The following is a 288,358-nucleotide window of genomic DNA, read 5'->3' on the forward strand; positions in this document are numbered from 1 at the left end:
TATCTATCTATCTATCTATCTATCTATCTATCTATCTATCTATCTATCTATCTATCTATCTATCTATCTATCTATCTATCTATCTATCTATCTATCTATCTATCTATCTATCTATCTATCTATCATATAGTGCCTTTCCTATCTATCTATCTATCTATCTATCTATCTATCTATCTATCTATCTATCTATCATGTTGGACAGAGGTGACGATGAATTCCTGTTCTCTTGCCCGGCTGGGATGCTAAAATAATGGATGTACAGGACAAGACAGCCTCCCAAGATTGCATTCTCTTCAACATGCTGAATGGCAGAACACCTGGACCTCTATGCCCATTCATGTGCCTCCAGGGCATGCTGGGAACTGTAGTCCCTTCTGGATTCTATGGGTGCTAGTAGGGGGCAGGGCAGGGAAGGACTGTCCGTACATTTTGGGGCTCTCACCTGAACTGGGAGTGTTTCTTCCTTGTAATGACCTCCTGGTTCCAGCATAAAAAGGAAGTGAGAGTTGGGAGGAAATGGACAACACTTGCCTGGAGGAGTAAAAGAAAGTGAAGAAACGAATTGAAAAGAGAAGGAAAGAAACAAAAAGGTTGTTGGTTTTTGTGAGATCTGTATGCAGGCATTTTGTTAATTTAAAAGGTCATTTTGAACCCAGGACTTTTGGTGCAGTTGTTTCTGAGGTTTGTTTTTGGTTGGGGGTTTGGTTTCTCTGACTCCCCCTAGTGGCCACTCTATTTATCTCTATTTTATAATGCTTTTATCTGTATCTGTATTATCTATCTTTCTATATATCTACTGAGCAGAATGTGACTTTAAATTTTTCAGCACACAGACCAAATGAAAAGTTGCTCAGAGTCTGTCTAAGATAGCGTCCCTAAAGTATATTTTCTTACAGAATTAAATTCAGTGTAGTAAATTTAAATCTGATTTCTTGAGCAAACTGCAGAAGCTCTGAGATTGTTTCTTTCATACAGTTTTAAAGACATTCAGTTCAAACATATATTACAGCTTTCAAGAGTTTTCTCAATTATTATTTATTTCAAGTGATGTGGTCAGTTGGAGTGAACCTTATCGACTCTCAGAGGTCGGTCATTCTGGATATGGAAGACCACCAGCCAGATGTGGGCCGAGGGTTAGCTGGCCCAGGAATGAAATGCAGATTCTCACTGTTTATGTTACGATGAAGCTGCTCTGGAAGTCAGTGGAAAACATCTGGGGGAGAAATAACCACAGGCTTCAAAACAGTCGTCTCCTCGGAGCCACCTGATAAAAAGAAAATACAGATATGGATATTAGTCAGTGGCAAAGACATTTCTAAAGCGCTCTTTAGATTACTCAAAATGCTGGTTGTGTCTGTTTTGTAATTAGAATGAGATGGCGATAGAATGGCGTTTTGAAAACGTTATAAATCAGGGGTCGAGGGTCACTGGAAGCAGCAACAAGCAGTCATTAACTCTTGACCTGCTGTGCCGTAATCATGAGATACATTTGGAACATGTCCTGTTTTCCACTCACAAGTAATAAATTCTGCTTACCCTCCAATCCATCTGTCTATCTTGTAAAAAGCTGGCAGCCAAGATTTATTGTAATGAGCTGCAGATTACACTGCGATATTTGAAAACACATTAAAGACTATGCATAAAAAAAAAAAAAAATCAGGATTGCAATCATAAAATATGCCAACTTGATGCTCCGTCTTATAGCAGCCTTATGGCGCAGTACTTAGAGGGCCCTATGCCCGATTCTTGTGATTTATATTAACAACTAGAAGGGCAAGCCCCCCTGGCACCTTCGGTGCCTAACACCCAGTTGTGGCCAGTCTGCCACTCACGTTGTGAAGAGGGGGGCTGAACACACCCCAAGGAGATGCGGTCACTCCTCCGAAACCCCCTCTTAAACGGTGATACAATGGGAAACAAATACAGTTTTGCTGCTTCTGCCATGCCATGTGATCTGCATCTCACGCGGCGCTTCAAACATTTAAAAGCCTGTATAGCAGCTGTCTTACTCTTTGTCTTTTATTTTCGGCCCCGGGCATGGTTAAATCTCTTGGCATTCTTAGTTAAGTCTCATCTCATGGGAAGTGAGTTTTTGATATTTTTTAGTTTATAATTTAAAAATGGAATAATAATCTGAAAATTTAACAACATCACATTAAAATTCGATAAATTCTGAAAAGAATGATACCAAATGTATACAGTGGAACCTCGGGTCACGACCGTCATTTGTTCCAAAACTCTGGTCGCAACCCAATTTGGTCGTGACCCAAAGTAATTTCCCCCTAGGACGGTATGTAAATACAATTAATCCGTTCCGGACCGTACGAGCTGTATGTAAATATTTTTTTTAAAGATTTTTTAAGCACAAAAATAGTTAATTAAACCATAGAATGCACAGTGTAATAGTAAACTAAATGTAAAAACATTGAATAACATTGTGAAAACCTTGAACAGAGAAAACTAACATTGCAAGAGATACAGCCTTACGAACCGCTCGCTGTAAACACTTTTTTTAATGAGTTTTATGCACAATGAACATTTGAAAAATCCGTCATTTATACAAAAACTAACCATAAACAACCAAGAAAACTAACCTCGCATGAGACGAGTTCTGGCATGAAGGAAGTGAGGAGGAACTGGGTGGAGAGGAGATTACAGTTTTGAGGTAAAGTCCCTCTGCGTGATGCACGTCTGACCGAGAACAATGTACTGTACAGGAAGAGACTGAACACGTGCGTAAATCACCGGAGCGTATGAACCGGAAGGGAAACGAAATAGAGCACAAAGAGGTCACAGCGAATGTATAGGGAGAGACTGAACACGTGCGGATATCATCACCGTGTACGAACCGGAAGGGAACTGGCTTGTTCGTCACCTGAGTGTGTGGTCGTGAACCGATGCAAAAGTTTTGTGAACTTTTAGGTCGTAACCCAGTTTGTACATGTCCAGAGACGTTCATGATCCGAGGTTCCACTGTATATGTAGGTTTTAACATAAGCCCAATTTAAAGCTTTACAAAAAAGTGACATAAAAATGTCACATAAAATCGATGCACTTTTAGGCTTAGGATTTTATCTATATAGAGTAGATAATAATTTATTTTATTTAAAGGCACCTTTCAAGGCACACAAGGACACCTTACAAAGCACATTAATAACAGTCACAACATAAAATTAATAAAATATTACAGTACAATAAAACCAGAATAAATACAATAATAAAATTAAATTTCAATTTATCAGCTAAAATTATCAGACAAAACAAGCCAACTTAAAAAGATGTGTTTTAAAATGAGATTTAAAGGAAGGAAGGAAGGAAGGAAGGAAAGAAGGAAGGAAGGAAGGAAGGAAGGAAGGAAGGAAAAGAGTCGCTATTCCAAATGTCTTGTGTGAGGGAGTTCCAGAGGTGAGTGGCCTCTCGACTGAAAGCTCTAGACCCCATGGTAGTCAAGCGAGCGGGAAGTACTGTATAATTAGACTGATAGAGGAAGAAGACCTAAGGATACAAAGAAGGAATGGAGATGTGAAGCAGATCAGAAAGATAAGGAGGTGCCAGATTATGAAGGGTCTTGTAAGTAAGAAGCAGAACCTTAAAATCAATGCTGTATTTAATAGGGAGCCAGTGAAGCTGTTGAAGGACAGGAGTGACGTGTTCTATGGAAGGGGTTCTGGTGATAATACGACTGATGGCAGGATTCTGAACCAATTGGAGTTTGTAAAGGAGTTTGCGAGGAAGTCCAGAAAGGATAGAATTACAATAATCAATATAAGATGTAATCAGAGCATGAACAAGAATAGCAGTGCTGGTAGTTGAAAGAGAGGGACATAAGCGGCTGACATTACATAGATGGAAATATCCAGACCGAGAGACATTATTAATATGTGCCTCAAATCTTAAGGTATTACAGAGAATAACACCTAAGCTCTTAACATGGCAGGAAGAAGAGATTAGAATATTATCAGCAGTCAATGAAATATTATCACAACTCTTTAAAAAATTCTGGGATGAGATGTGACTTTTTCAGAGAGATACTTTCATGTCCCATGAGACTAGACTTTGCGCCAAGAGATTTAACCATGCCCGGGGCCGGAAATAAATAACAAAGAGTAGAAGACAGAGTAGAACGTCCTAAACGTTGGTACTATACACATGCAGAGCAGGTGAGAGATAATGAAAGTATTAAAATTTGAAAGCCTCAAAAAATGATAATAAAGTGAAGTAACGGGACAGCGAAAAGAGATCGAATATATTGTTCAGATTTAAATTTTAAGTCGGAGACTTGTAGATCGTCTAATTCGTGTTGCCATCAGGGAAAAGCAGTGTTTCTTCCCAAAGAAGAGGTGTATCTGCGAGAATTAAAAGATTTGTTGTTTGATGAAAGTGAAATCCACATACGTGAGTGGCAGAGATGCAAAGTCGTTGGCGTGTAGCGCAGGACGGGGGGTTGGCAAGCAAAGAGAGCAGGGGGCGAAGCCCCCTAGCTTATCTAAAACAGATTTAGTTCCTACCAGAAGAACCTCTGTTTTATCACTATTTCATTTAAGAAAATTAGACATTTAGTCATGTCCCCTGCCTCTCTCATTTGGTTTTCTTCCTCCAGTTTTCCTCTTCCATCCCTAAAAAACATACAGTTAATTGCAAATCTCAACTGGCATCCATGTGTGTGCCCTCTGCCAGACAGTTTTGATCTTTTAGGCTAAGTGCTGCTAGAATAGCAATGCCTCTGAAGTGGACTGTTATGAATGTGTGCTTTTTCATTTAGAACATTTTAAGTTAAAAATTTTAAGTTAAGTCAAAGTCTTCAAACAGATGAGTTAGCGATGAGAGGAATGAGGTGAACTGCGGCACAGACCCCGTCTTACAGATAAGGTGACTACCATCAGCAGCCACAATAGCACAATAACTGCACTTAAGTTATAAAATAAAATGGAGCAGACTGCTTTGCTGGACCAAGTTGTGGGATTTGTATACAACCGAAGGGTGGGTGTGTGTGTGTGTGTGTTTTCATACAGCATTTTGAATAGACACCATTAAATTGATTTTAAAATACGGACAAGCCATTACTACTGCTGCTAAAGGCTATTACTGAAGGAAATGGCTGGGTTTTCCTTTATTGTTCACAAATACCTACAAAGTCCCATTTTTAGTAGCCATTCCTTCAGTGTCCTAATGGTCAACTCCCTTAGCTCATCTTCAGTTATTATAATTCTAATTGGTTATTAGAGAAACGTTTGTAATTGCAGTAGCATCACCAACACCTGTTATTCTGTCCCATTAGGCAAGTGAATTAATTGTCTTTCCTTGGGTTGTAAGGCACTGGCATTCCCAAAGTTCAGTTCTGGGTTGGCCAAAATGATACAGCTTTCTCAAGAAATATTTCTGCCTATTGTGTGTTCTTTTTTTTTTTTTTTGCAAAATTACCAATTGCTACAGTCTTGAGAGGAGAGAGCAAACTGGAAATAACCAAGACAGTACAAGGCTCAGATGTACAACCGCACAGGTGGATATGGACATCCGAGTGTGTAATGTGGCAAACAAATGGCCTACAGGTTCTCAGTTGACTTGTCCACTAAACATTCGCCAAATAACAGTGTCATCTGCAGCAGAGCTGAAACGACCCCACAGTACACTCTCTATTATCTTCTCTCCAATGCCTGTGCCCATGTTAACACCTTCTTTTTATTCACCAGTTTCAGATAAGGGTGGCACATTGCCAGTGCTGTGGCCTGGCAGTAAGAAGACCCGGGTTTGCATCCTGGGTCTTCCTTCCATGAAGTTTGCATGCTCTTCCTGTTTCTGCATGTGTTTAAAACTTACAGGTTAGGTGGATTGGTGGCCCTGCTGTATGTGTTTGCCCGGCGATGAACTGGCACCCCTGTCCAGGGTTTGTTCCTGCCTTCTGTTAGCTGGCATAGGCTCCAGCACTCCCCCTTCCCCACCATGACCCTGTTCAAGGCCTAAAGCAGGTTTGAAAATGACTGAGATTATGGCTTTCTCTTTGAAACTCTGCCTCTAAGGCCAACATCCCATTGCAGATGACATTGATATTTGGTGTGTGTGGAAGATTCATTCAGATGACTTGGTTTGGAGTCGTCTTGGCTCAGCACTGAAATTCTGAATTTGGTATCAATACGAGCTTTTGAGCGTTACCACCAGTATCAAAGCAAGTAATGGATAATTGTCCCCTTCTTAATCTATCCAGCCTCCCTTTTCAACTGCACGTCCCACCCAGTGTACTTCCCCTCTTGTGGCTCGTAATCACACACCTCCATGGCCTGCTGATCGTGAATCCAAGCAGCATTTCTCCTTTGAATCATGCAGCATGTTGAAGTGGGGGCAGGGGTGATGTTCTCTGGGAAGACTCCATTGCGATAAAAACAAAGGGGGGACCTCTCTATGAAGTCACTAGCACATCATAGGGGTGGGAGGGCCTGAGAAGTCTCCATTGCGACAAAAGGGGGAGGGAGGGTCTGGGAGGGTCTCCCCGTGGAGTCTCCAGAACATTGAAAATGGGGGACAGGTGGGTGTTGTTCCCCAGTGGACATTAAAGAGCAGGGGGGTGGTAGGTCTCTTTGGAGATTCAACCACGTTGGAGACTGGAGTGATGAATAGCTGAAGACAAGGTTTACTTCTGGTACCGAATTTACTGAAATGATGGTACCATCCCATTTTAAACCTTAAGCTTTTCTGTACTTTTTCAGTTCATGGTATACCATGTAACCCTAGTTTGGAGTAGAGGTCCATGGGCCGGGTGAATTCCAACAGGTTAGCATTTGGGTGTTAACCACTGAGATAGACAGACAGCCGGAGTACCTCCATGAGTGCCAGCTTCTCACTTCATCATCTGTCATGAACGGCTGCCTGAGGATCACCTTCACGGCTCAAGTGAGGTACGTAGCTGGGGGTTTTGTCTCTTTAAGCTCTGAGAGGTTATCCAATGAGTGCGAATAACCTGCCTACGGCACTCAGAGAAGGCCTTGCCCAAAACGTGGTGTTGTATTCACACCTGAACTTTCCAACCTGACCTGCTTAAACAAGCATTGCTGTGAGAAGCTTGCTAGGCTTTATGAGGCGGCTACTGTCTGATTTTTGATTCCAGCTTATGTGGTGCCATGATGCTTTTATTTTATTGTTTTTTTCTGTGTTCTGAAATTAAATGGGGGTGGCCCAGTTGTTTCCCCACCTAATCCCTTGGTATCAGGGGATTACACATCTTATTCAAGCAGTATTGCTTTACAAAGTTTGCATAATAAATAATACCTTCCCCTTGTAATTACTCCTTACCCTTGTAACAAGAACATTGTGCTGATCTGCTATCAGGGCTGCAGGGCAGAAAGCATGCTGGGAAGGGATGCCAGTAAATGAGTCAGAATGCCGGTCAACGTGCATCACCTGTTGTTGTGTTCTTCAAACATAATTCAGTGCCATTCAACCTTTTACTAAAAAAATTCCCATTGTATGTCGGCACTACAGTCTTGCTATTGCTTGTTACACAATATTAGCTTTAATCATTAAAATGTGATTTATTTTCTCTCGATGGAAATGTGGGAAACACGGACACACAGCATTAATCCACTGACAGGTTTAACAAATTTCCATGTACCCATTCACTTTTTGAACTGAGCTTCTTTTATTACAAATTCACCCTGGCAGCATGAGCCAACATTGGATGGGTACCCTGACCAGCACAAGCTCGGCCGGACTTCAGCGTGGGGTCCTGCGGGCTGAACAGAACCTGAAATTAATCAAAATGTACTTGTGGCTAGACTGGAGGATTCGGTCACCTTTACTCTCTTTATCATCACCCCTGAGATAATTGGTCTTCATTTAGTGACACGCATACCGTCATCCCCGGGTTTATGTGTCTCCAGTAACCTGCAGGTGCTGACAGAGTCAAAGTCTGATTTTATTTGTCACATACAGTAATATACACACACTACAGTATGTTGTGAAATGCTTAGTCACTAAACTCCATTAGCAGTGATGCGGGCTCTGCATCGGTCTGTCGTGATGAAAAAGGAGCTGAGCCATAAGACAAAGCTCTCAATTTACCAGTCGATCTACGCTCCTACCCTCACCTATGGTCATGAGCTATGGGTAGTGACCGAAAGAACGAGATCGCGAATACAAGCGGCTGAAATGAGTTTCCTCCACGGGGTGTCTGGGCTTTCCCTTAAAGATAGGGTGAGAAGGTCAGTCATCCGGGAGGGGCTCAGAGTAGAGCCGCTGCTCCTCAGCATCGAGAGGAGTCAGATGAGGTGGCTCGGGCATCTGATCAGGATGCCTCCTGGATGTCTCCCTGGTGAGGTGTTCCGGGCACGTCCAACCGGGAGGAGGCCCCAGGGAAGACCCAGGACACACTGGAGGAACTATGTCTCCTGGCTGCCCTGGGAACACCTCGGGATTCTACCAGAAGAGATAGAAGAAGTGGCCGGGGAGAGGGAAGTCTGGGCATCTCTGCTCAAGCTGCTGCCCCCGCGACCCAACCTCGGATAAGCGGAAGAGGATGGATGGATGGATAAACTCCATTAAGGGGGAAATTTAAAGGACAATAACAATAATACATGACTTTATAATTATCAATTATTGTGTTAAATGAGCGCAATAGTAAGCATGGGTGGCACTGTGGTGCAGTGACGAGACCAGGGTTTGTGTCCCGAGTCCCCCTGTGCAGAGTCTTGTTTTATTGTTATTGTCTTTTAAATTTCCTCTTAACCCTTCACTACTCGCACCATTTTTCAATAATTTTAAATTGCACACGTTTTTAATGTAATTTAATACCATATTACTGAACAGCATGACCCAGTCTAGAACTATCTGAGAATAAACCTGATCCATTTCTCCAGTGTGCATTTGTCACCCGTCACACTTTCATCCACTGCAGGATTTGCACATGGATCATGTGTATGTAATTTTATGGCCTGTTAGGTTCTTCCATTAATCCATTACTTAACCCGCTATATCCTAACACAGGGTCACGGGGGTCTGCTGGAGCTAATCCCAGCCAACACAGCGTGCAAGGCAGGAAACAAACCCCAGGCAGGGCACTAGCTCACTGCAGGGCACGCGTACACACACACACACACACATCAAGCACAAACTAGGGACAATTTAGAATCGCCAGTGCACCTAACCTGCATGTCTTTGGACTGTGGGAGGAAAATGGAGCACCCGGAGGAAACCCATGCAGACACGGGGAGAACATGCAAACTCCGGGACGTGAACCCATGTCTCCTTACAGCGAGGCAGCAGCGCTACCACTGCGCCACCGTGCCACCCTGTTAGGTTCTTATATTGTAGATTTTGTTCCTTTCCAAAGAAATCATCCAAAAGATTTGAAGCCTAAAATGGAAAATTTTCAGTCTGTTACATTTTTGTATTAAGTGTTTTATTAAACAAAATAGTGCATGATGAACACACACAGGTGTAACTGGAAACAAGTTAAATGGAGAACTGCTGGCTCCTTCATCATTTACATCTTAAGGAGCCATTAAAACAATGAATGCTGCTGTTTAAGACTGAAATAAGCAATTAAGGGTGGGAAACAAGCAAAACCACTAAAATGAAGCATCAAAAAGTCACTTGAGCAATAAGTGTTACATCTGCAACATTTAATGTCTCATTAAGAAATTGAGCTGGAACAAAAATCTGCAGCCACTGCTGCCCTCCAGGACTGACAATTGCCCACCCTTAGATCTTAGAACTATATCTGGCATGAGCACTGAGCTGGAAAACTCCTCCAGGTATTCTAGTTGCTTGTTGAGATCCACCCTCATCTCCCACTCCACACTGACTCCAGGTCTCCTGTGCTGGCTAATGTTCTTCTAGAGCTTTCTTCTGGTTTGACAATCCTGATAAAGTAGAGCACTTTAGTTTTAATTTTATTTCAACTATTCTTCTTCCCCTTCTCCAAGTGTGCTGCCACTTCAGCCAAAATCTGGTCATGCCTCCACCTGAACTTCTCGTCAGCAAGGCTTGACCAGCAGGTTGACAGTATGGGCTCAAGGCTTGCTGATCTATGGACACAGCATGGATTTTCCTTTAGCTCCTGCCAATGTAGGTTTGTTTTGTGTGTATGTGGAACATAGAAGGAATTTGACTTGGCTCTTCTCCATGTATCCACATGTCCTTCTAGCCCAGAGATCTTCCTTAGTCAATGTGTCCAGCAACCTTGCTGTTTCATATCTGATCATGTAAGACTAGCTAGGTGTTTTAAATGTTTTTCCACTCACTTTCCTTCTCTCTCTTTCAAAATATATAGCTGAAGACTCAGATCCTCTTTGTTTTTCATATTTCACATGTGCTCTCATGACTATCAGGTCTAATTGTAATCTTTGATATCTGTCCCTGTCTCTCTTGTTCTTTATCATTCACAATCTTAGATGCTATTTCTGTGGTTTTTGCTGATTTCCACACACTTATTGCGTACTCTCACACTACTTGTTGCTCTTGTGTAGTGCATTTTAAAATTTAGGCGACTCTTAAGCTTTAACATAAAATACCAGTTATTCCATGCTTCTTTCAGAATACTGAGATTGGGCCCAAATAATGGTTCAAGCCCCTTGTAAGTCTTTTCCTGATCTCATGGCATGCTGCTGTCCACAACTCCACTCACGTAGGCCCGATTTATAATTATGAATCAACCTACTGTAGCTTACATATCTTTGAATGAAAAGTAGAATCCCATGAGAAAACCCACACAGGTAATGGAATTGCATGAAAAGTTTACACACACTGTGACCAAACTGGGAAACAAACAAAAATTCTCCAGAAATGATGAGGCACCTGCCCTGATCACTGTACCACCAATCCACCTGAAATAAGACGTCCAGGTACAAGAACCAGAGTCTATTCTGGCAGCACTGGACATGAATACAACAACCAAACCATGACAGGGTGCCAGTCAACCACAGGACACACTCATAACAAGTAACTGAAAATCAAAAATGAACCTAGCTGGATATCTGTGGGTTGGCTGTGGGGCTTAATGAGGACAACACCCAAGTGTGCAAAGGATTACCGCACAAAGTTCATACATTGTCCAGAGTAGACTCTAAAACTGTGACACAGCAGCCATAATTGAACTAAATTGAATCACAAATCAATGAATGATCCTGATTGTTTTCCCTTTACCAAGGACACCACCTCTCAGTACACATTGTAAAACAAAAGAGAAGGCAGAAAGAGAGTTGAGGATCCACCCCATATTATATCAATTTCCCCTTGGGATTAATAAAGTATCTATCTATCTATCTATCTATCTATCTATCTATCTATCTATCTATCTATCTATCTATCTATCTATCTATCTATCTATCTATCTATCTATCTATCTATCTATCTATCTATTATATCTATCTATCTATCTATCTATCTATCTATCTATCCTATCTATCTATCTATCTATCTATTATATAGTGCCTTTTCTATCTATCTATCTATCTATCTATCTATCTATCTATCTATCTATCTATCTTTATCTATATATCTATTATATAGTGCCTTTTCTATCTATCTATTATATAGTGCCTTTCATATCTATCTATCTATCTATCTATCTATCTATCTATCTATCTATCTATCTATCTATCTATCTATCTATCTATCTATCACACTCACACACATTCACAATTGCAAGCAAAATAGCTCCAGAGTACTGTCTGGGTCAGCGTCCAAATAAGTGTTATAGTTGCAGGGGAGGAAGGGGCGGGTCTGTGAGAGTTCAAGCTGGAAGTGAGGTCAGAAGGAGGCGGGGCTAGGAAGGGAGTGCAGGAACTGATGAAGTTTTATGAGGGTGTTTCTGTTCAGGTGACCTGCAGAAGAGGAAGAAAGAAGAAAGGCTAGTGCACTTCGTCAGTCCCTGCCCTCGTTTGTTTGCTCTCGGAAAGCACGCATGTTCTGGACATCCCCTTATCAAACTATGATGGTAATGATTTGCCACCGTTTATGGAACTAAAAGTGCGCACGCTCCATACACCAAGGTGTACACACACTTCTTAAAGTCTGCAGACATGATTTGTGCTATTAAAGGGGCACTTGCAACAGGCACAGAGGGAAGAACATGTTTTTCAAAGTCTAATAATAATAACTACCTTGAACTACAATGAGGGGCGATGTTTCTCTACCACACCTAGGTTTCAAAATGGGCTTTGACCAGCCGTGGTAGCCAGTTGCAGTCTAGTTGATCTTCATCATTAAATGGTCATCTTCATGGCTGTGGCTAAGATAATGCAAAGGAAGGCTACTGCTGAATACAGCTGGAAAAGTCATCTAGTGTGACATAGTTTTAACTTTGTAATCTCTCTCCTCATCTTCTCTAATGGCAGTTTTATTTCTTCTCCCCTCATCTTTTCTCCTGTCATCTGCCATTCTTCACTCCTTTATCTCCTATTTATGTTACCTGCCCTTTTCTTTTCAGTTGCACACATGATGATGGCTACAAATAGAAATGAAACATTGAGTCTTTAGCCGTCTCTCCTTATCAGCACAGAAATAACGTTTATCCTTTTCTTCCTTTACCAATAAATGATGATCAATTTTATCAGTCGCAGTGGTAACGCTGCTGCCCCACAGTAAGGAGACCTGGGTTTGCTTCCTGGGACCACCCTGTGTGGAGTTTGCATGTTCTCCCCGTGTTTGCGTGGGTTTCCTCCCACAGTCCAAAGACATACAGGTTAGGTGCATTGGCGACCCTTAATTTTTCCTGGTGTGTGCTTGGTGTGTGGGTGTGTGTGCTCTGTGGTGGGCTGGAGCCCTGCCTGGGATTTGATCCTACCTTGTGCCCTGTATTGGCTGGGATTGTCTCCAGCAGACCCCCATGACCCTGTAGTTAGGATGTAACAGGTTGGATAATGGATGGATGGAATTTTATCACTCTGGCACTGTAACTCTCGTCAGTAATCTAATGTTGCCTGCTATTACTGTAAAGGAACTTTAAGAATGCTGGTTGATTTGGTTATTTCAGGGGTGTCTGGCTCTGATCCTGGTGGGACGCAGTGGCTGGAGGCTTTCATTTTAGAGTTCTATTCAGGAAACATTTGTATACAGTGTTACATATACCTGAGCATGGGAAAGGTGCTATATTAAATGTGTTATTAGTATTATTATTATTATTATTATTATTATTATTATTATTATTATTATAACTGTTTTCTTAATGAGTGACCAGTTTGGGAAAGGCCCCATATAAATGTGTTATTATTGCAATCCATCTATCCATTATCCAACCCGCTATATCCTAACTACAGGGTCATGGGGTTCTGCTGGAGCCAATCCCAGCCAACACAGGGCGCAAGGCAGGAAATAAACCCCGGGCAGGGTGCCAGCCCACTGCAGGGCGTGCACACACACACACACTTTTTTAATAATAATAAAAATAATAATAATAATAATAATAATAATTATTATTATTATTATTATTATTATTATAACAACCCTTTCTTAATTAGTGACCAAATGTATAATTATTATTATTATTATTATAACTCTTTTATTAATCAGTGACCAGTTTCTATTAAGTTCTTTTGCGTCATTTGTAATTAAGACGCCGACCCTTTCATTGTTTCTTTTTTTTTCTTAATTAGCAGACAAACAACAATGAGACACAAAGTGAGCCAACACATGACCAGCTAACTAGTGCCCATCATTTAATGTCTGAAAATAAAGAAAGGTGAAGGTCTCATTAATGTTGATCTGCTCAGATCCATAAAACATTCTGATGGTTCTCTTAGGAAAAAATATAATCAACCGTTTTTCAAATGTCTGCTGTGGCAGAATGAGAGCACCAGTAAGTCATGGCTGTAAATAACGGGTTTAATTAACAAGAGTCGTCTTCTAATTAAGAAACTGGCTGGAGAGAAATAGGTTGGAGTTAGCTGGTCATCTGTTGGCTCACTTCACAGTTCAATTTTGTTTATCTGCCATTTAAGGAAAAACAAATGAATTTAGAGGACGGTGTCTATACAAACACGGCGATTAAAGCGAAGGAATAAAAGTCAGAATTGGTCCCGAATGAAGAAAATGGCAGGAAGGGAAACCAGCACCCACTGCGGCCCTCCAGGATAGGAGATGGACATCCCTGAGTTGTTTCATCCATTTTCGGACTTTGGCTATTTAATTAAACAGTGTCACATTCAAAGAGAGGGTATCAGTGATTCGTCAGACACAGTCACTCGCATCCACACGTAGTGGTGCAGACAGCCCCTCTTTAACGTATCACGCACGCCTTAACAATGACATTGGCCAGTGCGACATTCGAACCCAACTTGCTTTGCACAGTACAAGTGTCACCCCTTGTGCAACTCGTTACTGCGGGTTACGCAGCTTGAAAATAACACCAATAAAAATTCCATTTTGTTTTAGTTAAATTCCCAGACACACACACACGTGTGCAGTAAAGTAAAGCGCCCAATATGTTGGTCGAGTGCACATCTGCAGGCTCGCAGCTGCCCGCAAGGGGTTAAGTCGCGCTTGGGACGGACGCCGCTCGCGTTGCTTCTTAACAAGCCGGCGCAGTTTGGCTGGAGCTGCGGCGCCGCACAGCGTAGCCTCCTCCGGACCGGTGCACATTCGGACGGATTTTCCAGCACTGTCGAGTACATCCTGCGGAGGAATGAACGGTGCAGAGCGCTGCCAGGTTTGTGTACCTGCTGCTAGTGCTCGGGAGCAGAAGGGGAGCGAAACCGGGCAAGTGGACTAATTTAAGAGGAATTTAAGGAGGACTCGGTGCTGCCACTGCACAAATGCCTTTTCATGCATTCAGGAAAGTGTTTTCCCTTGGAGCCAGTCTCTGGTTTATAGCGACATTGTAGCGAAGGACTCTATTGTTCCTTTCTTTAGCATTTAAACATTTAGTTGGCTGGGCGGTGCCGCAGTGCCCTCAGAGAAGACGAATCTTCAGAGTTTACAGAGCGGTTTTTAGTGCCATGGGCTGCCCTGATAATCTTTCCTAACAGATAACGGAGAGACCGAAGTGGAGTTCATTAAGGCAGTTTATGGGCCAGTTAGTGATCACCCTGGAAGTAACATAGCCTGGGGGGTTTTTTGAACAATTTTAGGGTTAGCCGTGGTTATCATTCCTGGGAAACATTCGGGACTTTCTGGGGGCAGAGGATGAAATGGTTTGTGCTAATCAACTATGAGTCAGTCGTGTCCTGGGCAGCTTGTGTGGACAATTCAAAATGAAGTTCTGACCAGACTCGGTTTGAACCGTTTGAGAGACGGTTGCATCAAACGCACAATTTAGACTCCGTTAGTTTTCTAAGCCTATTTTTGTGTACCCCAGAGTTTCGGGGTTGCATTCTAATTAGGGGAGCGAACTGGGTAGCGGCCGCTGTCACATGTATTAATAACTCGGACGGTTACCTGTTAACATTTTGAGGGATATTTGCAGGTCATCTTAATTTTTTTTCGTACGTGCGGTTGTTCTGCTGTTAAAGTCTTCGATTGTTTGTTTGACTCCCCCCTTAGTCTTTTGTTAGATGTTTGCAAGCTATCTTTATTTTGTGAGACTTTTGCAAGTCTTTTTTTTAGGTTAGTCACGGACAGTTAGGACAGTTTGATTTTTATTGGTAGATATTTAAAAGTCAGAATATTTTACTGTTTTTCTTGGATTTTATTTTTTTGTTATTGTGGGGACAAGTACAGATCTTTTTTTTGCCAGTAATTTTTGTGGTGTAGCAACAGGTCCGATTGTTTTATTTTTTTGCTTTGAGTGTTTTATAGAAGAGTTAGCGGCCAGATTTTTTTTTTTATTATTATTTGTTAGCCCTGAGCATTTTTTGTCGAGCAGTTCCAACTCATCATGTGCTGTCATTCTGATCTTTTTTTTTAACCCGGACGGGATCGTGACTCCAAACAGACTAGTCGGTCGCAGTTAGTCATCGCTCGGCTGGCTGGCTGGCTGGCACACCTGGCGTTTACTAAGGTGACTCGAGACACACGCTCCCCGTCTCGGGGTGGATACACAGTTCAGGAAATACTCTGGCCATTCAGTTCCTCTTTTTTCTTATTTTGCGGCCACTTCTGTGGCAGAGCCCTACGGAAACAACAGACTGATCCCATCTGTGCGACTGAAATTAAAGAAGCTGCAGGGGAAGAAGTCGCGATTTCATGGAACGCAGTTCAGGCTGAAGAGAAACGGTCGGCGTCTCTGCACTGCATGGGGATCGTTTTGTTTTCTTGCACGTGTGCCCCCTTCATTCGCGAGAATTTGGCATCGGCAGCTCTGGATCTGCACTCCCGGCGCTCCAGAACTTTACTTTTGAAGGGGATGTGAACTTGTTAAAGACTTCGGGTTCGCAGACGGATCACCAGAAACTGGAGCCTCTCTGCTCGCCAGACGAGGTTGGGAAAACTTCGAAATTCCCAGTGCAAGAGGAGAGGAGAAGAAGAAAAAGAAGTTCAGAGAAGGGAGGGTCAGCCAACATTTAGTAAATGCCAGTTGGCTACAAAGCAATTTGAGAAGAGTATAGCATCTTCTAAGGTTTAAACAATCGTGGGATTAAAAAAAAAAAGAATTCTGTTTTCAATTTGCGAAATGCGGTGAACTTGACGGGAACTTTCATTGAAGGCAGAAGGGATTACAGTATACAAACTCTGGAGGTCTGCGTCTCAAGTGATAACAATTTGGACAAACTTTGGTTTTTGGGGGAAAACACTTCGCTGGATGCCGCGGATTACCACGCATGTGAAGGTATGCAGTTCTTTTGTTCGTGAAACCGGAGTAAAAACGAAACATTTGTGTTCTTTACAGGCATCCAAAAGTGCAAAACTCCACGGATTACGGGGCACAGAGGTCAGGTCAGGGCGCTGTATCCGTCCAGAGAGACATTTTAAGGAGAATTAGGTGTTGACGATTTAAAAATAAAATCAATTAGGTGTTGACGCTTTAAAAATAAAATCAAATGAACATCTTCATCATGTCTGACATCTAATCAAACCATCCATCGGCGGTCCGCACACGTCAAAATAAAATCATGTCTGACATCTAATCAAACCATCCACCGGCTGTCCGCACATTTCAAAATAAAAGGTCTAAAGCGGTTCTTCAGTGTGATACCACAGCTCTGGGGTGTCCAACTCCAAACCCGGAGTGCGGTTGACGATGCAGATGTTCATTCTAACCGTTTGCTTAACTAGTGACTCGTTTTTGCTGTTAATTGATTTTTTTTGTCTTAATTTTAATTGACTTGTCATTTAAGACTCTTAATTATACAATTTTTTTCTTTAATTAGCATCCAAGCAATAATGAGATACACACTTAGCTAAAGCCTGACTATCATACAACATCTAAAACGATCTTAGTAATGTTGAGCTGCTCAGGTCCCCCAAACATTTTTGATGTTGTTCTTAAAAGAAAGAAAACCAAGCAATGTTGGAAATGTCTGCTGTGGCAGAATGAGAACACCAACAAGGAATGAAATTAAATAAAAGGCTCAAAGAACAAGCAGAATAGTTGGGAGTTTGAGGCTGGTGATCTGTTGGCTCATTTTACATCTCATTTGGTTTGACTGCCATTTAAGGAAAAAAAGAAGACATTTAGTCTTAATAAAGAAAGCCATTAAAATAAAGGGAAAAGAAGTGTCAATTAACAGTAGAAATTGGTCACAGATTAAGAAAGTGGAAGGATTGGAGGTGGACAGCCTCTGCTATAAGGTGGAACTGGGCTGGTGCCATCATTAAGGCAAATTAGGCATTCACCTAGGGGGGACCAGCTGCACGAGTTAGCTACCAAGCAGTTGGTTGGCGCACTAATAAGCCTGGCACTGCCCACATGAATGTTCAAGAGATGACCTTTAAGTTAAGGTGGCGCAGTGGCAGTGCTGCTGCCTTACAATAAGGAGACCAGTGTTCACATCCCAGGTCCATCCTGCGTCTCCCCATGTCTTTGTGGGTTTCCTCCCACAGTCCAAAGCCGGTTAGTGGATTGGCAATACAAAATTGGCCCTAGCGTGTGGTTGGGAAGTGTGTGTGTGTGTGTGTGTGCGTTTTCACAGTGTGATGGACTGGCACCCTGTCCAGGGTTTGTTCCTGCCTTGCACCCTGGGTTGGTCAGTATAGACTCCAGCACCCCAAACAACCCCATTTCGGGACCTAGCGGGTTAGAAAATGGCTCACTGACTGACTTAATTTACATCCATATCAGGTTTGAAAAATGTGCACGAGGAAATGATAACAAATTATGAAATACCATTGGGTTCCTGGTTTTATAAAGGACCTCTAGCTGAATAAAAGAGGTTTTCCTGATCTGTCAGCACTCAGTGTGGTGTGATGGAAAGTAAGAATGGGCTGGGATGGACGATCAGTGGTCCAGCCAGAAGGCCCTTGTAACAGACTGAAAATGTTGGCGGATGGATGACTAGAATCCTTTTTCCTCGATGAGAAGATCTAACAGAAGTACAGAGGGGTAGACTGCCTTCCAGAGCAGTGTCAAATGTGTGTCTGGGCTTTGGGACTTTTGAGTTGCCCCCTATAGGCCTTCTATACATTATAGAATTCTCTTCTGTCCACATTTTAAAGCCCAAAGACCCGATTTGCCATGCACAGAGAGCCCATCCCAGAATGAAATGGTTCTTTGTCAAGCACTGATTCTTCAAGGGACCACACAACCCAGTCAAGTGCCATTATAGATCATTTATTTGTAAGAGTGAGCCACACAGAACAAAATCAGATCTCCAACTTTGAGGCGCTTGGTGACAAATATTTGCACATTGGATTGCAAGGAAACTCACTCCTCTGATTGCGATATAATGGCCAGACACCCCCTGTGACAAAAAAAAAAAAAAGTTTGGCAATTCCTTCTGTTTCTGTGCTCAGATTTTCAGTGTAGGGTTTCAAGGAGCTGGAGCTGGAGCTGGGACAAAGCAGAATCCTAATTTGTGGCTTTGAACCTGACATTGTTTGGGAGATGAGAGAGTTTGTGTTGCCAGACCCACCCAAGAGTCAAACTGAGATGCCCACAGTACCTGGATTGGCTCTTTAATGGCACTTGTGTGGTTCTTTGTAGAACCTCTGTGTAACTAAGAGCCTTTTCTTTCTGGGAAGGCTTCTTTGCCTTTGAAATTGGCATTTTGGATTTTGAAAAGGTTCCTGATATGTGAACAAAACAGAAATCTTTGCTAGTTATCAGGACACTGAGAGATAAAGAAAACCTGAGCTTAACTGTCTCTTTACCATCAGGGACTCTCTTATATTTCACAAATCTGTTCTCATCTAATCATGGAGCCTTTTTTGGATCTAAATGAACTAATATTCTTTCTGGAACCTTCATGTGAATGGTTCTTTTGGAAGCCAAATTGGCATCAACTCTGATGAACTTTCATTTTTAAGAGTCTGCTGCGATCCCATAATGCTGCCCACCAGCTGCTAATTTTAAAATCATCGCATCAGCATGTCCTTATCTGTGGTTAATGCCTTTAATTTAAACACAATTTAAATGTGAGCAAATCCAAATAGAAAGCCCACGTCTCTTTTCTCTGCGATTTAAACTGAGGGGTGTGGTCCTTGTTACTGGAGGGCATCTGGCAAACAATGCGCCCAGGCAGTGCGATTTTAATGTGTTTCTACTTAGAACAATGAGAGGCTGATGCTTTCAAAATGTTTGTGTTTAACAGTGGGGTAATGATTAGTTCTCATTAGCAAAATCGGTCGTACCATCCGCTCGCCCATCAGATACACACAAGAAACGTAGTTTTGAGAGGTAAAATTATCCTCGGAAAACCTCGACCTGTCAGAAATAAGTCAGGAAGGAAAATGCTAATTAAAGAACAAAAGAAAACGTTTTAGGGCCTTTGATTCGAAACAGTTTAATTCAGATTCCCCTAATGTGCTCTGAACTAAATGTGAGATCTGAAGGTCCCCGAGGTTGTCGCTCACATGTGTAAGGAAATACTTTTTAAGGTTTGTCCTGAATTTTACCCTTCGCCAACTTGCATCTGTGCCCCGGTGCTCTGGTTTCAAAGTAACAGCTGGCATCGGCCTCAGTTATTCCCTTCCTAATTTTAAATCTATCATGCGTGTCTTTCCTTAATCTCCATTTGTCAGACTGCAGAAAAACCTTAGAACTGCCAAACAAGCGAGAGGCGGCTATTTGAAGTTTTCTATGTCTTGAAATATTTTACGCATCCAAACATAAAATTGTGCAATATGGTATGTGCAGTGTTTTATAGTGTCAAACAACGAATGTGTGTGTAATGTAGCTATTTATGAGAAAAATATTATGAAATATTCCTGAAGTGGGAACACTTGCATAACAATGTTATTGTTTAAAAACGTGACTGAAGGAAGTGACTGGGAGCGACAACACAGTAGACAGTCCAGTGGTTCATAAGGCCACAGCAGAAGGTCTCGGAGCGCTTGGGCTTTGTGATATTAGTTAGGCACTACACATTAGAGCTGTTTGGGGTTTATTTAAGATTTTATCGTTAACTGCAAAAAGTAAATACAGTAAACTACAGTGCCCTCCATAATGTTTGGGACACAGACACATTTCTCATTGATTTTACCCCTCTGCTCTACAGTTTAAAATTACAAATCAAACACTTCAGACATTTTGATTAAAGTGCACATTGTAGACTTTCATTTAAAGGAGTTTACAAACATTTCGGTCACCCCATGTAGTAATGACAACACTTTTTCTGCACGGGCCTCCCATGTCAGGGCACTGTAATGTTTTAGGACATAACAATGGCTGGTCTATTAAAGCCATCGTCATATTAAGTACTATGTCACACATCCCCTGCTGACTGCTTGACGTCTGAGACTCGTAGACAGCACCAGGTGCTGAGGGTCTTCTGCTGATGTTCTGCCAGGCCTCTAATGCAGCCATCTTCAGCTCCTGCTTGTAAGTCCCCTTAAGTTTTTTTCTCTTTGGCATATGGATGGCTCGCTTAACCAGATTAAAATTGGGTGACTGGTTTGGCCATTCAAGAGTTTTTCAGTTTTTTTTAGCTCTGACAAACTCCTGTGTTGCCTTAGCAGTGTGTTTGGATCTTTATCTTGTTGTAGGAGGAAGTGCCGGCCAGTGAGTTTGAGCAGGTCAGATGCTAATATACACCTCAAAATTCATTGTGCAGCTGCCACCAGGATTTGTGGCAGCCATATGTGCCCAAGCCATAACATCACCACCACACCACTACCACGTTTAACAGATGAGGTGGTCTGCTTTGGATCTCGGACAGTTCCTTTTCGTCTCCACACTTTGCTCTTGCCATCACTCTGACGCGGGTTCAGGAACCTTTTCCCAGAATTCTGCAGGCTTTTTAAAATCCTTTTTCACAAACTGTAATTTGGCCATCCTGTTTTTGTGGCTAACTAGTGGTTTGTGTCTTGAGGTGTGGCCTCCGTATTTCTGTTCATGAAGTCCTCTACAGATAGTCGTCTCTGACACATCCATATCTGCCTCCTGAAGACTGAGTCTGATCTGTCAGATGGACATTCGGGGCTTTTTCTTTATCATAGTGAGGATTGTTCTGTCATCAGCAGTGGTGGTCTTCCTTGGTCTACCAATCCCTTTGTGATTGCTGAGCTCACCAGCGTGTTCTTTCTTCATGATGACATCCCAGACAGTTGATTTAGGGAATCCTACGGTTTTACTGTCATGTCCGGTGGCTTGATTCTTGTTCTTAAAAGGTTTCTTTGACTTTCACTGGCACAGCTCTTGTCCTCGTGTTGAACAATGGCAACTACAGACTCTAAAGGGGAGAAGCAAGCTGAGGTATCTTATGAAGCAATGAAACCCACCTGAGGAATCACAAACACCTGTGACAAACATTATGGTACCCTGCAATGGAAGACCATCATATATATAAAGTGTTGTCATCTTTACATGGTGTGACTGAAATCTCGCCTGACTTTTTTGATTTGTAATTTTAAATTGTGGAGCGGGGTGGCACTGTGGCACAGTGGTAGCGCTGCAGCCTCACAGTAAGGAGACCTAGGTTCACTTCCCGGGTCCTCCCTGCATGGAGTTTGCATGTTCTCCCCGTGTCTGCATGGGTTTCCTCCCACAGTCCAAAGACATGCAGGTTAGGTGGATTGGCATTTCTAAATTGTCCCTAGTTTGTGCTTGGTGTATGTGTGTGTGTGTGTGTGTGTGTGTCCTGCCATGGGCTGGCACCCTGCCCAGGATTTGCCCTGTGTTGGCTGGGATTGGCTCCAGCAGATCCACGTGACCCTGTGTTAGGATATAGCGAGTTGGAGAATGACTGACTGACTGACTGAGTATGGAGCAGAGGGCTAAATCAAGGAAAGATTTGTCTTTGTCCTAAAAACTATGGAGTGCACTTTAGGGTGGCATGGTGGCAGAGTGGCTAGTGCTGTCAAATCAATCAATCAATTCAGACAGACAGTCATTCAGCCTTTATGTGGCAGAGCACAATTTACCTTGTGCTCCATTTGCAAAACTGTGTGCAGACCCTGGTTGAAATTCTAGCTGTGGTGCTTTCCATGTTTATGTGTTCTTCCCTTTTAAATTATTCTTCTATATGTGAGTCTGCCTTGAAGTAAAATGTCACCCTGTTCAGGGTTGGTTCCAGCAATAAGGATTGGTACTCCCATCAACCTGATTTAACAGAAAGTGGAGCTCAGAGAATGAAATAGTGGATGGTTTTGTAACATTTGAACTGGTGTCGGCTCTTATTAACACCTGGTCATATTTCTCAAGATGAACCACATAATCGTAAAGATGAGAGTTAAGATGTACCTTTGCTTGCTTAGTTAGCTAAGATTATTCTGCAAAACAAATACAACTGTGCTATTGGATAAGTAAGTCTCACACTGTTAACTCATTAGTGGATTATCCATCCATCCATCTTCCACATCTATGTAATCCAGAGCAGGGTCACAGGGTAACTGAAGCGTTTCCCAGCAAGCATCAGGTGCAAGGCAGGAACAATCCTTGGACAGGGTGCCAGTCCGTCACATGGGACAATTTAGCATTGCCAATCCACCTATCTGGCATATCTTTTGACTGTGGGAGAAAACTGGAGCAGCTGAGGGAAACTGAATACAGGCTCAAGGAGAACATGCAGGCTCTACACTTGGGGGACCTGGGATGTGAACCTCGGATGTAGCTGTTAGTGTGTATTTAGGTTGGATAAATGAGGTTCTGCTGAGAAGATCCATCTGTGTGTCAATGTCAGTTGCTTCATTGCTTGTAAACTGGAGAATTATAAAATACAGGTCTTCAAGTCTGTGTTTTCAGTTTTGAGATTTTAATAATACATACAATATGTTTGCTATATAAGGAAACACTAAGGTCTGTGTGTGCCTGGTCTTTATAAGCAAACTGATTAGTCATTTTGGCTTTGGTGATGTGATCAAAAGAGGAAGTTCAAGTGTGAGACACATGAGGAGGAGTAAAGGAGTATGAAGCATGCTGAGAGTCACCTTCAAAGAGATAGGAAATATACAACAAGAAGTGAGAAAGGCACCTCAAAAATAATGACAAGGGTTTGAGAAGCAGGCTTTATGGGAGAACTGGTTAAGAGACATTCACACACGCAAACAACAGAGGAAAGCTGCAGATACATGTAGGGCAAGACATGGCAAATATTTATTAATTATTCTATTATCTGTCTTTGACAGGTACTGTAGTTAGTTTACTATATGAAAAAATGCAATGGTCTGTGTGTGTCTGGTCCCTATGAGCAATTTGATTGGCCAGTTTGGCTTTCGTGATGCAATCAAAAGTGGAAGTGCAAGTATGAGGCACACAAAGAGAAATTAAGGTGTAGGAGGCACACTGAGAGTCGCTTTCAAACACAGGAAGTATAAACGCAATGCAGGCGTCTCAAAATGCTGGCCTCTGAGAAGCAGACTTGACAAGAGGGAGCGCCGGGCAAGAGAGGGTCAGACACTTGAGGATACCAACGAAAAGTGCTGAAGGTACATGTAAGGCAAGAGATATCAAATATTTTAAAATGTATTGTGCTTTCTGTCTTTGGCAGGTGGTGTGACTAGAATGTACTCATTTACTGGCATTCAGTCCAGGGCTGGTTCCTGCCAGGCCTAAGTCTTTCTGTCATAGATTTGAGCTTCCCATGACCATGAATTGGACTATTTAGTTAAGGAATGGATGTCCAGAGTCTGCTGGAATAGTGGCATCCCTGCCCAGTTTGGTTCCTGCCTTGGTCCCACAGCTTCTACGATAGGCTCCAGTTCTCCAAGACCCTGAATTAGATTGAGCCGTTAAAGAATGGAGAGACATACTGGCATGCTGTCAGGAATGGTTTCTGGCTTGTGTCACAGGACACACATATTGGATGGATTCCATATCTGTCAGTGCCCAAATGTTTCACTTTTTAAGTCGAGTTAGAGGTATAGGTTTGAATTTTTTTTCTTTTTAGTCCAGTGCAGTTCCTTTCCTTCTGATCTGATTCTGCCCCTGCATCTTGTGTATCCTCCTTCTAGATTACGTAGTAAAGTCCTTCTGATTTCACTCAACCTGTAAGCAAGTGCTTGTATACAGCGGACATCCCTTAGTCTTGAAGACATCTTGCAAGTTCTGGATTTTCTTTCCAGTCTCTCAATTCTAATGTATGAATTTCTAGCTATGAGAATACACTGGTGGTCCTATTAATCTTTGTCTCCAGAAAATACCTCCAGATAGACAATGTTTTTAGTGAAAACTTCAAGCCTTGCTCTCTGTTGCGGAGGTGTTTCACTTGCACGTTGTTGTGCGGCAGCGTTTGCTGCACGTGGTCTTTCATAGTGAGAAATGAAGTACATGCAAGCAGCGAAATAATGTAAAAGTGCATGCATGTGCCATCTTGTGGCTGTGGTTGAGCACGAGCAGAGCAGACTGCTCCATTCACACATAAACATGCACACACATATACACATACACAGGCCATTCATTTATATATGTCATATGTATACATCCATCCATCCATCCATTTTCTAACCCGCTGAATCCAAATAGGGTCACAGGGGTCCGCTGGAGCCAATCCCAGCCAACACAGGGCACAAGGCAGGAGCCAATCCTGGGCAGGGTGCCAACCCACCACAGGACACACACAAACACACCCACACACCAAGCACACACTAGGGCCAATTTAGAATCGCCAATCACAGTATACATATATTGTGAAAGTACTCAGACCACATAGCAAAAAGATTTGGGAGCTGCCAGCTGTATACTTGAATTTGGCTGTCAAAAAGAGAAGGTTTGTTTGTGAAAGTCTTTACAGACATCAGTCCAAAACAGCTGCCAGGTGACAAAAAGACGGCAGTTTTAAATGACATCGTCTGGGCAGGAAGTGAAAGTGATGTCATTTGAGCAGAGACAGGAATGATGTTATTGGGCCCGGAGCCGGAAGTGACGTCATTGAGCCCAGGTGGAATTTCCCATATTTGGTCTGGAAAGGAAAAAGAGGAAGGATTACTGCGCTCTGCCATCACCTGGTCCGGGGTGGAATTATCCTTTCTTGAGCCCTTTAGCTGTGTCCCATGTGCATGTGGAAAATAAATATACATATTTATTTATATATATATCTATATCTATATATATATAAAACATATGTATGTACAGTAAGTATGAAGTAAGTATGAATGTACTGTATACTAGGTCAGCTTTTGTGTGAAAAAGAATAAAATGAATCAATTTTCTAGGTAAAGCAACACATAACATTAAAAGTGTCCCCTGAGTCCAATTAGTAAATTATTTAATTGCACGGTTACCCAAGAGCTAAAAATAAATGTTGCATTTCTCACATGAGTACAAAAAGGTTCTGGGCCTCATATTGTCTGAAGTGCTCAGATCTGTTAGAGGCCTAAAACTGTTCTGACTGCAGCTGGACATCTTTCTTTCTTTCTTTCTTTCTTTCTTTCTTTCTTTCTTTCTTTCTTTCTTTCTCCCAGGTGAGCTGTGTCCATCCTCCACAGCCGACTTTCAGTCGCCTGGATGAGGTCAAGTAGCTTCTTTTATCTATGACCCGTGAGCACTTCTGGTGCCAGGGCATAACTGGGTTAAATAGATGTCCCTGAAAGTAAGGATTACTAATCCCAGCAGCTCCCCCTGGTGTCCCCCACATGACCCAATAGGGATGCCCCACATGACTACAGGTCCCTGCATGCTTTGCAGTTGTCCATGTGGGAATTCTAACCCAGGGATGGTGCCATCTGGGGAGCAAATAGTCCAAGTAGGTTAATTCTCCTGTGTCTACTATTGGTGATAAACCTAATCCTGTCCCAGCAGGGATGCCAATGTAAGTCGTCGGGCAGGGAACAACGCTCCTTTCTTTCTACTTTTTCTTTCCCCAGGCCCTCCTGGTCAGGCAATGGATTTGAATCTGTCCCAGCAGGGACGTCAGCCCATGTGTGCTGTCCATTACGCTCAACAAGCACAGAGCACAAGGCATGGAAAATCCCAGGACTGGAATGGATGCCAGTCTATGGCAGGGTGAAGACACTCATTCACACACATGCACAGACACGGGCCAATTTAGCATTGCCAATCTACTGAACCTGCATGTCTGTGTACTGTGGGATGAATTCCACATGGGCACAGGCTGGACATGCAGGAAGCACCATGATAATAATAACACGTTTTATTTATATAGCACCTTTCCCACGCTCAAAGCAATTAAAACAAAATGAACAATAAACAAATAAACACAGGATATACATAAACATTAAAAAGAATAAAAGAAAGAATAAACCAGAGTATAATACTAAATTCAATACTAAAAGAATTGCCCGAAGCAGTCAAATCATTTGTGATATAACACACACACAAACACACACACACACACACACACACACACAAACACACACACACACACACACACACACACAAAGATTATCCTGAACATCAGGACAGAGACGTCAACTGAAAGAAGGAGCGCAGAATGTTAGGTTCAGTTAAACGACTTCCTGAACAGATGGGTTTTCAGTTGTTTTTTTGAAAGAATGAATGGAGTCAGCTGATCAAATTCATTTATGGACGTCATTCCAAAGTCTGGGTGCTTATACAGGTAAAGGCCCTGCTGTCAGGTTAGTGTGGGACTCACATGGCCAGAATCAGAGGGCTTTAGCAAGCAAACAGGAGCCTAGTGATGGAGAAGGTCACTGATGTAGTCCGGTGTGAGGCCATTTAAAACTTTGTAAGTCAATAATAGGATTTTATATTCAATCCTGTAAGACACAGGGAGCCAGTGGAGGTGAAGGCAAAGCAGGATGCGTAGCATATGCTCGCTGTTATTGGTCTGCATTCGGACTCTTGCAGCAGAGTTTTGAATCAACTTGATCTATCTATCTATCTATCTATCTATCTATCTATCTATCTATCTATCTGTCTATCTGTCTATCTGTCTGTCTGTCTGTCTGTCTGTCTGTCTGTCTGTCTGTCTGTCTGTCTGTCTGTCTCTGTCCCGCCCCGTCCCGTCCTGTCCTGCAGGCTCAGAGCACTGTGATAAATTCACATATAGACAATACAAATATAAACTGTACAAATTACTAATTACAGAATGAGTACACATAAAGATGCACTTTTGTTTCCCAAACAGGAAAAAAAGTAATTTGAAATTGACTAACATAAATGGAAACTAACAATAACTGTCTATGCATTAATTGTTGAACGCTGGCCAGTTGACAAAAAAAAAACTCATATAGCTACATCCCTGGAGAAAATAAATCTGGGGGGTTCACAGTTAATTATAATAGGCAAATTCAGGCTCTGTAAGACACGGTCAGAGTCCTTGAATCCTCAGCCAACTGGCCACCCACCCACTGCTGGGCATATTCGCAGTCGCTGATCTCATTGCTGCATGATGACTGAATTTTGCAGCCCATGTCACATTTACTGACTGAGGGTCGATCTTCCAGCCCAGTCGTGCTCGCCCCTTTTCCTGACAGTCAGTAGCATGCTGAATGATGGAGTCAGTGCTGTCTGAAGGGTTAACAGCTGCAGCAAGTTCAGCAGCAATCTCTACCCTTTATTTCCTTTTTGATTTATTATGAAATGTAAAATATGAGACATCAGAGCGAAAGCTTCTCTGCTGTTTGTGATGCAGCTCCTGTGCTACCTGTTGGAGTCAGCACTGTTCAGAGATTGCATAGCTGAGTCGTTTAGGACAGTCTCTGACTTTTTTCTATTTTGTTTTAGTACATTAAACATGAGCCACCAGAGAGACAAGCTTCTCTTATTATTTGTGATGTTCAAAACACACGTGTTCATTATACCTGGTTGCTGCATTCTATACATTGTAGTGCTCTGTTACACACAAAGAGCCCCTCCAATCAAAGAATAAAACAAATCCGTTCAATTTTACCTTAGACATTGTGGACTAATTGGTTTCAGTATGTCGCAAAATAGACAATCATCGTCTTCATGTCTTCAGTCCGCTGACTGCCTCCGACTGGCTACGATTATGTAAACAAAGGGCAAAACTGGAAAGTCAGCTAATGTGACATCAGCTTTAGTTTAACTTGATAGTGCAGGGATTGGGCCCATTAGGTTTTAATTTCTCCTTGGGAACAAAAACCAAGTATCTATCTATCTATCTATCTATCTATCTATCTATCTATCTATCTATCTGTCTGTCTATCTGTCTATCTGTCTATCTGTCTATCTGTCTATCTGTCTGTCTGTCTGTGCCTCTCTGTCTGTCTGTCTGCCTGCCTGCCTGCCTGTCTGCCTGCCTGCCTGCCTGCCTGTCTGTCTGTCTGTCTGTCTGTCTCTCTCTCTCTCTCTCTCTCTCTCTCTCTCTCTCCTGTGACTCTTTATTGAAGAAAGTAGTTTCAAGAAGTGAATAAATGAGTAGATTTTGATGTTTCTGTCGCTTACCTAATCTCAGGGAGACTTTAGCAGATGTCCCCTCTGGTCCTTGTCTTATCCAGAGAGGGTGGCTCACTAGTTAATACACTGCACTGCATACCACAGGGCTTCCTATTCAGTCTCAACCTCCCTCTGTAACAACAAGAAAGTCACTTCACCTGTCAAGTGACACATTTCCAGTTTTATACTATCTCTGTATAGAGATTTGAAATACACTTATAGCACCTTTCTGTATTGGCAGTGATTGCCATGCTGAATGTCTGTCCACATTATATCAAACTGGCATCCTGGGTTTTAATTTCAGCTGTTTGGAGTGTAAAGGGTGAATGCTGATCATTTTTTGTTCTCTTTCTTAGCAAATAATTGTTCTCCAAGTCTTCGTAGTATTGTGCTGGAGGTGGCATTCAGTTTAGCGGACCATCTTTGCTTCATTGTTTTTTGTACTTTTTGGAAATGGTCAATGGTGTTAAAAGTATAAATCAAAAAAATGCCTCCCAAACAGCAGAATATTTTGGACGTCACTACCCTGACAATATGCAGCATGTGTTGAGTGTTGAGCCGATAATGAAAGCCAGAGCCTCTAGACTGTTCAAAGGTTTTGACTAACTGCTCAAAGGTTTTGACTACGCTGACATGCAGGGCTGCCAGTATGAGTGTTACAGAGGAGACCTGCAACAGATCAGTAACACAGAGACTGACTGACCCTTGAATGACCCACTGAGACTCTTGATTTTTCTCAGCAATGTTTTAGGAGCTTATTTATCCTGAGCAGATTAAGTTCTGAATATCTGTGCCAGAATCGTCTATATATATTATATGTAAAAAAAATCTTGGGTTGAGACATGATAATCTCAGAGAGACACTTTGATGTCCCGCAAGACTAGACATTACAACTTTAGGAGGCAAGACCCGTGCCTTGTGTCATTGTGAGACAAAAGGACAGCTGCTGTACAGGCTTTTAAATGATCGACGCACAGTGCGACAAGCAGAACACGCAGCTTAGTAGCAGCAAGCCAGCAGCTGATCCATCAACATCTCCTTAGCGTGCATTCAGCCCCCTAAGAATGACAGCTCCAGCATCTGCAAAGTTATCAGTGTTTGTGTCATTCTTATGACAAATTATATAGGCACAATGTCCCAAAAAGTGACATGCCTGCTGAGCATGAAGCAAATTGCAGAAGCTAGGAACGTGATAGGAAGTAGAAGAAGAATGACAGCTCTGGCATCCACTTCCCATCATGCACATGCTGTAACCATCATGCACTACTGGAGCTGCAGCCTCAATCTTGGGAGGACCAGAGGTGGTCCAGATCTTTTCCTGTCTATGAAGTGCACCACTGACTTTGCTAATGGCGAGCCAAATTAATATTCTGAGATACTTCAAAATACATTTCCCATCTCCTCACATGCAGTTTAGTTTGTCATATAGTTGAAACTCCCTTTAAAACTTCTCAAAATAAGTTCTACTATATTTTAAGACATCTACAATACACAAATCCATCCACTTCCCTAATCCATTTATCAAGGGCAGAGTCACAGGGAAGCTCGATTTGAACACAGTAAGCATCTCCAGACACAATGCTCGTCCATCACACTAGTGCTAGTTCAGCAATAACAATTCACCTAAGCTGCGTCTCTTTGGACTGTGAGAGGAAACCGGACCACCCAGAGGAACCAAGGTGGACACAGGGAGGACATACAAACCTCACGCAGAGAGTGTCAGAAACTTGAGCTCATGTCTTCTCGGTGTCAGGCAGCAGTGCTATTGCTTTGCGACCATCTACAGTGGATGATACTCATTTCAAGGTAACTCCGATTAGAACAATGAGAAATCGCAAAATGACATTCTATGCATTTTATGGTATCTGAAATTGATTCAAGATCTCAAAATCACCTTCTGTAAAATTTCCTTTTTTTGAATAGGAATTCCATTTTATTTTTAAGATATCTAGAAACACATTTGTGTTATCTTTCATTGTATTTTAGATATCTCAGATACACTGAAATAACTTGCTGTCATTTTAAAGGCGTGTGAAATTTGAAGTATCATGAAATGTAAAGTTTTTCATTATCATGAACTCCATTTTATGATCCCTCAGATGGCTGAGAAATCCATTTGAAGCGATCAGGAAAGTAGATTTTTCGATAACTGAAATGTGCATTAATGTGACAGAATCTAAAATCCCATTCAAGAAGCCTTGATTGCAGTTTTGGAGATTTCCTGAAGTAACACCCAGGCCATTGTGAGAGAACCGAAATGCAAGATATCTTAAAATAACTTCTCGTGCAGTGCCAGACACTCTATGTCAAATGCAATTTAAGATATCTTAAAATGACAGGAAGCTCTATTGAAAACAGGAACTTTTACAGGAAGTCATTTTGAGATATCTTGAATTCTATTTCAGAAATTTAAGTTAGTGTAAGGTAGTTTGAAATTCTATGAAATGATGCATTAAGAGTTATTTCAAGATATCTGAGAGTGACCAGGATGTCGCATAAAGGTCTAAAAAATTATTTGAGATGCATTGAAGATACTGAATCTTGAATTTCATTTCTAGCACTGGGGTGTCCCATCAAATGTAAAAATAAATGGGGTGATTGTATTTTCTTGGGGAGATTTCGGCATAGAGATTTGAAAAGAATGATGTGATCGTCATGGCCTACCTACTGTCGTGGCCTCTCATCACATGCAAAAACTATGTTTTTTAACTTGACATTCTGTGTTCAGTAACTGAAAAATACATTCTGCTTAAAATCAGTGGTGAAAAATTAAAATGAGCAGATTATTATATCCATGCCATCTGAATTAGTGAATACCAAGATAATTGCCACAAATCTTTTACAGCTGTATGTGTAAAAACACAACTGTCAGAAAATCACTTTCTCTGGTTTGTAACATTTGTGGCCTTACAACGTCACTGTAAGGAGAAGACGTCAGCTACTTACTGAACAGTAATATTTACCGTATATACTTGCGGATAAATTCTCCCACGGATAAGTCGGGACTTGATTTTACTGTATGATTTCTGGTATTTTATAATGTTGGTCATATAAGTCGAATACAGAAAATTTGCGCTATTGGTACAAGGGATTATGATATGACGCCAACCTGAGAGAGTAACCACGGGGCACACTGCCTGTTTTTTTCTATGTGGGTGCATCAATGCACTGTATCAGTGTGTACTCCTAACCTTCCTCTCTGTCTCTCTATTGTGCCTACGTGACCACACAGTAATACCAAACTATTCCGAAGCGACGTTTGCACTGTTTTGTGTTTTTTGTATCTCATACCCTCATACACCTTTATTGTAAGAGCATCCCTTATCTATGATGGAGCTATCGATCAGCAGAAAATATGAAGTTGGTTTTAAATTAAATGGTGTTGAAGTGGCGAAAGAAATTGGTAACATCCATTTCATATCCTCTTCTAGTTATCTGATAACAAGTGTTCAAGTCAAAGAGCGGTATTGATTTGTAAATGCAGTGGGCATAAGTTCGACTTGTTCCAACCCTTCATTAAACTTTTCACAGTTAAAAAAATCCTTTCTTCCAGATGAAAAAAGATATCTACAACATGCCCCAGAGAGTTTGTCAATGTCAATTTATTCATATAGCACCTTTAAAACAACATAGGAATGCTGTGGCCAAAGTGCTTTATAATAAAAGAAGAAAAAAAAACATACAATTAACATAAATAGAAATAAAAGAACATAAATAAAATACTGTAAATAATAAATAGAAGTAATGTTACATAATCACAATGAGGAAACCATCAGTATTACTGAAGGTCACGGAATGCAAGTGAATAGAAATGAGTCTTTAATCTTGTTTTGAACAGTTCAATTGTAGACGACTCCATTATGTGATGAGGTAAAGAGTTCCATAGGCGAGGAGCAGCAGCTGCAAATGCTCTGTCCCCCTTAGTTTTACACTTGGTACGAGGGACAACAAGAGACAACTGACCAGAAGATCTAAGCACTCTAGATGGCTGGTGTAAAACACACAATTCAGATAAATAGGCAGGAGTGTAAAGTTTTAAAAACTAGCAGCAAGATTTTAAAATCAATTCGAAAACTGACAGGCAGTCAGTGTAAAGAAGCTAAAATAGGAGAAACAGAGCCAGAAAGCCAGAAACCAGAACCAGTGAAAGTGAGCGGCAGCATTTTGGACCAGCTGTGACCTGCGTATCAGAGATTTGCTAATCCCAGAATACAGCGAGTTGCAGTCATCAAGGCAAGAAAAGACAAAAGTATGAGTAGCTTTCTCAAGATCCCTAGAAGATAAAGGCTTGATCTTACCTAATAGACAAAGCTGGAAAAAGCAACTCTTGACAACAGAATTAATCTGTTTCTCAAAAGAAAGGTTACTGTCAAAAATAACACCAAGTTTGCAGACTTGAGGTTTGCAGAAGATGAGTTGAGATGTCCAAGACCAATTTGGGCTTTAGCTGATGGACCTACTATAAGCATCTCTGTTTTATTTTGATTCAGATCAAGAAAATTTATTGGCCATCCAGGATCTTAGTTCAGAAAGACAGTTAGTTGTGCAGTTGATTCACTGCAGAGATGGGAATATAAACCTGTGTATCATCAGCATAGCAGTGAAAAGAAATGTTACATTTCCTAAAAATAACTCCAATAGGGTGAAGGTATATAGAGAATAAAATAGGACCCAAAATCATACTTAAGAGGAGCAGTAGCCGAAAAAGAGGAATTTAAAGTTACTGAAAAGTGTCTACCAATTAGATATTACATTTGGTTCACTTGAATGTTTGCTGTGTGAAACACAATCAGACTAACTGGAAATTTAAGCAAAGTAAGTAATCCTGTCCTGATTTGTGACAACGCAACTGGACAAAGAGAATGGAAATGCCATAAAACAGCCTTTGAGGTGTTACTTTCATGGGGTGTCGAACTCCAGACTTTCATGGTCATGGGTGTCGAACTCCAGGCCTGGAGGCCGCAGTGACCAGTTTTTGCTGCTAATTATCTTCTTTTGCCTTAGTTTTAATTAACTTGACTCAGGCCCCTTAGTTGTCTCTTTTTTTAATTAGCAGCCAAACAATAATAAGACACAAAACGAGCCGCCACATGACCAACTCACCTGTGCCCGTCACACAAAATCTAAAAATAAAGAAAAGTGAAGGCCTTAGTAAGGTTGATCTCTCAGGTCACCAAAACAGTTTGGCAAACAGAAAATAACAGGTTTGGTAATGTCTGCTGTGGCAGAATGAGACCAGCAATAAACCACAAAATTAAATAATGGGCTTAATTAACAGCTAGAATCAGCGTCTCATTAATAGATTGGTTGGAGTGAAATTGGTTGGAGTTTGAAATCTCAGTTTAGCTGTTGTTCATCTGTTGGCTCGTTTCACGTCTCATTTCTGTTTGGCTGCCATTTCATGAAGAAACAAATCAATTCAGAGGACTGAATCCTTAAAAACAGAGCTATTAAAATGAAGGGAAAAGGACATAATTAGCAGTGAAAACTGGTCAATGATTAGGAAAAGGGTCAGAATGAAAACCTGCAGCCACTGCGGCCCACCAGGCCTGGAGTCTGACACCTCTGTTCATGGTGACTCGCCAAAGTGTTGTTGCTTCGCCTGTGTACTCTTCCAGAATGATCCAGTTGACTGGAGTGACCAGAGCCGCAGTAATCATTTATAAGTGGAAACTGCGTCCAATTCACTCTCACACCATTCAAATATGTGAGGTATGTTGCTTTCGCTACACTCGTTACATTTTATTTAATATACTAACAGACATTATCTTGGCTTGATAAATTTGACAGTGGACTCAAATTAATATTTACCAATTTGTTTTCTTCAATGAATTATACTCTTTTAGCAGCCCCACTCACTGGCGACTCAGCAGTTATGGTCTCCAGATACCCCATTAGAGATTTTGTCTTCAGAGTGCTCTCCATTGTGCTTCAAAGCATTATGGGCTGAACCACACAAATGTGTGGCTAATGTGGATGGTTTTGAAACACTAAAGAAAATACATTTTATTTTGGAAAGATCATAAGCTTCAGCTCCTTTTATCAGCTTTTGTAGACTAGTCACAGATGGTTAGAAATGGATGGCTGGATGGACAGGCGAACATTTTTTGCTAAGCTTCCATTCCCTTACTAGGGGCAAAATGTGATTTGGCTTCAGAGCCTCTTTATCTCTCTCATGATTGGATAGCAGTTGTCTCTGTTAGAAAAAAAAAAGTTTTAAATTGGTTTGTGAGAAAGACAATGCACAATGTGAATGACAATTAAACTACCTAACTTGCACCACAAGAGTGATGTGTGTGGGTGGCCTCCCTCTATGTGACTCCCCTTGCGAAACAGCAGCGCTACCCGCTGTGAAACAATGCCCCCACATGTTTAATAAATGCTTTAATGCATGGAAATGATTAAAGTATACATCTTAATACTGTAAAATGTTCAGAGAGCTGTAATATCATGAATGTAATGTATTTTGTGTGCCTGCGCACTCCTGTCGGCTTAAGAGAAAGCCAGTTTACGAAGCATTTAGCGATTAACAACTGGGTTGGGGTGCACTTAGAATATTTAGCATTTAAAGTGCTAATTTAGTTACGTTGGGGTTTGAGAAACTCTACTAAATTAAACATCCATTTTAAGACAAAGTTTATGAGATTCTGCTTAAACGACAAGATTAAAGTCGAAAATTCGTGACAGCAGTCGACATTTCAATTTTGATCTCGACACAGACTTTTTTTTCCCCGTGTTCCTATTTTTTTCTCTTCTCTTTGGCCCTAATACGACACTCAGATGGTGGGGCTGTGACTCAATTTATCATGACGACTTTGATAGTTGATGACTTATTTTTTTATTTCGGGCACTGTGCAACTTTCTGAACCTGAACTTTTGAATACCTTCACCACATTGCGCCACTCCATCAATTTCCTTTTGTTGCTTATACCACTGCTTAAGCCACCAAATAGTATGTAGTATGTTTTTTCTTGCCTCCATTTCACTGAGCAGGGACCTCCATTTCACAGTCACTGAAATTCTTCTTTTTTTACTTTGTGCCCTCTCCCACTATAACCTATCGTCTATGGGGGAGGAGAGAAAGATTTAGATTTGTCAAAAATTTTGATCTTCGGTTTTCGATGGATCTTGACGTTTTAGAGTCCCCTGACACTGAAAACACTGAAATCTCCATGATGGGTCTGTGTCTGGGTGTGTGAGTGTGTGTGTCTGTGTCATAGTTTCTTGAGGACGGTCTAGAGCTAAAATGACTGAATGGAAAAATGCCAAACTCAAAACTTTAGCCGGTTATGAGATGATGATGTGTTGATTAGTTTTTGAGCCAAATCATGCAAGAGAAAGAGGCAATGTAGACGAAACCTCAAAATACTGTAATTCTGCAATTAATTATGAATTCTTCTCATTATTTGCTATCATAATGACCTCTTTTACAAACAGAAAGATAAGCATCAGAGTGGTAAATAATTATTGAAATGTTATAGAATAGTTTGGGTAACCTGGTTCCAAGGGTGCAAAGCCTATTGACACTCACGTCCGAATATTTTTAGAATTGCTTCTGCCATTGGCTTTTAACAACACACTGATGGAAAGCGCTATTTATATTGATTTGCATGTTCAAATAGGGGTAATTCTGGGAAGAGTCAGGGTGGGGCTGAAGGTGTGTGCACGTGCGTTAAAATTCACGTTGATTGGGCTTTATAAAGGGAAGTGCGTAGAACTTTACTTATGCATAGTATTATGCATGTTAAGTTTTTAGCACATAGGCACATTTCTAGGTTTGTCTGTATGCCATGTTTTAGTGTGAAATCTACACTAGGCGTTATACACCAGGGCACTGATGATTTTTTGAATTTTTAATAATTATTCTGAAGCTGTTTTAGTAAAGGTATACATCCAATTGGGGGTTTTCCTACCCAAGTAATTTAATTTGTAATGTTTATTTTGTACAGTACTAGCCAAATACCCACGCTTCACAGCGGATAAGTAGTGTGTTAAAGAAGTTATGAAAAAGAAAATGAAACATTTTAAAAATAATGTAACATGATTGTCAATGTAATTGTTTTGTGACTGTTATGAGTGTTGCTGTCATCAAGGATTTGATTATCATTATTTCTTTCAATCAGGTTTGTATTTGGATGATGTGTTGTGTTCAAGTTATATTCCGTGTTTGTCAACCGTTGTAAAGATAACAGGTTTCATTCATCGAAGTGTTCACTACCCAAATTGCTACTCGTGAATCGAAGATGTTTAACAGGCATTCCCAGTATTAACTTGTGGATTTGCCTGCAAATATTTAGCGACAGCATGTCCATGAACTTGTGGAATTGCCTGCGAGTATTCAGCAACAGCGTCTCTATGAAGTTGTGGATTTGCCTGCGAGTACTAAGCGGCAGCGTATCTATTAACTTGTGGATTTTTCTGCGAGTATTTGGCGGTAGCGTCACGAAGTTGTTTTCGTCTAGCTGCATCAGAAAATGTACCACGACATCTGACACGCCTCCTTTTTACTGTTTTCTCACAGCTTGGATTGCTGCTATCATAATCGGTTTGAGTTTCATGGTTTGTTTCAATTACGACAGTATTTATAGGACTTGTTGTGTTGAAGTGACATTCGGCATCTGTCAAGCGTTGTAAGTATACAACCGGTTTCATCGATAGCTTCACATCCAGCTTTTGAGAGCTGAAAGATTCATAAACATCAAAGTGTCCACTACTCAAATCGTCACCTGTGAATCTAAGATGTTTAAGAGGCATTGGCTGTTCTCCAAAGGTGTAAAATATTTGGCCATTTCGACAACTAAAAAATTCAGCGGCAGCCATCAACTCACATGCAGAACCATAGGTGAAGGGCTTAAGCATTTCACTCTTCTAGTGCTCCTGTGTAGAATAATTATCTCCTGTACCGTCATCAGTCCACACCTTGAACCTGTCCCAGTCATTCAATACATAAGACACAATGTTCCTCCTGATGTCAACAGTGAGCCTGATATGGCCGTGCAATATGTAACACAGAAAATGGAAAAGGCAGGTGGCATCTCCGGGCATGGAAGCCACTCGGTAAGTGACAGATCTTTGATCAATGATGATCACCTCGATAGACATGTTGATGGGGGTACAGTTGGAACGATAAAGGAAATGGGTACTTGAACAATGTAAAGTAAGTCTAAAATACCTACACAATAACTATAATCGTAATAAATGAACAATAAAACAGCAGAGAAGCCGTGGATTAAATTAAAAAGCTGCAGTTATCAGCAGTGAGATGTGAATACCGTGACGTAGCAAGGAAGGGAATGTAGAGACCGGAGCGACAGACGGCCTTATATGGGCAGGTAGTCAATTACGTGGAGGCGTGGGGATGGGGGACGCAATGCCGCCTCACACAGCGACCGAGCTGCAGGCTATGGATGTATATATGTACATAAGTAGGATTCAGTTATGACCGTTACGTGTAGAATTTCGAAATGAAACCTGCTTAACTTTTGTAAGTAAGCTGTAAGGAATGAGCCTGCGAAATTTCAGCCTTCTACCTACATGGGAAGTTGGAGAATTAGTGATGAGCGAATCAGTCAGTCAGTCAGTGAGGGCTTTGCCTTTTATTAGTATAGACTAGTAGGTCTCTGTAAAGGCTTAACGTTTTACTTATTGTTACATTATGTCTCTATTTCGTTTTGTTTTGGATGCAACCATCTTGGGTACTTTTGCATTTGTTGTTAAAACCAAACAAGGTAACTTTTCCCAGAAGGATCTGCATGTGACGTCATATGAGTGATCCTTTAAAGGTTGGCACACGCATCCTGTAATTATGTGAAATTTGGATAAACTTATTCTGTGTCTGCTGAGACAGCATCTCCTGAATTTTTTTTTGAGATGAAGGGACACCACAGAGATGTTACAACAAGCAGACTTGTAATGAGGAAGAGGCAAGGTCAGAACTGAGTAGATCATAATAACTTCTGCAAGGAAAATTAGAGGAAAAGTTGAAAGAGAAGTCTGGAACAGAAGGATGTCGAAAACGGAAGTGAAGCCTAGCGCTAGGCCTGCTTGATAAATAAACTAATTACCCTAGTAGAAGGTTTTTAGATAGAGTTTATCCTCCAAGTGATGAAGCTACATTGCAGAGCCACTCTATTTATAGTGTAACTTCCGCATTTGTCTGTGAAGTGACTCTCATGGTCACGTGCCACATTAAGTCCATGTCTGTAATCACAAAACAGAAATTAGACCTTATATATGATGGTGTTTTGTTACCAATTCTAGTTAAGGTTTTTTAATTTGTCTCCATGTCTTTCAGCCTTTAAGACATCAACTTTTGGTTAGTGTATAGGCTTCAATGACAGGGCTTTTACATTTTCTGGTTATGACTTTGACCTGATATTTGACTACGCTATGCTTCTGGTCCTCTTTCATTAAAAAATATTGCTGTCTCTCACTCCAAGACAGTACAACAACTAATTTGTCACATCATAGCACTCTCAAAAGCAAGTGCAAACCATGGATTTTTATTTCTGAACTGAGTCCTAGTGGGTTAAAAGTAGCACTAGTAAAAGCCTGTTTTTGCATTGGACAAGAATCTGAATTTTCATGGTTTATTAAATAGTTTTTTATTAAGAATAGTCAGGATACGCACAGCCTTGTGCTGAAATTCTAACTCTGTATTGTATTATCAGATGTCAGCAAATTTGTTTAAGATATTTTGAGTTGCTATATATACTGTATTTGTCTAAATGTTACTTACAGCCAAATGTGGCATAAAGTGACAGTAGTCCTTCAATCTTAAATGATAATGAAATAAAAAATGTTAACAGTCCAGGCTGGCCGTGGTGGTGTAACGCTGTGAGGAATGTTTTCTTGGCACACTTTGGGCCCATTAATGATATCAGTCATCGCTAGAATGCCATGGCCCATTTGAGTATTGTTACTTGACATTGGCATCCCTTCATGGCCACAATTTACCCATTTTCTAAGGCTTACTTCCAGCATTATAAATCACCAATTCATAAAGTAAAAGTCATCTCAATCTGGTTTCATACTGTCGCACTTGAATGGGAGGCTCAGAATTTGAAGCCAACAGCAGGAATCCACCCAGCTTTGTGTTAACAGCTCAGATTGTTGTTGGTGGTATAATGGTGAGGGGAATGTCTTTATGGCACACTTTGGGCCCATTAGTACAAATTCAATCATCCCTCGATGTCATGGCCTAGTTGAGTGTTGTTGTTGACCATGTCCCTTCATGGCCATAATTTACCCATCTTCTAATGGCTACTTTCAGCATGATAGTGTATCATGCCACAAACTAAAAGTCGTCTCCAACTGGTTTCATGTTCATAAAAATTAGTTTATTGTTCATTATTCTAAATTGGCCCTAGTGTGTGCTTGGTGTGTGGGTGTGTTTATGTGTGTCCTGCGGTGGGTTGGCACCCTGCCCGGGATTGGTTCCTGTCTTGTGCCCTGTGTTGGCTGGGATTGGCTCCAGCAGACCCCCGTGACCCTGTGTTCAGATTCAGGGGGTTGGAAGATGGATGGATGGATGGATAGTGGCCTACCAAGTCACCGGATCTGAATGCCTTTGTGATGTGATAGGACAGGCGATTCGCAGCAGAAACTGTGTGATGCAATCATGTCAACATGGACCAGAATCTCAAAGGAATGTTTCCTCACATTTTCTGGAGCCCATGGCATAAAGATCTGAGGGTGTTGTAAGGGCAAAAGGGTATATAAGTTATGGAAATGTTGAAAACGTATAGTCAAAGAAAGAAATGCAAATACTTTGCATCCATCCATCTATCCATTCCATCCATTTTCTACACCCTCCTGTCCAGAGTCGGATTGTGGGGAAGCTGGAGCTCATCCTAGCAAGCATTGGGAATGAGACAATCCCCAGACTACGAGTCAGTCCATCGCACGGTAAACACAAATACTTTTGAAATAGAAATGGAAAGAATAGAATGTTAAAAAACAGGACATGCATTTCAATGTTCTGTTTTAATAATAGATCTGGATGTCACATTCTGCACAATTGAAAGGTCACAGTGTTGTTATATTTATGTGATAAAAGTCTGTTACAGGCAAGCATTCTGAATAAATCACTCAAAGCCTACTGCAGACAATTGTAAAAAACATTCCTGTGCCGTATATGGCACATTTCATACCTCCCTGTAAAAAGCTTTACAAGCAGTTGCACCGTATGAATATAGTCAGTGAAGCCTTACTGCATTAAACTTCATATTTCTATCTATAAAAAAATCTAGTTAGAGACAGCTATGGGAATTTATTGGAATTTGTCAAGGGAATGGTGCTGTTTACTGGCAGGAGCCTGATGAGTTACTTGGCCAGTGAGATACCTAATGTACCTCCAAGGGTTGGTCTTCCTGTCAGGATATCTCTTAGATGGAGGTCCTGACACAGGTCAGTGCAAGACAAGATCTGAGATGAAATATGTACTGATATTCTATCTATCTATCTATCTATCTATCTATCTATCTATCTATCTATCTATCTATCTATCTATCTATCTATCTATCTATCTATCTATCTGTCTGTCTGTCTGTCTGTCTGTCTGTCTGTCTGTCTGTCTGTCTGTCTGTCTGTCTGTCTGTCTGTCTGTCTGTCTGTCTGTCTGTCTATCTATCTATCTATCTATCTATCTATCTCATCTATTCATATATGGAGTAATGCTAACACGCTAATGAGATGTCATGAAGACTTGGTGCTTTAAAGCCAACAGTAGGCCATTCAGGTTGCAGTGTCGCTAGGAGCCACCTAGTGGAAATCTATCCTGCTGTTCCTCGTCCACCTCGTCTACCCTGGACCCTGATGTTTTTCTGGGCAGGACCAGAAATGAGACTACCCTTTTGACCCAGGATCTGGAGATCATAGTTTTGAGAGGAAAGATGTGGAATAAGTTTGGTTAGTGGGAGGCATGATGGTCAGAGCTGGGTTATGGGAAGATGCTTGAAAGGGAACTGTCCTGTGTAGGTGGGCTCAGAGGAGCAGTTGTTTCCTTTATTTTCTGTTTTGTACTTTGTGTTCTCATGGTGTTTAATAACCCTCCATGCCCTCCATTTTTTTGGATTTGTGTAAACTAAAAAGATAGTTAATAAAGACCCCTATTGTCCATAATATCAATCAGCTTTTAGCAGTTAATAACCCTTGTCATTTATTTTATACAGTGGTATAGTGATTTTTAAATCACAGAATATGAGAAGATTGGAGAGTGCACCATTACAAACTTTCAGGAAGTATGTACTTTTTATCAGCTTCCCATATGTTCCACATTGAGCCCACCGAGTTAATGGACATGTAGTGCTTCTTGCCTCTTGATGACCACACTGGCATTTCAAGGAGCTCTCCAGATACCTTTGGCCTTTGCTCTGTTTTTTTTGCCATACTTTGGTCCCTTTTCGCTATTTGGAAAGATTACCCTAAGAGATTCTTTCAGTATTTTAGTAGTAAAAGAACAGTCAGGGAGGAGGTGAAGTGCATCAGAAACAGTAAAGGAGAACTAGAAAATACAAACTGTGAAATAGTAAATGATCTAAACTTGCATTTTCTGTAGTTTTCACATGTGAGGAAGTGGACAACCATCCAACAGTAACAGGGACTACTAAGGAGGGTACTGAGTGATTTGGAAAGTGTAGAAGGAGAAATACTGATCAGATTAAATAGGCTGAAATCAAATAAACCACCAGGACCAGATCATATTTACCCTCAAGTTCTTAAGGAGGTTAGCAAGTACAAATATAAACACATTTTGTACGTATACTTTTAGGAAGGTACTTAAAGCTTACCAAAATACTATCCTCTTGTATAATAAGGCCGATTAGGCAGATCCAAGCAATTATAGGCCAGTAAGCTTAACGTGATTACAGGTAAATTAATGGAAGGAATTATTATGGAAAAGATTAAATGACACATAACAAGAGCAGGGTTCAGTAGAGAGAGGTCATGTTTTACTAAAATGCTGGAATTCTATGAGGAAGCAACAAAAGGAAATGATCACAACGGTGCATGTTTTTAAATTTATTTTAATTATCAGAATGCATTTGATAAAGTTCCACATGAAAGTTTGGGCATCCAACTAAAGGTAGTGGAAGTTCTGGGTGCTGTGTGTAGACGGATGCAGAATTAACTCAGACATGGGAAACCGCAGGTTATGGTGTGAGGAAGGAACCTCATCAGAATTGGATGGTGTTAAGACTGAGGCCCTCAGGGGTCAGTGCCAGGGCTACTGCTATTTTTAATATATATAAATGATTTTGATAGAAATATAAGTTACAAGCTGGTTATGTTTGCAGATGATACCAAGCCAGGTGGATTGGCAAGTAATTTGGAATCCGTTACATTATTACAGAAGGACTTGGAAATTTAATGTCAGTAAATGTAAAGTATTACACATAGGAAGTAAAAATGTTAGGTTTGAATACACAATGGGAGGTCTCTTGATTAAGAGAAGGTCCTGTGAGTTGTACTACACTCGATACTATCAAATGCCTGACAGTGTTCAGAAGACAGCTAACAGAATATCAGGTTATATAGCGCCCTGATGCTTAGAGTACAAGTCAAGCTGAAACTTTATAATGCACTGATGACTCCTCATCTGGTGTACTGTGTTCAGTTTTGGTCTCCAGGCTTCAAAAAGAATATAGCAGCTGTGGGGAACAGCCCGGGCACAGGCAGGTAGACATCGTTTTTATCACCCAACACACATTTATTTAAACTATTATTTACAATTGTCCCGTACACAACCCAGTGCCGGCGCACCAATCACCCTCAGTCCAGGCCCTTCCAATGCCTCTCTTCACTGCCTCCATTCTCCTCCGAGCTCCATCATCTTCCACCCAACTCCAGCCATCGAATGGAGGGAAGCGGCCCCTTTTATGCTCACACGGACGTGCTCCAGGTGCCTCCCGATAACCTTCCTAGGTGTGGCGGAAGTGCCGGCTGTGCATCCGGAAGCGCTATGGGTGTCCCTGGTCTTCTTCCCCCCAGCACTTCCGGGTGTGGCAGAAGTGCTGAGGGCCAGGGCACCACAGGCCCCTATAGGGTTGAGCTTCTAAGCTCTGTTCCCGTGGTCTCCAAAGCCACCAGGGCAGTCGCCCCTTCGTGGTCTGGAGGAGGCGTAAGTTCTCCTCCAGTCCTTCTGGGCATCCTGGCTGGGTACCACCCCCAGCCGCTTGCCACACAGCACTAGAAAAGGTCCAGAGAAGAGCGACCAGGCTGATTCCAGGGCTACAGGGGGAACAAGTTATTAGGAAAGGTTACAGTAGCTGATCCTTTTCAGTTTAAGAAAAGGGAGATTTAGAGGAGACATGACTGAAGTGTTCAGAATTATGAAGGAAATTAGTCCAGTGGATTGAGGCTGTGACGTTAAAATGTACTCAACATGAACACGGGGACACAGTTGAAAACTTGGCAAGGGTAAATTTCACACAATCATTAGGACATTTTTCTTTGCTCCGAGAATTAGACGCATGGAATAAGTTGCCAAATAGTGTGGTAGACAGTAGGACTTTAGGGTCCTTTAAAACTCAATGTTGTTATGAGGGAAATAAGTGGATTGAATTGGTGGGCTTTGTTTGTGCCAAACAACCTGTTCTCATCCAGAGTTTTTCTGATATTCTGATTATAGACATTTGCCTTGTTTCAGATCCAGCCTGTTTCACAATGGCCATCAAGTATTAGAAAAATATGTGACACAGAAGATCAGTCTATCAGCCTTTGTTTTATACCAGTAATGGAGCACTGTACGAATACACCTGACTTGAGCATTCCTAGTTTCCATCCTCTTTCTCTGAACATTTAGCATTCGTTTGCTCAGAGGTTGATGCGCTTGCTGCTCCCTGAGCAGCTCTTGTTTTCTCCACCCTAGTGGCCCACTTCTTCTCTTCTTTCTTTCGTTGGCATCTATTCACGTTAAAACTGATCAAGTCAGTGTTTGTGTTGCAATTACTTAGTATGTATTCTTTAATTTTTTACTAAGCTGGCACTTAAGTCTTCAATCTGCCTCAAGAATGATTTAAGATATGAGGTGGTAGGGGAAGTGACGGTGAAGGTGGTAGGGATGAGAACGGCGCCCATACACAGGCGCCACACCGCTGCCGAGAGTTGATTGTACAATAAAACAAAATAAAAATAAAAAGAGGAATAACCTTGGAGGTCAATCATCACCCCGAAAGTGGATAGTAGACGTCATGTAGTATATGTGTACCAAATATCAGGTCAATAGGTCAAACGGTTTGCGAGCTACAGGTGATTTGAAATCCTGGACTGACAAATATTATACAAAGTATATGACAATAGTATCTTTAGCACTGTGTAATATCACAAGGTGCTTGACGTAGTCAACACGACACACAGTGCGGGATAGTGTTGCGTCTGGAGTTATCATACTGGAGCACTATTTGTCGTTCATGGACTCTTGCATTTTTTTATCTTGTCGATATAGTGTCTAAACTTTTTCCCATCTGAGCTAAGTTGACTGAACATTTGCACCTAGCCACCCAGCTGTCATGAACAAGCAGCCAGAGGGCCGAGGGTGTGTCTCTGAGACGGTCAACATGTAAAGTAGGACTTGCCAGGACTCATTTGGCACTCAGGTAGGCCTTACATGCTGCTCAGTGCTGTCCAGGGAGTGCTAAGCATTTCCAGATCTTGCTGGCACCTCTCCTGCTTAATCTCGAAGGCGTCCGTGTGTGAGTGTGTGTATGCGTGCATGTGAGCGTGTTTTTATCGCTCCCGTGAGTGCTTGTTAGCGTGCGACTCCACTGTCTGAATGCTATACAGTAGTGGGGCCTGTTTTCTCCTTAGGGCTCGGGTCAGAAAAAGTATGCTAGTTCTTGGTGAATTCAGATGAGTGTCTTCACTCAGCTCTGTTCAAGGATGGAGTGGGGGTTAGTTGTCAAGATTTCCATCTTTTTGACTGCTGCTTCATATGAAACACACATTTCTGGAATTTCCCAGCTTCCTCCTTTCCCAAAGGACAAATCTCCTAGGGGGATAAGGGAACGTCAGCTTTTTAAATGGGTTAGGATTCTGAGGTTTTGTTTTCTGTAAACCCATTTTTCGAGAACAGCTGCAGCAACAGATTTCCGTTCTTTCTTTGGTAGTGTGTCACTGAGTCGTCATGCCAGACTGTTTCTCTGATGAGGCTTTGTGATCCCTAAAAATCCCAGGGTTGTCTGTCCATGTTGCTTTGTTCAGGTTCTGTCAATGGCTCATTTATGAGGTACTGTCGTCTTCAAAAGTGGAGGTACTGCTTGATCCTCCACTCTTATACAATACAATACAATACAATTAATTTTTGTATAGTCCAAAATCACACAAGAAGTGCTGCAATGGGCTTTAACAGGCCCTGCCTCTTGACAGCCTTGGCTCTCTAAGAAGACAAGGGAAAAATGGAAGAAACCTTGAGAAAGGCAGTTCAAAGAGAGACCCCTTTCCAGGTAGGTTGTGCGTGCAGTGGGTGTCAAAGAGAAGGGGGTCAATACAATACACAGAACAGAAGTAATCTTCAATACAATTTAATAGTAAAATAAAAATATTACAAGTACAGAACAGAATTTAACAGAAGATGATATCACATAATACGATTTGGATTTGTTTAGAGTCCTGGAGAACTCAACCATCAAGCTGCCTCCCCCCATTGGCCATTCCAGAGCTGAGACAGCGCTTGGCCAGCCAATCCAATGAAAGGATCCCTCTACCCAACTCTTATTTCTCTGTCTTTTAATGATCCAGGTTTCTACTTAAGACCTGTCTTATTAGACAGTAAATATTATCTTTAACAACATGACTAAGAGTTAACTCCTGACTCTTGTGACTGATGAGGGGCTTCTTATTTTTAATATTCAGGTCAAGTCCACTAGACTTCCTGGAGTGTAAGTTTCCCTGCTGATTTTTGAGGACTCTGGGCTGTCTCCCACTTCTCTAAACCAATATTTGTCATCCTATATAACCTCGGCACCCAGTTCTATCTTTATAACGTTACTGGCGACCCACAGGCAATTAAGTGAGGGAGTACCCCTTGGGAAACTGGGTCCTCATTGGTGATTAGAGAAGTGTAGAGTAGGGGGAGTTTACTTCTGTGATGAAGTGACCGTAGTTAGATACAGGGACAAGTATCACGCATTGCTGCTTTTGGTGTTGAGTCACAATTGCCACTAGTGATATCCTGAAACCCAAAAGTTGCCATCAAGTAGTTCAGAGTCCACTACACACTGGCCATCTATAGGTGTGTCCTAATCTGATTCCTTACCACTAGGGGTCTCCAGAGCAACCATCCATGGCTGTGCAAGATTGTTAATTGTAAAACCCAGCAATGCACTGCATCAGTCCCTGCAGGTATTATAATAGCAAGAACATGTGGCGAATAAAAACGTCCAAAAGCATAAAATGCATGTGGAAGATATGGGGCACTCTTGAGAAAGACACCAACAAGGTCACAGATTATTAAAAAAAGGAATTAATTAATGTTCAAAGCAAATGATAGATAGATAGATAGATAGATAGATAGATAGATAGATAGATAGATAGATAGATACTTTATTAATTCCAAGGGGAAATTCACATACTCCAGCAGCAGCATACTGATAAAAAAACTATATTAAATTATAGTGATAAAAATGCAGGTATAACAGACAATAACTTTGAATAACGTTAACGTTTACCCCCCTGGGTGGAATTGAAGAGTCACATAGTGTGGGGGAGAAACGATCTCCTCAGTCTGTCAGTGGAGCAGGACGGTGACAGCAGTCTGTCGCTGAAGCTGCTCCTCTTTCTGGAGATGATCCTGTTCAGTGGATGTAGTGGATTCTCCATGATTAACAGGAGCCTGGTCAGTGTCCATTGCTCTGCCATGGATGTCAAACTGTCCAGCTCCATGCCTACAATAGAGCCTGCCTTTCTCACCAGTTTGTCCAGGCGTGAGGCATCCCTCTTTTTATTGCTGCCTCCCCAGCACACCACCGCATAGAAGAGGACACTAGCCACAACCGTCTGTTGAAAGACGCCAGTCTTCTAAGGAAGTTTAGTCGGCTCTGTCCTCTCTTGCACAGAGCATCAGTATTGGCAGTCCAGTCCAATTTATCATCCAGCTGCACTCCCAGGTATTAGTAGATCTGTACTCTCTGCACACAGTCACCTCTGATGATCATGAAGTCCGTGAGGGGCCTGGGCCTCCTAAAATCCACCACCAGCTCCTTGGTTTTTCTGGTGTTCAGTTATAGGTGGTTTGAGTTGCACCATTTAACAAAGTCCTTCATCAGGTTCCTATACTCCTCCTTCTGCCCACTCCTGATGCAGCCCACGATAGCAGTGTCGTCAGCGAACTTTTGCATGTGGCAGGACTCTGAGTTGTATTGGAAGTCCAATGTATATAGGCTGAACAGGACCGGAGAAAATACAGTCCCCTGCCACCCTCCTGTGCTGCTGACCACAATGTCAGATAATGAACAGATATGTAGAAAATGATAAACTTGATGCTACTCATGGCCTCACTTAACACGACTCACTGCAGTACTACACCAGATACTTCTGCCTATTCCTTTCTTTTTGCAGATCATCAAATGAACAGATGTGTAGAAAATGATAAATCTAATGCTATTCAAGGCGTCACTTAACATGTCTCACTGCATTACCACATCAGATACTCCAGCCAGCTCTTTTCTTCTTGCCGGTCTTTAGCTCTCAGTTCCTACAGCCAGTTGAACTCCTGTCCATCATTTCCTACTGACTCCAGGTTTTCTGAATAAGAAATTAGAAGAAACACTTCAGGGGTGGATGCCCTAAACACACTTGGAAGACTTGTGGACATCATCTTAGGGCTGCCTCTGGTCGTGTCCCCTGTTGTATTCAGGAATTCAACAAGTCCTGAAAGGGTTTGAGGCCTCCAAAATAAGCCACAAAACAGGCAAACTGAGAAGAGGCTCACCCCAAGCCAACCAGTCCCCCAGTTGCAACCTGCGGGCTTTGGCCTAAACAGGCCTAAAATGAAGAACCAGTTTTAGAATTCAAAATACAAAGACATTCCCAAAAATATATCAAACAATCCTACAAGTGAGCGGGTGACTGTAAACGTCTGGCTTATGAATAAAAAGGACAGTGAAGATTTTTTTAGGAAAACAAAAATGTATCAATAAAATAGAAAAATAATACAAAATACTTGAACGGGCAAATTTTTTTGCTTAAAGTGAATGCAAAGTTTCAGTACTTGGCAAATCCAAGAGAAGAGTCAAACATAAGCAATACTTACTCGGCTAGAAAATGAGCTTTGCACCATTCCAATCCACTCAAAACGAGTTCAGCTCCCATTTCCATACTGACGGCCATGCATTTCACTGCAATCATGGCTGAGTGAACTCTGCGAGATTCATTCATCACCAGCAATCCTGATAACTGAGTTCCAATGTAATTGCCATTCTGTGATGTATTGGATAAGTCTGCAACCTCATAGCTCCGAATTTCTGAGTTCCAAGTTCTAACCTGACTGTGTGAGGCTTATGCTGTTTACCAAGTTGTGTTCTCTGTAAACTGGCCCCTTGTGTTGCCCTATGTTGGACTGGCAGTCCATTAAGTGTTGCTTCCTACCTTGCAAATGGTGCTTCCCATGGCCTTCAACTGGACAAGTAGTCAAATAAAAATGAATGCATGAATTGGTTATAACTACAGAACATCAGTCCTTCTGTTTCCTGAGCCTGCAGTTTACTTTGTAGAAATGCAGGGCAGCAGAAATTTGGGTGCAATTCATGAATCAACTATGAATGGGATATCAGTGTCTTATAGGGCGCATGCTCGCATTCTATCATGCATTTGCTCCTCAAAGATTTTTTTGTCTGGTGGTTGGGGAAGTTGTGTTAGAGGTTGGATAGCTCAAAATTTGATCCCCAATACTGAGTGACCCCGAAACATCTCATTTTAACAGGCATATTAAGTGAGATGTTCAGGGTCACACAATATTAGGGATTTAGTTGTTATATACCTTTTAAATATCGCTTTCTACATCTCTAATATAAAGTGTGTGAATGTGCTGAGACTCTCGTCAACCTAAACTTCATCCTGTTTTAGTGATGTAGGAGAGAACTTGCACAACTGTAGAAAACTCAAGTAGGCATAGAGACAACATGTAGCCTGGGATTTGATTGCAGGTCTTCAGGTTTGTGAAGAAACAGCACAGGTGACATTCCAAGTTGTGTCTTCACTGGGATTGTACATATGGCACCGGGGCCCCCTCGTAGAGTAATTAAAGTGCTGCATTTTCTTGTTTGTGCATGAAGGGCACAAGAGATTCACAAGGCTGATTGGAATATTGGGGCTTTGGACACAGAAGTAGGAGCAGTCATTTTGGACCAACTCTTGGTCTTTTTCCTTTTCCTCATTCAGTCACAAGCAGTGAGTACTGACCAAAGAGGTAAGGTGGAGGTACAGGGAGCAGAAATGACGTTTCTATAGATAGATGGATAGACAGAGAGACAGATAGGTACAGTAGATGGATGGATGGATGGATAGGAAAAGAGATCAAGAATTTCTTAAAAGTAATGCCACCCACTTTATGGTAAAACCTACAACCATTCCCTTTGGTCTTCTTCAGTAGACTCTCATAATCTCGTTGAGATGTAACACACTTGTCCCTGTCCCTGCACTGTGAACACTTCCTGTACTCGTCTTTTGTTACTGTGTTTAGGACCTCCTGTGTTTTTTCCTGGATTTCTTTTATGGTTGTAAACCTTCTTCCCTTCAGTCTTTATTTTAATTTCAGGAAAAAAGAAGACGTCAGAGAAAAGATCTGGCAAATACGGGGGTTGTGAAGCAAACATTACATTGTTTTTGGTTAAAACTCTGACTGACAATGCAACGTATGGAGGTGCATTGTCATTGTGCAAAATGTAGTTTTAGGCCCTGTCACTTTTCCAGATATTTCTTTCTGATGCTTTTGCATAAATGTCTCAGTGGTTTCAACGTTGTGTCGCAGTTTAACAGTCTGCTCTTGGGGAACAAAACTCTATTAAAAAGTTTGTCAGTGTCGAAAAACATGATAATCATTATCTCTTGCAAATCTGCCATATCAGCTAGGAGAGAAAAAACAAATACACAAGTCACGTGCACAACTGCAGAATGAATGCCAAAAATCAACTCAGGATGATGCCACTCTGCAGACTGAATAACCAGACTGTAGGCATTCAATACCTAGCAGCATATTTGAGTCAAACTACACCTCACCTTACTCCCATGCTTCTGTCTGACCCCCCAAGAGAGACAGAGATAGATAGATAGATAGATAGATAGATAGATAGATAGATAGATATTACTTTGTCCCAAATCTAAGTCTAATGTAAATACAAGTTCATTAAATGTAGAAGTTGTATAATAAAATAGTTTAAATAATAAAATAGTTTAAAGCCTCACCCAACTTATATGAGAAGTACAAAAAAATAAAGGAAAACCTTATGACTTGGCTAATGGTGAGGCACAACAAAAGCACATTCCTGTTGGTAGAAAGGAACCCCAGCAGCGTTTCTTGACACACTTATGCTGAGTAATTAAATGACTAAAAATACTCAGTGCTAGTGTGTCATGGAGAGGGGGCGAAGCTTTATTTAAAATAGGTTTTGACCTCCAGAGTGTCCAGAGTGTGTCACATAACTGAGACTGCCTTCTTAATCAGCTTATTGATTTAACTTACTATCTCAGCACACCACGGTGTAAAAAAAATCACACTGGTGATCATAGAGATATGGAACAGACATTCTGAATAGACATGTTTCCCATGAAAGATGGGGTCTTCCATGTTGAGAGGTGTCAGTTAAGGCAGATGGTGTGATGGAATGCTTAAAGACTCAAGCTATAATTTCTGAATTTCTGTCTGACAAATTTCCCCTTGGGATTAATAAAGTATCTATCTATCTATCTATCTATCTATCTATCTATCTATCTATCTATATCTATCTATCTATCTATCTATCTATCTATCTATCTATCTATCTATCTATCTATCTATCTATCTATCTATCTATCTATCTATCTATCTATCTATCTATCTATCTATCTATCTATCTATCTATCTATCTATCTATCTATCTGACTCTGGATGAGTGACTTATCTACCTGTACTTGTATTGTAAAAAAATGGGAATAGTTGTACTGCTATGCCAGAAGATGACACTATTAAATGGCACTAGACCAAATACAGTGGCTATCCAATAAGAATGTACCCTTGTGCCACCTAGTTGGCATTGTACTGAGCATGGCACACAGAGAAGACACAGTGAGGCAAGCCCAGGATGTGCAGGTAAAAATATGTCACAAATGCCTGACATTCCATCAGGAATAGCCAGAATCTGTTGCTGTGGGAAGAGACATCTGGTGTACTCTGCTCAGTTTGTTTCAAGCTAGAATTGCCATGCACAGGCATATCTACAAGCCATCTATTTATTGCTGGAATGATTTGGAATCTTGGGGGGACGTGGAGGGTTGGTGGCGGATGGGCTTCTTTTTTGCCATTGGTAGTTGTTTGGAAATATAACCCAGGAGTCATGTGTTTAGCTGAAACAAGTTTAAAGGAGAGGAGTTTTAAAAGAGAGAGTGTTACACATGCTGGCTTTATGAGTGATCTGGGGGCCAGAGGTCAGTCTGCCTGGCACTTCTTTCCATAGGAACATTAACCCTTTTTCCTATATATATAAAACATGTATGTATATATATATATATATATATATATATATCCATCCATCCATTTTCTAACCCGCTGAATCCAAATACAGGGTCACAGGGGTCTGCTGGAGCCAATCCCAGCCAACACAGGGCACAAGGCAGGAACCAATCCTGGGCAGGGTGCCAATCCACCGCAGGACACACACACACACACACACACTAGGGCCAATTTAGAATTGCCAATCCACCTAACCTGCATGTCTTTGGATTGTGGGAGGAAACCGGAGCGCCCGGAGGAAACCCACGAGACACGGGAGAACATGCAAACTCCACACAGGGAGGACCCGGAAGCGAACCCGGGTCTCCTAACTGCGAGGCAGCAGCGCTACCACTGCGCCACCGTGCCGCCACTATATATATATATATACATGTATGTGTGCCAGGCTGACATAATCTTAAATTGTTCACCTGTTCATCATTGGCTTGTTGATTATGACAATGGGCTCATTAGCTACATGCTCTATTGTTTTTCATGTAAAACTTCTTTAGACTTTAGAAGAAAAGAATGAGCCTTTTTTCACAACATATTGATGGACACATTCAGCCATGTCTTCCTAATGTTTCCCTTACTTTTTTTGATTCCTTCTATCATTAATATGAGGAGCAAATGGCCAGGGGTGAACTCTGGGAATGAAAGAGTTAATCTGACCCTTGCCTCACCCTGGCTCTTGAGTTGCCAGATGTGGCAATATTTGAGTTCTCACAATTACCAGCCCTTTAACAAACCCATTAACTGGAGGGGGAAGAGTCTTTCCTTGTTTAAAGGTAATGATTGGCCAAAACCCATCCTGGAATTCTGGGAATTTCCTGAAAGGTCCTGGGAACCAAATCTCTGACTGCTACTCAGTTGGTCGGCTCTTCGAGGGCAGCAGATGGCAAATCTGCAGCACCACTTGGGCACACTGAGGATTACAGTACACCTACAACAACATTTTAAATGGTACTGATGTACCCCATTGATGCGCCTCCTCCAATTTTCCAGAGAGAGCAAAGATCAAATCAGATTTCTATGGATTAAACATCAATGTCCAGAGGATCTGCTGTGAGATTCTCCTATGACAAGAAGTCACCTTTGACTTAGCAAGGTTACACAGCCTGCTACATCATTAGGGACTACATCTTCTACATTTAATTTGGTACACACCATCACCATACAGATTAATGGCTGCCGTGTAAATCCCACAATGGGTCTCTTCCATTTTAGATCTGCTGTCCCGCTATTTAATTCTCTTAAAACTGACTGCACTGCACCTGCTGTTCATCAGCTCCTCCTGTCCATCTCCTCCGAGGTGCATGTATTGTGCTTCTTATTCTTTTTTGATGGCAGGACATTTGCAGGCCTTACTCAAGTCCTAATATTATTCTACTATTTACCTTGGCTTACAATCTGACCTGCTCACACCTTGTAGATGGTGCCCTAATAACACTGTTTCAAAGGCTGGTTTCCGCCTTTTGGCAGTAGGCCGTAGCAAGTTAAATAATGAATTGCATGACCTTTGGACTTACTGTACACTTACTGAACAAATTCTTAGGGCCGCAGTGCTAATACTAGGTATGGCCTACTTGTTTCTCTCAAAGCAGCCTCAGTTCTTAGTGGCTTGGCTTCCACAAGATGTTGAAAACATTCCTTTCTGGTCCATGGTGAACTGACTGCATCACACAGTTTTGCAGATTTGTCAGCTGTGAATCTCCCATTGCAACACATCCTGAAAGTGTTCTGTTGGATTCAGCTTCAACAGTGTGACTGGGAAGGCCACTGAAGAACACTGAACTCATTGTTATGTTCATGAAACCAGTTTGAGATGACTTTTGCTTCATCCTGCTGGAAGAAGCCATTAGAAGATGGGTACTGTAAATTCTGGACATGAAGGAGTGCACATGGTCAACAACAACACCCAACTGGGCCATGGTGTCAAGTGATGATTGATTGGTATTAACTTGTCCAAAGTATACCAAGAAAACATTCCCCAAACCATTGCAGCACCACACCAGCCTGGACTATTGACACAATGCAGGTTGGATTCATGCTGTTGGCACCAAAGTCTGACCCCACCATCTGGTTGTATGGCACAAATCGAGATTCATCAAAACAGGCCATGTTTTTCCAGTCTTTAGCTGCTAAGTTTTGGGGCGCCCCTGCCCACTGCAGTGTTACCTTTCTGTTCTTGGCAGACAGGAGTGGAACCCAATGTGGTCTTCTGCTGTTGTAGCCCATTCACCTTAACGTTTGAGATGTCGTGCATTCTGAGAGGCCTTTCTTCTCACCATAGTTATACAGATTGATTAGCCTTTCTGTCAGCTCAAATCAGTCTGGCCATTTTTCCTCTGACCCCTCTCATCAACAAGGCCTTTCAGTCTGCAGAACTACTGCTCTGCTCGATGGATGTTTTTTGTTTTTCACACCATTCTGAGTAAACTCTAGAGACTGCTGTGGGTGAAAATCCCAGGAGATCAGCAGGTACAGAAATACTCCAGCCAACCCTGAAAACACAGTTTACATCACCATTGTGGTGTTTCTTGTGAACATTAACTGAAGCTCCTGTCCTGTATCTTCATATTTTTACACACTGCGCTACTGCAACATGATTGGATGATTACGTGTGTAAACAGGTGGACAAGCTCTCCTAATAATTTGCTCAGTGAGTGCATACATTATAATCATTTGCAAAGCATTTGACTGGCATTCCATCTGAGAGACGCGTCTGGGATAAGCATCACTTCCTCTTGGTCTGGTAACAGAAAAGAGGATGGATGGATGGATGGACGGATGAGTTTTAAAATATTTGTCGACTTTGATCTGACATGAGTTTTCTGGGATATTTGTTAACTTGATGAAAATCACAAACTAAATATTAAGTCATGTTAGTATCGATTAGTCATGTTTATATAAGATATAAATTATGATTGAAGTGTTTTCTTCATGGTGGTAAGTGTTGCTGCATCTTAGAGCCCTGCAGTAAAGGTGTGAATTCTGTGCTCATTGTAATCTGCATGCTCTCTCAGTGTCTGGATGGGTCTCCTGTCACATCTCCTATGACTGCTGTGTGATTGTGTGTGTGGTGTATTTGTGAGTTGGCCCTGCAGTCTACTGGGGGTCCATCCATGCTTGTTTCCTTCCCTGCACCCAGTGCTGTCAGGAGAGGCTTTAACTTCCTGTAACCTTGAATTGGATAATAATAAGAATGCTTTATATTTATATAGCACTTTTCTCACTACTCAAAGCGCTACCACACAGGGTGGACCCTGAATGTGAACCCATGATCTCCTTACTGTAGGACAGCATCGCTAGCACTGCACCATCTGCGTAAATGTAAGCTGATTTGAGAATTTTGTTAGGTTATGTTGCTTTTCCTCAAGTGTTTTGTTTTCATGGGACTAACATTCACACATTACATTTTATATACAATACAGTTTTTTTTTGAATAGCACAAAATCACACAAGAAGTGCCGCAATGGGCTTTAACAGGCCCTTCCTTTTGAAAGCCCCCCAGCGTTGACTCTCTAAGAAGACAAGGAACCCCCCCAAAAAAGGGAATAAAATGGAAAACACCATAGGAAAGGCAGTTCAAAGAGAGACCCCTTTCCAGGTAGGTTGGCTGTGCAGTGGGTGTCAAAAAGAAGGGGTTCAATACAATACAATCCAATACACAGAACAGAACACAAGTAACCCTCAATGCAATATAATAGTAAAATAAAAATATTACAGATACAGAGCAGAATTCAACAGTAGATGATATCACATAATAGGATTTGGATTTGTTCAGAGTCCTGGAGACCTCGGCCATCAAGCTGTCTCCCCCTGTTGGCCATTTCACAGGTGAGTCAGTGCTGGGCCAGCCAATCCGATGAAAGGACCCCTTTACCTGATGATTCCTGTGATCCTCCATGAGGGATGACTTTACCTTAGACAGGCAAAACAACTTGGCAGGTGGGCTGTGGCACCAAGTGCCACATTTAAGTACCAAGAAGAGAAACAGAATAGGTGAGGGTTAGTAACAAATTATAACTATCATGTTACTTATGTTTTAATGCTAATGACTAACAACAGAGATGCAGTCTGTACAGTTAATCAGCAGCTCTAGTCAGGGTGTGCTAAAATGAAGTGGTGAGTCTTCATCCAGGATTTGAAAGCTGAGACCGAAGGGGCATCTCTTATAGTAGCAGGCAGACCAGTCCACAGTTTAGGGACCTTGTAACTAAAAACTCGACATCCCGCTGTTATTTTCTTAATCCTTGGAATGAAAAGCAGATTGGCATCTTGAGATTTTAATGTGGGCTCTGGTTTGTATATGGGCTTATCTCATGGATTCAGTATCTTGCGCTTCAAGCTCTGCCCAATCACTTCCTGTCTGGTATTGTTATTTTTTTTTATCTCAAAGATATGCAAGTTAGGTTAACTGTGTCATGAAGCTGCCATAGTGTGATTGAGTGTGGGTGTGGTTGTGATTGTGCCCTGTGGTGGACTGGCACCACACCCTGTGCCAGCCCCTATACCTGCCTTGCTCTGCTTGTCCAGGAGCAGGTGGGTGGCCAGAGGACTGAGGTCTCCAGGACTGTGACTGTGTCAGAGTTTGTCTGTGATAACTGACTGCAGACCCCCAAGAGGTTTGTTTTCTCCCAGAATGCTGCTGACTGGAGTTGTTGTTTTCCTCTCCTCCACTGTCAGCTGGTCATAGTTCAAATATTACTGAATGGGCAGATGTTGTTGGTGTAAATTTATATTCATCAGTTTCAACTTTGTTTTCTTTGTGATGTAACAAATCTGCGTCTTTATGTGTACTAATTCTGCATTTAGTAATTTATAAAATCCATACCTGCATTTTAACCTGAGAACTTGTCACCATATTCTCTGTCTGCACTATACAGAAATAAACTGGATTGAATGGAGTATTACAGCCGTGTTATTAAAAATATACAGATGGACATTGTATGTGTTAAAATGCATAGCGTCTGTTCCAACTTAATCTGTTTCTACTCTGGCCCATTTTCTGTTCGTTTCTCAATATTGCATTCTTTTCTTTGTGTTATTTTAAATGGGAATAATTATTGCTACATGTTTTTCGAATTGGGTGGCATCGTGGTGCAGTGGTGGTGCTGCTGCCTTACAACAAGGAGAACGAGGTGCCCATCCTGGTTTACATGTTCTTCCCGTGTCCATGTCAGTTTCGTCAGGGTGTTCTGCTTTCCTCCCACAGTCCAGAGGCATGCAGGTTAGGTTGATCGGTGTCGATAAATTCACCCCAATATGTGCCCATATGTGTATTCAACCTGCAATGGGTTGACACACTGACCAACAGTTCTTCCTGCTTTATGCCTGATGCTTGCTGGGATTGGCTCCAGCTTTCTTTATTACCCTGCCTGGGATATGCAGGCTTGAAATGGATGGATGGCTGTGTTTGAATTGCCTCATTTGTTTTCTTCTCCCTATTTTTCCTGGGTGGGCTCAAGCCTATCCTTAATAAGACACCAGGATAACAAAAGGCAAGTTTTATTAAAGTTACATGACATTCTCCATCTGTACCCATCCTGTCCAGGTCACAATGAGCCACTGCATATCCTGACAGCATCAGACAGAAGACAAGAACAAAACCCTTGATGGGACACAGTCCATCACATGGGGCCAATGTACAACCCCAGCCAACACAATAGCTCAACGTGTTTGGCATATGAGAGGAAAACTGGAGTGCCTGGAGGAAAGAAACACAACAACATGGGTAGACGGTGCCGATTTCACACAGATAGCAAACAGCCACAAAATCTGAACCATCTGTCATCATACTTTGTGGTTGAATAAAGTACTGCAGGTCCACAAGAAGAAATATTTGGGTGCCATCCCAGTCGTCTTATTCCTTAAGATCAGGAATATCTTTTTGGCTTGGGGTGTCTGTTCATTCCCTTAGTCAGGAGCTCCGTCCTGCAGTGAGCTCTTGTGCAGAGTGATGCCTCCTTCTGTTGGCCACGGGGTTTATAGCTCAGGGACAGGAAGGGGCGGAGTCAAATGCCCTCACTGAGTGTCTTCTCAGCACTGTTGATAGAGCAGAAGAGGACATGGTTAGCGCCATCGCCCCTTCTCGATTCGGGTTGGTAATTACATACCGCAGACGAGCCCGGAAGGCGATCCACTGACACACATACTTAACAACTTGCATAAAATGAAATATAGTATGACATCTCTCATAAAACTAACAATATATTAAAAGACAGCAACTCAGATTTAAAGGTATACAAGAGAAAGAGCAGTAAAATAATAACTAGCACTAAATAAATAGATAAATAGATTGAACCTTTGGGGCTGCATTGTGTGTGTGTGTAATAACCGTCCAATCAGTTCACGGCTGTTGGACATGAGTGTTATGGAGGTCACAACTCAAAGAATAAAACCTCTTTGTGTGGGATCAGATCATCCTATAGGGCCTAGCAGATGATAACGGATCAAGCTGGGAATGTCCAAGATATGGTGTTTCTCTGCAGAAACCGGTAGACTTCTCCTTCACTCAGCTCGTGTAGTCACTGTCCAGATGTGGGAGGCCCGTCCCAATGATATGTCGAGCCACCTTCACCACACGATGCCAATCCTTTCACTCGGCAGCCAGGAGAGGATGCTCCTGATAGAGCTATGGATGGAGTCCACCATAAATTGTTGAGTAAGCTGGGTCTGTTTCAGTTTCCTAAGGAAGTTGAGTCTCTGTTGGGCCTTTTTCACCAGCTTAGAAGTGTTAAGAGCAACGTCAGCTAAGGGACAATGTCAGCTGTCTTGTTATGTAAACTTCAAGGTGTTGTGGTAGAAGTTCACATTCCACTACTTCTTCGTGAATGTGGAGGGGGTGGTGGTCTATCTTCTTAATTTCTTTGAAGTCTATTATGATCTTCGTTGTTTTGATGGTGTTTTAGGACGAGGTTGTTGTCTTTACACCGTCCCCATCTGAAATGAGTCATACTGTTGTAGTGTCAACAATTAATTTAATTATATTATTGGATGAGTGAAGGGGTGCAATCATTGGTGAAGAGAGTGAGGTGCATTGGCCCTGCGGTGTTCCCATGTTCAGGATGAGAGTAGTAGAAGTGTGATTCTCAATCCTGACAGGCTTTGGTCTGTTCAGCAGGAAGTCCATGGCCCAGGAGCAGAGAGGTGTCCAGACCTGGGTTACTCAATTTATTGACACGTTTGTGAGGGTTATGGTATTAAATGTAGAGTCAAAAGTCCACCAATAGGATCTTTATGTCAGGGCTTGGCTGCTCTAGCTGGTATGGTATGAACTGAATCTCTAAGCGCATAGCAGGGTGGAGAATTGGTTAGTGCTGCTGCCTAATGCATCCAGAATTTTTGAGTTGAACCTGCACCAGATGAGTATCCAATTGTAGCTGTAGCTGTTTCTGTTCTCCTCCAAGCATGCCAGTTTTTTTTTCCCATCTCCAGGGATGTGGTAGTTGAAATGGACGGATGGACGGACAGACAGAGATGGAAAGTCTATATAATAGATAGATTATGGAAAAAGATGATCCGCTGTGGAAACCCCTAACAGGAGCAGCAGAAAGAAGAAGAATATAACAGACAGACTAGACAGATAGACAGATAGATGGATAGATGACTATACAGTGGCCCATGTGGTTGTGTGTGGTGACAGACAGACTAGACAGACTAGATAGATAGATAGATAGATAGATAGATAGATGACTATACAGTGGCCCATGTGGGTGTGTGTGGCAGTGTGCCCTTTGATAGACTGGTCCTTTGTTTTGAGAGTATCCTTGCTTTGGGCTCAGTGCTACCAGAGTAGGCTCCGACCCTGCAAAAGCCACACCAAAATGGATTAAAAGAGTCTGAAAATGTTGTGGCATAATACTCTAAATACTCAATTCCCATCACCTTCCTATTCCATTAATCCATTTATTGTGAAGTCACTTTGTCCTTTACGAGATCATTGGGCTAAAAAATCCTTTCTTGGCAGCACAAGGCACAAGGCAGAAACCACCCTGGACAAGATGCAAGTCCATTGATGAACGGATGGTTCGTCCTTCTAATGGTGGCTAGCTGGTACACTAGTTAGTGTTACTGCTTCAGAGCTTCTGGACCTGAGTTTGATTTCCACGTAAGGTGCCCTCTGTAAGCAGTTTTCATGTCCTCCCTCTGTCCAATTGTCAGTTTGTGTTCACTGAGCCAGCTTCACCCCCTGATCCAGATCCTTGTGCTCAGTGACTGGGAGCAGATGCTCCTGATGATGTTGTGGTAGACGTTAATCAGAACTTATTGAGAAAGTTGGGCCTGTTTCAGCTTCCTAAGGAAGGACAGATTCTGCTGGGCTTTTTTCACCAGGTAAGGGGTGTTAATGTGCTCTGTGGCAGCATGGTGTCCAATCCAGGGTTGCAGAGTAGACTGTAGCCGTGTAAGAAAGTTTATTTTTTCTTGTAAGAGTGGAAGGGTAGCATAGTTGCTGACCAATAGCTTAGCCTATGATGTTAAGCTTTCAGGCCCTGCTTTCCCTAGTATCCATGTGTTAATGGGTCCTCTAATGTCTACAGACTGGCACAACAGGAGGCTGGAGAGTCTGATTACTTTATTGTAGAAAGATGCAAAGTCCCTGTTGAAACCCTCATCACTCCAGACACATTGGCAGCCTTTTGAGAGGCCAGCATAGCCGATGTGTCTGCATGTTTGTTTTTGTAACTCGTCCATCCACCCCCAAGCATCCAACTTATGTCATGTCGAGGTCAGACATGTAACATGGAAAGGAGTGAAGGTCAAAGGTTATCTGGCACTAGGGAGGTCGCTGGTTTTGGGTGGGTGTAAGTAAGGAATTACTACTACAGCGTTTAAGGTGGGGGGCAGAATATGGAGTGTCTAAAAGAAATGTCGTCAATTAACTTGTTAACTCCCAGAGATGCAGAGAATGTTAATGAATTTTGGGTAATTCACTTCCTAAGTAGTTCTTTTCCCTTGTAGTCAGGAAAGGTTAAGTGTTTAAAATTTGCCAGCCTGGCATTGGCCACTTCTAACTGGGTCAAAAGTTATGAGGTTCTAAAAAGTAGCTGTAGTCGTTCATCACTTTAATGCATTGCCATGAAGCCTCTCATTATCAGTGACCGCAAGCTTGGAGACCAATATACGAAATATCAAGGAGATGACAGTGAATGTGCTGTGTGACCGATTGGCAGGTTGGTTCCTAATCCAGTGCATCAGCTTACTATGGCTGTGATGTGGATTTGTAGGTTGGTAAATGGATGGATGAACATCATTTTAAGATATGCAGTAATACGGTCCAAAATGTGGTGTCCCAATCTCATGTTGCTGTCAGAACAGACTTCACCCCCCGCCATAATCTGCACCCTGAAAAAATCAGGCAGGTGTGGATAGTAGGGGGCTCTCCAGCTCCCCAAACCCAACACAAACAGACACAGTCTTTTATTTTGGGAAAACTCTTCTTTTGTAAGGGTTTCCCACCACCTCAGCCACAAGTACAGCCAACACAATACAGCACACTCTTTGTCTTTTCTCTCTCGCTGTCTCTCACTGCCTCCTCCACTCATCTCACAAGCTTCGTCCTCCTCCTCCCTGCTCAGGCTCCATGAAGGGAGGCAGGCGGCTCCTTTTATTTTTCCCACCCCAGACGTGCTGCTGATCTTCTGGACATGTGGTCTGTCAGCAGTTCCTGGTGAGGCGGAAACCGCATGATTTAGGGACTCCCTGATCCTGCAGCTCCTCCTGGTGGCTCCCACGGGACCCAACAGGGCTGTCCTCTGGGACTACAATAGTCAGCATACCCTGCGGGCACCCGTGTGGGAATCTGAGCCTGGGCTCGCTGCCATCTTGTGTCCTGGGGGAGATAAAGCCCTGTATAAGCTGTCTCCCCATGTCCTTCCATCCTGAGGGTGTCCTGGCCATCCTTCACACAGGGAAAAATTATATTTTATTTTATATGTAATTATTTATGGTTAGGTTTGCTAGCAGCAGCAGAACTAACTTGAAACAGCCAACCCCACCTATTAAAAGATGTCTGCATGACATAAATTGAAACTTTGGTTTTTGACCTCGCCTGTTAACAATTGCAGTTTCATTTTGCATGTTGGTTCATCAGCTCTGCTACTCATGACCCCAGTTAATAATGAAATGTAATCTCATAGTTTATGGATAGATAAATGCAGCCATAACAGCACAATTTCCGTGTGCTTTACAGCATCCTTGTTCTAGTGGCTGTTATTTGTTCCATCTATTCATCCATTTTCTAAGACCACTTTATCCTGAGCAGTGTCACAGGAAGTTGTAGGGTGCAAGGCAGGAACAACCCTTGGTCAGGGTGCTGGTCCATCACACACACACTACACTAGAGGTCAATTTGGCATTGCCAGACCACCTAATCTTCATGTCTTTGGACTGTGGGAGAGCACCCGGAGGAAACCCACCCTATACGCTCACAGCGAGAACATCCAAACTCCGCACTCCTCATTGTTGTGAGGCAGCAGCACTGTCACCGTACCTCCTGCTATTATGCTTCATCCCTGAAATGAGATTTATTACAACAAAATGTAGCTGTGTGCTTTAATATGTACTTGTTGACTGTGAGGTTGGAGGGGTAACAGCAACAACATTTATTTATTGTGCATACTAATGATGTAGCTCAAATAGCTTTATAGGATGAAGAAAGAGAAAAAAGACAAAATATAAAAATAACATTAGGTAATACTAATTAATACAACAACAACATTTATTCATATAACACATTTTCATACAAACAAATGCAGCTCAAAGTCCTTTACATAATGCAGAATAGAAAAATAAAAGACACAGTAAGAAAAGAAAATAAGTCAACACTAATTAACAAAGAATAAAAGTAAGGTCTGATGGGCAGAAGGACAGAAAAAAAAAACTCCAAATGGCCGGAGAAAAAAACAAAATCTGCAAGGGTTCCAAGGCCATGAGACCACCCAGCCCCCTCTAACATAAATGATCTCAATTAGTCCTCATGGTTTTCAGGGTTAACCTGGAAGAACTTGATGATGATGGTCATGCGGACCTCTGGCCTTCAATCTATCAATGTAGGGACATCACGGTGCTTTCACCAGGTGGTGGTGGTGCAGGTCGGCAACAAAGAAAACCCAAAAAGAAGAGCAGAGATAGTAGGGGTTAGTACGGATTGTGGAGCCACCAAGAATGATAATGATAATTAAATGCATATACAGAATAACAGGGTTACACTAAAATGAAGCTATCAGAAAGCCTTGTTAAAATAATGAATTTTTAGCAGTTTTTTAAGGTGCTCCGCTGTATCAGCTTGGTGAATTTCTATCGGTCAGGTATTCCAGATTTTAGGTGCATAACAGCAGAAGGCCGTCTCACCACTTCTTGTAAGTTTAGCTCTTGGAATTTTAAGCAGGCACTCATTTGAAGATCTAAGGTTACAATTTGGAGTGGAAGGTGAAAGTAATGTGTTGCATTTTTTGGACACATAAGAGAGACTATCACTGTACACTATACACTTGACAATACTATTATTACTACTACTGTACTTCTTCTATGTGCTGTAATTATAAGTGGGAGTCACAATGGACAGTTTTGTTATAGTATAACAGGTAAAGTTTACTTATTGTTCATTCATGTAGCCCTCCATTTCCAAAAGCCATCCATTTATTGTTTTCGTGATTTTTTTTTTTTGCCAGCTCTGGACTGGATGCCAGTCACTCAGAAGGACACTAATCTTACATATGCCAACGTTCTCACATACACCATCACTCTTTTGCGATCTATCTTTAAACTGCAACTTTAGAGAAAGTCAGCAGAGACATGCAGAGAACATGAAAACTCTGTCCAGATAGCTGACCCCAGGACCATAGAGACATGAGGCTCATTCAGCTTTCCTGTTTAGCTGTTTCTGCTCTGCAAGAACAATACCTGGAATTGTGGGTTTTTTCAGGGAATTTTAGCTCTTTTGTCTGTAACAGTTAAGGCTGTCGACTTGATTCAGTCTACAAATAAACAATTACGTCATAGCCACAGACTCGAGAGGCTAGACACATAGCAACAGTTCGACTTTCGGTTCATCCTACAAAACTGACCAGTTACACAAAACTAGCAATTAACCTCAAAATGGAAAGAAGTATAACCTATTCATGTAAAATTCAGTTAATCCTAGAAATTCTTTAGGAATATGATGAGAAGTAAATGGCAGCTCTTATTAAGGGGGCATTTCATTTACAGACAGCAAAAATATGAAGCCTTCCAGGACTCGCCTCTTTCAGCACTGCAATGTGCCTTTGCCAGTCTTCTTCTCTTCTGTCGAATTCCCTTTTGTTTCTACGGGAAATGAGGCCTAGAAATGAAATCTTAGGGTTGAAAAAATACATCCATCCATCAATCTGCAGTATAGTGCCCTCCATAATGTTTGGGACAAAGTCACATTTTTCTTTGATTTACCTCTCTGCTCCACAGTTTAAAATGAACAAATCAAACACGTCAGACATTGTGATTAAAGTGCACATTTCTGACTTTCATTTAAAGGGATTTGCATTCATCTCGGTCACACTGTGTAGGCATGGCAACACTTTTTCTGCATTGTCCCCCCATAATGCACCATAATTATGGGACATAGCAATGGCCGGTCTATTAAAGTCGTCGTATTTCGAGCTTTGTCTCTTATCCTGTGCATGCAATGGCTGTTTGAAGTCTGTGACTTGTAAACATCACCAGATGCTGAGGGTCTTCTCTATTGATGCTCTGCCAGGCCCCAATGCAGCCATTTTCAGCTCATTCTTGTTTCGGGGGCTTGTCCCCTTAAGTTTTCTCTTCAGCATATGGAAGGCCTGCTCAGCTGGATTTAAATTGGGTGACTGGTTTGACCATTCAAGAGTTGCCCATATTGTAGCTTTGTAACGCTCCCGTGTTGCCTTAGCAGCATGTTTGGCTCATCATTTTATTGTAGGATGAAGGGCCGTCAAGTGGGTTTGGAGGAAATGATGAACCCCCGGGCGTCAGCAACCCAAACCCCAACCCGAACACAGACTCAAAGTCCCGGGTTCAAATAAAGGTTGTTTATTAACTACAAATACCTTCATTATGGTACAAAAAGCACAACCCACCAGTGTTCCTTCTCCTCCCAATTACTCTCTCACCACCACCCTGCCCCATCCAGTCAAGTGTTGCCTCTTTACCTCCCAGCTCTGACTCGCCTAATTAAGGTAGTGCTTTCCCTTCCATTATGGACCGGGAGTACTTCCAGTGCCAGGGCGATTGCCCGTACAGAAGTCCAAATTAGGGAGCTTGTATCCCTACAGCACCCTCTCGTGGTATCCGGATACCCCAGCAGAGCTGCTCTGCAGGACTACATATCCCAGCATGCCCTGCTGGTTCCTTATGGTGCTCTGAACTCGGGGGGCTACTGCCATCTAGCAATTATGGGGAATAAAAAGCCTCCATCTACATTTTCTTTTTTTAATGGGCTGTCCGTCCACCTCCAAGTCTATTCGTTATCCTGGCCGGGATGTCCGTCCAGCCCGTGTGGCATCTACAAGGAATTAACTGAAACTAGATCAGATCAGATGTTTCTGCACACCTCATTGTGCCACTGCCATCGGCAGTTCTGTCACCAATGAAGATAAGTGTGCCCATAACCTGTGGCAGCCATATGTGCCCAAACCATAACCCCACCCGCCCACCACCACCACATTTAACAGATGAGGTGATCTGCTTTGGATCTCAGGCAGTTCCTTTTCCTTTCCACACTCTGCTCTTGCCATCACTCTGATGCAGGTTCATGTTTGTCTTGTCTGTCCACAACAACCTATTTCCCAGAACTCTGCAGGCTTCTTTGTGTCCTTTTTCACAAACTGTAATCTGGCAAACTAGTGGTTTGCATTTTGCAGTGTGGCCTCCATATTTCTGTTCATGAAGTCCTCTACAAATAGTCAACTCTGACACATCCACATCTTCCTCTTGACGACTGTTTCTCATCTGTCCCACAGGCATTTGGGGATTTTCCTTTACCATAGTGAGGATTCTTCTCTCATCAGCACTTAAGGTCTTCCTTGGCCTACCAGTCTCTATATGGTTACTGAGCCCACCAGTGTGCATTTTTTAATGATATCTCAGACAGTTACTTTAGGTAATGTCTCTGATTTTATTCTTGTTCTTCAGCCTCATGATGGTCTTTCATTGACGCACAGCTCTTGTTCTCATGTTGAACAATGGCAACTACAGACTCCAAAAGGAGAAGCAAGCCAAGTCATCTTATGAACCAATGCAACCCACCTGAGTATTCAAATACCCTTAAATATTTAATCTGCAATGTGCATTTAATCACATCTCAGTTGTTTGATTTGTAATCAAGGAAAAATGTGTCTTTGTCCCAAAGAGTGGAGGACACTCTGTCTGTCTGTCTATCTATCTATCTATCTGTCTGTCTGTCTGTGTTCTTGCATGCAGACAGCATGGCCACCTAGTACATAAAGTTTTGAGTTGTTATCCGTCGAACCTACCAGCTAAAGTCCCATTACTGACCCACTGTTGGACCTTGAATGTGTCATTTTGCAAGTCATGTTTTTCTCTCTTATCTCTCCATGCACACACTTGTAAGATTAACCCAAGAGGTTTCCAGTTTCCAACACTGATATACTGTGTGAGCTCACTAGGCTTCATTTATAAACCTTTCTGTTGATCCAATCACGAAAATCTGTGCATGCCCAAAAAAAAACTGGAAAATGTTTATGCCAAAATAATGTTGTCCAAATCAATGCATGAAGTCCAGCCACAAAGTTTCATGGAAACACCAAACTATGGGGACTGTGTCATATTGTTTTCCACAACTGCTAGTCAACAAGTTTCATTTATTTGTATTCTCAACTACAGGTCAGCTCAGCACTGATTTTTACTGTCCCACTCTTGGCCACTTGCAGAAAAAGCTACATCTCGCTCCCAAGCGCATTCCCGTTTCCCCTCTAAAAGGCACATAAAGTGGGCACATAACCTCAGAGGATTCTGTAAACAGTAGAATCGAAAAAGAGAAAGAAAGTAAACCCAACTCAAAGCATTAATCGCAATCGTGCATCTGCCTTTACCACAATCCACCTTAATAAAATGATATGCGTCTAGGTGTCAGTCCGGCTGCTATGTCTCTGTCATTCCAAAAGGTGGCACATCGCAAACATTTTTAGTAATAAAACTGCATAGTGTTTGTCACTCTTAACAGATGGCACAGCACAAACATCAACACTGAATTAATGAATCCCATACCAAATGGCATATAACAGAGACATGTGCATTGCAAATACACCCAAACGTTAATGCTGGGGTCTCTGTTGATTATTCAGATGAATAATAATTCATTTGAAACTCAGTTTAGAAACAAAAAACAAGATGCCACCATGTCACATATGTGCACACACTTTTATTTTTCTGGTAGTTTATGTCTTTGATTTTCAAGAATTTTCAAAGTTTTCTCAGAGGTTCATCTATGCCCAGACTGCCCGCTGCCGACCACATGAATGAAGTCTTAACTGTCCGCTGCCACTCAAAACTCTTAAAATGGACTTCTGTGAAGCCTTGCATTAAATCCCACATGATTTTAGACCTTTGCTGTCAAGCTACGTATTCCATTACAGGAGCCTCTATCAGCAGCACTGGGGCTTCATTCTTCTTCTTCTTCTTCTTCTTCTTCTTCTTCTCTTTCTCTGCTGCACCTCCTCACCATAAAAAAGAGCTTTAGAGCTGAAAATGAACCTCAACTTGCTTATTTTGAGGAAACTTTGGGCACAGATATGCAGAAGCAGACAGACAGTGGGTGCTCTGAATTTTAAATCAAAGACCTTAGAGTTGTGAGAAAGACGTACTAACCAAGCCAACCATGCTGAATTTGTAAGCATAACTAAGAGAACAGCAAGCAAAATGACACCTTTTATGGCAAGCTTTCGAGGCAACTCACGCCCCAGCATATTAAAGCCTTCTTTGCATCATCAGATGGTCAGTGGAGGCCTGTGGTAGAGTCCTGGCTGCTGTATGTGACCTGATGGTGGCCTATCACTGGAGTTAGTATGACAACAATCAATGGTTTTAATCAGATATTTGGCACAACCAGATGACAAGCACTTTGACCAAACGTTACCAAACGTCACTGTAATCAAGTAAGCATCAACTTGGGGTTACAGGAGAAGGTTACAAAATTGTTAATTGGAAGTGAGGAGCTCAGAACAAAAATACAAGTGAGTTACAATTCCTAGGTTACAAAAATCTAATAAGTCTGTTATCAGTTAGACATAAATTCACCAGACAAGAGGGTCTTCGAACGCTTCTTGTGCACATTGAGGAAGACAGAATTTCAATGGAGGTGGACACCTTGTTCCACCACATTAAAGGTGTCTGCGTTGAGATTTGGTGCCATGAAGAGGTGGCATCATCAGAAGCAGCTCATTACCAGACCCTAAGTGCTTGAGAGGAAGCATAGGACCTCGGCAGTGTCTCCATATGCAGAGGCGCTGGCCTGTTAACTACTCTCTGGGCAATCAAGGACTTGAACTTAATGTGCTGCTACATGAAGCCATTGTAGTGATCTGAAAAGTGGAGTGACATGTGCCTGCATTTGGCTGGTTCAACTCCAGATGTTCCACTGCGTTTTGAATCATCTGCAGTAGATTGGTGCCAGCAGAGTGTTGCTTTAGTCCAGATGTGATAAGACCAAAGCCTGGACCAGGAGATTTGCGGCATACTCCCATCAGATATGGTCTCATCTTACAGATGCTGGATAAAGTGAATCTGCAAGACCAAGAGACCATCTCAACATTGTCAGTGATGAAAAACTGGTCATTGGCAACCACCCTAAGGTTGTTAACAGACTTGGTGGGTGTTAGCTGTAATGAGCCGAACTGAACAGAGATGGGGGGGGTGAACTGATGGATTCTGGAGCTGGGATAACAAGAAGGTCTGTCTGTGCCAGATTGAGCTGTTGGTGGTGTATCCCTTATCCAGTTTGTAAAATTCTAGATTCTAGCTGATACTGTATGGTCCTCAGGAGGGAATAATGAGTACAGCTACAACATCACTGCCATATTACGGATAGGAGAAACCAGGGGTCAGGATGATGGGGCCTAGTGAGAAGGTTTATGGAGAGAAGAGGAGAGGGGCAGGGACCACTAATGATCCTTCAGACACCCTCGTGTTTGGCTAGTGCACCACTGACATCTCTTCTTGACAGGACACACAGTAGGACCCACTCAAAAGGTGGGAGTCACACCATCTGAGAGCTGTCCCATTGATGCCAAGATCAACGAGGGTGGAAAGGAGGATCTGGTGGTTTTACCATATTGAAGACAGAGAAGAGAACTAGCAGAATAAAGACAGATGACATGTCAGTAGTTTAATCCAGTCGTAATGTATTTACAGAGGTCAGTAGAGCTGTCTTGGTGCAATGGCCACTTTCCAGGCCTGATGGATTAGGGTTGAGCACTCTGTTCTTAGCATTGTGAAGTTTAAAGTTTTGTGTACATTTCATCTACCATGTTGTCAGACGCAGGTCTTCATACTGTTCTTCCTCTTATTCTCTCAACAGGCTTTCCTGTGGTGAATTCCACCCCACCATGCCTGAGGGGGCGCGCCGGTTGAGCCAGAAGAAGACCGGCAGCCAAGGTGAGAGACATTCATTGCAGTTTCTCAGTAAGAGATGAAAACTGATTTTAATACAATAGCAGAATTTTTAGGAAAGGTGGCTAAGAGAAGTAGTGGCCTTGTATTATGCCGGTTTGCACTTCTGGCTCAAAGCTCCAGGATGAACTGACTTGATCTCCAGTGCAGTCATTGGCTTGTTCTGCCATCATCCTCATGGATGTTCTCCTGGTGTGGTGTGAATAAATATAATAAATAATAAGTGTGTGCCCGAGTGTGCCATGTGATTAACTGGTGTCCAGCTCAAGGAAATCTCCTTTTCTGTGGCCATTGCTGCTGGGACAGACTCAGAATTTTAGAATTTTCCCTGTGTTTTTTCAACATGCCTATAAATTATATTACATTTTACCACTTTTTGCTTGACTGAATTATATTGTCATGTGCTTTGTCAGGCTGTATGGGTTAAAGTTCAGCCCTTGGATTGCAAATTAATTGCTGTCTACCTAGTTGACAAGCTTAAAGCTGGCTCAGGTCACACACTTTACCCACTAAAAGTCTACAACTGATGGCCATTAAGAGCAACGCTGCACATCCTCTCCTTGACACTAAAATTTAGGATTTTTATTCAACCAAATATTCAGCTGAAGGGTTTCAAGAAACTCTACTGGGGTTAATCCATACCAGTGGCAATGCGTCTTCTCTCCGTGACCACTCTCTTTACTTTAGCCAAGTCTTCTTATAATTTGTGTGTGTGTTTAAGGAGGTTTATTATTGTTTATTATAATATGTCTGTATTTCTTGAACTTCTGTAAAAGCTACATTTCTCCTTTGGACAGAGTAGAAGCACTACTGGTGTTCATTTGTACCAATGGCAATGCAGTTTTATTGTGCCTCACCATTAGCCAAGTCATAGGGTTTTTCTTCATTTTTTTGCAATTCTTGTGTATGAGGGTTTTAACTGTTTATTATAATTATATTTATTGAACTTACGTTAGACTTCCACTTGGCACGAAGTACTATCTATCTATCTATCTATCTATCTATCTATCTATCTATCTATCTATCTATCTATCTATCTATCTATCTATCATATATTAACTTTCCAATCTATCTATCTATCTATCTATCTATCTATCTTCTCTCTCTCTCTCTCTCTCTCTCTCTCTCTCTCTCTCTCTCTGTCTTGGAGGGTCAGACAGATGCATTGGAGTAAGGTGAGGCGTAATTTGACTCAAATATGATGCTAAGTATTGAATGCCTACAATCTGATTATTCAGTCTGGCATCATCCCAAGTTGATTGAGTGTGCATTTTTGGCACTCAATTGTGCACTTGATTTGGTTATTTTTTTTTTCTTTAAGCCATTATGGCAGATTTTCAACAGACAATGATGACCATATTTTTCAACATTAACGGACTCGTTAATGAAGAGTTTGTTCCCCAAGAGCAGACAGTTAAATTGCGACATAACGTTGAACCACTGAGATATCTGTGCAAAACCATCAGGAAAAAAAAGTTTGGAGCAGTGACGTGGCCTACAACTACATTTTGCGCCATGACAATGCACCTACACACACCGTGTGACCAAAAACAAAGTGGTGGTTGCTTCGCATCCCCCGTATTTGCCAGATTTTTTCTCTGACTTCTGTTTTTTTCCTGAAATTAAAATTAAGACTGAAGGGAAGAAGGTTTACAACCATGGAAGGAATCCAGGAAAAAACACAGGAGGTTCTAAACACAGTAACAAAAGATGAGTACAGTAAGTGCTGGGACAAGTGTGTTACATCTCAAGGAGAGTATCTATCTATCTATATCTATCTATCTATCTATCTATCTATCTATCTATCTATCTATCTATCTATCTATCTATCTGTCTGTCTGTCTGTCTGTCTGTCTGTCTGTCTGTCTGTCTGTCTGTCTCTGTTGTGTCTTCTACTTCAGCCTATGCATACATAGAGGTAGTGTAGCTGATTTTTGACTACGGTATTGAAATATTAACTTCAGCGCTGCCAGTTCAGTCTGCCCCACCACCTCACAGAGTTGCATTGAGTGAGTCCCCTTAACCTGCTATTGCTCACATTTTCAGGAAAGCATTTAAACATGGTTTACTGTAATATTCTCAAGCTTTCCTAATACAGTTCATGGTCGTAGATAGCTGAAGCCTGGTAGCCCCATCTGCTTGGCACAATGGGGTACCAGTCTGGTAGCCCCATTTAATTGGCACAATGGCACATCAAAAATGATGCTGTCCACAATATAAGAGTTTTCTCTTCTGGTACCTCTCACACATGAGCTCATTTGGTATCGACTCCTTTAAGAAGCGTTTGGAGACTCTCTTAGGTTTGAATTTCTGTTTAACTGACATTAGCTGTTTTGTAATCAAGTGTAGCTCACTTATATTTCATTCTGAGCTTTTCACTTGTGGTGATCCATTTTGCAACCTTGCCTTGTAACACTTGTTCCCAAAAAGTCCCCCAGACTTCTGTTTACTCAGTTATGTTGGCATATTTTGTAGGATAGCTTTGGATAAAAGCATCTACTAAGCAAATAAATGTAAATATAATGTAATGTTTATAGCCCCATTGAGTTTGGATGTTAATTATGTCTCTGCATGGCTCTCCTACTGCCCACATCAGTCAGCAGGATTTAGCTCACAGACTACTGGTCACCTTTTGTGGCCCTGAAATGTGCTATTTTCCTCATTTGCACCCACACGTCCTGTTTTAAACTGTCTGTAATTACAGCCAAACCCAAAATGCACACATACAATGATTTAATGAGAGAGTGTGGTTGCACAAAGTTTCTTTTTGAGGATCCTCTGACCCAGAACTACTGCAAAGAAAGCTAAATTCAATGTGCAGAAGAACAAAGGAAATTAAATTTGTAGAAAAATGAGTCAAATGTCCGCATCAGTACACCGGAGACTGCTGTGGCTGGCAGCAGGGCTGGTGACTGGCATAACTCCTTAGTCCCGTAAATCATTCTGTATATGCCATGTTAATGAGATATCAACGAACACTTTCACTTTCTGAATGGATGGAGTAAAACCATTGTGAATGGGTCCATTTGTTCAGTTGGTCAGTGACCACAATGCCGGGCACCATTAACTGGTCGCACCACAACTTGTTTTGTTTCTTTTGCACCAAAATCTCATCTCCAAATATATATTTCTGTAGCTTTAAATTCTTCAGTTGACTGCAAATGCTAAAGCTGGGCTAAACTCCCACAGATGGGTGCTGACGTATTTAACTTTTTTGACATTAAAGGTCTGGAAGTTCCTCTCATTCAGCGCTAGACGCGTACATACAACTTTCTTGTGGGCTTTGATCTGATTATATAACCACGTTAAAGCAAAGTATGCAAATGTGTGCAAGTAAGCATGCTGTCAGTTTATCGTGGGACGAATAAGATTCAAGAAAACACACAGAATTAGTTGTCATTGTCATCATGGTATCAATCAATCAATCAACATTTATTTATATAGCACATATTTATACAAAAAAATGTAGCTCAAAGTGCTTTACAAAATGAATAGAGAAATAGAAGACACAATAAAAGATAAACATAAGTCAACATTAATTAACATAGAATAAGAGTAAGGTCCGATGGCCAGGGTGGACAGAAAAAACAAAAAACTCCAAAGGCTGGAGAAAAAATAAAATCTGTAGGGTTCCAGACCAGAGACCGCCCAGTCCCTCTGGGCAATCTACCTAACATAAATCAAACAGTCCTCTTTGTATTTAGGGTTTTCATGGAAGGACCTGATGATGATGGTCACGTAGACTTCTGGCTTTCAGTCCATCAATGTTGGTGCATCATGATGCTTTGAGTAGGTGGAGGTGGCGCAGGCCGCCACCACAAAGAAACCGGAAAAAGAAACAGAAGAGAGAGTAGGGGTCAGTACGGATTTTAGAGCCACCATGAATAGTTATTATGAAGAATTGAACATACAGAGTATCAGTATTAAGTTAAAGTGAAGTTATAAAAGGCCATGTTAAAGTAATGTGTTTTCAGCAGTGTTTTAAAGTGCTCACTGTATTTGCCTGGCGAATTCCTATTGGCAGGCTATTCCAGATTTTAGGTGCATAACAGCAGAAGGCCGCCTCACCACTTCTTTTAAGTTTAGCTTTTGGAATTATAAGGAGACACTCATTTGAAGATCTAAGGTTACGATTTGGAATATAACGTGTCAGGCATTCCGATATATAAGATGGAACAAGATTATTTAAGGCTTTATAAACCATAAGCAGTATTTTAAAGTCAATCCTGAATGACACAGGCAACCAGTGTAGTGACATCAAAACTGGAGAAATGTGTTCGGATTTTCTTTTCCCAGTTAGGATTCTAGCAGCTGCATTCTGCACTCGTTGCAAATGATTTATGTCTTTTTTGGGTAGTCCTGAGAGGAGTGCGTTACAGTAATCTAGTCTACTGAAAACAAAAGCGTGAATTAATTTCTCAGCATCTTTCAATGATATAAGAGGTCTAACTTTAGCTATGTTTCTTAAGTGAAAAAATGCTGTCCTAGTGGTCTGATGAATATGCGATTTAAAATTCAGATTACAGTCAACGGTTACCCCTAAATTTTTTACTTCCGTCTTAACTTTTAATCCTAGTGCATCAAGTTTATTTCTGATAACCTCGCTGAATCCATTATTGCCAATTACCAAAATTTCAGTTTTCTCTTTATTTAGTTTGAGAAAATTACTATTCATCCATTCAGAAATACCAGTAAGACATTGTGTTAGTGTATCGAAAGAGTCGGAGTCATCAGGTGCTATAGATAAGTACAGCTGTGTGTCATCAGCATAGCTGTGGTAACTCACGTTGTAACCTGAGATAATCTGACCTAACGGAAGCATGTAGCATGGTAGTACATGTTGAAGCAGAGTTGGGCCACAGCTAGCCCACGTCACACTGCACACTGTTTGGGTGGATGTCTGGCCTTAGTAAAACTTTACTGCAAATGTCATTTTTACCGTCTTAGATGTTACAACATTCTGTCACCATGTTTAGCAACCAAGTATTAATTCTGTTAGACCTCAGTGCAGCATTTGATACTCAGGTCAGACATGACATTCTACTGTCCAGAATGGAGAACATGCTGGGTATCACTGGCACTGCCCTCCAGTGGTTTAAGTCCTATCTGACTGATAGACAAGAGTTTGTTAGTTTTGGCACCAGCAGGTCAAGTTCAGTGCCTGTCACACAAGGAGACCCTCAGGGCTCTGTCCTCAACCCTCTGCTCTTCTGTATCTACTGTATATGCTTCACCTTGGCCACATTATTCATAGCTTTGGACTGGGTTATCATTTTTATGCAGAAGATACTCAACTCTTATTTCAATCTTTAAAGTGAAACATCATCAGAACTTTCTCAGTTCACAACTTGCCTCAGTGAAATTAAAACCTGAACAGAGCAGAACTCTTTAACATTAAATTGCAGCAAAATTGAACTCCTGCAAATTGGAACAAAAGCACAAGTTAAGAAAATGATCTCCTTCTCAGTCAATCTTAATGATGATCTCATTAGACATTCTTCTGATCCAAGGAATCTCAGTCTCATTTTTGATTTCATCCTTTCTTATTGTGACCACATAAACCACATTAAGATACTTTCTTTCTTTCACCTCAATAATAAATGCTGTGTTCGCTCAGTCCTCTCCTTTTCTAATGCTGAGAAACGTGTCCATGCTTTTATCACATCCTGCATCGATTACTGTAACTCTCTACTGGCAGGTGATACTTCAGATCCAGATCTACGAGCACAGCTCCAGTTGATTCAAAACTCTGCATTTAGAGTCCAGACACAGACTGGCAACAGCAGAGCGCATGACACCCATCCTGCTTCGCCTTCACTGGCTCCCTGTGTCTTACAGGATTGAATATTAAATTCTATAATTAATCTACAAAGCTTTAAATGGCCTTGCACTGGACTACAGGTGCATCACAATCAATTAGAATATCATCGAACAGTTACATTATTTCTGTAATTCAATTCAAAAAGTGAAACTCATATATAATCAGGGAAATGAAATTAAATAAATGCTTGAAATATATCACTCTGTGTTTAATGTATAAGTTTCACTTTTTGAATCAAATTACTGAAATTAATTAACTTTTCAATGATATTCTAATTTATTGAGATGCAAGTGTACATCAGTGACCTTCTCCATCACTAGGCTCCTGTTTGCCCACTAAGGTCCTCTGATTCTGGCAATCTTGTTGTACCCCACACTAACCTGCACTACATGAGTAACAGGACCTTTACCTGTATAAAGCACCCAGACTTTATAATGACCTCCCAAAATGAATGAGATCAGCTGACTCCATTCATTCTTATAAAAAACAACTGAAAACTCATCTGTTCAGGAAGGCGTTTAACTGAACCTGACATTCTGACTCCTCTTTCAGTCTTCCTCTCTGTCCATATGCTCAGGATAATTTACATGTGTGTTATATCACAAGTGATATTATTTCCTAGCCTTTTCTTTTAGTATTGAATTTAGTATTTTACTCTGGATTATTGTCTTTTATTCTCTTTAATGCCTTTGTATATCTTGTATCTTGCTTGTTTGAATGTTCTATTCAGGAAACATCTGTATGCAATGTTACATATACCTGCTGTTTCTGTATGAGATTGTGAAGTGCCTTGAGCATGGGAAAAACGCTACATAAATATAATTTATTATTATTAATAAATAAATAAATTAATTAATTAACCATAATAATAATAATAATGATAAAAGGGCTGGCAAGACCTGCAGTCCTGGCAATCCTTCATGAAGGCAGTGCCTGATCCTGGCAATCCTTCATGAAGGCAGTGCTTAATGGCTCAGGCATTGCATGAGTTGGACAACCTAATTCATTCTGTGACTTTTGTTGTGTAGCTCTACACTTGTAAAGTGACTTTTATATCGATTTTCAGAAGGCTTTTGTTAAGGCACCACATAAAAGGCTAGTGATCAAACTACAAGAAGTGGAGACCCGGGGTGTGGTCTGTAGGTGGCTAAAAAGTGACTTAAGCACAGGAAGCAAAGGGCTGTGGTGACGGGAACTTGTTCAGAATGAAGGTGGTGTCCCTCAGGGGTCAGTGCTGGGACCTCTGCTCTTTTTAATATACATAAATGGTCTGGATTAGACTATCTATCTATCTATCTATCTATCTATCTATCTATCTATCTATCTATCTATCTATCTATCTATCTATCTATCTATCTATCTATCTATCTATCTATCTATCTATCTGTCTGTCTGTCTGTCTATCTGTCTGTCTGTCTGTCTGTCTGTCTAATAAAACACTGAGGCCTGTGTGCGTCCAATCCCTCTGAGCAATCTGATTGGTCAGTTTGACTTTGGTGTGATTGGCCAGTTTGTCTCTGGTGATGCGCCAAAAGAGGAAGTGCGAGTGTGAGACGCATGAGGAGGACTAAGGTGTATGAGGTGTGTTGAAGAGTCATCTTCAATTCAAAGATGGCAAGTATTAAACCAGACAGGTTGGTGAGAAATGTGCCTCACAAATAATGACAAGAGTCTGAGAAGGAGGCTTTATGGGAACATGCTTGAGATTCAGAGTGCCGCTTATAAGATGTTCACACATGCGAATACAGAACAGAGGAAAGGTGCAGAAGGTAAACACAGAGCAAGAAAAAGAAAATATTTTTAATTATTCTATTACTTGTCTTTGACAGGTACAGTGGCTAGTAATCAATAAGATAGATAGATAGATAGATAGATAGATAGATACTTTATTAATCCCAAGGATGGTTAAGTCTGCTGTGGATACCAAACTTGGTGGAAAGTCACCTAAATTGTTTTAAAGGAATTTGGACAGCACGTTGGCTTGAGCAGATTTGTTGCAGATGAAATTTAATGTCTGTAAATATATGAGTAAAAATGTGAGGTTTGAATACGTAATGGGAATTCTGAAAATGGAAAGTACTCCTTATTAGAGGGATTTAGAAGTCAACACAATCAACTGACAGACAGTGTTCAGAAGCAATCAGTAAGGCTAATAGGATGTTAGGTTATATAGAGTCCTGCTCTAAAGTGCAAGTCAAGGGAGGTTGTGCTTAAGTTTTATACAAAACTAATGAGGCATTATCTCGAGTATTGTGTTCATTTTTGGTCTTCAATTTACAAAAAAGGGTAAAGCAGCGCTAGAGAAGGGCCAGAGAAGAGCAACTAGGCTGATTCTGGGACTGAGAATTATGAGCTCCGAGGAAAGACTCTACGAGTTGAACCTTTTCGATTTAAGCAAATGGAGGTGAATCTCCTAGGCGTAAACACTGTACGTGATTTGTGTTTGAAAGTCCGGTTAAACCCGAGTCACACGGGGTGACAAGTAATGATACACATTATAGTGTTAAGCCTGAATAACTCTCAGGACAGTATTCTGCTGCCATCTAGTGGATAAAAAAAATATATGCTATTGGCCATTGCTTGGAAACTCTTAACTTATCTATCAGTATTAATGAGTAGGGTGGAGCCTCCAAAGAAAAACACAATGGCAAATAAAAAAACTGTAAAGAATGAACTGAAACTGAACCATTGCATGAACTGAGGGATTGTGGTATCAAGATAGTGATACTGACTGTACAAACAAGTGGCTGAGATATGCCCAGCGGATGTGGTCACATGAAGCTACACCATGGTGTGACTGTAGCTGTGTGATAAAAAGGCAACACAGTTGCAGTCAAGTGCAAGGACAAGCAAGATGTTAGCCCTCTTTGGTTACAATGCAGCAAATGTCAGTGTTTGTGTCAGAGGAAATGTGGAAGTCAATGGGCCTTGTGTATCGATTGTGCAGGTCAAGCACTGACATCATATGCTTAAGCAACAGAACAAATATTCTAAGAAAAGTGTGCAAAAAAACACACGTCTACTGTAACCGATTGAAACATTGGGCTGTGTGTTGGTGACATGTCACACGGCTGATACATACTAAATCCACAACAGTACAGCACTGGAGACTAGACATACCCTTCCTATTGTATGTATGTTGATGTTTTGGTGTTTACGTGTTTATGCTACACATAATAACATTTTTTCTTGCTGAAAAGAATTGAACCTTTTTGGCTCATTCTTCCTGTGGTAAACATCCCGCCAAGGAGGTAACAATGTGACATTGTTGAAATATTTAAAGTTATAAAAGGAATAAGTGCAGAGATTCCCAGCTATTAATTTAGAATACATTTTGCAACAAGAGCATGGCGGCACGTTTGGATACTTAAGGACAGATTTTGTACAAATTTTTCTGAACCCAAAGAACCATAGAAACAAGGACTAAATTACCAAGTAGTGTGGTAAAGGGCAGGACTTTAGGGGCCATCAGATGCTAATTGAATGTTTTAGTGGACAGTCCAGGTGGATTGGATGGATGAGCTTGTTGGGCTGAATGGCCTGTTGTCATCAGAACCTTTCTAATCTTCTTATGCTCCAGTGCTCTGGTTTCATTTTAGCAAGCTACTACTAAGACAAAGGGTGTTTAATCACTTAGATTAATGATGGACCATTAAAGAACTCTCAGTAAAGAAGCCTAACTTGTGGTGAAGTGAGTAAGGGGTCTGTGGCTGGGTATGCTTGTTTTTATTTAAACAACATGGCTAATTCTCGATTTTTGGGGGTGCAATTACTGGAAAACGTTGTGGCTGTGGGGTGTTTAATTGGGAATTTGGCTGATTACGTAGTCAAGTGCAAACATGATCAGCTCAGCTGGTTTCCTCATTGAAACCCCATGGGTTGTTTGGAAAAGCACCTGCACCTACAAAGTATAAAAAGCCTGAGTAGGACAGAGAGGAGGAGGTCTGATCGATGAAAAGAAAGAAACAGAATCAGATGAGCAGCAGTGCGAAAGTGAGGTGAGGTGACGTGACAAAGCAGCTGGGTAGAACATGTGAAGGATGTGAGTGAGAGGCGATCAGATTACTCCTGCTGAACAGCCAAGAGCAGGAGCCATCGAATGCTCCAAGGCAGGTTGTAGTTGCTGACGGAGGTGTCAGGAAGAGGGAGTGGGGCTCAGCACGTCTTGGTGGACACCGATGGAAGGTGGCCAGGATGGGTAGTCATAGGTTGACTGCATTTGCCAGGGTCTCGCTATACATGCCTGGGAGAAGGATGAACCTGGGTGCGACATAGTTGTGAGGGAGATAAAGGCCAATTCTGATAATCTTTAGTTTTAATGGATTTTCTTTTACTTCTGTTTACAGATATTAACTTTGCTCACACAGGACTAGGTTATATTGGATAATTTACTAATTATTGCACTGTACTATTTACTGGACGCTGATTCATTGTTGAATAAAACACATGATACACACATTCACCGCCTACCTTATTTTTTTCTGTTGTAGCTGCACTAGTCCCATCTTGGTTTCATGACTATTGATGTTCGGGGAACAGAAAAATGCCAGGTTGTGGGAAATCCTGGGCATCACATGACCCAAACTAGGCCAGAAAAGACACAGGGGGTCCCCACTGGGCATTATAGTCTCTGAAATTTTTCTGTATTTGGCTGAAAAAATAAAAGTGAAGTACAGCATGTAGAAGAGGCTACCTGAGGAAAGATGAGTTCATACTGCAACCCCCTACCTTACAGCAGCCACTAGCCTCTCCCAGCGCTGGAGGAGAGTGCCTCCACAATGCAAATTATCATCATTACATGGCGTGTGGCTTCCGGGCCCTTAGCTGCACACTTGTCCTGTGGGTTCAGTAATTACAGGCCTTCGGATTCATTGGGCTGGTTTCATTTCAGGCCTCTGTGATTTGGAAACACAAACCAAGAATAAAAATAACCTGACCGGCACCCTGTGACCAGCAGCCCATAGCCAGAGTCTGATGTGCTTTTGTTGTAACCCCCTTTCTTTCGGGACAATGCTTCCCACCAGCTTTCTCTGGGGCTCCGGCTTCATTCGGACCACAAGAATGTGGAACTTGTCAGGCATGGCGAGAATCTTCTACTTGCTCTGCATTACTCATTTGTGTTGCTTTTGTTCCAATTTTTTTTTTTTTTTTGAGTAAATGATATTCCAGATTCTTGAATTGTTCTTTGAATATGTGGGCTTTCTAAGAAAGATTCAGTCCGGCTGCATTTAATAAAGGGCACTTCATGTGACGTGCCATCAGGAGGCAATTACATAACTAAATAAAATGACAATGATGTGGCAGAGCCTCATGAAGAATGAAATTCTGTCCATCCACCCAGCCATTTATCATTCTGTCCATTCATTCACTTTTCCAGTTTGGTAGCCAATTGATCTGATTCAAGGACAATGGGACCAGTGACTACGGAGCACAATTTCAACTGGAGAAATACTAAAGCAATGGGAGAAAACAGGAATCGAATAATCATTCTAAAAGGGGCAATGTTCTTATTTGTTAAATGTTTGGGACACTTGATTGTCCGAGCCCAGGGGACTCCAACTCCGGTCTTTGAGCGCTGCCATGGCTACCAGTTTTCGTTCTAACCCTTTTCTTAATTAGGGAGCGGGTTTTACTTCTAATTACCATCTTTTGCTCAAATTGTAATTGACTTGCTATTTAAGACTTGGGCTCCTTATTTGCTTCTGTTGTTTTCCTTAATTAGCAGCCAAACAATGCTGTGATATAAAATGAGGCAACACATGACCAGCAACCTGTGTCCACCATACAATATCTCTATACAGTGGATCCTCGGGTCACGAACGTCTCGGACCACGTACAAATCGGGTTATGACCAAAAAGTCTGCCAAACTTTTGCATCTGTTCACGACCACGCACTCGGTTGACGAACAAGCCAGTTTCCCTTCAGGTTCGTACACGCCGATGATTTCCGCACGTGTTCAGTCTCTCCCTGTGCATTCCCGGTGCAGCGAGCGAGAGTGAGAGAGTGAGAGAGAGAGAGAGAGAGGGCTGGCTGCATAAGGCTGAGAAGGCAGTTAAAGAATGCACCGCCATAAGGCTGAGAAGGCAGTTAAAGAATGCACCGGGCTTGTTTTTAAAGAGACTGATTCGAGCATTGTTTTAACCTTGTTGTATTTAATGAAGACTTTTCTCTATTGGTTTTTAACCTCCACTTCACTTCTGTTTACAGCGATCGGTTTGTAGCATGCATTGTTGCAATGTTACTTTTCTTGGTTGTTTATTAAATTACAGATTTTTCAAATGTTCATGTTTTTCCCCGTGCTTAAAACTCATTAAAAAAAAAAAGTGTTTACAGCGAATGGTTCATAAGGCTATAGTGTGAATTCTTGCAATGTTATTTTTCTCTGTTCAAGGTTTTCTCATTTTTATTCAATGTTTTTACATTTAATTTACTCTTATGCTGTGCATTCTATGGTATGATTAACTATTTTTGTGTTCAAAAATCTTTAAAAAAAATATATTTACATACAGTTCGTACTGTTTGGAATGGATTAATTGTATTTACATACAATCCTATGGGGGAAATTACTTCAGGTCACGACCAAATAACGTTACGACCAGCATTTTGGAATGAATTATGGTCGTGACCTGAGGTTCCACTGTATACATAAAATCCAATGTCTGTCTCTCTGTCTATCTGTAAGTCTTGTCTGCTATTCACAAGAGAACTTTTCTATAATTTGCTTGAACATTCCGGTTGATTTTGCGACTTCTGTCATCACTCTATGTACCAAAGTTCGCTTGCGGTACCAATTTATTTGGGCAAATCCGAGAGAGAGGCTGTAGATCAAGCCCACTCACGCACCAGACTCGGGGTGCACCTTTGCCTCCGCTTAGGTAGCAATACCTATTTGTTTATTGATTTTTAAAGTTTCTCCTGTTTCACTACTACACGGATGGAGCTGCAGGGGCTGGCTAGTCTGAAAATAAAGAAAGGCGAAGGTCTCAGTAACGTTGATCTGCTTAAGTTCACAAAACATTTAGAAGACAGAAAATCAACAGTTTTGGACATGTCAGCTCTGGCAGAATTAGAGCAGCAACAAGCCGTGGAATTAAATAACGAGTTTAATTAACAACAAGAATTGGCTTCTAATTAAGAAAGTGGTTGGAGTGAAATTGGTTGGAGTTGGAGTTGAAGGTAGCTGGTCATCTGTTGGCTCACTTCACATCTCATATCTGCTTAAGTGCTGTTAAAAGAAAAAAAATGAAGCAATTCAGGGGAGAGAATCTTAAAAAACAAGTCAATTAAAATAATGGCAAAATAAACTATTTAGACTCTAAAACTGCTCACTAATTAAGAAAGGGGCTAGAATGGGAACTTGCAGCCACAGTAGTGCTCCAGGACTGGAGTTGGAGACCCCTGTCCTAGCCACTAGGTCACACTTCAAATTGTTACATTGGCTGATTATCATGTTGACGAGGAGACTGAATCAGTAATCTAGTGCTCCACAGTTCACCTGTCCACACTACTATATGAAGAAGAGTTGCTTTAAAAGCTTGCATATTGTAATCTTTTTTAGTTAGCCAATAGAAGGTGTCATTTTTCTTGATTTCTCACTACATCTATAATGGCTAACATAGTACAACACCCTGGTACTCTATTAAAAACACAGATACTAGTCTCCATTTCTGTCTATCTGTAACTTATAACCACAAGGGGGTGCCAGAAAGGCCCAAACTACAGGCACGGTAACACAGCACAGACTGTGTGAATAAAATAATGGATATTTATTCCACAAAAAACACATTTTCACAGTCTACACCCCCGTTATCAGCCACAATGCACATTGAATAATCTATATAAATCAATTCTTCCTCCTTCTCTTCCAGTTGAGTGTTGCCTTCCCAGCTCTGACTCAACTTAAGTGAGGCAGCAGAACCATTCTATGTCGGACCTAGAACATGCCAGGTCTTCTGGGAAGCACTTCTGTCCCATAGAAAAGATGCGAGGTCCTGCCCTGACAGTGCCCTCTAATGGAAGTCCCAAGCATCCTTGTGGGTGTTCCGACTGGGTTCCCATATGAGGACCACTGCCATCTAGCATATGGGGAATGGAACAACTCCTGATTCTCTGCTTTTATTTTACTATTATATTGTATTGAGGATTACTTGTGTTGTATTGACCCCCTTTTTTGACAACCACTGCACGCCCAACGTACCTGGAAAGGGGTCTCTTTTTGAACTGCCTTTTCCAAGGCTTTTTCCATTTTTTTTCCTACAAGAGTTTTTTTGGGAATTTCTCCTTGTCTTCTTAGAGAGTCAAGGCTGGGGCGTGGCCATCAAATGGCAGGGCCTGTTAAAGCGCATTGCGACACTTCTTGTGTGATTTTTGGCTGTACAAAAATCAATTGTGTTGTATCAGTCCTTCCATTAAACCATTCTGACCGAATAGAAATTTATTTCCTCGTCCTGCTGACTTCCTGTCTGGGTAACGAAACTTCCTCCATCTTTACCGGGAAGTCCATTCTCCTCCTACAAGCTCTATCTGTTATGTTGTGTCTTTCACTTCAATCTGTGCATGCATAGTGGAGCTTTTTTTGACTAAGACATTGGCTGTAAGTTCAGTCCGCACTACCAACTCATTGAGTGACTTCGAGTGAGTCCCCTTGACCTGCTACTGCTATGTGGTCTCGCATGGGAGCTCATTTGGTCGAATTTAGACACCACCATCCATCAAGTAATACATCTGGGACACCTCATCAATGACAGTACCTGGGGTTATTAGGGGTTTCAGGTCTTTCAATATCAAATGCACTCACCCAGGTGACCCAACTTGCAATGATCAGTTCTCAGTTCGTGTCCAAGTAGTGGGTGACTGCAAATTGCCCCTCCAATTCCACAGCCATCTCTGTTGTTTCCCTGGTGGACTTTCTTCTGGGTGACCCAACGATGCCATGGGAGGTTGAAGGCATGGAGATTGACCTGAAAAGCCTCTGCAGCCCACTTCTGTGGACTCACAAAGTGCACACCACCCCAGTCCACAGCACTTCTTCACCACTTCTGTTTACTTGGCTTTCTTCCTTTGGCTGGCTTCATCCAACTTGCTCCTTTCAAGACCGTTTAAAATATTACGATTTATGACCACCACCAAATATTTTATGCCCACTGTTTATTTTCTTATAACCACTGCTAATTATCGCACAGCCATAATTCAATATCTTACAACCAGCATAAAAAGTTTACTTACACCACAAAATTTCTGACATTCAGTCTTTGATATTGTTTTCTTACTGCATAAGCACAATCGATCAAATGGAAACAAGGTTGTGGCTGCTCCACTGGAATCTCCATCATTGTGTGCACTACAAAGGTCTCCTTGTTTCTTGCCTTCAGCCTCATTGCTTTCTACTGTGGGTATTTAACCTTGTTGTCTTGCTCTTTACTTGTTGTTTATCTCTCTCTGTTTCTTCATTATTGAGCCTTTATTATTGGGCGCCTCTGCCTACATATTCACTAACTGGGGTCTCTTAGAGTCTCTGTGAGGACTTAATGACGGCTTACCCAACATCTTTTCCCCCATTTGGTCTGTCTTAAAGTCTGTGGCTTCCTTACCATTGCACTCTTTACCGTTGTCCCTTTTCTCACTTCTGATTCCTTAGCTGCTCCCAATGGGCTGAAAACCCCTTCAGTTCTCCAAACACTTCCCACTATTGGGCTTGTGGGTCCTCAGAATTTCTTTACACCATCTAGAAGTCCTTTCACGCTCAACCAACTCTTCAAATCACCTCAGCTTATCATGATGTGAGCTTTGTTATAGAACAGTATGGCAAATATTTAGGAGTAGTTCAGATATGTTACAAATATCCCTCCTCCCATCTCAGGTTGTCTACCTGTATTCTACAAATCCATCTACCAAATGCCATCTGAATGCCTTGGGTTTTTGTCCTCGTTCTACTCACATATCACTATGTGGGTATTTGTACTTTCTCGTATACATGCTATAGTATGGAGAAAGTATAGGAACTGTGAAAAAACTCAACTTAGATTTTGACGAATCTTGATGTTTCAGACCTTCCTGAGTCCAAAAATATGTCTGTCTGTGTGTAAACACGATAACTCAAATGCTTTGCCCTCAGTAAATGAGATTTTGTACACCTGCTTTATATCAAAAATAAGGAATCCTATCAACTTTTGTGGTACTTTAACTGAATACTTTTGCAAATTTTCAAGTAAACTATGGTTATAATTACAGATAGATGATTCAAATTTTGTTTATATACCTGTATATATATATATAATAATGATAAAAAGCAAACAGATATGAAATTTGAGAAAAAATACTCAACCGGAAGTAGTATTTTAATTAAACATCCATCTTAATTTTTTGTATCATGGAAATATAAATGTGTACATGATATTAAGACATATTCTTAATTTTGTTTTAATTTATACATCATCAGTTTAACAATTACATGTAAACATTGAACATCCCATGCAAGTATAAAGATGTAATGGAAATAATAAGCTGCTACGTCCCTGTCATGTTTAGTAATACATATAATTTTATATATTTTTTTTCTGCCATCATTATCATAATTAAATTTAGCTAAAGGCAGTTTTACCCATGGCAATGTATTGTAACAAATATTATATAATACTAACACTTTTTATTTGTTCTTAGGTGACTATAACTCCTTTTACTTTGCACAGGTATCTAGGTAATGCATATGTAATCATGAAAAAATTCCATCACCGTTTTTGACCTCCCTAAGTATGAGAATATTTTCTCTTTCTATATATATATATATGTAAAATCCAACACTTGTCTCTCTGTCCGCTTTTCAAGTGAGAACTACTTAACAGATTTAGATAGTTTTTTTCTATAATTTTTGAACATTCCGGCTGATTTTGCGACTTCTCTCATTGCACTGTGTGTCATAGTTTGCTTGCGGTACCGATTTATTTAAACGAATCTGAGAGACACGCAGTAGGATGAGGTTAGGGTGGTGGGGCCCTACTCACTCACGCGCTAGCCTCCATTTAGCTAATGAGCGAGAGAACTACCTACCGGATTTCTATACTTTGAATATTCCAGTTGATTTTGCGACTTCTCTCATCATGCTAAGAATCATTGTTTGCTTGCAGGAGCGATTTATTTTGTGCAAATCTGAGACAGAGGCTGCGGGCCAAGGGAAGGGGGAACATGACGTCAGGAGTCCTCACTGTCATGTTTCACTACTACGTGGGGCATGACTATTTTTGATATAAAGTTTGATTATAAATAGGGATAAATGATTGTGCATTGATATTTTTAATTAGTTATGATGAGAAACAAAGAGATACGACATCTGAAAAATATTGTGCAACTTGAAGTAGTTCTGATGACCTTTTCTTCTGTCTCACTATATGAGAAAATCGAGGGGAATACACTCCCAATTTTTTGTATTTTTAACTAGAAATAGTAAGTCTGAAGATCTTTTGGTAGACGGCCCTTCCTGAGTGACCCACTGTTTGGTTTCTTTTGGAGACCACATCAAAGTAGGACATCTGGCCATCCGCATCAATAAGATTGTTGAGCTGGTTTGGTTTGGGTATGTAGTTAGAATCTCTCCCTGGGCAGAATCCAAAGGAAGTGTACCATGCATGGCATGTCTCAGGATGTTGTGATGTAATGGGGACAGTTGTGAGGGTTAAGTGGATGAAAAGTTCAGTGAAGTGAACATCGAATTTATCTAACCATATTAATATATGGTATCAGTGGTTCACTGGTTCCTAAATTGTCCCTAGTGTGTGTTTGATGTGTGTGTGTGCGTCCTGCGGTGGTTTGGCGCCCTGCCCAGGATTTGTTCCTGCCTTGTGCCCTGTGTTGGCTCGGATTGGCTCCAGCAGACCCCCGTGACCCTGTAGTTAGGATATAGTGGGTTGGATAATGGATGAATGGATGATTCACCAGTGGGGGCCAACAGGCTGCCTCGCTGGGCGTGAGATGTGCTGTGGAAATTCTTCAGCTGGGACCGAGAGCAGATTGAACATCTGGCTAAGGAGTGTTGCCTCTCTGCTGTTCAGTGTATAGAGATCAGCTTGTGCTGCTCACTGGTCCCCTCACACAGACCCCACTGAGATGGATTTCAAGTGTGCAATGAGTCGTATAGACATTGGCATAGTTGGACCCTGACAGTTTTGGTATATGGGCTGTAAAATGGGTATGAGAGAGAGAGAGAGAGAACCGAATTGTTTTTCTTCAGAATGCCATGCACTCCCTGGCACAGATCTCAAATGCAGCCACACACATGGAGCTCACTACACCCCTGGACAGATGCCCATGCAAACTTAATTTTAACAATGATGTTGTTGAGCTGGTACAGAAATGATCAAAGCTGACTGTGCTCTGATGTCCATTTTGCTGTGCGTGGGATAAAGAATGACCCTCAAATTACTTTGGACTTCTTTCCAAGCCACGCCTGCACCTCCATGTTGCTTGGTAACAACCACTGAACTAGCATTTCTTTTTACTTTGATCCGTGGGTGCATCCAATGGTGGTGTGTGAAGGAAAGAAAAGAAAAGAAAAAGAAAAGATTTTGGGCATCACAGCATCTGGTAGGGGAGAAGATGGAGAGCAACAGAAAGTTAGGACAAGAAGTGAGCTAGCGAGGCTTCTACTCTTAACATCTGCCAGTTGTTTTTTTTTCTCAGAAACTGGCATGCAGTAATGTGAATGTTAGGAGTAACTCATCTTTGTTAAAGATCATATATTATACTGTGGACACTGAAATTGAGAGTGGTAACAGAAGATGGCCCTTGATTCCATGATAAGTAGACAACATGGTCTACTGTAATATATATATACAGTATATTCATTCCAAGCCTCACTTTTCCGAAACATGTAACATGGGTATGTAACGTGGCCAAGAAAGAAGACTATTAAAAGCAGGCCAAAGGTTAGGATGCCAGATATATACCCATGCAGCTTTGAAAACCAAAACTAATATGGCTCTTACAGCGTCTTCTTTAAGAGTGATACTATGGAGATGGGGCTCTGTCCTCCTCTCTGTCAGGTCAAAGCCTGACAACACAATCCCTGATCAGCTGCTCATTGCATCACTGCCGCAAGAAGGGGCGGAGTCTTGTCAGAGCCTTGTGGGCGGAGTTAACCATCATCCTCTGGCAGCCTTTCAATGCTATGGGGAAAGAGAAGATATTATTAGCATTAGCATCCCCTCTCTCCCTGGGGTGGTACTGCTTATGTCACCAGAGCCAGGAAAGTGGTCCCCAGGTGCACAAGTAAAACTACAGACTGATTGAGCCCATTACGTTTAGCTCTTTTACGCATCGTAGATAAATGGATGTCGTTCTGGTTTGTGGCCTTGGGTTTCTTTTGTCAGGGTGCACATGTAATATTTGTGGTCAAGAAGTCCTCGTTTTCTGCATCTAACCATAATGCTTCTCTCCAAAGTGGCACATACCACCATTCATCCATTTACTGTATCTATTTAGTCTATTAGAAGAAGTCTGGATGTAAAAGAACAGCTTCCATATTTCCAGGGTGTGAACCTTTTTGAAATGAGGCCCCAAGGGTCACTCTGGCTTAGTAGTGAGGAACAAACCAGCAGCCTTGGGGTTTACAGTCTTGTGACTTACCATACATATGTCCTACATTTAACTCCTATAGCGTCATTCAATTTGTGAAGACCACTTAATGAAACACAAAGTATAGTGTCAAAGGGTCCTGTTTTGGTCAGTCAAAACCATTATCTAGACTTGCATATTTCAGGTTTATGGTTTCAAAACAGGTCAGGAAACCACCCTGGATTGGACATCCCAGGGCACACCAACACACAATCCCATGGACCTTTCCCATATAAATAATTAGTTCAAACTAAGCTGTTTAACTGCAGCTTGATAATGTCATTTTTTTACAATAATAATCTGCAAATTTACATTTATATTTATTTGCTTAGTAGACATTTTTATTCAAAGCGATCAACATTTTCGAGTAACATCAGTCTGGTGGACTGTTTGGGAACTTGTGTTACAGGACAAGGGAACAAAATTACCTCAGAACAAAATGCAAGCGAGTTACACTTCCTAGGTCACAAAACCCAACAGCTCATATCAGTTAGACAGAAATTCACCGAACGAGAGAGTCTTCAAATGCTTCTTAAACACATTGAGGGAGTCAAAATTTCAAACAGAGGTGGGCAGCTCATGTCACCAGCCAGGAGTTACACATCAAAGGGGTCTGGACTGAGATTTGAAACCACAAATAGTTGGCTTCACCAGACATTTACATTTGTTTATTTGGCCAAAGCCTTTATCCAAAGCGACTTACCACTTTTAAGGTACAATTGGTTACATTTCTTTTTTATCCCCCAATTGGAGCACAGGGCCACACAGTTTCAGGATTTGAACCCACAACCTCAGGGTTTGTAGTCCAAAGCCTTAACCGCTGCACCACACTGTCATTCATCAGCAGAACCGAGTCGCTGAGAAGGAGCACAGGTCCTCACAGGTGTCTCCATATTTGTATGTAAGTGCTGATCCATTGACTACTCAGTAAGCAAGCATGAGTGATTTGAACTGAGTGTGTGCCACTACAGGTAGCCAATGTAGAGATCTGAAAAGAGGAGTGACATGTTTTCATCAGCCAATTGAACACTAGATGTGGTGCTGCATTTTCAGTCCTCTTCAGTGGCTTGGTGGCACATGCCAGTTCTCCTGCCAGTAGTGATGAGACCAAAGCCTGGACCAGAAGCTGTGCTGCAAACTCAGGCAGATATACTGTAGTCTGATCTTGTGGATATTGTATAGAGTGAATCTGCAAGATGGAGAGACCTGAGCAACATGACCAGTGAAGGACAACTAGTCATCGATGACCACCCGCTTGCACTCTGACTTGGCAGGTTTTAGCGATAATGAACCGAGTTGAACAGAGATGGAGTACTGAATAGATAGATAGGCGAGCTGGGATAGCAAGAAGGTCCATCCTTGCCAGGTTCAGCTGGAGATGGTGTTTCTTCAGAGACTACAGAGATTCTAGGTAATACCGTGTGGTCCAACAGCTACATATCATCAACATAGTACTGATGACATTCGTTCTGTCAAATCAGTCCCATATATACTTACATATTTGCTTTCCTCTTCTATTCATTTCCAGAGAAGTCGTGTTTTTTGTACTTTTATGATTTACTTACCTAACACAACAGGAGATGCTGTATGAGCTGCCTGCTCTGCATGTTCTTCCCCTGCTATTGTATTGGGGATCTGAGCAGCTGACAGAGGAGTAAAGGAGGAAAACACAGAAAACATACAAGTTGGCGTAACTGCCCTCAAAGTAAAATTGAAACGGCAAATTTTCTTAGTTGGCAGAACGTTTCTCTGTTTTAAGACAGACTAGTGGGCTCTTCCCCCTGCTCACTTCACTCGCCAACCCCCGGGTTTGGTTAACCAATATACAATTTAAAGAGATTGTTATTTTCATTTCATTCATTTTTTATTTCTTGATATTTGCCTGTAATATAGCTGTAGTGAATGAGTTATTCCCAACCCGGGACTGCTTGTGCAGTGCTGCGTGATCTGCATGTTGCGCTGCACGCCGTTCATTTAAAAGCCTGTACAGCTGCTGTCCTTTTGTCTCACTTCTTTGTCTTGTGGGACGTTAAAGTGTCTCCGAGAAATTTTTGTAATTAGGGCGTGACTTGCAAGTAGTCTCACGGGACTTCCAAGTGTCTTCAGTGCATGTGTACCACACCGACATTTTTTAATTCTTTACGACGTTCTACTTTGTCATCTACGCTTTATCCTTTATTTCTGACGTGGTTAAATGTCTTTCTCGCTGGACATATAACGCTGCTTGCATTGTGAAGGGGGGCTGAACACACGCTAAGGAGTTGCGGTTGGATCAGCTGCTGTCTTTGCTACTGCTGCTGCTGCTGAGCTGCATATTCTGTTTGTCGTGCATCAGTCATTTAAAAGCCTGTACAGCAGCTGTCCTTTTGTCTCACTGCCTTGTCTCACGTGACGTTAAAGTGTCTTCCGAGAAGATCACACCTCATCTCCTTCATCTCCCTCCCAAGATGTTTTTTTTTATAATAGAGAGATGAGTTCTCAAATTCACCAAACATTCGAAACTTTACAGTTTACAGGGAGGCTGAGTTGTTTCATGTGGACAGACAGACAGATAGAAAAACAGGCCTCTCACATCATATGTGAATACATTTATAAATGGTGTCATGCAATCTCCATATTTTGAGTGATTAAGATTTGTTTTGTTTAGTCCATTAAGACCAAGTACCTTCTCAATTTTCCCATCAAGGTGATGTTGACTTTACACCGTTTGGAATTTAAGAGAGTTCACCCAGTTGGGCCAGCTGATCTCGCAACACCTCCATTTATTTCTTTTTCACCCTGGAATAAGACTAAGCTGCCCACTCGTAAAACTAAGCTGGGTGTATTCAAGTCCAATAAATCATGTACTCCTCATTCTAAACACTATCACTAAATACGTAGTAATAAATATTCCAAAACACCACAATGTGAATATCTGTTTATTTCCAGTTGTAAGTTTTGCCCCTCTGGCCAGAGATCCGTTAAGGTCATGGTCCATCTTGTTTGTCATAAAAAGGCAACTGAAGGAGGCTGGTGTCAGGAAAGGCATCAATTTCAGCTGCAATACACCAAGATTTGGGGGATGAGTAGCAAACCCGACCTGAACTTAGACAATGGCTGTGACCATGTTGAATAGAGAAGAAAGAGCGAGCTCTTTTGTGCTACACACTATTGAGTTTTCCAAAAAGCAATTTTAAATTGCATTCTAAATGCTAAGTCATTAACATCGCTAATATTTATTTTAAGTAGTCCCCTTCACTTTATACACTATCTGGAAGTGCTTTAGAAAGTAATGATGGATATTTCAGAGTATAGCACTGAATGGGAGCAGCACAATGATGTTATAAGCGAGTCTAAAGTAAACCAGTGTAAGTAATCAAGAGTGTCTTGTGACGGACTGTTGTCTCCATTGGGTGGGTTTCTTCCATGTGCACTGTTCTGACAGAACGGGTTTCACCTCTCCTTAACAATATTGTGAGTGAAATGTGTTTAAAGAGTGATGAGATTAATGGAGGAATGCACTGTAGGAGCTTAAAAGCAGATAAGAACAGTAAAGTCCGTTGTTTCTGTAAAATCTATCACAAGATGCATTAGACAGCACCCAGTAGGAGATACAAATGATGTCAGAATTTATAGGGTCCTTTACTGTAAATGTAAGGTAAGGTGCTTTATTTATGCTGATTACTGAACCCAGAAATAAGAGTTTAAAGCAAAACAATACAATTACGATGTATTTTTGTATAGCCCAAAATTACACAAGGAGTGCCGCAATGGGCTTGAACAAGCCCTGCCTTATGACAACCCCCCAGCCTTGACTTTCTAAGAAGATAAGGAACCCCCCTCCCCAAAAAAAAACCAAAACCTTTTGATGGGAACCTTGGGAAAGGCATTTCAAAGAGAGACCCCCTTCTAGGTATGTTGGGCATGCAGTGGGTGTCAAAAATGGGGGTAAGAACAATACAATACACAGAATAGGGCACAAGTAATCCTTAATACAGTATAATAGAAATGCAATAGAAATATTACAAGCTCAGAGCAAAATGCAACAGTAGATGATAAAACTCAGCAGGATTCAGATTTGTTCATGCTCCTGGGGACCTTGGCCACCATTTCACAGCTGAGTCATCACTGGGCCAGCCAATCAGATGAAATGACCCCTCTGCCTGATGATTCCTGTGATCCTCCGTCATAGATGACTTTACCTTAGGCAGGCAAAACAACTTGGCAGTAGGGCAGCGGCACCAAGTGCCACATTTGAGTACCGACAAGAGAAACAGAATAGGTGAGGGTTAGTAACAAATTAATAATGTAATAGCAGATAAGTGGGTTAAATGTAATATTTAATATAAGCTCACTGAATAAATTCTTGGGACCACTACTCTAATACTGGGTAGGGCCTTTTTTTCTTGTCAAAACTGCTTTAGCTCTTCATGGCTTGGATTCCACAAGATGTTGGACACGTTCCTTTTAGATTCTGGTCCAGGTTGACATGATGGCATCACACAATTTCTGCAGTTTTTTCAGCAGCACATTCATGCTGTGAATTTCCCAACCCTCCACATCCCAAAAGTGTTCTATTAGATTCAGACCTGGTGACTGGTAAAGCAACTGAAGAACACTGAACTCATCGTCATGTTCATGAAGCCACTTTGAGAGAACTTCTGCTTTGTGACATGATGCATTATCATGCTGGACGTAGCCATTGTAGCCATGCTGCAGGCTATGTTGTCTAGTTTAAATAGTGTTAGCCAACAATTTGGACTGACAATAAGCGCAGCAAAGACAGAGGTGGGGCGGAATGGTGGTGCAGTGGTAGCGCTGCTGCCCCGCAGTTAGGAGACCCAGGTTCACTTCCCGGGTCCTCCCTGCGTGGAGTTTGCATGTTCTGCCCGTGTCTGCGTGGGTTTCCTCCGGGCACTCCGGTTTCCTCCCCCAGTCCAAAGACATGCAGGTTAGGTGGATGGGCGATTCTAAATTGGCCCTAGTGTGTGCTTGGGGTGTTTGTGTGTGTCCTGCGGTGGGGTGGCACCCTGCCCGGGATTGGTTCCTGCCTTGTGCCCTGTGTTGGCTGGGATTGGCTCCAGCAGACCCCTGTGACCCTGTGTTCGGATTCAGCAGGTTGGAAAATGGATGGATGGATGAAGACAGAGGTGCGTCATTAGCAGATAATGAATGTAGATCTACAGTAGAGTGTGTCCAGTTGAATCAGGTAGACAAGTTTGTTTATCTGGGAGGAGTCATCACAAGTGGTGGGGAGTGCAAAGATGATATAGATTGACATGTAGGACTGGCATCAGGTACTGCTCGAGTTCTAAATCACATGTGTGTATGTTAGCCAGCACTCTGTTTATGAAACTCTTCTTCTGTCCGTTTTTCTCTACAATGCAGAAACATGGACATTAAAATAAGAAGACAAGAGACATTTATGCGTTTATGAAATGGCAATATTTAGACAAATCCTAGGCATATCTAGAAGAGGCCGTTCACGGAATGAAAGCATCAGGTGCTCGTTTGGGATCCATTTTGATGTAATATTTAAGATCCAGAAGTGAAGGATGACATTCTTTGAACACATAGTCAATATGACCACAGACAGGATTCCTCATATTCTGCAATATGGTCATATTTCATGGCAAAGGACCTTCAGGAAGACCAAAGAAACACTGGCTGGATCACATCACAGAAGACTGTAAAGTAATGGATTTGTCTATAGTGGAAAGTGAACGACTGCTACTGGATAGGCAACAATGGAGAATCGCCATGGATAAGCTATTGGAGCATGAACTTGCATCGCCGTAGACAAAAAAAGGAACAGTAGCCATTAGAAGACAGTAAATTGTGGCCATGAAGGAATGCACATGGTCAGCAACAATAATCATAACACACTGTGGCATTCAAGCAATGATTGGTACTATCGAGCACAGAGTGTACCCAGATAACATTCCTCAAGCCATTACAGCAGCACCAGCCTGGACAGTTGGCATGAGGCAGGAGGGTGAGTGGATTCATTCTGTTAGCGCCAAATTCTGAGCCCACCATCTGCACGCCTTCATCAAACCAGGTTACTCTTTCAAGTCTTCAACTGTCTAGTTTTGGTGGGGCTGTGCTCACTGCAGCCTCAGCTTTCTGTTCTTGGCTGACCGAGATTGAATCTGATGTGGTCTTCTTCTGTTGTAGCCCATCTTCCTCATGACCATTCTGGCCATTCTCCTTTGACCTCTCTCATCAGCAAGGTGTTTCTTGTTTACAGAACTGGCAGTCACGTTTAACACTAGAATTACCAGAGCCTATGAAAAAACTCGTAGATCTGTCCCACCTTAAAACACTTCTCACCTCTCCGTCAGTGTCTTTTGTCCTTTAAATGTGTTGATAAGCAGCAAACAGGAAGCAGCATACATTTGATTCCAGTCTGTAACAGCCGGTGTAATGATACTTGTAAAGGTTTGCTTTGTTTTTTTTTTTTTTTATTCAGCTTTATTCCCTCAGCCGTGTTCATGATCCCAACTCTGCACTCTACTTGTAACTGTAGGAAGTAAGTAAATAAATAAATAAATAAAGGTAAATAGGTAAATAACATTTGATCTGGCTCCTACATACAAAGCCAGATCGAATGTTATTTAGCTTTATTTATTTACTTACTTTCTACAGCGTAAAGTCACAAGTAGAGTGCAAGGCTTCCCATGTACATATACAAAGTACAGCGATGGCAAAAGTGCATTTTTGATCCGATGTAGAATCGTCGTCATGATCTGAGTTGACCTCTGTTATAGCGCATCTATGTGAATACAACAGTGTAAAATGTGGGTTTGAATTTTGGGATTGTGAACGAGGCTGAGAGAATAAAACTCAATAAAAAAAAAACAAAGGTAACTTTAACAAGTATCATAAATTACACCGGCTGTTACAGACTGGAATCAAATGTATGTTTTTATTCTAAAATAGTAAGAATAAAAGCAGCTCACTTCCCAAAACGGACTCATCCGGGATCAAACACGTGAAGCTTTGATTACCAGTCAACAGTTAATACCGTTGTGCCACCAAAGCTGTCGTAGCAAATGCGTGTCAATGTCGCATCCTAACGTGGGTTCTTTTCTGCAATTATATTTTTGAATAAAAGCGCATTTGTTCTATTATATATGTACCTTTTGTGAAAGAGTTTCTTTGATATTTGGAACTCAGGCTTCACACATTATACACTTCATGTCTACATTTTGTCAATTATTACTAAAACATGAAAAACGTTTCTGTTTTAATGATGTGTAGACACGGAACATACATGAAAGGCAAGTGTTCCAAATAACTAAATAGTATTTACAAAAGGTGTGATTTTGCTTGACTTCTCACTCTATACAACTCCAAGCAACTGACACGCAGGTAAACAGACTTGAGCTGAGAAAACTGTGCGGGGTGGGGGGATGTGATAGCAGGCTGCTTGCTGTTTGCTGCTTATCAACACATTTAAAGGACAAAAGACACTGACGGAGAGGTGAGAAGTGTTTTAAGGTGGGACAGATCTACAAGTTTTTTCGTAGGCTCTAGTAATTCTAGTGTTAATTTCCTTTATGTCTTTACAATATCAAACAATGCACTAAACAGCCACAAACTGATCGCAGTCCCTTCTTCTCTTTATTCTTTCTCAATTCTTCTGCCACCTCTGCTCCTCTCCTTGCAAGCTCCGTCCACTTCCTCCCGACTCCAGCTCATCTAATGGAGTGAGGCAGCCCCTTTCACAATGCCCCAGATGTGCTCCGTGATGATATTCCGGTAGCACTTCCTAGTGTGGCAGAAGTGCTGCAGGGGCACTCGGAAGCACTCCGGTGTACTAAGTTCCTGTTCCGGCAGCACATTCCTGGAAGGCTCTGTAATCATCCGGGCAACTCTGGCGGTGGCCAGAGACCCCAACAGGGCTGAGCTTTTAAGCTCTGATCCCATAGCCCCGATGCAGACCAGGGCGGCTGCCCTCTTGTGGATGGGGGGAGGTATTATCTCTCTCCCAGTCCTTCCAGGCGTCCGGGCTGAGCAGGATCCCTAGCCATCCACCACACCGGATGTTTGTTCTTCGAATCATTCTCATTAACTCTAGAGACTCACACTAACAGTCCTGCCACGATCCAAATCACTGAGATCACATTCTTTCCCAATTCTGGCATTGATATGAACATTAACTGAAGCCACTGGCCTGTAATAAGGTTCTCCCAGAATGCATATGGCATCTTTTAGCATAAAAACTATCACAGATTGCTTAGGAAAGCTTTTTTTAATATTACAAATCAACAACCTACTAGCAGATCAAAGTGGAAATTACCGTATACAGAGCATAATTTGTGTGTGGGGATAGAAGATCGGAAGTGAAATTCTTGTTGTTACTGTAAGTAATTCCTGTATTTGTGACACTTGTGCTTGTCTTGTCTGGACTATCTGTTTTAAAGCTAGCATCATTAAAGCTGACGGTACACTGAATGAGGTCTGAAGCAGATACAAGGAAAGGACCAGACAAGGCAAGTGCAAGTGTCAAGTACAAAGGAGTTACTTACAGTAACAACAACAACTTCACTTTCCAATCTCCACTCCGCAAACACACACACACACACACACACACATACACAGACTGAAAAGGTAAGCAGCACTCCGACACAGGAAACAGCAGTCACACTGTGGCACGAGGCGTTCTCAGCTGCTCTCTCTTTATGTCTGCTGCCGTTAAGCTCCCCCTGGGAGGAGTGCATCTGGGCATTCACGTTTGAAGTCTACAGATTTTTAGGTAACATCTTTTAAATGTTCGTTTTTCATCTTTTATGTTTTATGCTAATTGGCTTATCGACTGGTGCATGCCAACATGCTGATGTCCATCGACACGTGGTGCATGGTAGGGGCTCTCTTTGGCATGTAAAGCAGCTGTGGAGTGTGGGGTGTTGTCTCACAATGGCTGATGGCTTCTTGGTGCTGACGTAAGCTGCCAGGGTTCTAACAGTAGCCCAGCATTTGTTAATAATATGGAAAGCTGAGCTTAACACTGTGAGCAGAGGGCACTCACCTGGGATGTATGGTAATTTGTAATTGTGTCAAGACCCCTGCAATAAAACAGAGGGCAAGTTTTCAAACTGCTTTGTGCTGGTGTTCAGTATAGAAAGATGCCATGTAACCTAAAGAATGTTTGCATTGACTGACGTCCTAATATTGATAAATACTGTCATCCTAATACTGGCTCCCTTGCAACCCCTGGTCAGAAGAGCACTAGACCCTCTGAAGTTTGTCTATCAAGACCACCTGGAGCAGATGATGCTGTCATTTTTCTGCTAAATAGAGCCTACTCCATCTGGAGGGACTGGGTTGCAGGGTGAAGGTCTTGTTTTTTGACTTTACTAGTGCGTTCAGCACCATATAACCCAAACTGATGGCGTCTGGGGAACTCCGGTCAATGTGGATGGATGCTACTACTGTGTTATAGATAATGGAATATTTAATTGTTAAGACAGAGTACTCTGTGCAGTTTTTGTCTCCAGGCTACAAAAAGGACATAGCAGCGCTAGAAAATGCCCAGAGAAGAGCGACTAGGCTGATTCCAGGGCTACAGGAGTTGAATTATGAGGAAGGATTAAAAGAGTTGAGCCTTTACAGTTTAAGCAAAAGAAGATTAAGAGGTGACATGATTGAAGTGTTTAAAATTATGAAGGGAATTAGTACAGTGGATCAGAACTGTGTATTTTAAAATGAGCTCATCAAGAACACGGGGACACAGTTGGAAACTTGTTAAGGGTAAATTTCGCACAAACATTAAGAAATTTTTCTTCACACAAAGAACGATAGACGCTTGGAATAAGCTACTAAGTAGTGTGGTAGACAGTAAGACGTTAGGGACTTTCAAAACTCGACTTGATGTTTTTTTTGGAAGAAATAAGTGGATAGGACTGGCGAGCTTTGTTGGGCTGAATGGCCTGTTCTCATCTAGAGTGTCCTAATTTTCTAACTGTGTATCTGACATGGTCAGAAGTAGTGCAGGGGTTCCACAGGATCTGTACCGGCTCCCTTCCTGTTTACCCCGTACACCTCAGACTCTAGATACAATACTGAATAAGGTTATCTGCAGAAATTGTCCGATGACACAGTTATAATTGGGTGTATACTGGAAATGGTGGGAAGGAGAATAAATACAAGACACTAGTGGAGGACTTTGTTAAATGGTGGAAACTGAGTCACCTGCAGCTCAACATCAGTTAGACAAAGAAGATAATTGTAGACTTCAGGAGAGACAAGCTTACTCTGCCCCCAGTTCTCACTGATGATGAAAATGTGGAGATGCTGGGGATATACAAGAACCTCAGGGTGCATCTGAATGACAGGCTTGAGTGGAGTACCAACACAGAAGTCATCCATATACACGAAGGGTCAGAATTACTTAGGAGGCTGAGGTTGTTTGGTGTATGCAGGTCACTCTACTAGTCTGTTGTGGCCAGTGTCACTTTCTATGCGGTAGTGTGCTGAGGAAATGGCATTAGTGCAGGTGATGCCAGCAGACTAAATATGCTGATTAAAATGGCTGGTTCAGTCCTGGGAGTCACTGAAGGAAGTGGTGGAAAAAAGGACACTCAGTGTACTGCTTACTATCCTGGACGATGACTCTCATCTACTGTATGAAGTCTTAGCTGAGCAGAGAGCACATTCAGTTACAAACTGAGATGGTTATGTTGCTCCAAGGAGCACTATGTGAGGTTATTTCTACACTCAGACATCAGGATCTGTAATGTGTCACTCCTCCGCCGAGGTGGTCTTGTTCCCTTTGTGCTGAATAGTACTGAGGGGGTCTAACAGACATCTTGGCAGACAATAATGCTATGCGCAATATATTCTGGCAATGTCAACAACAACAACAACAACATTTATTTATATAGCACATTTTCATACAAATAATGTAGCTCAAAGTGGTTTACATGATGAAGAAAAAGACAAATAAAAGACAAAGTAAGAAATGACAGACAATCCTGTACTGTGAAACTGTACAGTGACTATCTACTTACCTGCCTGCCTGCCTGCCTGCCTGTCTGTCTGTCTGGTGTGAGTAAATATATGTGTGTGACTGAGTGGTGTCTGTTTCAAGGAAATCTCCTTTTCTGTGGCCATTGCTGCTGAGAACAGCTCAGAATTTTAGGACTTTCCCTGTGTTTGAACATGCATATAATTTATCTTATAATTACACTTTGCCACCTTGCTTGACTGAATTATATTGTTAGGTGCTTTGTCAGACTGTATAGGTTAAAGTTCTGCCTTTGGATTGCAAATCAATCGCTGTCTACCTAGTCAACAAGCTAATAATAAAAGCAGGCTAAGTTACCGGTCACACACTTAACCCACTGGAAGTCCAAAACTGATGGCCATTAAAAGCAACGCTACACATCCTCTCCCTGACACTAAAATTTAGGATTTTTATTCAACAAAACACTCTACTGGGGCTCCTCCATACCAGTGGCAATGTGTCTTCATTTTGTCTCTCCGTGACCGCTCTCTTTTCTTGTCATTTTATAATTTGTGTGTTTTGTTTATTATATTTCTATATTTCTTGATTTTCTGTAAAAGCTAAATTTCCATTTTGGAGAAACAGAGAATTATCTATCTATCTATCTATCTATCTATCTATCTATCTATCTATCTATCTATCTATCTATCTATCTATCTATCTATCTATCTATCTATCTAAAGCCATATCAGTGTGTTGTTGTCGTAATTCAGTTATAAGTGCATAATCTGAAATGCAAGTCAACACTAAGATCCATCTAAGTTGCACCCTTCTATTGTCCTAAACAGGCCAAATGCCCAGTGTATGTTGGATCACCATCTCTTTGGCAGGGAGTGTTAGTTTCCCAATATAGAGGCCACCTTCCAGTTCCTATGGACAAACTGGAACTGAGTGTGTCAATAGTCCTATTTGGACAGGTTTAGTTTTGCAAGAGGTGATGGGATAAAGTCATTATTACCGGAGGACCTCTGTAATTTTAGTCTGGTCCAAATTACTCATATCAGTAACTTTTCAAAGACTGCGCCTTTACATCTCTGTTAAGATTAAGACTATTTCAATTCCACCCTGGGGGGGAATAGCTGATAAACGTTAACACTACACAAGATTATAGACTGTTATACCTGCCTCACACTCTCCAATTTGCATTTTTTAACTTGTACTGCACTTTTATTGCTCTTTGATTAATTTTGTTTTTATCAGTATGCTGCTGCTGGAGTATGTGAATTTCCCCTTGGGGATTAAGAAATCTATCTATCTATCTATCTATCTATCTATCTATCTATCTATCTATCTATCTATCTATCTATCTATCTATCTATCTATCTATCTGTCTGTCTTAAAAAATAGTCCCAATGTAAATCAATATGTCTGTAAAACTGTGAGTTGAGTGATTCAGACGGGACTATAATCAAGGGTCCTCCAATGATGATTACTATACCCAGTACCAGAAGTGGGGAAAAAAAAAACTGCCAATATTCCTTGTTGTGCTTGTTGAGTAACAGGGGGATTCGAGTATCCCCTTGGAGGTACAGAGGTACGCTGATATACGCAATTTATATTGGGATGTGGGGGTCCCTTGGAATTACTGTTATAAAGGTGGTCTGAATTGACAGTGCACAATGTTACGCATACTCATTAGATGAGAATGGAGAAATGGCTGTACAGAGTAATGGAACATATTGGCCCAGTTGACTTTAGCCCACCTCCTGATGTAAAACTAATAGTGCTAATGACAATATATTTAGGAAGCCCATTTCCCTGTTTTGCCTGTGCCCATGTCTGAGTTGGCATGTTTATGATTTGAACAACAGCTTTTGAGTGCCATATGACCAGAGACTGCACCATTAGAATATCTTGCCAGTGCTGTTCTATGTGTCAGACTCTTGGTGGCCGGTGTCATTAGGTAAACCTTCTTTACCGACATTGAATGTTCATGATTCCATGAACTGGTTCTTGAGGCCATGTTGGTAACGAGGTGGCACTAGAGTGGATGAATGTGATTGTGCTATCAAAAAAGTGACGCATGACCGTTTGCGACCATGATAACGTACCTGTAATTGGAGACCTAAAGACAAATAAAAAAAAGTTACAAATTAATAGAAAAATGCCAAGGATTGAGGAGGATGGTAGGTTTGATTGATCCATCATATAACTGATGTCTGCAGTGCGCTTAGCTTATGAGTTTAGGGATCAAGCTTATTGCCTTTACTTACACATGTATACTGAAGCTGTGCCCATCACTTTCTCATTTCCAGAACATCCCACTGATGCCTGCCTGCTGCATGACACATGAAATTCTGACTTTTTACTTTTCAAAAGTCTCAGTCAATACTGTTTGTGTGTGAGTGGCGCCCCCTTTCAGGACTACTTTGCTAAGGTCTAAGGTGGGCCTTCTTAACACTCATACTGAGTAGAGATTCTCACCTTATCTCTTCTACTCCAGATAAACTTCAACAGTTTCACTTGATCTTTATCCCCTGCCCTCTGGATGACCCATCCTAATTTGTACTTTACAGTTTTTTGATGTTGTTATTATTGTATGCGGTGATTGTGATTGCTTGAAAGGTGCTATGCAATCTTTCTCAAATCCCACCCTCTCAACTTTAGCGCTTGCCGGAAGGTGCAGACTCAATTTCACTTCTCTCAGGTCGTTGAATTTTGTCTAAATATGGAGTTCTTGTCAATTTGTTTTCTTTTTTTCGTGGTTTAATCAAAAGACGGCAGCATGGGTTTGTTGTACTTTTTATAGCAGGAAACAGAAGAGGAAGCAGGTTCTCCATTGTGTGCACACCCTCCTCTGCGGTGTTCTGCTCCGTTGCTCCACCAGCACCTAATAAAAGAGCCGACTTGTGGCATAATAACCTTTAAGCCAACTTATTCAGTTCATGGTTATTAGGGGCAGCACACATCCTGGCAGCATCAGGCGCAAGACAGGAATCGGCACACATCCACAGGCCACTTTAGAATCACATTTTTTGACTTGTGTATGTGGGGGCAAAGCTAATGGACCAGGAAGAAACCCATACAGACACGGGAAGAAGGTCAGCACTGACAATGACTGAGCTTTGAACTCATGGATCCATGAGGCAGTCACTGTGATACTAGGCTGTCTGAGATAGCAGATGACCACCCAAAGTTCAGAGTCTGCTCCTTGAGCACAACAGGAGATAAAACAAGCTGATCAGAATGTAAATTCACACCCAGCTTTGCATCACCATATTCTCTTCAATGCAGTGTGTATTATTATTATTATTTTAAGAGAGCTTATGAAGTTGGCTGACTGACTACAAGGTGTGCAAAGCATTTATGGTCTGTGACATTGGCAGGCATGTGATGGTGACTTGTTAAATTTGCATTTACACCTTTATTTGAGGAGACTTACAACATTTATTATGATACAGTTGGTTACATTTCTTTTGGATTTGCAATTGGAGCACAGCAGGCAGATGAAGTGACTTGCTCGAGGTCACACAGTGCCAGTAGCGGAATTTGAACTTGCAACCTCAGGGTTTGAAGTCCAAAGCCCTAACAACTACACCACACCAGTAAATCCATTGCTTCTACTAGCCGTGACATCATGAGAACTCTCTGTGCCTCTTGGTGACCCTTTCAGGGATGGGATGCGATGATGTGCTGATCACCTTGCCACAAAGGAGCAATCTGTTAAAAAATAAAATGTGTGGCCAGGCACCTGAAAGAGAAACCAAGAAAAAATCAAACAAAAACAAAGGACACACACACACACATGCAGGGGAGATACAATACTAAAGACTAATACGAGACAACTACAGATAATAAAAATGTGTGGACAGGCTCAAAAGAAATTGATATAAACACACTTTAAGTTTCCAGGAGGAAGGACAAGCATCCCAGGGAGAATGGAGGAGAATTTTTTTTCCCATAATGGAACGATGGCCTGATTACGAACACTGCCCAGCCGAGATGCCTTATAATTGTCATCCTAGCTGGAACATTTTTAAGGACTGATGAGAGCTGGAAGGCAAGAGCGGTTCATCCTCACCAATCGTCCCTGCTCCATAGGGACTGGGCTGCATGCGAATTAGAGAACAGAAGTGCAGCCCCATAGGGGTCCTTGGGTGACAATAGTGGACTCTGCTGGGGGAAGATCTCTCTGGTTTCCAGATGACCTGGAACCATCATGTGCCACCGGAAGTACTAGCAGGTACAGCTTAAAAGGAGCCCACTGCCAAATCTCAGGGAAGCCTTGATAATGAAAGGTGGAAAGAGACTCATCTATCAGGGCCATGTGTTCCTCCAGTACAACAGGTGGCAGCAGCGACTGTGCCTCTATGGTGGGTCTTTCATATACAAACCTGCAGGGTAGTTCTGATGGGCAGCCCTTCTGGGTTTTATGGGATCCACCAGAGAGAGTTGTGAGGAAAAGGTTTCCTCATTTTAGGGAGGTTTTGCCTGACCTGGAAGTGCTTCCTGGATGCAGTGTGGTAGCAGTGGAAGTACTCCCAGGTCTAGCTTACCATACCTTGGGAAGAGGAGGAGAGAAAGGGAGAAAAATGCATTTAATTAGCTGTAGTGATTGTTTAACGTGGACAGACAGACAGACAGACATGACTACTGCAATAGGTGCTTTTCCTATTTTATCCTAGCACACCTAGTAAAAATGGTTCATGAGAGGAATATGTGTTAGGCACTCTAGGCTAATTAAGGCCTCATAAAGAAATGAAATTTACACAACCCTGAATAAGAAAAAAGATATAAAGAAAAAAATTAATGGAATGCACTTTAAGCAGACACTGACATGTTAGAAAAAGCATTCAATATGAAATATACAAATAATATTAAAGGAAATCTGTACAAATGGGAATGCTTGTTTTCTGGTAAAATAACAAGTGAAATGCATACAAGGCAGATATTAAAGGCTTGTCAGAGACAAATCATCACAAATACATATGGCTGGCTGTGTGTCATCAAAAAGGTGATATCCACTCACTGAACAAACGATTAGGAACACCTGTCCTCCAACTTATCCACGTAATTATCTAATCAGCCAATCATGCAGGTGCATAAAATCGGGAAGATACAGGTCAAGGGCTTCAGTTGATTTTCACATGAAACACCAGAATGGGGAAAAGATGTGATGTCAGCGATTTGGATCATAGCATGATTGTTGGTGCCACACAGGCAGGTTGGAATATTTCTGTAATTGTTGATCTTCTGGTTTTTTCACATAACACTGTATAGACTTTACTGAAAATGATAAGAAAACAAAACATCCAGTGAGGACATCTATGGATAGATGCATCTTGTTGACGAGAGAGGTTAGGAGAGAATGGCCAGACTGGTTTGAGATGAAAGGCTGTGGTAACTAAGATAACCACACTGTACTGCTATGATAAACAGAAAAGCATCTTCTCAGAAAGCACAACACATTGAACTTTGAGGTGGATGGACTACAACAACAGAAGACCAGATCAGGTTCCACTCCTCTAAACCAAGAACAGAAAGCTTAGGTTACAGTGGGCGCAGGCCCGCCAGAAATGGATAGTTGAAGACTGGAAAAAACATTGCCTGGTTTGATGAATCTCAATTTCTGCTGAGACACACAGATAGTAGGGTCAAAATTTGCTAACAATATCCATGCACCCTTGTGTTAACAGACCTGGTTGATGGTGGTGGTGTAATGATATGGGAAATGATTTCTTTGCACACTTTGGACCCATTAATATCAATCATCCCCATAGCTAATTTAACTATTGTTGTTGTCCATGTGCATCCCTTCATGGTCACAATTTACTCATCTTCCAGTGGCTACTTCCAGCATGATTGTGCACCATGTCATAATGCAAACATCATCTCAGACTGGTTTCATGAACATGACAAAGAGTTCACGGTTCTTCAGTGGCCTTCCCAGTCACCAGATCTGAATCCAGCAGAATGCCTTTGGGATGTGGCGGAATGTGTAGCTGACAGATCTGCCTGAAACGATCATGTCAACAATGGACCAGAATCTCCAAGGAATGTCTACAGCATCTTGTTGAATCTATCTTATCTATCTATCTATCTATCTATCTATCTATCTATCTATCTATCTATCTATCTATCTATCTATCTATCTATCTATCTATCTATCTATCTATCTATCATATAGTGCATTTCCTATCTTATATCCTAGGTGGAAATTGAACCCAGGTCCATAAGGCTCTGAAGCAGTAACACTAACTAGTGTACCAGCTAGCCACCCTTAGAAGGACTGAGCCACCCATTCATCAGTGGACTTGCATCTTGTTTCAGGGTGGTTTCTGCCTTGTGCTGCCAAGAAAGGATTTTTTAGTCCAATAATCTGGCATTGGTCACAATGGATGGACTGATGGATGAGGAAGGTGATGGGAATTTGAGTATTTAGACTTTAAATTTTAGATTACATGAGTCTGACAATATTGTGGCATGATACTCTAAATTGTCAGACTCGTTTAATCCATTTCATGGGGCTTTGACAGGGTCGGGGCCTACCCTGGCAGCATTGAGCCCAAAGCAAGGACACACTCAAAACAAGGGACCAGTCTATCAAAGGGCACACTGCCACACACACCCACATCGACCACTGCATAGTCACTAAAATTTTTAGTCACTACTCACTGAAAGTCTTAATTTTCCCTTCGGATCAATCAACGATCTAACAATCTATTTATCTATTATATAATGCCTTTCCTAACTATTATATAGTGCCTTTAATTTTTCCCTCTCCATTATGTAGTGCCTTAGATAGATCTATCTATCTATCTATCTATCTATCTATCTATCTATCTATCTATCTATCTATCTATCTATCTATCTATTATATAGTGCCTTTCCTATCTATCTATCTATCTATCTATCTATCTATCTATCTATCTATCTATCTATCTATCTACTACTGAAAAGACAATAAGGTCTGAGACAACTACTGTAAAAGTAAAATTTGTGAGAAGGAAGTTGTTTAAAGATGAGGGTTCACTCAAAGATAATGTAAATAGAAAGTGGTAGATGTTAGAGTGGACTGAGGACATGCAGTTGCAGTCATTCATGATTAAGAATTTACTCACTGAGTGTACAGTATGTGTCATTAAGGTTAGTTAAGTCATTCTTGTGCCCAGTGAGAGAGAGCTTTAATTATTATGGTCTGTCTCAATTTTTTTATATCCATTTTAGGGCAGAGATATGTGGTTGGGAAATGTGCTACTTTTTTGTTGTTGTTATTTTCCACATGACAAAGTCACAAAACATTTTGCAGTCTTTATTTATCTAATGAGAGAAAAAGAGACTGTACAAATTTAATGTCCATCAGTCTAAAGACTAAGGTAAACACGTTTTGCTGAGTTGATTTTGTCCGTCTCCACACTTGCTCTTCCACGATTCTGCGAAATTCAACTGTGTTCATCCTGTAGTAGTCCAGGCTGAATCTATTAGGGTTGAATGTGTAATGGGGCTTGTTTTTGTCAGAAGCCTTTGTCTCCATTTTTGAGTTGCTATGGCAGCACAAAGGAAAACTCAATTTTGTTTATGTAGAAAGAGCAAAGGCTGGCCCTGCCACCCCCTCCCATCGAAGTCCCCGACTTGTGACTCCTGATGCACATCGGCTGCTCTCTGCTGGCGTTCAGTACGTTACACTGGGATTGGTGAGGCGCAGAAGGCCAACCCCATGAGTGAGTCCGGGTAGAGGTGTGGGGAGGAGCGTGGGGTGTCGCCAATTACATAGAGAAGTTGTTGTAAATTTAAAAAATGTGTTCTGGCAAAGGAACTGGTGAGTGATGAACTTCTAGCTGTGTCATACACATTGGGCTTGGAATGATTTAAGGACTGTTGATAAAAACAATTCCTGCTGTTTCACTCTTCTTCAGACACAGTCAGTCATACTTTATTTAAATGTTTGATCTATCTGTATTTACTATAGTGCATTAGTTTTTAAAAGTGCACTGTAATCATTTTCATTTGATATACCTGCTTTAATGAGGAAATATACCCTAATGCATTTTACATGTAAAACAGTTGATTTCTTCTAATGCAATATACAGTGACTTTAAGGTGAAAACCATCTCAGACTACTTTACATTTACATTAATTAACCAATGCCAGTTAATGAAGCAGTCCCCCAAGATTGGCAACTGGAGTATTGGTCCCCATTTTTAAGAAGGGAACTAGAGGGTGTGCTCCAACTGTAGGGGATCACACTACTCAGCCTCCCTGCCGTGGTTTAGAAAAGAGGGCATGTCTGTATGTCAAACCTCAGATTCAAGAGGGTCAGTGCAGATTTCATCCTGGTTGTAGAGCACTGGACCAGCTCTTTACCTTTTTCTGGAGGTTTCAAGGGAGTGTGCCCAACCAGTCTAAATGTGTTTTATGAACTTGTGAAAGGCATACAGCCGTGTCCCTCAGGGGATATGAGGGACCAGGCCTACTGTTACAGGCTATTCAGTCCCTGTACAACCAGAGTGAGAGCTTGGTTAGAAGTGTTCACAGTGGGAGTGGGAATTCGCCTTGGCTGGCATTTGACACCTGTTCATAATTTTATGAATTTCTACGTTTAGCCAGGGAGTGGAGGGGGTCCAGTTTAGTGACCTAAGGACTACATTTCTGCAGTTTGCAAATGATGTGGTCGTACCGGCTTCATCCGGTTGTGCAGAGGGGTGACTTGCGTCTGAATGTGAAGTGGTCAGAATTAGGATTCATCGAGAAAAGGGTGGGGAGGAGGTGCTATCTCCAGCAGAGGAGTTTACGTATGTTGAGGTCTTGGTTATGAGTGAGGGAAGAAGGAATTGATGGAGAGAAGTCAGATGTGATGAAGAGGGAACTGTGCGATTTACTGTTCAATCTAGGTTCCTACCCTCAATTATGGCCACAGGCTTTGGGTATAGATCAAAAGAGGTAGATCGCTGATACAAGCAACAAAAATGAGCTTCATTGTGTCTTGGCTCATGACCTCAGGATAAGATAAGGAGAGAAGACATTCGGGAAGAGCTCAAAGTAGAGATGCTGCTCATCAACAACAAAAGAAGCCAACGGAGGTGGTTGGGGCACCTGATTAGGAGGCCTCCTGAATGCCTCCCCATGGGGGTGTTTCAACATGTCCAACCGGGATGAGACTTTGGGTAAGAGTTAGGACATGCTGGAAAGATTACACCTTGGCAAACCCCTGGAGGAACTGAAGGAGACAGAGGGGATAAGAGATGTCTTTGCTTAGACTGCTGCCCCTGTCAACCTGAACTCGAATAAGTGATAGAAAATAGATTTAGTGTTGAATCTTGCATGGAGAAAGAATTCCAAAGCAGTTTATATATAAACCTCAGTGACTTTAAACATGGCACTGTCATATGATGCCACTTTTCTCACAAGTCAGTACATTAAATTTCTGCTCTGCTTGATATCCCCCTCCCCATCAACTGCTAGAGTTGGAAGAGTTCAGGAGCAACAACATCTTAGCCATACAAACTCAAAGAGCATGGCCACCGAGCGCTGAAAGGTGCGGCATGAAAAATCACCTATGACGTGTGGCATCACTCATAACAGAGTTCCAAACTGCCTCTGGAAGCAACGTTGACACAAGGACTGTGCGACAGGAGCTTCATGAAATGGGTTGTCATGGTTGAGCAGCTGCACACAAGCCCAAGATCTCTATTTGTAATGCCAAGCATTGCCTGAAGTGGCATAAAGCACACCGCCATTGGTCTGTGGAGCAGTGGAAACGTGTTGTCTGGAGTGATGAATCACGCTTCACGTTATCTGGCAGTCTGACAGGAGAACATGGTCTTCTGGACTACATAGAGCCTTCTGTAACGTTTAGTGGAGAAGGGCTAATGGTCTGGAGTTGTTTTTCAGGGTTTGGGTTAGGCCCCTTGGTTCAAGTGAGGTGATCTGTTAACACTACAGCATACAAAGGCATTTTACATAATTGTGCACTTCCAACTTTGTGACAACAGTTTGGGGATGGCCCTTTTTGCGTTCCATCATGACTGCGCACAAAATCAGGTCCATAATGACGTTTAGGAACTGAAATGGCCTGCGTAGACCTACTGAACACCTTTAGGATGAACTGGAACACTGATTATCAGCCAGATCTTCTCGTACCTGACCACGAAAATGGTCTTTTGGCTTGATGAACACAATCAACTCCAAAATCTTGTGGAAAACCTTCATAGTAGAGCCTTAAAGGGTGGTGGGCTTAGGGTGGATGAGGGTTTGTGACTTCCTATAAATACCCATGGTTTTAAAATGGGAGGCCCAACAAGCTCATATAAGTGTGACGGCTGGGATATCTACAAACATTTGACCATAGAGTGTAGATGTTTAAGTGTTCAGCTCATTGTGGGTTCCTACCTTGCTTCTTGCTTTGCTTGGTTCAGCTCTCTGCCATTTTTGAGTTGGATTTTCTGGGTTCCAATACAAGTGTATCACTTTACTGCTCTTAAACTAAATCTTGAATACAACTGTCCCAGGCTGCCCAAGAAGAGCTTTTTAGTCCTTGTGTTATTTAGCACCTTTCACCGAGGCCACGGCTGCAAGTTTCTTTACTGTAAGCAGTGTGAGATGAACAAGGTGCAGTAAAAGACAAGATAATTTAAATACAGCATAAATCAGCAGGAAATATTGAAACCCTGCAAAGAGCCTGCAGATATCCTGCGCTTTAAACCGTAAGTTTGTTTATGCTGCTTTTCACAGCTAACATGGTCACAAACTGCAGCAGAGGAGTAATACAAATACAACACAAATCAGAGGAAAGGCTGGCAAAGCTCCTGCTACTCATACAAAGCAAGTCTATATTTTATACAGTGCTTTTCAAAGCTACCAGTAGTGTGTAATGCTTTAGTAAGCTACACAAGACAATTCAAATTCACAATACCATAAATCAAATGAAACTGCTGTGAGCATGGGAGCAGCATCCAAATATCCTGTTGCTTTAGCAAAATGAAACTTTATTTTATGTAACATCATTTTGTAGAGAATGTTGTTATGGGGCACTCTGTAAGTACAGGGCCAGAATTCACTTTTTATTTTTGTATAAATGGGAATTTCATAGAATCAGATGAAGGGTCAAAGGAGAACTGGCAGCCTGAAAGCTTTGGACCTCAAACCCCCTGGACGCTGTGTGTGACCCATCAGCCAGTTACTTCACCTGCCTGCACTCCAATGAGACAAAAAAGATTTGTAGCTAGTTATCTCTGTCAAAAATATTTTAAGGTGCCATGGATGAAAGCATCAGCTAAATAATAATAATAATAATATAATAATAATAATAATAATAATATATTAATAATTTCACTTGCACTCCCTGTTTAAACAGAACAAACAGAATATTTGAGTTGTATGATTGTAGGACTGGAACAATGAAGTCCATCATGACAGAAATACAAGGCACATCTAAAATGCAAGAAAGGAAAAAAGTATGTTTCAGGTGAAAGTTATGATCAATTGAGCTCCATGGACAGACCTTAAGAGAAAACATTGTGGGTATAATTGATATGTGAGACGCCCACAACAAATTCACAAACATGAGGTACTCTTTTTAATAATTACACGGTGGGAGGTGGCTGCCTTGCTTTCACACACTAAACTGGACCATCTTTTCCTGACATTTCATCATTTCTACACTCTGCTCCTCCTTCACAAGGGGAACTGCTTTATCTGCCTTCTACTTCTTATTTTGTCTATTATTACTCTTTCTTAATTATGTCAGAAGTTCATCTTTAGCCAATGGGACTGCCAAGTAACTTGTCTTGTGGTATCTTAACATGATGGATGGATGGATGGATGGATAGATAGATAGATAGATCGCAACCAGGAGTCGATACCAAATGAGCTCCCATGCAAGAGCTGACAGTGTGAAACCAGAAGAGAAAAGTCTCATATTATGGACAACATCCTTTTAGTTGTGCCAATGTGCCAATTATAAGGGGCTACCAGACTGGTACCCCAAAAATTCTTGCTGCTTCGCTCTGGTTCCCTACAGCCAGTCACAACACTTTGATTCAGGATTCTGAAAGGAGGTGGGCAGCTTGTTCCTCAAGTTACACATGTAAAGAGTCTGGATTGAGATTTGATGTCACGCAGAGATGGCATTACCAGATATCACTCATGAAATGAAACAAAAAAAAAGACACAATCCATCCATTATGGGGATATATCAGCTAACCAGCATTGTATTAAGCACTTTTCTCAGTGCATGACACTTAATACTCATGAGTGTTGTGCCTCTAGCACAGCGCTGTCAGGGAAGGCGTCAGCCATCCATGATCAAGAACTGTATTAGGAGGGCTTGAGAATGTTAAGGTAAACGATATTTAAATGTTTTTTCTGCAAATGTGAGCAATAGCAGGTTAAGGGGACTCACTCAATGTCAGTCCATGAGGTGGTGGTGTAGATTGAACTGGCAGTGTTCAATCAGCTACACTGCCTTTATGCATACATAAACTGAAGTAAAAGACAACATGACAGACAGACAGATAGATAGATATCTCTGCTTTATAATTCACTGACTGTAAGTTCTCAGTGATAGGTTTATCAGAGAGAGGATGTGCAATGAAAAAGACCTGTGTGTCAATGGAGCAGTCCACTCTGTTCATGCTCAACCACAGCCACTAGATGGCGCATACATGCACTTCTACATTTTATAAGTGCTTGCTTGCACCTCACTTCTCACTATGAAAGACCTGTGTGTATTAAACACCACTATGCAACAATGGCATCATGCTAATGACACAGATGAAGAGACACATTGTCGAACAGAAGCAGACACCACTGCTCAACAACGTGCAAGTGAAACACCTCAGCAATGGAGGGCAAGGCTTGAAGTTTTTCACTAAAAATATTGTCTATCTGGACTCATATGCCAGCGATACAGCTAAGATATGGCATTGTCAGTGTCTTCTTACTAAAGCCAGTGAGGCATTAAGCACAAGGTGGGTCCACAACCTCTGCACTGGGTCATTCTTTAGTTAGCTGACACCTCTCCAAGTTCAGGTGCTACTATACCAGGCCTGTCCTTTTTTTCTGTAACATGATGGCTGTGGAAGTTTCTGGAGGACTACTATGTAAGGAATGACATGTGCCAAATAGCAAGTCCCACTCCACCCTTTTGGCAACCATTGATAAGCATGCTGACCACAAACAAAATAGGTGTTGTTGGGAGCAACAGTTGTATCTGTTAGGTACACCTGTCAGGAATCATTATATCTTGGTGGAGTCCATAGCCAGTTAGGTCTCCATTTTTCATTTTCCCTTAGAACCTTAATCTTGACACCAACTATATCATACATACCTGGAATGGCTGAACATTCTTGTGAAACAGGTACAATTTTCATGTGTTTGTAAGCGTTGTTCTGCCACAAAGTAAGATGGTTTGGTTTGCTGCAGGGTTTCCTTCTCCACTTTTGGAAAATACATCTCTATATGGTTCACGGTTTATGAGTTTAATTTCCCCAAACCTAAACCTAACCCTTACTATCTTACAACTTTCAGTTTCATTCTCATCTCCCTTGATAAAAGATCAAGTGTCTGTGTGTCTGTCCAGTTGTCATGCCTCTGTTATATGCCATAGTATGGGATTTATAAAAATGTTTGTCATGCGCCATCTGTTGAAATGAAAATGCAGTGCTCTTAATTGTGATACATGTATTACAGAGTACAATCTAAAAGATGGTACACTGCAAATGTCAATGCTGAATACACTGAATTCTATGTTGCTTAGATTTCAACCCATCGTAGGTGGGTAACGCAGCTAGTTTATTAAGACAATAGGTTCTCTATTATTTCTGCCAGGGACTGCTTCCCAAACCCAGGCTTTCCACTTTGTGCTTCATTTTGTTTAATTCACATCTGACCTTGCTGGAGTCCTGGGAGCCTTTGTAAAATATTGCTGAAGTGAAGCAGAGATTGAGAAGAAGAATCTGGGATTAAGATTTTTTTCCCAACAGTTATTACTTGATTCCCCACCTCTAGCTCACTGTTTGACCCTGAGTCAGTCACTGAACCAGCCTGTACGGCAACTGTTAAAAAGAAAAGTGAAGCTACTACAGCTCCCGGTGCAAAAGAGCCACCTAATGGTGCAGAGGCACAAAAATTGTCCATCGTAGTAACTTCTTATTTTTATGCTTATATTCTTGGTCTGAGTGATGTGACTGACACCCACTGACCCCAAATACTCTTTCTTGTTTATTATATTTCATTTATGTACTTAATTATTTTTTTTTCTTTTTCTTTTTGTTGCAGCTCCCTCCCGGCCTTCATCCATTTCCTCTCTGAGCAGCATCTTCAGCAGGATGGCCTCTTCGGCGGAGCCAAGCTCAGCTGGCAGCTGCTCTTCCGTCAACACAGTGTGCTCCGACAGTGACCGCGCGGCCAGCCTCAGCTCCTCTGCCTCTTCAGCGTCTCTGCAGGACAGTCACAGCTCTTTTGGTAGTGGGGGATCTTTGGGGGGATCCCTCCCTTATGGCAGCTCTCTGTCCTACCCACCTCCACATCGCAATGGTAGCGACATCAGCCTAGACCTGACTCCAGTCTGTCAGTTTGATGACCGAGGAGGAACGGAGCTCTTGGTCACTCACAGTCATCAGAACTTGCCGTGGGTATGGCCAAGCAGTGAAGCTGCACGAGGGAAGCTGTCACGTGTCGACAGGGTGGTGCTAGAGATTGTGGAGACAGAGCGAGCCTACGTGCGAGATTTGAAAAGTGTTGTGGAGGTAAGAAACGGCATGTTTGTGGGCAATTCCACCAAACTGTGGACCTTGCTTATTTAGAAATTCCTGAGGAATCTTTTAAGTTTTATAAATCCTAGTAAGAGGCGTTAAATGTAATTAAGAACACAATATAAGAAATAGGCATTGTGTGGTACCAAGGCGTGAGAAGTGTACACAAAGAAGATAGGACAAGGGTGGCCCTGATCAGCTTCCCAGTGTGCCTTAGAGGGCATTCAAGAGAAAAGTCACTTCTACTCTCGGTTCAATGAGTGACAACACTGGCAAAGGTTATCCTCAGTGAACAAGGCTTGGCCATGTATTATCATTGGCGTAGTTGGTAAGATTACAAGAGTGTTTGTTACTATGTTAATAGTAAGTACTCCAAAATAGTTGTAGTGCCACACAGAGTATTCAGACTCCTTCACTCTGTACTCACTTTGTTAATGTTTCAGCGTTATGGTAAAATCTTTTAAATTCTTTTTTTTTTCCTTATCAAGCGACAATCAGTTTCCCAGAATGACAACATGAAAGCAAGATTTTAGAAATGTTTGCAAAAGTGAGAATCCCATTTACACAACTCTTCAGGCCCCTTACTCAGTGCTTAGCTGAAGCACCTACATCGGTGTGATGGCAGCTTGGAGTTATCTTGGGTCTGATATGAAAAGCTTCACACACTTGGATTTGGGGATTTTCTTCCATTCTTCTTTGCAGATCTTCTCAAGGTCTGCCTGGTTGGATGGAGATTTTCTGGTCTCTCCTGAGATGTTCGATTGTGCTCTGCTCTGCATTGAAGAACATTCACAGAGTTAACCCGAAACTATTCCTGTGTTGTCTTTGCATTGTACGTTGGGTTATTGTCCTGTTGGAAGGTCAGAGGACCACAGTGCTCTGGAACAGATTTTCATTAAGGCTATCTCTGCACTTTGCTCCCTTCAGCTTTCACTCAACCCTATCTAGTCTCTCAGTCTGTGCTAACAAACGAAAAACAACCCCACAGTGTGATGCTGCCACCACCATACCCCACATCTGGCATTTTATTGCTCAGGTGATGAGTGGTTCCTGGTTTTCTCTAGATGTGACAAATAGAACTGAGGCCAAACAGTTCTATTTTGGATTTATCAGACCAAGACAGTCTTTTAGGTACTTTTTTTGCAAACTCAAAGGGGTTTTCATGTGTCAATTGACCATCTTACCATTAAATCCAAATTAGTGGAGTATTGCAGTGGTGGATGTTGTTCTGGAAGTTTCTCACATCTCCACATTGGTTCTCTGGAGCTTAGCCAGAGTGGCCACCAGGTTCTTGGTCACCAGTCTTACCTACAGTATGCCCTTCTTCCTCGATTTCTTAGTTAAGCAGTGAGTCCAACTCTAGGAATAGTTGTGGTGGTTAAAAACTTCTCACTTACATTTATCAATTATGAGGTGTCATACAAACGAGCCAGAGACATCAAAAAAAGTTTGGGGCAGCCACCTGTATATTGTGCCCTGGCTGCAGATGGGTAAATTGTTGACTTGTTCACCGAACAGAGTCCAAAACAGAACTGACATTAGGATGGTAAGATGGCGGCTTTAAAGGCAGAGACGGGAAGTGACGTCATCGGGACTAGAACCAGAACTGAAAACTATATCATCGGGATCGGAAGCAATACCATCAATGGCGCCGGTACCGGAAGTGAACTTCATCATAGGCGCCAGAAGAGAGCGAGATTTCCTATGGATGATCTACAGAGGATTGAGAGAGAAAGTCAGTGCAGCTCGCCACCCCCTGGTCTGGCATGGTGCTACAATTATTCAGGCCCTTTAATCTGCCTCCCAACTGCATGTTTGTGATGGAGGTCAATGCACTTCTTGGGAACATTCAGTGCTGCAGAAGTTTGTTTTAAGCCTTCTCCAGGTCTGTGACTCCACACAATCCCATCTATAAGCTCTACAGTTAATTTCTTTGACCACATGGTTTGGCTTTCACTCATCTGTGGGCACCTTCTATAGACAGACATGTGCCCTTCCTAATAGTGTCCAGTCAATTGAAGTCGACCACAGTTGGACTCCAAACAAGATGTGGAAACATCTCAGCGAATATCAATGGAATGGGATACAACCTCAGCCATATTTCCAGTGTCATAGGAAAGGGTCCAAATTCTTGCTTCAATGCTGTTTTCCCTTTGTCAATTTGGGATATTGAGCATTGCTTTATGAGGGATGAAATAAAAGAATTTAAACAATTTTAGCACAAGGCTGCAACATAGAACAATGCTCCTCGGCATCGAGAGGAGTCAGATGAGGTGGCTCAGGCATCTGATCAGGATGCCTCCTGGACACCTCCCTGGTGAAGTGTTCCGGGCATGTCCAACTGGGAGAAGACCCCGGGGAAGACCCAGGACACGCTGGAGGGACTATGTCTCCCGGCTGGCCTGGGAACGCCTTGAGATTCTCCCGGAAGAGCTAGAAGAAGTGGCCAGGGAGAGGGAAGTCTGGGCATCTCTGCTCAAGCTGCAGTCCCCGTGACTTGATCTCGGATGAGAGGAAGAGGATGGATAGATGGATGGATGGATGGCTGCAACATATTAAATTTTGTAAAAAGTGAAGGCGTCTGAGAACTTTCTGAAGGTGCTGTAGGTGGTTATATGACTGCTTCACGGCTTTGGCTTGATGAGACCTTTGTGCCTTAAGATAAAAAAACAGTATAACAATCACTCATGATCTTACCAACTACGCCAAAAATTATACTTGGCCAAGTCTTACTCACTGATGTTAACCTTAGCCAGTGTTATCACTTATTGAATCGAGAGAAGAAGTGGCTTAAAATAATGAACATCTGCCTTTGCTCTTGAGCACCACTCTAAACCAATCAGGGCCTGAATATGTTCTGAAGTATTCATATACATTCTGTATATCACAATGCGCTCAAAAGTTTGATGCTTTGACCTTTACATCTGATTCACTCTTCCTGTGTGTGTCCTGATTATAAAAAATCCAAATATGTGCAAGGTTGAAAAGGTAATAAATACAATTAAGACTGTTTGTTAAGTGATTTACATTATTATTATAATTATTATTATTGTTTTTATTGTAAATATTCTTGTTATTGGCCAATGTGGTAAGAAAACATCCAAATTAAATGAACTTTTAAAAATGTAGCATATTGGCAAGCATGTAGCAAAATCTATTGAATAAGACACTGGACAAAAGTTCAGATCCCAGCCATGTCAATGTGTGTGTATGTGTGTTATTGTACTTCCCACTATTATGCAGTTTTCGTTTGGGTACCTTAATGTTCCTCCCACGTTCCAAGGATATGCAAGCTTCTTTAAATGTGACTCTTTAATTGGCTCTATTAGCAGTAAAAGGATTAAGGCAAAAGCCAGGCATAGACAGGATGACATCTCACAGTGTGGCACATCTGCCTACATAGCCACCCATACTGTGCCAGTTTACAGCTGGCCATTATCATTAGGATTATCTGAAGTCTCGAGTGTGGCCTAAGAGTACTGGGTGAGAATCAGGGTAAATGGCCAAGCTGTTTGAAGACTACACAGTTGCTTCTATTGCTTTCATGAGCTTTGCTCAGGGTGGGTGAGGGTGCTGATCTTCTGTTGATGTGCATTGTGTGGAAGGTGACCAAAAGGGTGATGACTTTGGAGATGGTATTAGTAGTAACCCTTAAAAGATGCCCAGCAGAGCTTGCACTGTGGGCACAGCTGTTTCACCCCTGTGTTCTCCTCTGGCCAAATATTAGAATGAATTCGGTGTCGGGGTGAGGTTGTCCTGGGTAGGAGTGACTACAGTATGTCATAAATAAGAGCTCTCATCATGCCTGCCTGATGCCGCAGCAATTATATTATGACAGGAAGAGGTCAGCACTTCTCTTTTGTTTGTTTTCTCACTCTTTTCCCACTGCTCTGTTGTTTCCTTCCTTCTCTAACTTCTAGGCGCCTGCTTTCAATTGCACGTCCTGCGGCATTTAGATGAACATCGAGGAAAGTCACTGAGGCCCTTGTACTTGTAAGTCAGCCAAGTAGGGCAGGAAATTGAGGTCAGGTCATGAGAGTGAGGGGACGAGGAGGTCTGCTTACTGCATCCCTCCCCCTCTCCTTCTAGGAGAAGCCTCTCAGGATGCAGCTGGGGGATCTGAAGGGGGACTCAACAGTGCGGGACATGACTTTCCACAAAACTGCCTTACCTGCTTTTTGACAGGCACAGAGTAGAAAAGGCAGAGGGAGAGATGCACACTTTGTCCGCTTGCCTTTCTTTCCTGCTCCAGCTTCCAAAAAACATGTCTTGTTCTTCTCATCTTGTTGGAGTCCACCACAACTGTCTGATTTTATTTGTTGGAGCCCACCTACTGTATTTGTATTCCTTGTGTTCTCAGATAATAAGTCAATTGAAATCATAGGACATTGTAATGCCAGTTGGGCATGTCACTTTTTCCACCTTATCTTATCCGTGTCTCTACACATGCTGCCCTCCACCCTTACTTCTGTTAACATTAAAGGTGATTTTATCCAAATCAACTTACAAATGACATGAACTACATGTAGTTGTTTCAATATTAGCAAAGGTGGAGTACTGGAATCCGAAATGACTCAGTAGGACTAGGAATGAAACCAGTCTTATAATGCTATGCAGCTCAGTTCATAGCCGCTAGGAAACAATTTACTCACACAACACAAACACACACATATATATATACTGCTCAAAAAATTAAAGAAACACTTTTGAATCCGAGTATAGCATCAAGTCAGTGAAACTTGTGGGCTATTGATCTGGTCAGTGAAGTAGCAGAAGGAATTGTTAATCAGTTTCAGCTGCTTTGGTGTTAATGAAATTAACAATAGGGGCACTAGAGGGGCAGCAATGAGATGACCCCCAAAACAGGAATGAATGGTTTAACAAGTGGAGGGAGGCCACTGACGTTTTTCCCTCCTCATCTGGTTGTTCACTAGTTTTGCATTTGGCTACGGTCAGAGGCGATACCTGGACCCTACAGAGCTGGCACAGGTAGTCCAACTTCTCCACAATGGCACATCAATATGTGCCATTGCCTGAAGGTTTGCTGAATCTCCCAACACAGTCTCAAGGGCATGGAGGAGATTCCAGGAGACAGGCAGTTACTCAAGGAGAGCTGGACAGGGCCATAGAAGGTCCTTAACCCATCAGCAGGACTGACCAGTGTCTGCTCTTTTGGGCAAGGAGGAACAGGATGAGCACTTGCAGAGCCCTACAAAATGACCTCCAGCAGGCCACTGGTGTGAACGTGTCTGACAAAACAATCAGAAACAGACAATATGAGGGTGGCCTGAGGGCCTGAAGTCCTCTAGTGGGCCCTGTGCTCACTGCCCAGCACCGTGGAGCTCGATTGGCATTTGCCACAGAATACCGGAATACCCTGTGCTTTTCACAAATGAGCAGGTTAACCCTGAGCACATGTGACAAACGTGAAAGGGTTTGGAGAAAGTGTGGAGAACGTTATGCTGCCTTGTAACATCGTTCAGCATGACTGGTTTGGTGGTGGGTCAGTGATGGTCTGGGATCCATGGAGGGATGCACAGACCTCTACCGGCTAGACAACGGCATCTTGACTGCCATTAGGTATTGGGATGAAATCCTTGGACCCATTGTCAGACCCTGTGCTGGTGCAGTGGCTCCTTGGTTCCTCCTGGTGCACAACAATGCCCAGCCTCATGTGGCGAGAGTATGTAGGTAGCTCCTGGAGGATGAAGAAATTGATACCACTGACTGGTTCCACTTTCACCTGACCGAAATCCAATAGGACATCTCTGGGACATTATGTTTCGGTCCATCTGATGCTGCCAGCTTGCACCTCAGACTCTCCAGGAGCTCAGTGATGCCCTGGTCCAGATCTGGGAGGAGATCCCCCAGGACAACATCTGTCTTCTAATTAGGAGGATGCCCCCATCCCAAAGCCCCCCGGAAAATGTCAGGCATGCAAACAAGCATGTGGGGGCCATATAAACTACTGAGTATGATTTGTAGTTGCTGCAATGAAATTTAAACAAAATAGACTAGCCAGCCACATTATTTTTTCACTTTGATTTTCGAGGTGTTTCAGAATGTATTCAGACCTCTTCATTTTTCACACATTTTGCTATGCTGCAGCCTTGTGCTAAAGCCATTTAATTGTTTTCTCCATATCAACCAACATTCAATAACCTAGAATGACAAAGCGAAAATGAGATTTTAGCAAATTTATTAGAAATAAAAAATTGAAATATCACCCTGACATAAGTACCCAGAGATTTGCTTCAGCTTGGTTACGTCCCATTCTGTTGGCCATCATTGAGATGTTTCTTCGCCTTTTTGGAGCCATCAAGCCAAAGCTCCGAAGCACTCAAGTTACCACATACGAGGGGTGTTCAATAATTTACCTACCCGAGTATGAAGGAAAGTAGCAAGCATGTTGAAACTAGTCTCATGTATCTGTAACATGTCTCAAGGTTGCAGATGCGGCTCAGTGAGAATCTAACATTTCAAGAGACAGGATGTCAGGAGAGTACTTGTGTGAATCAAGTAAGAAAATGCTAGATATGGAGCAATGTTCAGTGATAAAATTTCTCACAAAAAAGGGAAAATGCTGAAGAAGATCCATGAACGTAAAACTGCAGTTGATTGGTTTATGGTGAGTCTGCTCCATCATTCTACAAAGTGAAATTTTGGAACAAGCAGTTTAAGTGGGGTATAGAGTCCATTGAAAGTGACCCTTACACCGGACTTCCACAGAAATGTGCAAGAATGTTGAGGATTACAGAGGCTTCAAAAAGTACTCGGACGCCTTCACTTTGTACTCTTACTGTTATGTTGCAGCCTTGTGCTAAAATTGTTTAAATTCTTTTTCCCTCATCAAGCAACACTCAATACCCAAATTAAAACAGCATTGATGCAAGAAATTGGATCCTTTACTATGGCACTGGAAATTTGTCTCAGATGCATCTCTTTCTATTGATCACCAATGAGATTTTTCTAAACTTTTTTGGAGTCCACCTGTGATCAATTTAATTTGTTAAACTGATTAGGAAAGCACCGGACCGGTCTATAGAAGGTGCCCACAGTTGAGCAGAAAGCAAGCCATGGAGATAAAGGAACTTCCTGCTGAGCACAGAGACAGGCAAAGGTCAGGGGGAAGCTACAGAAGACTGAGAGCAGTATAATTGCCTACATAATTCTTAAATGGAAGAAGTCCTGGAAAACCATAACTCTTCTAGAGTTGGCTAATCAGCCACACTGAGCAACACTCATGCGAGAATGGCCATGTTAAGAGAAGTGACCAAGAACCTGATGGTTATTCTGACTGAGTTTCAGAATACCTATTTAAAGATGACAGAGATTTGCTGAAGGACAATCATCACTGTAACACTCCACCGATCCCTAGACAGAAGCCTCTCCTCAGTGAAATACACATGGAGGCCCACTTGAAATTTACGAAAAGGCACTTAAAGGACTCTAAGACTGTGAGGAACAAAATTCCCTGGTCTGAGGAAACCAATATTAGTTTTATGTCTGGAGGAAACTAGGCACCGCTCATCATCAGCACAATACCATTCCAACAAGCAAAGTACAGAGTTATCCATAATGAGAAGCCTGCTTTTCAGTTTTCTGGACCTCAAACTGAGTCGAAGGTTCATCTTCCAACAGGACAAAAAAAAAAAAGACAATACAGTAGTGGCTTAGGGTGAACTCTGGGAATGTCATTGTATTGCCCAGCAAGAACCTGGACTTGAACCCAATAAAACATCTCTGGACAGACCCCAAAACAATAGCATGCCCACTGACATCCTCCATTCAACTTAACAGAAGTTGAGAGGTTCGCAAGAGAACAAACCCCGAAATCCAGATGTGAAAAGCTTCTTGTGTCATATCCTCAGAGAGTTCAGGCCACAATCGCTGCCAAAGGGACTTCAACTAAGTACTGAGTTCTTGTGCCAGTGGGATATTTCATTTTTTTTATTTTTAATGAATTTGCAAAAATTTCAGAAACTCTATTTTCTCTTTGTTATTCTGTAGTACTGAGCACTAGTTGTTGAGGTAAAATTGAATTTAAATGATTTAAGCACTAGGCTGCAACATAAAAAAATGCGAAAAAGTGAAGGGGTCTGAATACAGAATATATGTGTATCTATTGTGACCTGGAACTAGAACCAACAACCCAGACACAAGTCTCAAATACAAACAAATCATTTATTGCACAAGCAAGCTTAATTGTACACACCATACAACAAAAGCTTCTCTCCTGTCTATCCCTCTCTCTCTCTTTTGTTTCCCACCTTCCTTCCACTCCTCCTCGGCGAGCTGCATCCAGGAAGCAATTCTGTGTCAGGCAGAACCGCCCTAAAATGAGAAAACCTCCCTCTGATGGATCCCACGAAACAGAACAGGGCTGCCCATCGGAACTACCCTGTAGGTTTGTTTATGGAAGACTGCCATCTGTTGTACTGGAGAGACACATGGCCCTGGTAGATAGTCTTCTTACTCCTTAAAAATCTATAGATGATAATGTCTGCTGAACAAACAGGTATCGCTAGCTAAGTGGAGGCAAGGTACTCTCCAACATGTAGTGAGAGGTAGAGCGACTATAACGGAGAAGGCCCCACCCCCTCCCTTCGACCTGCAGCTGCTCTGTCAGATTCGTGCAAATAAATCGGTTTCGCAAGTGAGTTATGATACTTAGCACGATGAGAGAGGTTGAAAAATCAACCGGAATGTTCAAGAAAATTAGAGAAAAAAAACCTGATCTAAATCCGTTAAGTCTTTCTCTCATGAAAAGCAGACAGACAGACAGACATGGATTTTATATATTTATATACTAGCGACTGGGAGCCCAATCAAATCAAGCTACAAATTCAACGTTTGTGAAATCCATATTTTCTCTGCAAAGAATTATTTGTTTTATTAAATCCTTGAAATGATTTTGTTATCATGGCACTGATTTGTGGTTAAAATAGACCTTTTCAGCCACCGCAAGGCACAGGCTGCTCGAGTTCTTTCAACCCATGCTGCATTTGCAGCTGCTCGAGCTTCTTCAGTTGCTTGTGCATGGCTGGCACGATGTCTGTCAGCGTTAGTAGCATTCTGTAGCGCATGTTCTTCATCTGTCCTTTGTGTCCGATTTGCATGATTTCTTTCAGCGTTAGTAGCATTTGTAGCCGTACGCTGCTCATCCGTTTGTTGTGCTCATTGTGTACGTGTGGTTGTATTAGCAAGTCTACGTTCCTCGTCAAGTCATGTGACTTCGTTTCCTACGTCTCCTTCCCGCAGCCACTGCTCCTGTGGCTGCTCGAGGTATTGCTGTGTACACCATACATACGGATGGTATCAAATTATATATAAGGATATATATGTTTATAAATATTTTAATAGTTAAGATTATTTCATTGCACCTTTTCATGTTGACTTACTCAAGATAATCTGGTACCTTTCTACCATTCCAAGATGGTTTTAGCTTCTCTACAATTTGTTCCATATTTACTTAGGCAGGGCAATGGCAGATGAGGTGACAGTGGCGTAGCTCGAGTTTGTGCTGCTCGGGGCGGGACGGGGCTTCAATTTGCCGCCGTCCAACATATCTGAATATGTTAAACTATTTAAATAGAAAATTAAAATGACGTATAGAGAAAAATGAAGATAAATTTTGCATAGATTTATTCATATATAAATAAACAGCAATCATTTTTTATATATATTTATAAGCATCAACTAGACAAGAATATAGTATAGACGCACTGATAAGCCGTGTTCTAATTATTACTTTAATATAATTACGGTACGAAAATCAGAACCAAACTAGGGTACAAGTGATTGGTGGGGATGTTTTCTGCGCAGAGTAAGAACGCATTCGGATTGATAACGAAACGAAATTATAAATTGTAAATTAGTTGTTTATCTTTCTAGAAATTATTATCGGTGTAATTTTTTTTATTTTTGTTATTGCCTCATAAATTTCAACTTCTGTGTCTGATGCCGTCACAGGAGGACAGTCTGAACATTACTTTTCAAGCATTTGTGGTTAAAAATCGGAGAATTTGACCATTTTCATTCATGAGTGAAATTTTTCCGAACCCTGCTGCTTACACACGAATTGTACTGAGCCTTTTGGCCAATAATGCCGCCCCCAAATATGTGCCGGGGCGGACCGCCCCCTCCGGCCCCCTAGCTAGGCCACTGAGTAGTGTAACATGAACCAGATTCATTGTTCTGAGTAGCCCTGTCCCTTAGCCATTAGGCAGGCCACACATGCTACTGTACATCAACACCATCTCAAGCTCCTTTATCTTGTACCTCCTCCTGTATTTCCATAGGCAGACTGATGGCAGAAGCCGTGAGTCAATGATATGAATTGAACAGGCATACCTGACCACTTGGACAATATAAAGCCTGCCATGAAAAGCACTACAATATATCAAATATTAATTGGGTGTTGAGCCAGTCATTTAAAGTCATATTCACTTTGGTTAATAGCATTGTGTAAATGAAACCATTACATTTATTAAGTTGTATTTATCCAAAGTAATTTACTAAAACAGATGCTAAACCACAGGCAGAGGCATCGTTGTTTTTAATGAACTGCACATTGCTAATGGTGGAGTGCCACAGTGATTGGTAGATGTTGCTTACAGCTTATGGGACCTGAGGCTGAGTCTGGGGTGGAGTGCCCACCTTGCCTAAATAAGCACATGCTTTACCATCAATACCTTTGCTGTTAAGAATGTTGAGCCACTTTATTTCCTGACGAAACTGATGTAGCTTGAAGATTTGGACTGCTGTTTTGTTTTCTCCTTCACATTCAAATTTTGTATTTCCAAAGTTAAAAATATATTACAGTACCTCAGGGTGACCACCTCTGTTCCCAAGTACGGCAGCATGCTTTTATCTCATCCAGTGTTTTCCTTTTTGCAACAGAAAAAATGCAAAAATATACTAGAATATGCATGAACAGGAATATAAATCTGAAGACGCTATGGCCCTGGATGATGTAGTAGGCTCACTTTTGAAGTGTATGATTAAGTGAGCGCCGTCTCCTAGCACTCCCTTATTTGTCTAGTTGTGATGCTGCTCTGCTTTTAAGATTTCATCATCAGAATGGAATTCACTGATTCAAAGGAGCTCACGGTCACCGGCACATACACACACACCATTAATTCACAGATCAGCCAAAGCTCAGACCCTAACGTTAGGCTTCCAAGGGTTTTAGTGCTGGCGGTTAGCCGAAAAAAATCTCTTCTGTTAAAGTCATTGAAGATTTTTATTAGTGGGACTAATCCAGTTATGAAGACACTCTATTAGTTGTATTTTCTGAAATTGTTTCTTCTAGGGATACATCCACACTAACAAGTTTTCATTTAAAAATAAGTATTATTTATACTAGCTGATACTATTGTTTTCACATTGTTTATAAAAAGTATCTTTGTTCACACTAAAATGAATAAAAATGCATATGACATAGATGTCTGCCTACACTGGGGATGCACATATTGGTCACAAAGAACACTGAAGAGATAGTAACGCTGTCAACTGTGGGATTTATTGCAAAAGTGCAGCAAAACTGGTAAGTTATGTGCCTTTGGCTCACACATGAAGCATTGAAACTGTACAAACCTCAATGTAGATTCGTACAGATAAGCAACACAGCAAGAGCCATGGGAAGCAACTCCTGTGTGTGTGCTATCTGGGAATATGGTGTTCTTCTGTGATGGGTGACCAATCAGGCAATGAGACATTGTAATGAGCCGAATCCAGTCAGTGAAGGGCACAAACAAATCCAAGTGGGATTAAATTCTAATTTTAGACAACTGTACATTTTCACTCATTCACAATGTAATGCAGAGTCAGCGTTTTAGAAATGTCTGTTTTTTGGGAAGTGTGAATGAAAGGCAAAAATGGAGACTAATCTGTGTGTTTTTAAACAAAAATATAGCAGCGTGGATATAACCTAAAGAAGAAGAGCCTTCAAAAATAATAGCTATTTTGATGCAATGATAGGCTATTAATTAAAAAAATAATAATTTACTTTTAACAATTCCTTTATAATGGCGTCATCATGGCATTAGTCATTGCAGCCCCGATGGTCATGGTACAGACAACAGAAATCGCATTCACAAGCCATGTGGATGCAACACTCAAAACTAACAAAATAACTGCTTTCATGGCAAAGAAACACTTGAAACCTGATGTAATATTACTATCAGAAGGATCAAAACAATCAGCAGTCCTAATTTCCAAAATTAATTTCATTCCTCCATAGTAATGTATCTAACACAAAACAAATACAACATCTTCATGGTTAGGGACTTGGGACAATAGACCTCTTTTGGTGTTTGAGGCCATGTGGTGGAAGGTGATTTCATCTGACCCTACTGTATATCTCTGGTGTCCTTTTTCCATCCATCCATCCATCCATCCTCTTCCGCTTATCCTGGGTCGGGTCGCGGGGGCAGCAGCTTAAGCAGAGAGGCCCAGACTTCCCTCTCCCCGGACACTTCTTCCAGCTCTTCCGGGAGAATCCCAAGGTGTTCCCAGGCCAGTCGGGAGACAAAGTCCCTCCAGCGTGTCCTGGGTCTTCCCCGGGGCCTCCTCCCGGTTGGGCGTGACGGGAACACCTCACCAGGGAGGCGTCCAGGAGGCATGCTGATCAGATGCCCGAGCCACCTCATCTGACTCCTCTCGATGCGGAGGAGCAGCGGCTCTACTCTGAGCTCCTCCCGGATGACTGAGCTTCTCACCCTATCTTTAAGGGAAAGCCCAGACACCCTGCAGAGGAAACTCATTTCAGCTGCTTTCACCACTGTAAATGTATCATATGCTCTTTACCATGACTGTGGGGTTCTATTGTGTAGAATTCCTGACCAAATGTTAAAGATCAGCTTGTTTGCCTGGTCTTTTCCTAATCAGTTGATTCTGACTTGCCTACCCATGTAGCTTTGCATTCTTTACTTACGCAGGGTCCAGATAAACACACTATCCTTGAGATTTTCTTTTCTCCAGGTTTCAATGCCGACCTCAGCTACTGTAAGACACTGTTCTTCATGATCCATCAGAAAAGGAAGCCATTTTCTCAGTCACTGAAACTCCCGCCAAATGTACCCAACACTAAACCGTCATTCCCAGTTGCTCAAGATTCACTTTTGCTTATTCTATCCAGAATTAGAGGCAGGGTCTGCCAGCATCATTATATGGAATATCAAGTCAGGTCAGGTTGGGGTGCATGCACTGGTACAACATGTTGCTGCACCCACCACACAATGAAACAGCTCAGGAACCCCATTGGCAACCTCCCCAGGCAGACACACGGTCCAGTCTCACCCTCCTGAAATGACCATCTATCTGCCACAGCCAGGCGTTATGTGGTCATCTCCTTGACCTGGCCCAGCTGCTTGACATCTTAACATTGAGGATCCTGTGAGACTGATCACTCTTCTACACTGTGTGCACAATTATTAGGCAAGTTGTATTTTTGAGGATTAATTTTAATATGGAACAAACACAGTGCTATCAGTCAATCCAAAATGTTAATAAACCTGAAACCTGAATGTTTCACAACGGAAATGTGAGTGTGAACATCATCAGGGGAATACATATGTGCGCACAATTATTAGGCAACTATTAGTGTGCAGATTTATTATGCAACTAAAGGAAAAATGAAAATTTTCCCATCTCACTTGTTTATTTTCATCTGTTATAGTGAGAATAATAAACAAACACCTCAAAATTTACAAATAAACATCTCTGACATTTCAAAAAAAATCAATCAATCAATGACCAATATAGCCACCCTTCTTTCCAATAACAGTCATAAGCCTTTCCATTCATGGAGTCTGTCAGTTTCTTGATCTGTTGACGATCAGCTTTTTGTGGAGCAGTGACTACAGCCTCCCAGACACTTCAGAGAGGTGTATTGTTTTTCTCCCCCGTAAATCTAGCGTTTAAGAAGTGCCCACAAGTTCTCGATAGGGTTTAGGTCAGATGAGGAAGGGGGGCCATGTCATTATTCCTTCATCTTTAAGGCCTTTACTGGCTGGCCGCAGTGAGAACTTCGATGCAAGTGATGGAGCATTGGCCTGCATAAAAATCATGGTCTTTTTCCTGTATCACCGTTTGAAGAAAGTGTCTTCGAAAAACTGGCAGTAGGTTTGGGAGTTGATTTTGAGTTCATCTTCAATGCAAAAGGTCCAACTAGCTCATCTTTAAAAATACCAGCTCATACCAGTACCCCACCTCCACGTTGGAGTGGAGCTCTGTGCCCATTACTGATCCACAGGTCCATCCATCTGGTCCATCAAGAGTCACTCTCATCTCATCGGTCCATAAAACCTTTGAAAAAAATCTGTCTTCAGATATTTCTTGGCCCAGTTTTGACGTTTCAACTTATGTTTCTTGTTCAGTGGTGGTTGGGTTTCAGCCCTCCTTACCTTGGCCATGTCTTTGAGCACTGAACACCTTGTACTTCTGGGCACTCCAGGTAGGTTGCAGCTCTGGAATATGAAAGTACTGGAGGATAATGGGTTCCTGGTAGCTTCACGTTTGATTCTTCTCAAATCTTTGGCAGCTAATTTGCATCTTTTGTTCTCAACACGTTTCTTGCGACCCTGTTGACTATTTGCAACAAAATGTTTGATGGTTCTGTGATCACACACCAATATCTTAGCAATTCCAAAAGTGCTGCATCCCTCTGAAAGACTTTTTACAATTTTTGACTTTTCAGAGTCAGTTAAATCTCTTTTTTGGCCCGTTTTGCCTGAGGAAAACTAGCTGCCTAATAATTCTGCACACCTTGATATAGGGTGTTGATCTCCTTAGGCCACACCCTCCCTCATTACACAAATACACATCACCTGACGTGCTTAAATCCAATAAGCATTCAAGTTAATACAGCTTGGAGTTGGAATATACGCATTAAAAATGATGATATGGTCAAAATACTCACTTGCCTAATAATTGTGCACACAGTGTATATGGTTGTAGTGCCATAATTGACGCTCCCTCACAATGGAGTTAATGTGCCTCATTCGGGACTCCGTGACCAACCGCTCATTAGACACAAAGTCAAGCCAGCAAGACCTAAGGATTCTTTGAAGAGACACAGTACAGAAGGAGTCCTGCCTTTGTCTCAGCTCACTGGATAATGTCAATGTATCACAAACCATACAGCGAACAGGAAGCACCAGGACTCTAAAGTGTTGGACCTTTGTCCTTTTGCATAGATATTGGGAGTGCCACACACCCCGTTCCAGTGACCTCATGACCCCCGTGCTCTCCCAATCTGTCTGCTGACTTTATAGGTAGAGTCACCAGAGACATGAATGTCAGTGCCAAGATACAGTAAGTCAACCTCTCGACAAGGTCGACATTCTCTCCGCTGATGGTTGTACAAGATGCCTTTGCAGCCTCTGTGGCTCCTCTTAGTTATCTGCTTTCTTGAGCTGGTCCAAGTCTAGGAGCTCTGTCATGCGGAACTGTGTTCTTTAGTGTGAGAGGTCATCTTCCGGGAGCTCTTGGATTTATATGTAAAGAGGCAGGGCTTCAATAACAATGGGAGAGGCTAAGGTACCCTTAATGGACAGCTTCTTTGAGCTACAGAGAAGAAAAGAGACGGTATTGCTAGTGGTGGCACCCCCTCCTGCTCTGGTGGGTATCACATACATTTTTTGAGCTTGGAAGATGTTCCTTAGACGCCACAGCATAACACTGCTCTCTACAATGTTTTAAAATGCAAATTAGAAGAGGCGCTTAATAAAACTTTAGGGTGCATGCTAGGAATAGAGCTCTATAGTTTGTGCTCAAGCCAAACGAACATACATTGTGCTGAATTGCAAGCTTATTAATTTACATTACTTCTTTCATTATGTCTGTCTGTCCTCAGTGCAACCGGGCGCTCAGTTTTGTTTAGTTGTTTGGACCATAGCAGTAAACGGGGTGGCCCTGGTGGCACCCTAGCTTTTCTTTTGGGTCTTTATGACCTCATTTGCCCCTCACAGCAGATTGAAGTAAGGTGCAGAAAGGAATTGCTGTGAGAGCATTACATTCATTAATGCTGATACAACTTTTTTTACTGTTTATTTTTTACTTTTACACTCACTTGCCTGCATGCTGTGCTTTAAGTGCGCTGTCATTTATAAGTTACAAGCTTTAGTAGTACAAGGAAAACTTCTGACAATTCTGATCTTCAAATGGAGCACATTCCCTCCCGGCCCACTCTTCAGCACACAGTGCCTGAGGGGCCGACTTGCGCTGAACCCTTCTCTGGTGGCCTTGATTGCTGGCTTGAGTAAGGGCTTTGAGGATGTAGACTTCTCTTATTTTATTTTTTCTGGGACAGAGAGGTAGCTGTGTTTCCCAGGATAAAGAAGGAGGAAGTGCGAAGGAAGAAGGATGCTTTGAAATTAGACAAGCGGATTAAAAGCAAAGTATCAGCTGAGCCCCCTGGGACAGTGACAGAGAGCAATATTAAAGGCAAAGGATGTGAGGGGGGCACAGCTCTCCAGTGAAGCATAGTTGTAAAATGAAACAGCACAACAAACTTAATTTAAAAGAAAAAAAGACTGACAATCACAGCATCGACACCGTTAGCAATCGTGTTACTGTCCTTCAGATATGTGAACGGTAATGATTTAACCCAAAGCCCTGAACATGGTAGAATGGGTACATAAGTGAATGAATCCAGGAAGCACTTTTTTCATCAAAGAGTTGTGGGAATCTGGAGCAAACTACTGAGACACGGAGCTAAAGCAGAAACTTTGAGAACCTTTAGGAAATATCTGGATGAGCTATTGGGACAGCTTAGCTATCTATCAGCTAAACAAATGGGCTTCATGGACTGAATGGCCTCTTCTCGTTTGTCAGATTCCTTATGTTCTTATGCCATACAGTTGCATCACAGCTTCAGTACTCTTGTTTTCATCGGGTTTGCTTCCTGTGTGGAGTTCAACTGACATCCCTATTCCTGGATGGTCTTTTCTTCCAGTTCTCCAATTTTTCCTCCATATTATGAATACGTGAATGTAACTTTACCTTGAAACACTGATTTGGCCCTTCATGAATGAGTGTGTGTGTGTGAGGCATCCATGTGAGTTGGTGCCTGCCTTGTGTTTAATAAATGCCAGCATAGACACCGGCTTCCTGTGACTCTGAAGTTGCCAAACAGGATAGAAGTTGGATGGATTTAAAGAAAGGCACTATTTGGTATTATAACTGCTTTTTATACGTTTCCGTGTCCAACTCACTCCGTCTAAATTCATTACAGTTATTATTTCAATGCTTTTAATATTCCACTGTATTTTGTTTGAAAGCAAAACTTGGCTTTAAAACAAAAATCATTCATCCTGTTGTAACAGACTCAAACCGGCGGGGACGCCCCTGAGATAGAAGGATGGGGGCAGGCAGCTTTTCTAGGACTCTGCCTCCCCCAAGACACTAGATGGCCGCTTCCCTGAACTGCAGCAGTGCCCTGGATTCCTGCAGGGCACTATGGGACATTTAGTTTAATACTACAGCCCTGCTGGATACCATGGGTGCTGCCAGGGGACGCTGCAAGAGAACCTGGTGGGTCATGTTTCACTCAGAGCCCGCAAGTACTACCAAGTCACAGGGATGAAAACCCAGAAGTACTTCTGGGCTGAAGAAAATTCAAGTTCTTCATCAGATTCTGTCCTTCAGTTCACGTGACTTGCCAGCACTTCTGGGATTGGCACTATTTAAAGGACTGTTGGGAACCCAGCAAGTGAGCCAGAGTCGGGTGTTGGTGGACAAAGCTTGCTGGGTAGTGTTGTAACGGCCGACCCCTTTACCCAGCCGGCAGCTACACCTCCAAGACCTGTGGCCTGGATAATTTACTGAGCAATCTAACTATCAAGCCGTACTTCTACACAATTAAACTTTAAAGGATGTAAAATTAAACGGATTAAATGTATTAAATGAAACAAGACATGCCACAAACAGATATAAATATAAATATCCCTCCACCCCAGCAGCAACAAGACAGCACCAAATATAAATACAAAAACCCTCCCTTGTCCCTGTAACATATAACACACAACACGAACAACAAAATGACTGATAAACAGAATGATTGTGAACTTGAGTCCGAATATAAAAAATGTCCTGAATACGAATGACTGAACTAGCGGCAATTGTGGTGTTTGATTTTCCCGGCGATTGGAGCAACCTCACCGTGATTCCTCGTATGGTGGATGGAGAATCGACCCCGGGGTCTCAGCAGATGCAGGTTGAAAGACAGTCCGGAAAATGAAAAGCAAACTGGTGAAAAGGCGCGATGTGAAGAAACAGCAAGCAAGTTGAAGTGGTTGAAACAAAACGGTCTTCTTTTTCTTCTCCTCCCTCTTTCCTCTTAAATAGTTTGTGATGGCTGTAATTGATTAATTAAGAACAGGTGTTTTCCAGGTTTGCGGCTGTGGTCTCCTTTCATCATCCGTCCTCCTTTACGGGGACAGCATTAACTGATACACATATAAACAGCAAATGGGACAATGAAACGAGACGCACTCAGAACTGACATTTAAACGCTAACTATGTGGCCCCGCTACAGTGTGGAGGAGAAAATAGGGAGAGAGAAAGAGAATTATATTGATTATTGTAATTACTTGCCTGTTTGTTGTGGCTGTGGTGCTTGGGGAGCACTATTATAAGAAGAAAATAATTCAAAGGATCTTCTTGGTGCTTCTACCTGGTGTCCTGAGTGTCTGTTTGTTGGGTTTAAAGCGGCAACAGTGCCACCTAGTGTTCACACTGTATAGTAGCTAAAATCTACCATGTAGGACACTAATAAAACAGAGATCCATCTGTCTGTTCAAAACTAATTTAATTTGCTTAATCCACTTCAGTGCTGCTTGGCTGAAGACGTGTCATGGAAGCATTGGAGTCAGGCGGGAATGAAACCTGCACTGGGCATCAGTTATTTTGACATTATTATAGTGTAGAGATTGGAGCCTGTTGCTCAAAGTTTCCACTGAGTGGAGGTCAACATCCAATTTATAAAATATGAATATTTCTTTACTTGATTCATATCCCGGGTCCTCCCTGTATGGAGTTTGCACGTTCTCCTCATGTCTGTGTGTGTTTCCAGTTTCCTCCCACAGTCCAAAGACTTGTAGGTTAGGTGGATTGGCGATGCTGAATTGGTGTGGTTAGGGTGTGTGTGTTTCCCAGCAATGGGCTGGCGACCTGTCCAGGGTTTTTTTCCTGTCTTGTGCCTTATGTTGGCTGGGATAGGCAACGGCACCCCCCATGACTCTGTTCAAGACAAAGCAGGGTAGACAATGAAAGAGTAAAAGAATGAAGAGTAATGAATCTTAACAACTGTGTGATATTATATTGTGGCTAAAAGAGTTTTCAAATAGCAACAATATCTGGTTTATAATTAATACATTAGATAGATTGAACACTGAAGCTGCTGAAATCCTCCAAAAATTATTTTTCACCTAAATATTTGATCATAATCTCCTATGACTTGCACATTGCACGCACTATGTACGATATCCCAGTATCCTTTTAACTGTTTTGTTTCTTCACATTCTCTGTTTGAGAGCACAAGTCAGTTTCTTTGTAGCACCAAAGAGAAAGAGACCGGCTTCCAGTCTGGATATTAAAAAGGATAAAAAAAGCCAACATTGTGATAACATTGGATGAGCTGCATGGGTTTACAGGAGTTAGTCATTTATACAATCTTTATAGTGATCTTCATGACTAACAGGAGCAGAGTTCTACAGTGTAATACGTATGTGTGTACACCTTGTGCCTTCTACAGGATTACCTGGGCTGCATCATTGACTGTGGAGACCTGCCCTTAAAGCCGGATGAGGTCAGTACGCTCTTCTGCAACATCGAGGACATCTACGAGTTTAACAGGTACTGATGCCTCGACTTCTAAATCACTATGTATTAGCCTATTTATTTATTTTACCATTTCAATCTCTGTCTCATGTGTACTTGATGTTAAATGAAACTGTCTTCATCACAGATAAACAGATCAGCACTGTCCTGGAGCACAAGTGACAGAACCCCATCCAGTCTTTCTTAACTGCTATTTTGTTCCACTGTGGACTCTTTAATATATGTATATGAGTAAAATATATATAATATAATCCATCCATCCATCCATCCATTTTCCAACCCGCTGAATCCGAACACAGGGTCACGGGTGTCTGCTGGAGCCAATCCCAGCCAATACAGGGCACAAGGCAGGAACCAATTCCGTGCAGGGTGCCAACCCACCACAGTATATATATAATATATATATATATATATATATATATATATATATATATATATTTTTTTTTTTTCATAGAAAGAATGAAACTTAAAGATAAAATGAAAGTTACAAGAAAAGAAAAAAACATAAAATTAGGTAAGAAAAAAGAAAAAAAAATCATCCATACTATCTTAGAAAACATATTTAATTAGTATGAGAGTAGCGCCGCTATGTACAATATCCCTAAAGAGAGCAGCTTGGTGATGTAGCAGTTAGCACTGCTGCCTCCTAGCTCCAGTAAATTAGGACATAATCCCAAGCTAAATGATGTCCTTGTGCAGCTTGCACATTTTTGTCTCAGGCACTGTCCATTGTCATCCCTAAAATAGGATGGCAGAGTTAAGTGGCAGCCATACCTTGTCTGGGTTACGTGCATTCCTCCCACTCCACTTACAGTGAATTTAGAGTGTTTTCAGAGGCCTTCACTTTCTTTACACTTTATTGTGTAGTACATTTTATTTCAAATGAAAAAATCTGCCATTTTGGCCAACAAAAAACGCTAAAAAACCCAAAAAAACAAAGTGAAAATGTTAACAAATTTAATTAAATTCAAAACCTTAAGTTTTTCATTATTATACATAGTCAGACCCCTTATTTCAGTACTTTGTAGAAGATCCTTTGCTAGCATCTCTAGCTGTGATTCTTCTTGGATACATCAGTACAAGCTTTGCACACAGTTTATTCCATTCTTCCTGGCAGATCCTGTCAAGTTCCTTTAGACTGGATGGGGTGCCTGTAAACGGCCATCTTCAGGGCTCTCCACAGATGTTCTATCATGTTAATCCTGGGCTTTGGCTGGGTCAATCAAGAACATTCAGCATATTGTCCCGAAGCCACTCCACAGTTTTCTTGGCTGTGTGCTTCAGGTCATTGTTGTGCTGAAAGGTGACCGTCACCTCAGTCTGATATCAAGTTCAGTCTGGTGCAGGTTTTCTTCAAGGACCTCTCTATATTTGCCTGTATTCATCCTTCCCTCGATTCTGACCAGTCTCCCTCTCCCTGCCTGTAGGAAGCACCCCCATAGTTTGATCTTGCCACCACCATGATTAACTTTTCAGATGATATTAAGCAGGTGATGAGAGGTACCTGGTCTTTGCCATACAGGTCTCTCCACGGATGTTCTATGGTGTTTAAGCCTGGGCTTGGACTTGTCCTCTCAAGAACAGTCAGAGGTTTGTCCCAAAGCACTCCAGCATTGTCTTGATTGTATGCTTTGCTTCATTATATTGCTTAAAGGTGAACCATCATCCCACTCTAAGGTTATTGAGCAGGATTTCTTCAAAGAGCTCTCTTTATTTGGCTGCATTCATTCTTCCCTCAATTCTGATCAGTCTTCCTGTCCCTACTATTGTGAAGCACCCCATAGCATGATGCTGCTACCACCCACCTGCTGCTACCCACCATGCTTGACCTTAGTGATGGAATTCGGCAGGTGATGAGCAGTTCCTGGTCTTCACAAGACATATTTTCAAGAGTTGTGCCTGAAGTGTTCAATTTTTGTCTCATCAGACCAGAGACTCTTTTTCCTCGTGCTGTCAGAGTCATCAAATGCCATTTAGCAAACTGTCTCCCGCCTAGCCACTCTACCATAAAGGCCCGATTGATGATGTTTGGCTGAGATGGTCATCCTCGGACAGGTTCTCTTATCTCGGGAAAGGACTTGTCAAGGTCTGTTAGACTTATCATTTTGTTCTTAGTCACCTCCCTGACCAAGGCCTTTCTTGCATGGTTACAAAATTTACCTGCATGGCCAACAGTGGAAAGAGTCCTGGTGGTTTCATACTTCTTCTAGTTAACAATTATTGAGGCCACTGTACTCCTAGGAACACTGAACACTTGGTTTTATCCCGTTGCCCTGATCTATGCCTCACCACAGTTTGATCACAGAGGTCTACAGGGAGCTCCCTAGACTTCATGGCTTAGTTTTTGTCCTGACATGCAGTGTGAATTGTGAACCTTCCATACACAGGTGTGTGTCTTTCTAAATGATGTCCAGACAATTCAGTTTGCCAGAGATGGACTCCAGTCAAGTTGTCAACACATCTCAAGGAGCAATAAACCAAACAGGATGGACCTGAGCGCAGTTTGGTGTGCCACAGCAAAGAGTCTGAATACTAATAGGAAGGAGAGATTTTAGTTTTTGGGTTTTCATAAATTTGAAAACCTTTCTAAAAATGATCTTGTCATTTATTCATTATGAGTTATTTAGTGTAGACTGATGGGCAAAAATTGCAAAATGATCCATTTATAATTAATTCTACAATATGTGTGCACAAAGTGAAGGGGTCTGAGTACTTTCTGCACTCACCGTATTCTCAGTAATTTGTAAGCTTTTTCAGGCAAAGGGGAATTTATGAATCCCATTTTGAACGTAGAATTCAGACAGTATTTAGCACCTATGATGTTGAATTAAAAGTATAGTTTGTGTCGAATGTTGTTAACTGACAATGTTCAGGATTATGGAACCCATGGGGATTATGGAACTCATGGGATCTTCTAAAAGGCACAGATACAGCACGTGTACACTTCTTACTGATCCTTGCCAGCATGCATTGATGCTTTTTATGACTGTTTCTTATAAAGTTAATTGCCCTTGTGCACTAACTGTTCATTCAGGTCCCCGATCTTCATTCTCCTTATTTCAGATTTGAAGAACCGTAGACACATTCTTTTTGATGTCCAACACGCAGTTGAAGTTCTCTCCTTTATTGTGTCTAACAACTTGGAGCACAATGGCCCAAACATGAATGTGTAATGTGCAGAAACACCTGAGGCTGAATGAAACAAAAGAAAAGGTGCATTGTTCTGTCTTTGCAGTGTGCTTGTGTATAGGTGTTGTGACCACCAGGCAACAATGCAGCTCCCCAAACCCCAGACACAAGTCTATGGACAGAGTCCCAATCCAAATGAAAGGTTTTAATTAAATAAATGCCTTCCACAAAGGTTTCAAAAGCACACACTACACATTACACAACTCTTCCATTTTCTTTCTCTCCTTCTTCTGTTTCTACTTCCTCCCGACACTCTCCCATCATACTAGAGCGGGGCTGCTTCTTTTATACAGAACTTGGAAGTACTTCTGGTGTCACTTAGAAGCACTTCCCAGATGTAGCTGAAGCCCCCCAAAGCAGGAACTATGAATCCCTGCAGCACCCTCTGGCAGCACCCACAAAGCCAAAATAGAGCTGTTCTATGGGACTACAATTCCCAACATGCTCTGTGGGTATCCGTAGAGGTACTGCAAACCATGCTGGAGAAGAAAATGTCCCGAATAAATTGTCTTTCCTGGTTCATTTACACTGGCCTCCCAAACAGGTAAGGATTCCTGTTCAATCCCCGCCATGATGTCACACTCCCTACATGCCGTTCATTGCAATGTGTTTCAATTCTCCTGCTCAGAAGTCTGGCTGCATTAGTGGACATGGAGTGAGAGGAGTTTGCCCTATAAGGTGCATTTCTTCTTTTTATTCTCTACTCAACTGGACTCAGATCTGCCGAATTATGAAGCTCACCAACCTTGGGTTGGGAATTTAATGATGGATGGATGGATGAATTGATTGATTAAGGAGTATTCCCCTCCTTTATCATTCATGGGTAACTCTGTATCGTTCTTGGCAGTCTTACACCACAATTTTCATGAGTGTGACCATCTAAAGTTGCTTTTGCCCTTTTTATTGCTGCATTGGGAAAGTGTGGTGGGTGGCACCCTAATTATAAGTCAGAATTTACACAGTTCACTCCCAAGACAGTGCTTATTGAGCCAAACTCCAATCAGAGAGATCTTTCTTCATGCTCCTTCCTAGTAAAAGTGTTTTAAGAGCCACTATAACTGTGGTACTGCTAACAAAGCTAGTCTGTCAGAGCTCTCTGAACCGAATCAAGGATGCCAGTTTAACCCTCTCCTCTGACGTCTCCTGAAACAGCCAGTTAGAAGGTGTGGGCCCATCCGTTTTAGGTAATAATTATACTTGTGGTCAGCATTATTGTGGGCTGCCACACGGCAGTCTGTTTCAAGTTTAATTTTAAACACATGAGATGGCCTGGCACATTCAGGAGAGGCTGCGCCCACGGTGGGTGCCCATGTCGATCAGAGGCTTTTTTAAAATGTCGGGCAAATAAAAGAAGGCAGAACGTCAAAGTTTGTGATTTTCAAATTAAGAACCAGTAATCAGTAGTGCAGAATTGGGCCCCTCAGTTGTTCACTGGTGCAAACAAAACAAGAACTATTTTTGAGCTTTCCATTATTGCAGAGGTCCATAAGCAAAAATTGCAGACTTCAGGCCATTCTGTTTTGACTTTAAAATATTAATATTTTTAAGGACACATTATAATAGTAAGCTGTTTTTCAAGAAATGGCCATGAAGCCCAACACTTCTAGTCTACTCTTTAGCATGTAGTGTGTCCAATGCAGAGCTTTTGGTGGGTGCTGGACCAGCTCCTTGTTCTTGGAGGTTCATTCTACTGGGTATGGCAGACCTTAAACCTACGACTGGTCAGCTGTCAATCCTGTCACTCCACTACTGCTAAAGACGTGTGACCTGAGAGGGCTGACACTATCAATGCTCAATGCTCCCCTTTTGTTCCTGATTGCAGTATGCAAAGTGTTTTATGGAGGACTCCATACATGGAGGACACATGATTTATTTTTCTATATACACTGTTCCAGTAAGCACAAACACAATTTCTTTACTTTCCTTTCTTCCTTCCTTCTTCACTACTCCTTGACAAGCTTCATCCACCTCCTCCCGACTCTGGCTCCCCGAGTAGTGGCTGCCGGCTCCATTTATAAGGCACACCCGGAAGTGCTGCCAGAATTAGGTCAACGGGCACCTGGAGCACTTCTCCAAGGCTCAGCAGCTGTTGCAGCACCCCCTGGCGCCGCCCACAGAACCCTACAGTGTTGCACCAAACTCCAACTCCCATGAAGCCCTGCGGGAGTCCTGGGCACCACTGCAACCCTAGGGGGCTGCCATCTAGTGCTCTGGGAAAGGCATGCACTGGCCATATCTGCTCCCCCGGTCCTTCCAGCATGGAGGTGTCCCGGCCAGGCAAGGGCCCCGGTGGTCCATCACAGTGTATATTGTGCTCATATAGTGCTCATGAGAATTACTTACAAACACTTAGTTATCATTGCTGTTTTTATTTTTTTTCTTTGTCCAGTGCCTTCTGACTTATTGGTGCAAGAAAACCCCCACACAGGATATACCATTCCTGATATCTGTTTATGCAAAACAATGTCCTCCGTGGGGTTCCATCCTATTTTTGGCCTACTAGACCCAAAAAACTATTTCTAGGCCATTTTGGACAATGTTTTGCGCAGAAATTTGCTCCCTTATAATAAAGAGCAAACCAATAGGTCTCTGCAGCAAAATTATTTAGAGGGACTTGGTGTTGTGCGGGCCAAATCAGCAGACCCCAGAGGTTCACCCCCTAATGGGATGCATGGTGTCAAAAGTTTGAAAAAAATGGAGATTGGTGGTATTGGCATATGAAGTGTTATTTCTGAGCTGCTTTGAGGTTGCTGATCATTACTTTAATAATATTTTTGATATCTGACTCTTTGCTGGTGGTCCAAGCCCCCTAAGAATCCCTTCCAGAAGGTTTAAAATGACAAATTTCAAACAGGCATGTTTAGCTATTTCAAAGTCAGTGATTACGAATACAATGTGATTTTTGATTATTTACTAGGGATCTAGAAAATCATTGACGCCAATCAGAGCGTGGAAAATGATAAATTTCTATTACAGCTGAGAATATTTAAATTGAATCACTCATATTAATATTTCAGTGCAGCTTTGCCACAACTATTCTTGTTTATTCTGTACTTCTACTTTATGAAGTACTAGAGGGCTCTGCCCCCTGCTCGCTTCGCTCGGGTTTGCTTTACTGGGTAAACAATTTAAAAAGATTGTTATTTTCATGGGAATTGTTACATATGCATTATTTTCACTTTTATTTTAAAACTTTTGTAAAAACAATATTTGTCCTTAATTTCCTGCCCCGGGCGTGGTTAAATCTCTTTCTCACGGGATGTATAACGTTGCTCGCTTTGTGAAGGAGGGGCTGAATGCACGCTAAAGAGAGATGCGGTCGGTTCAACTGATGTCTTGCTGCTGCTGCGGGCGAGCTGTGGGTTCTGCTTGTCGCGCTTTGCATCGATCATTTAAAAGCCTGTATAGCAGCTGTCCTTTTGCCACTTCATGTCTCTGCCTCTAAGTGTTAAACAAACACTAAGGAGATGCACTCGGATCTGCTGGCTTGCTGCAGCTGCTTCTGGCGAGCTGCGTGTTCTGCTTGTCATTGTTTTAAGATCTCTGAGCACATGAAGTGCGTCTGCCAAAAACATTCCCACAACTGTGAAGTTAGATGTCCGTGAACTTGTTTTAAATTGTTTGTAAGTAGGGTGTGAGGTGCAAAAATCACCGTCTCACGGGTTTTGCTTCCTAAGGTTGTAATGTCTAGTCTCAAGTGTCGTCAAAGTGTCTCTCCGAGATGATCAGGTCTCGATCAGGTCCCCGGAGGCGCGCTACACTCCTGCCACTTCATGTCTCTCCCGCTCACGTTATGAAGGGGGGAGCTGAATGCACGCTAAGGAGAAGTGGACAGATCAGCGACCAGCTTTGTGCTGCTTCTGCCGAGATGCATGTTCTGCTTGTCGCACTGCGCGTCGATCATTTAAAAGCCTGTACAGCAGCTGTCCTTCTGTCTCACTGCCTTGTCTCGCATGACATTAAAATGTCTCTCGCAGGACGTCAAATTGTCTTACAAGAAGATCACGTCTCGTCTTCCTGGTCTCCCTGCCAAGATTTTTTTTTATAATAGAGAGGAACCATTACATTTATTATGAACACCCCCAAATTAGGGTGTCTTATCTTATGTATGCAGTGAGTGTTCTGTAGAGCGCAAGCAGACAAGTGACAGGTCTGTCATCCTTGGTGTCGGTGGTGTCTTTTGACTAAGTAAGTGATGGCTTCTATTAAAAACTGTGCTGTCTCTTGTGTGTTGTGTATAATGAATGTCAGTTCATCTGCAAGTACCAAGTGTCGAGCTGTAAACCTTTTTATACCAGAAACTATGAACTCCATCCAGGCTGGTTACCTTGCAGTTACGGGTTTTCCTGAAGTGCACTGGCGTTATATTGTTTTTCTGCTCCTCCCTGACCTGTTATGCTGTTATGCTCCAGCCGTCTCCCTGGCCATTGGACTTTATTTTTTATTCTATGTTATTTAGTATTTTATTTTTTTTATTTTTATATTTTCCTCTTTTTCTCTTTCTTCATCCTGTAAAGTACTTTGAGCTGCATCATTTGTATGAAAATGCGCTATATGAATAAATATTGTTGTTGAACCGCATTAGACGACAAGGAAGACCAGCACTGTGTAACGTTCTCCTGTGTCGCTGGGCCATTGGTTTCTATTGATGTTATTCAGTATGTGTCTGTAAAATACTGTAGTTTTCATATTTCTGGAATTGTGAGTTGTGTTGTTTCTGTACTATACATTTTAGCCCCTAGGTTTTTGTTAAAGTGTGTATTATGTATGTGTCCATGTTCATTGTGCTTTTAACGTTTTGTGTGTGTTTTTATTCTCATAAATTCTTGATGAAGGTTTCCTTGCAGTTTTCCTCATCTGTTGTTGTTCTTGCACTCTATTAATAGGCCTACGTCATGTCAAATGTCTTTAATCTGTGTTTCTAGGTGGTGTTTCCAGGCGGGTTTCCTGGGCTGGTTTGATGTTGTTGTGCTTTGACTGTTTCGTGTTTTCATTCCAATTTAGGTGATGGTAGTAACTTCATATTCATATTGTATATTAGTGTGTGCACATCTTTTAGCGTTTTAAGTGTATTTATGTATTATGAAAGTGTATGCTTGTGAATGAGTGTTGTCATTAGTGACAGTTTCTTTGCATTCAGTGGTTTTAGTATAAAGGCACGCTAAGTGGGGTCTGTCCCTGTGTATTGTGGGAGTGTTCTCTCAATGTCCTCGTCAGTTTGTGTAGCATATAATCCTTAACAGATAATATCTTGAGTTCATTGGTGTCAATTTCAGTTAGTGCACGTTCTTCCAGGATGTGCATTGTGGCGTGTGTTACCTGCCCGTGTCTCACATGAGTCTGTGATGTCGTTGGTGTTTCCTGTTTGTGTCTGTAAGTTAGCAGCAGCTTCAATGTTTCACTTGGTAGAGTCTTGTTTGTAGGATGAAGTTACGTGTGAGGCTTGTATATCAATGACTTGCAATTCATTGTTCTGTGATTTGTAAGTTCAGGTGTTTCTGTGAAGACTGTCTGTGCAGATTGTGCCTGTAACGTGTTGTGTCTGTTTCCAATTCTGTAATTGTATAATATGCATGCATGATGAACTTATTTATATTCTTTGTACATTTCATGCACTGGTGGTCCCACAAAATAGCCATAGCAGTTCTGATGGTTTGTCCACCACTCTTTAGAGAGGCCTTTGCAGTAGCCATACTGTTTTTACCACCAGTAGCTAAGGGAGATTGTAGCTGACTTTTCAAATGTGGGCCGCTGTCTAACTCACAAACACAGTCCATTTTATCTTGGATGATAACCAAGCCAGTATAAATTCCATTACTTGTTATAACCATTTTTAATTTAATATTTAATATCTCTACCAGTGCGGGTAGTGGTCTACCTTTAGTTAGGTTCTTTCCCCTCATCCTTACCATCATGGGTGGCCATAACAGGAGCATAAAGTGCCTACTGGCCTCGCTTTAAGAATCATAAGGACTTGCAGGGCCCCCTACCACGACACGTTTGTACACCATAGGGGGTTATAATAATAATAATAATAATAATAATAATAATAATAATAAAAATAATACTCATGAAAATTTTGATTTCTTGGGATGAAAATAAGAAAAATAAAAAGGCTGTGTTAACTGCTCCAAGTATTAGATGGTAAACTAACATATTTATTTCACTGGTAAATAACACTACAGGGTGGTCCAGATCTAATTATGCAATTTTCATTACGCTATAACTTATTAAGTTTATTACATAGAAAATCACCCTGAACATTAAGAAGTGTGTGAACTGACAACATGAAGAATCGTTTTCGCGCCAAACTGGAATCGTCCCTGCATAAATCAAAGTCATCCAGATGATCTGGATCTGCATAATTAGATCTGGACCACCCTGTAGTTTATTTGTATTTAATGCTTGTCGCGCCCTCGCGGCTCTGCCTGAGTAGTTGTGAAGCAGGACAGTGAGGAGGGCCCTGCCCGACTCCCCACTTCTGACATAACGCTTCCCCCTCCCCTCGGCCTGCAGCCACTGTATCAGATTAGTGCAAATCTATCACTCCTGCCAGCGACCTTTGATTCTTAGTGTGATGAGTGAAGTTGCAAAATCAACCAGAATGTTCAAGCAAATTACAGAAAAAAACCCGATCTAAATCTGTGAAGTAGTTCTTTCATTCGCTAGTTAAGCAGATATAAGGTACGCCCCAAGGCTGGCGCATGAGTGAGGAGGGCTCCACCCCCTTTCCCTTGGCCCACTGCCGCTATCTCAGATTTGCGCAAATAAATCGGTTCCACAAGCGAAGTACGATATTTAGTGCGATGACAGAAGTAACAAAATCAACCGAAATGTTCAAGCAAATTATAGAAAAAAACCCAATCTAAATCTGTTAAGTAGTTCTCTCATGAAAGTGGACATACATATCTACAGACAGACAGACGTTGGACTTTATATGTATATAGAGATTAAACCAAGTTTGTGAAGGCATATTACTTATTGTCTACCTCCTAAGGTGCTTTTTGGTAATAATACTTTTCAAATTGTCCTCAAAATAATTTCTAAATAAATGCCAATATTAAAAGTGAGCCTGGCTGTTCTTCACTTCCTCTGCATGGAGCTCCAGGTCACGTACAGTTTGAGGCACGCACTGCTCATAGTCCTGTGAGCCATTGCTAATTAGAGCCCCCTTCTTGATGAACCACACGACTGTCCATCAGGCAGGTCACACAGCACTGGGGGCTCGTCGCCCTGATCATCCCGCCGCAGCATACCGTTATGACAGGCAGCTGGCTGATGCTTTCCAGCTTTTCTCTTCTCTTGTTTACTTCTCTGATGTCACATTTCTGCAAGTGAATGTGTTATCAGGACTCCACTCTATAGTAACAACTCAAATAACTCAACAGTTGAACTTGTGTTTGACATTGTTACGATATGAAAGGTTTCTGTTGGAGGAGAGGATTTCCTCCTTAACAATTCTGTGGTATTTTTGATGTGCATCCTAAAGGAATACGCCACCCAACAATAAAGATATTTTTATGTGTTACTTACCCAGTGTCGTTTGTAATAATCTTACGTTCTGCTCTTGGGTTGAATTTGCTGGGGCAGCCTAGCCTGAGCGAGATGGCAGTTGTTTGTCATCTTCTCCCCTTGCAGATCATCTACCAGACAGTAGAATGATTGATTTCCAACTATTTGCAGATTTTTTTAAGTCCTTTCCCAGACTCACATGCATCTATCCTTCTTTGTGAGGGCCTCAGAGATCTCTTTCAGTTTAGACACAGTGATAACACACACTTCAACAACAAAAAGCACACCAAATTAAATGTGTAAGGTTTAAATAAGACAGGTTCACACAAGGTCCTCTCTAACGAGGTACTGCTCATTTGCACCTCATTCTAATCTGAGGCATTTGAGGTATTGATAAAAATGTAAGGGTGGACTTACGTTTTCCATGTGTAAAACTGCCATTTATGTTTGTTTAAGTTACATAATGGACTATAAAATGTAAATGTGGCATGGGGTTTGTTATATTACATCATCTTTATCTATAGATACTGTTTAACTGAAAATGAAATATTGATTGTACACATGATTTAACCACACCCGGGGCCGGAATTAAAAGACAAAATGTAGTTGACAAAGTAGAACGTCATAAAGAATTAAAAAATGTTGGCGCCATACACATGCAAGGCAGGTTTGAGATAATGGAAGTATGAAAAGTCAAAAGTCTCAAAAAAAACAAGGAGGGACTACTGTATATATATATATATATATATATATATATATATATATATATATATATATATATATATATATATATATATTATATACATATATATATACATATGTCATTCTTTGAATCACTATCTGATAGTATGGGTGGTTACCTACCAGGTAACGCTTGTGGTTGGTCTGTGAGCCTGCAAACATCTGCCACAGTGCCCTCTTTCAGTTGCGGGAAGCAGATTGTATCAGATTGGGATTCAGACTATGAATGCCATGAATGTAACTACCCCGATCTACATACTGTCAAATAAACAAACTACATGCCGAGACACAACGCTAGGTTCAACTCCCCGAGAGGGGGTGCAGTGAGTGTGTACGCCTGATGAGCCCAGAATTAGGGCAAAACATGTGTCACATACTCTTTGCATTATTTGACAGTAAAACTATACTGTATATATATTCTGTTTCTGGTTTGTGTATATATATATATATATATATATATATATATATTGTGAGCTGGAGGGTTGATCGCACCCCAAATAGAGACAGACGCCCCTGGGAAAACCACAAACCCTGAAACACTGACCACCCTCACTTTGCTCCTTATCCTTGCACTATAACGCGTAATACAAGCCTTGCGCGGTACTCCGCCGACTTATAAGCCTTGCGCGCCCTGTCAGTTTTGGAATTGATTGTTTGCTTTTATCTCTCTCTGCTCCTAGCGGAACTGTCATCTCTGACTTGTCATGGAGCACGTTTAAGCTCATGTGTTTGCGGTGTCTGAATAAAAATCCTTCTTTTTTTCTACGACCTTCTGTGTCTCTGTGCAAATCTGTGACCCAAGCGTGACAATATATACAAAAAACTTTTCTGGGGGTGCACTTACATTTTCACATGGCTCTATGTAAGGTTATCTTTATATATAATACACTACCGTGGCTGTTCATTTGCCTGTCCAGGATTTTAAATCACCTGTCACTTGCAAACCATTTGACCTACTGACCTGAAATTTGGTACACACATACTACGTGACGTCTACTCTCTGCTTTTGTGGTGATGATTGACCTACAAGGTTATTCCTCTTTTTATTTTTATTTTATTGTAGAATCAATTCTTGGCAGCGGCCAGCAGGGAGGCCATGCGGCACATGCATACGGGCGCCGGTCTCATCCCTACTACCTTCACCATTACTTCCCCTACCTCTTCATATCTTAAATCATTCTTGAGGCAGAATGAAGACTTGAGTGCCAGCTTGAGTGAAAAATTAAAGAAAATTAATTGCAACACAAACACTGACTTAATCAGTTTTAACGGGAAAAGATGCTGACGAAAGAAGAAAAGAAGCGGGCCGCTAGGGTGAAGAAAAGAAGAGCTCCTCAGGAAGCAGCAAGCACATCAACCTCTGAGCAAATGAATGCTAAACGTTCAGAGAAAGAGAATGAGAACTATGAATGCTCAAGTCAAGTGTATTCACTGCACGTTATTGTACAGTGGGCCATTAGTGGTTTAAAATAACCGAAGACCTGCCTCTCAAGTCAAGTCAAGTGGCTTTATTGTCATACTATTCATGCGCTGTATTGCAGCATACAGTGGCATAAATAATTTAATATTTAATATACTTAAATAATTTAAGGTTAAAATTCAAGTCGTGCTTTTTCATTCTTCTGTGGAATGCCATATACCATTAACATAACATCCTCAAGCCCACTTGCTCCAATTCGCTATCGCACATGTGTGGTGGAGCGTCTCCTGAAAGCACAGAGCGCAAGGCAGGAAACAACCCAGTCTATGAAGGGGGCTAAAAAATAAAGTGTTAGGAATTATAAAATCATTTTCAGCAGGATAAGAAAAAATATGCTTTGGATATTTTCTTTTTTGGCTTACAAGATTTTTAGATTTTGTGAAGTTTAATCTTCGATTATTTTTATATATAGGTTTCACTTTTTTTTAATTTAAATTGTAAGTTCATCACATCACCATTTTAGCAGTTGCTATGACTAGAAAATGTGTTGCTAGGGGCTGCTTCCCTGGTTTAGGCTCACACAGACTTGATAATTATTTACCAAGCAGTGCAGAAGCCCCTTAGTCTGAGATAGGAATTGTGTTGGTGAACAAGTGCAATGAGTTTCATCTTCATTTTGATTTTCTGATTTTGATTTATAGCCCTGTTGTCTTGATTCAGTTTTCATTTTAGTGTTTTGGTTTGATAAAATTTGAGCAATCCTTGTTCAATTATGGTTACGGCTAAACCCACTGGCTTGAAAAATAACCTTCTGTTTCTGGTTTTATTTTCACTCTTCTTTTTGTTTTCCATTTTATTCCCTTAAGAAAGTGCATCTTGTGGTTAGCTACTTGCTTGCTCTTAAGCAGTCGCTCCCAGATGATTGCCGGGGGTGGTCGGTCCGGGGTGGGAGTTCGAGCTACAGAGCTGTTGGTCCGCTTTGTGTTTTCGTAGCTGGCATTACATTGAGTATGCAGCTGGTCCAGTGAAGGTGAAACTGTGCATGAATGTACCCGGTGAGGCAGCAGCATCCCATCGAAGTCTGCTTTCTGGCAGGCACTGAATAGAAAGAGTGGATTCAGAAAACATTCAGACAGGACAGATTAGCTGGAGATGATATCCGGATCCCTTCACAAATGCTGGTCACATCATTAAAAGATTGACTGTATGCTTGGTGAAGTTTTATGAATTGGCAGAATATTTCAACCATGTTTTAATAAGAAGACACTGCAAACAATTGCTAACCCAGTAAACTTGATAGCCGCTCGTTTCTTATGATCTCATTGCTGCGACCTGCGCTTCAATTCCCCGACCTTAGGTGAACATACGGACATTGCCAATGAACAGTGGGATCTGGACCTGAGCCCTGGCAGCTGAATTCTTGTTTCCACATTCCAGATGCTGCAGATTTTTACTAGAACTGCAAAAATTCAGGCGCTCCATACTCTGCTTTCACGACTATGGAAAGCAGCAGCTGTGGTTATGTGATGCACCACCTCACCGAATACGCTCAAGTTACATTGCTGAGTTCATTTTAGTTTTTTGCTTGATTGTGCACAGTGGTTTACATTGTTTTTCTAATGTTCACATGTCATCTCTTAAAATTGATTTTTTGCTATCCTATATTAAACTAAACTGAGATCACTTCGCTAACTTCACTTCACTTCACAAACTAACAGTGGCGTTTCATCTGCTTTCTGGTTACTTCCATTGTGTCATCACTACTCTTTCTGACCACATTGTGAACAAACAAGGGCAGTCAGAGGACAGCAAGCCGCGCTCATTGAGGATTTTAGGAGACCTCCTACATCCCCAGTTAGAAATGATGTCACTGCAAACAGGGTGGAATCATTTAAATCACATGAATTTCTTGGCATAATTATCACTCACAGTCTGAACTGCAACAGACAAAAAATATATAATTCTGGAGACAACCAGGAGTGAATTTTGCTTAAGACAGAGAGGGAACAATTAGACGCGTCGCTGAGTGTCAGACTTCTAAACCAATCAAATGCCTCAAGAAGGCGGAGCTCAAAGTAGAGGCGGGGATTTTGATCTGCAAAGATTAGAGGTGCTCTCGTTAACCTGGTCTGACAGACAACAAGCTTCTGTTTACGATGAATTGTCAAAAAGTCTCCATAGAAACCCCTCTTAGACGTATAAATGTGTGGTGGGTGTGCATAGAGCACATGGCACACTTTAAAAATAAACATAATCTGTTGGAAGGGAAACTCAGATTATACATTGGCATTTGACAGCATCAATGGACCGAATGGTACACGTGAACGATACGTTGTCTACAGAGCTGTGTGTGCTCTCTGTTGTTCAGCGTTACAATGGTGGAGTCGATGTATGCTTGAAGGAATTGGCAGCTACATTCATGAAAATATGAACTGCAAACTATGCATTTGTGAAGAGTGTTGTGTCACACTCTGTCAAAAGGACTGCCGTTAAGAGAGATGATAATGACGAGTCACAAGAGTTACAGATTTCAGTACTCAACACACCTTTATCCAATCTGCCTAACAACTCCAGTAGGTGCACAGATGAAGCTGCACAACATCCACCTTCTGACTGCACGTCTAAATCAGGGTCCTGGGGGCCCACTGTGGCTTCAGGCTTCAACCAGATTCATAATCAGTGACAACTGATAACACTGATCTCAATTAGCTGGTATTTTTTTCTTTTCTTTTAGTCTACCTTAAGAAAGCACAGTGGCATGATTGTAACATTTATGACATTTAGAAATATTTCAGTTTTTGCTATAGATTTAAATGCTTAACTCTCTTTTGTTGCTTTCATTATATTTTTTGCCCTTTCTCTGTGCAGTTTGCTCCCTTTATTGTATCCTAATAATGACAATTAAAAAGGAGCAGATCAGACACCCAGGCAGACAACACTGAATCATGAAAGGCTGCAACTACTTTAGCGTCAGACCCACTACTTAGTAAATAATGGATTAATTAAGCAATTAGAACACCTAGAAAAGTAGAATGAAAATCAAGATGAACTTACTGTTAAAAAGAAGAAAAAAAAACGTTATTCCCATATAACTGCTTATTTAATTTTTTTTTTCCCAAACTTAGTTTTCTAATTTCTATATTGTTCCCAAAACACAAAATATGGGAAATAGTTCACTTCACAACAGTTCACTTAATTAGGTCAGGAGTCCAATTAAAAACAAAAACCTGCAGCCACACGGGGTCCCCAGGACTGACGTTGAGAACTCCTGGTCTACATGAATAACTCGAGAAATTTAACATTATTGTCTAATTGGAAGTGCAAACATGAACTGACAAAATAGCCGCAGCATTTTAATACATTTTACAAAAGCCACAGACCACAATGTTTATCTAAGCTGTATTTGCTGTTGTTACGTCATATAGTGGTGCAACAGTCAAAATGACAGAAAGATATCGGAGCAGACAGGGCCACTTCTCAAACGTGTAGCTGCGGTGGTCTACGTGTTTGTGTGTCTTGTCTTTCATCACTGTGGCAGTGCTCATTACAACATGCAAATTAATCACTGAGCTTCAGTTACCTTGTGCTTCTGAGCTCCTGAATGGATAACAGTAATTTTAGCTTTTTATTTTCCCTTGGCATCATGTCTTTTGTTTAGTATTCTATTGTTTTAGTATTACGACCCGATGGCAAGGAAGACTGCTAACGAGACACCAATAATTGTTAAATGTTTTGTTTATTGTATGACCTGCTGGATGCTAAATCGTTGTCTCAAACTCTTGTTATATGGCCATGGGAGATGCCGCCGCCTGTGATCAAGTGGGCTTTAGGCGTCAGGCGCTGTCCGGCAGTGCAGTAACAAAGTCTCTCCTTCACAGACGCTCTTAGGGGCAGTCTGTAAGTAGCTGTCCTGGACCCCTTTTTACATCACTCATCACTCACAGCTCCACCCTGTAATAACAAGTATAAGTTTAATATGTCACTGTGCTCTGTACAAATATTTAATCAATCTACTTTTCTTTCTACTGGCATATACAGCTAATAAAAAGCCAGATTTAGCACAGGGGCTCATCATTTAGAACTGCTAGGCAAAGCATAATATAAGACAAGACAGATAAAGACAACTGCGAAACGGGCAGTCAGACTAAGAACTGTTGAATACTATTTTTGTGTGTCAAAGTCAGCATGAAACTTAATCCTCTTTGCCTTGTTTGGAATGCCATGATTCACCTAAGTGGGGGCCTGCACATGAAGAATTTATTAATTCTTGGACATTGCCCGGCACACCTTTGAAGCTGACAGACGGATGGGAGATAACGTCATCCGATCCTGAAAATCCTTTCACTGCAATGGCAAAAATGGCAGACTCAACACATCGGGCCCCCAATCCCGAACTGGGTTCTTGTCATTGGCTTCCTTTGTCTGTTATGCAGCGTAAGCCGTCATTAAACAAAGCTGTTATTTCTCCTATGTGATTTCTTTATACCGCCGTATAACTAAGAGAGGGGTATCACCTTTTTATATTAAATCTATATAGATTCAGGTTATATAACATTCCGCAATAATAAAAAAGAACTCATTCCCAGGGAGCCAACACTTTCTGCTGGGTACAGCCCCCTTCTTCAGCTACTGCAAGGACCCCACCTGTGTGGTTTCCCCAGAGGTCTGGTGTTTCATTATCTTTTGTTCTCTCAGCAGTGGTACAAAATACAAACTGAAGGGATTGGGGGCAAGTATTTTAGGATGAAGCCCTGTTGTCGTAGCCTTTGCGGCACAGGATTTCGTCACTATTCACTGCACACTTTTTAACAGGTTATCTTCAGACGTCCATTTTCGTTTGAGAATCAAGTCTGGCCCTGTGAGACTAGAACTGAATAATAAAAACAAAAAGCTCAGCAGTGTATGTTTTGTTCTCTATCAACTTACAACGTTAAACCCAATCAGTGCTGGTATAGAGTTGTTATAGAGATATTATTGAAAGCATCCTCACTTCATGTATAATAAGGTAAGGCATTGCATCATCTCACTGCAAACATTAAAATGTAGTGCGATATTCAGATATCGAAAAAAAATGTAGTCCTGAAACTTGAGGTCCTGTATACTTCATGGGTCAGGACACTTGCCAGAAGTATAAGCAAAGGCTTCACTCACTGGGGCAACCATCTCTTTCAGTTATTACCATTGATGACATGTTACTGGCCACTGAAGGCAAGAACTATTAGCTCAGTTAACTGTTTGATTCCTACTGCAGACACAATGGTTAAGCACAGTCTTTACTTCTTCTGCGTCTTTTTACTGATTTATAAACTCTACCATCCAATCTAAGTTATGTTTGTTTTGTGTTTATTATTACAAATATTATTATTAGAGACTATAATAATAGACTAGATTATGATATATTATTATAAAAGATTTACTTGATGCATTTCTGGGCAGGAATGATAAGCAAACCCATTTGCTTTGAGAAACGTTTGAGAACTTCACCCAACTCTGCAAATTTCTTTGAAGTCAATATCTGATGCTTCACAGTTTTTTCTTCCATCAACAAGAAAGAAACACCTTGTAAATAGCAGTAAATCTTTCATCATTATTATTATTTCAAGGGTTTCATTCTCATTTGAGGAGTACAAGGGGGGTAAGACTCCTTTAATGCATGTTTTGAGATGTAGCTGGGCACATGGCTAATTATGCATGCAAATTAGCCAGGCTGCCATCCAGCAAGCTTACAGGGATCAGGGTTATGAAGCACGTGGCAGTGCTCATTATTGTCAGCTAATGTACCCCTCAAATGAAAATAATGCAAATTTGCTTTTTGTTTTTTTAATGCTTGCGGGATGGAAATCCAGCTAGACTACTGATTGGTTCATTGGATCTTATAGTAGTAATGTGTGTCTGACACTTCTTCACAGCTCTCTAATGCCACACTGACCTTACAAAGTATCATGAGGCACTGGGGAAAAAAAAATGTCGTCCGTCCAATGTATTTGCCAGAAAATATTCTGTGGACAGGATCACTGGTAAACACGCTTGTGAAAAGCACTTGGGTGGATTTCACCAGTCAGTGCAAGTGTTCAGTGCTGCTTGAGGAGAGTAAATTTGAATTCCAGCCTCAGTTAATGTCGATAAATGTCGCTTTATATGTTCTACTAACGTCTGTGTCAATTTTATTCCAGTTCATTCTAAAGATGTTATATGTTAATTGGTGTTGTTGTTTGTTGTAATATTTTGATATTTCATGAGCTTATATTAAGCTATATTTCCTCTTTTGACAAATGAAGTAATATGTACTATATCTCTCTGTCTATTTAAATTGTCGCCTTGTTAATGTAGGGATAAGCCCTGTCATTAATTGGCATCCCCTACTTGAGTGTCATGGTGCCAGAACAGACTGTGCCATAAAATTGGCCATAAAATCGTCTCAAGTATTTCCCATAATTGATTTTGGACTTTGTAAAATATACTGTATGAGTTCTGTTTAAAGTGGTACACTAAACCCTTTCTTCCTAACACAGCTACAGCACATGATGGTGAGGACCTGGCACTGTAAGGGTTATCATTAGCAGCAGTTTGTCTGGGCTTATTATTTTCCAGAGTGACACATTTATTTTCCAGAGTGACACATTTTCATTATGGCAGCAAGTACAGAGAGTTGCGCCAGTTTTCATCAGGGATGGCGGGTGGCAGTCTGATCCTTTGCCAGAAATCTTGCAAAAACATCTGCACTTGGTTAACAATTGGCGCTTCAGCTTTGTAGGACTGAGATGAAATGAGAAATGTCGCAGGCAGGAGAGCGGAGGTCACTATCTCTGAGGTGCAACTGCAAAGATTTACAGACAGCTAGCCGAAGCTTTTCAGCTATCACGACCGGGCAAAAGTTGAGTTGTTAACAGATCTGTGTTTTTTATTGTCTGTAAATGTCACATTCTGAAATATTTATTTTAATATGGGCTGCTTTGTATCTTTGAGACTCAACAATAATATGTTAGCCTCTATAGATTGTTGATGCAAGTTAAATGTATTTAAAATTAATACGAACGTGTGGCCTGCAGGGGTTGCTCCTGCTCCCCATATCTGACACAGAAAGACACAAGGCACAAGTCCAGCATATCACCAGCTTTTATTTGGCTGTGGGAAACTCTTCAAAAAAATCACTTCCCACACAAGTACAATATAAAGCAGCACCCAGCAATGCCTTTCTCTTCTCCATCTTTGTCTCTTTCTCTCTGTTCGCCTCCACTCCTCCTCCAACAAGCTTCGTCACCTTCCTCCTGACTCTGGTTCCTGGAATGAAGGCAGTGGGCTTCTTTTATTCTAGCTTGGTCTGGAAGCACATCCGGGTGAGGTGAAAGTCCAATAAAATAGGGCTCCGCAGTCCCTGCAGCACCCACTGGCAGCACCCATGGAACCCAACAGGGCTCCAGCTCCCATGAAGCCTTGTGGGAGTCCAAAGCACCACTGCAACCTGGGGATCTGTCATCTAGTTTTCAGAATGAGATATTGCCCTGCCAGTCTTTCATTTATGAAGGCGTCCCAACCAGGTAAGGGCCCTGGCCGTCCGCCACACAGTGTCATTTCCTATGTACAATTTAAACACCATTTTAGCTGGGTCACAATGGGCACACAGATTGGATCAAAATCTGCAGTCAAAAACTTATTGCCACTGAATACTTTGGGGTTGTTTGCACTTTCTACTATGGATTCAGAACGCATTCAGACACCGTCACTTCCTGCACACTTTATCGTGTCGAGAGATTTAATTTTAAATGAATGCATCTGCAACTTTTGCCCATCAGTCCACACTGAATAACCCTTAATAACAAAGTGAAAAGATTTTTTCAGAAAGGTTTGCAAATTTATTAAAATTCAAAAACTGCACTCTCTCATTCAATAGCAGTAGGGTATCTCAAAGATCCATTATAAAAGCATTTAGTTGAGCCGCGTTTAATCATTTAAGAAAGCATTTCATTTATCGCCTGCCTTTCCCCATTCTGGATCACAGTCAGGCTGATGGCCAAGCCTGAGGGGTCACCGCTCCATTGTTCGTCCTCATGGCTCAGTCACAGGAGTTTAACTCTTGTAGGGCTGAATATTTTTTTCCAAAAAACACAGTTTCCTGAAAAGCACACAATGCAATGGTTTCATACAGAAATCAATATAAAACATCTGTTGCTGCATGCTGTGCCAGCCAGTTAGGCAGGAATGCATGGTAGGCTGGCTGCGAATGGTGGACGGGTGGCAAAGCGGTTGTGTTTCGTAGTGCATCGTAATCTGGTTTGTACCTCTAGTTATTGTAAGTGGTGGTCCTCCAAGGTGAATGTTGTCATAGGGGTCTGTTCAGCTCCACAATCAGCTGGTGCTGGTACCTGACATTTGTTTTCCATCACTTGTATCAAAATCAGAGTCGGACAAGTCAGAATCCAATTCAGTGAATGTATGCAGAACGTTGTCCATGGAGTATTTAGCATTACACGTTCACTTCTATGTCTTGCTAGATGTCAATGCCATTTTTGCCATTATTTGCTATTTGGGCAAGGAATCTCGGTCAAACCAATGAAACTAACTTTCCTTGTAGCAAAGAGAGTCCAACTAAAACATAATGGTGGGTTTTGTCACCATTGTACAGTGGATTATCAAAAGTCAAGGTGGTATGGAGCGATTGATCACCTCTGACTGCACAGTGAGTCGGTGTAAGCCTTGTGATCTGCAGCAACAGGCATAATACTCAAATCAGCTCTCTACCTAATATATTGTCACGCTTGGGTCACAAAGTGGCACAGATACACTCAGGAAATTCCAGAGACAAAAACTTTATTCAAACAAACATAAGTCTCTTTCAGGAGTGAATCGAGCTCCGTGTCAACCTGGAGGGCACAGCTCCATCTCTCAATTAAAGGAACAGAAAAATCTTCCTCTTTAAAGGGGTGCCCCTCAGGAACGGCAGCCCCAACAGGAGCAGAGGATGACTGGGGGAAGAGAGACAAGGAAGTGAGACAAAAGGACAGCTGCTGTACAGGCTTTAAAATGTTCAATGCCCCACGCAGGATGCAGATCACACGGCACGGCAGCAGCAGCAAGACTGCAAATAATCTAGCAAAGAGATTAAAAGAGATAAAAAATCTGTATTTGTTTCCCATTGAATTACTGTTTAAGAGGCCGTTTCGCAGGAGCCGCCATGTTCCCTTTGGGGTTGCGTTCAGCGTGTTCACAATGTAAAGCTTAAAATCTGTGTGTGTGTGTATGCTTTGCACGTATCCCTCGTGTGATAGGTTATGAAACAGGCATCAACACACAGTCTAATGTTTCAAACCAGACAGTGGATTTGTGTTTCTTTGCACACTTTTCCTTATCATATTTTTTCTGTTGTTTGCACATGAGAGGGTAGGACATCAGTGCCTAGTCAACGCTACTGATAGGGTTATTGTAGGTTACCACAGAGCAAGGTTTAGTGACACATTTCATCTGACACCAACATTGACAGCTGCCACATAGTGAACAGTGCTTAGGAAGCTAATGTCTTCTTTGTCCTTCCACTTCATTGCAATTATTTAGCCTTTTTGCTTTCCTGAAGCTTCATGCAAGCATATCACAGAGGTTCAGTCATACAGTGCTGTCTGTGTGCATCACTTTCACTATCTGTTTAAATGTTTGATGACCAATTCACATTGTCATCATCATCATCATCATCACTTGATTCAATAAATGGTTCAGTTTCAGTTTGTTCTAAAACTGGCTTTACAGCTTTGCATGTACTCAACACTGAAGACTCCGCCCCACTCATACATATTGATGAGTTACCATAGAATGGTAACATGCATAGAAATATTCAGTATTTTTTTGAAGCATGATGTTATTTTACCCACTAGATGGCAGCACAATACTGCCCCAAGTATTATTCAGTCTGAAACTTTACATCAGATAACAACAGCATAACCAAAGAGACACTCAAGGAGAACTGTTTTCACATAACACCACTAACTTGTTGACTGAGGATTGGCAGTGAGTACCATTGCTACCTCACAGCACCAGGGCACCATCTGTGTGAAGTTTACACTTCCATAGCCAATGTCAGTTTCTTCAGGCACTCCATTTTCATCCCAAGGATGCACCATTTAGGATCAATGGCTTCAATCTGAGAGAACCCATGCATCATTGTGCCTTATTGTATACCCGCGTTCCATCCAGAGTTGGACCCAATGTTGTACCTCATACTGTAATGGAATAAGCTGATCTGCATAATAAATTGCTAAAGAAAAGAATGGAAGAAATTCATTAAGTAGGGGGCCGATAGAGAAGGCCACTTGAAAGTTCAGATCAGTCATGCCTCTTGCTAGGACTTTTGGCCCTGCTCTTGAGTTTTGTCACCAGGATCAGCTGAATTTTTGATGTCACTTTTCTTTCTTTTATTGGAACCCTGAATTCTGTGATAACTCTGCAGTTATGGTGGTGCGCCCTGCTTTGGGTCTTCAGCTGCTCATCAAATAATGGTAAAAACTTGGCAATGCCACCTAGTTGATAATAAGCTGCTCTTGTGTTCATCTTTCAGATCAGGCTGTGTGTGTCCCTAAATTAATCAGTCAGTTACCAATTCAAATGTGTCTTCGAATGTATAGCCAAGGTCATGTTATGCGTCAAACTTCGGGAGATGATGTCATCACTGGGCCATGTCAATTTAAATGACTGAAACTCGCTGGGCAGGTCACATTTAGCAACTGTGTGTGGACAGTTGTGCCCGCCCCTTTGTGTGACAGCCAATAGCGTGCTGCCTGATGGAGCCGGTGCTCTTAGAGTGGTTAACAGCTATGGCGAGTTCAGCTTCAGTCTCAGCCCTTTTTTGTTTTCTTCCTTTATTTCTTGGGATGTAAGACATGAGACGTCAGGCAGATGAGCTTCTCTTCAGATTCTGGAGTCCAAAGCACCCACATTTCTTAATCGATCGTTCCAGTATTATATGCATTGTACTTCCAATTCATTGGTTGTTAACTCTCATGCTCACAAGCCCACCCGTATAACTAAAGACACAATCAAATCTTTATTTTCCTCTAAAACTCATGTAAACACACGTGGACTATGAAGCTTAATAATTACTATTGGCGACTGTCCCTTTTGAACAAGGCAATACTTTCTGTTGTCAAACATCTAAGAAATGAGGAGCTATAAAGAGATGACTAGCTGTAGATTTTTAATGCAAATCAGCCAGCGTTTCAAAAAGGCATTTGCAGATTGCTGTAGTTGTCATCGCATCGTGGACCCCACTTGCCACCCAGCTTTGCAGTCTCCCATTCATCCCAGAATCCTCTGCGAGGAGCCGTCTTTCTTAAAGCTGCCTGGCTTGCTGTTTCAGATCAGACCGAGTGACCCTAAATAACTGCCTGGCTTGCTGTTTCAGATCAGACCGAGTGACCCTAAATAACTGCCTGGCTTGCTGTTTCAGATCAGACCGAGTGACCCTAAATAACTTGCACTTGAGTTCTTGAACCAGCTGTGGAAGCGTATTTGTTTTATTTATTTATTTTCAAATGACAGGTAGCCTTTCAGTTGTAATCATTTTGTAAGTCACCCGAACAAGGCGCCACAATAGTGCTTCATCTTTGAGCTGCAGTGAGGTATTGTCTCACCCATGGCAAGCACGGTGAATGATGTCATCCACGTTCACAGTACATTTCAAGATTTCACTCCAGCATCCAGCAGGACTGAAACGGCAGAAATGGCAGCAGTAAAAGGCAGGAATGCGTGTTGCTTTTGGCAGATTTATGGTAGGACCTTAATCTGATTCTAAGTGAGTACAACATCTGGCGGAGAGCGGCTCCCCAGCTGAAGAATAAATAGCCTTTGCAGACAGGAGCTTGGGACATGGTTATTCACCACTGGAATATACTACAGATTGAAAACATTTGAAGAATGCGCCGTTACTGCTCTCGCTGTCTGAATGCTGCACATATGCTTGCTTTATTTCTTTCCACCTCTTCCAAATGTGCTTTAAGGAACATTAATTCTACTGCTGGATTTGGAGAGCTGCGATGCAACAAGGGTTTAAGCTTTGATTCAAAATGATGAGATTTGTTTGACTTTACTGTGAGTCCAATTTTCTTGAAACATGTGTGACTTTCTGCGTATTTACTATAACACAATCTGGCTCGATCCCTCTTTGGGGACGGCAGTTTCTGGTCAGCCCTGAACAAATCACAATGCACACATTCAGCATTAAATCACTAATTAACTTAACACTGTGAAGGATGGCGGTCGGCACCATTGTCTGACCGGGACGCCTCCATAATGGAAGGACAGGGGAGATGACTTATGAAGGGTGCTATCTCCCCTGGGCTACTATTGGGGGGTGTAATGGCCCTAATGAACTTAAAACTGTGCCATTACCCGACTGGGACACCTCCTTAATGAAGGACCAGGGGAGATGACTTATGAAGGGTGCTATCTTCCCAGGACTGCTATTGGGGTTGTAATGACCCCTTGGAGTCCCACAGGGCTATATGGGGCTTGGTGTTGGTCAGCTCAGCCCTGTTGAGTTCCAGGGATGCCACCAGGGGGAGCTGCAGCAGTCCTACTTTGGGCTCCTGCCACACCTAGGAATAATTCCAGACCTCCCCAGTGAGCCACTTGGAGTTCTCCTGGGTGCAGCTTTAAAGGAGCCAGCTACCTCACAGAAGTAAACCGGAGTCTGAGGACAGCACTTAATAGGAGGAGAGGAAGAGGAAGTGTCATGAAGGAGCGAGACAAGAAGAAGAAACAACTGTATATTGGTGTCTTATTCTTGTGTACTTTTTGTACTGGCCTGCAGTGGAGAGCAAGGGAAAATGCTTCCCGATGGAAATAAACATCTGTGTTACGGAGATGGGTAACTGTGACTGTTGTATCGGGTGTCCGGGGAGCTGTGCACTCCCAGGTCTTCACAACACACACATATATATATATATATATAATATATATATATATATATACCTTTGTGGAATATGGAAGGAAAAACTATAGAACCCTGCAGAGCAAATGGAGAATGTGATGACTTCACACAGACATTGACGTGGTAGGTGGGTCCAAACATCCCCTGCGCCAGAAGCTTTAACAACTAATCACTGCACCAACACTATATCGGAAAAGGCAGGTTAGGAAAATGGATGTAAATGGGTGTAAAGGAAACTCTCAGTTTGTGGTCATCAGGGAGGTTCGACGAGGGAAGATAAAACACTGGACGTGTGTTGTGCCAACATCGAGGAGGCCACACTTGGTAAATCGGAGCACAGTCTGCGGCCAGTTTACAAACCTTGTGTAATCAGGCAGACTGTAATTATCCGATCATTCAGGAGGGGGACACCCGAGGCCCGAGATTCTCTTAGAGACTGCTTTTAGTGTACAGATTGGAATATACTGCTGAAGTCCCAGGGAAATGGTGCGGATGTTGGCATTGACAGGGCGGCTCTCTGTACAGTGGACTACATAAATCTCTGCAGGGATTTTGTTGAACCGTAAAAAAACTGCTTGGTGTTTTTCCAACAATAAACCTTCCAAAAAAGTAAGCTTTCATGGCTGGTGACAGGGAGATGCTTAAGCTGGTACAGCACTACTCAAAGAGGAGCTTAAAGCAAGCAAAAATGGGCTATAAAGGAAAATAGGAGATGAGGCTTCAACACAACAGCGTCAAAGAGGGATGTTGGGGAATGAAGGCAATTACTGGGTATAAAGAGAAGAGGAGTCCAGCACCGGCTCAGGGTCACCTGTTCCCTCTCCCACCATTGTAGATGCAGGCTCTGCCACTCAATATTGTTGCACCCCTGACATTGTTGCTGCAACATCTGCTAACGCAGGTCCCACTGCCCTGCTCTTCACAGCAGATGAGGTGAGGGTAGAGCTGAGGATGCTACACCCTAGAAAGGCAGCTGGTCTAGATGGTCTGTGTCCAAGACGGCCTAAGGATTGTGCAGATCAACTTGCTGAGCCTCTGCAGATATTCTACAACCTGTGTCTTCAAGGTGGGAAGCCATAAGCTCTGTGGAAAACATCATGTCTTGTGCCGGTTCCCAAAGTTAGTCAACTAACTGAAACAAATGACTACAGACTGGTGGCTGTCACAGCACACACCCTGAAGACACTGGAGTGGCTGCTTCTGTGTCGCCTCGGACCACTAGATCAGCATGCATTGGATCCCCTACACTTTGCATACATTGGCATTGATGATGCAATCTTCTACCTGCTACACATGTTTTGGGATGAACTGGGTGATTATATGAAGATTGTGTTTTTGATTTCTCATGTGCATTAAACACCATCCAACTCTCCATTCTTAATGATAAACTGGATTCATAACTACCTGACTGAGTGAGTGCAGTTTGTCAAACTGGGGAACTATGTCTCCTGGATGGTAGTAAGCAATGTTGGGACCCCACAAGGGACTGATCTGGCCCCATTCCTGTTCATGTTATACACAGCAGACTTAAATATAAGTCGAACTTTTGCCACATTCTGAGATACAGCTATTGTGGTGTGTATAAGGAATGGGCCGGAAGTGGAGTACAGGGATTTGACTGGTGCTTTCAGTGATTGAGCAGCAAGAACTGCCTGGTCCTGAACACAACGAAGACCAAGGAGATGATTGTGGATTTCCGCAGGTCTGAGCTCCCACTTCAGTCTGTTAACATCTGAGGGGAGGACATTGAGATGGTGCAGACTTGTAAATATCTAGGTGTCCACCTTGACGACAGACTGGACTGGTCTGTGAACACAGATGTCTTCTACAGGAAGGGGCAGAACAGGCTGTTTTTCCACAGAAGACTCAGATTATTCAGCATATGTTATCTTTGTTCTACCAGCCAGCTGTTGCCAGTGTCCCCTTCTTTGCTGGCATGAATTAGGGAGGCAGCATTACCGATAAGAACATGAAGAGGCTGGACAAGCTGGTGAAGAAGACCAGCTTGGTGCTCAGTAGGACTGTGGACTCAGTGACAATGTTGGTGGAAAGGTGTATGGGGAGGAAGGTACAGGCCATCCTTTACCATAGCAATCACCCTCTTCACAACATTTTGTCAGGACAGAGAAGTAAATGTAGCATTCGTCTTCTGTCACTGCGGTGTAGAACAGAACTCTTAAGAAGAGCATTTGTTCCTACTGCTCTGAGATTTTATTGTAATGCTGTTATCAATACAAGTAAGTTATGACCTGGTCAATATGCTACCTTCCAACACTCTACCAATTGACCTTTTGAACTTTTTACTATATATTTATATTTTGTTCACATTTTTTAAAGAATTTCTAACAATTTTTAATGATGTGATTGACCTACTGGACACATGAGTTTCCCTGAGTGGATGAATAAAATTATCTATCTATCTATCTATCTATCTATCTATCTATCTATCTATCTATCTATCTATCTATCTATCTATCTATCTATCTATCTATCTATCTATCTATCTATCTATCAGAGATGAAGTGATACAAGATCCTAGAACATCTGTCTGTTAGTTTATCTGGGATTCCCGAACTGCTGTGATATGCTCCAGTAAAGTTAAACTTTATCTGTCAGGCTCACAGTGTACTGAGAAATGCAGGTGCACCTGGAGACAATATGAGAGGTTGTAGCCATTATATTATCCAGAACCCTGGAATCAATTCCCATGGTTCACCTCAAAGTTTTTCAAGGATGAAGCTTAAAAGCCATTTTAGGTCAAAAGACTGTAAGGCTTAGAGTTGGGAGGCAGTGTGGACAAAGGTTATGACTAGCAAGAAGAACAATGGCAAGATTAAAGAGATGATTGGAAAGGACACCAGTAATACTGAAGGTGCTTTGTTGGGTAACTGGGCAGTTACATTTCACATAAGACGTTAGATTCAGAAAGGCTTTGTAATGATCATTTCTCGTATTTTGTTTTTATCTATCTATCTATCTATCTATCTATCTATCTATCTATCTATCTATCTATCTATCTATCTATCTATCTATCTATCTATCTATCTATCTATCTATCTATCTATCTGTCTGTCTGTCTGTCTGTCTGTCTGTCTGTCTGTCTGTCTGTCTGTCTGTCTGTCTGTCTGTCTGTCATTTTAACATATCACCCTTAAGCCCGTCTTATCCAATTTAGGACTGAGGATGGACATAAGAACATAAGAAATTTGACAAACAAGAGGAGACCATTCAGTCTATGAAGCCCGTTTGTTCATCTATTAGCTAAGCTGTTCTAATAACTCATCCAGATTTTTCAAAGATTTTCAACAAATTTGCTTCAACTCCTTGTCCACATTTCCACAAATCTTTGCATAATGAAGTGCTCCCTGACTTCAGTCATAAATGTACTTCCTCTTAATTTCCACTGGTGTCTTCGACTACGTGATTCACTCTGTACTTCATCAGTAGCTCTGAGCATTCTGAAGACCTGGCTGAGGTCCCCACACAGCCTCCCCTGCTCAAGACACTTGACAGGTTTAATTTTCTGAGTCTGTCACAGTATGGCATGTCTGTCCTTGGTTGTTCTCCTCCCCATAACTTCAAGTGCTGTTGTGTCTTTTTTCTACCATGGACATTCACACAGTACTCCACATGTGGTCTCACTAGTGTATTATATGAGTCAGAGCATAACATCCTTTAATTAATACTAAACAGTTTTATGATACAGCATAACATTTTCTTTGCCTTTTTAATTGCTTCTGCACAATGATTAGATGATGAAAATGTTGTGTCAACATAAACCCCTAAATCATTTTTGGACATTGCTTCTTTTAGGACAGTGTCTACCATCTAGAATTTATAATTGACGGGTGCATCGGGTAAAAAGTAAAAGGGTTGCGAGTCCATTTCATGACACACAGGAAACCTTCAGTTAACCTAAACCATACGTCTTTGAGGATGTGGGAGGAAAGCCACAGTACCCAGAGACAAACCCAGACAGACACAAGAAAGTGCAGACCCCACATAGGCAACGATCGAGTGAAATCCAGGACAGTGAATTTAGGAGGCAGCAGCACTAACCACTACACCACACTGTAAAAAATCATTTAAAGTTACACAGCCACACACATCTGTATTTTCATTTGAATTTGCGGCAAACTGAAGCTTGAAACAATCCAATGAAAGTGATTGTGTGAGTGTGGCACCCACAAACTGTTTTGTTGCCTGGTAAAGGTTCGTCTCTCTCTCTCCATGGTAATTTTCACCCACCTGTGTCCTATTTGCTTTGTGTGAAGACGTGAATATGGAAACCACACAAGGCGCTGTCTGCCTTTTCCTGTGAAGCATGCGTTTTGATTGCCCGTGCTGTTAGCATGTGCTCTGCAGCTCCACCGCATCCAGCTTTTGAAAAGACAGATGACAGACACATGGAATATCCATTTTCATTTCATTTCAAGGTCTACTGGCCTTCATTTTTAACCCTTCTTTCACTAGGCACTGTGACGGTCCGGGTCGGCTCCACACTACCTTCTGTCTTCCTGGAGCCTCCTTGAACCCGGATCGTCGATAACCATAACCAAAATGAGCCTGGCAAATGAGCACACGCTTACATGTACGAATGGATAGGTTCATAAGAGAAACAGTGCTTTTATTAAAACAATCAGAAACAAGCAGTGTTCAAATAGTGCAGTGCTCCAAAAATTCCACCAAAAAATAAATAATCCAATAAAAGCAGTGAACTGTGGAGGTTAAAACTCCATAATAAATAATCCCTTAAAGACAAGATTAAAATCTTAAGGCAGGAAGCTTTCTCTTTAAAGTCAAGTCCCTGGGCCTCACAGCAGAGGAGACGCCGAACTCTCAGGCACAGCCAACCTTCTGTTACAGGCCTTGAGTCCCTGCTGTCTGTCCACGGATCTCCAGCAGGGCTCCCCATCCGAGCCTCGCTCTGTCCAGCTTCCGCCGCCTTCCCCAGACTTGTATGAAAATGAGCATCGGGTCACTCCAGCTCCATGAGCCGCTCAGCTGTAATGGCCTCCTTCAGCCCCCTGAGCATCTCTTCTGAGAGTCTCTCATTCCGACTTTCTGCCTTCTCTCTCCCAGTCTGCTTCTTTAACCTCCATTCATCTTTTCTTCCTCTCTTTCCTTCTTCTGCAGGCTCTTCTTATATTCTGCCATCCTAATTGGGCGTGGATGTGAGATGCCGCTCCTTATGAGGCAAAAATGAGGCACCTGAGTGATGCTCGCATTTACACGTGTATGCGTGATCAGCCAAGTGCCCCCGGAGCAAAGCAAAGCGTGTTCACATCCCTGTTCAGACCCACCCACGATTATTTATTTAAAATCTACACTGCACCACGGACCACTCATCACAGGCACGTCAACAAGAAGCTTGTTCTCCTTTGGATTTGTCACCTGGGTGAAGTGTCACCACAGGAGAATTTAGTGATGTCACCTGGGTACAGGAAAATTTAGTGAGTTGCCTATAGTCTTGTCTTTTCTTCTTTAAATTATTGGTGGCACGTTCACTGAGGGTTCATAATTCATGATGGTTAGTGATTGCTACTGAACCATACGCTTTTATTTTAAGCCTTCGGTTGGGAAAAAGGGTGGTACAGTGGGTAATGTGCAGCTATAGGACCTAATGTCACCAGTTTATTGTCAAGTGTATTCTTCCAAAGTCCTTTGTGGACTTTACGAAAATAATCTGTTTCTCTTCTTATCCCAGTATTTACGTGTAATCTGTCTCATTGTGAGTGTGCATGGCAATGCATTGGTGCCCAAAGCTGCTTATTGCCTTGTGCCAGTTGGTCCTAGAATAGACCCAGATTTCCCTTAAACTTGCTTTGGAAGAATTGGATTTGGAACATAAATAAATGAGTGAATCCTTAATGAGTGAAGATTGCAATTACTGAATTGCTCAAGTCATTATGTTTATATTGCTTTTCCCATGGTGAGCTCTATTGGAGTGCGGTTTAGGTAGATTCTCTAATGACACTTTAACAACATATTGTCAAAAGATGAGACAAAGAGCCAGAAAAGGTTTGGGGAAGCCTCCCGTATAATTGATCCTGGCTGCAAAATGATTGATTTTGTGTACAATTGTGTACAAATTGGAGTCCACAACAGAAGTACCTGGTGATGTTGAGATGGACGGATTTTAAGTGTGGCTGAGGAAGTGAGATAATTATGACCGGAGCTGGAAGTGACCTCCTCTGGGCCGAAAGTGACCTCATCAGGCTTGTGGCTGAAAGTGGCATCATTGAGGCCAGGCGGAATTTCCCATAACAGGTCTGCAGTGGAAAGAAAGAAAGGATCAGTACACCTGGCCACCCCCTGGTCTGGCATGAAGTTACCTTCCTTCGAGCCCTTTAGCTGCTTCCCATGCGCACGTGTGTGGCACTATAAAATTATTCACAACATGCAATTCTTTTAACAAATTGCAATTGCTTGAGTATGTATGAATAGATGACAGATGTCCAGAATTTTAATAATTGCCAATTGCAAATGTCTTTGTGATCAAAACAGATTATTTTGCTTCTGAGTAGAATAGTTTTACATTTCCAAACATGTCAGAATCCTCTCATTGTGTAAGTCATCACTTGAGCAAATGTCCATCCAGTTGTCAAACTGTGTTAGCCCAATGTTTCATTAATTACAGCGACATGGAGTTATTGTAATATCTCCTAATGTGACAAATCTGCAGCATGGTTCTAGAAAATAGTGGCATCAGACTTAAACATGCTCCCTCTTGAACAAAGCTGGCACCACAGTCAGGATCATGTTCTTTGATTTTTCCAGTGCCTTTAACACCATTCTGCATCAATGACTTGGGGAAAAAACTCAAAGCTTTGGATTTTGATGCCCCCACAGTCTCCTGGATTATGGACGACTTGACCAACAGTTTGTGAGGCTGAGGGATTCCGTCTCAGGAGTGGTGGTGGGGTGCCTCAGGGAACTGTCCTGAGGTGGACGAGTTTAAATATTTGGGATCAACAGTACAGAGTAATGGGGATTGTGGAAGAGAGGTGAAAAAGAGAGTGCAGGCAGGGTGGAATTGGTGGAGAAGAGTGTCAGGAGTGATTTGTGACAGACAGGTATCAGCAAGAGTGAAAGGGAAGGTCTACAAGATGGTAGTGAGACTAGCTATGTTATATGGGTTGGAGACGGTGGCACTGACCAGAAAGCAGGAGACAGAGCTGGAGGTGGCAGAGTTAAAGATGCTAAGATTTGCATTGGGTGTGACGAGGATGGACAGGATTAGAAATGAGGACATTAGAGTATAATGAGACTATACAGTATTGGGAGAAGGGTACTATGGATAGAGCTGCCAGGTAGAAGCAAATGAGTAAGGCCTAAGAGAAGGTTTACAGATGTGGTGAGAGAGGACATGCAGGTGATGGGTGACACAGAGCAAGATGCAGAGGACAGAAAGATATGGAAAAAGATAATCCGCTGTGGCAACCCCTAATGGGAGCAGCCGAAAAAAGAAGCAGAAGTCAGAGTAGATTAAAGTCATGGAGGACTTCATCTTGTGGTGCTTGGACAACAACCTACAACTTAACATCGGCATGACAGAGGCCTGGTGAGGGATTTCCAGCATGCCAAGGAGCCTCTGAGATCAAAGACCATTCAGGTGAAGGTCATGGAGGTGGTGAAGAGCTACAAGTACCTGGGGGTTCATTATAAACAACAATCTGGACTGGTGTGACAACACGGTGGCAGCTTACAAGAAGGGCAGACTGGACTTCCTAAGGAGACTCTCATAAGGAGGTCTTCAGATGTGTGCAGCAAGCTACTGAAAATGTTCTACCAGTCCATAGTAGCCAGTGTGTTGCTCTATGCTGTAGTCTCCAGGGGAAGCAACTTGAGCTCAAAAGATTATTATTATTATTTGTCCTGTGAGTTTGTATCCTTGTTGTTTATATTTCTACTGTTGTATCCATCTGAATTTCCCCACTGGATTAATAAAGTTTAAGTAATCTAATTTAATAATAAGAAATCTAAAGTGCAAGTGCAAAGTGGAGGATAAAGCCTTCTAATGTTAAAATCAGGGTTTGGATGGCTGAAGAATTTTCAGTTTGTTACCTAATAACTAGAACAATAACAATTTGGTACAATAAACATTTAGCAGGAGTGGAACAATGTACAGCAAGACTGTTTGGGATTAGAAGATAAGGAAGACATTTCCATAGCCCGCTGTCATATTGATGAAACATTTAAATATTGTGACCACCCTGATTCTACACACTGTGAAAGGAACTTCTCATTTTGTTGACATTGACTTATTCATTTGCACAATAATTTAAATTTGAAGCATTAGTTTAATCATTTAGGGCAAAATACAGGTATGTGGTTTTGCAGGTGGACTGTGTTGTTTTCCATATCACATGCACTGTTTTGACAAATGTACCTGGGGGTCTCGCTGTGAAAGTGATGACAGTGTTTCAAGAATTGATCCCTAAGCACCTGAGATAACCTGAAGTGACTTACTCAGGATGACACAGTGGCTCTTTGGCATTGCGGTTTACAGTCCAACATCTGCCCACTAGGGGGTCACACTGCCCATATTTTTTTTTTCTTTGTGACTTGGCTTCCCATGGCTTCTGGGAACATTTAATTGACCCAGTGATCCATCCACCTGGCTTTCACTTTGTAACCAGCAGTTTATCTTTTTTATTTGCAGTACACCCACACTCCTCACTTTCTCTCTTGGATGATCTTGTTAGATTTTTTTAAAGGGTCTTAGGAGATCCCTCATACTGTTGTTTCTCGAGCCTCATATTCAAGATCTGTGCTCAGATTGCTTATCTGATGTGTTTGGTGTACTAAGTTTTGGTGTCTCCCTTTCTCATGGCGTTCTCTTTTGTCTCCACAGCGAACTCCTGGAAGACTTGGAGAGGTGTTGCGATGTGGCAGCCATTGCCGAGTGTTTTGTGGAGAGGGTGAGTGACATTAATGAAGGGTACCTCCTGAGATGACATGTAGACAGACCTGTGCTTGTTGCAGATTAGCACCCTCCTCAGTGAACTGTCACAACAAATGAACCCCTGAAAATCAAATACATCTGTTTTTATAAAATAAAGCGTTTATGCACCACCAGTCCCAAGTATGGACACTTTTACCAATTTCCATGTTTTTGATAGAAATAATTGATTTAAAAATACAGCCAAGACATTTCTAGTGCTGATAATGGCTAATACTGCTTGAAATGACTGATTCTGATTTTATCATTCACATATGTCAGCAAGGCCCCATTTTCAGCAACCTTCCCTTCAGTGTCCTAATGGTCAACTCTCTTAGGTTACCTTTAATTAGTCCTGTGTAAATTCTAACAGGTTATTAGAGAAACCTTCTTAATTGCATTGAACCTGTTATTACTCCGTTCACTTGAGTTGAAAGGTACTGACATTCCTAAAGTTCAGTTCTGAGTTCAAAATTAGCCAAAATGAGAACAATCTAGATGAGAACAGGCCATTCAGCCTAACAGCGTTCACCAATCCTATCCACTTAATTCTTTTAAAAAACATCAAGTTGAGTTTTGAACGTCCCTAAAGTCCTACTGTCTACCACACTACTTGGTTGCTTATTCCAAGTCTCTATCGTTCTTTGTGTGAAGAAAAACTTCTTAATATTTGTGTGAAATTTACCCTTAACATATTTCCAACTGTGTCCCCGTGTTCTTGATGAACTCTAATTTTAAAGTCACCATTTCGATCCACAGGACTAATTCCAATCATAATTTTAAACACTTGAATCAGGTCGCCTCTTAATCTTCTTTTACTTGAAATTTAAAAGCTCAGCTATTTTAATCTTTCCTCATAATTCAACCCCTGTAGCTCTGGAATCAGCCCAGTCGCTCTTCTCTGGACCTTTTCTAGCACTACTATGTCATTTTTGTAGCCTGGAGACCAAATCTGCACACAGTGCTCAAGATGAGGCCTCACCAGTGTGTTATAAAGCTTCAGCGTGCACCACACGGCCACCCTGCTGGCCGCAGCCGAGAGATGATTCTATTTATCTTTATTTTATTTTATTGTAGAATCAACTCTCGGCAGCAGCCAGCAGGGTGGCCGTGTGGCACATGCATATGGGCGCTGTTCTTATTCCCTACCACCTTCGCTGTTACTTCCCCTATCTCTTCATATCTTAAATCATTATTGAGGCAGATTGAAATCTTATGTGCCAGCTTAAGTGAAAAATTAAAGAAATCGCACAAAGTAATTGCAACACAAACACTGACTTAGTCAGTTTTAGCACGAAAAGATACCAACAAAAGAAGAGAAGAAGCGGGCTTCTCAGGTGGAGAAAAGAAGAGCTGCTTGGGAATGTTAAATATTTCTATATACTGTATATTTTTCTTAACTGAAAAATTGTGAATTAACATGTTGAGTGTCAAATGTAAAGAAACTTACTTTAGAAACTCTGGGTTAATAAAACAGGGTCAAGCAGTAGAAATGATAAATGATAGGATTTACTCACTGGTCCCCGCAAACCATTAGAATTGGCCCCCACAGCTCCTCCACCCTCACACTTAGCAGCAGCTCCCCTCGGGGCTGTGTACTGAGCCCTCTTCTCTATGCCCTTTACACTTGTGATTGTACATTTAATTACTCCAGCAACAATATCTTCAGGTTTGCTGATGACTTCACTGTGGTAAGTCTCATGACCAGTGACGATGTTTCAGCATACAGGGATGAGGTGAGAAGCTGTCAGTGTGGTGCTCCAGGAACAATCTGTCACTCAACACCTGTAGAGCTAAAGAGATGGTCATTGACTTGAGGAGCAGCCCCATTCTACATCAGTCTGATGGAGAGGGTCAACTCCTTTAAGGTCCTAGGAGCTCACATCTCTGAGGACCTTTCCTGGACAGCAAACATCCTGGCGATGGTCCAAAAGTCTCAGCACCAACTGCGTTTCCTGAGACTTCTCTGGAAAGTGGAAATGAAGGTGAAGCTGCTGTTGACTTTCTACCACTCGACCATCGAGAGTGTTTTAGCTCACTGTGTTTCAGCAGTAGACAGGAAAGTTCTGCAGAGAGTAAAATCCACGGCAGAGAAAATCACTGGAAGATCTCTCCGGTGCCCAATGTCTCTGCAGAGCCAGGAAAAGCATTAAAGACCCTTCCCCATCCTGGCCTCTCATTGTTCACGTTACTGCCCTCCGGCAGGCAGTAGAAGAGCATTAAAAGAAGAACCAAGAGATCTGCAAATAACTTTTATCCTTGGGACATCAGAGTTTTAAATTTTAAAAACTGTTCGAATTTTTTTTGGGTTTTTCTCCCAGTATGTATGCTTTCTACTTTAGTGGATAATAATTTATTTGTTATAGGATTTGTGCTTTTTTAGATAATTTGTTTATTGTACTTGCACCGTTTACAGGGTAGCTTTTACAATTTCATTGTGCTGCTACAATGACAATAAAGGCTTCCTATCTTATTCTATTCTAAAACAGTTCTACAGGGATTGATGGAACTGGGGACATATACTGGAAAGGTAGGAGAGCTAATGGGCTTTAGATGGGCGAGGAGGGGGCATGTTAATAATTTCTGAGTCAGATAGTTAATGGAAAAGATGGACCAGTGGTTATAGTTAGCCATAACAGGGTAACAAAATAAATGGCCATGGGTGGTGGGCTCATTATGGGAGTGGGTGAGAGGAACAGGAATGTTTTGCCCTTCCATGTGTAGCAGCAGCAGAATTCCCACATTTCCCTCCTTTATGTGGCTATGGTGGGGTCAAATTAACAAAATGAAGGACAAAAGATCAACTGAGTCTCCGTCTGGATTAAGGTGGACCTCGTTAATGGGGGCAGACAACAGATTTGAAGTACTTATGAGTGGTGTGGCACAATCTAAAATTGTAACAGGGTGCATTGTGTTGTTTATTTATAGCAGTAAGATCTCAATAGACCACCAGATTTAGCTTTTTGAATGCTCTACCAAATTTATCTGAGGATGCTTTCACTCCATATCTGTTCTTTGTCCTGTTTTACAGAGTGAAGCCTTTGATATTTACACCCTCTACTGCATGAACTACCCCAAGTAAGTAGCTTAACTCCTTCGTCATTAAAGTGGTGAGTTTTCTCGCTTAGTATTTCTCTCAAATGGCATTAAAACTCATGAAGATAATTACAACAGCAAGAATCTTCATAACTGTCATAAGTTTATACATTCATTTTTCTGAACAAACGTTTTTCATTATGAAAACTGATAACGGATCATTTAAACACTACTCAACACAGCCCGTGGAGTACACATGAGAGATACCTTCATCTCCTTTCTCCAGTACTGGACTTTCCGGGCTAAAGTGCATCTTGGCAGCTTTTGGCACAAGACAGGAACCATCTCTGCATGTGACCCTAGGCCAAATTAGAGTCGCCAAACACTCAGACCTAATAATCATTTAAATTCTCGAAGAAAGCTGAGTGTCAGGGAAATGAAGATCTCAATATATGAAATAAATGTCTTGTCTTTCTGTCTGTATGTTCCCTGTACAATCCTACACACTCAGTTAAGTTCATCTGAATGACGCAGACAAAAAACATATTAATTGAACCAATCTTTGACCGGTCTGGACCAAATTTTGCATAAAACGAACAAGATCGACTACTATGGAACCCAGAATTTTGACTCTGGGTCTTGCAGTGGGTATTTTTTTCTGGCTGCACACCAGTGCCACCTGCTGGCTGAGAGAAAGTTAAAACACCCGAACAGAGTGAAGCCAGACTAGCTTAACATTACTTACCTGAACAATGCTATGTGCCACCTCTCTCTATCGTAATATAAAGAGGAAGGTGTTGGGTGAGGCTTGATCTAGACTGCAAGTGCAGAGCATCACAAAGGAGAATCAAAAGGTGGTTGTTTAACTCCTGCTTTGTTGGCTTCTCTTCATAATTTAAGCACTACGAACTGCCCACCTTCAACTTAGAGGACGAGCAAGACATGAGAGCATTCATGGTTTCATCCCAGCAAGGAGTTTCCTTAATTCTGAAATCCAATGAAACCTAAAAAGAACAAATTCTCAATGCTGCATGCTACTTCTGTATTCTGTAATATAAAAAGAAGTATTGTGTGCTTTTGCAGAGGGTTTTGGCTGAGGCTTGATTAAGAGTGGAACTGCAGCGCAACACAAAGGAGAATCAGAAAGGTGGCTGTTTAACTCCTTCTTCATCGGCCTCTCTTCATAATTTAAACACTACACACTGGCCACCTTAAATTAAGAAGATGAGTCAGACATGACTACATTCATGGTGGCAACCTAGCAAGGAGTTACAACTTTTTGTATGAAAATGTGCTATATAAATAAATGTTGTTGCTGTTGTTGTTGGAGTCTAATCAGTCACAAAAAGAACAAATTCTCGACTCACAAGATCAGAGACCTTGATAGTGAAACAGTGTGGAGGAAGGATGGGGCAGCTACCAAAAACAACACGGTTACTGTTTAAAAATCCACAAACCTTTGCTTTCTTTCCTTAACAAATTCTAAAAACATACTCAGGCAACAGCGGTTACTTTGACTAGTAGCTTCATCCACGTGACGTGTTTTATTACAACAAGCTTGTCGAAACTTTGTTGTGTAATCAAATTAGATCAGCATGATAAGACTGAGCAAAATAATAAAGCAACAGTCAGTTAAGTTCGGTCAAATGGTATAATCTTTAACACACCTATTAGAACATTAGAACACTGTAGACGAGAACAGGCCATTCAGCCCACCAAAGCTCACCAGTCCTATCCACTTATTTCTTCCAAAAAAACATCAAGTCGAGATTTGAAAGTCCCTAAAGTCTTAAAGTCTATATGTTAATATTATCTAAAGGTCCAGATTTAAGAGTCTTTGGCACACATTTACAGTATATCTAAAGAGAAAGTTCTTATTCATTTATAAATTCTCACACAGGGCAAAAAGTCAAAGGAATAAATTATTGTTTTCTCAGTTCGCTTGATAATGTTACAGAATTTTTTTATTAAAACAGGCAGTTATGGTCACATTCATACCTACAAGTTTTACTGTAACACGGAGTACCTGCGAGAAATCTGTTCAGATGAACAAATATTATTATATTTAATCAGCAATTTAATAGACATTAGTTCAACAACAATACCATTAATTTGTATAGCACATTTTCTTACAAATAATGTCGCTCAAAAGTGCTTAACAGGATGAAGAAAGTGAAAAAAACAAAATAAATAAGAATTAAAATTAAGGAACTTAATAACAGAATAAAAGTAAGGTGCGATGACCAGGGAGGACAGAACAAACAAACAAAAAAAAAACTTCAGACAGCTGAAAAAAGAAATTAAATCTGCAGGGGGTCCGAGGCCATGAGACCACCCAGCCCTCTCTAGGCATTCTACTTAACATCAATGACCTTAATAAGTCTTCATGGTATTCAGGGTTCACATGGAAGAACTTGATGATGGTGGTCTTGTGGACTTCTGGCCTTCGATCCATCAATGTAGCAAACGGTGCTTTGATCAGGTGGTGGTGCCGCAGATCGCCACCACAGAAAAAAACGGAAAAAGAACAGAAGAGAAGTAGGGGTTAGTAAGGATTACGGAGCCACCAGCTATTATTGATAATTATTATTATTGATAATTATTCACAAATATAGAATATCAGGATTAAGTTAAAATGTAGCTATGAGAAAGCCATGTTAAAATAATGATTTTTTAGCAGTTTTTTAAAGTACTCCACCGTATCAGCCTGGTGAATTTCTATCGTCAGCTATTCCAGATTTTAGGTGCCTAACAGCAGAAGGTCGCCTCACCACTTCTTTTAAGTTTAGTTCTTGGAATAATAAGCAGACACTCATTTGAAGATCTAAGGTTACGATTTGGAATATAACGTGTCAGACACTCCGATATATAAAATGGAGCAGATTATTTAAGGCTTTGTAAACCATTAGCAGTATTTTAAAGTCAGTTCTAAATGACACAGGTAACCAGTGTAGTGACATCAGAACTGGAGAGATGTGCTTGGATTTTCTTTTCCTAGTTAAGATTCTGGCAGCTGCATTCTGCACTCGTAATCATTGATGTCTTTTTTGGATAGTCCTGAGAGGAGTGCGTTATAGTGATTAAAGTTCAATATAAATAACTAAACTACTAAACAACTAATAATTAAAGATGGAACTGGAGAAAGAGACATAAAGGACAGTCATCAGTGCTATGCACTTTAATTCTCACATCAACTATCCTTTTGATACTGTAGCTTTACAGGGCCAGTACTGTCACATGCACAGAGTACATTGAGATTCTTATCTGCATGTGCTAATCAGCATACAACACATTGTCACCATCCAGCGCCATGATAAGTGAGGGACCAGTTGCTGGCAAAGGTCAGGCTGGGCTTGAAGCTGCCCTTTAGAGGTCAAGAGGGTGGCATCTCAGATGTCTACTGGTATTACGCATTGGGATAAAAGTTTGATAAAGGGTATGTCTGTTGTATGGCAACCACCAGAATGTTAAGCTTTTAGAAGGAAACTGTAAGCAGAGTCTGAAATTGTAATTAATAATAAGTGAACTCATTTTCAGATTGCCAGGAGATGACATAATTCTAGTCCTCTAGTTAGCAAATGGTGAGATTCATATGTCATATGATACCCTAAATATGTGGAATCCATCCAGCTTTGCTCTAATAAAGATGGTACTAAATGCTGAAACTGCACATAAAAACTTTTGGATTGTGTTTCTGTGTGTGAAATATAAATACGCACATCTTAGCACCTTGGGGGAATGAATCACAGAATAAGTAAGAGTAAAGAGAATGCTGCCCTCTTGTGGTAAATCAAAGGGACACAATCTGCATTGATGTTAAAGATGGTGACAAAGGTATAAATCAGAACAGTTCATTTAATGAGGCAAGAAATATTGCGACTTCACTAGGCTCGTGTATGAGACTGGACAAAGGTAACGACCTGACTCTCCTTTTCATGAGGGTGTGAATCAGCAGAGACTGAGCACCCACAACACGGCCCTTCTCACAGTTGCTGTGCTGGGTTCGTTCTAGCTGTATTGTTAATCTAAAACAATCAACATTCATAAATCCTCTTACTTCAAATCAGAGTCAAAGGGCTAAATACAGTGATCCCCCACCTATCGCTCAAGTTACATTCCAGACCCATCAGCGATAGGTGAAAATCTGCGATATAGAAAGTCCATATAAATAAACATTTTTGTATAGTTTAAGCCTTAAATTACCCCTCCCACACGCTTAAAACAAATGTAAACTTATTAAAACACACTTTGTAAACACATTTGATATGTGGATGTTGGGCTAAGGATATGAGTAACATAATAATAATAATGTAATAATAATAATAATGTAGCGTACTGTCAATTCATTCAAGCCGTAATGGTGAGCAATGTCCGCTTAATGATTTCCTTTCCTTCTTGGAAGATGCAGGATGCTTGGGAGCCATCGTAAGGCTTAAAACAAAATGAAAAGTTCACAAAAGTTTGCTCCCAAAAAGCAAGGTATTCAATACACAGAGAACTGAGATGTGTCGGGGATCCACGTTCGCTGTTCTTGCGAGATTACATCACGTTAGCAGCAGCCAATCAGAGGCCAAGAGAATGAAAATCCTGCTCTGATCGGTTGAGTCTCCACTTTCAGACAATAATAGGCCTTGTAATAAATCATCTTGTTAATGTAATGTGAAACTTTTTGTCTACCATAATGACTGCTGAAAACTGTACGCTTTGTTAAGAACTGGCTGCAAAGTACACTACAGGTAGGATGTACTTATTGAATTTTTCCGCAATATAGCGGGACCGCAATAGCTGAACCATGATACAGCAGGGGATCACTGTAATTATCCATCCACCCATCCCACTATATCCTAACTACAGGGGTCTGCTGGAGCCAAACCAAGCCAACACAGGGCACAAGGCAGGAAACAAACCCCAGGCAGGGTGCCAGCCCACCGCAGGGAACACACACACGGGACAATTTAGAAATGCTAATGCACCTAACCTGCATGTCTTTGGACTGTGGGAGGAAACTAAAGTACCCTGAGGAAACCCATGCAGACACGGGGAGAACATGCAAACTCCACGCAGGAAGGCCCTGGGAAGCGAACCCTGGTCTCCTTACTGCGAGGCAGCAGCGCTACCCACTGCGCCCCAATGCCGCCCTCACTGTAATTAGTTTTGCTTTATTTGAAATTATTTAAGTGTTTGCCATTTTTTAGTTTAATGTTGTTTTTCATGGAATTTGATGTTGGGTAGAATTTATACAGTATTTAAAGATTTAGTTTTATGTTTAAGTCTTTCTAATAAACAATAAACTCCATCCATCCATTATCCAGCCCGCTATATCCTAACCACAGGGTTAGGAGCCAATCCCAGCCAACACAGGGTGCAAGGCAGGAAACAAACCCCGGGCAGGGCACACACATACACCAAGCACACACTAGGGACAATTTTTAGAATCGCCAATGCACCTAACCGGCATGTCTTTGGACTGTGGGAGGAAACCCACGCAGACACAGGGAGAACATGCAAACTCCACGCAGGGAGGAACCAGGAATCGAACCCAGGTCTCCTTACTGCAAGGCAGCAGCTCTACCCACTGCGCCATCCAACAATAAACTCTTTAAACAAAATTTCCTGCCATAGCTTGAGTATTTTAGTTTATTTTTGGCATGCCTACATAATTCTCTTTATATTACCAGTGTAGTCAACTTGCAGTAGAAATAAAATAATACTGATAACCTAATATTTACAAATGGTTGTCCATGGTGCAGTGGTTAGCACTGAGGCGTCATTGACTCAGCATCTCTAATTCCTGTAACTAGGCAAGAGTTTGGGATGCAGCAGACTTGCATGGTACAGTACCTGGGAGCTGTATAATGGCACTTCCACGGATGGCACCAGTCTTGTGTCTGATGAAGGGTTCATCAGGTTCTGTAGATGGATGGATAACTGAGGTTTGAAGATAGGCTGCTCCCTTTAATCTTTATTGTTATCAGTATTTTAGCCAGTGCACTTGTATGATCAATTAATGATGCTGAGAAACACAGCCAAACGCTAATGGAAATTGTGAATGAGAAATTAGTGATGAAAGAACTGACTATTATTCTAACAGATGTATCTAATATATTGTCACTACAACTAACATAAAAGTATCAAAATAGGGTTAATAATGACAATGTTCTATCTATCTATCTATCTATCTATCTATCTATCTATCTATCTATCTATCTATCTATCTGTCTATCTGTCTCTGTCTCTGTCTGTCTGTCTGTCTGTCGATCGGTCGTCAGTGAATTTCAGAAAGAATTGAGACCCCTTCACTTTCTGCACACTTTACTGCATATGACCATTTAAAGGATGCTGAGAACCTGAGGGAACAGACTCAATGGTGTGATGAGATAAAAATTGAACTCGTTGGTCAGAACTATGTCTAGCAAAGACCAGGCACCGCTCATCACTTGCCTAATACCATCTCTATGGTCAGTCATGGTGGTGGCAACATCAAACTATGGGGGTGTACAATAGAGGCAGGACGAGGGAAACAGGTCAGAATTGAGGGAAGGATGAACGCTGCCAAGAAAACCTGCTCCAGATTACACTTGACATCAGACTGAGGTGATGGTCACCTTTCTGTGGCTTTGAGACAATTCTCTGAGTATCCATGAGTAGCACAGCCAAAGCCCAGCCTCTTAGAAATCTGTAGAGATACCTGAAGGTGGGAGTTTACAGATGTTTTCCATTAATAAATTTGCAAACCTTCCTGAAAATGTTTCCAGTTTGTCATTAGGGTTTATTGATTGTAGATTGATGGGCAAAAATGTCAAATTTATTTATTTAAATTGAAATCTACAGGACAATAAAGCACACTGCCCTGTGACTCCCTCAGTTGCCTGATCTTGCCTCTTATCTTTCACCCTGTAAATTGATTTCCCTGCTTTGGCCAAACTCTCTGTGGGACTGAGACATTTCTTTAAATGTTCTCTTGATTTCACCCTTTTCTTTCTTCTTAGCTCTGTGGCAGTTCTGAGGGACTGCATGAAGAATGAAAGCCTCGTTGGATTCTTCCGAGAGCGGCAGACCACCCTATCTCATTCCCTGCCGCTTGAAACCTACCTGCTCAAACCTGTCCAGAGGATCCTGAAATATCACCTGCTGCTGCAGGTCAGTGTTCTGAAATGGTGAAGCAGTAAAAGAAAAAGGTTGCTGGGAGGAACTTCATAGGGTTGCTCTATGGTGGCTCCATGCACCAAATGGACAGGATGAAAAATTTGCTAAAAGCTCATTTGTTGCATTTTTGCAGCAGTGAGATTGTTAATAGGCCCAACATGTCTGGCCTCAACACCATTTTTTCCCCATGTTCTTAATTCCTTTTTCATTGTAAAACATGGCAGGAGATTAAATTCAATGTCCAACAACTGGATTCATTACAGGGTCCGTCCAACCGAAGGCAAAACTACATCTAACAGTGTGACAAATGGCTACCTGGTCCAGTGGTAGACCTAGCACTCTATATTAAGCACATCAGGCTGAAGAATGGCCCTGAGACACCTGCTTTTCAAGTATTAGCAAGCTGTGGCTTTTGAAGAACAGGAAGGGCCTGCTGCATGTCCAGGGACATCTTCTTCCTCATTAACCGTTTCTTTCAGCCAAAGCTGAAGCCTCTGTAGGTGGCTACCAGTCTCATATGTCCGGTATTAGTGCTTTATGCCATTAATTAACCTGGATATCCTTACCCTACGGAAGTTCCCAATGTCTAAAGTCAGGCATTCATGGGATAATTATTATTACGCCATAAGATTTCTCGATTGGGTTGTCTATTGCACACACCAAAATTTGCAGCTTGTGGCTCAACTATCCATATAGAAATGCAAAAGTTTGGGGATCATTCAGCTGGTTTCAGTTGTTTCTGTATCATTTGTAAGGAGTTTCAGTGAACACTAAATTTCTTTCCTTTCCTTCAGGAACTTGCAAAGCAGTTTGATAAGAGCAGCCCTGGCTATGAGATCGTAGAGGAAGCAGTCATAAGTATGACTGCTGTTGCCTGGTACATTAATGACATGAAGAGGAAACAGGAGCATGCCATCCGTCTGCAAGTAAGCATGAACAAAGGGTTAACTGCCATGGTTTTATTCATTAGCAGAATTTAATGTGAGAGGTTTTAACTTCACAAAAGGCCTTTTTCTTCTCTTCTTTCGTCAGCATCTTTTCGCGTTAAAACTGATTAAGTCAGTGTATGTGTTGCAATTACTTAGTACGTTTTCCTTAATTTTTCACTTAAGCTGGCACTTAAGTCTTCAATCTGCCTCAAGAATGATTTAAGATATGAAGAGGTCAGGAAGTGACGGCAAAGGTGGTAGGGATGAGAATGACACCCGTACACATGGCCACACGGCCACCATGCTGGCTGCTGCCGAGAGTTGATTCTACAATAAAATAAAATAAAAATAAAAAGAGGAATAACCTTAGAGGTCAATCATCACCCGAAAGCAGATAGTAGACATCACGTAGTATATGTGTAATAAATTTCAGGTCAATAGGTCAAACGGTTTGCGAGCTACAGATGATTTAAAATCCTGGACAGACAAACGAACAGCCATGGTAGTGTATTATAGAACAAGAAGATACAATCTGTGAAATAATCTTTAATAAAACAGACTTAACATGTACCATATGTAAGATATTTTGGACATTAAAGAAACTGTCCTCTTCATTGTACCCTTGAGTGTCTAGAAAGTTGCAATTAAATACAATTTATTAATTAATTAGCGAAAAGGTAAGTTTGACACCTCTGCTGTAGCTTTGTGATTTGAGTATCTTGCTGCAGTTTGAATGTTAATTTTCAGTCATCTTGTAGCCCCCATGGAAGTTTACTGAGACCCCTTATTGGGCCCCGGCCCCCTTGGTTTAGAACAGTTAGAAAAAAGACACACAAAATGACAAAACATCTTGCAGCCACTCTATCCATTCTTCCACACACTTTACAAACATGTTCAAGTGCACCACATTCATGATAGATAAGACAGAGAGAGACAAAACCACGATGCCAAAATGGGGCCCCCCGCAACATTTCACTGGCCACATTTCTTCTAAGAAAATGAACAGACCGTAACTGGAAAATTTCACAACATAGTTTCGGAAGGCAGGTATGAGGTTAACTGAAAACGTGCCATGAGCTGAGTACACGTTGAGTGAATACTGTCAAAAAGGTAACCATACTTACTGCATGTCACTCTGTGTTTATGCAGACATGCCAGGCCCAGTTTCACAGGCTCTTGTTTCATCACTGGATTCTCATTTCTTTTTTATTGATTTATTTATTTTCTCCACTAGGAGATTGAGAGTTTGCTGCTAAACTGGCCCGGCTCAGACCTGAGTGGATTTGGTGAATTGGTTCTTGAAGGTTCTTTCCGCGTCCAGCGAGTGAGGAAGGAGAGGGCTTTCTTTCTTTTTGACAAGATGCTTCTCATCACCAAAAAGAGAGGGGATAACTTCATCTACAGCACACACATCTTTGTAAGTAGCCAGCAGGGGACACTTTTATTTTGTCCTTTTGTAACACCTCTGAGAATATTCTAGATAAATCACGTTTGAATGGAGTCACTGGTGAAAGGCACTGTACATTATAAAGATTGATTGCTTTCTCTGGCCACCAATGTGGTTCTTTTAATTCCAGCCCTTGTGTTGCACCCATTGGCCCAGTCGACCAATGCAGTCGTTAAATCCATTTTTAGATTTTGTCCGCCATTGGCTTGCTGTTATTTTACTCAATGGCTAACTTTTAACAGGCCACATGTCTGATGGGTGACCTCTTGGGCCCACAAAGCTGTAAATTGTGTGAAATACCAGAATTCCCACTCAGGATCATAGAGCTGTGATCCTGTGGTGTTCGATTTAGGGGCTCCTTCTTTGTTTTCATAGCTGGTTTATTTTAGCAGTCCTTCTGATAGCGTGAATTATGGCAGTATTCTCTTTGCCCAAAGACATACTTTCTCAGGAGCCATTTATTAAGATTTTTTGTTAACCATTTTAACATTATTTTCAACTAACTGGAAATTTGTTTACCACAACTTTGCAAATGTCATTCGGCCATCCATTCTTGCAATCACTGGGAGTCAGCCACAATAGGCTCAGTACAGGAACAAACCCGAGAGGTGAGGTCTGTCCATCTCAAAGGCAGCACAGGCACATACACACATGGTGACATTTTACAGACACTAATTTAACCAAAATGCATGTCTCTGAGACACATGCTCATGATTTTCACAGCATGAATTTAAGGGAACTCAAGGGAATGAATGGGAGCAGCAGACAAGCTCCACACTGAAGCTACACCAGGTAAAAATCAAATCAGGGTCTAAATGCAAGAAGGTCAGGTCAGGTTGGGGAGCATGCATTGGTACAGTGTCTCGCCGCACCCACCACATGACGAAACAGCTCAGGGTCCTGTTTGGCAATGCCCCAAGGCAGACACAAGGTCCAGTCACACCCCCCTGAAAATGACCCTCTATATGCCGTAGCCATGTTTTACGTGAGCATCCCCTTGGCCTGGTCCAGTCACTCAGGTCCTCAACAATGAGAATCCTGCGAGCCCTCGGAGAATCATGCCACATGGCCGTAGTGCCGTAGCTGACACTCCTTCACAATGCAGGTAATGTTCCTCACTTGGGACTCCATGAGTAACCGCTCATTCAACACAAAGTCAAACCAGCAGTAGCCAAGGATTCTCTGAATAGACACAGTACCAAAGGAGTCCAGTCTTCATCTCAGGCCACTGGATAGCGTCCATGTCTCGTAACCATAGAGCAAGAAAGGAAGCACCAGGACTCTAAAGACTTGTACCTTCGAACACCACACACCCCTTCTTTCCAGTGACCTCATGATCCCCCATGCCCTCCCAATCCGTCTTCTGACTTTATAGGAAGATTCACCAGAGATATTAATGTCACTGCCGAGTTAAGTAAACCTCTCGAAGTGTCTCTGAAGATGGACACACTGCTGATGGCTGTGCCCAAGAGGTCATTAAAGGCCTGGATCTTGTTTTTTATCCAGGGCACTCACAAGCCCAGGCACTCAGACTCCTTGCTTAGTCTCTTGAGCGCCCCAATCAGAACCTCCATTGACTTCAGGAATATCACAGCATCGTCAGCAAAGTCAAGATCCATGAATCTCTCTTCGCCAACAGATGCCCCACAGCCGCTGGACCCCATGACCCTGCCCAACACTCAGTCCATTCAAGGTAGGAGTGGGACAACACACACACTCATGACGAACCCCAGAAACAACTGGGAGAAACACAGGAGTTCTGCCTCTACTCTGCACAGCACTCACAGTACCAGTGTACAGACCGGCCATGATATCAAGTACCCTTGAAGGGATCCGAAGGGATCCCGCGAACCCTCAGGATGTCCCACAGGGCAGCTCAATCAACTGAGTCGAACGCTTTGCGAAAATTGACAAAAGCTGCAAAGAAACTCTGCCGATATTCATGTTTGCGCTCCATCAGAACCCTCAGTGCCAGGGTACGGTTGATAGTAGACTACTTAGGCGTAAAACCAGACTGTTCCGGTCGCTGGTAGGTGAGCCAGTGATCACGGATCCTATTGAGGTGCATATTAAATGCATGAAGGCAGTCGAGATTTCCACTGTCCAAAAGAATACACCCAGCTTTGTTTCATATGGTGCCTTTCTGAGTGAATATTATTATGGGTAAGGGTTTAAATGCTATCATGCAGTGAAGTCGGAACGTTTTCAGACCCCTTCACTTTTTAGACCAGAGTTTCTCAACCTTTAAGTATTTGCGAACGAGTTTTCATAACAGTTTTAATCGCGCCCTCCCTAACATTTTTTGAAATGCGGATGCATATTTTATTATACCTACTTAACTTTTATCGACATTTATGTAACTCTATACTTATTGTTCTAGTATCAGAATGCAGTTTAAGTTAATTTGTTTTGGTTTCAACAGATGTTTTTTTCATATTTTTGATTCTTGTTTTCTTTTTTTCACATCTTCGCTTCCCCCCTTTTTGTTACTTCGCACCCCCCTAGGGGGGCCCGCCCCACAGGTTGAGAACCACTGTTTTAGACATTTTGTAATGTTGCAGTCTTGTGCTAAAACCATTGAAATTCATTTTTTCTATAATCAAACAACACTCGTTCTCCCAGAATGACAAAACAAAAACAGGATTTTTTAATTTTTTGCAAATTTATTAAAAATAAGAAACAGAAATATCCCATTGACACAAGTGTTCAGACCTTTCACTCAGCACTTTGGCAGTAATTAAACCTGGAGTCTTCTTGAGTTTGGCGCCTTAAGCTTTGTCACATCTGGATTTGGGGATTTTCTGCCATTCTCCTCTGAAGAACCTCTCAAGCTCTTGTCAAGCTGGATGGAGGTCATCAGTGATTTGATTCTGTTAAGTCCAGACTCTGGCTGGGCAACTCAAGGACATCCCCCGTGTTGTCCCTGTTGTCTTTGCTTTTTGCTTTGGGTCTTTGTCCTGTTGGAAGGTGACCTTCAGTCCAGTCTTAAGTCTGGAGAGCTCTGGACCAGGTTTTTATTAAGAATCTTGATCTCTGTACTTTGCTCCATTCATTCACCTTTCTTTTAATCCTGTCTAGTCTCCCAGTCCCTGCTGGTGAAAAACAACCCCACAGCATGATGCTGCCACCACCATGCTTCAGCATTGGAATGAGGGGTTTCAAGTTTCCTCCAGACATGACATTAATCTGTTTCATCAGACCAAAAAATCTTGTTTCTCACAGTCCTTTACGTGCCTTTTGCAAACTGCAAGTGGGCTTTCATGTGTCTTTTACTGAGGGGACCCTTCTAGCTGACTACTCCATCATAAAGCTAAGATCAGTAAAGTGTTGCTGTGATGTTTATCTTTTAGGATGTTTCTCCCATCACCACACAGGTTGCCCCAAGCCTTACTGTAGCCTTTCTCCCATGATTGATCAGTTTGGCCTGGAACCCAGCTCTAGAAAGTGTGGTAGTTGTTCCAAACTTCTTCTACAGTATTTAGGAATTATGAAGGCCACTGAGCTATTAGGATTCAATGCTGCAGAAATGTTTTTTTTCTGCCTTCCCCAGATCTGTGCCTCACCACAATCCTGCCTATAAGCTCTGCAGGCAGTTCCTTTGACCTCATGGCTTGTTTTTTGTTCAGCTGTGGGCACCTTCTATAGATAAACCTGTGCCCTTCCTAATTAGGTGGAGTAGTGGCTCTGAGGCTAGGGATTTGCACCGACAATCAGAAGGTTGCAGATTCGAAACCTGTAAAACAGAAGAAGTGACTCTACTCCATTGGGCTCTTGAGTAAGGCCCTTAATCTGCAATTGCTCCATCCTGGGTATGATGTTAATCTGCATCCAGCCCAGCAAGCAGGTCCTCCACCTTGCAGGGAAAACCTGGTGTTTGGTGGCAGGATTGGCACTCCAGCTGCTGTAAGAAAACCTCACACTTTTCAGTGTGGGGCTGAGGTGTCACCTGTTGAATGGCTGCACTTGGATCCCAATCTGGGTGCTTCGTTGTGTGGTGGGTGCAGCAATGCTCCCAGCCTCCTCCTTCCTAAATATGTCCATTCAACTGATTCAATCACAGGTGGACTCTAAACATCATGGTGATGATCAGTAGAATGGAATATTTCAGTTTTTATTTTTATGTATTTATTTTTTTTAATTTGCTAAAATTTCTAAAAGCCTGTTTCTTCTTTGTCATTCTGGGTTATTGAGTGTTGCTTGATGTGCAGAAAATATAATGAAATGATTTTAGCATATGACTGCATCATAGCAAAATGTTGAAAAAGTCTGAATATTTTCTGAAACCACTGTACATCAAAGTACTGCTTTTAGTACATACATTTTCCTTTTGTACTTGAGTTACATTTTTAAATTTTATTTTCAATATCAAACGTAAGGCTGCTTACCCATAGAGCTGGGAGCATTTTGTATTCAGTCTTCCCTTTCTCTTCCAGTGCTGCAACCTTCTGCTGGTCGAGACGCTGAAGGACCCCCTGGCTTTTAGAGTGTCTGACCAGACCATCCCTAAGCAGGAGCACACAGTACAGGTGAGGATGCCCTGGCCAGCCCGTCTGCCTCAAAGATGACCAACCACCTGCTGCTGCCCTTGACTCTCTGTTTGTTTTCTGTCTCCAGGCTAAAAACCAGGAAGAAAAGCGGCTCTGGCTACATTACCTTAAGAGGCTGATTGTAGAAAATCAGCCCACATCCATACCACACAAGGTAAGGGGCCTGAGCTGAGTCACAGGGGTTGTCTGTCAGACATTTTGCCATTGGGTTACCTTGGTCTGGGAGGCTGCTGGGGCCCCAGCCATTATATTATGTGGATATCCAACATCCTATTTTCTCACATGACTAGCGTTAGTTCCATGTCATTGGTAGGTTTGATGTCACCTGATGGGGTGCTGATCTGTTTAAAGGCTGATTTTGGGCTAGCAGAAGAGAACTACAGTACCAGCGTGGCACCAAGTTTTTTTTCTTTTTTTTCTGGGATCACATTTTATCACTTTTCTTATATATAAACGTCTACGCGTGGAATTGTGTGTGCCTGGAAGTGAGAGATTTAGTCAAGGTAAGGGCTCCACTTCCGAGGAAATAGAAACTCGCTTAGATGCTAATAACACAAGCAAGGCAAGCACATCGGCAATACGAAACCTCTGAAGAAAGAGACACTCGCTTAGCTGCTAAAGCACAAGCGAGGCGAAAACATCGGCAAAAGTAAACCTCCTAGAAGAGAGATGCCCAGAGTAGTTCCTTTAAATTACCTGACATCATTACATTTCAATTTTTTTCTGATGATTTCAATAGTTTCTACGACCCCGGACTTTTTACAGCACGGGCCTACACAGCTTTGATCGTCTTCAGAACTTCAGTCTTTTATCGGGTTTTCCTTTCCAGAGGAGGTCTATGGCTGAAGTCACTCTTGTTAAGTTGTTTTAGTTTATTCAACTTTTGCAGTGAATTTGTATGAATCAGGTCTCAAAGGACAAAGTTCTGTAAAATGGAACGTGAAGCTACCGAAAGGCATTCAAATAGTAATATGATAAACGGGCCAAAGTCAAGAATTACTGATCATCAAAACACTATGTTAAGCTGACTCAAAAATAAAAAAAAAAAACCAAAGCAAAAGATCTTAAATATGGAATATCCTTTTCCTATATAACTATTACATGGAGCACGTTTGATTTAAATGATCTGGAAACTCGGATGAGGACTTTATGTGCATTGACATCTCAAATGCCATCCCAGATGTGACATTCCACTTCACCGCTGGTGATCACATGACATGGTAACTAACAATTAAAAACCCTGAAAAAACTCAAAATGGCAGTTAAGGACATTCAAAACCAAAAAACAAAATGGCTTTGCAGAAATGTCATCAAAAACTAATAAAACAATGTCTTTAAAGAAGTAAAGCATACAAACAGAATCAAGGGAGTTCAGAACGCTGACAATACAGTTAGCGCTCTCATTTACTTATTTAAAAATCCTGCACTAGTCTTTGGGAAAATGATGTGTAAAATATTAATGAAACATGCAGACTTACAATCCTACAATAAAAAAAAAAAATAAAACCAAGCTAAAGATAACATCTTATGATGTGTCTTATGTTTTCTAAATGCTTACTTGCCGCACTTCCTCTAGCAGTCATGAAATGGGACGACGAGTCACTAAGTGTGAGAAGAAAATCAAGCTACCGATGTTGTAATAATGCCTGAGAAACTCTCATAGTGTATGCCTGCCCTTAAAGAAAGGCAATGAAGAGCATTTGGACAACACTGGCATTGATCAAACTGGTCCATCAAAATACATTCAGTTGAATAGTGAGCCACAAAGTTGAGGACACCACTGGAGATTAAGAACCAGTGCACTCGCTGCGAGACTGAAGCCAGGATTCATTTCTTCACACAAAGGCTCATGGAATTTGAAACAAACTGCCAAGTGATGGAGTTGAAGCATGAAAAACTGACAGCTTTTAAAAATTATATGCATTTAATCTTGGGAAGAAATTGCAAACTAAACAAGCTTGATAGGCTGAATGGTGTCGTTTGTGAAGATTCTTCATGCATTCTTGAATTATGAAAATCTGAAGTATTTTTTAAAGCAATCAGAACCATGACATGACTTGGCTGCTTCAGTTTTCATTTGTTTCATGTACAGTCAAGTTTTTAAATTTTTCACATTTCTCCGTATTTAGGATTCCCATTCTTGTGCAACTACTTGGAAGAACTCCATTCTCTTCAGACCCTGCAGTCCTTTAATTCTTCGGTGTTTTAAACAGCCATGATGATTCTGAGCAGTAGAGGGCGGCAGAGTCTTTTTCTTCATCAGAACACAAGTTGATGGCATTCAAAGTGCTAAATGATCCCCACTGGAATCATTTTGTCAATGACAACCTCTTGGTCCCCACACAAATTAGACAGTACGGCATCTTTTGGTTTAGCATTGGACTGTGCACCTCAGGGCTGCAAGTTCAATTATCACCACTAATTCACTGTGTTCCCTTACATGAGTCGCCTCATCTGCCGATAGTTACACAAATGAAATATAGAAAAATAATGTGTACCTGTAAAGAGCCTTGGGAGGCATTCGTTAAATAAATCAGAATCTCACTATGTCAACAGCTGCTGGGTATCGGGGAGTGTAACAGTTAGGGGACATCACAGTTCTTAGCAAGAACTTCACTATCTGCTGTAATGTGTTCTTCTCAGGACTTAAGCCAGATTGTGACACTTAAATGTCTGAAAATGGTGAATGAGACTGGAGAAGTCATCTAGTATGATGGCCTAGTGTCTAAAGTTGTTGCATTATGAACCCAAGTATTATCCGTTGTGAAATGATCAGACTCGACACACTTATAAGGGTTTGGGGCAGCCACCCATATATTATCCCTGCCTGCAGTGGGCTTTGAGAATAAGACAGTAGTGCAGTGTCTTTGATGGAGTCCAAACAAGAACTGAGAAATGCCATGACCGAAAGTGGTGTAAGGGAACGGGAAGTGACCTTCCTCTGGCGTCGTAACCACAAGTGACGTTCTTCTAGGCGCCAGAACCGGAAGTGACGTTCCTCTTGGCACCGGAACTGGAAGTGACCTTTTTAGGGATAATTCAGACAGGTTTTACCATTTTTGGTCTGTAGTGGTAACAGAAGAAGGTTTAGTGCACCCCACCACTCCCTGGCCTGGTGTAACTCACTTGGTCTATACAGCTTCCTCCTACTTGCACATGTGAGACACCGTTCAATACTCACAACTAGAGAACATTTTAGTAGAACATTTCCAGCAGCTTGCTGCACACATCTAAAGACCTGAGGCTCCTTAGCAAATCCAGCCTGTTCTGGCCCTTCTTGTACAGCACCACTGTGCTGTCAGACCAGTTCAGTTTGTTGTTTATGTGAACCTCCAGGTACTTGTAGCTCTGCACCACTTCCATGTACTCCCCCTGAATGGTGACTGGTCTCAGAGGCTTCTTGGCACATTGGAAGTCCACCTCCAGCTCTTTTGTCATGCTGATGTTGAGTTGTAGGTTGTTCTTCCTGCACCATTAGATGAAGTCCTCCACCACCTTCCTATACTCTGACTCACCTCCATTATTAATGCAGCCTATGATGGAGGAGTTTTCAAAATTTCTAGTAGATGGCAAGTGCTGGTATTGTACTGGAAGTCCGTTTTGTGATTGGTCAACAAGAAGGGAGACAGGACAGTTCCCTGAGGTGCCCCACCATCATTTCTGACACACAGTCCATGGGCATCTGTCCATGAGATATTTTGGAGCATCAGGATGCAAAGCCCTGAGCTTTTTTTCCCCAGTTGATAAAATCCATACCAGAAGAAGAATTTTATCTGGTAATGCAGTTGATCTGGCATACCTCCCACTACTAGGATCAGTGTTATATAAAGGGGGTGCTGTCCCATCCAACATTGGCTGCAAGAGCTCTTTAATGTCATGCTGGCCTTGCAAAGCATCATGGTGCACTACAAATAAAAAAAATAGTCAAAGCTGGCATCACAGTGAATTATGGGGTGTTAAAATCAGCTGTACCCCACCTGGAAGGTGCCCTAATTAATGTACATTATAGAATTGTCCGTCTATCCCTTTTTTAATATTTTAACCCAGTTCAAGGTCATAGAAAGATGATGGCCCATCACAGTATAACAGTGCAAACTGGATACCAATCTTGGCCAGGGTGCCAGTCGATCACAAGGCCCACTCCTGCATGCACAACTCATGCCCAATAACATCAGGGGCCTCATGTATAAACGGTGCGTACGCACAGAAATGTTGCGTAAGAACTTTTCCACGCTCAAATCGCGATGTATAAAACCTACACTTGGCGTAAAGCCAGGCACTTTTCCACGGTACCTCATGCCTTGACGACGCAAGTTCTCCGCCGGTTTTGCAAACTGGCGGCACCCAGCGTCAAAGCAATGGTACTGTTCTTGTGTGATTACTCATTATTTTCATGACGCGGCTTTATAAATACACAGAAACTAACCGCATATTGTTTATTAGTGTAATGCATCTGATTGTAATTAACTCATAACAATATAATGGTCCAGGGAACAGCCATAGTATTCCAAATACCATAACTGTTCTACTCTTCTCTTCTTCTTCTTCTTCTTCTGCTTTTCTTCTTTCAGCTCCTCCTGTTAGGAGTTGCCACAGCGGATCATCTTTTTCCATATTACTCTCACTGCACGACTCGGAGTATTTATATCACTGTATCTGAGTGTGAATCACAGCAGCAGCTGATCGGAAAGAGAATTATCGGTATACAGCTTTAAGGACACGCTGTCTCAGCCACTGCAAAACGTTTTAAAGCCTTTCCTGTACAGACCTCGCGGTTCAGAAACAGTTTAATCCCAAGAACTTTAAATGCACTCAATCAATTGCTCCTTGTAGAACGGTTTGTACTTATAAGTACAATCACCCCACTGTAAACTTGCACTACAGTTATAATATCTCACAACCTGAGCCACTTTATAAAGCGATTTACATATGATGACGATATCATTTTTAAGGTGAAATGCAGCAAAATATGTTTGTTAAATTATACACATAAAACTTTAACTTCATTTAAATAATCTATATTCTTCACTGGGAGTGTCGTGAAGGATAGAATAATTAAACATGTACTACGTAAGATATTTCAATGTTCTTTAAACGCTTTGAAGAATCGGCGCTAAGCTTACAGATGGCTTAACGCCTATTACAGAGCTGATTGTATGGCGATCGGTTACTTGGGGAAAGAAAAGCAAGGACTCTTGGGGCGGCACGCCAATATATATTGAATATAAAACAGAAAGAGAAAATAACACAGCTAAAAACGCAGCGACAAATTTCACAAAAGATAATGCTTGTCATGAGCACGAGGCTCATGAAACACATGTTTAATAATGTGCTTTAGCTCCTATCATCATGAAAATGACATCACGTATACATCTCAGTATTTTAGTTATTCAGAGAGCTGTAATATCACAAATGTAATGGACTCTGTGTCCAGTTGGAGGAAGAGAGCCAGTTTAAGAAGCAAGTAGTGATTCACACACATAGATCACATACGAGTAGAAGATCAAATACAAAACAAAGCATTTAACGTGCTACTTTAATTACGATGTGATTTGAGAAACTGGTTAATTAAACGATTTTAAGATGAAGTTTATAATGTTCTACTAAATGACAAAATAAACTACGTGATTAAAGTGGAAATGTCGAGATTGAAGTTGACATTTCGTGCTTTTTCCCCACTGTGTGCCTTTTTTCTCTGTACCCTAATAAGCTTTCATATGACACTCAGACAGTGGGCTTACAACTCTTCTTTTCACGGCAACTTTGATATGTGACTTCTTTTTTATTTCCGGCACTGTGTGATTTTGTGAATGTGAGCTTTCAAGTTTCTCCAACACGCTATGTCACTCGATCAACTTCATTTTGTTGATTATACCACGGTTTATTTGAACAAATAGTATGTTTTTCCTTTGCCTCCACTTGGTATTCGCTGAAATTCTTATATTTTCCCCGTGCTTTTCCCCATTGTCTTTTCACAGAAGGCTGCGCTTAAGGGCGATTTATATTGATTTGCATATTCAAATAGGCGTAATTCTGGGAGGATTTGGGGCGTTACATAATGCGCGTGCACGAGCTTTAGTTTTCACGCTGATCGGGATTTATGTAGCGGAAGAACGTGGAAGTTGGAGTACGCACAGATTCCTGCATCTGGATTTTTCTGTGCGTAAGCACATTTCGGCTTTTGTGCTTACGCCATGTTATAGTGCGAGTTCTACGAACGGCGTTATACATGAGGCCCCAGGCCAGTTTAGAGCTGACGATTAATCCAACACAAATGTCTTTGATTGTATAAGGTGCTATATAAAATACAGTTTATCAATTAAAAGGTGAACTGTAAACTGGGCTTTTGTCCATTCGATGCCAACTAATGACTTGTTGTGTGACCCTCTCATAATGCCTGTAAAGGTGCTTGACACGTTGAAGTTGTTTGTTTCTTTACTATTTCTTTACACAGTGTGGTGACATTCTTTAGTGTACTTTGTAGTTAAACAGCCATTTACAGTACTCATCACTTTTCAAGCTGGATCTTTGTCAACACTCTCTTAAATGCCAACTTCTGCTCCCTGAGCCCACTGCATTTGGCTTTCCCGATCATCTCTCCAAGTAGCCTGCAGTGTTGCCAACAGGACTGCAAAAATGCCAAAAAGCTGCAGTTTCCTGATGCTAAAATAATTATGAGCAACTCAAGAGGCAGGTCTGATTTGATTTCCAGTTCGAGATGAGCTGTGCTGCATGTGCCACATCCTTATTGGCCTTTAGTGTTTTTCTCACCATGAATTTGTTGCATAAAGATAAATAAAATAAAAATGACGTTGTTAATTAGAGTCAGGAAAAAATTCATACTCTCGGCTCAATTCTACAGTTGCATGGTTTTTTTGGTCATCTATACCATATGTGACCAGATGGGGGCGCTCCAGCCACCCAAACCCGACACAAGCAGACACCTGGTAAACGTTTAACGCACAGCAAATGTTTATTTACACGGGGAACGCTTTTCTGTCATTCCCCTTAGCAGCACAGTACACTACAGCACAATAAGCACTCTCTCTTCTTTCTTCTCCTTCTTTCTCCTCTCTCAGTCACCTCCATTCCTCCTTCAGCAAGCGTTATCCTCTCCCTCCCAACTCCGGTTCCCGAAGTAGTGGCAACTGGCTCTTTTTATTCTGTTCCTGGGAGTGCTTTAGGTGGCTCTTTACCCAGGTCTGGAGTCACTCAAAGGGTGGTGAAAGCCCAATGTAGCAGGGCTCTGTGAGCTCCGCAGCACCTCATGGTGGCATCCACAGAACCCAACAGGACTGCAGCGAACTCCCATGCAGCCCTGTGGGAATCCGTGGCACTGAAACAGCCCAGGGGTGCTGCCACGTAGTGTCCTGGGGAAGATAACAACCTGGATCCACTCTCTTCTCTGGTATTTCCATCATATAAGCATCCCGGCCGTCCGCCACACATAGTACAGCGAGTTGTGCTAATCAGTTGCCATCACAATTGGTGGTTTCACAGTGGTGCAGTGGTTAGTGCTCAGTGTCTGGCAATGTGAGGTTTGCAGGTTCTCTCTTCAGTGTATGTGTGTGTTCCTTTTACATTCATGGAGATTCGGAGTTGCCTCACTTTGTGTGATTGGGTGTCTGCTGTAGCAGACTGGCAGTACTTCCAGGATTGAGCCCTGCAAGTACAAGCTCTGGGCCCCCAGGTTCGGAAAGTGGATAGAAACAGGCAATCTTTATCACCCCAGAGGATTAATGAAAAGTCACATACATGCTGGAAAATTAAGCTGGAATGCCATCCAATCAAAATATTGCAATAATAAGACACATTACAGACTTTATTCTGTGTGGAACTTTCCCAAGACCCTTACAGCCATTTTTGTACTCTATGTTGTATTGGTGTAGAATAGGGAACAATTACAAAGATGAAATCATGTTACACTGCATGGTAAATTTGAACTGCTCTCACACGGCAAACTCTTCAGAGCCTTTCCTGTACGGACCTCGCAGTTTAGAAACAGTTTCATCCCAAGAACTATAAATGCACTCAATCAGTCCATCAAGTGCTTCTTGTAGAATGCTTTGTAATTATAAGTACAATCACCTCACTGTAAACTTGTGATACAGTTATAATATTGCACAACCTGCGCCACTTTATAAAGCACATATTTACATATGATGACAATATCATTTTTAAGATGAAATGCAGCAAAATGTTTATTATATGGATAAAACTTTAACTTCATTTAAATAATCTATATTGTTAATAATTAAACATGTGAAGACATGGTGCCACAGCACTAGCGAGGAGCTGGCGCTCTCTTCACAGATTGTTCCTGCCTCACACTGTATTCTTGCTGTGGCTTGCACAACACTGGAAGGATAGATGGATAGAATAATTAAACATGTACTACGAAGATATTTCAATGTTCCTTAAAAGTTTTGAAGAATCGGCGTTCTAAGCTTACAGATGGCTTAACGTCTATGACAGATCTGATTGTGTGGTGATTGGGTATTTGGAGAAAGAAAAGTAACTATGGCCATGTGGGAGGGTGATCTGGCTCACAGGATCTTCATTGTTGAGGACCCGAGCAGCTGGTCTAGGCCAAGAGGACACCCATGTAACACCTGGCTGTGGCAGATAGATGGTAATTTCCGGAGGATGGGACTGGACAACATGTTGGCCTGGGGGGGGGTCCAAATGGGATCCAAAGCTCTTTTGTTGTGTGGTGGGTGCGGCAACGTGACCTGAGGAGGAAGTCTGATTACTTATAACAACATCTGTTTACAGGACTGTCTCAAAAAGATATGTGCTAGAAAGATGCTATTTCAGAAAACACGTATATTAGCAGGCTTTATTTATTTATTTATTTTTGCATTTAATGTTTCTCTAGGGCGGCACGGTGGCGCAGTGGTGGTAGCGTTGCTGCCTCGCAGTTAGGAGACCTGGGTTCGCTTACCGGGTCCTCCCTGCGTGGAGTTTGCATGTTCTCCCCGCGTCTGCGTGGGTTTCCTCCCACAGTCCAAAGACATGCCGGTTAGGTGCTTTGCCGATTCTAAATTGGCCCTAGTGTGTGGTGGGTGTGTCCTGCTGTGGGTTGGCACCCTGCCTGGGAGTGGTTCCTGGATTGGCTCCAGAAGACCCCTGTGTTTGGATTCAGTGGGTTGGAAAATGGATGGATGGATGTTCCACTAAAGAAAAAAAAAACACATTTGTATTAGATAATCAAATTACTGCTTAAACTATGCATATGTTTTGTAGTTCTGTAAACTTTCTGCCTAACAAATAGTCTATGATGATGGTGACAGTCTTGTAATCTTACCAAGGCAGCTTCGTAAACATGTACTTTTCACTTACATTACTGAAATAAATTGAAAAGTTTCAAATAAGCACAAATTTCAATAAAATCAAAGTTTTCTGATTATCTTTAAACATTTACCCCTGATTTCTGTATACTATACCTTTGCTAATGTAAGCAAGTAATGCACTAAAAGTACCCAATGAACGCACAACTTCATAAGAGATTTTCCATGCCAAGAGTGGATGCCAGGAGTGGATGTCATAGATGGAGTGAACAATGGAGGACAATGTTTGCCAGTTCTTAATGCACATTTTAATGTTAGCCCATTTGGGAGATGATTATAGTTTAAATCATCCTTTAATAATGCATTCAAAAGCTGCAATCCTGTTGCCATTTTGATTGTTTAATTTTATTTGGCTGCATCTGCGTGTCCTGTGCTACGCCAGTTAAAGAATTTGTGTTATTATTGTTATCGCTCTCATAATTGTTGTTGTTCTTGTGAATTTTTTGAGTTGTAGGCTGTGGTTTTGCCCCAACTCAAGTTAGCGCTCGTGAAAACAAAACTAAAATGATGAACCTGCTGTTAAGAACCTGTTAAGACTAAAAATCCTTAGTTTGGAAAAGTAAACTAGAACAACATAATTGAGTTAATGGGAATCAGACACTCATATTGAGTCCAAGTGTTCATAGGTCATTATTGTTTAAGATAATGCTGCCTCCCAAATAGTGGTGGAGATGGCCCTGCTTATCAGGACATAGCTAACAATCATCTGCTCCTTGCCAGAGCCTTTATCCAAGGAGATTAACAACATTGATTATACAGTTGGTTACATTTCTTTTGATTTTCCAATCGGAGCACAGGCAAGTGAAGTGACTTGGTGAGGGTTACATAATGCCAGTAGCGGGATTTGAGCCCACATCTTCAGAGCGTGAAGTCCAAGGCCTTAACCACTACACCACACTGCCTGCCTCCTGAAACTCAGATGACAAACAACACATTAATAGATTTGACTTTGTCAATCATTTACTCAGCAAAAAATAAGCCACCATTTACAAGCCATGTGTGAAAAAGTAAATACACCTCATGATTCAGTAGCCTGTAGAACCACCCTTTAGCATCCGTAACTTAAAGTTCTGAGGGTCAATGCCTGAGCTGATCCGTCTCCTACATTGTGTTGCAAGAGTTTTGTATCTCACTGCTCCCTGAGCACACATCATCTAACCTGTGGTTGTTTGATTTCTTTTTGCAGGCCAGACAGGTGCTTGGCGACAGCTGCTCTGCCTGTAAGTGAAACTGCTGTTTTTTCCATTATGTTAAATGATGCTTGCTTGTGTTTTGAAAACATTTTGAAAACATGTTGAGACCCCCTGGCACAATATTGATTCTTTCTTCTAAAAGATGACAAGAAGTTAACACAACAGGATGAGAGAAGGCCAGTTTCTCTGATCAAAAGGAATTTCTGGGTTTCTTCCTGATAATGTGTTAGTTTATCAATATTTGGAAGCAATGCTGTTATTAGAGTGGTGCTGTTTGTTGGGGTCACCCGCGAATGGCTACCCCTACATAACTTGCAGTCCATTATTTTGTGACATAGCCTGTATCTCACCAGTCTTAATGTCTACAGACCAGTTGCACTGACCCCTGTGGTTATAAAGTGCTTCGAGAAGCTCATCAGGAACCACATCATGTCATTCACGCCTCCCATGCTTGATCCGCACCAGTTTGCCTACAGAACAAATGGAGGACACCGTGGCCACTATTCTCCATCCTGTTCTGTCCCATCTGGAGCAGCAGGGGAGTTACGCACAGCTGCCCTTCATAGACTTCTGCCTTTAATACCATCGTACCCCACAGACTGGTGACCAAACTGTCAGACATAGGACTTCCACACTCCACCTGCCTTTGGATCAAGGACTTCCTGAGTGATCACACTCAGAGGGTTAGAGTGGGCCCCTACTTCTCCACACCCATCAGCCTCAGCACTGGCTCCCCACAGGGCTATGTGTTGAGCCCCCTGCCCTATACCTTCTACACCCATGATTGCATTCCTGCCCACCATAGTAACACCATTGTTAAGTTTGTGGACGACACCACGGTAGTAGGGCTCATCTCAGCTTTAAAACCCTTTGCCCTGATAACTATACACACATTATATATTTTAGAATTCATCCATGGAGTTGAATGCTGCTGTTGCCACAATGCTATCTTCAATAGCATCAGTGATGATTTTGTCACATGCGGTGTAGCCATGATGACACATGACCAGCAATGGCACGTTTCCAGTAACAAAACGATGATAAACAGGAAGGATTCCAAAATGGCACCGGGCTGACGTCACCACAGGGACATTTTTTTTTTCTGATTGTTGAATTATGTAAGAATTCTAGGAGCAAAATAATTAATTAGACATGTTATATGACACAAAAAAGTATGATTCACAACAAGTGTATGTTTTTGAGCATTCAGCCACCTTGATCTCATAAATCACGAAGGTTATGGTCATTATAGTAATGATAACCTTTGAGCATATGCTTGCTGCAGACCTGTAAATACAGTAAGTGACTGTGAAGTTGTTGCATTCACATGAGTACACATTTCTTGTGATCTTTTGATTTAACGATTCTGTGATCATCTGAATCTGTGAGCATTCGTTTTCATCTCTAAATTGCGGTGTGTGATGCTGCATTGATCAGAAGTATCTGTACACATAAGTCAAGAACCCAAGTACACTTTCATCTGTCAGTCTTTGCTGGTAGCCCGATTCAATTTCCTTATGGACATAACAATAATAATTCTTTACATTTATATAGTGTTTTTCTCACACCTCAATGCACTTAGTAAGTGGGATGCCACTCCAACAACCACTGATGTGTAGCATCCACCTGGATGATGCGATGGCAGCCATTTCTGTGCCAGTAAGCTCAGCAAACATTAGCTGTTAGGTGATGAAGTGGTGAGAGAGAGGGAGATAGCCAATTAGATACTGGGGATAATTAGGTGGCCAGAATAACTAGGCCATGGTGGGCAATTTAGCCTGGACATCAGGATACACCCTACTCTAAATGAAGGGTGCCCAGGGATCTTTTATTACCAAGAGAGTCAATACCTTGGTTTTACATCTCATAGGTGATGAAGTGGTGAGAGAGAGGGAGAAAGCCAATTAGATACTGGGGATAATTAGGTGGCCAGAATAACTAGGCCATGGTGGGCAATTTAGCCTGGACATCAGGATACACCCTACTCTAAATGAAGGGTGCCCAGGGATCTTTTATTACCAAGAGAGTCAATACCTTGGTTTTACATCTCATACACAGGGCGGTGCCATTTTAACAGCACATTGTCCTCGTCAGTGCCCTGGAGTTTTGGGATTCACATTCAGAACACTGGATAAGTGCCCCCTGCTGGCCTCACCAACACCTCCTCCAGCAACAACTAAAGCTGTTTCTTAGATGTTGTTTCACCCAGTAATGGCTGGGCCCAAACATGCTTAGCATACTGCTGTCTGTGCCTAAGTTGCCATCTATTAAAGATTAATCTGTACCTTTTCCTTTTTATTCATTGGCAGATCTTCCCTCCTTGCAGTTTAATAGTGAGACGATCTGGAAGCCAGCTCCTTCTCCACGTCTCGAAGACTGCAGGTCACACCACAGAGGGAGGCGCCAATCAGGTTAGTATATACTACAGCACCATTGTCTTCAAGAACGCCATGCTGGGCTGACTGTCAAGATTCTTTCAGGATCTTTTATGAAAAGAATGGAAAAAAATCAAATTGGGCCATCTATTGTTGAGAGAACATGCACTCCACAATGCAGACATTCCCTGCCAGAGTTAAGTTAACACTGGGGGGGAAATAAGTATTTGACATGTCAACTTTGTTCTCACTTGCCGGTTTAAATGACTTTTTACAGTGTGGTGTAGTGGTTAGTGCTGCTGCCTCCTAAATTCACTGTCCTGGATTTGACTCAATCGTTGCCTATGTGGGGTCTGCACTTTCTTGTGTCTCTTTTTGGGGTTGTCTCTGGGTACTGTGGCTTTCCTCCCACATCCTCAAAGACATATGTTTTAAGTTAACTGAAGGTTTTACCCGATTTACCCGTCAATTATAAATGCTAGATGGTAGACACTGTCCTAAAAGACATGACACTTTCATCATCTAAGCAATGTGCAGAAGCAATTAAAAAGGCAAATAAAATGTTATGTTGTATCTTAAAACCGTTTAGTATTAATTAAAGAATGTTATGCTCTGACTCATATAATACACTAGTGAGACCACATGTGGAGAATTGTGTGAATGTCCATGGTACAAAAAAAGACACAACAGCACTTGTGGGTAGGAGAACAACCAAGTACAGACATGCCATACTGTGACAGACTCAGAGAACTAAACCTGTCAAGTGTCTTGAGCAAGGGAAGGGTGTGTGGGGGACCTCAGTCAGGTCTTCAGAATGCTCAAAGCTATTGATGAAGTACAGAGTGAATCACGTAGTCGAAGACACCAGTGGAAATTAATAGGAAGTACATTTATGACTGAAGCCAGGGAGCACTTCATTATGCAAAGATTTGTGGAAATATGGACAAGGCGTTGAAGCAAATGGTTGGCTGACCCTTTTTCAAAGTGTGGAAGTACCTACCAACATGCACTAACCCAGTGATTTTGTGCTTTTCCTTACTGTGTTCAATACTGTTTTCTGGTGCCATTCCACATTATTGCACATAACTTTATGGATTGTCATGTTACAATTTATTTGGCTGTGTCATTTTATTGAGTTAATACCAATGTCAGGTCTAAATTCCATGCGTATAGCTGATTGGAAATATATTTAATGAGAAAAATGTTGAGGCGTTGAATACTTATTATCCACACTATACGGCAGAAATGGTATTGGACACACCACCATGCTGCCTGTATGAAGTACAATAAACCTGAACTCGCAGAATGCTTCAATTTGCATTTGCCTAATCCCTAAACATTAATGTGAAATTAGGCTGAAATCCCGGCAAACGCTGAGGAAAATGTCATCAGTTTTCCTTTGTCTGTGGTTATCACTGGGTGGCTTATTAATATAGGATTTAAAAGATTTGCAGCATTAAGCTCAGCTGTCCACCTGACTTACCCTGACTGCTTATCCCCATAAGTGTTATGCAAATATTCAAATCTTATTTTTTTAACCAGTTGTTAAATAGTGGATTAGCACAGGCAGGTGCTCAGAAAATGTTAAAAGCCCACCGGGAGTAAGCTAAGTTATTCTCTCGCTGTGACCCGATAAGTGAGAGAGATGACTGGCAGCTCACGAGTCCCTGATGGGTGGTTGCACCTAAAAACAGTTATCTGGGCACCAATCTGTGAGGAGCAGGTGAAGCTGGCAACTTGGCTTGTACAAACCTGATGGAGTGCATCTGATGCCTCCTCATTCTAATATATTGGAGCCACAGCAGTAGGTACATCTCGACATGACCAGGGCTAAACAACCTGATTTCATCAAGAATGGTGCTATTGATGTACATGTGAGGGTGTGCGCTTACTTCCCATCTGCCAAGATTGGCACCAGGTGCACATGACTAGAAAAGCAGCTTAGACAATGGATTGATTATTTTTAAGTGAGATCTCAAGGTGTTTATAATGGAAATGAATATTATGTAGGTTGGATGTCATGAGCAAAATTGAAAATCCTTCATACAGCATCCTAAGGTTGTTCAGGAACATAAACACACAAAGATGAAAGATAAATTAGGTAGTATATTTTTCATTAATTCCCCACAGTGTTTTAAATCTCCATTTGAATGTTGGAATATAATGGGCATCAGTGTTTGAACTATCCACTGGACCACGTGAGGCATGGTGTCAAGTGCTTAGTGAACTCACTGATACCATAATGGACTGAATTTGATGAGGTGCCACATGAGAGGTGGGGCATCAAACTAAAAAGTGGGAGTTCAGGGTGATGTTTGTAGAGGGGTGCAGAATTGGCTTAGATACAGGAAGCAGAGGGTTATGGTGCGAGGAACCTCATCAGGACTGGCCGATGTTCATAGTGGTGTTCCACAGGGGTCAGTGCTGCTATTTTTAATGTACATAAATGATTTAGATATGAATATAAGTAACAAGCTGGTTAGATTTGCTGATGATATCAAGATAGGAGGATTAACAGCTAATCTTGAATCCTTTGAATCATTACAGATTACAGAATCATTACAGGCAGATGAAATTTAATGTTAGTAAATGTAAACTATTACACATAGGAAATAAAAAATGTTAGGTTTGAATACACAATTGGTGGTGTGAAAATTTAGAGTACATTACGAGAAGGATTTAGGAGTCATAGTGGACTCTATGCAGTCAACTTCAGAGGCCATTAAGAAGGCTAACAGAATGTCAGGTTATATAGCGCCCTAATGTGTGGAGTACAAGTCACAGGAGGTTCTGCTCAACCTTTATAACACACTGGTGAGGCCTCATCTTAAGTACTGTGTGCAGTTTTGGTCTCCAGGCTACAAAAAGGACATAGCAGCGCTAGAAAAGGTCCAGAGAAGAGCGACTAGGCTGATTCCAGGGCTACAGGGGTTGAGTTTTGAGGAAAGATTAAAAGAGCTGAGCCTTTACAGTTTAAGCAAAAGAAGATTAAGAGGTGACATGATTGAAGTGTTTAAAATTATGAAAGGAATTAGTCCAGCGGATCGAGACTATTATTTTAAAATGAGTTCATCAAGAACATGTGGACACAGTTGGAAACTTATTAAGGATAAATTTCACACAAACATTAGGAAGTTTTTCTTTACACAGAGAACCACAGACACATGGAATAAGCTACCAAGTAGGGTGGTAGACAATAAGACTTTATGGACTTTCAGAATTTCGACTTGATGTTATTGTGCAAATAAAGTGAATAGGACTGGCGAGCTTTGTTTGGCTGAATGCCCTTCTCTCGTCTAGATTGTTCTAATGTGATTAGGAGAAGGTACGGGATCTATCATTGATTATCATTGAATCAGAAAGAACTGATGAAGAGAGAACAATTTATATCTCACTATTGGTACTGACTCAATAATTCAAATAGAACCATTCATGCCCTTTCTCTACCCTTTTTGTATTGCACTGTATGCCAGAATGGAGGTGGGGACGGCCTGAATCTCTTCTCAGTCCTAGTAGTGGTCACTGATACTCAATGGCACCTTTAACTGAAGGCTTTTGCTTTCAGTAGTAGGAAACAAGGGGGTTGTCTCCTTAAAAATAAGTTTGATATTTTTCAAGTCAAAGTTATTTCTTTGCAATCATAGTACTAATTTACAACAGAAAATGCATTCAAAAGAGAAGGCTTTTTTAATAAATTTTAAACATACTTTATTTATATGTGCAGCTTACAGTAGTAAGAGTCCATAGGTGAATAAAACTTCCTGATGACATCAGTTTTACAAACCAAAAATATTACTGAGAATTGATACACATCTTGGTCAGGTCAGGTCAGGTTGAGGAACATGCACTGGTGCAGCATGTTACCACACCCAACACACAATGATGCAGCTCAGGATCCCAGTTGATAACCCCCCAGGCAGACACACAGTCCAGTCCCATCCTCTGGAAATGACCTTTTATCTGCCGCAGCCAGGTGTTACGTGGATGTCCCTTAGGCCTGGTCCAGCCACTCAGGTCCTCAACAATGAGGATTCTGCAAGCCAGATCACCCTCGGGGAAACGCACCACATGGCAGTAGTGCCGTAACTGACGCTCCTTCACAATGCAGGTAATGTGCCTCATTTGGGGCTCCATGAGCAACTGCTCATTCAACACAAAGTCATACCAGCTGTAGCCAGTGATTCTCCAAAGAGACACAATACCAAAGGAGTCCAGTCTTCGTCTCAAGTCACTGGATAGCATCCATATCTCACAACCTTATAGCAAGACAGGAAACACCAGGACTCTAAAGACTTGGACTTTCGTCCTTTTGTACAGATATCGGGAGCGCCACACACCCCTTTCCAGTGACATCATGACCCCCCCATACTCTCCCAATCTGTCTGCTGACTTCATATAGAGACATGAATGTCACTGCCGAGGTAAGTAAACCTCTCGACAAGGTCAACACTCTCACCGCAGACAGACACAGTAATGATGGCTGTGCCTAAGAGGTCATTATAGGCCTGGATTCACATGTTGACATTACATATATATTACAAAACAGCATATCCATGTTGTTTCAAGAAGGTAAAAAAGCAAAAAGCTAACCATTATTATACCATTGTCATTTTAAATGGAGATCGGCTGCACACTTTATTTCACCAGCTACTCCACGTTGGTCTTCGTCTGTGTGGATTCACCTTGGAAAGCCATCACCAAAGCGCCATTATTGAATTTTGCTTCTCAGATGTGAATTGCTCTGCCTGTTCTATAGATCCATCCATCCACTATCCAACCTGCTATATCCTAACTACAGGGTCACGGGGGTCTGCAGGAGCCAATCCCAGCCAACACAGGACGCAAGGCAGGAATAAAACCCCAGGCAGGGCGCGCACACACACAACCACACACTGGGGACAATTTAGAATCACCAATCCACCTAACCTGCATGTCTTTGGACTGTGGGAGGAAACCGGAGTACTCGGTGGAAACCCACGCAGACACGGGGAGAACATGCAAACTCCATGCAGTGAGGACCCGGGAAGCGATCCTGGGTCTCCTAACTGCAAGGCAGCAGCGCTACCCACTGGACCACCATGCCGCCCCTGTTCTATCGACAACTAGAGAATTCTAACTGAAAAGGGTACATTTATGCTCGTGTTTATTCTTTCACTATATGAAAGCTTAATTCTTTATGTTGCAAAGATTGCCTACTGCCTCTAAAATAATAATATATGTGTGTGCTTCAATAAGAGAGAATGTGAGCAGGCATGTAGTGTGTAAATGGGTGACAAGACCTGAACAGACAAGCGTCAAGTCATTCATCCATCCTAAACGCCTTAATCCTTTGTACAGATTACTTATTGTAGGACAGTGTCTCCTATCTTGTAGTTATAATTGATGTTCATTTTACGCACGTGTCGTGCTTCTCTCTATTAACCTGCATTTCCAAGTGTTTGTCCAGTTCTGAAGATTGTCCCAAGTCTTTTTGAATTGTTTTGATGCCTCTAAAAGTGTCTACCATTCCTCCAGTTTTATTATCATCTGTGAGTTTCCCAAGTTTACTAACTACACTGGTATCTATGTCATTAATATTAGTTACAAAACAGTAGCGATCCAAGCACAGACCCCTGATGGACTGCACTGACGCCCCCCCATTCTTTTCTGATCCATATTCTTTGTCTGCTGCCAGTCAGCCACCTTGTGATCCAGTTTTGTAGGGTACCTCTGGTGCCTGCAGTTTCTAGGGATGTCAGGCCCTATTGAGGGGGCTTAATAAGGTGCAGCTGCAAAGTGTCCTGTCTTTGTGGCTTTCTCTCTGGGTGCTTCTGGTACTCTTCACCATCCCAAAGATGGGCAGATTTGGTCAGTTGGTGACTTTACGCTGGCCCATTATGATTGGGCGCACATGCCCTGTGATGAACTGGGGTCCTGTCAAGGTTTCCTTCCTACTTTGCTGTCAGGTTAGGCTTCTGCACGGGCATCACTGAACTGAATTAATTGGTTTGAGTTGGAGGATGGAAGATGGGTAGGTTGGCTATTAAAATTAGGAAAATTATTTTTCTCGGTCTAAAGTCTCTCCTTTTAGCTAATGGAGTGAACAGCCACTCTTTTCATTTCTTTAAATTGCTATTTTCTATGTCAAGTGGGATAAGAATGATTCTAAGATGTAAGTGTGCTCAGAAAATGAATGGATGGATTTTTTTAGAAGAAGTAGAATTTACTTATTTGTGTTTTCTCATTCTGCGCGCCCCTTCATGAAAGCTCCTAGCTGTTTTCTTATTGCTTCATCCCTCTTCAGTCGCATTTTAGTGTAAATATCCATCATATTCCATGTTTATTACTTTTTTGACGTGTTTATTTGCCATCCAAAATAAACATTGAAATTTTAAAGGATACATTGTGGTTAATAATCCTACTGAAAGCTGCTGTCACATTTTACTAAGCAGAGCCCCCGGAGTTCATGTACACCCCAGAGAAGGCAAAGAAGGGTTTCTCTCTGCTTCATCTTGATGGAAACATTCAGTACCGCCGAGGGCGTCGCCAATCGGGTAAGTCAGCCTGCCATCAGCATCATCAAGAGTGTTGGTTGCCAGCACTTTTTCACTCTCTGTATTCTCTCATTCTGTTTGTCACATTCTTTCATTTTCTGCTCCCAGCGCCAGCCAAAGAAATAGAAGCTGCATTCCAGCATGGTGGTAAGTGACCATTTTTTCTATATTATGTATAGTTATGATAAAAAAGAAACACACACAAGTGCACTCCTGCATGAATACAGATTACCTTCCACAGCGTTAACAACCTGATCATCTGTCAGAGAATGCAGAGAGGGCCTTGAAAGTGGGACGCAGCACAACAACTAAACCATTCAAGGAGTTTGTGGTGTTCAGTGATAAATGACGCAACATTTAAGGTCAAACATTTCAACATTAAATGGCATTTGTTAATTCTTCTGATAGGCTCATTACTTTTGGTACAATCCTCATATATAAATACATATGCGTATGCACTCATTGAGCAAATTGTTATGAAGACTATGCTAATACTGGTGACTCTGTTCTTCATGGGATGGGTTCCTTGGAGAGTCTGGTCCATGTTGACATGATTACATCACACAGTTTCTACAGATTTGTCAGCTGCACATTCAATGCTGTGAATCCCCCATTCCACCACATCCCAAAGGTGTTCTGTTGGATTCAGATCCTGTGACCACTGAAGAACACTGAACTCATTGTCATGATCATGAAACCAGTCTGAGATGACTTCTGCTTTGTGACATGGTGCTTTATCATGCTACAAGCAGCCATTAGAAGAGAGGTAAATTGTGGCCATGAAGGGATTCACATGGTCAACAACAACACTCAAATAGTTTGTGCCATTCAAGCAATGATTGATTGGTACCTACATGCCCAAATCATGCCAAGAAAACATTCCCTACACCATTACACCACCATCACCCACCTTGACTGTTGACACAGAGTAGGTTAGCTGCATGGATTTGTGTTGTTGGTGACAAATTCTGATGCTACCATCTGCGTGACTCAGCAGAAATCATGCTTCATCAGACCAGGCTTCATCTGACCGGTTTCGGGGAGTCTCTGCCTACTGCAGCCACATCTTTCTGGTCTGCTGTAGCTCATCCGCCTCAAGGTTTAACATGTTGAACGTTCTGAGATGCTTTTCTGCTCACCACAGTTGTACTGAGTAGTTATTTGAGTTACTGTCGCCATTCTGTCAGTTTGAACCAGGCTGTCTGTTCTCCTCTGACCTCTTCTCATCAACAAGACATTTCCTTCCGCAGAACTTCCCCTCAGCTCATTGGATGTTTTTTGTTGTCATACCAACTCTGGAGATTGTTGTGCATGAAAAATCCCAGGAAATCAGGAGTTACAGTAATAATCAAACCAACCGGTCTGGCACTGATAAAAATTCCTCAGTCAAAGTCACTGAGATCACATTTTTCTCCCATTCTGATGTTTGATGTGAACATTAGCTGAGGCTTCTGACTGCCATCTGCCTGATTCTATGCGTTGCACATCTGCCACATGATTGGTGGATTAGACAATTGCATGGAAAAGCAGAGAGTGTGAGTTTGGGAGCATGCACTGATTACAGCAGATTGCTGCACCCACCACATATCGAACCAACTGGATTGGGACCCGAGTGGAGGCGTGCAACAGGAGACACCTCAGCACCACACTGGAACAGTGTCCTGCAACCAGACCCTTGAGTTTTGGGGGACCTGCTTGCAGGGCTTGGATGAAAATTAATTTCATACCCAGGATGTGTAATTGCAGGCTAAGGGCCTTGTTCAAGGGCCCAACAGTGTAGAGTCACTTATAGCATTTACAGGATACGAATTGGCAACCTTCCAATTGCCAGCATTGATCCCTAGTCTCAGAGCCACCATTCCACCCATGGACAAGTATACTATTTAGACAAAAGTATTGGGACACCTGAACATTACACCATCAGGGACTTTAAAGACATTGCATTCAAATACATAGACTTTAATATGAGGTTGGTCCTTTTGCAGCTATAACAGCTTCCACTCTTCTTGGAAAGCTTTACACAAGATTTTGAAATGTTTCTGTGGGAATTTGTACTCATTCATTCTGTAGAGCATTTATTATGTCATGTACTGATGTTGGACAAGAAGGCTTGGTTTGCAATCTCCGTTCCATTTCATCCAAAAGATGTTCAGTGGGGTTGAGGTTAGGGTCCTGTGTGGGCCAGTCAATTTCTTCCACACCTAACTCAACCAACCATGTCTTTATGAACCATGCTTTGTGCACCGGGGCACAGTAATGCTGAAATAGAAAAGGGCCTTTCACAAACTGTTTCCACAAAGTTGGAAGCACAGTGTTGTGGACAAGCTCAAACCCTGAAAATCAGCCTCACACCATTATCCCTCCTCAATTAAACTTCACAGTTGGCACAATGCAGACAGGCAGGTCAAACAGAGAAGCATAATTCATCACTCCATAGAACACATTGCCACTGCTCGACAGTCCAGTGGTGGTGTGCTTTACACAACTCCATCTGACACATGGCATTGGACTTGGTGACGTGAGGCAAGTATGCAGCTGTTTTCATGAAGCTCCTGCCATACAGTTAATGCCAGTGGAAGTTTAAAACTCTTCAGCTATGGAATCAGCTGAGTGTTGGCAACTTTCACATACCATGCACCTTAGCAGTCATTGACCCTGCTCTGTGACTTGATGTTGTCTTCTGCTTCATTGCTGAGTTGCTGTTGTTCCTAAGCACTTCCACTTTGCAGTAATACCACTGGAATATCCAGGAGTGATGACATTTCACCAACTGTCTTATTACAAAGGTGGCATCCTATAACAGTACCATGCTTGGAGTCACTGAGCTCTTCAGAACGACCCATTTTGTTTCACAAATGTTTGTAAATGGAGACTGCATGGCTAGGTCCTTGATTCTATACTCCTGTGGCAAAGGGTCTGATTGAAACACCTGAATTCAATAATTAAGAGGTGTGTCCAAATACTTTTGTTCATATGGTGTAGGTGTTGCTAATAATTTGCTCAGTGAGTGTGCATTTGTACACATATGCATGATATACTGTAAATGTTCCTTATTGCTGCCTCACAGATCCATTGCCCGTGGTTTGACTTCCATGGTCATTCATTGTGTGTGCATGCCAGTATGTGACTGAGTGACCATTGGTATGGATGGTGCCTTGTGCAGGGTTCCTTTCTGCAATGTTCACCAAGTGAGTTTGAGAATATTATGGCACTTGTACATTCCCTGTGATGGACTGATGCCTTGTCTACAGCTGATTCCTCTCTTGTGTCCCTTTCATGAGCTCTGTATGTTTGGTAATGGATAAATGTAAACATATTATACACTCTCCAGAGACAGTGATTTGAAAGAATTAGAAATTCTGAGTCATTGTGTGCCCTGTGGTGAGCTGGCGCCCTGCCCAGGGTTTGTTTCCTGCCTTGTGCCCTGTGTTGGCTGGAATTGACTCCAGCAGACCCCCGTGACCCTGTATTTAGGATATAAAATGTTGGATGGATGGATGGAGTCATTGTGTTCATAGTTGGGCACATAGTGTTTTGTTAATGTAAAGTAAGCTTCAGTTAATCAGCGGGTAGCACTGTTTAGATTGATCAGATCAGTTTAACCTGACATGTTTTTTTTTCTGCTTTCTGTTTGCCTTTTTGCATTCTACTGAAAACCATGATGGACCTCAGTGAAACTGAAGGTAAGTCCAGACCACCTTAACTTCATGATTCATAGAGCTACATGTATTTTTCAGTGTTGTCACCAACTATAAGTACTTTTCTTCTCTCTCTTTTTATCTTCTCAGCATACCGGAAGTGAGGGAGAACTCTGCCCATCTTTGGACCCAATCGGTTCATCTGAAAGTGCCAGTACTTTGGCTTCCTCTGTCATCGAGGTAGAATCAAACACAGGAATTGCAGGTCTTGAAGAGTATGAAGAAGAAGAAATGTGTCTGTCCAGAACCTCGGCTCTGTCTATCACAGAGGAGATCCTGGAGCTCATTAACCAGAGCCGGGTGTGGGACTGTGATGATAACGGGGCAAGCTGGCACATTGGCAAGGTATCTTTCATTTCACTTGACTTTGTTACCCAAGGAAATATTCTCTGATTTAACACTAGAATTACCAGAGCCTATGAGAAAACTCGTAAATCCGGCCCACCTTAAATCCGTTCGCACCTCTCCGCCAGCGTCTTTTGTCCTGTAAATGTGCTGATTAAGACAAGCCTTAAGATTAAGCCTGCAATGCTCTTAACATTATATAGTTCCATTGTTTTTTCCTTAAAGGTCATCATTTTTTAAATTCTTTTTCTTTTATGCGGCTCATTGCCGCACTTTGAATTTGAAAGCACTGTCTTAGTTATTCCCATACAGAGATCATAAAACAAAACACTAATCTCAGGTTATCTGAACAAAACACTAATCTCAGGTTATCTGAGAGAGATATTCCCTCAAGAATGTCCTGTATGCAACCCAGGAGGTACCCCACCTACATCTTATTTTCGACTATGAAGCATGTGCTGCTCTGCTGTGGGGTGGGAGTATCCACCGTGTGGCACCTTTACATCAGATTCTATGCAGAAAAAGCTGAACCACAAAACAGCCATGCAATGCACCACTCCATAACATGCAGCTTGCTGCATGGACCTAGATGATTGCACTCATATCGAAAAAACCAAGTACATGATGAAAAGTTAAAATAATTGTTAGGTGTTAAAGAAAATCTATAATCCAAAAGGAAAATCTAAGACAGTCATGAGGTCATGCCCAAGAAAGCCATAAATGCAGAAAAACAAGCAATAGTTTAAACAATGGATGTCCAAACAGTAATTAAATCACACAATTTATAACAAAAAACAAATTAAGTTGAAAAGCCACATATAAAAAAGAATAGCAAAGTTACAAATGGTGCTCTGAATGTTGGCAATCTACACAAATTCTTGAGTGAGGCCACCATCTGAAACTCCCTTTTTTACTGCCACTGCACTCGATCATGTGACTGCTGGAGGAGGATGGGAAAATAAAGGGCTAGAGACGCAATCCCGCCTGAATGAGTCCACCAAGAACGCACCAGAACCTTAGCTTGTACTTTCAATCGTATTCTGTCTGTCACCCCCATAAACATGAGTGGAGGTGGGTATGTAGGCTGGCAGGTAGACTGAGGATCCACTTGACCACCACAGTCCAGTACAGCATTTATAGAACTATTGGATTTGCATGGCTTCATCGGCCAGCCTCAGTATCACTCCTACCTTAGCTCATGTACAAGACAATGAGGTACTTGAACATTTCCACTTGAGGTACCTGGTGATCCCTTACCTGCAGGAAGCAAGCTACACTTTTCCAGATGAGGACTGGGGTCTCAGATTTGAGGCATTAATGCATTACTTTCAACAGTGTACATTTGATATCACGGTCTGATGTGCCCGAGAGCACAACATCAACACCTTGGGTGCTCCTTGGGTGCACCTTGATAAAGTCTGAGAACCTTTAACAGCCATGCTGAGTAGACCCAATGCTATATGTGCAAAGACAACAGTTTGCAAATTCAAGAATAAAACAGCAGCAGGAGCCACAGAAACCCTTATTTTCATAGCACCTTCTACAAGACACCATAAGGTACATGGTCACCAGCTTTATCCTTCTTCACAAAGCACAAGTAGACAGAATTGTGAATTTCCATGACATCTCAGATAGCTTTGCTTGGAAAAAGAGTTGATTTAGACATACGGCTAGGATGGAGTACACTTTGTTCCTCACGTAGAATCTTCATCCAAGGCTTTTCAGCAAGATTGAGGAGTATACTTGGAAGAAAAAATACATTTTTAGAAAAATAAAAATAATACAAAAACATTATTTACAGTAAAACTAGAACCTGACCATTATATTTGTTTCCTTAAAAGTTAAGTCAGCTTTAAGAATTGATTGATCATTTAGTTTCTTAAATTGTAGAAGGTGTTCTCTGTTAACTGTTATTTCCTTTGTGCCTTCTAGTCAAAGGACCACCAAGAAATGCATAATAATGATGAAGGAGCAACTTCAGACAACCAATTAGCCTTGAGTAACAAGAACGATGACAACACGGTGTTGGAGGAAGACGACAAGGATAGATTCAAAGAACCACCCATCGAAACAGTAAAAACTACGGTTTCAGAATTACAGACCCAAGCCAGTGAATCCTCGGAAGAAGAGACACAGATGCAAGAGGAGCTGGAGCCTTCACCCCTGCATATGCTTGAAGAACTGCTTCAAGAATGTGAGGAAAGTGAGAGTAAGGAGCCATTGGACGAATGTGAGGAAAGAAATCCCATAGCAATAAAGGTGCAAGATGGCACTGGAGAGAATCAAGAGAAAGAGAGGTGCCTCGCAGAAAACTCAGACTTACTGAGTGTTAAGGAAGAACTGACAAGTGTCTGCTGTCATGAGGACAGTAATGCAAATGACCACTCGCGTTCCAAAGAGTCCACAAACCAAGTGTCATCTCTCTGGCCTAATGAAGAAACTGACAAGCCTGCACCTAAGAGAGAAAGAACTCTAACCAAACGTGACCGCCTTCTAATAGAGAAGATCAGGAACTATTATGAAATGGCCGAGGTGAGCAACTCCCACTTTCAAAGACGAGACAGCATTTCTTTCATACCTGCCGGGCTTGTTAAGCATTCTGTGTCCAGATACAATTGCATCACAAAGCAGGATGGCAGTGGGCAGACTGTGATAAGGAAAATGGATGCAGGTGAACCTCAGGCTTCCCTCCTCATTTCAGAGCCACTACTCCGTTCTGATTTGGGGATGAGCAACCATCATGACCACTCTGAAGCACAAGTTTCTGAGAAAAAGAAGAAGTTAGAATCAGATTCTGGAAGTAATTTTACTCTCTGTTCTGCCGAGAAGACTGAACTGGTGGCCAAATCTCGATCTTGTGCAGAGCTACTAGAAATTTGGAAAGAGAAAGAGAAACCACTTAAAGGAATTGATGGTAATTGTGCCTGCAGGGTAAATGCAGAAGTGAAGGAATCACCCTTGGGTGAGTCTTTGATGACCCTGGAAGATGATGGACAACAGAGCAGCATAGGAGAAGCAGAATCAATAGACAAGGAAGCAGAAGTGAAAGTGGCTGAGCAACTGCCTTTCATGGTAGAAACAGAGAGAAAAGAACAATCAGAAGCTCATGAGAGAACTGTAACCACTGTACCAACATTTTCTGCAGCTTCCGAAAGTCGGCCAATCCCCAAAACTGACATTGATTCTAATCCCAAATTTGAGGCTGCTCGAGTCGACCCAAAAACAACTGCATTTCATGTCCCACCTGATGTGGCCGGGATCAGCCTACGTGAGAGCAGAGAGGGCAGTTTGATAGAGAACTCGGACAAGATCCTCAGTAGAGTCCAGATGCTGGCCCGTATGTACAGTGCCAAAGTCAGCCAGAGGAAGACCCCACTGCATAAGAAGGTGTGGGAGAGCAAGGGAGTGCCAGGGAGACGGGACCTTCCAGAGCTTTGGCAACAGTGCCAAGGGGTGGAACCCATCAACAAGGACATAGGTGAGCAAAACTGCACCCACGTGTGGCATCTGGGTTGAGGTAGGATGAAAAGTCATAAAGCAGAAAGAAAATGAAGAGTAAGATCAATTCTGAAAGTTTGGATATATGAGAAATTGATTAATTCGGTGAATAGTTCAGTTTGAAATCTTAAAGCTACCGAGCCAAGTTGTGCTGAAGGTTGAGTACTCCGCTCTACAGACCCGCCCTTCACAGTATCAGTCAACTGAAATAATTTGAAGCACTAACATACTGCAACAAGAAAGACTTTGTCCTTACCAAGGGCGGTTAATTTTAATGCAAAATCTTCTTTTCACTTTTATGCAGTGATGGCGAACATACGATGAGGCAAAGACTAGTTGTTTATGGCTGCTGAAACTGCACTATACTGTAGACACCTCCATCCTATTGACTCATTCTTCACAGCAGCCAAAAAAAATGGTCACATCCTTGTGCCACTTCCATTATTTTCATTTCGACATTTCAGACTAGAGCTGCTGTGCCTTCACCTCACACACATGTCCACCTGCCTCTTTCTAATATACATCTTTGCTTGCCAGTCATCTCCATTTGACTGTTATGCAGGTTGTGTGAGCAGAGGTGTTGGCATAAGGAATATTTTATTTCAAATAGAAACAAAAGCTCTCCATGATGTGTCAGTAATGGCATTTATAGGATATGTCTTAGTAAATACGTCTTGTTCACTAAACAGAGGATGATATATCGCTTGGCACAGAATTTGTGCCTGGGCAGGCTTGGTTAATTTTATTACACAAGTAGGTGGAGACCCATCATAAATCTGTCTTAATTAAGAATAAGCAACACTGGTGTATCCGTTTAGGAGCCATGCTGGTCAGATTAGAGTTGGCAATCAACTACTGTGCACGTGCTGTGGAAAAAAACTCTTGAGCGATCGATGGAGACCCATGTGAAAATGACGAACATGGACAAACTCCACACAGTGAGTGTAACAGGGCTTGAACAAATCCCCCTGTAGCTACGGGATACTACCATTACACATTCCACTTACTTGTTCGTCTGGTAGTTCCCAGATAACAGAAAAAGTCAGGATAGGACTCTAAGGACCTCCATTCGAACATACCACAAGCCAATTAGTTCCATAAATCAACCATTTTTTGTGCTTTATGATATTTTAATATCTCCTTTTAATAGAATAATGAATCATTTTTGCATTACCATATTGCGTAAAGCTTCATTTCATGCTGGTAATCATTGAAAAAATGATCTCCTGACAATCAGCTATTAAGCACAGTAGAATTAATTGTCTTCTGTTTTCGTAGTTCATTAAGCTGAGATTTAAACGTCCCCAGGCAGCTGCTACTTGGCATCACACTGCTACACTCTAGACTCCATAGATGTACAATTCCCAGTTTGAAAATGTACTTTTTAACTTTGTAAAGCCACATGCCCTACTACTTCTGAAGAGCTCATTCATTTGAAGCTAAGCATGTTCAGGCCCCGCCAGCACTTGGATGGGAAACCAGCTGGAAAAAGTATGGGCTGCTGCAAGAAGAGGTGTTGGCGAAACCCTGTTTCTGAACCTGTGGTCTGAATGTCGGTCCAAATGCCTCAATGCAGTGACGGGGACACTGTGCTGTAAAAACGACGCTGTCCTTCAGATGAGACATAAAATCAAGGTCCTGACTCTCTGTGGTCATAACAGATCCTTGGGCATCCTTCATAAAGAGCAATATTTATAATGATGTCTGATCAAGGCCTAGTTATTCTGGACCCCTAATTATTACCCCCTGCCTCTACTAGAATATCCCTCTCACCCCTTCATCACCTAATAGCTCATGTGTGGTGAGCATACTGTTGCAAAAATGGTTGCTGCCACATCATCCTGGTGGATAATACATGATAGTTTAAATGGCTCCCTACTCTCTACATAAAAGTGCTTCGAGTAGTGAGAAAAGCGCTATATAAATTTAAAGAAATTACTATTAATGCTCTCCTCTGCTCCCAAATCTGTGTGAAATGTAATGTCATTTTCTCAGACACACTCAGTGAAACGGTTTTGAAGGACCAGAGCCTTCCTCAGCAGCAGAAACCAACTCTAAATGAGACACTAGTCCATCACAGGACCCACACTCAGGAGAGGGGATTTATCATTCCATATAAACAGTAAGAACATGGTAATGCCGCACATTTTGAATCCAGGGCACTGGACCAATGAAGCATCAGCATTAAGGACTATGTCTTGGTGATGCCCCCTCATTGCACACGTTATTTTAAAGTAATACAATACAATACAATACAATACAGTTCATTTTGTATACCCAAAAGCACACAGGAAGTGCCGCAATGGGCTTTAACAGCCCCTTCCTCTTGACAGCCCCCCAGCCTTGACTCTCTGAGAAGACAAGGAAAAACTCCCAAAAAACCTTTAGGGAAAAATGGAAGAAACCTTGAGAAAGGCAGTTCAAAGAGAGACCTTTCCAGGTAGGTTAGGCGTGCAGTGGGTGTCAAAAGAAGGGGTCAATACAATACAGTACAACACACAGAACAGAACAAATCCTCAATACAGTATAAAATAAAAATGTACAAGTACAGAGAACAGTACAGTACAGTAGATAATATCACATAATAAGATTTGGATATTTTTAGAGTCCTGGAGACCTCATCCATCAAGCTGCCTCCCCCATTTGGCCATTCCATGGCTGAAACAGTGCTGGCCAGCCAATCCGATGAAAGGACCCTCTTTCCCATGATTCCTGCGATCCTCCATCAGGGATGACTTTACCTTAGGCAGGCAAAACAACTTGGCAGGTGGGCCGTGGTACCAATGCCACATTTGAGTACCGAGAACAGAAACAGAATAGGTGAGGGTTAGTATCAAATTATAACTGTCATGTTACTTATGTTTTAGTGCTAATGACTAACAACAGAGATGCAGTCTGTACAGTTAATCAGCAGCTCTAGTCAGGATATGCTAAACTGAAGTAGTGAGTCTTCAGCCGGGATTTAAAGGCTGAGACCGAAGGGGCATCTCTTATAGTAGCAGGCAGACCATTCCACAGTTTAGGGGCCCTGTAACTAAAAGCTCGACCTCCCACTGTTATTTTATTAATCCTTGGAATCATAAGCAGACCGGCATCTTGAGATCTTAATGTGCTCAGGTTTGTAAGTCATGATAAGTTCAGACAAGTAAGCTGGACCTTGGCCATTTAATGCTTTATATGTTAAAAGGAAGATTTTGAAATCTGCCCTAAACTTAACCGGGAGCCAGTGTAAGGATTTAAGAACTGGAGTTATGTGTTTGTATTCTTGTAATAATTCTTGTAGCCGCATTTTGGATTATCTGAAGGCTGTATAAAGAACAGTTTGAACAGCCAGTGAACACTGCATTGCAGTAGTCAATCCTACTAGAGATAAATGCATGAATTAATTTCTCAGAATTCTGTTTATTTAGAAAGCGCCTTAAATTCCTAGCATTTTTAAAATGGAAGAAACATGTTTTGGAAGACTTTGTAATATGTTCTTTAAATGACATGCTAGAGTCAAAGATAACTCCTAGATTGCGGGCTGATTCAGTAAAATTAATTGGGATTCCAACTGAGTTAAATGATGACAGAATATTATTGTGATCTGCGTCATTCCTCCAACAATTAACATCTCTGTTTTATCAATGTTTAAAGACAAGTAGTTCTCATCCATCCACTCCTTTAATTCACTAACACAACTGATTAAAGACAACATCGAAGAAACTTTATTTGATTGAAATGAAAAGTATAACTGAGTGTCATCTGCATAACGAGTGAAAATGAACATTATGTTTCCTAATGAGAGGTCCCAGTGGAGGCATGTAAATCGAAAACAGTTAAGGTCCCAGTACTGAGCCTTACAGGACACCATATTGAACTTCTGTGTATAATGATGGAGTACTGTCAGCACATTTCTGTACATATTGGAATCGATTTGATAAATAAGAACTAAACCAAGTGAGCACGGGGCCTATAAGCCCAACATCTTTTTCTAGCCTGTGCAGTAAAATAGAATGGTCAATGGTGTCAAATGCTGCACTTAAGTCCAACAACATAATTACAGTGGAGTTTCCTTCATTAGAGGATATCAGAATGTCGTTTACAACCCGCGTTAGTGCCATTTCTGTATCTATGACCAGTGTGGAAACCAGACTGGAGTTTCTCAAATAAATTTTAATGCGTAAGATGTGACTGAAGCTGACTGGCGACTACTTTTTCTAGTATTTTAGAGAGAAACGGTAAATTTGAAATAGGCCTATAGTTATTTAGTATGTGTGGGTCTTGGTCTGACTTTTTAAGTAATGATTTAATGACTGACACTTTTAGTGCATCAGGTGCTGTGCCATGCAACAATGAACTAATAGCTGCCTTACACTTTATTTATCCCCACTTAACTGTATTAATGACTTCTCTCTGGTGTCCTATCTTGTCCGTTTCATCCATTTTGCATAGGACTTTGGCCACAACCCTGGAATACATCTATGCACTTCTTATAGTAGATAGATAGAATTTAATTTGACATCATGGGGAAACTTTGCTTTTTACAGGAGCTCTTAAATAAATAAAAATACAATTAGATAAATAAATAAATAAATAAACACACACTTTGGGCTTAACACACACCAGAATGACTACAACAAAAGAAAATTAAAAATTGAAGGAAAGCTCCGACTTGGCAGCCCCAGTTCCAGTGAGGTATTGCTGTTGGTATAAAGGAGCCCCCCATAACATTTGTTTACACACATCTTCTGAATAATTCATTGGTTAAACGTCCTCAGTGTTTAGTGTGTCAGAGAAAGGATGTGCAGCATTGTTCATAGCAGTGAGCAGTTTTGCTCAAATTCTCCTTGGCTACAACTTTCAGGGGGTCCAGAATGCGTCCCATAACTGAGTTTGCCTTTTTAATTAGCTTGTTAATTTGGTGGACCTCTTTGAAGTGATGTTTCCTGCCCAGCACACTACAGTGTAGAAAATTGCACTGACCATCCCAGAGTTATAGAAGATGTGAAGGATGTCACTTCCACACGGTGTCCATAGTTGTTCTGCATTACCAGACCAGTCCAACCTGTCATTAATATGGACCCCCAAGTACTTGTAGAAGTGGACCACCTCTACATACACTGCCTGAATAGTAACTAGACAGTGGCTTTTTGATTCTGTGAAAGTCAATAACCAGTTCCTTGGTTTTACTGATGTTAAGATGGAGACAATTTTACACCTGCCTCTTCTTCTCTATCTTATCCCCCTTATTGATACACCTCACAAGTGCAGAATCATTTGAGAATTTCTGCAGGTAATATGGCCTGCAGTTATATTTATAGTCTGAGGTGCACAGAGTGAAGAGAAAATGAGACAGGACTGTTCCCTGTGGTGCTCCAGTGTTGGTCCCATCCGTATCAGAGACACAGACCTTGAGTCTCAGAAAACTGCTGTCTGACTGACAGATAGTCCGTTATCCAGGACACCAGAGGCTCATCCAACTGCATATCTCTGAGTTTACCCCTTAACAGGGATGGTTGGATGATATTGAAGGCACTGGAGAAATTGAAAAACATCATCCTCATAGTGCTGTCAGCTTGTCAAGGTGAGAATAAGCCTTGTGGAGCAGAAAGCTAATTGCATCCTCCACGCCAATATTTGTCCAATAGTCAAAAAGCAGTGCTTCCAGGTGGTCTACCACAAGAGGTCTCATATAGTCCAGGACAAGTTTTTCAAAGCTTCTCAGAGCCTACCTTCTTTGGATCAGGGACAATGCAGGATATTTTTTTCACAGCAGTGGCACTTTATGAAGCCTTAGGGACAGACTGAACAGGAGACAGAGCACACCACAAAGTTGGTCAGCAAAGGCCGTAAGAACTACAATAGAAACCAATCGCTGTCATCCAGTGGCTTCCAATCCAGATGGAATTCTTGACTTATTCCTCTTTCTTGCACATGATAGCCCTGATTGAGTGTAGATGTTAGTGAAAACAGAAGAATAGATGGATTATAAGAAAACTTCTAAATAAATAAATAAGCAGGCAGCGTAAGACATGAACTTTAACCCCATAGTTATCTCAGTTCCCACCAATGACACACTGTGTGACGAAAAAATGAGCCAGTTAACTTTGCAGTGAGAAAGTGAAACAACTGTGCTACATGTGTCTGAAATTTAAATCAGTTTGGATCAAAGTAAATAAAAATAATGGTGATGTACAGAAAATGATTCAGTTCCTGCTTACTTACTGTTATGAATCTTGGAAGGTCCAGATCACAAAGTCTCAAATATTCTACTTAGAATTCCCAAAGATGGGGAAATCATGCAACCCAGTTAGTAACAAGGATGTGCTTAGGATCTTTATAGACTAAAAGACTGATTTTTCAGAAAATGTCCTGGGGCACAAAGAAGCTCCATGGAGCATAAAACTAATAAGTAAAGAGGCACTCCAATAGTGAACAAAGTTCCAATATGGAATATAAGACGAAAGCACAAGAACATAAACTCAAGAGAGCTCACTACACCCTGAGCACATTTGAAATAAACTGCAAGGAACTGTGGGTTGTCTCCTCCTTTTTAAGGCTGAGGGCAGTCCCTTGTGGTGATGGGCAGGTGGCCCCGTCTTTTGGGAAACCACCCACAAAACACCAAGAACATAACGCATGCATCAGAAATAAAACACATGATTAACAAAAGTAACATTAACGTAAATTGATAACTCAAAAATGAACAAAAAGACATGAAACAAGGATTTGAAATACAACACCAACCTTAGAGACCTCTGTTTAGCATGACACTTCTCATGAACGTATTCAGTACTCTTTGTCCCACATGTATTTGATGTCCCTGCCCTGACACACTACCTGAGTATTCATAGTATTCATACTTGAGTCCTACCGTCCCCATTATTGAAAAACATAAACCATCATCAGATACTGTAAAGTGAAATCAACGTCCCTTTAGCTCATGTGGTTGTTCTGCACAGACATTCTTCATAGCAGAATTACCTGCTCCAATAGTTTCCCCGTATTGTAGACACCAGCAAGCAGCTGTTTATATTTTGTGTCTCTCCTATCACATGATTGTTGTATGATTAATGTTGCTAGGCAACAAGGCCAGGTGGGCGGGACTAGGACTCGTCTTGCAGAACCAGACATAAAATTCATCCACATCTGGAGACAACTATAGGAAACTGAGCTTAAATGAGAGTCAAAGCAATTAAGACAGTTCACCGAGTATCACATTTCTAGGCTGAGAGCAAACAGCCAAGAGCAATGGTGCTCTTGTTAAATTGCTTCGACTGACAGCAAACCTGTTCTTATAATGGATAAACCTTCTGTGACTGAAGTCACCTAAAAATGAACCCAGTTAAACATATAAATGTGTGTAATGTGTCCTGTGAAAGTATTACACCCGTTAAAAATAAACATATTCTGTTACATGGGGAAAACCATTCTGTAAAACAGATTTCCTTTTGGCTCAGCTTTCCCTTCACCATGAATGACTACACATCTTTGTAACTGTTCATGCAACTCTGGTCCACCTATCAATCTTCTGCTCCCTTCTCCCTTCATTTGTGACCATCACCCCGAGATATGAGGTAGCACCATGTTCTCAATCTAGTGAGGAAACTCCACTCTGTGACCTCAGACTTGGAGGTGCTGATCCTCTTGACTGTTTCACACTTGGCCACTAACTGCTCCAGTACACAGCTAAGGTCACCACCCAATGAAACCAACTTAACCACATCATCTGCAAAAAAGCAGAAATAAGATCCTGAGGTCACTGAACTGGACCTCCTCCACCCCTTGGCTGCTCCTGGAAGTTCTGTCCATAAGACAAACCATGTGGATTCCTACACTCATGGGGAATACAAACCAAGTTCTTGCTGCTGTTGTTTGGGGACAGATTAGCCTTAACAGCATTTCCACAATTGTCAGAAAGTTATTGTCCAACCCGCTATATCCTAACACAGGGTCACGGGGGGTCTGTTGAAGCCAATCCCAGCCAACACAGGGCGCAAGACAGGAACAAATCCTGGGCGCCAGCCCACCGCAGGGCGCACACACACACACACACCTACACATCAAGCACACACTAAGGACAATTTAGGATCGCCAATGCACCTAACCTGCATGTCTTTGGACTGTGGGAGGAAACCCACACAGACATGGGGAGAACATGCAAACTCCATGCAGGGAGGACCCGGGAAGCAAATCGAGGTCTCCTTACTGTGAGGCAGCAGCGCTACCTCTGCGCCACCATTTCCACAATTGTAATTTACTAAATGGATGATTGAATTGCAATGTGCAAAATGCCTCTTATATATAACATTATATAAAAAAATAAGGAGTGGTCTCTCCTAGACTTTCTCGTATACTCAGATATGGGGATGGATATCTGATGAGTAAACCGCCAAATCATTTAAGGCAATGATTATATTTTTATATTATGTACATTAAAGAACCATCAACAACAAATGAAATCAAATTAATAAGATATTGAACAATTATTATTAAAGTAAAGTTGAATAAATCAAAATCTGCAGCTTCATGAATAAAAGGTAGAGTACCACTTCTGGTTAATGGAAATAGCCCAAAAGTTGATAGAAATCTACGTTTTGCACTTAATATTTGTATGCAATATTTGGTTGACCTAAGTGAAAGCGTACTCAAGTTACCATGTTTACACACACACACACACACAGACATAATTCCAAAAATGGTATTTTCGGACTCAGGGTTGTCTAAAAAGTCGAGATTCATCAAAATAAAATCTTGAAATGGAATATTTGGTGGATTCCAATACTTTGCCTGTACTCTGTTACAAGAAAGTCAGGGAGGTCTTAAATGTTGAGATTCATTAAAATCTCGACATCGAATCTTTGGACAATTATAATACTTTCCCTATACTTCATGTACAAGAAAGACAAAAAACTGTCCCCTTCAACATACCATGACTTCACAAAGTGTAAAGTACAATTTGTGGCACCTCAAGATCTTATTCTGGTTGACCACCACACATCATCAGTGTTGCATATTTCAGGATTACTGTAGGCCAGACTTTTAAATTTCCTAATTTTTAATCTGTGATTCATGTAATTTAGGCGTCTCTACATCCCTCATCCCCATTTCTGCTTCACATCTGACCTGAGCCCCCTCATAAATCAATCATGCTGGAGTTGACCTGCCTGCTGCAGTGTGAAATTGGGGTGAAGATGTGCTGAAGGATTGAAATTACAACAAAATGAGATGCCTCATTTCCTATGAACCAGGCGTGAAATGCAGATATGCACATCAGCACCAATTAACTAGATTAAGAGAAGAAGAAATCGCCCATCACTACGATAGTACTGTGACCGCCATGTTGGCATCGGAGACTAGCAAGGATTTGGTGTCATAAGAGAAAAAGTGACAGTTCTGTCTTAATCAGAAGCTTTGTGCATTTATCTGCTGGCTCTTAAAACAGAGATGTGGCGACTCAGCTACACAGTCTGCATTACTAAGAAATGCATAAGAAATTTGATAAACAAGAGGAGGCCATTCAGTCCATTTGTCACCCGTTTGTTTAGCTAAGTGCTAAGATTTCCCAATGTTTCATCCTGATGCTTCTTAACTCTTTTAGGGTTAATTATTTTTTTTTCCTTTTGTCCCAGTTTTGAATATTTTCCAAAATACTCCAAAGCACACAAAGCAGTGATTTCACACATAACTCAACAACATAAAATACTTATTTATGACAAATATACCTCTGCTTTATGTTCCATGAGCCTTACATACTGTACCTGTTTGTCTCATCACCCATAAGCTGAAAGGCACTTTCTGGGAAAAAAAACAGCTTGAAGTAGTTGACTGGCTGGTGAGCCATGGTGTCCACTTGCACACCGTGTCGTGTGATGAAGTCCAGTAGCCACCTTGTCTCCCACTGATGAACATTGTCATAGGCGCGTCAGCTACGTAGCGTATTCAACACTACATTTAGCTGGGGTCCAATCAGTTGATGCAGGTGCGTTTTCGATTTCTAGATCATTTGTATAAAAATTGGAGTTCGATAAATGTCTGTGTTGTCCTCCCAATCAGCTGATGCAAATAAATAAATAAATGATACACACAGAGTATTTGGCTTTGAGCATTTGCTTTGCTCTCTTGCCCAGTGTCGATGCCATTCTAGACGTTGTTTATGCTACTTGCACGGAGGATGCAATGTCAAGTCAGCAAGTCTTAAGGGTCCTCCTAAGAAACAGGGTCTACCTATAGCATATTAGTGAGTTTTATCGACGTTTACAGCTTTTATTGTCCTGTGCCCCTGGATTTGGATTTTAGAGGACATCCACCCTTAACCCCTTGTGTTGACGTAAGTCGCCATTCGGCCTAAATGAATGAAAGGTTTTTAAGGTTCTTTAGTGCTAAGCAGCAGTTGAAGTAATAAAACTTAGACTGCCCAATCTATCTGTTTTTTAAACTACTCAACACCAGCATCTTTTACTGTAGAGAAGCCCCTGTCCTCTTTTTAAAGAGTCTGCTCCTTCCTCCCATCTCAGTTGTTTAGAACTACTTCTCTGCTGAGTACTTTAGTCTTCCCTGTTGGATGTTGATACTTTAATGTCTTTAAAGTTGCATACCTATTCCCACCTAAAAAAACATGTCAAGATGAAAACAACTGAGTGAGCCGACCTAGTGGGCATATCTATGCCGAGCATTACCGTATATGCTCACGTACAAGTCAGCTCTTGAAACTGAAAAATCAATCATAAAATCAGACCCCGACTTATACACCCGTTCAAAAATGCGATCCTTAATTTTTTTTTTTTTTACATCTTCTTGCTTCCTCCAATCTTGCATCTGTTTCTCAAACGCATCAAATTCTGTTGCTGCAGCTACCAACTTCATATTTTCTTCTGATCTAACGGTCCATCATAGATAAGGGATACACTTACAATAAAAGTGTACGAGGGTGTAAGATACAAAAAACACAAATCAATGCAAACGTCGCTTCGGAATAGTTCAGGTATTACCATGTGGTCAAGTAGGCACAATAGAGAGACAGACAGAGGTTAGGAGCACACGCTGATAAAGCGTATTGCCGCACCCACATTGAAGAAAAAGTCTGTGTGCTCCGTGGTTACACTCTCAGGTGTGCGTTAGCATATCATAATCTCTTGGACCAATAACGTGAGTTTTCCGCATTCGACTTCTACGACTGACATTTTAAAATACCAGAAATTATATGATAAAATCAAGTCCCGACTTATACGTGGGAGAACTTATCCGCGAGTATACAGTCAAAGTAAAAAGTAAGTGAACCCTTTGGAATTATCTGGTTTACCTGCATGAATTGGTCATAAAAAGTGATCTGATCTTTATCTAAGTCACAGGTAATCATATGCACAATGAGATTAAGCCAAGGACGCAAAAAAATTGATAATTCCTAGGGGTTAGCATATTTTTTACATTGCACAATAAGCCAATGACGCAAAAAAATTGATAATTCCTAGGGGTTAGCATATTTTTTACATTGACTGTATACGGTATATTCTTCTCTGCCTGGCATTTTAATTACATCATACAGTGTATCAGAACACAGTGAGTGACTCTACACAGTGCACTTTGGTCCTCTGTAATTGGCATCTCTTTTAAAAATATCTTAACCTGAGTTACAGTCATCTCTATACAGGACACTCTAATCCTACACAGATGGTACCTTTGTACAATTCTTGTTGTCATACCCAATGGCCATTATTTTAATCAAATAACGCAGTCATGTGTAATAGGCATTCTCTAAAATGGATGTTTGAGTTATGTGCAATTGTATGTGAGCACTGAACTGAATACCTGCCAAACTGGTGTCTCCATACAGGATACTGTTGCCAGACTTTGCAGGCATTCTCTACACTAGATGCCTAGTGGGCATCTTTTTGAAGACACTCAAGTCCAGCCTAGCTGCTATTTAACTCTACAGAATATTGTAGTCATGGCTGGTGGGGATTTTCTATACTGAAAAATACAGTCATTCCTAATGAGCTTCTTCTGTACCAGGGATTCCCAGGCTAGGTTTCCCATACCCCTAGAGTTTTGTGAGATGGTATTTCAGGGGGTGTGACAAAGAGGAAGACGATTTGCTAAAATTGAATGAGGTGTGTTGTGTGACTTTATCGTGGTCATTTGCGGGTCACCTATTAGTTAGTGCTCCTGTTCTATGATATGAAAAAATCAAGCATTGCACACAGAATTGTCACCTGTGAACGAGCCGCAGACATGTGCATTCTCGTGGGTTCCTTGCTGCATGCGGAGAGTTCATAAAAGTAAATAACTTTTTTTAAGAAAATGGGATGTGGACCTTGCATTGATCTGTGGAGAAAGAACAAGGTCTAGTATTGATTTCTTCACAAGCCCTGATCGGGAAATGTCAGAAATGACGGGTTAGCATGGATGAAGGGCCAAAACTGAGACAATTAAATTAAAATGCATTGGAGTAGATGGGGCCTGAAACACAGTTGGAGAGACAGAAGTTGGGATCTAGGTGGGCAGCTCATTCCACCAGCTAGGGGCTACACACGACAAGAGCCTGGATTGAGGTTTTACTCTAGTAAACCTTAGTGGGAGTATAGGACCTCATGAGTGCCTTCATATGCATAGGTGTCAACCCACTGACCACTCTGTAGGCAATCATGAAGGATATGAACAGTGCTGAGTGAAGTGCTGATAAACGTGTAACCGCAGAAGTGAGAGAAGGACAGACATCTTGGAGGAGATGTGAGGGGAATTGTGATGCAGGGTGAAGAGTAAGTGGAGAATATTGTCTAGTGTTCAGGAGGGAACAAACAAATTGGCAGGAGTGATGATAAATGACCACTGATATCAGCCACATTGTCTTGAAGAAAGGCAGCAGCAAACTCGTCAACAGTGAAGAAGGATGGAGGTAGAGGTGGTGAAGGATTGAAGAGAAAATTGAAAGCAGAGAACAAATTACGAGTGTCAGTCACTCCTCTTGCTTATCATGAACTGAAAGAAGCTTATTTTGGTATTTACAATGGTGGAAGAGAAGAAGAACAGAAGAAACTGATACTTGACTTGGATAGTCTGAGCCTTAGACTCCCTCCATTTTTTGTTTGCCATCCTAATCTCCGTCCGTTGGTTGTGTAGACCTTCAGAGAGCCAAGGGAAAGAGTGTCATACACATGTAGGCCTGGAAAAGTGATGACAGGGTTGAGCACAGGATGCCAGTTGCAGCATTGGTTTGACTATAACAAAAATTATAGACATGCCTGTTGTAGGTGTTGGCCAGCTGTTGGTCACTTTTTGTAAGAGTTGGCTTTTTTAGCTATGATTTTCACTGTTTGAATGTATAATGATTATAATGAATGACTTCTGTTCTTGTTAACTGTTAGTTTTTGTCTTTAGCACTCTTAGGAAGCATTTAAATTAAAGCCACTTGATCTGTGACTCTGTCCCACTGTCACTTTAGCACAAGGACTAGCATTGATAAGAGAACCAGGATAAAGTAGCAGAATCCTGACTCCAAGGGTCCTCTTAATCAGTTACGTGCAAGGACTTGAGAAATGGAACTAATCACGTACTATTTGTAATTAACTGTGTATTTAAGGCGTGCAATCGACAGATGTAAGTTAATCATCTCATTCTATGGACTGAGTGACTTCACGATGCTTCAGATAAATGTGTTCTTCCCATTCCAACCCTGCTTCATGGGTTTGACTTTGACACATTGCTATATCAAAATTTAAAATCTGTACAGCAGTAGGTGGCATCTCTGTACACAACAATGCACCATAGTACTACCAAGTATAGATGGCATTGCTAAACCACATTATAGTTGTGGCATTCCTTTACAGAACATTGTAGTCCTACCCATTACAGATGGCATTACTAAACTCAAAATTACAGTCCTGCCTGCTGTAGGTGGCATCAAAATACACTGCAGTTCTGTGCATAATCAGTGGAACTGTTACACCCAACATTTCAGTCTTACTAGCTGAACATGGCATTTCTTTACAGGTAATTGTGAGCCTGCTGGCTGAACTTGGCATTGCTATGCCAAACATTACAGTACTGTAGATGGCACTGCTATACTGAAAGTTGTGAAAGAAAAATTAACTGCTTTCAAGCTACTTAGGGTTAATATCTATCTATCTATTGTAACAAAGGCGCTATATATAGGCGCCCGACCCGACACAGATGGACACGGAGGCACGTATAAAATGCACACAGATTTTATTTTTCTTCACCCGGGGGCGCACGTCTTCCCCGTGACCCACAGGCAATACACAGTCCCAAATACCACACACTGAACCACAACACACTTTTCTTCCTCTACCACCACACCTACTCAAGCTTCATCTCCTTCCTCCCAACTCTGGCTCATCAAGTGGTGGTGGCTGGGCCCTTTTATAGCCCAAGCGGAAGCATTCCAGGTGATTGACCACCTGGTCCTAATTGCACTTCCGGTTGGGGCTGAAGACTCGTCCAGCCGGGCTGTTGGAAGCAGACAGCCCCCCCTAGTGGCCACCCCAGACCCCAACCAAGCTGTGGAGAACTCCATCTCCCATGGAGCCCTGCGGGTGGTTGGGGAATCACCATCGGCCAGGGAGGCTGCCACCAAGCATCCTGGGGGAGATATTGGACTGCCCATGGTGGCTCCCCCAGAACATAAGCAGCAGGGGCATCCCTGCCGGGCATGGCACCCAGCTGTCCTTCACAAACTAACTGACAAAGCCGTTTTGGTATAATGACGGGTTATTCATACAGGCATCTGTCATAAGACGGTGCAGTAAGCTTACCCAGGAAAATTTCCAGTTTCTTTAGGATCGCATCTATTTGACACAAGAGAGCTGACCTATTCTTCTTTAGGGTCTATCTGACAAGTAAAAAAAATAAGAACAGATGGCCCTTTAGCGTAATAAATATAAAATGCTTAAGTAAACGATATTATGTTTTTTTGATAAATAAGGGGAAGGGGGAGGAAGAAGAAATTATAAAAAGTCAATCGAAATAAATGTAACTTTGCTCTTCTGCTTTGCAACGTAGAATCCAGGTACTCATCTGTGACCGAATAAAAATCTAATTGATTGAACTTGTCCTGTCTTCCTCGGGGGGCTTTCCTCCACAAAGTATAGCCCTGGCATTGGTATACAGAACACTGTAATCCTGCCAACTGTAAGTGACATCTCTTTACAGAACACTGTAACCCTGCCAGTTACATTTGGCATCATCATACCAAATATTTTAATACTGCTCACTGTAGTTGACATCACTCTACCAAAGATTGTATTCTTGCCTGCTGTTGATCGGTGCCATCTGTTTTCAGGATATTGTAGATATGCTTGTTTTAGTCGACATCTCTGGAGAACTTTTGTCATCTTGAGTGCTGTAGTTGGTACTTCTATACCAAACCCTGCAATTCTGCACGCCTGGCAAGAATCTCTTATTAGAATCACAGAATTCTGAGAATTGAATAACCAGCTCATTAGTTAGCACTAGGGGGGCAATTTTTAAGCATCATCGTCATGCGCTGATAGCATGTTGTTACACCCTTCACACGATGAACCACCAGGATTGGGACCCGAGTGCAGCGGGTGACACCTCAGCACCACACTGGAATAGTGTGAGTTTTTTAAGGTGGCTGATAAACATCTAAAATCTGAATTAAAATAGAACAACATGCCTTAGAACCTGATTGGTCATCCCATTGTCTGCCTGATGTTCTTTTACATGCCACTCACTGACATACCTGTATTGTCTCTTTCGTACCATCAGGTTTTTTTTTTTCATTTTTGAGTCAGGGTAAAATTCATTATTCATTGTGAAAATGGAAATTGAAATTTCTCAAAGCAACATGCTCTTTGCCGTTTTTTTTCTTTGGAATTTCTCTTTTCATTTCATAACTTGGCATGCCTCCGGCTGGGACAAGGCCCCCCTGCAAGATTCTTGCCGTTATCCTGCTGTCCGGTTTATCAGTACTGGACACCAAGCGGGCAATCTCATGTCAGCTTAAACCTCATGCCTCTTGTCAGCAGTGCTTAGAAATGAGCTGTTAGGGCTAACACACAGGCACAGATTTCAATTTTAGATTTTACAAGGTAGTAATGGAATTTTACATTCATTTTTTTCTAATTTTGGAAAGCTGTTAAAAAGCATGCAGGTTATAATTAAAATAACAAATTATAATAAGATTTTATATTTAAGCTAGAGAGTTTCACATTTTGTTTTTTTTGCAGGCATGCCCAAGGTGCCAAGAGACCCCCAGGTATATGGACATGTATTTATCCGAGAGCAGATATCCCTCCCCTGTGTGCAGGAAAATGAGTGTATCATCTCTGCAGCCAAGGGTAGCTTCTCCTACATCGAGGGCATCAATAAAGAAGCAGAGCCCAGAGCTGGCAGTGAAGCAAATGACACAGCTATTTTACCATGCCCGGAGGAACACTTGGCAGCTCCAGCAGTTTCAGAGTATGTCACATCACCACCCAATGATCCTCCTTCCCATACAGATGTTCCAAGGATAAAGGAGGATACGCAGACAACTTCTTGCAGACCACAGACGCCAGTACCAGAAGAAGACGCATCTGGGACCACCCATCAAGAAATGATACCTCATGAGTGTCACACTGATGCCGGCCTTTTAATTGAAGAAACCTCCATGAATGACATACACTTGGAGGAGAAAGTGGATAGGAAGCCAAGATTAACAGACAATTATGATTCAGATAATAAGCATACTTCTAATCTTGTTGTAGAAGCCGAGCAGGATGAGAGTCCCATGCCAGTAGATGGCACTTACAACATAGACAATGAGTTTACTTTCACAGATGATGCAGAACCCCAGCAGAATCAGAGTCCAGTGCAAGTGGCTGCTGGTTATGGCACAGAAAACAAGCTTTCTTTTAACATGAAGATAGATGTGAAGAAAGACGAGGTCCCAGTGCCAGAGGTTGTCAGTTATGGCACAGACAATGAGTTTATGTCTAGCACCAAGGTAGATACCAAGCTGGATAATCCCCTAATGCCAGAACTTAGCCATTATGACATGAACTGTCATATTTCTTCTAGTGGAGAGGCAGAAGTCAAGCAAGATGAGACCCCTAAACCAGTAGCTGAATTAATGGCTGATGTTGATTCCATGGATGTAGCCCTACCACTCATAGATGTTCGTATTTCACTATCATCCCAGCAGAAGGGAAGTGCAAATCAAAGCTCTTCACCATTGACTGCAACTGAACTCCCCGTTACTACCCTAACTGGTCAGGAGGGCTGGCAACTAGGTCATAATAAAGCAGCCACTGAAGAAAATGAAAATGAAGGGCGGTGTATGGTAGAAAAAGGAGAGGAAGAGACAGCAGAAGATGTCCCTATTACTACTTTGAGATCAAAGTCTCCAGAGCTTTCTAATGCTGAACCTCAAGGCATAGATCCTGACCTCACAGAGCCCAGAGTACAATTACCAAAGTTCACCAGCCAAAGGCCATCCTACTTGACAACTACAGTTGGCAGAAGAGGCCTCCCTCAGTGTAAATCAATGCTCAGCGACACGTAAGTTATTCTAATTATTTCATTTTTCATTGTCCTCGGCAAGAACTCATTCAGAAGGGTTTATATTTTATTCATCTGACTTCTCAATGTAAACCAAGATGGTGTACCCAAGGTTAAAGGTTGAATCCAGAATCCAGTGGTACTGGGGGACCTGGGGACATCTTTAGTGCTTTGTGGGTGTGAAACCAGAATAAGACATCTTTTCTAATCCTGCTACACAACCACAAAACATTAAGAATAAACCTCAACTCTGTAAATGAACACAGAGCCCACCCACCTCAGGGAGGAAGTTGTCTTCAGCTTCTGCCCTATAAAGCATAGCATATATTTTGGCTCCACTCCCTTCTTGAGTTGCTGCATTTCCAGTACAGTGGACATTTCTATTTCACACACATAAAGCCACACACCTGGAAGACATATATAATACATACAGCATACATATACTGTATACATAGACTAGCTGTGTAGGCCTCTGCTGTAAAAAGCCCGGGGTCCTAGAATCTGTTGAAATCGTCAGAGAAAAAATTGAACTGTAGAGATGTCAGGTAATTAAAAGGAACTATTCTGGGTGTCGTATCTCCTAGGAGGTTTCGTTTTGCCAGCGTGCTGACCTTGCTTCTGTATTAGTGGCTAAGCAGTGACTCTTCGGTTGTTTCGTTTTGCCGACGTGCTTGCATCGCTTGTGTACCTTTGGAGGTGGAGCCCCTTACCCCAACTCCACCTCTCACATCCGGGCTGGACAGACATACACACTTCCACGCGTAGATGTTTATTTATAAGATGTGTATACATTTTAAATACTAGGGGACTTCACCCCCTGCCTGCTTCACTCGCCAACCCCCCCGGCCTACGGTACGTTCCAGGCACTTTGCGTCTCTGCCGCCCACGTATGTGGATTTCACTTTCACCAAACAACAAATCTTTTCATTCTTGCGGATACGCCTCTTCATTGGGAAGAAACAATATTTTTCCCTAATGGCAACACGAATTAGATGATCTATATGTCTCCGACTTAAAGTTTAAATGCAAACAATGTATTTGATCTCTTTTCACCGTTCTGTTATTCCACCGAGCAATAATTTCCGTTTGTTTGCGCTGATGCAATCTTTACTATCATTTTTTTGAGACTTTTGACTTTTAGTACTTTCAATGCCAATGTTTTTGAGTTCTTTACGACATTGTACTTAGCCTTTTATTTACGGCCACGGGCCTGGTTAAATCTCTTGGCACAAAGTCTCGTCTTGCGGGACATGAAAGTATCTCTCTGAGAAAGTCACGTCTCATCCTAGAAATTTTTTATTATAATAGATACTTTTTATATTTTTTGACCTTGTCTGATCTCTCAGCAGTAAGATCAGTAAGGTGCTGAAGGTGCTAGATAAGTCAATAAACATCATCTTCACATAGGTGCCTTTCCTTTCTAGGTTTCAATAGTAGTCGTACTGGAAAGCCTTGTGCAGTGTTACTGTGTTTTTAATTCTGCACGGTTGCTGACTTCTTCTGTCTATCTGTTGCAGGTTTTCCACTTCTTCATGCCCCAAGGATGTTCAAACTCCACTAAGTTCTGGAGACCATCCAACAAATCAGCCTTGTGCACTGAACGCTTGTGAACCTTTTTCCCAGTGTGAACTTAACTTCAGCTTGAGACGGCGATCACCATCTCCCATGGGAAGATATGCAGGCTCCAGTCCATCCAGGTCATTCGCAGCTGCTTGCATTAGTCAAAGTCTGCCTAAGCTGGACACATTTGCCCCCGTTGCCCCAAGTGGCAAACCACAGGTTGCACTTAGCCTTCTTAATACACAGATAGGGGCTAGACCACGAGACCCGAGTCCATCTTTTATTCGTCCGAGCTCAGATAAAACAAACCGTAATGGGTGCTTGGCAGTTCTATCTTCCAGTGCTCATTCTCAAGCAGTTTCAGCAAGTCCATCTCCCACCTCCCCCTTGGATACAGATGGCCTTCAGCACCCTCTGAGCACCCTGGCTCATTCCCGCTCCTTCTGTCCAGAGATTTGGAACAGCAATAACAATAACAGCAATGCTCTTGAGCTACAGAGAGCCACTCCACCGAGCAAGGGTCAGGCAGTGTCTTCAGCAAGCTTACAAAGACCACTCTGTATATCTGGACACAATCGAATAGCTCGGCCATATTTTTCTGCCTCAGAACCCAGCTCTAGGATTCAATCACCTTCACCATCCTTTGCAAGGTTATGCTCGACTCCCACTGTGTCACCATCTCCTTGTGTGCAGGCACCTCCTGAAAATGCTACCTTAAAAGCCAAGCCTCCTCATCATCCCTTAAAGACCAAGGGTGGCCGTTCATTTCGGCCAATCAGCGTGGCAGTACCAGACTGTTCTGGAACATCCTCTGCTTTCTCCACCTCCCCATGTTGCAGCCCCAGAATCATTTCCCCGACTGCCACCTCAGTTTCGCCACTATTTGCACGATCCAGAGGGAACAGCCTGCCTTTTGTTAATCTTACAGAAAGATCTCCAAGCCCCTTTAGTGATGTAAAGAAGTCCTGGGGAGGACATAGGAGTCTTGACCAGGATTTGGTACTAGATGACAGTCAGCGAAGTTGTGGAAAGAGTCCAGCTAGATCTGAAACCCATTTGAACCTCAGCTCTCCAGAATTTAACTGCCAAGACTGGCCTGATTTCCAGGAGAAATCCTCATCTTCTGAGAACGGAAACTGTACATCCAAAGGGGCAGGAGAAAATACCTCTTGGGAGGAAGAAGTCAGGCCACCCAGCAGGAGCTGCAGGAGCACTGTCATATGTGCTTATGTCGCAAGTCCTCAGGCAGTGGAACCTGAGCTGCTGAAAAAGTCCTCACCTTTGCCAAACCATGGGATGGGGGGCACAGTTCACCCCAGTGCAAACAGTACCAAGGGAACAGGGAAAGCAAGCTACTCTACGACTGTTAACCTTCAGATTGGTGGAAGCGGGAAGATTGCCTCCTTCAGCAATGCCCAGGTTAGCCTCACGCAGACACTAGTGACCGTGCCGGAGAGCCAAAGCATCCGGAGGATTAATGTGAACAGCTGTGTCGTTGAGTCCTCGTAGTACACTTGACATTTGGACAATGCCATCAGTGGGCATTTGAGACCCATCTGAGAGGAATGATGAGTGGCATTCAACCACCTCCTCATCTGGGGCCAAAACTGAGTATCTGTAGGAATATTTATTCTTATTTAATATTAAGCTGGCAAGAGGCACTGGGAGAGAAACTGTAGGAATGCAAAGATGAAGATGTGAGAAGAAAATGAGGGTGAAGTGACATATTTATTTATAGCTGATTCGCTCCTGTGTTAGCAATTGCTTGGCTCCAGAGCGGCCAGTCAACCAAGTGCTGCCCTGTTAGACAACAGTGCCTGGCAGATGGGACCTGTGAAGCTTTTTTATCTTGATTTTATGATGGAGCCTGCTAGGTTGGCTGTGATCAGAGCCACCCTTTGAAGAAAAAGAGGAAAAAAATGATTTAACGTTCATCAGCACCGATGGAAGATACGAAAGCACTCGCCCCACCGTGGGCATCCCGTTGTGAATATCTGTAACATTCCAGACACAAACTGTGATGAGTATTTTAGGGTGCTCTGTGTGTGTGTTGTTTTTTTTTTATACCCATAATGCAATTAGTATTGTGTAGCACGTTTACGAAATGCTGGGAAATTAATGTAAAATGCAAGCTGTGCTGTGTCTTATGGTCACTGTTTACACATGGCAGCAGACCCTCATTTGCACTTTGGACCACAAAATGCCATCTCTTTGACCAGGGGTGCAATACATGGACCCCAGGAGGTACGTGAAACCTCATCCATGAGATACGTTTTGGGGTGAGAGATACTTGGTGTAAACGGAAAATGACTCTTGCACCATGTCTTCCACCACTTATTTTAAGGGGCAGCTCAGAGGAGTATGGAGACTGATACATTTTGTGTTTCAGTGATATGTGTAGTTTAGAATCAAAAATTAACAAAAGTGCAAGTTTGCTTCTCTATTTGAGTGTACTAGGGCAAGGAAAAGTATGCCAGCCCATTGGAATGACTTGGTTTTCTGCATTAATTGGTGAGAAAGTGTGGTCTGATCTTCCTGTAAGTCACAAGTGTAGACAAACACAATACGCTTACACTAATAACACAAACACAATTATATTCTTAAACATCTTTACTGATCGCAGCTATCAAACATTCACAGTGTTCTGGGGAAAAAGTAATGAAACCCTTAATAACCGGTCAAACCGCCTTTAGGCAGCAATAATCTCCAACAAGTGCTTCTGGTAGCTATAGAGCAGACCTGCACAACGTTATGGAAGATTCAGGACCGTTGTTCCTTACAGAAATGTTTATGCCTCAGGTATATTCTTAGGATGTGTGGTGTGAACGGCTCTCTTGAGGTCATTCTGTAGCATCTCTGTTGGGTTAAGGTCTGGGCTCTGACTGGGCCACTCCAGAAGGTAGATTTTCTTTTTTTGAAGCCATTCTCTAGTAGATTTACTTTGATGTTTAGAGTCATTGTCCTGCTGCATCACCCAACTTCTACTGAGCGTCAGATGTCAGACAGCCCCCCTGATTTTATCCTGGTGGTTACCTCTATATACTTGGCAGTTCATTTCCCCTTCAATGATGATAAGCTCTCCAGGCTCCAAGTCAGTACAGCACATCACTGTATTTCACAATTTGGTTAACATTTTCATGTTAGTTAGTATGTGGTGTCCTTTTTACATCACACATGCTGTTGCACCTTCTTCCAGAACAATTCATCCTTAGATTCTTCTGCATTTCCCCAATGGCTTTATGAAGTGTGAAGGTGTCCTTTGGCAAACTTCAGACATGCAGCAATTTTTTTGGAGAACAGTGGCTTCCTCCTCAGTGTCCTGCTATGGACACCATGCCTATTCAATGTTTTTTGTTATCCTCTTCCAATGATTCCTTCAAGCTTTTAGCTGTTACTCGTGGGTTTTTCACCTCATTGAGCATTCTGTGTTCTGCCTTTTGAGTTGTACTAGTCAGGTGCCCACTTCTAGGGAGAGCAGACACAGCACTAACTAATTTCCATTCATACACAGCTATCGACTGATAAATATTTAAACTCCATAAAATTACTTTGTTACTTTTTCCATCTCAATAGTTTTTGATTGTAGATGTTCTGAGAACCTTTTTTGGTGAAGCATGCTTCACATTAGCAGATACCTCTTATGAATTACAAACTTAAAATGGGTCTTTGAGTCTTTTTTATCGGTCAGAGTTGCTATAAACCGCACCTCTAATCTCGTTTCATTGGCCAGTCTCTAGGTGCATCAACTCCTGACTCCAGTTAGCCTTTGCTGAAGTCCTAAGCCTAGAAGTTCACATGCTTTTTCCAACCTACACTACTAGTATGTTGGAATGATATATTTATTTAATTTGCACAAACCAGAACAATGATTTGTGCATTTTCAGTTACAACCGATATTGTATTTCAGTATTCTAATTTTGAAGAAGATCAGACCATATGTTAAGACTAATTTATACATAAACGGGCTTAACTCCAAAGGGTTCACTTACTTTTTCTTACCACTGTATGAATCTTCGTAATGATGGATTCCAAAACTAGCTTTGGAATCCCTCCAGATAATAAAATGAATCCTTTATAATCTATCGACCCCAACAAACTATGAAGGGCAACCAGAGACATTGGTTTTCAGGCTAGTTGTGTAGTTCTTCCAGGAAATTGCCTGTTCTAGTTTGCAACTATCTGGGTTTCTCAATTTTTAGCAAACACAAAAAATGTAATTTACTTAAAGGCATGCATTCTCATCTGCAAAAATACAATAAATATAATGATTCCAGCTACAGTTCTCACCTGTAAACATCCAGGTCTTGGTTTAAAATTTATAAAATATGAACCAGGCTACTAATGAACCCAATGCTCATTTGTAAATCATTAATAACCAACTGAACAACCAACACTGGGTGCACAGATGTCCTTGTTTTAAGATGCGTCTCCAGGTCTTCTGGAAAATTGCTACTCCTGGCTTGCACCTTAATGTTTTTAGATAAGAACCAATCCTTAAAAAAAAATCAATCAAAGCCACACCCCATCTTTAGTCTACGTCTCGTCTGGCCCCACCCATTTGATCAACACACTTACAATTGATGCAGCACTCCTAGCTACAAGATTCCATGGACAAGCATCCCACTCTGTTCTCATTTTACGTTGTAGAAATTGTAGAAATATGAAATATTTAATTCTTCAAAGTAGCTGCTGATGTTATTTATTTAACTTAGATGTTGAATAATCTCAAAAAATTGCATACTACCCATGGTTATTCGACATTCTGAAGAAATTCTGGAGTTTACAAGTGGTCATTCATTAACGGCAGATGCAATGCTCCTCAACATTAGTCACCACCCCATGGCGTCCCAAAATGTCCTGGTTTGGCATTGTAAAAATGTGGTCACCCCACTCCCGTCAACAACACAGCACAGCACTCCGCCAAAGACAAGGTCCATAACTGCTAACCACTTTGGGTCAACAGAAAACTTCTCAGGCTTCTATCCTCTGCTACACTCACAATGCTGCCACCAGAGGTTCTTTGGTCTTTTTTACACATTTTTCAATTTTAAACACCAAGCACTGCCTCACTCTCTATTTTTATACACAATTACATAACTATGAAGGGAGCAAAAAGTTCAGTTTTTCTTGTTTAGAATTTGTATTGTATAAATATTTAAGTTGAGTGATAACAATTCTTAGTAGTCAAAGAGGGTTATCAGTAATAAATGTAAGCCATCATACACTGTGGACGATGGAGGATGCCGGTGTCCAGGATTGCTGAACTTTAGTCCTGGTTTTCACCCTCACTGGACAAAGGTCACCTGTCTTATGCTCTGTTTCTGTTTTCTGTCCATTAAAGTTTGAAAAAAAAAAGTCCATTGTAATGAGTTCTTTATTCTTGTCGTGGTGCAAACTCCTATTGGGTTTAACTTGAAAATGACAGACTGTTTAAAAACCATTGTTAATAATGATTTGATTGCTGTTCTAAGCCCAAGAAGCAAAATTAATGACAAATTATTTTAAATCAAAATGGGGAAAGGTAACACTGATTGACTAAACGTCAACTTTTGAGCAGCATTACAAAGCTCTACATCCCTAAATAATTAGAGATTGACACTTGCTTTCTGCTACACGTAGCTCATTAAAACACTGCTTCATAAAAACATAACATCTTCATTTGATTTCTTCCAAAAAAGTTTTTAGAGATACACCCGTTAAATCCATTTATATATACATTTGTGAACTTGTTTAATCCATTTCAGAGTTGTGGTGGTTGAAGAAGCAAGGTGGAAGCCAACCCTAAATAAATTATCCAAACAAATATTACACCCAATATATACATAGCTACATAAGAAAGGCCCTATATTAGATGGATGGATGGATGGATGGATGGATGGATAGATAGATAGATAGAATGGATAGATGGATAGATGGATAGATAAGAAATGTTACTTTATAATAGATATGAAAGGCACTCTATCATAGACAGACAAATACACAGGTAGGTAGATAGACAGATAGATAGATAGATAGATAGATAGATAGATAGATAGATAGATGGGAAAGACACTATATGATAGATAGATTAGACAAGAATAACTAAGAAAACAGAAACCTTTGGGTTTTGGTAAAGAAGAAACAGATTCATAGGAGACAGAGGTGCAATGTGAGGGAATGGCCTTGTGGTCTTTCTCTTTAATACTCTTTTGTCTGCTGCTTATTTAGTCAAAAAAAATATTAATGCCAGTAACGGTGCACTGCATGATAGCGTGCAGTGAATACACTTGACTTGAGCATTCCTAGTTTTCATCCTCTTTCTCTGTACGTTTAGCATTTGTTTGCTCAGAGGTTGATGCGCTTGCTGCTTTCTGAGCAGCTCTTCTTTTCTCCACCCTAGCGTCTTCTCTTCTGTCATCGGCGTCTTTTCACATTAAAACTGTTTAAGTCAGTGTTTCTGTTGCAATTACTTAGTAAGTTTTTCTTAATTGTTCACCTAAGCTGGCACTTAAGTCTTCAATCTGCCTCAAGAATGATTTAAGATATGAAGAGGTGGAGGAAGTGACGGCGGAGGTGGTAGGGATGAGAATGGCGCCCGTACGCATGCACAGCATGGCCACCCTGCTGGCCGCTGCCAAGAGTTGATTCAACAATAAAGCAAAATAAAAATAAAAAGAGGAATAACCTTGGAGGTCAATCATCACCTCAAAAGCGAATAGTAGACATCACATGGTATATGTGTATCAAATTTTGGGTCAATAGCTCAAACAGTTGGCAAGCTACAGGTGATTTAAAATCCTAGACAGACAAACGGACAGCCATTGTAGTGTATTATATACGAAGATTATACAGGTAGATATTAAAAGCAAGCAGTGGATTTTGAAATGAAACAATAAGGACCCCGTTGGTTGTCTTGGCACATGTTCAAGCTCAATTTCAAGTGTATTCTATTCGTAGTGAAATGAGATCATGACTCTGACAGTAAAATGACTGTTTTGTCAAATGAAAATAAATTTAAACAGCTGTGGTGCATGGCAGGGGCCCCTGTCCGGCCGGGATGCCCCTTCAGTATATGTTCCAGGGGAGCTAGCATGGGAGACCCAATACGTCCCCCTGGATGCTAGATGGCAGCCTCTCTGGGTTGCAGCGGTGCCTCGGACTCCTGCAGGACTTCATGGGAGTTGGAGTTTTGTGCAGCCCTGTTGGGTTCTGCAGGCGCCGCCAGGGGATACTGCAGTGGGAGCTGCTGGGCCCTTGTGGGCAGTATTTTCACCACACCCAGAAGTGCAGCCGGGACTTGGCAATCAAGCACCTGAAGCACTTCTAGATGCCTAATAAAAGGAGCCAGCAGCCACCACTCGGGAGCCGGAGTCGAGTGGAAGTGGACAGATCTTGGAGGTGACAGAGAGAGAGAAGGAAACAGGTCTGAAGGACTGATTGATCGTGATTGGTACCCTGTATTCATGTGAGGTGCAATAAACGTGTGTTAAGGACATTCTGTGTCTGCCTGTTTGTGTCCAGGTTCGAATATTTCCACAATGTGGCAACAAGGGTGGGAATATTCAAACCCAGACACAAACAGTGGTGGCTGCTGGTTCCTTTTATTAGGCATTCGGAAGTGCTCCAGGCGCTTGACTGCCGAGTCCTGGCTGCACTTCTGGGTGTGGTGAAAATACTGCCCACAGGAGCTGCAGCACCCCCTGATGGCGCCTGCGGAACTCAACAGGGCTGCACCACACTCCAGCTCCCATGAAGCCCTGCGGGAGTCCGAGGCACCGCTGCAACCCAGAGAAGCTGCCATCTAGTGTCCAGGGGGAGGTATTGGTTCTCTCATGCTTGCTCCCCCAGAATATATGCTGAAGGGGTGTCCCAGCTGGGCAGGTGCCCCGTCCATACGCCACACAAGAAACATTAGTAAATACGCCCTCACACATGATAGTGTTAGTGTGTGAACATGATCATCATCTTAAGGCCCTGTCTCATTAGATGACATTTCTGTGCACTTTTCACTTGGAGTATTCATTTGCATAATGTTAATGAGTGGGAGGGAGCTGTTGGCACAGTCCCATGAATCCAGTGACACACCCACTAATCCATGACATGGGTTTGAAGTTTTTTCTTTAATTGTATGGATGGCAGGTGTGTGTATGAGAGCTGACAGCCAACTAATGCTCATCAGAAGTACAATGCGTAGAATGCAGTGATGAACGATAAGTAATGCAGGTATTTTGGACCTCACAAACAGAAGAGAAGCTCGTCTGTGTGATGTTGCATGCTTTATGAACCACAACAGAATGGAAAAAAAAAGGGTTGAGATTGCCACTGAATGCCTCACTATACCTTTCAACCCTTTGTACAGCACTGGCTCCATCAGGCAGCATGCTATTCGTAATCAGGAAAAGGGGAGGCGCAGGTGTTGCTAAATGTGACATAGGAGGTGATCTTCTGAGTTGCTCAAATCAATGTGGTCCAGTGACAAGATCAGCACCTGCTGTCATCAAATCTGATATACCCCATGACTAGAAATCCTGTAATACGACATCAGGTTAAGGCAGCCGTTATCTTTGATGCTATTCAAGGTGCTGAATTTAAAAATGAATTAGATTTGCTAGCCCATCTTATCACCTTCTTCTGAATTCTAATTGTAAGGAACATATATATTATACGTATACTGTCTTTCGTGGTAACTGTTGTGCCATAAAGCTTTCAATTCATTGGAGTACATTAAAGCAATCTGTTTGCTCTGGCTTGTAAATAAATGTGTCAGCTAAATAAATAAATGTTAATGAACAGCTAGAAGTGTGTGAGCTCCTTATGACTGCATTAGGCACCAGAAACTGGATTTGAACCTTCCACCCTCGTAAATGACAAGGCCAGGTCCTTGACTGCCTACAGACCCCTCAACACCTACCGAAGTCGCACGCTCGGTGGGCTTTAACTTGTTTGTTTGGGTCTCGAATTTCTCTGCCATTGCTCCTGCTGTACACTGCGTGGTGAAATCAGAGGTAGCTGGCAAATTTCCCAGTAGCGTTCTCTAAATGGTAATTAATAGCTCTCGGCAGAAAACACAGCACTTGTCATTTACAAGTGTCCTGTTTTCATTTTATTTTTAAGACTGAATCATCAGAGTTTTTTTTTTTTTTTTGCCTCCTCATTTTGCTTTCATATTATATCCATGCAGGAAAATGTTTTCCATAGCTATACAGATAACGCTCCTGCCAGAGGAGCACACATTGGCCTAGACGCGGAGAGCAGTCCAGACTTTTACTGGGATTTGAATTGATTTGTTGTAAACAAATTGGACAGGAATAAGCAGCTCCCATTTGTCTCGTCTATTCCTGTGTAACATAATGATTTAGTCGAAAGAACAAACACGCTGCTCTTGTGGGACCTCTTTAGCATGAGCTGGTGAGCTCGAGCAGCTTTTGTTTCATGTAACTGAGCCTATAAACTATTTGCATCTGTCATCGTGGACTTTGGATAATCACATTTGCATTTGAATTGTCCTTTGCTTTGTTTCTGTGTGGCATGCAAGCTGTTCACATCACAGCGATGCTTTGAACTTCTTAATAGTGCACTACAGACCTTCTTTCTCATTTTGTTCTTATTGTAATCTCCCTTTGAAGGAGAGCACGGTGATGACTCATGTGAATCTACCCATGGAGGGCTTCTCAGAGCACAACTGCAATGCCCACCCTTCCTCGAGAATTCAAAAAATTGTAATAGAATAAATGACTCAGGAAGTCTCAAAAAGAGTTGGGGAATGACCCCATATAATGTCCGTGGACAATATGCAAAAAAATAGCGAAAGATGGATCAAAAAACCGAAGCATTTCATACTGAGCAGTGAAATCAAGGTGTTTTTAATAACAAAATGGTGGTGTGACGATGTGGGTTCTGGCTCCACGCTCCCATGGCTGTTTGGAAGCACTCGAACCCCACACCGTCGATAATGAAACCGAGTGAGCTAGTCAGTGAAGGCAAATAAACAATTGAGCAAGGGGTGGTGCAAAGAGTGCAAAACAGTGCTTTTATTTAAAAAAACAGTCAACAAAAACAGTGTTCCATAAATAGTGCAGTTCATTCACAGTTCATTAAATAAATAACCCATTAAATGAAAACGAGGAGTAAAACCAATAAATAGAAAAAACAATCCTTTAAAACCAGAGGTTAAAATCTTCTTGTGGAAGCAATCTTTAAAACAACAACAAACAAATCTGGTGCTCTTCTGTTAGCGTCTCACCTGCTAATCCCGTTTGGGCATCGCAGCAGGCAAGACGCTCTCTGCAGCTGCCCTCCTGAAACACACGCACGAGACTGGAGACCTCCCGATCCCTGGCTTCGGTATGGCACTCATCCCAGTCCCGGAGAACTTGGTTTCCCACAACGCCAGGTCGCTCACGTTGGGGATTCCCACCACCAAGTCTCCCGACTTCCGCTGCCTTTCCATGGCCTTCATGCGGCCAGTCGCCTTCCCTGGTCACTCCCGCTACCTGCTCGCTCAGCGGGAGCGACATCAACACAAACACCTGGGTGTCGGCCTAACACCCAGCTTCTACGCAGCTGTCCACGAGCGCTCATTCGCTCGCCCGTCCGCTCGCTCTTCGCGGCTCTCTCTCACCGACCTGCTTCCTCTACTGCTCCCGGTAACCTCCGTCCTCTCCTTTCCTTTCACTCTCCGATCGTTTCTTTTACACCCCTTAAAACTGACTCGCGCTTCTTTTTAAAACGTGAGGGGCCATCACAGCTGCAGCATTAGCCACGGGAGCAATCATGAATGTGGGCAGTTCCTCACCTGTGCACACGGTGAGAAACGCCCACATCGACAACTGCCCCGCGGCTCGCTACAACGCCGCCCCCTCACGAAGCCGCCTTGGGTGCGGTGATTATTTATTTAAAATGAATGGCCTTTTCTCAACGAGCTGTGGACCCATAACACCACAGGTGGCAAGAAATTACATCAAAAGCGGGTTGACGGAAATTATGTCATCATTGAGGGGACCGGAAGTGACATCATCCTGGCGGGCCTCTGGGTGTGACGTCATCATGGCAAGGTGGAAGTGATGCCATCATGGTGGGACCCCAGAAGTGACATCATCATGGCGAGACCCAGAAGTGACGTCATCATGGAAGGACCCGGAAAGTGACGTCGTAAGGGTGAGCCGGAAGTGACGTCATTTCAGGAGAGTCAGAAGTGACGTCATCACTGGAATATGGAACCGGATTTGTGGAATGGTAGCCAATTTGAGCACTGAAGGTAAGTTATTATTTTTCTTCTGTTGATGGAGAGAGAGGGGCATTAGTACATACAATAGACCCCTTGTCTCTTGTAACATCTCTCACATTAGGGCTTGTTGGCTGTCTCCTAAGCAAATGTGTCTGACAAAACCAAAATGGGGAACAGTCTGGATAAACATAAACACTCCTGCTCTGAAGCTGAATGGTTCACCAAGGGGTTCTCTCCCACCACAGGAACTTTTTTTCAGGTATCAGGGACTTTTTAGAAACTCTGGGACTTTTGTAGAAGTCCCACCACAGGAATGTGGGCCATTTGTTTTTCCTGGCACTTTTTTCAGCTCCTAGTCCAGGGTATGTACTTTTCATTCAACCAGGAACTATCATGGGTTGGGCTCAGGTGATAAATTATCATTATATCATTATCACTGAAGATGGAGTGCCACACTTTGCACAGAGTTACCTCCCTAGTGTGCTACACCAAACACCGCATCAAAGCAATAATCTTCCCTGTGAAGTCGAGATTGCTTTGAAGCATTAAGGTAGGGGAGTCCACATGAACTTGAGAACGCACCTCACTTTGTACCACATCACTCTTCATGGCACATCACATATTTTTCATACAGGTTCCTGTCGTGCAGTGGGAATGCAACACACATACAGTAAGTAGCCAGGGCTCACAAATGGCCCAGGGCCTACATCAAAGGTTCCTGAAATTGAAGTTCCTGCGGTGGGAAAACACCTCCCAAGTTTTTTCCTCTTATAAATTTACGGCTCTGCACTTAATCTGTTCAAATTTGATGTTGATTATGTAAAAGCAGAAAACTTGTTTGCGAGTGACTATTTCTATTATAGATGGCTGGCCACGTGAATACAAACAGTGGAGTGAAGTGACTCACAACTCTGTAATACGTGAGAGGAGGCGCACGAGTTCCATGAGTCTAAGCAGTGAAGTGACATGACTCACATCTTTGTAATGCTAGCTGACATACTGAAGTGCACATGACACTGCACATCAAGTGAAGTGACACACACCTTTCAATGGAACACAGTGGGTTCAAAAGTATTCAGACCCCTTCACTTTCTGCACATCTTATTGAGTGGTAGATTTAATTTTAAATGGATAAACATGCCATTTTCACCCATCAGTCTACACTCAGTAACTCATAATGACAAAAGGAAAACCTGTTTACAGAAAGGATTGAAAATGTATTAAAAATCAAAAACTGGAATATTTCCTCTATACAAGAAATTCAGACCCTTTGTTATAAAGTTTGTCACGTATGGGCGCCTGAGGATTACCTTCCTGGCTCGGAGAAGGTATGCAATATGTCACTAGGGCAAGAGGGGTGCCAACCCTAATAATACTGTCTCTTTTCACCTCCATAGCTCAGAGAAACTGGCCAATGAGGGTACTGTTCAACGAAACCACACCTCTTCTGGTTGGAACAACATAAATTTGATAGCTCTTGAAAGATGGCATCTCAGCCTGAGGAACACAGTCCCACGTGACTGAGCTCCCCAATCCAGACCCACTCGGCAGAGCTGATAACTGTGAGAAGCTGCAGAGGCTGAAAAAGGCCTCGATTACATCTGATTTTCTGTTGTACCACTGTGCACTCATTTTCATTCATTGTAAAATAGATGGCTTACTTGGCATCCTTGCTTTTCTTTGGTTCTCTTCTCCCTCATTTGCACCTCACACACTCCAGATTTTGATCAGGTGCATTCAATTTATTTTATTTCTCCTGAAGATGTGTCTACAGAAGAACTTGACTGAAGTCCTCCTGTGGCAAATTGAATTGATTAGAGTGACTGAGCTCCCCAATCCAGACCCACTCGGCAGAGCTGATAACTGTGAGAAGCTGCAGAGGCTGAAAAAGGCCTCGATTACATCTGATTTTCTGTTGTACCACTGTGCACTCATTTTCATTCATTGTAAATAGGATGGCTCACTTGGCATCCTTGCTTTTCTTTGGTTCTCTTCTCCCTCATTTGCACCTCACACACTCCAGATTTTGATCAGGTGCATTCAATTTATTTTATTTCTCCTGAAGATGTGTCTACAGAAGAACTTGACTGAAGTCCTCCTGTGGCAAATTGAATTGATTGGGTAGAAAGGCACACCTGTGTATATAATGTGTCACAATTCACATTGTGTGTCAGGACAAAAACCAAGCAATGAAGTACAAGGAACTCTCTTTAGACCACCATGATAAAATAGTGATCGAGTGTAGATCAAGACAAAGTGATAAAACCATTTTTGAAGCTAGCCATGTTCACAGGAGCACAGTGGCCTCAATAATTGTTTAATGGAAGAGGTTTGGAACCACTAGGGCTATTCCTATAGGTGGCCTTCTGGCAAAACTCAGCAATTGGAGCAATTGGGCAAAAAGAGAAGAGCGACTAGGCTGATTCAAGGGCTACAGGTAATGAATTATGAGGAAAGACTGAGAGAGCTGAGCCTTTTCAGTTTCAGCAAAAGATTAAGAGAAGACATGACTGATTATGAAGGGAATTAGTCCAGTGGATTGAGACTGTGACTTTAAAACAAGAACACGGGGGCACAAAGTTAAGGGTAAATTTTTCACAAAAATTCAGAAGTTGTTCTTCACACAGAGAACCACAGACATTTGGAATAAGCTACCAAATAGTGTGGTAGAGTGTAGGACTTTAGGGACCTACAAAGATCGAATTGATGTTATATTGGAAGAATTAAGTTGGCAAGCTTTGTTAGATCCAGTGCCAACAAAACTAGGCTGAATGCACTTGTTTTCATCTCTGTTCTCGTCCAAAACATGTTTTTCCATCTTAAAAATGTTAGGAAATTAAGGCGCTTTCTAAATAAACAGGATTGTGAGAAATTAAATGTTGCATTAAATGGCCAAAAAAGGACCTTGTTTTCATCTCATTGTTCTAATGTTGAAAAAAGGACCTTGGTCAGGGAGGTGACTAAAAATCCAATGACTACTCTAACAGAACTTCAGAAGGTCTATGCTGAGATGTGAGAAATGGTTGAAAGGATGGCCATCTCTGCACATTCCAGGAGTATGCCAACTGACATTTAAAATACTCTGAGAGCATGGTCTGATGAGACAAAAATTGAACTCCAAGCAGACACTGCTTATCACCTGCCTAATACCATCCCAACAATGAAGTATGGTAGTGGCAGCGTCATGCTATGGAGGTGCTGTTAAGTGGCAGGGTTAGGGAGTCTGGTCAGAATTAAGGGAGTGATGAATCCAGCCAAATACAGATAGTTCCTTGAAGAAAACCTGCTCCAGAGTGACCTCAGATTGGGATGACGGTTCACCTTTTGGTATGTCACTGACCAGGAGAAAACAGCCAGGACAACACTGGAGTAGAATTGGGACAAGTCTCTGAATGTCCTTGAGCAGCCCAGTCAAAGTCTAGACTTAAACCTCATATAACATTTGTGGAGAGATCTGAAGATGGCAGTTTACAGACACTTACCATCCAATCTAATGGGGTTTAAGAGGACCTGCCAGGAAGAAAGAGATAAACTGCCCAAATCCTGGTGTGCAAAGCGTGTAGAGATTCACCTAAGAAGACTTAAAACTGCAATTGCTGCTAAAGGGGCTTCTACAAAGTACTGAATTAAGGGTCTGAATCCTTCTATGAATGAGAGATTTCAGTTTTTAATTTATAATACATTTGCAAACCTTTCTGAAAACAGGTTTTCAGTTGGCCATTATGGGTTATTGAGTGTAGATTGCTAGGCAAAAATGGCAATTTTATAAATATAAAATTAAATCTAAAACATAATAAATGTGTGCAGAACGTTAATGGGTCTGCATTCTTTCTGAATCTACTATATCTCATTTAGTGGCATTCCTAGTCAATTTTCTGTTAAATTCACTTCCCAATATGTCACCAGAGATATATCATACAGTTCATTACTTCTTTAGGGACACTACATATACATTGACTATAGGTTGCCATGAAATAAAACCAACAGACTAACCATCACAGATCTTTGTGATGTTAGGTGAACTACCGGTAAGACAAACTCTCATGACTTGCTCAATCATGTGTGGCCTTTCTCTCTTGTTAGTTTTTAAACGTGTAAGTACAGAAGCTCACTTAGATATCAAAGCCTTGCTCTCAATAAAATGATATTTGTTCTTCATTTCTATTCATAATTCCTCAAGATGCACCCATACGTGTTTCAATTACAATCCATCATCATTATATGTTTTAAAAAACGTCTACTCCTTGGAATGACGTAATAATGCAGTAAATGTGTTACTTGGCACGTATTCTTTATTGGCATATTATTTGGATAATCATATGAAATATTTTTCTTGTACTTGCAAATGTTTAGAAAGCAATGACATGGACTCTAATTTCTATCGTAGCAAATATCCATGTTGACTTGCTTCGCCACGGTGACACACAAGCCTTTCCTATTTCTTAGATCTTTGCCTTTGGAAGATATTTACAGCTTTTCCTTGCATGTTGAAATTACTCTTGATTAAATGTTCAGAGATTTTTGTAATCCAATTAGTAATTGCATGTGACAGGCAGAATTCTTTTTTGTTTCTTAAGGGTAAAAAAAATCCATCGCATCTTTCAGTTCAAACACTTGTGACAACACTTTGCCTCTTTTAGATAGTCATCTTGCTTCCTTGTGAAGAAGAAGAAGATTCACGTACGTTGCCCGCCTTCTTGGCAAACAGATTAACGAGTTTTGAGAGATCTACATTTTCCATAATGAATTGTTTTTACGACTGTGTCTAGTACATGTTTTAACTCATTGCTGACCGTTTTCCCAACCAGTGCTATAATGACAGAGAAAGCAATATGTTATTATGATATCACTGTCTTCATTCTTCACTAAGGATACCAACATGTACAGAAGTGGACCCTGATCTTTCTCCTGGATTGACACCTAGTGGTTAGATGCGATGGCATCACTTTCTCTATGCTCATTTTCAACACAGGAGATCCCCAAGGAATTGTACTAAATCTCCATCTATAACCCCCACCAATGATTGAATGGCCAGCACTGACTCCACTATAGAAAACCCAGGAGCGGGTGGGCAGCCAGGAATAGGACTTTATTTTTTACTTTTTTGTGTACAGTTTTAATTTCCTCCATTGTCAACAAGCCATGGGTCATTAATTAATTAATGGAGATTGTAAAAGGAAACACAAAGACAGAAAAAAGTTTGGGGTTCCAACTCATATATTTTAAAGAATAGTGCATCTATGCTGAGTAGATTAGAGTAGAGTAGCATTCAAAACGGGACTGACTGGGTAAGGCAAGTGGCTGGCTTTATAAGAGGAAGTGAGGTCAGTAGGAGGGTGTGGTCTGGAGACGGAATTAGAACCTGGTTGGGGTTTAGCTGGTCTTTCCTTCCGGGGGATGTGCAGAGGAGGGAGAAAGGACATTAGTATACGTCGTCAACCCCTGCCTCCCAAGAGATATTTTTGGTTACTTCAGAAGTCCTCTGGAGAGGTGAGAACCAGACGGAAGGATTGGCAACGCCAACTCACCTAAAGCAAAATAAAGATACAAGCTCAGCTGTTGAAAGATTTGCACATTAATCAAGGACTTAGGCAAGGGGATGTTTTGTTAATAAATGCTGTTTATTCTCATCTTACAGTTTGTATTGAGAAAGCTAAGCATACAGTAAATGCAGGTGGTCATATTTATAATAGAATGACACTGTGTTTAGCTTGTGTTGTGTTTAGCTAGTTCAGATTGCTAGAAATTAAAATAGCCTTGATAAAGACAGATAGAGGGTGGCGCGGTGGTGCAGCTGCCTCACAGTAAGGAGACCCAGGTTCGCTTCCCGGATCCTCCCTGCGTGGAGTCTGCATGTTCTCCCCGTGTCTACGTGGGTTTCCTCCGGGCACTCTGGTTTCCTCCCACAATCCAAAGACATGCAGGTTAGGTGGATTGGCGATTCTACATTGGCCCTAGTGTGTTCTTGGTGGGTGTGTTTGTGTGTGTCCTGTGGTGGGTTGGCACACTGCCCAGGATTGGTTCCTGCCTTCTGCCCTGTGTTAGCTGGGATTTGGTTCCAGCAGATTCCCGTGACCCTGTGTTTGGATTCAGGGGGTTGGAAAATGGATGAATGGAAGACAGCTAGAGTAACTGATAATGAATATACGAGAACAGATCTGCAAGACAAAACAAAATACATAATTAACACCAAGAGTAGGGTAAGATTTAGCAATGTGGAGACATTGAACTTGTTATATTTCACACATGGGTTTAAATGGCTCTTTTGTTCATGGTTTATGTTTCCATTGTCTATTATTTAGTTTCTTCATGCCCAAGAATCTTTTCCGTGCCTTGTGTTTTGTTGGTTGTCCCCCAAGAGACAGTGCCTCCTGCCCATCACCATGAAGGTGCTGCCCTCAGCCCTATAAGGGGTGGGAAAACCCACAGTCCCTTGCAGTTCATTGTAAATGCACTTGAGGTGCTGTGAGTTAGTACTGTGATTTTCTGTGTTCTTTGATTATTTGTGATTCACTGCATTTTTTAAGTTTGTATCTGTTTTTTAGTTTGCATTCTGGATCTGTGATTGAGACTTGTTTGTCTGGATTGCCTCTGCCTGGCATCCCTGGTTGTGCTTTTTGTGCCTCAGCACATTTTTGTAAAAATACATATTATTTTGTGCTGCTGATTAACCACCATCAATGAATGTGATTAATTCATTCAACATTTTTAATACAATGCATAAATGCAGTCATTCAATCTGGTTAATTTGACTGTGTTTATTACCAAACGAAGTGGCACCAAATGAACACAATAGTAGTAGCAGGTCACCAGCACTTGATCATTTCATGTCTTATTTCTTGATAAGGAACTTCATTCACACATAACAGCAGAGTCACCACTCATCCATTATAAACATAAAATGCAGCATACTGCATTGTATCAATCATTTGACCCATATTTTTTGTACATATTGTTTCATAAATACATAAGCCCTTTAAAGTACAGAGAATAACAACAAACAATTAACATCAAGCCAGTTACACAAGTAGAGTGAATGAGTTTAATTTTCGTGTTTCACTAGCATAGCAGATGGACAAGCACTGATTGCCAGTTGAGATTGTGTGTAAGCGGCAACCTGGCCAATATGCTGCTTTCTACAGTCAATATAAAGTTTAGCGGAATATCCAAAAAAAGACAGTACACATAGAGTGTACATTACTAAGGAAATATCTGCTAATCCAAGTCTGCCTGTCAAGGAAGCTGTCGAGGTACAGGTCTGAGTGAGAGACAGGACGTCAGTGGGTCAGCCCTGTCCCAGGTGACAAATACATTTGCCATGGAGCATTTTCAGTCACCCATGCAAGGATATCTGACCTGAAACAGCACGGTGCATGTGCTACCCATGTCTGAGCAGTGAAAAAGCAGATGATACAGAGTGCAATCGCTCAATTCCTTATAACCTAATTCACACTTTCCCCAAAGTAGACTTGGGATCTTGTTGTTTCATTAATTATATGCTACCTACTAGAGCTTACATTAGAGCCAAAATTTGCACATACAGTTATTATACTGGAACCAATAAAATGGGCAATAATCAGCAGAAATTGATCATGCCAACATTTCAGTCCATCTGGGCTGAACCTTAAGATAGACTTATAATAAAATTCATACATGATACATTCTATGACAAAGTGCAATTTAAAACATCTAAATATGTATCTGATTAGGGGTATTTATTTAGAAATTCTTTTTAGTTTGTCTTTTGCTATTTAAAAGCCTAATCTAAACACATGCCTGCAGTAAGGAGATCATGGGTTCACATCTCGAGTCCTCCTTGTGTGGTAGGCGTTTGAGTAGCGAGAAAAGCTATATTAATGTAATGAATTATTATTATTAATATTATTATCAAGCTAATTAATGGCTTCTCATCTCCAGGTAACAGATGCTTAGTTGAGTTGTGTGGATCACACAGTTAAGCACATTCTGAACTAAAACATTATCGTGCACAAAAGCTGACCCAGGATTGGATGTTTATGGTTTATATTTTATATTTAATTGTTTGTGTAATTGTTAGTGCTTTTAGTATGTTATCTTGCAGCTAATCTGTTCAAACCATATGTATTGTTTTTCCCAAATATTACAGCAACCTCCCTTGGGGTTATATTCATAAACTTGCTCAATAAACCATTTGAAATAAATTAATATGCATAGGCAAGTGATTATTATAATTGCTTTTACTTATAAAGTATTTGTTTACTTTATAGAAAAGTATCAAAATGTTTAAATTAAATATGACAAAGTGTATCGATATGTTTAAATTAAATATGACAAAGTGTGATTAATATGCAGTTTATTTTAATTGTTTGATTTTTAATTTTATTTCGACTTTGCCTTTTGTGTGATTAGTCAGGTTTTTGATGGTTTTCAACCTCTGTGGTGGCTCATGCACTGGAACCATGAGAGAAAACCTTGGAGGTAACAATGGTTAAGTCTTTTGATATACTTTTCATATTAAGTTATAGCATCCATCTTAGAAATATAAAGGGTTAATACATGTCAGAAACCTGTTCAAGCATATCAGGATCAGATAAAGGTCAAGTGAACTACAAAGACAAGAATGTTTCAGGAGAAGGTTGATGTAATACACCATCTATAATAGGAAATTATTAAGAGAGCAGCAGATGTCCTGTAAACAACAAAACTGGTCAGTTGTCACACACACACAGATTTCAAGAGTAATATCTAAAGTAGAAGATATGAACAAGAGTGTGGTAGAACAGTCTTTAATTTCAATAAGTCATTTAGGTGTAAACCAACAAAACAATCAGAGATAAATACTGTATATACATTAATCAGCACTGTTATGCCAATTCAGTTGGTCATAAAATAGACCTCTGCCCTTATTTTCTTGGCCATTCTGTGGCAGACTGCTGTGATGAATGCTCCCTCTATGGCATTTGCTGAAGAGACAGTAATTAAAGATGCAACAGGCAAGTTTCCTCCTGCCTGGTTTTCTGATTCAAAGAGGTTTTGTCAAACTTGTCCTAATAGAGGATACATTTAATTCTTCAATTAATAATTTAATAAATTACCACATACACCTGTACACTCTCAAACTCTGGGCTTCTGTACCATCCTCAAATGGGCCATTAATGGAAAAGTGAAGATACAGATTCAAAGAAAATAGTCAAAAGGAAAACGTTTTGTTATTATGGTAACAGCAAAATCAAACATTCTGTTGTCATACACTTCAAATTAAATGCAGTCCTCTGTAATAACACTGAATAATTATATATAATAATAAACAAAAATATGTGATGGTGACTATGTACAGTAGTTACAGTGGTTCAAATCAAAGGTGATGGGAAAAAACACACGGACACCATTTTTACTTCCTCCTTCCTATAATACAAATATCAAGAGGACTGAAAAAACAATTATGAAAGTGAAAAATGGCAAAAACACATACGAGAAAAGCGTAATGGAAAATGAATAACTCTCTACTGTATAAACAGGAATGCTCCCAATAAGGATCACTATTCAGATGGTCAAAAGGCGACCTCTGCTTGGCGTCCCTAAGTTTAATATGCCAGGCGATTCACCTGGACAGTCGTCAATGACACGATGCCACCTGTGACCTTCCGCCCGCTGCCTTGACCTAGGCAGAAGTTTGTAACCACTACCCAAAAGTGTGTGTTTGTCTGCCAGTGCTGCGTGCTACACACACACACACACTGCGTGTGTGCCAAGTAGCTTTCACTTTCGCTGATTCTCCAGGACTTCAAATCTCATTGTTCCTATGCACGCAAGCTTATATGCCTCTTTTATCATCTGGTTACCCTGCCACAACTTATGCAGCAAAATGCACATCCTTCCCTGGTATGGCACAAAGTAATGCTGAGATGTCAGCGTGCTAGTGCGCAAGGATCTAAACACCTGCGTTAAATCTCCATACCACCACTGCAGCCATCCTTCCCAGACCCACTTCACCTGTTACGCAGGTAAGTGTACTTTTATAACTAACTGTGGTATGGCCTATGACACCCTCTAGTTGGCTTTCATGCTCGGAACCTCTGTAGGTCATAATCGAACTACATCAATAAATTGTCTGATAGGGTGAATGAATTCATATATCTAGGAGTAATTTATAATAAAATCTATGAAATATATTCTGAAATTAAAACTATTATGCATTTCAAGGACCATTGAAATAAAGTCGTTGACCAGTGTAAAAGGCGGCCGGCAGCTCAGCCATGCCAGGGCGCCATGTCAATGGAGGAATGGGGTAAGGCAGCTTTTCAAGAACACTGCCTCCCCAAAATGCTAGATGGCAGCTCCCTGGACTGCAGTGGTGCACCAGTTTCCGCGGGGCACTATGGGACATGTAATGTAATACCACAGCCCAGCTGGGTACCATGAATGCCACCAGGGGATGCTGCAAGAGGACTGGATAAGTTATGTTTCATCTATAGCAAGAAAGTACTCCCAAGTCAGGAGGACGGAAGCTCTGAAGTATTTCTGGGCTGAAGAAAAAGAATTAAAATACAATACATCTCAGTGCTTTTACCCTATGACCTGTTGGGTTTAAGGAGAACAGTGCCACCTAGTGTCCACACCAGAAAATTAAAAGTGCACATTTATAAAAGGCAAGATGAAACCAGTATTTCTGCATGAGGCTGAATGTTGGACATTAGCAAAAGAGTAAGCAAAGCATTTACATATTTGGCTGACACCGTTATCCGAGGTGACTTACAATATTTATTATACAATTAGTGTTGGGTTACAACTTGTGAAAACTGTTCATTTTATTAAGATTTGCAGTTTAGCTGCATCTAGTGGGTATAGCTGCTATTTTCCCTCCCTTTCCCTTGCTCCTTGTCATGTGAGGTAATCAGGAAGTTAGTTTTAGAATGAGGATGGCTGCTGTCTTGTGCATGGAAGTGCAGCAGTCACAATCCACTGTCATCTGCTCTTATCTTCATGATAGCATCGTTCATATGTATTAATTTATTTTAACATTATCTTTCCTTTTAAATACATATTTGTAAATGGAAGTAACTGCGTTAGTAGTTTATTAATAATTTGAGTACAGTGATCCTAAGCTATATCGTTAGCCGACTTTCCGGCTTCACTCCATCACGGATTTTAAATGTAAGCATATCTAAATATATATCACAGATTTTTCGTTGGTTCATGGATTTCTGTGGACAATGGATCTTTTAATTTATGGTACATGCTTCCTCAGTTTGTTTGCCCAGTTGAATTCATACAAGGGATGCTATTGGCGGATGGCTGAGAAGCTACCCAATCAGAAACACGTATTACATTATTAAATAAAACTCCTCAATGATATCGATATGCTTCCCATGGTGCCGCACACTTCAAAGCTCTAACAGCACATATTGATTTTTGATTGTTTGCTTTTCTCTGTCTCTTTCACTCCCTCTGACATTCTCTGCTCCTGACAGTGGCTGTTTGCTTAGAAGATACAGGCTCCTCTAAAAATGCTCAAAGACTACCTTCACATTGATCCCTGCCTTGTGGTTGCTTTATGCGGTGCTTCCACTTAAAAGCCCAAAAGGCCTATTGATTTTGATTGTTTGCTTTCTCTCTCTCTCTGAGATTCTCTGCTTCTGACGCGCACTCCTTTGAAGAGGAAGATATGTTTGCATTCTTTTAATTGTGAGAAAGAACTGCCATCTCTGTCTTGTCATGGAGCACAGTTTAAACTTTTGACTAAAGGGTGTTATTTCATGTCCAGAGGGCTCTAATAATGTTAAAAAAACGTATTTAGAAGGTCGTAAACAGGTTTTCTATGCTCTAACTGCGAAAATATTAGATTTATAAATAAAGAATCCTACTTCGCGGAAATTCATTTATCGCGGTAGAGTGTGGAACGGATCAACTGCGATAAACTAGGGTTTACTGTATAATGTCACAGTAATTTACATTTGAAGGATACGTTTGTTGTTAATATAAAGCCACTTGGCACTTTGTATCTTTTTCTCTGTTTTAGTTTCACCCTTTTAATTCCAATAAGCCTGTGGACAAAGAAACAAGAGTCTATAGAGTTCTGGATAAAGAATGGTGTGTTTATCTGCCTGTCAAAGCATATAATGTGTGTGGAGGCCTGGACAATTGGTTCCATTTCTTTTTGGTTTTCCTATTATAGCACAGGCAGGTGAAGTGACTTGCTGCAGGTCACACAGGCTCAGTAGGTGGATTTGAACCTACAATCTCAGGGTTTGAGGTCTAAAGCCTTAACCGCTACACCACACTGCCTTTCATCAACAGATGAGCTAAACCTGGGAAAGAAAGGTCCTTGGATCATTAAATATGGATGGCACACCGATAAGACTGAAACACCAAAAGAGAGAATAATAATAACTCCTTAATATCTTCTTGACAACAAGATCAGAAAGAAATAAAAAGGAGACATTTTCTTTTGTCTCCTGCTTCTCTGATTTTTTTTTCATGAGACAAAATTACCCCGGTGTTCTCCCAAGGACGTTCTCTTGAGTTTCAATGGAGATCTCAGCATTCACACGAGGGGTTCAGATCTTACAAGCAGTATTGTGATTTTTTTTTTTCCTTTTGTAATTTGAAAGTACTTGCATTTGTGGGCTCAGTAATATATGGTGAAATATATTGGCGGTAGTAAAAGAACACTTTACTATGATTACAAAGCTGTAGTCCTTGCTTCTGACTAACACTATTAGGTTATATTTATTCTGGAAAATCAGTGTGGCAAAGTGGTTAAGATTTCAGATCCTGAAGTTGTGGATTCAAATCCCACTAATGACACCAGTGTGACGTTGAGCAAGTCACTTCATCTGCCTGTGCTCCAGTTTATTTATTTATAAAGCACTTTAAAAGGCTGACCAAAGTGCTGTATAATAAAACCCAACATATCAGACACACCATAACCAAAGGGTAAAAGAAAGAGAAACACATTTATAATAAAAAGTACACAGATAGTCAACATATCATACTGGGTTAAAGGCCACGGAGTAGAAGTGTGTTTTTAAATAGGATTTAAAGATAGCAAGTGAAGGAGCCTGCCTAACGTGCAACGGTAAATCGTTCCAGAGTTTTGGGGCTGTATCTGAAAAGACCCGATCACCTTGGAGTTTGCATCGTGTCTTAGGAACACGTAAAAGCATGTGGTCTGCTGACCTGAGAGAGCGAGACGGTACATATAAAATGGGGCACAACCATTAAAGGATTTAAAAACAAATACAAGGATCTTAAAATGGATTAAAAAATGAACTGGAAGCCAGTGAAGGGAAGCCAAAGGCGAGGTAACGTGCTCATGCTTGCTTGTACCAGTTAAAAAGCGAGCAGCGGCATTTTGCACCAGCTGTAGGCGAGCAATGGAGGCCTGGCTAATTCCAAAATGAAGCGCATTGCAGAAATCTAGACGAGAGGTTAAAAAAACATGGATCACTGTTTCAAGGTTGCATTTAGACAAAACAAGCTTGATTTTTGACAGCCGCCTCAACTGGAAAACGCAAGATTTTACCACTGTGTTCACATGGCTATCAAGTTTTAAAGTAGAATCCATTTTCACACCTAAATTTGTGATTATGGATTTCTGAAAATTGAGCCACAGTGGAAAGGTCGATGCAGGGGTCGTTGGTGCCAATGGGTCTAAATAGCATGACTTCTGTCTTGTTCTCATTAAAATTTTGAAAATTTAATGCCATCCAACTCCTTATGTCAATAAGGCAATCAAGCAGGTGCTGGAAAGAGCATGGACCAGGGCTCTTTAGAGAGAAATAAACCTGACAGTCGTCCTCATAAATATGAAAGGAAATACCGTGTTTCTGGAAAATAGTGACGAGTGGCAGCAGGTACAAGGAAAACAGAAGAGGTCCCAGGATGGAGCACTGTGGTACCCTCCAGGGGAGGACAACAGAGGTGGAGGTAAAACCATCAATGTTGTAAAATCAAAAGTTAAACAAACAAACAGTTGAAAAAACAAAAGGAATGCAACCAACTGGAGAATGTGGAAGTCATGGAGCTACATTGTTGAGATTGCTAAGTCCTAAACATAACATAAAAGGGAGTCAGGCCTCCTAAAGTATGCTTTATCAGCCAGACCAGGCCTCCTTCACCTTCCTAGAAAGGCCTCACCCCAGACAAAACATACAAATAAGAAAAATAATGATTCAAAATGAACAAAGCTACCAAAATATACCTAAATACACAACATATATAGGGACATAGACCTAACGAGGGAAGTGAAAAATAAGAAGATCACAATGGCTGGGAAACATGGAACGGTTTGATGGTGACAGAACCCTTGAGAAACTAATAAATAGTAACTGACAATGCAGCAGAACCATTAAAGTGGAGGACTTGGAGGCTGATCTGAGGAAACTCCATGTGACGATGGAGGAAAAAAAAGCAAGAGAAAGGGGACAGAATCATGACTGTGGCCTAGGCTCTGCATGGGATGTAGTGCCACTAGGACTGAAGTCTCCTTATTGCAAGGCTGTGGTGCTACAGCTACACCAGCATACTGTCCAAATAATCACTAAAAATAAATAAATCAAATTCCAGCCAAACTTTTGATATATTTCCTAACAATGCTGCTAGGAGAGACTCCTACTTCCTACGATCCTGAACTTGAATAAAAAGCTGGGTGGATAGAAGGATGAATTTGAAGGATGCCCCCTGCCTGTGCTGAGCTTACGCTGCTGTGCTGTCAACCCACTTTGCCACAACATGCTTTCGGGTTGCTTTAATCTTTCCAGTCTGAATACTCCTAAAAGGCAAGGAAGCAAACAGCCCTTGAAATATTGAAATAATATGAAGACTGGCAAAGCCTTTGATGAGCCTGAGCCCTGGTCGAAGTGGCAGCCCGCTTATGCTGCTTTTATTGAAATCATTTCATTCTTAATTGGGGCAGCCCTTGAAAATAAATCCCAAGTGCGTCCTTGTCCTTTGTGTCTGATACTTTAGTATTACATTCATTACATTAATGTGGAGGGAAGACTAAATGACTTTCAACAGTACATTTCCATTTGAAAGGACAACAGAGAGTGTGCTGCATACTTTTATGTCTCATCCTCATTGGCCTGCAATAGAAAGCCACAGCTGCGATGATTTAAAGTGAAAAATCCTTTCAAGCAGCAATCCGGCGCCATCAAAAGGCACCATTTGTGGTTTTTCATTTTTAAACTACTTAGAGATGGAATAACACACAGCTATAAAGATCACAAAGTGTTTGTTTTTGATTGGTCAGGGTAGTTCCTGAATTTGTAGCTGCAGTCCAACAACCAATCAATCAGTCAGCTTGTAGTGCTATTAACAGACCACAGCATCACAAGACTCTTACACAAACATAAGAATAACATCTGCACAGCAAGGTAAAGAGCATAAGGTGCAGTCAGTCCATCCATTAACCTTCTGAACCAATGCAGTGTCACGTGCCAGGCCTATCTGAGGCAATTCATACATTCATCCTTACATTTGTTAAACTGACTTCTTCCACGAATCACAGCCCAGTCCCCAGGTGGATTTGTCTTCATGAATCCTTACTTTTTGATGTTTAATTTCCACTTTTAACACATTGTGCTTTTGTTTTTCTGGGGTGTATAATAAATGTTATCATTCCACAGGTGCCACCATTTTGTGACTTGGATTAATAAGTGGCAACACCCATCATGGGATGCTTGCTGTTATGTGATGGTATCATCAAATGCGGACTTTAAAAGATGGTTCTCACAATAGCTTCTGCATCTTATTTTTTAATTTTTGATTCCTGTTTGTGATTTTGTTCTTCTGTTTATGGAGTCCTGGTTTTAAAATATATTACAGTACTATGAAAAATACTGATTCTAAGTTTGAGATTATTGTTCTTTATTATTCTTGCTTTGTTTGTCTCAGTCCATTTGAATCTTTCTAACAAATGATCACAAATAAAGGAACAATTTCAGTGTGAGCCCTTGATTAGAGTTTTACAGTATCTTCCTTCTCCATTTTGGGACATTTTGAGACTTCTTTGATATTCAAACGCCTTGCCCCATTTTTGGGCCTGTGCAGGCCTGAAGCCTGTTATTTGAGTTTGGGGACACACTGCCTTAGGTGAGGCTTATCCAGTAGGCCCAGACCTGTACAAATGGTGGCCTTTTGTATTTTAGGACATGCACCTCTATTTTTGTTCTTCATACTGTCATACATTATAGCAGTACAATCTGTTATGAGCTCAAGTTCTAATGCATGTTAGTCCAAAACAGTTCCAAAAATATCAACTAGAGGGGATAATACCATTAAACCCCATGGCTAGAAATAAGACACATGATCTTTAGCAAATAAAAATGTTTATTTTCTAAAAATGCCCAGAGGCACTAAAGAAAGCTCTGTGGAGCACATAAACTGGAACTGCCTGTAGCAATAAAGTCAATCCAGAAGCAAACAATTCCCAATACAGAAATTCAAAGGTGAACTTTAAAAAAAAGAAGAAAAAACAGCACAAACATCAAAATAATCCAGTAAACCACATGCACAGAAAAAAATCACAGGTACAATTCACCAACTCCCAAGCACATTCAAATGAATTGAGTAGGAAGAGGGTTGACCCCGCCTTTATAAGACTTAGGGCAGTCCCTTATGGTGATAAGCAGGTGGCTCCGCCTCTTTGAGAATCACACACAAAACACAGGGAATATAACAGAGGCATACAAACATAGCCAAACTCAAAAACACAGTATAATGCAAATAATAAACAGAAATAAAACAAGTATGTGAACCCCAGCAAATGTGGAAACCATGGCTGAAATATGTAGAAGGAAATTTTTTTATATTAGCATAAAAAAAGCAAATTAACATAAAGAGCTATAAAAAGTAATTAAAAGCTTCTAAAACATTAGATTAAGCATAAACTAGAATGTTAAGCAAATAAGATAGGTCAAGCAAATAGTTAACTAAAAAATCAGTCATATTGCATTATTTTTAAGCTTACAGCAGAAATTACTAGTGTGAGAACGTACAGGAAAAAGAACAAAAAATGACATACAGAAACCAGCCAGAACAGGATAAGAGGTTGAAAACGCCTGTGTCCAAGGCTAGGAAGCTAAAGGAACGATACCACAGAGAAGATGGCTCTGGAAGGCATGTAACAAAACCAGCTGGATTGAGGAATCAGCAGAAAGGAAACAAAAGGCTTTTGCTGTAAGCAAGGTCACATTGATGTAATGCATGAACGAAACACTAGTATATTCAGGCATTAGCAATAAATATAGAAGAATATATTAGAATTAACTTAAGCATAAAGGCAAATAAAGGCAAATCAAGCATGCCAAGCAATGATTAAATGAAAGCATATACCATATTTCTTTTTAATTAAAGCTTAGCTTTGGGCATCAGACAACCCGGCTCAAGTCCGAGAAAGAGGAAGTGATGAGAGGAAAGCCCATATAAGGAAGATGAATGTCTGTACCGGCCTTGGCCAGTGAAAGAAATGAGCAAAACAGAAAGCTAGAAATAAACAATAGACAGTGAAATACCAGGGGCCCAGCTGCAGGGAGACGAGAAATTGGCCGTACAGGAGTAGAAGGGAGTCAGAGGAGAACAGCAAATAAGCTAATTGAACAAGGTCAAAAGTGTTAAGAAATTGTTATATAAGCTTCAATTGCCGAACCGTTCAGGGCTCGATCTCATTCGACCAAATTGGGTTGAGTTCGTTTTGTTTTTTGTGTTGTTTTATTGCAATAAAGCTCTATAACTTTGTCTGTCTATCCCGTGTCCTAATAGCCTTCTTTTTTAGGTAAAAAGCTTTCTGGTGACTAATTTTTCGCCAAGACAAACACAACACCAACCTTCTGATTTTCTTCTGACTACAACTATGAATTTTCTTTTTGATTCTATTTTCACTCCTGATCTCCAATTGCTCCCCCAAAATCAGTCTTTTTGGCATTAAATGCTTTGAGTTAAATGCTAACAGGTTTTACTTCCTGTATATTAAGATGCCTCTTGAACCTTATTTTATCTGAAATTTGTTCCACCAATTGCTATAATGAGATCCTCTTTCTTTCTTTCTTTCTTTCTTTCTTTCTTTCTTTCTTTCTTTCTTTCTTTCTTCTTCCCAATGAGATCTGTGTATGTATTATACAAGGAATATGGGATTTTGGGAGACTATGATACTCTCAGCACCCATAAGAAATAAAAAAATGGCATTACAGGATAATGATACTTATTTTCGTTCGTCCTTTAAAAAGGTATCAAGCACCAAAATAAGTGTAACCATAAGATTCTTTGACTTCTACAACTGCTAAAATGAGGTAGAGAATTTATAAAAAACATTAAACAGAAAAAGATTGATTATGACAAAAACAAGTCAATCAACAAAAATAAAATGCTAATCAAGCACAAAGACAAAGGCTGAAACAAACAAACCCTATCATTAAGCAAGTTAAACTTTGGACCCGAGACTGAGAGCACCCTACAGGACTGTTTTGCTCAGACAGACTGGGATGTGTTTAGGGTTGCAGCCACTCTACAGGACTCTTCTATCAGCATACAGGACTATGCTGAGTATGTGACTGGGTACATTAGCACCTGTATTGACAACATCGTGCCCACAATACCAGTCAGGAAGTTCCACAACCAGAAGCCCTGGATAAACAGTCAGGTATGCTACATGCTCTCTTGCATTTAGATCAGGCACTGAGACGGAGTATAAAGCTGCGCAGTACGGACTAAGAAAAGCCATCACAGCAGCCAAGAGGCAGTACAGAGAGAAGCTGGAGGGCTTCTAATCTACTGCTGACTCTGGACGTATGTGGCAGGGCCTACAGCACATCACAGACTACAGGACCTCCACAGACAGTCTGTCTGCTGGATGATCTCAAGATTTTCTACACCCGCCTTGAGACAACAGCACAGAGTGGAGGCACACACACACCTGGACCATGCAACCCCCCTCCCCTCACCCAATGGTTTCTTCAGGTCAGGTACACAAAGCACTAAGGAAAATCAACCCCCGTAAGGCAGCTGGACCAGCCAACATCCCTGGGTGGGCTCTCAAAGCATGTGCCAACGAGCTGGCTGATGTTCTCTGCTCCATCTTCAACCTTTCCTTCAGTCATTGCATTATTCCATCCTTCTTTAAGACTATGATCATCGTCCCCCTTACTAAAAAGTAGCACTCACTCCAATCATCATGAAGTGTTTTGAGAGAGTGGTGCTCGCCCACATTCAGAGCAGCAGACAGGACACTCTGGACCCCTGCAGTATGCCTACTGGCCCAACAAGTCCACCTCAGATGCCATCGCGGCAACACTACATTATTCCCTCTCCCATCTGGAGAACAAAGACTCCTATATCAGGATGCTCTTTGTTGACTACAGCTCTGCCTTTAACACAGTTATCCCCCATAAACCCACCCATACTGCACCACACTCTCTGTGACTGGCTCCTAGACTTTCTGACAGGCAGGCCCCAGTCTGTTAGGATTGGTAATAAGATTTCAGCCACCATTACCACAAACACAGGCACCCCACAGGGATGCGTCCTCAGCCCAATCCTCTACACCCTGTTCACCCATGACTGTATCACCACCCACAAAGATAACATTATCCTGAAGTTCGCAGATGACACCGCAGTGATTGGACGCATCACTGGTGGGGATGAGGCAACCTACAGGTGGAAGGTGGACAGTCTGGTGTCATGGTGTGAGGACAACAACCTCACCCTCAACACAGACAAGACGAAGGAGATGATAGTGGACATGAGGGAGGAGAGGAGACCTCACTGGCCATTGTTCATTTGAGGGCTTGAAGTGGAAAGGGTGAACAGCATTAAATACCTGGGTGTCTACATCAGTGAGGACCTCACCTGGACTCTTAACAGCACACAACTGGTCAAGAGGGCTCAACAGGGGCTGTACTTTCTGAGGAAGCTGAGAAAGTTTGGTATGTCAACTAAGATCCTCTGCAACTTTTGCAGCTGCATTGTTGAGAGCATCTTGACCAGCTGCATCACCATGTGGTATGGCAGCACTACTGCTATGGACCGCAAACGCCTGCAGAGAGTGGTAAAGACTTCTGAGAAGATCACCAGGACCCCACTGCCCACTCTGCAGAGCATCTACAACTGCAGAGTCTGCAGGGCAACTGCCTCGATCCTTAGGGACCCCACCTCAATCCTCAGGGACCCCACCCACCCCCAACACGAACTCTTCACACTTCTACACTCAGGCAGGAGGTATAGAAGTATGAAATGCAGGACTTCCAGGCTAAAGAGCTCTTTCTTTCCCAAGGCCATTAGACTCCTGAATAACTGACTGAAGTTTATAACCATGAGCCACCTTATTCTGTCTACCTCACACAACTGTATTTGACTTGTCCATCACACACCTACCTGCACAATTACTCTTTATACCTCTACTAGCAAAATACCCGCGCTTCGCAGCGGAGAAGTAGTGTGTTAAAGAAGTTATGAAAAAGAAAAAGAAACATTTTAAAAATAACATAACATGATTGTCAATGTAATTGTTTTGTCACTGTTATGAGTGTTGCTGTCATCAAGGATTTGATTATCATTATTTCTTTCAATCAGGTTCGTATTTGGAGGACTTGTTGTGTTCAAGTTACATTCCGTGTTTGTCAACCGTTGTAAAGATAACAGGTTTCATTCATCGGAGTGTTCACTACCCAAATCGGTACTCATGAATCGAAGATGTTTAACAGGCATTTCCAGTATTAACTTGTGAATTTGCCTGAGAATATTTAGCGGCAGCGTGTCTATGAACTTGTGGAATTGCCTGCGAGTATTTAGCGACAGCGTCTCTATGAACTTGTGGACTTTTCTGCGAGTATTTAGCGACAGCGTCTCTATGAACTTATGGATTTGCCTGTGAGTATTTAGTGGCAGCGTCTCTATTAAATTGTGGATTTGCTATGAGTATTTGGCAACAGCGTGTCTATTAACTTGTGGATTCTTCTGCGAGTATTTTTCGGCAGCGTCACGAAGTTGTTTCCTTCCAGCTGCATCAGAAAATGTACCACGACGTCTGAAACACCTCCTTTTCACTGTTTTCTCACAGCTTGGATTGCTGCTGTCATAATCGGTTTGAGTTTCATGGTTTGTTTCAATTACGTTAGTATTTGCAAGACTTGTTGTGTTGAAGTGACATTCAGCATCTGTCAAGTGTTGTAAGTATACAACCGATTTCATCGATAACTTTACATCCAGCTTTTGAGAGTTGAAACATTCATAAACATCAAAATGTCCACTACTCAAATCGTCGCTTGTGAATCTAAGATGTGTAAGAGGCATTGGTGGTTGTCGAAAGGTGTAAAATATTTGGCCATTTCAGTACACTTGAAAGCGACAACCAAACAATTCAGCGACAGCCATCAACTCATATGCAGAACCATAGGTGAAGGGCTTAAGCATTTCACTCTTCTAGTGCTCCTGTGTAGAATAATTATCTCCTGTACCGTCATCAGTCCACACCTTGAACCTGTCCCAGTCATTCAATACATAAGACACAATGTTCCTCCTGATATCAAGAGTGAGCCTGATATGGCCGTGCAATATGTAACACAGAGAATGGAAAAGGTAGGTGCCATCTCCGGGCATGGAAACCACTCGGTAAGCGACAGTTCTTTGATTGATGGTGATCACCTCGATAGACATGTTAATGGGGGTATGGTTGGAACGATAAAGGAAATGGGTACCTGAACAAGGTAAACTAAGTCTAAAATACCTAAACAATAACTATAATCGTAATAAACGAACAATAAAACAGTGGAGAAGCCGTGGATTAAATAAAAAGGCTGCAGTTATCAGCAGGGAGACATGAATACTGTAGCAAAGCAAATAAGGGAATGAAGCGATGGACGGCCTTATATAGGCAGGCAGCCAACTACGTGGGAGGCATGGGGATGGGGGACAGAGCAGCAGGCTATGGATGTATATATGTACGTAAGTAGGATTCAGTTATGACCGTTACGCATAGAATTTCAAAATTAAACCTGCTTAACTTTTGTAAGTAACCTGTAAGAAATGAGCCTGCCAAATTTCAGCCTTCTACCTACACGGGAAGTTGGACAATTAGTGATGAGTGAGTCAGTGAGGGCTTTGCCTTTTATTAGTATAGATTCTGTTTTTATACTTTATGCTGCCTCTGTTACTTATTATCTATCTGATACTTATTATTTATGTTTATCTTTATATATTGGTTTTGTCATTTAGTGCGGACAGCAAAATAATTTTATTGTACAGGGAAACGTGTTTCCTTACTGTGCACATGACAATAAACTTGAACTTTATTCGTAAGTCATAGCACAAGTTTGGGATGCTCACGATCTTTGAAAAGCACTAGGTGGGTTTGTGAAAGTAATCAACATTCTTGGATTGCAGTAACCACTGAGCATCATCTTGTGAAACTCCTAGTCCAGGTTTTGATCTTGTCACATCGGGACTACTATAACCGGAAATTTCCTCACTGAGCATTTGTAGATGACTCAAAATGCACTTCTGGTGTTTATCTAGCCAAGGAGAGGTGAATGTCACTCCTGTTTTCTTGAGTTTAAATCCATGACGTCTGCTTACAGAGTAGTCAACAGGTCAGTACCCTTGTATATGGAGGCACTCATAAGGTTCTATGCTTCTTCTCATCCACTCAGGTCTGCAGCGTCTGGTGATGCCATCTCTGAGTCTTTTCATATGTAGCTTTTAGCTGGTGGAATGAGCTTCCCACCTCCAGCTGAAATTCAGACTCCCTCAATGTGTTTAAGTAGCATTTGAAGACTCTTATTGTGTGAATTTATGAGCTCTTCACTTATGATGATCAATTTTTTAACCTTGTCCTGTAAGAATTGTTTCTAAACAGTTCAGTATAGTGATGTTTGCTTGATTATGTTGACGTCTTTTAGATAAAAGCACCTGCTAATGGAAATGGAGTGGTGTCCTGCTGATGACGTCATGACACATAACTTCTGGTACTGTGCACCCATTGCAATGAAGACATAAAATGAGGGTGACCAGAGACAATAAAATAAAACACCAATAAAAGGAAACACCTTCAAATCAAATTGTAACAATTAAATAATAATTCTATAAGAGACCCTAACATTTAAAAACCTTAGACAAATTTAAGGAGGAGTATTAAAAAACATTGTTCAGCCAAGCAAAATTAATAAAGATCAAGAAAGTGTAACATTATATGTAGTACCTTCTTCCTTTTATTATACTCTTCCTTTTACCATCTTCTTCTTTTTTTATATTATTTAAACCATACACACACAGATTTTACATTTATATATGTCTAACAGGTTTGAAAATAGATGGAAGGATGGAAAGAATTAAAGAGAAACCAAGCTGATATATTACAACCAATGACCTTTACCACGACGGAGTAAACCATCTCATGCTGGTTTAGAAATGTCAGAGTCAATAATTTATGAGGAGTTATAACATATTCTGAGCCTAATCTTTTAAGAGAAACGCAAGCAAAACCAAACAATGTTTATTTTTCAACACAACGCACTTGCCATACACTTCATGCAGCTTTTCCACACCACTCAAAAAACTATTTTTCATGCTTGTGCAACTACTTGTCTACTGTTGACCTGACGTCTTTATCCATGGAGCCCCATGGAGGTAACGCTTCACACAGGAAAACAAATGATAGTCACTGGACACCTGTGCCCGTATTTATCAAGCATCTCAGAGTGGGAAAAACATCCGGACTGACTTGAAAATCTGAGAGTGATGCAGATTTGTTCCTACTCTTAAGAGAAGGAGTAAAAGCATTTTATCCATACTCCTAATTCACGAAACTACTTCTGACTTCACCAGGATTTAGAACAACTTGCCAGAAGATGGTGTTCAGGCAAAGATCAACACACACACATCCCAGGAAAGACCAAAGGTTTTGGAAATGCTGCACACCAATGAACTCATAAAAAGATATTGATTTGACAGAGATGGAGTAATATTCGTAACAAATCTTGTATGTCACAAGATCTCTACATCCATGCAAAGAAGCTATGCACTGTAAGTCAAAGTGAAAGGGTTGGTAACATTTTCAAGTTTTTGGCCACCATGGAAAATTCAGCTTTGTGATAACGATGGATTTACGTATGTCACAACCAACCATTTCTCAAATTTTGCAACTAACTAACGCCCTTACAGTGTGTGATGTAATATGCAGATTTATACATCTCCCCACAACTCCAAGGGAGTTCATAGTAAGGTACGCTGCATTCATGCAAATTAAGATGATTGCCCAGAGTGTGGATGAGCAATATCATGCTATCACCACACACAGGTACTCATGGGTGCAAACTCAACTGCAGTAGTCAGCATATTACCTTGAAGATCAGCGGGGCTGGATGGGTGATTGACAGTGAAATGTCATATAAGTATGTCGAGCTTTACACAAATCCTGGGTCACTTGTGTTACACTTTACAAGCCCAGGAAAGTTCAAAAAGGCAAATGGAGACTCCTGAGGTGTTTGATTATGTTTGATTAGTTAAAACTTTCTCCTGCTGTCATTGTCAGTGGTTTTAGGGTTTTGATTTGTTTTATCCCATGAATTTCTGAGATCAAACACTCACTGCAGAGGTTATTGAGGTTTCTGTATATGAATGTGACATTTATTTCTGGAACTTTCAATTGTTTAAAGAGTTATCTATTTATTTTTGACTATTTTGGCTGCCATTTTGTATTTTTGGTAATAGTTTTCCATGTTTGGTTCCTGTTGTTAAGACCGCTTTACAAGTTGCCAGGGGTGTGTCCTTGGAGCTCATGACCATTTTGGTACGAAGAAATGGAGCGAAAGAACACACAGGAATTAACTTCCTTATCCAACCTGTGGATTCAAAACACTTTTTTCAAAATGCTCTTTCTAAATATTTCTCAGCCCTAAAGTTTCCAGATTCTGACTTTTACGTTGAATCTTTGACCACGATTCTTGATTCTCGTTTTGGCTTTGACTCTTCTGTTTTAAATTTTTCAGTTTTGATTCTTTTTCTGTTTACTGTTCTCTTCTCCCAGTCATGTCTCAAATCTTGTCAGTTTGCTGACATAATGGGGCTGGCTAGACCTTAGGTCATAATTAAGAGACACCCTGCAAGTGCAGGGATCTGCAGCCAATCTCTGGCCTGTGAAGAGGACTGGTCATTTATGTCTCGATGCATGCTCAATAATCCAGGTAAGGTAAGTTGATTCTGTTCATCTGGACATAGTTGTTTTCCAAGGGAGATATGTTACATCACTCATCCAAGTGACTTCCTCAGTCTCAGTTGACCGCAGGTTTCTCCAACCTTATAAACAGTATCTTTGCATAATGATCAAAACTAAAACCATTGACTAACAATGAGTTGTGTGATCAATGATATGCAATTTTCCATTGATCAATGCCCATGAGAAAACCATTCACTGAGAGTTGGGGAATAGCTGCAATCACAGCATTATAAGACGGTGAAAGATGTACCCTTTGGTACATCTTAGACACAAACCGAGGATGTGGACACGTGAGTGAGGAATCTGTCTGACAGACAACTCACCCAAGCAGAGAAAAATGTCTTTGCTAAAAGGTTAAACTTTGCTGTCACACCGAAACAAATCCCACTAGTGGAACTGATCACAGCCACAGAGTCAGCAATCTGAAACAACAACTTTGCAGATGTGGAAGCGGAGCAACTGCGGATAAAAGTTTCAGCATGTCTAAGCAATGCTAAGCCCTGTGGACCCAATATCAGTATTGAGGAGAGGAAGGCTCCCATGGCACTCAGTAAGGACAACAACATCATCATCCTTCCAGCAGACAAGGGGAGGTGCACACTGTTGCTAAACCAGACGGACTATCATTAGAAAATTTTGTCTCTGCTTAATGAAAAAAACACTTATGAACCCCTAAAACAAGATCCAGGTAGTGGTTACAGGAAAAAGGTGATAGATTGTCTCAAGCAGTCAGTGTATGACAACGCTATTGACCAGACCTCATACCACAGATTATACCCAGGGGAAGCTACACCAAGTCTGTATGGTTTACCAAAGATACATAAACAGGATGCACTGTTAAGACCCATTGTCTGCATGATCAATTCGGCTACATATAGCATCTCAACATTCCTGGCCGCTGTCCTCAACCCGTTGGTAGGCAGCTCAAAACACCATATTCAGGACATTTTGGATTTTGTGGAGAAGGTGAGAGATGTCATTATGGAGGCAGAAGAAACTATGGTCTCGTATGATGTTACAACTCAATTCACTTGCGTTCCAGTTATGGAAGCAGTGGAGGTGGTCCGTAAGAGATTACAGTATGTCCCCACACTCAGTAAAAAGACCACTCTCAGCACCGACCAAGTGTGTCTGTTCTTGAAACTGTGTCTTCAATCCACATATTTCATATACAAAGGCCAGTACTACAGGCAGAAACATGGGTGCGCCATGGCATCCCTAGTTTCACCTATTGCGGCAAATCTGTACATAGAGGAAGTGGAAAAGAGGGCGCTATTAGATAGATAGATAGATAGATAGATAGATAGATAGATAGATAGATAGATAGATAGATAATGAACTATATAATAGATAGATAGATAGATAGACAGATAGATAGATAGATAGATAGATAGATAGATAGATAGATAGATAGATAGATAGATAGATAGATAGATAGATAGATGAATACTTTATTAATCCCAAAGGGAAATTCACATACTCTAGCAGCAGCATACTGATAAATATATATACAGTAATCCCTCCTCGATCGCGGGGTTGCGTTCCAGACCCCCCCGCGATAGGTGAAAATCATGAAGTAGAAACCATATGTTTCTATGGTTATTTTTATATATTTTAAGCCCTTATAAACTCTCCCACACTGTTTATAAATATTCCCCGCAGAGTTATACAGCATAATCCCTTTGTATTCTCTTAGATATTAGGTAAGATTAATTGAAATTATGTATATAAACACACTGTTTATATACAGTAAAACCTAAATATTATTTTAAAGATATTGAGTGTCTCCGATATCACGTTACAGCCATTACGATAGACATGCCACCAGCAATAAATACGTACAATGCAACAAAAATAGTATACAGTAAATGTGTGTGTACAGTGACACTAAACGTACGTACATGTATTAAGTACTGTAAGTAGAAAATGAATTATGGTTACTCACCAACAATGACACGATGACTTGTCCGATAACAATGAGTTTAATTTTACTGCACAACAAAGGAGAGCGTTACAGCCCTTAAAGGAGCCACTTCAGGCGATTGTGTAGCACTGCCATTGTTCTTCTTCTGGCAGTCTTCAATCCAAATCCCTAAAGCAGATTCCATCCAGACTACTGCCTTATTACATCCACTTACAACTTGTTTTGCACCCTGGTTAAAAGGACACTGCGGCCGTAGATCTTATATTCCTTTCCTACATTTTAAATAAAAAGAATCGTAGCCTTCAACAAATCCAAAACGTTTACCTTTTCGGCAATCGTTAACATCTTCTGTTTGCGCTTGGGCACGGCCCCTGAAGCAGATCGTTTTGGAGCCATAATGAAGGGCTATGCACAAAGATAAACACATAAGAGCACAACTCTTTACACAGCGAAACACGTTGATGCTGAATGAGCGAGACGAGACTTCCTGGTTAACACTGCATGCAGCAAGCAGGAACTTAACTGCGTACTCTGATTGGTTAGCTTCTCAGTCAGGAGAACTTAACTGTGTGCTCTGATTGGTTAGCTTCTCAGTCATCCGCCAATAGCGTCCCTTGTATGAAATCAACTGGGCAAACCAACTGAGGAAGCATGTACAGGAAGTAAAAAGACGCATTGTCCGCAGAACCCGCGAAGCAGCGAAAAATCTGCGTTATATATTTAGTTATGCTTTCATATAAAATCCGCGATAGAGCGAAACCGCGAAAGTCAAAGCGCGATATAGCGAGGGATTACTGTATATATATTAAAGAGTGATAAAAATGCAGGTATAATAGTATTAGTATAGGTATTATCCTATCCTGGAATACCACCGAGCCATTGGTTCAGGTATGTGGAAGACACCTGGGTAAAAATCAAATCTCAGGAGGTACCACAATTCACTGACAACATCAAGTTAGTGGACAAACACATCCAGTTCACCAGGGAGGACATGAAATGTGTCAGGCTAGCTTTCTTAGATTGTGAAATTGCCATCAGCAATGGGGGACATTTGAAAGTTGATGTGTACCGTAACTCACCATCCACCAGAGCACACAATAGGTGTCATCAGGACTCTACAACACAGAGCAAACACCATACCCACAAACACAGCAGACAGATAAGCAGAAGAACAGCATATCAAAAAGGCTCTGAGTAAATTTGGTTATCCCAGCTGGACTGTTGTCAAAGCAGGGAAGACACCTAAAGAATGCTCTAAGCAATCGAGGAGAAAGGAAGGGCAACCGCTGCCTAAGTGAAAACCTTTGGTGATCCCTTATGTGTCAGGAGTATCGGAACAGCTGAGATGCATTTTTTGAAAACACCAAGGGCCTCGTGTATAAACAGTGCGTACGTACAGAAATGTTGCGTAAGAACTTTTCCACGTTCAAATTGTGATGTATAAAACCTACACTTGGCGTAAAGCCACACACTTTGCCAAGGTACCTCATACCTTGTTGTACGCAAGTTCTCCGCTCGGTTTTGCAGACTGGCGGCACCTAGCGTCAAAGCAGTGCTACTGTTCCTATGTGTGTTACTCCTTATTTTCCTGACGCGGCTTTATAAATACACTGAAACTAACCGCATATTGTTTATTAGTGTAATGCATCTGATTGTAATTAACTTGTAACAATATAATGGTCCAGGGAATAGCCATAGTATTCCAAATACCATAACTGCTTTAGCGTTGTTACTCTCACTGCACCTTCTTCTTCTTCTTCTTTTAGCTGTTCCCATTAGGAGTTGCCACAGCTGATCATCTTTTTCCATATTACTCTCACTGCACCACTCGGAGTATTTATATCACTGTATCTGAGTGTGAATCACAGCAGCAGCTGATCGGAAGGGGAATTATCGGTATATAGCTTCAAGCTCACACTACCTCAGCCACGGCAAAACATTTCAAAGCCTTTCCTGTACGGACCTCGCGGTTCAGAAACAGTTTCATCCCAAGAATTTTAAATGCACTCAATCAATTGCACCTTGTAGAACTGTTTGTACTTATAAGTACAATCACCCCACTGTAAACTTGCACTACAGTTATAATATCGCACAACCTGAGCCACTTTATAAAGCGCATATTTACATATGATGACGATATCTTTGTTAAGATGAAATGCAGCACAATATGTTTATTATATTATACAGATAAAACTTTAACTTTATTTAAATAATCTATATTCTTCACTGGGACTGTCGTGAAGGATAGAATAATTAAACATGTACTACGAAGATATTTCAATGTTCCTTAAATGTTTTGAAGAATCGGCACTCTAAGCTTACAGATGGCTTAACATCTATTATAGAGCTGATTGTGTGGCGAGGTGGGTCCTCAGGCAGAAATGGACTCAGTAGGGGGTGTGAACTTCTGCCAGAAGTGGGAGGAGCTTTCCTTCTGGAAGTCTGTGGAAGAAGGAGAAAAGGCATTAGTGCAATTAACCCCAGACTCTCCACCTAAGATGTGGTGACACTGTGTTATTTTGAGAGGGTGGAAAAAGGTGTATCATGTACAGGTGCCACAGGTGAAAGCTTCTCTGACTTGAAGAGCTTCCTACATTGGTTCCATTTTCTGCGTGACTGAAGAATAATTGGGTTGATAGTATATTCACGATACCTTGTATTTACTGGTGTGCAAAGCAAGGAATATAAAGAAATATTGCAAGATTTTATTTCTATTGCTGACCAAGCCTGTGTATGTTCATCTATTTGTGTCAAAGTCCAAATTTTTATAGCTTGTATATTCGCTGTCCAATAATAAAATTGAAAGTTAGGTAAAGCCATGCCACCTTCTGATTTAGGTTATTGTAGCGTCGCCCTTTGGATGTGTATATATACTCCAAATAAATGAAGTTATGATTGAATCTAATTTCTTTAAAAAAATTATTTGTGAATACAGATTATATGGGGATGTTTTGAAATAGAAACAGAAGCTTAGAGAGGATATCCATCTTGATAGTGTTATTTCTCCCTGCTAAAGTACGACCATCTATGCAAGTCTTGTTTAAATTTTTCCAAGCAGACAACAAAATTTTATTGAAAAAGTGTTTTATATTTACTTGTTATGTTTGCCCCTAGGTATTTAAACTGATCTGCAATGATAAAAGGGAAGGTGCAAAATCTAATGTTTGTTTGCTAGAGAATTCACTGGAAAAAGCACGCTTTTATTTCAGATTCATTTTGAGTCCAGATATCTTTTGAAATTCTGCTAGTGCAGTTAGGGCTGCAGGCACAGAATTTTGTGGGTCTGATATATACAGTACCATATCATCTGCATATATTGATGTTTTCTGTTGAAATCCTTCTATGAAAATCCCCTTTATCTCTGATGGATTTTGAAAGTGTACGGCCAATGGCTCAATTATGATTGCATATAGCAGTGGTTACAAGGGGCATCTTTGTCTAGTACCACGTTCCAGTTTGAAGTAGTCTGAAATAATGTAGTTAATACAAACTGAAGATTCTGGACTGGTATACAGTAGTTTTATCCATAAACATATGCTCAGGCCTAACCCAAATTTATGAAATGTGGTGAATAGGTAGTCCCATTCAACCATGTCAAATTATTTTTCTACATCCAAAGATAATAAGATCTCTGGAGTGTTAGCATTTATGGGTGAATATATTACATTAAATATGCGTTGAAGAATGGAAGCTTAGTGTCTACCTTCAATAAATCCGGTTGGTCTTGTGATATTACTGAAGGGATCATGTTCTCAATCCTTCTAGCTAGAACTTTGAAGAGTATCTTAACATCATTATTCAGAAGTGAGATTAGTCTTTGTGATGCACATTGTAATATGTCCTTATTTTTCTTAGGAAAAATGGTAGGTAATACATGGCAAAAGGTTTGAGGTGGAATTTTATTGTCTCTTGTTTCTATAAATGTTAATAAAATTGGAGCTAACTTAATTTAATTTTTTTTATAAAATTCAGCAGGGTAACCATCAGGGCCTACTGCTTTACCACTTTGAAGTGAGTTTATAGCGTCTAGTAATTCTGATAGTGTCAGAAGTTTATCCAGTTTCTCTGCACTGCAAGTATTTAGCTGTGGTATCTGTAATGTATCAAAAAAGCATTATATTATTTCTTGTATTTATTAAACTGAGTAGAATATAAGGACTTATAGCAGTATCTAAATGTGTGTATTATATTTTTATGGTCAATGTTTTTATGTTTATCATTCCATCAAGTGCTCTTTGTAGAACTGTTTGCACTTATAAATACAATTACCTCACTGTAAACTTGCACTACAATTGTAATATTGCACAACCTGAGCTACTTTATGAACAATTTCACTGTCTGGACTATATGTACATGTATATTGTACTTATGCTTTCATATTGTATATTTTTCATTTTTTTTATATTATTATTATTATTTTTATTATTGCTGCTATTTCATCATTTTATCGGAAAATAAGTTTATGGAGGAATTGCATATTGCTTATTGTACCATACAATAACAATAAAGGAATTCAATTGAATTCAATAGAAGAGAGCATGTTTTTACAGATAGATGACTGGCTTCTAAGTCAATTTAGATTTCCAATCTAAATCCTCTTGGAGCTCTTGATATAATTTTTAAGATGAAATGCAGTAAAGTATGTATATTGCGTTATACAGATACATTTTAACTTCATTTAAATAATGTATACTATTACTATTTGAACATGAACACATGGTGGCACAGCGGTAGTGATGAGCTGCCACTCTGTTCAGGGATTGTTCATACCTCGCGCTGTAAGTTTGGTGTGACTGCCGTGACTCTGCATGGATGGATTAATTACACATGTAAATCGAAGATATTTGAATGTTCCTTAAAAGTTTTAAAAAATTGGCATTCTAAGCTTACAGATGGTTTTACATTTATTAAAGAAGTTATTGTGTGGCGATTGGTTACTCAAAGAAATAAAAGGAAGGACAGGAATTGGGGGTTAGTACGTTTGAAAGAGACATTATTGCTGCTCAGCAAAAATCTTGCGGGAGGCAGGAACAATCTCTGGATGGGACACCAGCTCTTCACTACCACTGTGCCACCATGACCCCATGTTTAATACATGCTTTAATTCCAATCATCAAGTACACATCTTCATTTTTAAATTGTCCAGAGAGCTGTAATATCATGAATGGAATGTATATATACAGGTGCCGGTCATAAAATTAGAATATCATGAAAGTTGATTTATTTCAGTGATTCCATTCAAAAAGTGAAACTTGTATATTAGATTCATTCATTACACACAGACTGATGTATTTCAGATGTTTATTTCTTTTAATTTTGATGATTATAACTGACAACTAATGAAAGTCCCAAATTCAGTATCTTAGAAAATTAGAATATTGTGAAAAGGTTCAATATTGAAGACACCTGGTGCCACACTCTAATCAGCTAATTAACTCAAAACACCTACAAAAGCCTTTAAATGGTCTCCCAGTCTAGTTCTGTAGGCTACACAGTCATGGGGAAGACTGCTGACTTGACAGTTGTCCAAAAGACGACACCTTGCACAAGGAGGACAAGACACAAAAGGTCATTGCTAAAAAGGCTGGCTGTTCACAGAGCTCTGTGTCCAAACACATTAATAGAGAGGCGAAGTGAAGGACAAGATGTGGTAGAAAAAAGTGTGTACAAGCAATAGGGATAACCACACCCTGGAGAATTGTGAAACAAAACCCATTCAAAACTGTGGGGGAGATTCACAAAGAGTGGACTGCAGCTGGAGTCAGTGCTTCAAGAACCACCACGCACAGACGTATGCAAGACATGGGTTTCAGCTGTCGCATTACTTGTGTCAAGCTACTCTTGAACAAGAGATAGTGTCAGAAGTGTCTCGACTGGACTGCTGCTGTGTGGTCCAAAGTTATGTTCTCTGATGAAGTGTAAATTTTGCATTTCCTTTGGAAATCAAGGTCCCAGAGTTTGGAGGAACTCTTCTGAGGTCCAGTGTAAAGTTTCCACAGTCAATGATGGTTTGGGGTGCCATGTCATCTGCTGGTGATGATCCATTGTGTTTTCTCAGGTCCAAGGTCAACGCAGCCGTCTACCAGGAAGTTTTATAGCATTTCATGCTTCCTGCTGCTGACTAACTTAATGGAGATGCAGATTTCATTTTCCAACAGGACTTGACACCTGCACAAAGTGCCAATACTGCCAGTATCTGGTTTAAGGACCATGATATCCCTGTTCTTGATTGGCCAGCAAACTCGCCTGACCTTAACCCCATAGAAAATCTATGGGATATTGTGAAGAGGAAGATGCAATACGCCAGACCCAACAATTCAGAAGAGCTGAAGGCCACTATCAGAGCAGCATGGGCTCTCATAACACCTGAGCAGTGCCACAGACTGATCGACTCCATGCCACGCCGCATTGCTGCAGTAATCCAGGCCAAAGGAACCCCAACTAAATATTGAGTGCTGTACATGCTCATACTTTTCATGTTCATACCTTTCAGTTGGCTAACATTTCTAAAAATCCTTTTTTTGCATTGGTCTTTAATTGATATTCTAATTTTCCGAGATACTGAATTTGGGACTTTCATTAGTTGTCATGATATTCTAATTTTATGACCGGCACCCGTATATATTGTATTGATTTGCATATACAAAAGGGCATAATTCTGGGAGGAGTCGGTGTGGGGCAGCAGGCAATTGCGCTACATTTCATGCTGACCAGGATTTATGTAGTGGAGGAATGTTGAAGTTAGAGTACACACAGATTTATGCATCTGGATTTTTTTGTGCATACACACATTTCTGTTTTTATCTGTATGCCTATATTTTAGTGTGAATTCTATGCACAGCATTATACATAGGGCCCCTGGTATGTTCTTGATCTATTCTCCTAATTTAATTTATTAACTCTGAGGCCTTCTTGGTTTCTGATGTATTATTGTGGGAGAGATATGAGATAATCGGTCCTCTTAAAAATGCCTTCGAAGTTTGCCAGCATATTTCTGCAGAAACCTCTGATGATACATATGTCTCTAAAAATGAATTAATTTGCTTGGATATAAATTCTGTACAGATCTCGTCAGCTAATAACAGGGATTAAGATGCCAGCTATGACATGAGTATGTGGGGCATAGTGATTTGAACTCCGTTATCACATGTGCATAGTCGGAGATAACAATAGTGTTGTACGTACAAGATTTGATTGCGGGTAAGAAATTATCATCGGTAAAGAAATAATCAATTATTGAGTAACAATGATGTACTGGTGAGAAGAACGAACATGCTCTTCAGTATGGATTTAGAAATCTCAATGGGTCTGATAATTTATAATCAATTAAAAACGGTGAGATTATTTTTGCAGTGTTAGATTTTATCACCCCTGTAGATAAAGACCTATCCAAGTCTGAAGTTAAAACACAATGAATGTCTCCAGTCATTGTAATTTTATGAGTGTTCAAGTTAGGAATGGATGCAAATTTGTTTTGGACAAAGTCTCTATCATCCACATTGGCTTTGTAAATATTTATCAAAATCACTTTACAAGTTAATTAATTACCCATCACCATCACATTCTTCAGAATCATGTACTACATCTGATACTGCAAATGTTATTGTTCTATGAATTAAGATTCCCACACCTCTAGTTTTCTTTGTATAGCTGGAGTGGAATATTTGGCTAGTCCAATTTCATTGTGACCGAAACTGATTCTTGCTAATTAAGTTTCATGCATAAACCTGTTAGGTGAGAGAATAATTTCTTCCTCTTTAATTCATGATTGAGACCATTGACATTCCAGCTCACAAACTTCGCTATTTGGTCATAGATTGCTTCTGAACTTTTATTGTCATTTTATAGTCATTATCATTGGCAAAGTGGTGGCTCTAAGGCTAGGGATCTGCACCGGCAATCGGAAGGTTCGAATCCCATAAACGGCATAAGTGACTCTACTTCGTTGGGCCCTTGAGCAACAATTACTCCGTCCTGGGTATGATGTTAATCTGCATATAGCCCTGCATGTAGGCCTTCCAGCCTGCAGGGAAAGACTTGGAGCATAGTAGCAGAATTGGCACTCAAGTCACCCTAAAAACCTCACACTGTTCCATTCCATCTGAACTAGTGTGGTGCTGAGGTGTCACCCATTGCATGGCTGTACATAGGTAGTACATTATTATATATAATACCTTAATTTCCAATATTTATAGGAGTTATGGTTATGAAGCCTATTGTTGTAGTGGCACTTACAATTGTGAGAATAAAAATGATAAAAAGATCAGAACTTGTTCTCTTTCTTTCCTCCTCCAGATCTCCCACCCCCCCATTTTGCCTCTACAAGTAAGGCTAGACCACACTTTACGAAGTCCTAGTCCTCTGACATGCCTAGAGAGAGAGCACGTCCAGAACAAAACTAGCCCCCAAGCAACCATGTAGAAGGAATAAAGTAGAGACATCTATTGGCAAGTGAGGTAATTGTACTTATAAGTACAAACAGTTCTACAAGGAGCAATTGATTAAGTGCGCTTAAAGTTCTTGGGATGAAACTGTTTCTGAACCGCGAGGTCCGTACAGGAAAGGCTTTGAAACATTTTGCCGTGGCTGAGGTAGCGTGTGCTTGAAGCTGTATACCGATAATTCTCTTTCCGATCAGCTGCTGCTGTGATGCACACTCAGATACAGTGATATAAATACTCCGAGTGGTGCAGTGAGAGTAATATGGAAAAAGATGATCCGCTGTGGTAACTCCTAACGGGAGGAGCTGAAAGAAGAAGAAGAAGGAGAAGTGAGAGTAACAACGCTAAAGCAGTTATGGTATTTGGAATACTATAGCTATTTCCTGGACCATTATATTGTTACAAGTTAATTACAATCAGATGCTATACACTAATAAACAATATGCGGTTAGTTTCAGTGTATTTATAAAGCCGCGTCAGGAAAATAAGGGGTAACCACACAGGAACAGTAGCACTGCTCTGACGCTGGGTGCCGCCAGTCTGCCGAGCAGAGAACTTGCGTATGACAAGGTATGAGGTACCGTGGAAAAGTGCGTGGCTTTACACCAAGTTTAGGTTTTATACATCGCGATTTGAACGTGGAAAAGTTCTTATCAACAACAACAACAACATTTATTTATATAGCACATTTTCATACAAACAGTAGCTCAAAGTGCTTTACATAATAAAGAATAGAAAAAAGACACAATAAGAAAACAAAATAAATCAACATTAATTAACATCGAATAAGAGTAAGGTTCAATGGCCAGGGGACAGAAAAAAAAAAACTCCAGACGGCTGGAGAAAAAATAAAATCTGTAGGGATTCCAGACCATGAGACCGCCCAGTCCCCTCTGGGCATTCTACCTAACATAAATGAAACAGTCCTCTTTGGATTTAGGGTTCTCACGGAAGGGCTTGATGATGATGATTGTCACGTAGACTTCTGCCTTTAAATCCATCCATCATTGTTGGAGCATCATGAAGCTTTGAGTAGGTGGAGGTGGCGCAGGCCACCACCACAAAGAAACCGGAAAAGAAACAGAAAAGAGAGTAGGGGTCAGTACGGATTTTAGAGCCACCATGAGTAGTTATTATAAGGAAATTGAACATACGGAGTATCAGGTTTAAGTTAAATTAATTTAAATTGAAGTTATAGAAAGGCCATGTCAAAGTAATATGTTTTCAGCAGTGTTTTAAAGTGCTCCACTGTATTAGCCTGGTGAATTCCTATTGGCAGGCTATTCCAGATTTTAGGTGCATAGCAGCAGAAGGCCGCCTCACCACTTCTTTTAAGTTTTGTTCTTGGAATTCTAAGGAGACACTCATTTGAGGATCTGAGGTTACGGTTTGGAATATAAGGTGTCAGACATTCCGATATATAAGATGGGCGAGATTATTTAAGGCTTTATAAACCATAAGCAGAATTTTAAAGTCAATCCTGAATGACACAGGTAACCAGTGTAGTGACATCAAAACTGGAGTAATGTGTTCAGATTTTCTTTTCCTAGTTAGGATTCTAGCAGCTGCATTCTGCACTTGTTGCAAACGATTTATGTCTTTTTTGGGTAGTCCTGAGAGGAGTGCGTTACAGTAATCTAGTCGACTGAAAACAAACGCGTGAACTAATTTCTTAGCATCTTTCAGTGATATAAGCGGTCTAACTTTACTTATGTTTCTTAAGTGAAAAAATGCTGTCCTAATGATCTGATTAATATGTGATTTAAAATTCAGATTACAGTCAACAATTACCCCTAAGCTTTTTACCTCCGTCTTGACTTTTAATCCTAATGTATCCAGTTTATTTCTAATAGCCTCATTGTATCCATTATTGCTAATCACTAAGATTTCAGTTTTCTCTTTATTTAACTTGAGAAAGTTACTATTCATCCATTCTGAGATACTAGTCAGACATTGTGTTAGTGAATCAATAGAATCAGGGTCATCAGGAGCTATTGATAAGTACAGCTGTGTGTCATCAGCATAGCTGTGGTAGCTCACATTGTGCCCTGAGATAATCTGACCTAACGGAAGCATGTAGATTGAGAATAACAGCGGACCCAGGATAGAGCCTTGTGGAACACCATATCAGATATCATGTGTCTTCGAGTTGTAATTACCACAACTAACAAAAAATTTTCTCCCTGTCAGGTAGGATTCAAACCAATTTAAGACCGTGCCAGAGAGGCCCACCCATTGACTAAGGCGATTTCTAAGAATATTATGATCAATGGTGTCAAATGCAGCACTCAGATCTAAGAGGATGAGAACAGATAAATGGCCTCTGTCTGCATTCACTCGCAAGTCATTTACTACTTTAACGAGTGCAGTTTCTGTGCTGTGATTTGTTCTAAAACCCGACTGAAATTTATCAAGAATAGCATGTTTATTGAGGTGGTCATCTGTGCTTACGCACCGTTTATACATGAGGCCCCAGAGAACTAAAAATGTAGAACTTGCCCTGAAAGCCCACTCTCAATTTAGCAGGATACAAGAGACTGTATCTGAATTTGGCTTTAAGTAACCACTGTTTAATGCTGTAAAATGCAGCACGTTCAAAAGCTGGTAAAGGTGAAAAATCAGGGAAAATGCAATTATTTTCAAATTTAATCTCTTGTTTCAGTCTGAGAAGCAAAATCAGGTTTACTTATGATTGTAATTTGTTGTCACATACAATGAGGCTTCTTGGTTTTGAGGCGTTCGATCCAAGTATGCGGTAAACTGCTGATTTCCCAGTGTCTGATTTGAAGTCCTCTCCAATTATTTGAGAGAATAGTTCACCAATGAATTTCACCTGGTTTAGGCTTTCACGCTTTTCAGGAAGACCTTCAATGCTGATATTATTTATCTACAAGCACTTTGCATTCAAATTTTGTAGCCATTACTTTTCTGTCAGCAGCGGAAGCCAATTGTTCAACTATTTCAGTATGAATTATGAATGCTTGCTTAACGTCTTCAAGCTGAGAACAGAGTTATATAAATCTATTTTCAAACGTACTCACATTTTTCTGTATTTTTTCCCCAGTTTTTTCTAGCATACCTTTATAGGTTACCTCTGAGGGATTAGCTAAATATTTCTCCAAGTCTTTGATATACTAAAGTAGCTTTATATTTTTCCTTATATTCTTTGTAATCTTCTTTATATTACTCTTTATCTCATTTATGTCCCCACTGAGTGCAGTAGTTATTGCAGTGATTGTTATTTTCAGCTCTGACTTTTTGTTTCGGTCTTCTCTGTGCTCCACGGGTGCCGCTGACTTGTGGTGGGTAGTTGACAGAGTGGAAAGTAAGGCCATTTTCAGTTTCAATGAACCTTCTGGAATCAACGAGTTCTTCTGGCCCGACTCACTTGCACTTTCACTCTCAACTGGAGGTGATGCTGCAGGGTCAGGTCCTGGGAGATCTGTGCTTTCACCTATCTGTTCCAGGTCAGTCTCTGGCAGGCCATACCTTGAACTTGAACTTGAGGCCCGTTTGGGCATGGATGAAGCTTTAGCTGTCTTTTCTGTTTCTTTCTGAGCCTTTTTTCTGCCACTCATCCTTAAATATACTTGCACATACTGCAATTGAAGCCCCTCGGGTTGAGTAAATACAGGATAATTTGGGATGATAAAAAAAGGAAAAATAACAAACCTCCTAATGGAGTTCCCTCTCAGATGTCCATCTTCCAAAACAGACAAGACCAAACGGTCTTCTATGCTGTCTATCAGAGAGTAAATCTCCAAAATTACATTACTGTGGTATATTGCTGTTACGTTTCAGCCATGGTCTGTTCTTTGGCTTGACCTTATGGAAAATAACAAATCATGTATTAGCATAAAAAGACATAAAACTAATTAAGAGATTCTATAAGCATTAAACTTAGTGTGAATTGAATATGTCAATAAATAGTTAAATAAAGGCATTTGTCATGTTTCTTTTTTAGTTAAGCTCAAAGCGAAACCAGCAATATTGAGTAACTCAGAAAAACAGAGCAGGAAGAGAATGACGTACAGAAACTACCCAAGGACAGATAAGGGGGGACAGGACTGTTGTTTGAAAGAAAGTTGGGAAATATGGAAAACAAGGAATGATACTAATGCCGAAATGCAAAAAATATTGCTGGCCATGAAAGGCCTGTGAGAAGCCAGCTGGAATAATGACTCAGAATAGACAGCAAAGGCATTGTTTCAAATGAGGTCAAGATGATAAGAAATGCTTATATAAACTGTGATTTTTAGCTTGTTCGGGGCTCAGCTCAGTTTGGCTTAATTGGGTTGAGTCTGTGTTATTGTTTACTGCAATAAACATAATTACTCTGTTTGCCTATCCTTGGACTCCTTGAGCCTTCATTTAAAGTGAGAATCTTCAGCGTATTTTTCGCTTCCGCAAACCTCTTTAGCGTTAGACTTGAGCATTACTCGAGCTGTAAAAACAGCCCGAAAAACGTTAGCAAAAAAAGTCACTCAGACAACAGTGTAGCCGCGTCTCATGTACTGTTCGGACTGTAAAAGTCCCAACAGTGTTTGTGCTGAGCGTTACTCGGGCAGTGGTGTAAGCGTGTCTTGTATAATTGTTAGACCTGAGCGTTACCCAGGCAATGATGTACACACGTCTTCTCATAGCCTCATAATGTAAGAAAAAATCAGCAGTGATGACAAAGTGAATCTGTCTTCACGCAGTGAAACTGAAACAGTTGGTAAAACCGAAAGTGTGCACATGTGCGCTGTGCTGTTCACATTACTATTGTTATTATTATATTTTATTATTCACTATTATTTGTATCTTTATTATACTTTCGACACTTCTGACTTTGTACTTTTAGTGTTTTGCATGTTTTAAATTAGAAAGATGAGGTTTAATAAAAATACCATATTTTAAGCAAAAACATTCAAAACGCTTTTTACATTTTTTTTAAGAAAAAATGTAATGCTAAGGAGGTAAAGTATATTTACCTTTATTTTTGAAATTTTTCTTGTTTCTGAAATTTTGTTACTATTTTCTTGCTTAAAAATGATATACGAGGTGCGATCCAAAAGTTTCCGGAATGCATTTATTCTGCAGCCAGAAGGGTTTGGTTATTCGTGAAAATGAGTGATTTGAAAGACCCCAAAAAGCTCGACAAGTTCACAGCAACACCAAGTCAATGCTCCTTTGCTTCTTTGATGTGAAGGGTGTCATCCACAAAGAATTTGTGCCACAAGGACAGACGGTGAATGAAGCATTCTACAGGGATGTTCTAAGGCGTTTGCGAAATCGAATTCGCTGAACATGTCCTCAGAGGTGGGCTGACAAGTCATTTCTTTTGCATCACGACAATGCACCAGTTCACACATCTCTGATTGTGCGCAAATTTTTGGCTTCTACAAAGTTTACTGCCATTCCCCACCCTCCATACTCCCCTGATTTAGCGTCGTCTGATTTTTTTTATTTCCTAAGATGAAGATGAGGCTCAAGGGACGCAGATTTGAGAAGGTGGAGGAGATCCAAGCGGTAACAACCGACGTCTTGAACACACTGACAAAAAATGACTTCCAGAGGTGCTTCGAAAGGCTGAAATCTCGCTGGGATTGGTGTATCAACTCAGTGGGTGACTATTTTGAAGGAACTGTTCACCATTAATTGTTATTTGGTGTGTATGCTTTTAAATAAATGCATTCTGGGAACTTTTGGATCGCACCTCATATATATAATTGTTACATGTTTTTGTTCCCTGTGTTTCATGGTTAGAGCCATATAAAGCCTGAACTTCATTTTGACCTTGTATGGGCCTTGAAGCCTGATTTTTAAGTACAGGGTGAAGCTTGTTTCGGCGTAGATCAATAAAGTACTGGTCTGGTTTTTCTTTATTCGCTTCCCGGGTCCTCCCTGCATGGATTTTGCATGTTCTTCCCGTGTCTGCGTGGGTTTCCTCCCACAGTCCAAAGACATGCAGGTTAGGTGCATTGCCGATTCTAAATTGTCCCTGGTGTGTGCTTGGTGTGTGGAGGTGTGTGTGACCTGTGGTTTGTTTCCTGCCTTGCGCCCTGTGTTGGCTGGGATTGGCTCCAGCAGACTCCTGCAACCCTGTACTTAGGATGTAGTGGGTTTGATGATGGATGGATGTTCACCCTTTTTTGACTATTTTATATTGCAGTATCACAACAATTATGCACTACATGATGGCACAATACTTGATTTTATGCTTTTGGACACCAAAAGGAACAAATGATAAACACATGTATTCTGCATATTTTAGACACAGGAGCTAATCTTTGGTCACTGACAAAATCAATACTGTAAAATACTCCTTTCTGGTTCTGCCTTAAAAAGCAAACAAACGCTCTTGATTAATAGTGCAAGAACAAAAGCTCCTTCTGAAGGAGAAGACTGCTCATGATCTCCACAGACTTGCACTGAGAGCCAAGAAACCACACTTGTATATTACATTAAAAGAGCTGGAAGAAGATCACTTTAATTCTTATATTCTTTTTATAGATAGTGTAAGAAAAACAAATATTTCATCCAATTTAGGATTCAGCAATGCTAAAGGCTGGACCTTTCTTATCAACCACAATCACAGAGGAACATTAAGAAGAGCATTTAACCCATGCAGTAGATTAGAAGAAATGACACCTGGACCTCACTGGGTGTCTACTGCAATCCCTTAACTTTATTTTCCCCAAGGGGAAATTTAGCTTTTTACAGAAGCTTATGAAATATTATAACAAAGAGCAACAAGACAACAACTCCCCCCAGACACACATAAAAATTAAAGAAAAAGAAGGAACATCTTGTGACATGGTGAAAGACAAGAGAGCAGTCCCAGTGAGGCATTATAGAGGTGCATCGCTGTAGGTATAACCAGGGCCCCAGTGGTGTTTCATCAAAACTTTTGCTGAATACTTTGGTCCTCAATGCTAGTGTGTCAGAGAGAGAATGTGTAGCATTGTTTATAATGGCAATCAGTTTTGTGTTCTCATTCTCATTTCTCCAGTTAATTGATGGATTTGTCAAATGGAAAATCTGCAATGCCCAGTGTTCATGACTGAGTGTGGCTTTTTTCCATGTGATTATTTGTCATCCCATCAAATGCTGTTTTACTGCTGGACTGGTTCCCCGTATCTGTATGTGTCTCTGTCTCTTTTCTTTATTTTGTTAGTGTTTTTTTTTTTTAAATTAAATCAGAAACTGAGGTAAGGAAAACAGACGTTTCGAGGTAAGGTAGTTCTACTCCCTAATCATGGCACTGGGGAGTGGGGATGTTTGGCCAGATGGTTTGCAATACCAAGTAAGAATCATACTGTACTTTGTGTGCATGACAGTAAAGATGTATGAAGCATCGTAACATATACAGTACAATTGACTTGCAAGACACTACACAAATTCCAAAATGTCTATAATGTTAAAGTCTGAACTTACATTTTCTGCTTTAATTTCTATTCAACATTCCTTTCCGCAGATTGCAGCTGGCACAGTTTCACGGTAATTGGGGTGGCACATATTCAGAAAATACAGATGCCTGCTAAATGTAGATTAGAAGTATAAAACCCGGAGGAGCCAACGGCTTGGCAATAGATGTCCACTATGCTCAGTCTTTTATTGGTGGACCATCTGGCTCCTGTAAGTGCACTGACAATCATGAGAATCAGGAGAGCTCGGCTGGACTGGGCAGATGGCTATGGGATCAGTCTCACAGCTACAAATGAGTGCCAAACAAAAATCATTTAAAAAACAATCTGAAGTGTGGGCATAAAAATAACCCCAGTGATGGGCACATATCTAAAGGGCAGTTCTGTGCCTGCTAATGTTTATGGCTGCTAAGATGCCAGCTCTTAGGGTGAACTCAATTAGAATTTGTGGCTTCGGCCTCAGCTAAACATTGGATATAAGACCCCATAGGTCTCCAAATTGGTGCCATCTGCCCAATCAGGAAATGTTTCTTTTTCAAATTATATCATGAGTGAAGAAAGGATTTGTTATTTCCGAAATTATGTGGGATTAAAGAGTGTCATGGGGTACTAGGTTGGCAGTGGAGTTGCTCCTTATGGCCACAGGCAGGATGGGAGCTTATTGCCAATGACTACTGACTAATAAACCTGGGCAGTGCACTCAGATGGGCTTCCCCAGAAGTATAATAACAAAACACTTGTGGAACAGAAGATGGCCGCTGAGAGTCTGATGCAGCACCATCCCATCATACTGCTCATGGGAAAGCGCACTGCCATAGGATGGTATTACCTAGAGGAGGTCAAATATAGAAGGAAGGCAAATAGCACAGACCACTGGAAGTGTCCTTGACCACCTGTATGTGTATATTTGAATCAGGAGGGAAGTTAATGGTGGATGGGCAGGTGTCAAACATACACATTAGCCTCAAGGTTTTTGGACAAGAGGCCAATGTCTTCCTCATTTCAATATAGCCTGTTACACAACACATGGTCTCTGTGATTTGGATGTGTAAGTGAATAGACTAATTAATCCATAAGGATGTTATTTACAGTAGTTAATTAATAAATTAGGCAATGAATTAATTCCTAAATTTATCACCTGGAATGAATGTCTTTGTGATACTGGAATTGTTAGTATTCACTAAGAGACAGATATGGAGCTAAGAGTCATGGGTTATTATCAGAGGTCCATATAGCACATTTGTTGGAAAGAGCTGTAC

The 288,358-nt window shown here is 41.4% G+C and overlaps 1 protein-coding gene across 3 annotated transcripts; it reads left to right on the plus strand.

Moving 5' to 3' along the window:
- The first annotated feature begins 15,469 nt into the window (after positions 1 to 15,469).
- Positions 15,470 to 237,438, plus strand: plekhg2 (pleckstrin homology domain containing, family G (with RhoGef domain) member 2). 3 transcript variants are annotated; one of them, XM_039768267.1, is made up of 20 exons: positions 15,470 to 16,693; positions 70,009 to 70,085; positions 114,735 to 115,204; positions 134,970 to 135,070; positions 169,688 to 169,754; positions 172,806 to 172,852; positions 179,800 to 179,950; positions 180,751 to 180,882; positions 182,120 to 182,302; positions 186,766 to 186,858; positions 186,947 to 187,033; positions 197,416 to 197,449; positions 199,732 to 199,833; positions 206,226 to 206,330; positions 206,439 to 206,477; positions 210,003 to 210,013; positions 210,119 to 210,373; positions 212,306 to 213,851; positions 230,062 to 231,373; positions 232,891 to 237,438. In XM_039768267.1, exons 2-20 carry the CDS (start codon positions 70,037 to 70,039, stop codon positions 234,440 to 234,442), a joined length of 6,336 nt encoding a protein of 2,111 aa, XP_039624201.1. In that variant the 5' UTR covers positions 15,470 to 16,693; positions 70,009 to 70,036; the 3' UTR covers positions 234,443 to 237,438. The 3 variants fall into 3 exon arrangements, with proteins under 3 accessions (XP_039624201.1, XP_039624202.1, XP_039624203.1); XM_039768268.1 differs by having other exon boundaries at positions 206,229 to 206,330; XM_039768269.1 differs by lacking the exons at positions 15,470 to 16,693; positions 70,009 to 70,085 and adding an exon at positions 98,176 to 98,267.
- The last annotated feature ends 50,920 nt before the right edge of the window (positions 237,439 to 288,358 follow it).

The sequence above is a fragment of the Polypterus senegalus genome, chromosome 11, assembly GCF_016835505.1.
Source record: "Polypterus senegalus isolate Bchr_013 chromosome 11, ASM1683550v1, whole genome shotgun sequence".
Lineage (NCBI taxonomy): Eukaryota > Metazoa > Chordata > Cladistia > Polypteriformes > Polypteridae > Polypterus > Polypterus senegalus.

What these genes read in the sequence shown, in the direction of transcription:
- plekhg2 (XM_039768267.1), top strand. Translation starts at nt 70,037, where the DNA reads ATGCCTGAGGGGGCGCGCCGGTTGAGCCAGAAGAAGACCGGCAGCCAA. An exon ending in ATTTGAAAAGTGTTGTGGAG is followed by an intron (nt 115,205 to 134,969) that starts GTAAGAAACGGC and finishes TGCCTTCTACAG; the next exon opens with GATTACCTGGGCTGCATCAT. An exon ending in CCACATCCATACCACACAAG is followed by an intron (nt 187,034 to 197,415) that starts GTAAGGGGCCTG and finishes TTCTTTTTGCAG; the next exon opens with GCCAGACAGGTGCTTGGCGA.